This window comes from Heloderma suspectum, chromosome 6 (assembly GCF_057233095.1).
Source record: "Heloderma suspectum isolate Gila_16-S chromosome 6, 16-S_ref, whole genome shotgun sequence".
Taxonomy (NCBI): domain Eukaryota; kingdom Metazoa; phylum Chordata; class Lepidosauria; order Squamata; family Helodermatidae; genus Heloderma; species Heloderma suspectum.
The window spans coordinates 97,574,212-97,858,266 of record NC_139463.1 but is presented as its reverse complement, the minus strand read 5'-3'; the positions used below and the strand labels follow the sequence as shown (position 1 = coordinate 97,858,266).

At 45.6% G+C, this 284,055-nt stretch overlaps 11 protein-coding genes across 44 annotated transcripts; 7 read left to right on the top strand and 4 right to left on the bottom strand.

The window, feature by feature from the left end:
• The first annotated feature begins 7,357 nt into the window (after positions 1-7,357).
• On the top strand, positions 7,358-10,654 carry PTH2 (parathyroid hormone 2). The gene is made up of 3 exons (XM_084808447.1): positions 7,358-7,538; positions 7,688-7,811; positions 8,649-10,654. Exons 1-3 carry the CDS (start codon positions 7,466-7,468, stop codon positions 9,052-9,054), a joined length of 603 nt encoding a protein of 200 aa, XP_084664573.1. The 5' UTR covers positions 7,358-7,465; the 3' UTR covers positions 9,055-10,654.
• A 6,226-nt stretch (positions 10,655-16,880) lies between these two features.
• On the bottom strand, positions 16,881-21,822 carry LOC146342001 (galanin peptides-like). The gene is made up of 5 exons (XM_084808446.1): positions 21,742-21,822; positions 19,983-20,037; positions 18,677-18,802; positions 18,511-18,585; positions 16,881-16,939 (listed from the first exon to the last, which is right to left on the bottom strand). Exons 1-5 carry the CDS (start codon positions 21,820-21,822, stop codon positions 16,881-16,883), a joined length of 396 nt encoding a protein of 131 aa, XP_084664572.1.
• An 11,160-nt stretch (positions 21,823-32,982) lies between these two features.
• LOC146342000 (GTPase HRas) lies at positions 32,983-40,084 on the top strand. Of its 9 annotated transcripts, none has more exons than XM_084805447.1 (5): positions 32,983-33,106; positions 34,929-35,061; positions 35,474-35,652; positions 36,518-36,677; positions 37,483-40,084. In XM_084805447.1, the coding sequence occupies exons 2-5, from the start codon at positions 34,951-34,953 to the stop codon at positions 37,591-37,593; spliced, it is 561 nt and encodes a 186-aa protein (XP_084661573.1). In that variant the 5' UTR covers positions 32,983-33,106; positions 34,929-34,950; the 3' UTR covers positions 37,594-40,084. The 9 variants fall into 9 exon arrangements, with proteins under 9 accessions (XP_084661573.1, XP_084661572.1, XP_084661575.1 ...); XM_084805446.1 differs by having other exon boundaries at positions 32,983-33,151; positions 37,483-40,081; XM_084805449.1 differs by having other exon boundaries at positions 32,983-33,370; positions 37,483-40,061.
• A 4,174-nt stretch (positions 40,085-44,258) lies between these two features.
• On the bottom strand, positions 44,259-83,552 carry KASH5 (KASH domain containing 5). Of its 18 annotated transcripts, none has more exons than XM_084805432.1 (19): positions 83,463-83,552; positions 81,842-82,010; positions 80,857-80,923; positions 79,492-79,608; positions 78,042-78,222; positions 73,378-73,539; positions 72,790-72,907; positions 71,902-71,952; positions 71,271-71,348; positions 71,073-71,129; positions 70,332-70,391; positions 69,846-69,910; positions 66,444-66,531; positions 65,689-65,793; positions 64,239-64,393; positions 63,695-63,812; positions 54,079-54,128; positions 47,393-47,500; positions 44,259-45,613 (listed from the first exon to the last, which is right to left on the bottom strand). In XM_084805432.1, exons 5-19 carry the CDS (start codon positions 78,179-78,181, stop codon positions 45,412-45,414), a joined length of 1,557 nt encoding a protein of 518 aa, XP_084661558.1. In that variant the 5' UTR covers positions 78,182-78,222; positions 79,492-79,608; positions 80,857-80,923; positions 81,842-82,010; positions 83,463-83,552; the 3' UTR covers positions 44,259-45,411. The 18 variants fall into 18 exon arrangements, with proteins under 18 accessions (XP_084661558.1, XP_084661559.1, XP_084661551.1 ...); XM_084805433.1 differs by having other exon boundaries at positions 79,492-79,605; XM_084805425.1 differs by lacking the exon at positions 80,857-80,923 and having other exon boundaries at positions 83,308-83,552.
• Positions 83,094-155,028, top strand: TEAD2 (TEA domain transcription factor 2). 2 transcript variants are annotated; one of them, XM_084805439.1, is made up of 13 exons: positions 83,094-83,174; positions 120,263-120,371; positions 140,177-140,386; positions 142,437-142,501; positions 142,626-142,688; positions 144,866-144,991; positions 146,161-146,219; positions 146,374-146,438; positions 146,537-146,670; positions 147,819-147,989; positions 149,643-149,798; positions 151,786-151,941; positions 152,775-153,449. In XM_084805439.1, exons 3-13 carry the CDS (start codon positions 140,239-140,241, stop codon positions 152,886-152,888), a joined length of 1,257 nt encoding a protein of 418 aa, XP_084661565.1. In that variant the 5' UTR covers positions 83,094-83,174; positions 120,263-120,371; positions 140,177-140,238; the 3' UTR covers positions 152,889-153,449. The 2 variants fall into 2 exon arrangements, with proteins under 2 accessions (XP_084661565.1, XP_084661566.1); XM_084805440.1 differs by lacking the exons at positions 83,094-83,174; positions 120,263-120,371 and adding an exon at positions 124,707-125,005 and having other exon boundaries at positions 149,643-149,705; positions 152,775-155,028.
• DKKL1 (dickkopf like acrosomal protein 1) lies at positions 85,678-139,899 on the bottom strand. Of its 2 annotated transcripts, none has more exons than XM_084805442.1 (8): positions 139,467-139,899; positions 109,938-110,108; positions 107,283-107,414; positions 104,775-104,864; positions 91,597-91,689; positions 90,434-90,581; positions 87,213-87,375; positions 85,678-86,313 (listed from the first exon to the last, which is right to left on the bottom strand). In XM_084805442.1, exons 1-8 carry the CDS (start codon positions 139,521-139,523, stop codon positions 85,968-85,970), a joined length of 1,200 nt encoding a protein of 399 aa, XP_084661568.1. In that variant the 5' UTR covers positions 139,524-139,899; the 3' UTR covers positions 85,678-85,967. The 2 variants fall into 2 exon arrangements, with proteins under 2 accessions (XP_084661568.1, XP_084661567.1); XM_084805441.1 differs by lacking the exon at positions 139,467-139,899 and adding an exon at positions 120,163-120,354.
• Positions 155,029-155,887: 859 nt separating the features above from the next.
• On the bottom strand, positions 155,888-180,499 carry CD37 (CD37 molecule). The gene is made up of 9 exons (XM_084805443.1): positions 180,366-180,499; positions 174,244-174,318; positions 174,000-174,072; positions 172,942-173,066; positions 167,790-167,864; positions 165,458-165,562; positions 163,864-164,055; positions 160,686-160,769; positions 155,888-157,560 (listed from the first exon to the last, which is right to left on the bottom strand). The coding sequence occupies exons 2-9, from the start codon at positions 174,307-174,309 to the stop codon at positions 157,483-157,485; spliced, it is 798 nt and encodes a 265-aa protein (XP_084661569.1). The 5' UTR covers positions 174,310-174,318; positions 180,366-180,499; the 3' UTR covers positions 155,888-157,482.
• Positions 180,500-197,705: 17,206 nt separating this feature from the next.
• SLC6A16 (solute carrier family 6 member 16) lies at positions 197,706-231,454 on the top strand. 4 transcript variants are annotated; one of them, XM_084805410.1, is made up of 13 exons: positions 197,706-197,812; positions 206,054-206,193; positions 210,344-211,227; positions 211,770-211,900; positions 213,687-213,813; positions 215,410-215,585; positions 216,916-217,026; positions 219,305-219,546; positions 221,322-221,505; positions 225,288-225,489; positions 226,793-226,952; positions 227,522-227,684; positions 229,440-231,454. In XM_084805410.1, the coding sequence occupies exons 3-13, from the start codon at positions 211,032-211,034 to the stop codon at positions 229,707-229,709; spliced, it is 1,962 nt and encodes a 653-aa protein (XP_084661536.1). In that variant the 5' UTR covers positions 197,706-197,812; positions 206,054-206,193; positions 210,344-211,031; the 3' UTR covers positions 229,710-231,454. The 4 variants fall into 4 exon arrangements, with proteins under 4 accessions (XP_084661536.1, XP_084661534.1, XP_084661537.1 ...); XM_084805408.1 differs by having other exon boundaries at positions 211,770-211,927; XM_084805411.1 differs by lacking the exon at positions 206,054-206,193.
• Positions 231,455-233,200: 1,746 nt separating this feature from the next.
• Positions 233,201-240,504, top strand: LOC146341994 (apoptosis regulator BAX-like). The gene is made up of 6 exons (XM_084805417.1): positions 233,201-233,260; positions 236,508-236,556; positions 237,072-237,239; positions 237,668-237,803; positions 238,180-238,284; positions 239,168-240,504. Exons 1-6 carry the CDS (start codon positions 233,215-233,217, stop codon positions 239,267-239,269), a joined length of 606 nt encoding a protein of 201 aa, XP_084661543.1. The 5' UTR covers positions 233,201-233,214; the 3' UTR covers positions 239,270-240,504.
• A 6,606-nt stretch (positions 240,505-247,110) lies between these two features.
• Positions 247,111-265,496, top strand: LOC146341993 (apoptosis regulator BAX-like). Of its 4 annotated transcripts, none has more exons than XM_084805414.1 (6): positions 247,111-247,214; positions 251,773-251,827; positions 252,792-252,974; positions 253,408-253,540; positions 255,780-255,872; positions 265,368-265,496. In XM_084805414.1, exons 1-6 carry the CDS (start codon positions 247,160-247,162, stop codon positions 265,482-265,484), a joined length of 636 nt encoding a protein of 211 aa, XP_084661540.1. In that variant the 5' UTR covers positions 247,111-247,159; the 3' UTR covers positions 265,485-265,496. The 4 variants fall into 4 exon arrangements, with proteins under 4 accessions (XP_084661540.1, XP_084661541.1, XP_084661542.1 ...); XM_084805415.1 differs by lacking the exon at positions 265,368-265,496 and adding an exon at positions 258,849-260,060; XM_084805416.1 differs by lacking the exons at positions 255,780-255,872; positions 265,368-265,496 and adding an exon at positions 258,849-259,205.
• A 795-nt stretch (positions 265,497-266,291) lies between these two features.
• LOC146341992 (ferritin heavy chain A-like) lies at positions 266,292-272,512 on the top strand. The gene is made up of 4 exons (XM_084805418.1): positions 266,292-266,584; positions 270,190-270,336; positions 270,993-271,118; positions 272,200-272,512. Exons 1-4 carry the CDS (start codon positions 266,483-266,485, stop codon positions 272,356-272,358), a joined length of 534 nt encoding a protein of 177 aa, XP_084661544.1. The 5' UTR covers positions 266,292-266,482; the 3' UTR covers positions 272,359-272,512.
• The last annotated feature ends 11,543 nt before the right edge of the window (positions 272,513-284,055 follow it).

Below are 284,055 nucleotides of genomic sequence, written 5' to 3'. Positions count from 1 at the left end.
CAAGGGAACGTTTTGTGCAAAGACGGGCATGATAAAGGACAAAGAAGGCAGGGACCTAACAGAAGCAGATGAGATTAAGAAGAGGTGGCAAGAATACACAGAAGAACTATACAGGAAAGATCTGAATGTCTCTGATAGCCATGATAGTGCGGTCACTGAACTTGAGCCGGACATCCTAGAGAGTGAAGTCAAGTGGGCCTTAGGAAGCATTAGTAACAACAAAGCTAGCAGAGATGACAGTATTCCAGCCGAACTATTTAAAATCCTAAAAGATGATGCTGTTAAAGTGCTGCATTCAATATGTCAACAAATCTGGAACACTCAACAGTGGCCACAAGACTGGAAAAGGTCAGTTTACATTCCAATTCCAAAGAAGGGCAACGCCAAAGAGTGTTCAAACTACCGCACCATTGCGCTCATTTCACATGCCAGCAAGGTGATGCTCAAAATCCTACAAGCTAGGCTTCAGCAGTATGCGAACCGAGAACTACCGGAAGTACAAGCTGGGTTTAGAAGAGGCAGAGGAACTAGAGATCAAATCGCCAACATTCGCTGCATCATGGAGAAAGCAAGAGAATTCCAGAAAAAGGTCTATTTCTGCTTCATTGACTACGCTAAAGCCTTTGATTGTGTGGATCACAACAAACTGTGGCAAATTCTGAAAGTGATGGGAGTACCAGACCACCTTACCTGTCTCCTGAGTAACCTGTACGAGGGTCAAGAAGCAACAGTAAGAACCAGACATGGAACAACCGATTGGTTCAAAATTGGGAAAGGAGTACGACAAGGCTGCATATTGTCACCCTGCTTATTTAACTTATATGCAGAGTACATCATGAGAAATGCCGGGTTGGATGAATCAGAGGTCGGAATTAAGATTGCTGGGAGAATTATCAACAACCTCCGATATGCAGATGATACCACCCTAATGGCAGAAAGCGAAGAGGATCTCAAGAGCCTCTTGTTGAGGGTGAAAGAGGAGAGTGCAAAAGCTGGTTTGAAACTCAACATTAAAAAAACAAAGATCATGGCATCTGGCCCCATCACGTCCTGGCATATAGAAGGGGAAGAAATGGAAGCAGTGACAGATTTTACTTTCTTGGGCTCCAAGATCACCGCAGACGGTGACTGTAGCCATGAAATTAAAAGACGCTTGCTCCTGGGGAGGAAAGCTATGGCAAACCTAGACAGCATAGTCAGAAGCAGAGACATCACCTTGCCGACAAAGGTCCGTCTAATCAAAGCTATGGTTTTCCCAGTAGTAATGTATGGCTGTGAGAGCTGGACTATAAGGAAGGCTGAGCGCCGAAGAATTGATGCTTTCGAACTGTGGTGCTGGAGAAGACTCTTACGAGTCCCCTGGACTGCAAGGAGGTCAAATCAGTCCATCCTAAAGGAAATCAACCCTGACTGCTCATTGGAAGGACAGATACTGAAGCTGAAGCTGAAATATTTTGGCCACCTAATGCGAAGAGAAAACTCTCTGGAAAAGACCCTGATGCTGGGAAAGACTGAAGGCAAAAGGAGAAGGGGACGGCAGAGGATGAGATGGCTAGATAGCATCACGGATGCAATGAATATGAACTTGAGCACGCTCCGGGAGAGAGCGCAGGACAGGAAGGCCTGGCGTGCTATGGTCCATGGGGTCACGAAGAGTCGGACACGACTGAACGACTGAACAAAGTTCCATAAGTCTTGTTTCTAGATAAATGGTATTTTTCCCACAGTGTAATCTTATCCATGTCTGCTCTGAGGTAAGTTCTATTGAGTTCAATGAGACTTACTCCTGAGCAGGTGTTTATAAACTTGCAGCCTTAATTTTCTTGCTTTTCCTCATTGCAGCTTACAGAAAAACAGTTATACACATAATAATATAAACTCAAATATATTTGTTCAAAAATGAGCAACAACAAACCTAAATCTAAAAAAGCATAAGAACAGTCTGGGTAGTAGTCAATTTTAGGTTTGTTCGTTTGTTTTATTTATTACATTTGTATCCTGCCTTTTTTCCTCTTGCAAAGAACCCAAGGTGGCTCACATGGTCCTCCTCCTCTCCATTTTATCCTCTCAACAACCCTGTGAGGTAGGTTAGGCTGAGAATCAGTGACTGGCCCAAAGTCACTCAGTGAGCTTCATGGCCAAGTAGGAATCATAGAATAGTAGGGTTGGAAGGGTCCTATAAACACCATCGAGTCCTGCCCCCAGATCTCCCAAGTCCCAGTCCAACACTCTACCCACTACACCACACTGGCTTTCTGTTTGCTTGTTTTAAAACCTACAATTAAAGTTAAAAACAGCATAACAAAACATGCACACTGAATTAAAATGGCCTGGATGAATTCCTGGCAGTTGCCAAAATAGTCCTGGTAAAGTTTCATCTACATTGCAGGATCCCATATTCAGAAACAAGGGGCAACACTTTTCTTCCAACTGTGGAAGGCCTGTGTTTGTTTGATTTTCTAAAAAAAATTATATTTGAATGTTTAGACCTCAAGGGGAGAGAGAGAGCAAGCAAGAGAAAGAGCGAGAGAGAGGTCTGCGTGTGCTTGTCCTGGACTACAAGTCCAGCACCCACTCTCCAGGTGCCAGCGATGTCTGAGAGCACTGCGCATCCGGGGGTGGGCCCAGCGCTGTTAATTTATGAAAGTGAGTTAGCATCTGGCGCTGCTTCTCTGATCCCAAAGCCCAATTAGCTGCACTGGGGTCAGCAGTGGCAACTGAGTCGCTATTGATAACTTCAGAGATGATGACGCCTCGCTCTGTTCCCTCCAACTGTCGCCATCTGACTGAAAGATTAACCAGCCGCCTCCTCGTCCTGTCTCCCAGGACAAAAACAACCACCAGACAGCTCGCATATCCCCCCGCCCCCCAGAAGTCATTTGGACTGTTCCTGGAGAAGCCAGAGGCATTGGCTTCCAACCTCTGACGCAAGGTGCGGACTCTCAAGCCTGGGTTCCCAATCCAGCACTTGGGAGATGGCCACGCCCCCTTCCCCTAGTCCCACCCCCTTTCCCCCTACCACCAATCATTGGGTGTTTTCTAGGCTTTTGTGCAATTTATCCCCCCCCCCCCATGGTTGAAATGCCTCTCCTAAGGCTTAGTTACTGTCAGTAAGAACTTGAAGATAGAACACCCTGGTATGTTTGGCCCCACCCACCACTGGAATGTGGCCCCTGAAAGCTTCTCCAAAATGGGATCTGCCCCTTGGGCTGAAAGAGGTTCCACACCCCAACTCTAATGCCTCTTTCTCAACAGATCCTATACCCTGGGCCCCCAGCATCAGCACCCAGTATTCTTGAGCAGCTGCCAGGACTCCAACACCCTGGAAGGGCCCAGCACTGGCACCTGCCCTGGGCCCACCTTTAGTCATTCTGGCCTGGTGTTCTAGCTGCCTTTTAAATTGCCCCCAATGCCACCAACATAGCATCAGAGCAGCCACTGCTTAGCATGCAGAAGGCTGCAGGTTCAATCCCTAGCCACTCCAGTTAAAACAGCTTCCCCCAACCTGGTGCCCTCCAGATGCTTTGGACTACAACTCCCATCAGGCCCAGCCAGCATGGCTACTGCTCAGGGATGACTGGGGTTGCCGTCTAAAGCAACAGGAGGGCACCTGTTTGTCAACCCTGATTTAAAAAAAACCCTGAGCATGTTGCAGCTTTGCATTTTGAGCTCAGTTTAACCATAGTATTTTCATGACTACAGCAATGAAATGGGAGTTCGCTTCTGCTGCCCTGATGCTAAACGCATTTACTTGGGAATAGGCACCATTTTGTTGTAGAAAAGGATAATATAGTTTAAAAGGAGAAATAGTAAAATGAGCATTTGTAACCATGTACATGGCTGGCTCCAGCACCTAAAATATTTCTTAAAATAAGATGCTGTGATGAAGGAGTGTCAGCACTAGTGGGTCTGCCCAGGTGCTGAGGGCCTGTTTGCACTGCACCCATCACCTCCCGCTCTCTGGATGGTCATTTGGGGGAGGAGCTGGGCTGTGGGGCCCCTGGACTTCAGCCTGGAGCCACTGATTCTAGGAGCCAAATGGCAGTTAGTCCCTGCTAGGCCGATGGAGTGGGCCTCACTGTCTCGCCTCTCCCTCAGATGCAGCCAGATGGAACAGCCTTTGAGGAAACCATTGCTGTGGGGGGAGAGCTAACTGCCAGTTGCTCCCAGCCAGGCTTTGCTTACTCAGCTCTCCCTCAAATGCAGAGAGGTGGAGAGGATGCAGATTAAGGCAGTCCTGGGAAACAGGGCTGGCCCAAGATGTTTTCCTGCTTGAGGCAAAGGAAAACATGCCGCCCGCCTCCTCAAACCCAATTCTACATACTGGTAGTTGAATTTTACGTCAATTCTGGTGATAGGACAGTGTCCTCCAGCACAGCTGAGGGCAACAGATTAGCTTAGAGGATGCAGGCCAGGCCAAGTGGCACACACAGGGGGATGGCTGGGAGGGCTCAGGAGGAGTAGCTGGGGGGCTGCTACTGCTGCCCCCCAGCATCTGCCACGTGAGGCAGTTGCTTCATTCTGCCTAAAGGTAAGGCTGGCCCTGCTGGGAAAGAAGGTGCTAAATAGCACTTAATCCCAACCAGGCTGATAGATTGCTTCTCACCATCTCACCTTTCCCTCAGTTGCAGGCCGGTAGCTTTTTAGATAGGTTTTTAGATAAGGCTCGCGGTGGCTTAGTGGTTAAGATGCTGAACTGCAGACCGGACAGCAGCTCGAGACCCGAGTGCCGTGTGACGGAGTGAGCTCCCGTCTTCAGTCCCAGCTCCTGCCAACCTAGCAGTTCGAAAGCAAGAAATTGCAAGTAGATAAATAGGTACCGCTTCGGCGGGAAAGGTAACAGCGTTCCGTGCACCTCGGTGTTCAGTCATGCCGGCCACATGACCACGGAAGCGTCTTCGGACAGTGCTGGCTCTTCGGCTTAGAAATGGAGATGAGCACCACACCCTAGAGTCGGACACGACTGGTTGGGGACACCTTTACCTTAGCTTTTTAGAAGGCTGGTCTCAGAGGGGAGGAGCTAAACGCAGTTATTCCCATCCAGGCCAATGGAGTGGACTTTGCTGTCTCACCTCTCCCTTAGCCAGCTGCAGCCAGGTAGAATGGCTGCTGATGGAGATCGTGCTTGAAAACAAGATGGCAGATGGCAATGGGTCCCAGCCAGGCTGATGGAGTGGGCCCCTGTCATCCCACCACTTCCGCTGATGCAGCGAGGTGGAATTGCTGCTGAAGGTGTATCAACACCCACACCCCTGTGTCCCCCCTGCCAATGTGGTGGATCTGAAGGTGAATATCTAAGGCCATTTGCACCTCTCCAGCTTCTGTTAGTTGCACGTACCCTCTCTCAAGAGCTGGTGCAACCCAGAATGCATTTTTTCCGCTGCCTCACACAGCGGCCCAACTCCCTGTCCTAACCTCAGCTACCTCAACAATGGCTTGTTAGCATGGGCTTCCTAATGAACCCAACGTTAATGAGGCCCGGAGTGAAATAAGTCCACCCAGCCGCCCACCCTCCATCGACAATCAAGCAATGAATCACCTCATAGCGCAGTAAAGGTTTTCATTAGTGGCGGTGTTGACCGAGCCCTTTCAAGAGGGGTGGAAGGAAGTCCAATAGAGATGGTTTAATAATGAGAAACAAGAAGAAAAGTAGCAGTCTAATTTCCCTGTCTTGTTAACATTCACGTAACATTCACACACACACTTTTACAAAAATCTTCTAGCATTCATGTCTGACTTATACGCTTGTGTTCCCGTCTCTCTATGTCTGTCCTTCTGTTGGCCTTTTTAACATCAGCATGTTCTCTCCTGCCTCTCTATGCACACACCCTGTTTCTTTTCATTTTCTTTCTTCTTCTCCATCTTTTATTTGCCTGTCACTTCTTCAAGCTAGGCAAGGTGGCTGCCTCAGATGGCAAACTGGTGGTGCTGTTAAAGGCGGTGAAATGAGACGCAGACTTGACACCTGCTGTTGTCGAACATTTGGGTGGCTTTCCCCCCATGTATGTTAGCATGTGTTTGTGGGGGTGCTGGGATTGTGTGTGTGGGTACCAATTGGATTGGCGGTGAAATGAGACACAGACTTGACACCTGCTGTTGTCGAACATTTGGGTGGCTTTCCCCCCATGTATGTTAGCATGTGTTTGTGGGGGTGCTGGGATTGTGTGTGTGGGTACCAATTGGATTGGCGGTGAAATGAGACACAGACTTGACACCTGCTGTTGTCGAACATTTGGGTGGCTTTCCCCCCATGTATGTTAGCATGTGTTTGTGGGGGTGCTGGGATTGTGTGTGTGGGTACCAATTGGATTTTCTGCCCCAAGGAAAATATCTTGGGCCCACACGTTTGGTGACAAGCATGCATCTGACGTAAAATAAAATCTTCCTTACCACTTGGTAGAATGATACAGATGGGCAAACTACCCCAGGGTGAGATAACTTACCCTGGAGTAGTTTTGCTGTCTGTATGGGTTCCATAGTGACAAATTCCAAAGGACAGCTGAGTTAGTCTGCTGCAGCAAAACAACAAAGGGTCTTGAGGCACCTTAAAGGCTAAAAGATGTATTAAGATACAAGCTTCCATGGGCTAGCAACACCAAGGGCTAGCACCAATCCTATACATGTTTGCCTAGGGAAAAAAAATCATTTTTTCTGTCTAAACATGCATAGGATCGTGCCCGTTATTGGTCTGTAAGGAAAGCCTCAACTTGGTAACATAGGAAACTGCCTTATATTGAGTCAGACCCCTGGTCCATTTAGCCCAGTACTGTTGATACTGACGGGCAGCGGCTCTCTGGGGTTTCAGGCAGGAATTTTTCCAGCCCTACCTGGAGATGTGGGGGATCAAACCTGGGCTCATCTGCATGCAAAGCAGGTGCTCTGCCACTGAGCTACAGCCCCTCCCCACACCAAAGTTGTGGTATGGGCAGCCTTGTCTCCTCATACACACATTTCTAGTCTTCTATTCTTTTTTATTTATCTATTTTTATTTATTTGGACATTTATATCCCACTTTTCTATGATGAAATCAAACCCAAAGTCTTTTTAAAATGTACACTAATATATTTTCCTTCCTTCCTCTGGGTTTTTTGTTCTGTTTCATACATATCTAGCAAGCAGTCTTTCAATGTCTGTCTGCCCATCCACGCATTTTGCCTATCTTTCCCTTCTGCATACTTGCATCTTTGATCATCTTCTTAAAACAAATCTCTTTCTAACTTTCGCTGTCATAGCTTACATTCCCCCTCCACCCCCAGATGCTCCATGTTCTGACACCATCCATGCCCTGCCTCATTATTTTCTTCATTGGAGCGACATGGGGCAGTCCATTCCAATCCTATCCATTCCATCTTTTCCTGTGTCAAGACTTCGTCCAGCCTTTCCATTGATCTGGTCCCCAACGCCTCCATTTGACTAAAGTGTTGGCCTTACTGCTTGCGTCACAAGCAGGAAAGGAGAAGTATAAATGCCCCTGCCGGAGGTTGCTGAAGGGAGGATTTTGCTACGAGACACCCTTGGTGTACCACAAACACACATAGGTAGGTAAGGATCCAAGAGCCACAGCAAGAGGAGGGCATGCTGTAAAGCAGACTTAGCAAGAGGTGGTTATGTTGTAAGTAGACCTGTCCAGGAAGGGGTGACATTGGTTTTTTTCCAGCACTGATTCCTTTCCTGTTTTAATTCCTAGTGTCAGCAGCAATGGAACCTACAACTGGAGCTCACAAAGGTCTCTTGGCCATCATTGTAATTCTCAGTTCATGTGTACTGCTCACGTCAGGGGCCTTGCTGCCAAAGCTGCATAATTCAGGCAGGTAAGTGGAGGTTTCTGTACTGTTGTGTCTTTCCTTCTCTGATTTACCCATTCTAGTTCAGTTAACCTTGCAAACAATTCTCCATCCAGGCTGAATTTACATTTGACAAGACTAAGCAGGGCTCTGAGAGTGGGGGGTGGGCAGTGGGGATGAATATGCAAGTTAAATAACATGACCTAGGTCCTGCAAAGAGTATGTGGCACAGAAAAAGAATTAGAAAAAGAAAAAAACTCTCTCTACCTGAATAGCCTTTAAGATAATGTAGGTAGTATGGATGGAAATAGGGACATACCACTTCCCATATCCCATGTCCCTTTTAGGCAATCTTCTTTCTACTTTTCCATCTTTTGGTTGCTACTTCTGCTTCCAAAAGAAGCCGTGCATGGAAAAAAGTCCTCTGCCACAAGAGCCAGAAAGGGTGTGTGAGGAGAGAAACTGGAGGTTGCAAAAGAGTTTGGCTCATTGCAGGTGTGACAAACTCCCAGCAGTGGTGCAGTTAGGGTTGGACTTCGGGGCCAAAGTCCAGGGCTCTAGTTATTTGTCCATTAATTAAACTTCTATTGTGCCCCACCAACTACCAGATTATATCAAGCCCTAGTGAGACAGAGCCATCTCTTCCCTTTGTATGATGGAAAAGCAAGACTAGTAAATATTGTGTAACTTTATGATATACTGTGGGATCAAGCCTTTAGGGATTCTTACTTGGGCAAAGTCTAAAAAGCCTTCTCATACACTTCCCTCAGAAGGTTATGCTAGTATTCCCCCTCTGCTCAAACCTGCAAGATTCTTCTGACCTCCTAGAAAACTCAAGTGTCTTCTCCTTGTTTGCTTTCCCAGCAGGCGTTGGGAGCGTGAAGCACCCCAGTATCCTTCACCAGAGGGCAACATCGACCTCAAAGCCGCCCTCCTTCCCTGGGGCATCCACATTCCTTCCATCATGCTACGTGACTGGAGTCTCAAGTGGATGTCTTCAGATGTCATAGCACCGCAGGATGAGGACAAGGAAGGCCACAAGAGGAAGTCCCACCTGTGGGGCCCAATGAGACAGGAAGCTTCATCTCCTGGGGGCCCAAAGGTGGCACTATACCCAGCCAGCTGGGTTCCAGGGTGGGGTGAAAAGCGGAGTATTGTGGTAGCGGATGACGCAGCCTTCCGAGAGAAAAGCAAGCTGCTGACAGCTATGGAGAGACAGAAATGGCTCAACTCCTACATGCAAAAGTTTTTGGTGGTGAACTCTGATTGAGTAAGAAGGAGCGGTGCATGGGGAAGGGGGGAAGGGGAACAGCAATTCCAGGTGAAATGAGGGTCAAGCTAGCTGCATTATGCCACTCACAGAAACCCACCAAGAAATATATCAAACATACCAATCAACAACACAGAACAGGGATAGACAACTGGAGGGCTGTGAGGTGAATCTGTCTCCTTGCCCAAAGTCAGACAGAGGGCAGATCAGCGTCACTCCTGACCCCAGGGATGCCCTATCCACAAAAACATATGCACTATTAGAGGGGTGCAGAACCTCAGACCCTGGGGCCAATCCAGCCCTCTAAGGTTGCCAAGATGGTCACGCCCCCTTCCCCCAGCTCCGCCCCTTCCCCCAAAGGTGTTGGGTGTTTTCCTAGCTTTTGTGCCATTTTTCCACCATTCTAAAAGGTTGAAATGCCTCTCCCAAAGCTTAGTTACTGGCTGTAAAAATGTTAAGCTTAAATATGCTGGTATTTTGGGGGCTCACCTCTTTTCCTTCAGCCCCGCCCACTACTGGACTGTGGCCCTGAGGCTGAAAGAGGTTCAACATACCTGCAGGATTATATGTTCTTCAGCCCCTTTCTCTCTAGGTCTTTCTCTCTAGCTCTAGCTCAAGCCTGAAGAAAGCTCCCATCCCCCACCGCACCCCAGTGTAAATAGTGAGAGAGGTTTGGCTGAAGCTTAGCTCTTATTATGTACTTCAGTTACTCACTCTTGTGCTTAAGCCAAGACAGAGGAAAGTTGTAGTGATCCTCTAAGGTGCCTGCAATACACTGTGCACGGGGCTGACCTTGAAAAGCTTTCAGAAACTGTAACCAGTGCAAAATGCTGCCGGGCTGGAGATGAGCATTTTGAAGACATTGTGCCTGCTTCGCTTGATAGGAACCAGCTGACAGTTTTTTCCAGGTTCAATTCAAGGTGCTGGTTTTAACCTTTAAAGCCCTTAAATGGCATGGGGCTTGGGTACCCTAAAGGTTGCCTTCTTCCATACCTTCCTCCCCACATGCTCCGATCAATACCTGAGACACTTCTTCAGTTCCCCTGTCCTCATGACATATGGTGAGTGGCTACGAGGCATAGGGCCTTTTCTGCAGTGCCACCTACCCCCTGGAATGCTTCCTCTCTTGAGCTCCATCAAGCCCTGACACTCTACTGTCTTCAGCCGCTGGTAAAATCTTGGCTTAAAAAAAAAAACAACAAGCTTTTGGCTGATCTTTTGGTGGTTGTTTTTAAATATTGTTCCCTTTTAATTGCTATACACAAAATCCTGTCTCAGATCAGGGGCTGCATAGGGTGTTAGGTCAGTGGCAACAGCAAGGGGGAACACATGGGGGGTGCACAAATAGCCACAGAGGGACACATGGGGCTACGGAAGGCTATGTGTTCCCCATCCCTGGTTTATGATGTTAAATATGGGGCTTTGAAATGATTTTGATCATTAGAAATGGGAGGATGATACATTGTTTTTAAATATTATGTGGTGTTCTTGTCTGTGTTTGCATTAGCCGCCTTGGATTCCTTCTTTGGAAATAAGGTTGTAAGTTTTTAAACTAAACTAAAATAAATATCCTCTATTATTGTTCATATTGGAAGTGGTTAAAGAGCGCTTTGCTGGAGTCTTGTTGGCTGCTGTGGGAGTGAGCCAGAAGGCAGAGCCAAAGGGCTCTTTCACCCCTTCATCCCCAGGGGAACAAGCCACAGAGGATTTAGCACAGCTCTTCTTGTAGACCTCGCAGCTGCTCACTGCCTTGCCCTTGTGTCTTGGCTTGTGTAGGGGAATGAGCAGCTTGAGGTGCATAAGTGGAGGGCTCTGCAAAAGCCTCTCTTTTGCTCCAGAGCTTATTGCCTGTGTCTTGGCTCATCCGGGAGTGAATCAGTGGTTGAAGCCACATCACTGGCCCTTGGCCCATTGAAAAAATGCCCCCTGTTAAAACATCAATTGCCAAGCAGGAAATCAGAAGCCTTAATAAGGCAGATATAAAGCTTTCTAGCACGTGCTGAGATAACTCTCTCTCTCTCTCTCTCTCGGGCACACATTAAACATGGAAAGCAAAGTGGCAGCATGAGGTCAAAACAAAGGCAATGCTGGAGATCCGTGTACAGATTCCCAATTTTACTTCATTTTTTTTTCCGTTTAAAACAGCTGTGAGATGCTTCCATTGTGATTGGAGGGGATCCTTTCTGCCTGTGTAATTTCTCTGATCTAGATATTCCCTCTGCCTCCTGTGCTGCTATTAGACCTGTAGTAGGGAAAAAGAGAAGTACCTGTATATAGTTTATTGCTGTAAGCTGCCTTGGGAGGGCTTCTACCCTGAAACGCGGCCAATAAATATTTTAAATAAATAAATGAATGAATAAATAAATAGTGTGCCTGTGGCGGCTGGTGGCTCTGATGTCAGTGGGGCAATACATCCACTCCGGGTTTCAGTCAGAACCAGTCAGAACTCTAAAGGAGCTATCCAAGGAGGTATCCAAGCTTCACACCTTGGACAGCTCCTTTAGAGTTCTGACTGAAACCCGGAGCAGATTCACTGCCCCACTGACATCAGAGCCACCAGCCTCCTTTGCAGCGTGCCTGTCTATTTTCCTGCTTGCTGGTCTAATAGCAGCTTTGGGGAAGCTGTGATTCCAACTGGGAAAATAGTCCTGGCGAAAGGGGTTAAGCATCACCTGCCTAGACCCCTGGCTCCAAATCAAAATTGGAGAACCCCTGCAGCTGATTTTAAATTAAGAGGGGACCAGGGGAGCGGGGGGAAACCTTAGAAAATCTGATCACAGATTTTCTGTTTCAGCTTTTGGGAGATGGAATATAGAAAGATCGGCTACAGTAAAAATCTTGGGGAAAAGAGTCATTGCTTGAATCATAAAGATGGAAGGAGTCTTGGAGGTCATCTCAGTCTGCTCTCTGCTCAATGTAGGATGCAGCTACAGCACCCGTCTCCAACTAGGGGAGGGGTCCCCAATCTTTTTGGACCTGTGGACACATTTGGGAATTTGAGAAACTGCTGTGGGCACCACCACAAAATGGCTCCCACAGAGGATGTGGCTAGTCACATAACGGCTGCTGTGCGGGCGTGGCTAGTCAAAGGGGAGCTAAAGAGGAGGGCGGAATAGCAAGGCTTAGAGGCCAGGAGGAAGGGGGAAATAGTAAGGCAAAAGGGTAGAGGGGAGAGAGAGAGCAAGACTAGAAGCTGGAAAGGGGGAGAAACAGCAAGGTAAAGAAGTGGGGAGAGAAATAGCAATGCTAGAGGCTGGGAGGGAAGGGGAAACAGCAAGGCAAATGGATAGAGAAAGAGCAAGGCTACAGGCTGGAGAAACGAAGCTAAAGAGGTGGGTGTGCGGGAAATAGTGAGGCTAAGAGGGAGGGGGAAACAGCAAGGCAAAGGGATAGAGGGGAGAAAAAGAGCAAGGCTACAGCCTAGACAGGGAGAAAAAGAAGACTAATGTTAATCCAAGGTTTTTATTTAAAAAATGTTTTTGAAGGGTGCAGGGAGTGGAGAGCTTTGTGGGTGCTGTTGGAGGTGTCCATGGGTACCACATTGGGGACTCCTAAACTAGGGTGCTCTCCAGATGTTTTGGACTATAGTTCCCATTATTATTATTATTATTATTATTCTGCTTAATATCTTAAAATCCTATAGTTCCCATCATTCTAACCTTTGGCCATGCTGGCTGGGGCTGATGGGAATTGCAGTACAAAACATCTGGAGAACACCTGGTTGAGGAAGGCTGACTACAGCATCCCTGACAGATGGCCATTTGGCCTCTGCTTAAATTCTCCCAACATAGGAGAGCCCAACCATCTCCTAAGGCTATTACCATTAGGGAGCCTTTCCCTAATGTGTAGCCCAAATCTGCATTCTTGCCATTTCCTACCCACTCATTCTAGACCCTCTGGAGCAAGTGGGAACACGTCTGCATCAAGATTGCTGAGCAGCTGGATTTATTACTGCAGCAACATCTTAAATATGGTTGAGGCAACCGCTGTTTGTAGCTCTTCATAAGAGGCGTCTGCTCCAAATTTCTCAGGGCCGCTAGCCCAGGGTTGAGGGAAACAGAAGAGAGCGGGAAGCTCAGAGGATCACAGAAAGGGGGCACATCTGTCTTTGCTGTGCATGTATTTTGCACTCTCTGCTCTCTTGTTCTCTCTTCCTGTTCTAATAAAATATGAGATTTGTTTGTTTTGTATTTTCTCAGTCAGAACAAGTATGGGAAAATGAACTGTACATTACGCTTTCATAGGAAAAGGGTAAAAAGTTCATCAACAACACCCAGTGCAAAACAGATAGAATGTATCTGGTGCCTTCTTCATGTGTGTGTTTTGTTTTTATCCTCTAAATTTCAGGAGCCACAAAACATTTGCCTTTTTTAAATTTAATTTTAAATTTATTATTACATTTATATTCCACCTTTTTTCCTCTTGCAAGGAACCCAGGGTGGCTTACATGGCCCTCCTCCTCTCCATTTTCTCCTCGCAACAACCCCGTGAGGTAGATTAGGACGAGAGTCAGTGACTGGCCCAAAGTCACCCAGTGAGCTTCACAGAAAAGTGGGGATTAGAACCCAGATCTTCCAAGTCCCAATCCCACACCCTAACCACTCCACCAAACAGGCTGGCTGTGTAATGTTCATTCTTTGGAGTTTTGCCATCATGTAGTTTAGTGAGGTTCTCCTCACAACCACTAGGCTTGCTGACATTTAAACTCTCAGCTCAGTTCAAGGTCAGAGCGTCAAGTCAAGTGGGGCATGCAAAAAAATGTAACAGTGTAGAGTGTCGGTTTTCAGTGTCATCAGCTGCGCGCTCCTCCACAATACTCCATTCCCCCTCTTGCCTGGTTTTCCATATCTCCCTCCTGGGAGTAAGTCAGCCAGCATTCTGTACCTGCTGAGTATCTTCAGTCTTCATTGGGCTGTTTTGGGGATCCTCCCCCTTATGTTTTGTTTCTAATTATTTTTTTTTGTGCTTCTGCAAAGCATGGGGTTTCCCTGAGCCTGCCTTATTGCCTCCCTCTTATGAACAGGTAGGGCTGTTTTACCTACATAAGCAACAGCACTGACAGCGTGAACAATGGAAATAGAGGGAATAATTGGGCTATATGGAACCTCCATGTTAGAAACAGTATGCTGAATACCAGTTGCTGGAGAGGAACAGGAGAGGAACAGCAGAGGAAGGCTATTGCCTTTTTCTGCCCCACTTGTGGGCTCCCTGATGGTATCTGGACTAGATAGGACTTTGGTCAAATCCAGCAGGACTCTTCTTATGCTCTTATGAACCAGCGGGTGCAGCAGTGTACCTTTGCAGCAGTTTGATCCGCAACAATTAGCAGATGGTCCTATTTTGGTCCTTGCCATGAAAAGCTTCACCTGCCGGTTTCTACATGCAGCAAAACTGCTGTCAAAGCCTGAGAATGGCCGTGCCATGGGTGTAGTGGTTAGTAAGATGTTAGACTAGGACCGTGGAGACCCAGGTTCAAATCCCCACTCAGCCACAAAGATCACCTCCGGCCATTTAGTTTGTTTCAGCCTAACCTGCCTTACAGGGTTGTTATGAGGATAACATATTGGGGGGGGGGGACCATGTATGCTTTGGAGGAAAAGGCAGGATATCAGTGTTATAAACACATACATAAATAAGTCTGTGAACATTTCAGCCTTTTCAATTTGCCCTTTTAAGAGCAGTTTGATCTGCAGCAAAGGAATCCTGTTTCGTTCCATGCTGTGACAATTAAGTGTCACCTGCTAATTTTGATATATATCCAAAGTCTTTTAAAGGGACATAAGCAGGCCAGTTGGCAACTTTTCCCATAAGCCATTATTGTCTCAGGGAACCCAAGAAATCTTTGCTGCTCCTTCTGCCTATCCTGACGGGGTTGGGGTGGGGGGTTGACTCCATTCTCCCTGGAATTGTATGGATCAAACACATCAATGCTGGAGACATGCAATTTAGAAGAGAAAAGTTTATTCAATCCGTCTACACAGGGCCTCTCCTGCTCTTGAGTCTCTGAAGCACAAGTGCAGCCCTAGTTCTGGTCTGTCTGTTCTATAAGCAGAAGGGAAAGGGTTTATTCCAAGCGAAAGTGTTGTGGCTGGGGTAAGGAGGCAGCTGCAGCAGACTAGTGTGCAAACATGGTGCGTGCGTGTCTGTCCGTGTGTGTGTGTGTGTGTGTGCGTTTAACTGAGTGGGTGCAGGACTAATACCAGGTCAGACTATTTGTCCATCTAATAGGATAGCCACTTACACATTGCCAGAAAAGAGGGCCCCAGCGTGCACAGTGTTAGTCTATGGAAACTTATCTGTGTAGGTGCACATTTAGAAATAACTGTGGTTTAAATAGAGATGCAAGACATTTCACCCTAGCAGGGAAGACTGACCAGGTGACCTGTGTGGCTGTTCAGCCTGCTGCCCAGCTCCTAACTGTGGATGGGCAATGTCAAGGCCCCTGCTGCTCTCCCCCTTTATGGCTTTTCTACTTTAAACTAGACTTGGATTGGACCAGTGGAGGCTGGTGGCTCCGATGTTGGTGGGACAATCTGCTCTGGGTTTCAGTCAGAACTTTAAAGGAGCTATCCAAGATGCAAACCCAGAGCAGATTCACTGCCCCATTGACATCGGCGCCACCAGCCTCCACTGGATTGGACACATCTTCAAATAGAGGGCACCTTCAAATAGAGGGCACCTTCAAATAGAGGACAGTCCTCTGCCAGATCTCTGAAAGAGAGGACTATCCTCTGCAAACTAGGGTACCTGGTCACCCTAACCTGATACTGGCTACTCTGACTGGGAGGAGCTCTCCAGGATCTCAAGCTAATGTCATTCCTAGCACCTGCTACTTGCCCCTTTTAACTCGGGATCCCAAGGGTTAAAACTAGCACTTTTGCTTGCAAAGCACATGCTTTCCCACTGAGCTATGGCGGCTCCCAGAAAGGTTTCACAAGCATGGCAGGGCAAGAGTGCAACGGCGGGTGTGTGCACAGGAGCATTCTTGGTACCTGCTGTCACGTGTTGACCCTCAAGCAAACCCATCCCTTCTTTCACAAAGTCATGTGCTCCCTTCCCACAACTGAGGACATGTAGATGTGTGCGCACACGCGTGCGTATTAAGTGTAAGGGTGAAGGGGAATGAATGTAATTGTGTGCATATCTCTTGTGGGGGAGCAAAAGGACTGTGCGCAAGGATGACCACATGGGTTCTGTGCAAGAGCATGAATTAAAAGTGGGTAGCAGGCCGGGGAGGGATGGGGCGAGACTGGCTTGCAGCACTGGTGGATGGACAGAAGGGCATTCTCTGGAGCAAAGGTGTAGAACCTCTTTCAGACCAAGGGCTGAAATTGTTTTTGTAGGGGCTGCGTTTCAGTGGTGGGTGGGGCTGAAGGCAAAAAGGGGCAGGGCAAAAGGGTGGGACCAAGAATACCAGCCTAGTTTAGCTTAAAGCTCTTCCTGCCACTTTGCAGGGGCACTTCAACACTTTAGAATGCGGGGGGTGGGGGAGGAACTTCACAAAAGCAGGGGAACCACCCAGGGATGGTTTCAGGGAGGAGCCAAGGAAATGGGGTGTGGCCATCTGGAGAACCCCAGAGGGCCAGATTGAGACCCCAGGCAGCCCGGATTGGGCCCCCGGCCATGAGGCTCTGCACCCCTGCTCTTGAGCAAGCTCTCAAATGGTTTGAGAATCATTCTCAAATGATTGTGCTGTGGGCACAGCCGTGTGCAGCAGCATTATATATCGACGTGGGAAAGTGTCGGGATAGAAGAATATTGTGTGTGTGTGTGTGTGTGTGTGTGTGAGGTGGGGAGGGGACTGGCACTGCATGGCTTGGAGGTCACTACTGTTGCACCGACTGGTCCGGCAGCGGGAGGGGCAGACGGGGAAGAGCTCTTTGATCTGTAAAGGAAAACCAAAGAAAGACTCTGAGAGTTAGTGTCTTCCTCATTCCAGTTCCTTATTCTTCACGTGATGCAATGCCACGGCAAAGAGGACCCTCTCCTGGATATGTGAGAGTAGGACACAGAATGGGATTCATACCTCCAGTTCCTTCTTTGTTGTTGTTGCTGTTGTTGTAGTTGTAGTATACTATTACTACTAAATAGTATAATAATAATAATAATAATACTAAAGTGTAGTATAATAATAATAATTATTAATACTACTACTACTAATAAGTAGTATTAAATTTCTCAGATGCCTTTCTCAAAAAAAAAAAAAAGAAAAAGACTCAAGGTGACTTACGACAGAATTAAAGCATCAAAAAAGCGAAACAGCTACAACAATTATCTGTTAAACAATTATCTGTTTAACCATTATCTGTTAAAATACAACCACTCCATTAAACAACTAAGGGCACAATCCTATGGCCACTAGACAGTGGCTAGACAGCCATAGGATTGGTCAGTTCCCGGAGAACCGCCCCCCCCCCGCCCCCGGTGATGCAGATCATCCCTGCACTCCACGCTCGGAAGAGCAGTGTGGAGCGGGGCAAAAAGAATCATTCCTGGGGGCGGGCAGTTGGTAAGTGCCAGTACCACACTTCCTATGTGTTGTCCAGCCTGCCCACCCTGCACACCAACGTCCTGCAGCTAGACAGACAAAATTGGCCATCTAGCCACAAATGCAGGGTGGCTGGAATGTGGAGCAGACGATCGCCCCTGAGCTCCTCCCTCTGTGCATTGGATAGGTGGTCACCTCCAAATTTGGAAGCGGCTGTCTATCTGCATAGGATCACTCTCTAATACTTCAGTAACAGCCATAAACAATTTGACTGATGAATTCAGCAGCCCATCAAATGCCATCAAATGCCTAGGAATAGAGGAAAGTCTTAACCTGGCACTGAAAAGATGACAATACTGGCACCAGACAGGCCTCGCTGGGGAGAGCATTCCATAATCAGGGGGCTACCACCACGAAGGCCCCCTCCCTGGTTTCCATCCTCCGAGCCTCCCTTGGAGGAGGCACTTGGTGTCCTCATGCTTTAATGAGTGTTATTACAGAAGCCCCTGCCAGCATGGCCAATGGCCAGGAATGCTGGGAGTTGAAGTTCAAAACATCTGGAGATCGACCTTCTGCCCACCCCTGGCCTAGAATAGGAATCTGCCTTATACCAAGTTAGCCATTGGTCCACACCTGACAGCAGCTCCCCAAGGTTTCAGACAGGAGGCCTTCCCACCCCTAAGACACCTGATATTGAACCTGAGATCTTCTGCATGCAAAGCATGCACTCTGTGATTGAGCTACAGTCCCTCTTTGACAAGATTAAGGGTGCAATCCTATGCAAGTTTAGACAGGGAAAAGTCCTACATCTCCCAGCATTCCCCAGCCAGCCATGCTTGTAGGTTTTTTCCCTGTCTAAACCTGCATAGGATTGCACCCTAACTAGTCCAGGTTGCCCATCCCTTTGCACCTAAACACACACACACACATACCGCACTCCTCCCAGAGTAGCTGGCATCTGTCCTCACCTCGGAGGTTTAGGTAGGAAAGAAAATCCATCAGGCTTTGAAGGGTGCCATCGTCCAAGGGGTGTGCCCCATGTGCTGAAAGACAGAGGAAATGGAATTGAAGGGGAAAGGCAATGTAATGGAGAATACAAGGAAAGGGCACAGAAGCCAATTAAGGTAAGCTCACCAAAGGAATCCTGTCTTAGAGAATACAAGTCCTCCATAGCATCTCGCTTACCAGCCAAGCCTCCTTTATTGGACAGTGTCTGCTGGGCATCTGCTTTGGGAAGAGGAGAGTGGAAGGGGAGAATTGCTGCAGGTTACATAAAAACAAAAAGGATGGATTGTACCAGGCTTATCAGTAAATAGCCTCTTGCCTGGTGGCACATAAGAACCACACCCCTAAGTGACCAGGCAGGATGTTTTCATACATTGGAAGAGAATTGGCTCGTTTCTCTTAGGCCAGGGATGGGGGATGCATGGCCCTCCAGATGTCATTGGACTGCAATGTTCCCTAACCCTGACCTAGCCCATCAATATGCTGCAAATGACTAACTTGAAAACCAGTCATTATTTTTTGTTGACTAGTAACTTGTGCAGAATTAACATGCAGGGCTGGCTGGATAACACTCTAGAAACTCATATGAAGATCCAGTGGGGAGATACATATTGTGGAAGAGCATCACTGCCTGTAGTGTACACATGCATTTCTTTTGACATGCCATCATCTCAGATCAAACAGGTTTTGCAGGTTTTTGAAGCACTAGAAAAACCCTGTAGGTCCCCTACAGTGGAGGATGTTACTGGAACAGAAAGGATAGTGCTACACCTGAAAGAAGTGTTTACGCCACAAGCAATGATGGCTACTGCACACCCACAGCTGTTGGGGGGGGGGAGGGAAGGATTGCCATGGTCCACCCATAGGATCTGGACACCTCATGGAAGGGGGTGACACCTCCCACTGCCTTCCACCCCGGGTGGCCACTAAGGCATGATCAAAAGAGAGGAAATGCATCACTGGGAAAGAGGATGAAAGAGGGCACCAATTTGCACAGCATTTTATGTACTGGTGCAAATGTGGAAATAAGAGCTATAATTTAAATAGAAATACAATGATTCTCATCCTAGTGGGAAAGAATGTGGCCAGGTGACCTGGGTGGCTGTTCAGCATGCTGCCCAGGTGCCAACTCCTGATGGGCAACTTCAAGGCCTCTGCTGTCTGTTCCTATGGTTCTTTGGCTTTAAACTAGATTTGGCCCATCAGATAGAGGACACTGTGAAATAGAGGACTGTCCTTTGCAAAGTAGGACACCTGGCAACCCTACATCTCCCACCCCCTTCCACATTCTGGTGGCAAATATGTTGCAGCACAATTCTAGGAACTTACTCCCGGGTAAGCACAAGTGGAAGTACAACCTTAAAGATTATCTTTGCCCTTCCCTTACACCAAGGTCCTATCTTTCTCATGACAACCACATCCTGAATCAACTTACGGGGTCCCAGCAGGTAGCCGGCACTGTTCAGGGTCCAGCCACGTTTGTCTTTGGGCTACAGAAGCAACGAAAGGAGAAGTCACATTAAACTAGTCTGTCCCACAAAGATACTCCCATGTAAGAACTGGTGTGTGTGTGTGGGGGGGGGGAGGGTATGGGGAGGGGATTAGCTATATAATTCCCCAAATTCCCCTGACATAGTGTCACTCTGGGCTTTGTGGGAACCTAAAATGACAACCCCCAGGAGGAGTCTGGGAACTGCTACTTAATTTCCCACAATGCCCTGGAGTAGTACTACAGACACCTGTGGCCATCGAGGCTTCTATACATACAGACTCAGCGTCTTGGGAAAGATAGAACATTCCCCAAATAGACTGGCTTGTCAAAGCAAACTATGCAAGCCTAAGGCAGGCCCTCATCAGTTATATGAACCAGAGTCCACACTGGTTGGAAACTTTTAATCAAGTGTATTTACAAAGAGCTCTTCCCTAAGTGCTCAAATGCACATCATATACATTATCTCAATTATCCTTTGTTGTTGTTCAGTCCTGTCCGACTCTTCGTGACAACAAACCTAAAAGGTATACCAGCATTATTATTATTCCTCATGTTAGCGGGATGGGGACTGAGATCAAAAAGGAGAAACTCATCCTGCGAGAAAGGAGAGAGATTGCACTACTCTTCCGTTCTTCTGACAGGAAAAAGATTGTCTGCAGTCTAAGCAAAGATGGAAGAACCAAGATGGCAATGACTGGATGATGGTGTTGTGTGGATGCCCCATACACAGTAAGTGAATGGAGCAAGACAAATCCACACTGACCACCTAATGTAGAGGCACTCAGACAAATCAACCTCTGTGGAGCCATTTTGCACTGCTTCAGGGATTCACAGTAAGGGGGACGACAATCAGAAAACCAATGTGTAAATCAGAGGTGGGCAACTTGTGGCCCTCCAGATATTTTGGTCTACAACTCCCATCATCCCTCACCATTGGCTATGCTGGCTAGGGCTGATGGGGGTTGCAGGCCAAAACATCTGAAGGACCACAAGTTGCCCACTCCTGGTATAAATGCAGACTGACCTCAGGGTGAAGGATCAAAACTTAAAATGCTTCCAGATGAGGCTTTTATTGTGAAATTACCATGCCTCATTCAGGGAGTTATATTGGGCAGTGGGGGGATTCAGATGAGATTTTCAATTTGTAACCTCCACCTTCCATGTTTTCCCACTGCTTCTTCCATCTTTTTTATTACCACAGAAAAATCTGTTAAAGTGGAAAATATGGAATAGCTCCACAATTCCTTTGGATTGGTAGCGCTAGGAGCCATTGCTCTGGAAGCACCCTAGGCCTAGGGAAGATTTGTATCAGGGCAGCAACACTGCAAGAGGAAGCATAACCCTTTAAGCAACACCATTTTCCTGATAGAAATACCCCCCCCCTGCCCATTACCCAGCTGTGGATAAAAGACAGGCACAATACAAGTGCCTGTCTTTCCGTCTGGCTGGGTCTACCCATGTAGCAAAATAAGATAGAATCTTGAGTTGGTAGAATTGACTGCACCACTTCAGACTGGGGTGGAGGGCACATTTAAAAAAACAAACAAACCAAAATGTTTTCCTGTATTTAAAATTCCCTGCAAACAGAAAGCCAAAACAGCTGGCAATGGAGTGAGATAGAACATTTCTTTCTGATGTACTGATGTGGCTTTCCAGCAACTGGGTTTGAGGGGGTGGGTTTGGGGAACTTGATAGTACTCACCACAAGAGCAATTCCAAAGCATTCACCAAGCAGCCCACAGAGGAGCAAAGACAGGCAGAACATGGACCGAGAGTTCCACATCTGCATGCAAGAGAGAACAGAAGCTGAGGAACAGTCTTGGTTTCTGGTCTCACTCTGTTCCCTCACTAAACCACATTCCCTCCAGGAAAACAGGATGGAGATTGGCATGACAAAGTAATGCGATAGAGGCATTGGCGCCCTTTTGTTGTTGTTGTTCTCACTATCCTCTCTGATCAAGCAGGTTTTTGAAGCACTAAGAAGCCTGCAAAACCTGTTAGACCACAGACCATAGCAGGGTAAGTGAGTACACCAAGGGCCTGTAATTATACATCTATCATCTGAAAAGAACAACAGAGTCTAGTGGCACCTTTGTTGTTTTTCAGTCGTTCAGTTGTGTCCGACTCTTAGCAAATTTATTCTGGAGGAAGATTTCGTAGACACTGTCCACTGCCAGAAAAAAAACCTGTTGGTCTCTAAGGTGCCACAACAGTCTTTGTTGTTGTTTTTTTGCTGCAAGAGATGTAGGGCGTAGTCCTATGCATGTTTAAACAGAAAAAGGCCTACAACTCCCAGCATGCCCCAGCCAGCTGCTACTATCAGTTCTTGAACAGCATGAAATGAGTTTGTGGAGGGGATGGGATACAAGTTTGCTTGGTGACTAGTGAGAGGGGACACACAGCCAAGAAGGGCCCTGGAGCAGTGAGAGGGCAGGCCTCTAACTGCTCCAGTGCCCTCATTAGCTGTGCACCCCCCAAAGTTAGCAAGCTGATGGGTTCAGCTTGCTGCCTCTCACTGTAGGGGAAATAATTGTGCTTTAAAATGGCACTCGAGTGACAGCCTGGACTCGCCAGTGTGGCATTTTCCTTTACTGTGTGCCAAGCCTTGCCAGATCACGGCTGCTGCTGCTTGCCTGGGGGTAATTTGGCACCCTAGGCAACCATCCACTTTGCCACCCCCTAGAAATGACCCTGGGTTGAGGCCTCCATTCACCCCAGAGCCCAGCAACCCATGAGTCTTAATCTCCCACCACTAAAAACATACTACCCTCCTTGAGGGCTACCTCAAACAAGATGCTTTTAAAATGCGTATCCACCTCAAATATTGTACGGGCATACCACATTTTCCCCCCTGACAATGCTCATGTGCCTTTTATCAGCTGCACAACAGGCACACTTTCAAGAGGTGAAACCTTTTCCATCACTGCTTTATATCACAAAAAGCTGTGCCTGTTGAATTTCTGCCTGCCCAGCCTGGAAAAAAAAAACACGACAACCCTGCCATTCCCCCCCCCCATTTTAATGCTTTACCAGTCTGTAAACCAACTTCCTACCCACCACCAACCAATCAATGCCCCTAAATCCCAAACCTCCCTCATAGATTTAAGGAATCTGTACCTTTAAATCTCTCTTGAGTTGCTGGGTCTCTTGATCCCCAGACAGCAGGGGACGCAGGATTTATAGAAGGAGGAAGCACAGACTTGGGTGCGTCATTACTCCACAGACAAAAGATTGCAGGGATGTCTGCATAATTGACAGTAATGGTCCCCTGAGACTGAATTGGATGTGGGGGAGAGAGATGCTCCAATCTCTTTTAAGGTGTAATCTATTTGCATCCTTTGTCAGAAAATGGGTGGAAAATTGAGGGTAATTAGCCCTAATTGACTTCTCAAAGTGAATTGGATGAGGGCCACTCCAAGTAGTAGATACATTCCACGTTGCCTTACTAGTTCTGAAGCAGGAAAAATTGAGAGTCCTGTCTGCCCGATCCCCCCTTCTTTAACCATCCCTGAGAACCCACTGGTCTTAGAGCTGCATCACATGTCATACTTGCCTTCCCCAACCTGGTGCCCTCCAGATATTTTGGAGTATAACTCCCATCATGCCTGACCAGTGGCCATGCTGGCTGGCGCTGATGGGTGTTATAGTCCAAACCATCTGAAGGGCACCAGGTTGCAGAAGGCAATGAAACACACACAATGAAATACACACACATACACACACGCTGCTGTATGTGCATGCATCCCAAAGTTACAAATAGTCACAGTTTTCCATCATAATGTATACCCTCCCATGTACACACAGCAAAATTAGGGCTGACTTGCCGATTTCATTGCCACTGTTTTCCCCCAATAAGGCTCTATCTTTTTGACGCGTGTTCCAAGCTTCAAGAGCAGCTTGAAGATCCGGTGGTACATCTGGATCTTCTGTGGGTCTCTGGGTGGTTTGCAGTAGATCAGGAAGGATTTCAGATCTCTAGTTGTTTAGGGATGGTAGTAACAAAAGGGCTCCCCACACTTTCCCAGTCCTGCATTAGACTGCTGAAACGAAGAAAGCTTGGGGTAATCAGGAGTGGATTTTTTGTGTGGAAGGACTGTGAACTCCAAACAAATTTCTGGGCTCCTGGAATTCTTTAATTCTTAATGTATGTCTTTTGCACCAGGCCCTGGATCTTGGGGCTCTAGACAAAACAAAGCAGATCGACGTAGGAAGCTGCCTTATTCTGGGTCATACCATTGGTCCACATAGCCCGGTATTGTCGCATCAGTCTGCTTACTATGTAGTATCAAGTTAACCGTATAGATCCAGGTAATAGAAAAGTAAGGGCTTTTCTACTCATATCATACTACCCTTATATCCATTTATGGTGCGACCACACTTGAAATACTGTGTGCAGTTCTGGTCACCCCATCTCGGAAAGGATACTGTAGAGTTGGAAACAGTGCAGGAAAGAGCAACTAAAATGATCAAGGGGCTGGGGCAACTCCCCTATGGGGGAAGCTTACACTGTCTTGGACTGTTTAGCTTAGAGAAAAGGGAAGCGAGGAGAGAGATAATGGAGGTGTACAAAATTATCCAAGGTGTGGAGAAAGTGGACAGGGAGACATTTTTTTCTCCCTGTCACATAATGCTAGAATGCAGGGTCATCCCATGAAGCTAATTGGTAGAAGTTTCAGGACAGATAAAAGGAAAAACCTCTTCACACGCCGCATGGTTAAACTATGAAATTTACTACCACAAGATGTAGTGATGACCACCAATTTCGATGGCTTAAAAGGGGATTGGACAAATTTATGGAGGAGAAGGCTATCCATGGCTATGAGTCATGGTGGCTATGTATGATCTCCACGATCATGTGGCCTATACAAAATGGGCATCCCTGGTCTTAAATGAGACTTGCTTCACCCCCAGGCTCCTCAGGTGTCCTGGTCCTAAAACCCACTCACTATTAGTTTTGATTTCTTCTATTATTATTTATACTGTGCCATGAATGTATATGATGTTATGGAGTTACGTAAATATCTAATATGGGTGGGGAATGTGTGGCCCTCCAGATGTGGCTGGACTGTAATTCCCAGCAGCGTCAGGCAGCATAGCCAATGGTCAAGGAAGATGGGAGTTGCAGTCCAACCACATCTGGAGGGCCACGCATTCCCTATCCCTGATAGAAAATCTGACAATAGGGAAAGGAGGATGGGAGGCAAAAGTCACAAGGGTTGGCTGTGATCCAATGCAGCCCCATTTCTTTAAAGTTCTTTTCAGTATTATTTAATCTATGAAACTCTACTCCAGTCCTCGGGCTGCTTTTCACAATGTTCTGTTATCTCTCCCCTAGAGTTCACCCACTGAATCTTAATTGGCCACCTGCTGGCTTTCACACAAAGCCTTTCATCTTCACCTGGTCTGTTTGAAGTGTCTGCACGGGGACCCTTCACCCTAACAGCCCAATTAGAGCCACCTTGTGACCCCAGGCCAGAACCCCATGGAGGCCTTTGAGAGCCTTCTGATTCTGAAGGGCTTTCCGGAAAGAAGAGGCAGCCGGGAGTCAGGATTCCGGGCTGCTTTGGGGAGTGGTACGGTAACCCAATAAGTCAGAACTGGGTTGCTGGAAGCTAATAGGCCCTTGAGGATGTGAAGAGTCACTCCAAGCCTCTTTGTCTAACATGCAAAAAGCCTCTTTGCGCATCCACTTTTTGTTGCTGATTGCAATAGTCCATGGTTTCTGAAGGGACTGTGAAGCAGAAATCCAGGGGAGGGGGATGAGATCCAGGACCCCTGTGTCCTCAGAGGCGTACATTCCTGATGGCTAGTGGTTTTGGAAAGAGCACAGAAAAGGGTCACCACCCAGCCAAAATGTTACCTTCTTGGCATTAGGGAACTGAAAGATGCGAAGCCAGGCAGGAGATTCAGCCAAGCTGTTCTAGCCATTAATGTACATGCATGTGCCATCAAAGCACATACATGTGCACAAATGAATCACAAAGGCAAAAAAGACACAACACATATTGTAAACTAGCAAACAGACCCAGCTTTGCACAGGTGGGAATAGCCCTTAAGGGGGCAATCCTATAGATGTTTAGACAGAGAAAAGGCCTACAACTCCCAGCATTCCCCAGGCAGCATGGCTGCCTGGGGAATGCTGGGAGTTGTAGGCCTTTTCTCTGCCTAAACATGCATAGGATTGCACCCTAAGTTGATGCACTGAAGCCTTCAAGTAAGCTTAACAGCTGTCAGAGCTGGACACTTTGTGCCCACCCCATCTGAGTGAAGCCACGCTCACTGACACCCCTAGGCACAGCCCTGCCATGGTGCACCCCTATCACCCCCTGAGGGAAGGGTCTGTCCCTGAGGGGGGCTGCCACGCAGCAGGGGGAGGGTCTGGCATATAACTGCGTCCTTCGACCGCCTGAACTGCTGTGGCTTCAAACTGTATGGAGTTTAAAGCTATGTGCTAGTTAGTGAAGTCTGCCCCTAGTGGCTGAAAACCTAACTGCAGACTTCAACCACATGGACACACTTAAATTAATTTAAATTAATGCATTTTAAAAAACAAAATAACCCTGAAGTGCACATTCCTCGGGTCCCCTTAGTATACATGCCACATTTCAAGTGTCTAGCTTTCACAGTCTTGGAGCTCTAGCGATGACAGTCAGACAGAAAAACGGACAGAGACACGTCCTCTTTTATGATTACAGATAATCGTATGGTTAAAATGTATGGTTAAATCTGCTTGTTGCAGTGCTGAATCATGATACAAGGTCTGGTTGAAACCAATCAAATGGTATTGAAGCAGTAAATGTTTAAAAATTTTGAATGGCTGCCATTTTGTTTCAAGATGATGGACGGAATTTTCACTATGCCAGAACCATCCCAGATAGAGGCAGAACAAATCCTGAAAGTTTCATAACAATCAGATGTATGGTTTTCAAGTCTATTAAGGACATACAGACAAACCCTTCCTTTTATATATATAGATATACATACAAATAGTCTTTTGTTGATCCCGATAATCAACATATTTTTTATGAGGTTTTACAACTTGTGCCAGTTTCAGTGTGGTTTACATTGTGAAATGTCCATGTAGTTTGTTTTATGTTGGAATCACCAGTTGTAGAATTGGAGAACATTGCAACAATATAAAAAAGAGAAACTGAACCTTTAGAAAAAAGTTTTTTACAATATGGACACAAAGCAGCGAACACCAAGAACATTTCTACACAAGCCTTTTATTGAATGCTCTTGATTGGTCACTCATGGAAGATTGGGGGTCCTTTACATGACAGCATCAACCTCCAGGGCATATCCCACACTTTCTGATCTTTAGCCCATTTTTTAAAAGAGCAGAGATAATGCAGCAAGGAATGTTAATCTGCTGTATAAACTCTGTGTAATTGTGCAATTCTGCTATACCATAGCTCCATCTAGTGGCTGTATAATGAAACATATAGAACTTGCAGACAAAGGAAGTCCCCAAATCAAAGCACATGTCTGCTGGTGTAAAGGAGCCGATCTTAATCCTGCAAATAATCTGAAAGCAAAAGCTCCAGTAAAGGTGTGGAATTTTAGGCTCATGTAGAAAAGCTCCAAGTTTGGGGCTATAGAACAAGTTGCTTTCATGAAGAGGAAGGAAGTTTTCAAAAAGAATTGTTGAAAAATGAGGCTGCATGGATTCTGAGATCGGGTACTGTGACCCCCGATGGGTTAAATGATGATATTTATTCTATTCCTTTTTTGAGTTAGATTCTAACTGATATGTAGTTACTCCAACCTTTAGGGATGTTGGGATATGGGGCGCTAGTATTGTTTTAGAATATGAATTCGAGGAGTACATTAATTATAGTTTGATTTTTTTGTTTTAGTTTTACAAAAAAATGTATTTATTTTGGGATTTTATTACATGGAAGTAGTGATAACAGGGTCAGTTTTTACACATCTAGCTGTCTCTTTCACAACATGCGACATTGCACTCACTTGGTAGGAACAGCTGGCTAAGAGAAATCTTTTACACATATACTTTGGGAAGCTGGTTGTATTTAGTCTTCCACGTGTGAGTTAGAAGCCAAGAGTTCTAAGCATTTTTTGGAAGCTAATAAGAAGTGTTTTTGGGGTTGTTTTTTTTTGATGTTTGAAACATTGGTGTCTCAGGGAGCAATCCTATGGCCACTAGACACTGTCTAGAGCAGAGCTTTCCAAACTGTGTGTCGCGACACATTAGTGTGTCGCTGGCAGTGTGTAGGTGTGTCGCGCGAAAATTGTGCGGAAGGGCACCGTGGAGCTCCCTTACTCACGTTTGCTTCGCTTGGTCCCTCCCCCGGAACTTCCTAAAGCAGCTAATGTTAAAGCAGCTTAGCTGCTAAGGCTTAGGTGCTTTAACATTAGCTGCTTTAGGATCACGTGGCGTCTTGATGCAGGACGCACGTGACTGGCGGTGTTGGAGCGGTACGGCGAGGAGTGTGGAAACGCTGGCTGCACGAGGAGTGTGGAAACGCTGGCTGCACAAGGAGTGAGACATATATATTTACACCATTTTTGTTGGACTTTTGCTTCTCTACTTCATGTGTTTTTACAGGTGAGCTCCTACCTGGACCTATGTGTCCTAATATGTATTGTAAATACTTTAGTTAATTTTGTTTATTTTTCACATTTTCTCCTGGTCCTGATTCCTATCTTTATCTCACTTTATCACTGTGGGAGTGCAGGTGCTGTTATTTTGATAAGAAAAAACAGAGAAAGATAAGTGCTAAAAACAGTCCTGTTATTTTCATATTTAGTTAATGCTAAAACCTAGAAATAAATTTGCATAAATTTATTCATTAAATTGCAGTTGAATTACCCGTAAAATGGATACCTTTCTAATTAAGAAAAGGAAAGCTGGTGAAGATGACATCTGCAATGAACAAAATGTAGCGGCTATAGAGGAAGCTACGCAAGAATCAACTGTTGAACGGTCTGTATTAGTACGTAAGAAGTGTAAAGAAACAATTTCCAAGCCTCGTTTATACAGTAAAGATTATATGAAACTGGGGTACACATTTTCTAGTGTTGAAAACAATCCTTGTCCCCAGTGTTTAGTTTGTGGGGATATACTTGCAAATGAAAGTATGGTACCAAATAAATTAAAGCATCATTTAACCTCAAAACACTGTCATTTGTCAGAAAAACCAGTAGGATACTTTATTGAGCTTTCAAAATCTATAAAGAAGCAGTCTGCATCATTCACAAAGAGAATGAAGACATCAGAGAAAGCTCAAAAGGCAAGTTACTTGGTTGCTCAAATAATTGCCAAAAACAAGGACCCACACGCTATTGCCAAAACCACCATAAAGGAATCTTGCTGTGCTATTGTTCGAACAATGTTTGGGCCCGAATTTGAGACAGAAGTTAATAGAATCCCTTTGGCAGATAACACAATCGGCAGACGTATTCAAGACATGTCTGATGACATTAAGCAGAAAATGAAGGATATTTTTCAAGACGATAATATGATCTTTACATTGCAATTAGATGAAGCAACAGATGTCAGTGGGTTAGCACAATTATTGGTTTTTATACGCTTCATTCATACTGACAGAATTATTGAGCAATTCTTGTGTTGTCTAGAACTTCCAGTGAGAACTAGAGGTGAAGATATATTTAAAACTTTTGATTGCTTCATGAAGGAAAATAATTTGCAATGGTTAAATTGTGTAGGAATATGCATAGATGGCGCACCCTCAATGGTTGGTTCAACAAAAGGTTTTATAGCTTTAGCAAAGAAAGAGAATGAAAATATTATAATTACTCATTGCTTTTTACATCGCGAAGCACTAGTCGCGCAAACCATTGGAAATGAATTAAGAAAAGTTTTGGACAAAGTGGTTCAAATGGTCAATTACATTAAAAGTAGACCTCTTCAATCAAGATTATTTGCTCATATTTGTGAAGATATAGGGGCAAGGTTTAAAAAGCTTGTACTACACACAGAAGTTCGTTGGCTCTGAAGAGGTCGAGTGCTGTGTCGTGTATATGAATTGAGGGAAATGATGCTTAAACTTTTTGAGGAAAATCAGCAAAATGAATTCTGCGATCTAATTCAAAGCAAACTTTGGTGCACAAAATTGGCATATCTTGCTGACATATTTGAACATTTGAATAAAATAAACACCAGTATGCAAGGAAAAGGAGAAAATATCTTAACAGCAGTAGATAAAATCTGTGCTATGAGAGACAAAATAGCAATTTGGAAAAGGAAAGTGAAAGAAGGAAATTTTGAAATGTTTTCCAAAACTGCTGAGTGCCAGCTAAAATGTGATATCAGCTCGCTAATTGTTGACCATTTAACATTGCTTGGAGAGAAAGTTCATCATTACTTCCCAAATGTTGAAATCCAAGACTATGAATGGATCAGAAATCCATTTCTTTCAACTGCAGTGAGGAATTTTTCACTTATTGAAGAAGAATTAGCTGACATAAAAAATGATCAAAATCTGTTAATGATGCATGAACAGGGTGACTTAGACAGCTTTTGGATTCACATTTCAAAAATGCATCCAAACATAGCTAAAAAAGCGTTAAAAATTCTTCTGCAGTTTTGTACTACATACATTTGTGAAGTATCCTTTTCAACGATGGCAAACTTAAAGACACTGAAACGTGGAAGCTTAAAAATGCTTGATGACGAAATGTGAGTGTCTTTATCTAATATTCCACCAAATATTGAAAAGCTGTGTTCATCCCATCAACCTCATACATCCCATTAAAATGGTAAGTAGTTATTGGTGTTATTCAACTTTTTTAAATTCTTGCACATATTTACATACTGTTACTCATAAATGACAACAATGTATATTATCTTACAAATCATGTATTTAAAAAATTTTTTAAAGTGTGTCACCGACACGAAAAGTTTGGAAAGCTCTGGTCTAGAGGGCCATAGGATATGCTCATTTCTGGGAACCAACCTCGGAGCCTGAGCTCCAAGGTTGGTTCCTGGAAAACTGACCTCCCCCCTCGTCTGCACTGCCTCTGAGGCAGTGCAGAGAAGCCCTGTCCTCCACACTCGTAAGAGGAGCGTGGAGTGACTGAAAAGAGGTGGTGTTGGGAGGCGTTCCAGGGCGGGGAGAGCGGAGCTGTGTGTACGACACATCCTATGTGTCGTATGGCAGTTTCCTCTCCTGGCCAGCCCCCCCGCCGCTAGACAGCCAAAAATGGCTGTCTAGCGAAAAATAGCAAGGCAGGAGAGGTGTGGAGGGAACGATCCCCCCTGTGCCTCTCCTGCCTCACTTTGGATAGGCAGCCGCCTATCTAGTTAGGATTGCGCCCTTAGTCTGTAAGAATACTGCTGGTGTGTTTTTAAGTTGTATGTATTTAAACTGCTAATTTTAAGACATGTACATTAGTTTTTAAAGATTTGTTTGCATTGTTTTTCAGTTGCCCTTGATAAAAGGAATATCCAAAATATGCTGGCAACCATAAACATTAGTGCAGCTGTCTGGGTTTTTTTCTTTTGGCTTTTACAACTGTGTCTTATCCCTTTTATTGTTGGTGGAATTAATACATCACGCTGGGGGTGTGTGTGTGTGTGTGTAGGGATTTTGTATGTGTGATCTGTAAATGCAAACATTGCATAAGAGGTGGCTGGTGTCATTTTGCTGGGCATGTTTGGTGGTGACTCAGTATACATGTACATTGGCCTCCCAGCTGGCATGCAGATGAGTCATACAGTCCAAAGTTGTAGCCCTCAGCCAGGGCTGGGGGACCTGTGGCCCTCCCTACGTTCTTAAGACTCCATTTCCCATCAGCGCCAGCCAGCCAGCTTGGCCAATGGTCAGGGATGATGGGAGCTGAAACTGTCCTAGGCAATAGGAGGTCCCATGGGACCTCTTCTTGTTGTTGTTGTTCAGTCGTTCAGTTGTGTCTGACTCTTCGTGACCCCATGGACCATAGCACGCCAGGCCTTCCTGTCCTGCGCTCTCTCCCGGAGCGTGATGGGACCTCTACCACCATAGAAAGCCATGCTGCTGGCAAGACACAGTACACCAGGTAACCACAGTGCACTCTGACAGTCTCAGGATCAGTGAGGCAGCATCTGCTTCCCAGAGGAATGACATGTTGTGCTTTACCTTTCATTTGTTTTTTTGTTTTTTTTTAACGTTTTTTCCTGCGGGAGTGGGGAAGGAACTTTGCACATGATCGGGCACTGATCAGACACAGCCTGAAGGCAAAAGCCGGGGGTGGCGGAAGCTCATTGACAGGTGCAAAAATGTGTGCGAACTCCAGTGACATCAGTGAGGCAACCCAAGGTCTGGACAAGTGCAGGTCAGAGCACACGAGCTGCCTTCCGGGGCCATCTAGCCCAGCGTTCCGTTTGCAACACCCACACCAGGGCAGCCGCCTCTGGAAGCTCCTGAGCGAGGCGCGACAGTGGCGGCGGCGCGGCCTGCCTGCCTTTGTGCTTTGCTTCCGCCCACCCTCTGGTGCTCGAGGGTGGCCTTCCTCAGCCTGGCACCCTCCAGGTGTGCTGGGCTGCAGCTCCCAGAATCCCCCAGCCAGCATAGCCTCCGGAGGGCGACAGGCTGGGGAAGGCTGCTCAAGGGGTCTCCTGCTGCCTCACATGGAAACTCTAATTAGCCATCGCGGTTAGTATCCGTGGTGAGCTATATCCTTCGTCAAACCGATCGACGGGACTCGCTCACGAAGGGCCGTGCGCGCGGGACGAAGTGGCCGGAATCCACAAGAACTCCTCTACGAAGAAGAAAGAGGCGCTGGCCCTTTAAGCCCTCCCCCGCCGCCTCCTCCGGCTGACACTCTTTCCCTCCCGTCTTCGCTCCCCGCCCTAGTCCTCCCGCAGTCGAGCAGCTTCTCTAGCCTCACCCATCGCCCTCGTCTCTATGGCGCCAGCGGCTCCCAATTGGCCGATCCGGGGCGGTGCCGCGTTCCCATTGGTCGGGCGGCGCGGCCTGGCGGAGTGCAAAGGGGAGCTGTCAGGCTGCCGAGGGAGGGATTTTCCGCTGCCGGCCCTGGGCCCGGGCCTTGGAAGAGGAGAGCTCGTGCCGCCGCCGCCGGCTCCCCCCGTCCTCCAATGGGGGGTGCGTGAGACCCTGAGCCCCTCTTCCCCCCTCCCCGTGGGGCGGGTGAGTGCCGACGAGGGGGTGGTTGCTTTGGCTTGATTGACAGCCGCCCAGCCTGGGATGCCTGGAGGGGTGGGGCGCCTGGGAGGCCAGCGCCCGGGCGTAGGTGGCGCCGGCGGGCGGGTTTGCATTCAGCCCCAAGCCCTGGAGGGGCGCAGCCATTGCAGGGCGCATCAGGGCGGGGCACCGATGTGGCTCAGGCCGGTGCTGAAGCAGAGCAAGGTGTGCGTATGGCCGGGTGTGCGCGCGCAGCTGGGGCAGGGCTCCTGCAGGAGCGGGGAGGCTATAAGGAGGGCTGGGATTTACGGAAGAGGTGTTGCAATACAGACCGAGGTAGCCTGGGACTCCACCCCTCGGCACCACATTTTATATGCTCTGGAGCATTCTTTTCCCTAAGGCCCTCGCCCTCGGCTGCTGCGCCCAGGTTTGCACTGCTGTGCATTGATTCTGCCTGTACCCCACTTCCTTGCAAGCTTCCATGCTCTTTCACACCATCCCACCCCGGTGAGCTGCATCCGATAGAGGGAATTTGGGCAACGAGCGAAAGGGCTTTCACTCGCATGGAATTGGGCTGGGTTGGCTTTGTAGTGGGGACCAACAGATGCAGCAAAGGTAATACTAGGGGGCGGGACGTGGCGGCGCGGGGGGAATGTACTGACAACTTAGTTGGGGATAGAGGGTTGTAACGAGGGGTGAGTCTTAGTATCTAGGCCTGTGGTCAGATGGTAGCTTCCCTTATGGCTGGTGGAGCCATAATAGTGCTTAACTGGAATGGGGAGGTGTAACTCTTGGTACATCACAGGGTTTGAACTGCACTGTAGCTGGGCTGTGCCACCTCTAGTGATCCTATTACTACTTGGACTGCTGCTGGAACTGGCAGCAGTCATCAGGGGGATTGGCACAGACCCCTTATAGCTTGTTGCCTCTGTAAGGTGTTTATCAGATGTACTGATGTAGCAGGCTTACGCTTGCTAACCGGCTGACCAAACTATGTTCTGTCAAGTGATCTGTGTGGAGTGGCGTCTGAAAATCCTATACTCTAGGTTCCACGAGCCTTCACCACCCATAGTCCACTTTTTCCATAATGCACTTTCATCTTAATCCCTTAGAAACCTTTGGTACAATGGTTTAGTTCCAATACCATACTGTAACTAACCCTAAGTTCATGTAACTTCCCCTGCCTCACATTTCTCTTCTCTTACTTTATTGTCTCCTATGACAAATTTTATTTTGTAAACCCCTTGTGACAGAGATTTGACCTCTTGTACTTCATAAAGTATCGTGCACCTTGAAGGCACTGTACAAATAGTAATAACCTTCTTGGTTATGCCATGGGTTCCCCCCCCCCAATCCATGGGATTCCTCCAAGCTGTGCTGTGTGGTGCTTCTGTGGCCCTATGCAGGTGGCTAGTATTCTTAAAATCAAAATCTGGCAATCATAAGCATGTCTGACACTTGAAATCCTGCTGCCTGGGGCTTTTCTAAGGCCTGTATGAGAAGGAATCAATGAATACCAATCCCTACTTCATGAAAAAATCAAGAATCCTAGTTAGATTTTTTTTGGTAGGTACCAACTCAAAATGCTGCTTTTGACCAAGCTCTAAGGATTTCCTACATAGGAGGTGAATGTATTAATATGTCAAGTTGGCCAGCAGCAAATATTTAGGAAGATTTGGCAAAAAAAAGTGATCTAAGCTCACATGAATTGATGGTGGGGAGGAGCGGATTTGACTGCAGTACGTTCTGCTAGGTTGATCCTACTTCATTTTCCTTTGTTTAGCCTGCCCTGGAACCCAGCAGTTATGACAGAATACAAACTAGTGGTGGTGGGTGCTGGTGGTGTTGGTAAGAGTGCATTGACCATACAATTGATCCAGAATCACTTTGTGGATGAGTACGACCCCACTATAGAGGTATGTAAACTCCCCAGCTTTGGCGGTAATTTCCCCATGGCCCAGTTTGAATGCCTCTTCTGTATCCTCATTCTCCGTCACCTGCCTGATGTCTTCAGTGCTTTCGACTGTACCACCTCCTCAAAGCTCCTTCCTGGGCTTCTAAAATGTTGACCTTTCTTGGTCCTCCTCCCATTGTTCTGTCTCCCTCTGTGTGCTCTTTCTGGGAGCTCTCATTCATTTTTGTAGAGTCTGCTACAATCTTTACACTGTCTCTGAGATTAGTGCCTTTCTTCCTTGTATCCATGGCTAAAGCCCCCATCTCTGGTCACCTCCTTGCTGACCTCCTGTTGTATTTTCCCTCCTCCATGTCTCTGTTGAGGTGAGCTGTTACATTTATTTTTTGTTCTCCTCTTGGTGCTTCTGAACCCAGGATTCATACCGGAAGCAGGTGGTAATTGATGGAGAGACGTGTCTCTTGGATATCTTGGACACAGCAGGGCAGGAGGAGTACAGTGCCATGCGTGATCAGTACATGAGGACAGGAGAAGGCTTCCTTTGTGTCTTTGCAATCAACAACACAAAGTCTTTTGAAGATGTTCACCACTACAGGTAAGAGGACAGCTAGGATTCTATGGTCCACCACCCAAGTATTGACTTACCTTCCTGTCAATCTCTCCACCCAGCCAGGGCTATTGGCTAGGGTACCAAGGGCTGCTGTGATATTGAAGATGTGGAGGTGGTTCCTAGGCTGTGTGTGCGCGCCAAAATTAGGTCAAAGGGGATTCTTTTCCAGAGTCAAGGGTTGCTCTAAAGTCTGTTATAAGAAAACACACACATGCAAAACAAAGCAGCAAACCAACTCCAAATTCAAGTTGTGCAATTACACAACTGTGTGTAGAGCATGCAAATGTAAGGAGATCTTCATGCTTTACCTCATCTATTGTAGTTGTCAGATGGCTCTTCCTTTTCTTTTGGGCCCACTAGATTGGAACATAGTTGCATATATTGCTCCTCAAGCATCTAGTGTTTTTTTGAAATGAGCGGGCAAACCAAAAAAAGCCTCAGGAGTTTGAAATGAATGGAGAAATGGCTGAATAAGCAGGGCATGTTCAATTTTTTTGGCTCTGGATTTTTGCTTAAAATAGCTCAACTGCTTTTCTTCTCACCAGAGAAAAGCAGCTGGTGGTGTGAGATTTAAGGTGGCAAAAGGGACAGTGGAGAGAGAGGGCTAAGCAGCCCCATCACCATCACCCTTAAGTTGCACCTCAAGTTTATTGCCCCCAGATATGGGAAGAAAATACACAAGAATACACAGGACAAGCTGAATCGTTGGCATGTACACCATTAGCACCAGTGAAGCTCAAATGTCTTTTACTTTGTGGGACAAACCAGGTTTGAGTTTGAGAACTGCTAGTCTAGGCCGTTTTGGGTGCACCTGTTTGTTGTTCATGCCTTGCCTCCTGTGTAATTCCAGGGAGCAAATCAACCGTGTGAAGGATTCTGATGATGTTCCTATGGTGCTTGTTGGCAATAAGTGTGATCTGCCCTCTCGGACGGTGGATACTAAACAAGCGCAGGAGCTTGCCAGAAGCTATGGAATCCCCTTCGTAGAGACCTCTGCCAAAACTAGACAGGTGTGGTACTGTGCAAGTGGGAGAAGGTGGATGGTTTCTGACATGCTGACTTTGTAGTCAGTTAATAATGCCTCTACTGGGTTTTGGATCAACCTACAGCTGAACCTTGCCCAGTCATAATTGCTGTGTCTTCCTCAGTCTGAATTCCCAGCCTGCATCTTCTGTTAATTGGCATGTAGGTGAAAATCAGTGGCTTCTCTTTACATTGGCTGTGTGCTAATAGCCAATGAAACAATGGGATTTGCAAATACAAATTCTGTGCTCATATCTCAGTCAGGTTAGAAATGGTGTTGGCACAGGGTTCTCCTAATTTGGGAGCCACCATGTAGTTCATAACCATCCTTTCACTTTATGCTGCGTCACTTTGGTAACAGGTGGTTATCAACATGGCGTTGTGCTGCAACCCCATTCCCAGATGCGAAAACATTTTCTGACACCAGAAGTAGATATTAATAAATGTCTCATCTACTGTCTTATTAGCTTGTGGATTAGTGCTATGAAGAGAACGTTTCAGCAGAAGGTAGAGGTTCCTGTAGATAAGAATATCTTGATTCACCACCCTACTCCCAAGTAATTATTACTTACTGGCAGTGGCCTGAAAACACTCTAGCCAGAACTCTAAAGCTTGTTCACCATTTCATGGATTTTGGTTGGTCCTAATGAAGGTACTGCCCAACTGTGGATTTTGGAATCCTGCTACTTCAAGCCCCTGACATCTCATATTTGATCAGATGAACTAATTGTGTCTTCTGTTTCTGTCTGTCTTCTCTCCATTCTTTGTATCCTCTCCTCATTCATCTTAAAGGGAGTGGAGGATGCTTTCTACACCCTGGTGCGAGAAATCCGAAAACACAAGGAAAAGATCAGCAATGGGCGCAAGAAGAAATCTTCCAAAAGAAAGTGTATTATTCTCTGAAGGAGAGACACTACTGCACTGTTGGGAGTGCGAAAAGCCCTTTGAGTTGGGGTATTTTCCCAAGCTGCGAGATAAATTCTGATGGCCATGCCCCCTCACCCTTTTTGGCTGCAAGGCGAAGGTGGTAGAGTTCTTAATGTCCATTATTTTACTATTTTTAAAACTGGGACATTGCATCCAATATGACGAAAATTTGTAACCACATCTGATGTTCCTGTTGCTTCTTGCCCCCTCATACAAAAAAAAATCTTGTTTCCAGTCCTTAGGATCATAGAGGTCACTTCTAAAAAGTGATCTGTTGTAGCCTGATCCTGCAGGTTAGATGGAAGTGATAGCACGAAGGCAGCATCGCAGTCTGAACCTTAGGGGCCTTTCTCATTTTTGTAGCGTTTTCCCTACTTTGGTTCTCTGCAGAACTGAAGAGCAAGCCGCATAGACTTGGTGCCACCTCTTTTGCTAGCAGGAGAATATGCATAACTTTGGATAGAGAAGATCGGTTTGAAGGTGAAAGTGGCAATGAGAAATGCCGAGAGAGAAAATGTGGAAATCCAAACCCTCTGTGTAGCTGAATATTTCATCCCACTGTATTAAAATAGATGGTGCTCATTTCTTTTTCTTCTGGGTGGCTGAGTTCTCTAAGTTGTTTTCTTTCTGGTTTTCATTTGGGTTGTTTTGCGTAACTTGTCAGCAAGCACCTTGCCTTCAAATACTTCTCACCAAGCTTTATCAGAAATGTGTCGTGATGAGGTGTTATCGAGGTGAGAGACAGGTAGGTTTGGGTAACTGGTAACATGGTGTCATTCAAAGGCAGTGGCATCTGATGGCTGTACAACACATAACTGCTCTTCCTTGAAGATGGCTGAATATTGGCACCAAGAGAAACGTCCTAAGATTGTCTGTCACTGTTGCCTCCTCCACTAAATAGGTGTTCATGTATTGGGAGTATAATGATGTTGACACATTTTAGAAACACAGGGGAGAAATGTGATCCAAAGATTTCTCAATCCCCTCTCATTAGTTGCCTGAATATTTGGCCTAGTCTTTAGGAGGAGGGGGTATAGGTACTTAAAAACTGACAGGGAGAGAATGGAAAGTATGAATTATGACTCCATTAGTGGTTAAAGGCATCTGATTCTGTCCTGGTTTTTTTTTACTTTTTTCTGCCCCCTCCCCACAAAACAACTCAGAATCCTTTAATAGATTTGGTCTTTTTCCATGGTCCTAAGGAACTGTACAATAAATGCCACCACTTGAAATAAACCTGTGAATAAGTTACTTGATCTATGAGACCAGTCACCTTTTCTAAAGCGGGTGCCAACTTCAGAACATTGGAACAATCCTTCCCCTCAGGTTTGCAGTAATCTGCCTTTCCTGGAACAGGTTGTTTTGGAAAGTTGTGGAATCTGTGGAGGCTTTTAAGGAAATTATTTGTAATTGTCAGATCAGAATGGACCTAGAAATCACCAAATACTTTCCTCAAAGCATAATCCCTTTCAGCCTAGATATGTTTATATCAGGTTTGGCTTTGTTCAGCTTAACTTCAAAGTGTTGTAATTCCCTCCTGCATCCATCTATTTGATTAAAGACTCCTGGAGTATTCCAGAACTATTTCTTCTGTTAAAGGTGCTTTAAGTGGGTTGCATTTCTAGAGCTGCGTTTTAATTTTCTCTGTTCCCCTTCAGCTTTTTTGAACATGCTCTTTTAATATGTATTGTGCAGCCACAAGAACTGGACTCCTTTCTACACTTTCCAAGAATCACAGTAGCCAGACGTTAAAACACGCTGCCCCTTGAATCGCCTACGTATTACTTGGTGCTCAATCTTTGCTCTAATGGTTTGATCCTTTTAAGATTAGTCTCATTGGAGATGGTTAATAAGGGATCTTATCTATTCTTGCTACATAACTGGCCTCTCCTTGGGTATCCGAGTTAGTTTCAGGAAGGGGTTTGGTTGTGTTTGGCAAGTACAGCCATTCAAGCATATTGTCTTTGAAGTGTAGATCAGGTGGCTTGGCCCTTGCCTAATTTGTTGGAAGAGATGAGTTCTACTTCTTTCAAAGGAACTTACCTGGTACTGAGGGGCAGTCTTTTGCTCTAGCCTTTTATTCTTGGAGCAGAAGGGAAATCAAAGAGTGCACTAGAAGATAATCTGAGTAGGCTAAAGCCAGCAACTATAGAAAGGTTTCTTGTCCTGCCTTTAGTGAAGGGAATTGATAAACTAGATGTTTGCTCTTCAGTGCAGTCCAGTGTTGCAGACCTAATAGCATTTGGTGTTCCTTTCCAATTATATAAAAAGAAATTTAAACATTGGCACCACAAACCTTCTGCAAGAGTAAAACGTGGTAGTGGTGATGTGATTAAGGAAAGGACCAGTTTGGATGTATCTATATGCATTTGTGTGTACATCTTTTATCCTGTCCAGCAGAATTGTTAGAGGCTCACAGAAATAGACAATAAAAGCATTGGACTAATAAAAGTCCAAACAGTATATTTATATTTAAATGTATATTTATATTTAAATGTATATTTATACAATCCCTTCAAAGGTGCATCTGAATGGGAGTATTTCAGGATGGAGCTACACTTGATCTCTGCAAACACAGGGTTCTCAAAGTGTGTTAGGTAATTACTGGTAATGTGGGAGGGGGTTGCAGAGGATAATTAGTAGGAAGGAGAGGTGCTCAGTGCCTCCAAGCTGTTTTTCCTCATGCTAGACTAAGTTGTTATCAGTGCTTGTGGGCTAGAGGAAATGCATTCTGAAACAAAGCAGGGGGGAGATGGAGCATGATTTAAGCACCCCTTCCCACCTTAGCATTACCTGGCAAATGCATGTTTGGGAGCCCTATGTTTGCTGCATAACTTGTAGTTCAACACTTAAAGTGGCAGCAAAAACCTGGCAGGATCAGAGTAAGGTAGGTTGCAGTGCTCAGCTGATTCAAGGGTACAAACTGGTCCAGAAAAGGGTAGTATGGATAGTGGAGTATGACTGATGAGTGTAGTAGGTAGAGACCAGGGGTGCTTCTAGGCATTTACTGTGATTCATCCACTCACTTTTTACAGGGAATTCACATTACACTGTCATCCAATCATTGTCATCACATATTTTACCTGTAGTTCTTCCATCTTTTCTCAGACCACAAAAAGCGCTACTCTTCTGTTCCTCAGGAAAAAAAGGCTATCTCCACAGGTGTAAATGTCTTTAGTGCTACTTTTCTTTATTTAAGGGTGGGATTTTGACATGGGCAGTAACATACTGGGAAAATGAACCTATCAGCTCACATGTATTCATTGTAGTGGGGACCACTTTATGATCCTTTTTATTTTTTAATCCATCTTTTAGTGCTTAAACGCTCATCTAGCTATATTTCTTGCATGAGGTATAGTGCTATAATTTGTTGTTCAGTCGTGTCCGACTCTTCGTGACCCCATGGACCATAGCACGCCAGGCCTTTCTGTCCTGCGCTCTCTCCCGGAGTGTGCTCAAGTTCATATTCATTGCATCGGTGATGCTATCTAGCCATCTCATCCTCTGTCGTCCCCTTCTCCTTTTGCCTTCAGTCTTTCCCAGCATCAGGGTCTTTTCCAGAGAGTTTTCTCGTCGCATTAGGTGGCCAAAATATTTGAGCTTCAGCTTCAGGATCTGTCCTTCCAATGAGCACTCAGGGTTGATTTCCTTTAGGATGGACTGATTTGACCTCCTTGCAGTCCAGGGGACTCGTAAGAGTCTTCTCCAGCACCACAGTTCGAAAGCATCAATTCTTCAGCGCTCAGCCTTCCTTATAGTCCAGCTCTCACAGCCATACATTACTCCTGGGAAAACCATAGCTTTGATTAGACGGACCTTTGTCGGCAAGGTGATGTCTCTGCTTCTGACTATGCTGTCTAGGTTTGCCATAGCTTTCCTCCCAAGGAGCAAGCGTCTTTTAATTTCATGGCTACAGTCACCGTCTGCGGTGATCTTGGAGCCCAAGAAAGTAAAATCTGTCACTGCTTCCATTTCTTCCCCTTCTATATGCCAGGAAGTGATGGGGCCAGATGCCATGATCTTAGTTTTTTTAATGTTGAGTTTCAAACCAGCTTTTGCACTCTCCGCTTTCACCCTCAACAAGAGGCTCTTGAGATCCTCTTCGCTTTCTGCCATTAGGGTGGTATCGTCTGCGTATCTGAGGTTGTTGATAATTCTCCCGGCAGTCTTAATTCCGACCTGTGATTCATCCAACCCGGCGTTTCTCATGATGTACTCTGCATATAAGTTAAATAAGCAGGGCGACAATATGCAGCCTTGTCGTACTCCTTTCCCAATTTTGAACCAATCGGTTGTTCCATGTCTGGTTCTTGCTGTTGCTTCTTGACCCTCGTACAGGTTTCTCAGGAGACAGGTAAGGTGGTCTGGTACTCCCATCACTTTAAGAATTTGCCACAGTTTGTTGTGATCCACACAATCAAAGGCTTTAGCGTAGTCAATGAAGCAGAAATAGACGTTTTTCTGGAATTCTCTTGCTTTCTCCATGATCCAGCGAACATTGGCGATTTGATCTCTAGTTCCTCTGCCTCTTCGAAACCCTGCTTGTACTTCCGGTAGTTCTCGGTTCGCATACTGCTGAAGCCTAGCTTGTAGGATTTTGAGCATCACCTTGCTGGCATGTGAAATGAGCGCAATGGTGCGGTAGTTTGAACACTCTTTGGCGTTGCCCTTCTTTGGAATTGGAATGTAAACTGACCTTTTCCAGTCTTGTGGCCACTGTTGAGTGTTCCAGATTTGTTGGCATATTGAATGCAGCACTTTAACAGCATCATCTTTTAGGATTTTAAATAGCTCACCTGGAATACTGTCATCTCCGCTAGCTTTGTTGTTACTAATGCTTCCTAAGGCCCACTTGACTTCACTCTCAAGGATGTCCGGCTCAAGTTCAGTGACCGCACTCTCATGGCTATCAGGGACATGAAGATCTTTCCTGTATAGTTCTTCTGTGTATTTTTTTCACCTCTTCTTAATCTCATCTGCTTCTGTTAGGTCCCTGCCTTCTTTGTCCTTTATCATGCCCGTCTTTGCACAAAACGTTCCCTTGAGATCTCCAATTTTCTTGAAGAGATCTCTAGTCTTTCCCATTCTGTTGTTTTCCTCGATTTCTTTGCATTGTTCATTTAAGGCCTTCTTGTCTCTCCTTGCTATTCTCTGGAACTCTGCATTCAGTTGGATATATCTTCCCCTTTCTCCCTTGCTTTTCGCTTCCCTTCTTTCCTCAGCTACTTGTAAAGCCTCATCAGACAGCAACTTGGCTTTCTTGCATTTCTTTTTCTTTGGGATGGATTTCGTTGCTGCCTCCTGAACAATGTTACGGACCTCCGTCCATAGTTCCTCAGGCACTCTGTCTATCAGGTCTAATCCCTGAAATCTATTCCTCACCTCCACTGTATATTCATGAGGGATATGATTTAGGTCATACCTGGTTTAGTGGTTTTCCCTACGTTCTTCAATTTCAGCCGAAATTTTCCAACAAGAAGCTCATGATCTGAGCCACAGTCAGCTCCAGGTCTTGTTTTTACTGACTGTATAGAGCTTCTCCATCTTTGGCTGCAAAGGACATAATCAATCTGATTTTGATATTGACCATCTGGTGATGTCCATGTGTAGAGTCGCCTCTTGTGCTGTTGGAAAAGAGTGTTTGCTATGATCAGCGTGTTCTCTTGGCAAAACTCTATTAGGCTTTGTCCTGCTTCATTGTACACCAAGGCCATGCCTGCCTGCCTGTTATCCCGGTGATTTCTTGACTTCCTACTTTAGCATTCCAATCCCCTATGATGAAGAGGACATCTTTTTTTGGTGTTAGTTCTAGAAGGTGTTGTACGTCTTCATAGAACCGATCAACCTCAGCTTCTTCAGCATCAGTGGTTGGGGCATAGACCTGAATTACTGTGATGTTGAATGGTTTGCCTTGGATTCGTACTGAGATCATTCTATCGTTGTTAAGATTGTGCCCCAGTACTGCTTTTCCCACCCTTTTGTTGACTATGAGTGCTACTCCATTTCTTCTAAGGGATTCTTGCCCACAATAATAGATATGATGGTCACCTGAATTAAATTCGCCCATGCCTGTCCATTTTAGTTCACTGATTCCCAAGATGTCGATGAGATCTTGCCATCTCATGTCTGACCACCTCCAACTTACCTTGATTCGTTGATCTGACATTCCAGGTTCCTAAACAATATTGTTCTTTACAGCATCGGATTTTCTTTTCACCACCAGACACATCCACACCTGAGTGTCCTTTCGGCTTTGGCCCAGCTGCTTCACTCTTTCTGGCGCTACTTGGAAATACCCTCTGCTCTTCCCCAGTAGTATATTGGACACCTTCCGACCTGAGGGGCTCATCTTCCGGCGTCATCTCTTTTAGCCTTGTGATACGTTCCATGGGGTTTTCTTGGCAAGAATACTGGAGTGGGTTGCCATTTCCTTCTCCAGTGGACATTTTGTCAGAACTCTCTTGCCATGACCTGTCCGTCCTGGGTGGCCCTGCACAGCATAGCTTATGGCTTCACTGAGTTACGCAAGCCCCTTCGCCACAACAAGGCAGTGATCCATGAAGGGGAGTGCTATAATTACCATAGGACAAAATTAATATTCTAATGCTGTACTGTCTTTCATTAAAAAAAATAGCCAGAAAAGCATTTTAGCTCTAATTTAAAAAAAGATTAGAATATAAATGTATAAATGGAGTCATAAAATAGGGTTATAAGAAGGGTTATAATGAACATGTGCTGAGCTTTGCATGGCCATATTCACTAATATGGACAAAACATAGCAGAATGTATACAAGGAAAAAGCAGGATATTCCGGCAGTATGGAAAGTCAATCGCTCCATTTGTAGCTTACAATAGAAGAGCAATGATTGGGTAGTGCTAGGAAGCAGCCCAGGTGCCCATGTATGGAAAGCCTTTTACAGAAAACTGCATGGGCCAGGTTGCACATAATGAGATGAGGGAGAGAGCAGGGGCACTGTCTGAAGCACACCAGCTACTTTTATTTTTAATCATGGGTTAACCACGGGGTTTAGCCCCTAAAAAAGCCAGCACTCCAGGTTTGCACATCATACCCAACAGCCTCTGACCCAGCCAATTGTATGTTGTTGATTAAAAGCAGTAGTACTCCCTCTTGTGCAAGACAACCCATAGGTTGTTTAACCCATGGGCTGCTGTTATGTGTGAACCAGATCATTGTCTTATTTTTGTAACTTGGAAGGCTACAATCTTGTTGAAAGAAGGAAATTGTAATTCTCAAGAATTCAAATGCTCTGCCATATATATATGCTAAAGTATGTGCTTGTCTAGTCAAAAAAACTAGTCACCATGGCTCTAGCACTCTTTGAAATGGCTTATGGTCACAGTACTACAATTTAAGTGTAACTTTTCTGGAGACCAGCCCTAGTGCTGGTAGTCACACAACTACCCTATGCTTTTTATACTTATACGGAAAGAACCCTACTTCTGCTTTCCTTGACCATGCCTTTTTATTATAGGTTAAGGAGGCTTTTCTCAAAAATGCACTTAAATGTGGTATCAGGAAATTGTAACAAGGTTACACAAACTCCAGAATATTAGACAACCCCCCATCCCACAATCACAGTGTTTACCACATGCTAGATGGGAGGAACGAAGGTTGAAGGTGCCACCACCTTCATAAAAATTATTTGCAAATTGTCTCCACCTGAGGTTTGAGCTTGAAGTGATTCAGTTTATTCTCATAGGTTATTATTATTTCTGTGTTAGGTTTTCCCAGACAATTCCCTTTCCTCTGCACAACCTGGGGAAGGGACAGGGTTAGATAGGTGGTGGCTGTAGGTACTGCAACTGCAGATGAGGCCAGGTGTTTCCCTTGAGTTCAATCCAGAGGGGATGTTGGCTGTACAGTAGAAGTAAGCAGAGCATTGTCAGCAGTGAAACACATGCAAGCAGGAGCCCAGGAATCGCCAGTTTCTGTAGGACGTGTAGTAACAGGCAGCCTAAGGGGACATCAAGGAACCTGTGTGGAGAGAGGATGACATTCTGTCCTTATAACTGCAGGATGATTTCATGCCATCTAGTTCAACAAAGCCACAGAAGTTACAGCTTTTGGTCAAGAGGGACAAGGGGGTTCGTCCAAAGGGAAACTCTGGGAATACCTACCTACTCCAAAGAATCCTTGTTATGCCTCCCAATTATCACTGGGCTAGCTGGACACTTTATGCCCCTTGGCTAAAGACAACTACAGCATTTATCCCTTGCTAGCTGTAAGCCTAACCACCAGTTCTAAGTCCAAATATGTGACGCTAGACATGGTTACTCAGTGGTGAAGGACAGGCACTCTGCTTGTGCTTAAAAGCGATCTTTAATGTTCATGAGTTCTGGGTCTGAAATATCAAGACAGACCTAGAATCCTCCTGGATCGGCTCCGTGGGATGAATATTGGAGGCACTGAATTACAGTGCTTCTGGTCCTACATGCGGGGCCAATTTCAGAAAGTAACATTAGATGACCATTCCTCGGCCCCTTGGCAAATGAGCTATAGGGTTCTGCAGGGTACCATCATGTCCACAGTGTTATTTAGTATCTATATGAAGCCACTGGGAGCAGTCATTAGGGGATTTGGAGCCAGGTGCCATCAGTATGCTGATGACACACAGCTCTGTCGTTCTCTGACATCTGAATCGGGAGAGGCTGTGCAAGTCCTGGACCAGTGCCTGAACTCAATAATGGGCTGGATGAGGGCCAATAAACTGAAGCTGAATCCTGGCAAGATGGAAGCCCTGTGGGTGAGTGGTTCTCGAGCCCAGGAGATAGGCTCACTGCCTGTTCTGGATGGGGTTGTATCAGGTCCATAGTTTGGGGGTACCCCTAGATCCATCACTGTTGCTGGAGGCCCAAGTGGGCCATGGCAGCTCAGAGGGCCTTTTACCAGCTTTGCCAAATAGGGCCTCTTCAGGGCAGGGATAGCTTGGCCACAGTGGTACAGGTGCTAGTAACCTCAAGTCTGGATTACTGCAATGTACTCTTATGTGGGGCTGTCTTTAAGGCTGCTCTGGAAGCTGGAGCTAGTGCAGAACGCAGAAGCTCAGCTGTTGTCAGGAGATGCCCCCTTTCAGCATGTAACTCCTCTGCTGAGGGAACGGTACTGGCTGCCTATTCACTGCCAGGCCAGGTTTAAGGTTTTAGTACTAGTGTACTTAGCCTTAACTTGGGACCAGGATATCTGAGAGAGCTTTCTCTCTTACCAACCTGCCTGGTCATGGAGGTCATCAGAGGGTATGCTCTTGGCGGTTCCTCATGGACTATGGCCCAACTAGAGTCCACCGGAAGAAAAGCCTTCAGTGTGGTGGCCCCCTTTCTTTGGAACTCCCTGCCCCTGGAGGTCAGGCAGGCACCAACACTATGTTGTTTCTGGTGCCTCCTGAAAAAAACATTGTTCCAGGAGACATTCCTTAACTTTTAAGATGGTGTTTTAATCTTTTTATTCTTTTACTATTTTACCTCATGTTCGCTGCTCCTAAATCTTTTAGATATGAGCGGTATATAAATACTGTAAATAAAATAAGACAGTAGCTGTAAATAATTCACTAGGCAAGGGGATAACTATAGAGTGACATAGGAGGCAAGTCAAACTACTTTAGGGTGGTAACTGTGATGTGTGTGTACACAAGCACACAACCTGAAATAGCAGAAAACTTCCACTGCCTATGTTATACAAGGAGTTCTGGTAGGTAACCAAGGAACAATTAATAATCTTATCAAAATTGTATCTGTGACAATTGCAGTAGTTTCTCACCTCTGAAGTAGGCTTTCAAATGCATTATGTGGCTTCTTCCCAATAGTTGGGACTAGCTCACCATGCACTGGGACTAAAGCTTGTTCCTGCAAGGCTGCTTCAGAGCTTCTGAAAAGAGCAAAGCATGTCACAGCACTTCACATGTTGAAATATTTCATTTGAGACACTTAGGGAGCAATCTTATGGCCGCTAGTCAGCAGCTAGACAGCTACAGGATATGTCGGTTTCTGGGAACTGACCTCCCCCCGCCCCGACGCTGCCTTGCAGGCAGCTTAGAATGGCACCGCACTCTGTGCTCGGAAGAGGGGCGCGAAGTGGCGAAAACAGGGCGTTCCGGGGCAGGGAAGACGGAAATGCCGGTACAACACATCCTATGTGTCCTCTGGCAGCCACTTCCCCAGCTCCACCTTCCCGCGGCTAGACAGCCGAAATCGCCTGTTTAGCTGCAAATGCAGGGCAGCTGAAGCACGGAGGGGGTGATCCCCTCTGCGCTTTTCCTGCCTCGAGTTGGATAGGTGGTCACCTCAGAGTTTGGAGGCGGCCGCCTCTCCCCATAGGATTGCACCCTCCTATTACTATCTGGCATTTGTTATACCACACTTTGGAAGCTGATGTCATAAACTAATAATACATTTTACCCAGGACATGATATTTCACTTCTCTTCTGCCACTATGGATCTGGAATTAGAGTAACTGGCCTCTGGAAGGGACTGTAGTTGGAAACTTTGGGTAGCAAAGCAGATACTTTTTTTTTCATAAAACTGGGACGAATCCAGGAAACATGACTTGTATCTCCTAGCTTCTGGCACCCTCAAAGCAGAGCAAGGAACCCATGTTTCAAGTGCGTATGTTATAAAAGTCATCTTTGGTTTCATATTCTTTAAGAATGTAAGAGCTGTGCTGGATCGGACCAAGGTCCATCTAGTCTAGCATTCTATTCACACAGTGACCAACCAGCTGCCCACAGGAAATTCACAAGCAGGATATGAGTGGAACAGCACCCTCCCACCCATGTTTCTCAGCAACTGGTGTACATAGGCATACTGCCTCCAATACTGGAAGTAGCATATAGCCATCAGGACTAGTAGCCACTGCTAGCCTTATTCTCTATGAATTTGACCAATCCCCTTTTAAAGCTCTCCAAATTGGTGGCCATAACTACATCTTGTGGTAGAGGATTCCATTGTTTAACTATCTGCAGTGTGAAGAATTACTTCCTTAATTTACTTAAGAATTACTTCCTTAAGAATTACTTAAGAATTAAGTCCTGAATTTCCCACCAATCAGCTTCATGGGATGACTGTGGGTTCTAGTATTATGAGAGAGCAAAATGTCTCCTTATCCACTTTCTCCACACTATGCATAATTTTGTATACCTCTAATGTCTCCCCTGACTTGCCTTTTATTTAAGCTAAACAGTCCCAGATATTGTAACCTTGCCTCATAGGGGAGTTGCTCCAGGCCCTTGATCATTTTAGTTGCCCTTTCCTGCACTTATCCCAACTCTATGCTATCCTTGTTTAGGTGTGGTGATCAGAACTGTACACAGATTTTCAAATGTGGTCACAAAATAGATTTGTAAAAGGGCAGTATGGTCTTGGCAGTTTTATTTTTGATTCCTAATTATGTCTATCATAGAATTTGTCTTTTTCACAGCAGCCACACACTATGTCAATGTTTTCATTGAGCTCTCCATGACAACCCCAAGATCTCTTTCTTGGTCAGTCACTGCTAGCTCAGTTCCCGTCAGCGTACATGTAAAGTTAGATTTTTTGCCCCAATGTGGTTCAATTAAGCAAGTGTAAAGTAATGCACATTTGCCATTTTATGCCCATTCTCCCGGTTTGGAGAGATCCTTTTGGAGCTATTCACAATCCCTTTTTGTTTTAACCACCCTAAATAATTTGGTGTCATCTGCAAACTTGGCCATCAGGACTAGTAGCTATTGACAGGCTTCCAGATCATTTATGAACAAGCTGAAAAGCACTGGTCCCAGTACAGATCCCTCTGGGACCCCATGGTTACATCCCTTCATTGGGAGATTTACCATTTATTCCTACTCTCTGCTTTCTGTTTTTTAACTAGTTAATGATCCATAAGAGGACCTCTACTCTTATTTCATGACTGCTAAGCTTGCTCAGGAGTCTTTGGTGAGGGACTTTATCAAAGGCTTTTGGAAGTCTAAGTAAACAATTACAGGATCACCCCAGCAACATATTTATTGACACACTCAACTCTAAAAGGTTAGTGAGACATTCTCTGCAGAATCCATGCTGATCCTTTTTTAGCAGGGCTTGTCCTTCTATATGCTTACTAATTTTATCTTTAATAATGCCAGTTTATCCAGGACAAACATTAAGCTAACTGGTCTGTAATTTCCTGTATCCTCCATGGATCCCTTTTTAAAGATTGGCATTACATTGCTCATTCTCCAATCCCCTGGTACAGAGGCTGATCTGAGGGACATGGTACATATTTTTGTTAGAAGATCTGCAGTTTCACTTCTGAGTTCTTTAAGAACTCTGTGATGGATACCACCTGAATCCAGTGATTTATTAACTTTCAATTTGTCAATATGGCTGAGAACTTCATTTTTGTCACCACTATTTGCATCAGTTCCTCAAACTCTCTGAAAACATCACTTCGAGCACAGGTATGTCTGTATCTTCTGTGGTGAAGACAGATGACAATAATTCATTTCAGCTTCTCCACAATCTCCTTAACCCATTTTAGCTTTGTTGTCATCCAAAGGTCCAACTGCCTCCCTAGCTGTTTCGTGCTTCTGATATATTTAAATAATTCTTTATTGTTGGCCTTGATATTGTTAGCGATATGCTCCTCAAAATGCTTTTTTGCATCTCTTATTGTCTGCTTGCATCTCTTTTGTGCAAGTTTGTGCTCCTTTTTGTTCTCATGTGGGCAAGATTTCCATTTTCTGAATGAAGCCTTTTTTTCTCTAATAGGTTCCTTGACACTACTCATTAACCATGCTGGTGAGCTCTTGGATTTGGTGCTACCTTTCCTAACCTGCAATATATATTCTAGCTGAGCTTTGATTGTTGTGGTTGAGTAACCTCCAAGCATTTTGAAGGGATGTAACTTGCTTGACTCCCCCTTTCAACTTCCTTCTTACCAGTCCCCTCATTTTAGAGAAGTTTCCTCTTTTGACGTCAAATGTGACTGTGTTTGATTTCCTCAGCAATTTTCCACTTAAATATATATTAAATGTCAGGATTCCCTTTTGCCCCTGCTGTAGACTTCAGAACCCAAATCAAAACACAGACAAGAGGCTTCAATTCTTGGCTTTTACTCCAGTACTTCTATGGGTCATACAGATGCAAATGGTCAGTAACTCACAGTCCACAAAAGAAATGCCTTCAGGGAGTTCAAAGGAAAGCTATGAAAGTTGCCCACCATTTGAAGAAAAGGCGGGCTACTGTCCTAACTTTAAGGGGTGGTGTGGGGGATCTCCCTCTCTCTCGTGAGGCCTCGAAGCACCACTGTTCATGCTGGGCCAATCGGGCAGACCGTCTAAGCTCTGCCCCGCCATCTCTCTCTTGGCTCTGCATCTGCGCCTGTTGTCTAAGAATTCAGGCTCTACAAGCCCCACCTCTCCCTGTTTGCTATCTCTCACAGGGGCATGTGAAGAGAGGCCCTCTCCATCCAGCTGGGCCTTTGAAGCCTGAGGAGTCTGTGTCTCTATCTCTGGACAAGCCTGGGAAATTTCCTTCTCCACCTCCTGCAATTCCTCTTCAGAATCTGAGCCACTGAGCCACTCCCTGTGCTCAGAGGCAACCCTGACATTAAATCTTATAGCACTGTAGTCCCTCTTTCTAACTGGTTTGACAACACTCACAATTCCATTCAAGGTCCTAGGAGACCAGTTAGTTTTAAATCCAGCATTGCCTCCCCTCTAGTCAGTTCCATGATCAGAGGGAACAGTCTAAGACACAGTCATTTAGGGCACTGAGAAATTAACCTCTTTGTCATAACTTTTATCCAGGCAATGTGAGGGTGAAGTCACCTGTTATTATAACACTTCCTCATCTGGATGTCTCCCTGATTTCACTTTCCATCTGAAGATCACCCTGAGTGTTCTGGTCTGGGAGACAATAGTATGTTCCTAGTACTAAATTACTTTTGGAGTCTGGTATTTTCACCCACAGCTCTTCTGCAGAGAAGTCTGCCCCTTTTAGGTTTTCTAGTCTGCTTGTCACAATGCCCTCTTTGATGACATACAGAACAACACCTCCTTCAATACACCCTTCCCTGTCCTTCCTATAGAGTCTATATCCAGAGATGACCATATCTCACTAGTGTCCTCCATTTCACCAGGTTTCCATTATGCCTACTATATTTAGGTTATCTTTTAAAACCAGGCACTCCAACTCTCCCGTTTTGGCTCAGAGGCTTCTAGCATTAGCATAGAAACACATGGTGTCCCCAGATGTCTCTAGCATGTGCATCTTCTGCTACAGCCCTTAGGCCTCTTTGGCTATTATGCTTCACCATATGCTCATGGCCTATTTCCTCCCCATCTCCATTTGGGCAATCTGAAACATTTTCATCTTCATCCCCTAGGGATGATTCAACCCAAACCAGATGCTTCCCAGCTCCTGTTGGCTTTCTCCCAGGGTCAGCTTAAAAGCTGCTCTTGCACCTTTCTTATGTTAAGCAGCAGCAGTCTGGTTCCATTCAGGTTCAAGTGGAGCCTATCCCTCTTGTACAGGTCTGGTTTGTCCCAAAATGTTCCCCAGTGCCTAACAAATCTGAACCTCTCCTCTCTACACCACTGTCTCATCCACGCATTGAGACTCCTCAGCTTCACCTGTCTAGCTGGCCCTGTGCATGGAATGGGTAGCATGTCAGAGAAAGCCACTATGGTGGTCCTGGATTTCAAACTCCTGCCTGGCAATCTAAATTTGGCTTTTAGGACCTCACAACCCTATTTCTCCATATCACTGGACCAGTAACTCCACCCCAGCACTATCTACAAAGCTATCTAGACGGCACGTAATATCCACAGCCTTTGCACCAGGCAGGCAATTTACCATGCACTCTATACACCCATCGCAAACCCTGCTGTCTATGTGTCCAATGATTGAAGCTCCCACTATCACAAGGCCCTCCCCCTGGAGGCACATCCTTGGCGCAAGAGGATATTTGTTCACCTTTTAAGTAATGGGTCCTGTCTAAGAGATCATTTCCCTCTTCCTCAGAATAATGTCCTCCTTCCCTGAGTCTGCCTGAGACCCTCATTCTCCATGACAGCAGAGGAGCTGTCACTCAGGGATTGGGACACCACTATTAGGTCCTGAACATCTCATCCACCAACTTCTCTGCCTCTCTCAGCTTCTCCAGGTCACCAACCTTGGCTTCAAGGGAACATACTTGTTCCCTGACAGCCAGGATCTCATTACACTGAACACACACCCACAACTTCTATCCAGCTGGCAGAGTCATACATGTGAAACTCGGTGCAATACACCTCTGCTGACTTTCTACTTTCATAACATTTTCTAAAATTGTTTTATTACTGGGTTTGTTTACCTTGAAAATTAAGTTACTTACTAGGAGAAGGTGGGGAAAAGTTGACTGACCTGGCCTCCTTGCCTGGTTGTTAAACTCACACAGGTGCTTAACTCACTTGTGTGTTGACCTTTTGTCACTGGGGCTTCTAGTGCTTGGAGAACTGGGCTCCTTCATGAGCCTTCCTCTTTATATAGCTCTAGATAGCTTGCCTCAACTACTGTTGCAGCGAATCAAATTATAGGGCCTCCTTGAACAAGCAAGGAAGGGGGTGGCTCAACTACTGGTTTGTACTAGCTTCCAGTGAGTGGAAATCTAGGCCAGTTGAGCCCCTTGGGAGTAGAGATGTTCTGTTCAGGACCATAGTCAATGGATCATTGGAGGGGACAATAGGTAGGTGATTAAGGAAAGGAAGTGATTTGAGCTCCTCTGGGAATGTAAGGGCCTGAGTTGGTGAGCATGGCTGTGTGTGCACTTTTTTCACTGTTTTGCTTCTGTTTGTTTTTTAAATTAAATTAAAAGGTGAACTCTCAAACTTGGAATGAGTCTATTTCTTTGCTTATGCAGTTTAATTTATGTCCTGTTGTTCAGTCGTTAAGTCGTGTCCAACTCTTCGTGACCCCAATTTATGTCCTATAAGACCTAAAACCTGAGTCTACACTGAACCCAAACTGAAGCTAGCCTACACTTTTGGTTTATAAGCAGTCTCTTTCACTAGCTAGGCCTGCACAGTGGCCCTTGTAAATATAGAGCTATGTATTACTTTTACTGCCCCTTTCCAAACTTGAGTTTAGTTTAAGTATGTGGTTGATGTTCTCTGCAGCCACTCAGGCATCTCTGTTAAAGTAGGGCTGCAAGAACTCTTAAGTTCCTGCTGGATTTCCTCCCAGGATTTAGCTTGTAACTGTAAATTTGTAAAGGGTTGCCCTTCCAGGGTTTAGCTCCCTTTGCCAAACTGAAATGGATAAACTGTGTGAAATATTATACATGAGATATTACACTCATGTTCTGATTGAAAGCATTATTACACAGCTTGGTATGGTACAGCCCCTCCTGAAAACAAGTGTGCATCTTTAACACTTCAGTGGAACCCCACAGTCTGCCACCTGAGGTAGTGCCTCATCCTACCTAAGAGTAGGACCAACATGCATACTTACAATTCTGCTGAGCTGAACATTGGGATTTCTTGAAAGGTAGAACACACCACCTTTTGGGAAACAAAATTGCTTGGGGTGATGATGCTTTTAATGCAAATTAAATCTGTATCTACAGGTTGCTTTAATTTTCTTATTGTTCCTCCCTGATCTATGAATCTCAATCACTTTGGGGTGCATTTTGATATATCCAAAGACCCTTTGTGACCTTATAATAATTTAATTCTTCACACTGCTTGTAAGAAATAGACTCCATAGAGATCAGGACAAAGCAATTCAGCACGGAACAAAAGCCTGCTGTAACAGATGCAAAAAGTTCATCTATGTCATGATGGCTTTCACAACAATTTTGAACAGAAGCACCCTTAATGTGCTCCTTAGAGCAGGTAAAGTACCTAATACAACCCATCAAATATTCCAGCAGTTCACTATGTGGGTGAAACCAAACAATGATTGAGAATGAAAATGGGTACGCATGGGGAAAGTTATAGAAAAAGCTCTTGGCTGTGTTTGGATGTCACTTTACGCCATGGTGGCTTAATAAACTACACACAGTAGTATTTTTTCAGTAATCCACAATGCCCCACCACACGAGTGGGCTAATAAGATACTGTGAGTAGCTTATTAAACTACTGTGTGCAATCTGAGTCAGCCCCCTGCCCATTGTCCTGCTGCAGTCCTCCTGCCTAAGCAGTGGTGCTGTTTCACCCATTAACAAAAGAGCAAAAATCCCAGGTGACTCATAAGGAGTGAAAATCCTGGGTGCACCAAAAAGGCCTCCCTAGTCAGGAGACACCCAATGCACCATCAAACCCTGCGCAATCACTCACCAAGGAGCAAAAATCCCGTGTGCACCAAAAAGGGGGTGGTAGCTAAAAAATCTTTGCGTATTTCCCCCCATAGCCATTGCTGGCATAGATACCTTTATTGTCCAAAAGTGGAATTGCACATCCCCCCCACCGACATTGCTGACACAGCCACTTCTGTTCGCAATAGCACTAACACGCTGTAGCACTTTAATTCTGAAGTGAAATTGTGCAAAGGCCCCCATACCCATTGATGGCATGAAGCCTTTATTGTCTCAAAATCACTAAGCGCTTTAGCAATACAGTGGAGTTGTGCATTTCACACAGACTCCACATACACATTGCTGGCAGAGCCGCTTGTTAGCTATAGCACTTCCGTGCTAAAACGAAATTGTACATCCCCCCCTGCCCTTTTGCTTCTTCATGGAAAAGTGACTAGAGAAGGAACAAGGGGGTGAGAGTTATAACTCCCTGACAGTTTGCTGGAATGGGGTGAAATTACACAGGTGGGGTGCCTTCATGGAGAACCTCCAGATGCTGTAGCAGATTATTGCGGAACTGCACTTCTTCATGGAAAAGTGAGCATTTCTTTCCCTATCCCCCTATTTCCCAAGTTGTGCAGTTTTAAAGTAGCGATCAGGGAAGCCTGTCATTGTGCATCTTTGCTATAGTGGGGTAGCGCAAGGCTGTCACTGTACTCAGGGGAAACTGTCGCTTTGTAACTGCAGGGCAGCATCAGGGAAGGCTGTGCTTGTTTGGCTGCGGTTGTCCCATGGCTGCTTGTCAGATCTCAGAAAAAGAGCTCTGCAGGCTGGAGCAGAGCAGCCACAACAGTTTTGACTGCTCTTGCCACACAACTCTTGTCAGTGATAGGAATAAGACACAGCGAGCGCCAGATGACATAACCCACAGTGGGTTAAATAACCGTTACTGCAGACTGTGGGTTATCAGAGTGGCTTATTTTGGCCAGATAAGCCACTGTGGATTAAAGAATTCCCAACAGCTGACACAATAACCCACAATGGGTTAAATAAGCCATGGCAGCTCATTTAACCCATTGTGGGTTATCATGTCATCCGAACCCAGTCCTTGAGTAAACACTTCTGATGTGAATGTCCTATTGTCCCAAATACAGCTCCTTATAACTTAGATGTTAATATTCCATTCACACCCAGGTTCCTTTCTAGCTTCTTATAACTTCCTGGTCTTTACCCTACATATTGTTTCCTTTGTGGCCTGGTTTGCAGGTAATGGCTATAATGGATTGATTAACCCATGAATGGCTGCAATCTATCAGGAGTGAGGAAGCATGTTGCCTCTAGCACCCTCCTTGCTTCTGCTTTCAATTAACAACCTACACACACCCCATTTGTAGGTTGTTAGTGTAACGTCTCCAAGGTATAAGGGGAACCAATCTAATTTCAACTGCCTTATCCCATGGGTAGCGCAAGCGTGAAGGCTGCCCCCCCAAATGCGAAAATATTTCCTAAGCTTTGTGAAGTTCAGCTTTTGCTGTGCTCCCTCTCACAGAAGCTTATCAATAAGTCCCATCAGGTATAAATTGGGGGAGGGAGGTGTAATGAGTCTTTTAAGACAGCAATGAAAAATCTGCATTTAGATTCTCTTATTAAAAACCTGGTACATTAATTCATTAATTAATTAATTAGATTTATACCCCTCTTTACTACCAAAAAATAGTAAAGCACGCATCTTGTAAGCACGCAAGATGGCTTACGAAAACAATTTAAAATAAGAATAATAAAAATACAATATTTATTTATTTATTTAATTTCTATACCGCCCAATAGCTGAAGCTCTCTGGGCGGTTCACAAAAATTAAAACCAAACAGCACACAATAAAACAATTTAAAATATATAGAACATTAAAACCACAATATAACAATACAACCACAATAAAACCTAGCAGCAGTGCAGGAGTTTAAAATACAGATTTAAAACAGCAAAGCTAAAAGTTTAGAATGCTAAAAAGCCTGGGAAAATAAAAAGGTCTTCACCTGGCACCGAAAGGAATACAATGTAGGTGCCAGGCGAACCTCACTAGGGAGCTCATTCCAGAGCCGGGGTGCCACAGCAGAAAAAGCCCTCCTCCTAGTAGCCACCTACCTCACTTCCTTTGGCGGGGCTCACGGAGAAGGGCTGCTGAGGATGATCTTAAGGTCCGGGCAGGCACATATGGGAGGAGGTGATCCTTCAGATAACCTGGCCGCACGCCGTTAAGGGCTTTAAATGTTAATACCAGCACTTTGAATCGGGCCCAGAAATGGACTGGCAGCCAGTGCAGCTGAAAAAGTACTGGCGTAATATGAGCTCGCAGGCCCGTCCCTGTTAACAATCTTGCTGCCCTATTTTGGACCAGCTGAAGTTTCCAGACCATTTTCAAAGGCAGCCCCACGTATAACGCATTGCAGTAATCCAGACGAGAAGTTATCAGAGCATGGATAACTGTAGCTAGGCTATCTCTGTCCACATAAGGGCGTAGTTGGAATACCAGCCTAAGCTGATAAAAAAGTGCTCCGTGCCACTGAGTTCACCTGTGCGTCAAGTGACAGTTCTGGATCCAAGAGCACCCCCAAACTATGAATGTGATCCTTTAGGGGGAGTGCAACCCCCTCCAGAATAGGTTGAATATCCCCTAGCTGGGCAGACGATCCACCCACTAACAGTACCTCCGTCTTGTCTGGATTGAGTTTCAATTTATTGGCCCTCATCCAGTCCATTACCGTGCCCAGGCACTGATTCAGAACAGCCACTGCCTCACCTGGTTTTGATGAGAAAGAGAGGTAGAGCTGGGTGTCATCTGCATATTGATGGCACCTCAGCCCACACCTCCGGATAACCTCCCCCAGCGGTTTCATGTAGATGTTAAACAGCATAGGGGATAAAATAGAGCCCTGTGGAACCCCATGGCACAATTGCCATGGCACAGAGCAATAATCCCCCAGCACCACCTTCTGGAATCGTCCATCCAAGTAGGAGCGGAACCACTGTAGTGCAGTGCCTCCAACTCCCAACCCAGACAACCTATCCAGAAGGATACCATGGTCGATGGTATCGAAAGGCACTGAGAGGTCCAGAAGAATCAACAGGGTCGCACTCCCCCTGTCCCTCTCAATAAAAACATAACAATTACAGAATAAAAACAGCACTCAACCGAGTTACAGGCCAAAGGCCTTCTTGAATAAGCAGTCTTTGCCTGCCCTTGGAAGGGCAGCACAGAGGGAACAAACCTAGTCTCCTTTGGGGAGAAGTTGCGTAGCCTAGGAGTGGCCACCGAAAAGGGCCTCTCTCGTGTCATCACCAAACGCACCTCTGATGATGGTGGTCACAAAAGAAGGCCATCTCCAGAAGATCTTAAGGAGTGGGAAGGCTCATATGGGAGAAGGCAGTCTTTCAGGTAGCTTGGTCCCAAGCTGTATAGGGTTTTATAGATCATAACCATTTTGAATTCTGCCTGGAAACAGACCAGCAGCCAGCAAAACTGATGTAACAAGGGAGTTGCATGCTCCCGGTGACTGGTCCTGGTCAACAGTCTGGCAGCAGTATTTTGGACCAGCTGAAGTGTTTGAATTATTTTCAAAGCCAGCCCCATGTAGAGTATATTACAGTAGTCCAAACGGGATGTAACTAAGGCATGTTCAAACAAATGTTGAGATGATAAGTCAGGTGGTAGCTCTTATGGAAAGCAAGAACCATTTGTGGTAAATAACTGTGCATGGCGAGTAATTGTGATTGCTGCATAAATGGCACTAAGCATAGATTAGGGGCTGTTTTTCTTCTTCCTTGTTTAGTAGTTTTTCCCCTAATAGAAAACCAATTACCTTTCCACAAGGCACAAAAGCCCCTACTTTCACTTGTTTAGATGGAAAAACAACTCCTTTACCTAAGAAAGGGGTAATTAGCAAATACAATAGTAGAGACAAGACATTATCTCAATGTTTAAAAGGCATTTTCCATTAGTCTAAATGAATGGGGAAGTAGAAAAGGTAGTTGATTGTATGAAAAAGAACTGTAAGATCAGAACGTTCTGCAGTTACGTTCTCACCCCCCCCCCCAATCTGCTTTACTTTAGGTGGAATTGTTCATGTTCTGCACCAAGAAACCCAAACTATGAGCTAAGGAAAGTAAATTTGAAAAATTAAACATGTGCAATGTGTGTATTTTTGTTTGCATTTGCTCCATGTGTATGTTTTATTTGGAACTTGGTATTTGGGGGTCAGCAGAATTTGGTCTTCCCATCTTCGTAGTTGAAGCGCAGGGGAGCATGACTAGAAACTATCATGAAGCTGCAGAGCACTCTTTTGCCAATCCAGTCAGGACATTTTCAAATAGACCTCCAAATTTTGGATTCCTGAATCCGAGGTTGGAGACAGCACTTCGACCTTGGACCCAGGAATCCAAGCCCTCCTCCCACTCTCCCTCACAGTTGGCATGGAGAGAACCATGCCGGCTGCTTCTCCAAGCTTGCAAAAGTGACCTTGGAGGGGAGGTAAAGGGAGTGTGCCAGTGGGCAGACCGGTTTATGATGTATTCTTGGGCATCACCAGCCTCCTTTCCTCCTGCTCCGACGCGCCAAAATACAGAGTGGGAGGAGTGCAGAGGCAAAGATCACCTCCGTGACTCCTCCTGCTCTGTGTTGGATAGCCGCAAACCTCCAAGTTTGGTGGCTTATGGCCATCCTGATAGGATTGAACCCCAAGACATTTATATAGGATTAAAAAAAAAAAAACACTAACATTGCACAAGAGGAATAAATAAAAATCAACATTAGGGCAGCTACTTAAAAGCATACAAAAGTTACATGGACAGGCATATTATGACTCTATCCTGTTACAATGTCAAATTACCAAACTAATCTGTGGAATTTAACATTCTTTGCCAGATGTGTTTCAGCTAGATAGTCTTCCTCAGTGGCAGATATATAGGACTTCAATTGTCCGCTTCAACATGGATTCAGAGTCATAAATAATTTCACTCAGTACATATGCTTATTGAGGTAAGATAAAGAAATGTTGGCTTTACATTTTACCACCCTTTCCACATTATTTACCAGGTTCTCATTAAATAAATCTCACCTTAACTGAAAATGGAAGCAACAAATGCTACCTCCACGCTTGATCGCTCCTGCTCATCCCCGACAACCCATTAAACAACCAATGGGTTGTCATGATGTGCGAACCAGGTTATGACTCAAAAGCAACTTGGAATGACAGCTTTTGGTAATATAGGGTTGAGTCCAGATATAGTCATATTTAGAGTATATCCACTAAAATCAATAGAAGTTAGGTTAGTCTTAACTAACTTAAAGACCCATTGAATTTAGTGGATCTAAATGTGACTATATCTGGATGCAACCCAGAGTATTACAGGACAAATCTAGTTTATAGGAAACATGTGCACAAGTCTGCTTTTAGAAAATAGAAAAAAAATATAACTAATTACTGCCAGTTTGTGACTTTGTTTGGTTGTTTAGGTATTATCACAATTAGAGGTATATTAGTTGTCCTAGCCTCAACATCTGTTTAGCACTCTGCATAAAGTATTTGAAAGATCTTGAACACTTTCCTCTATTAGGGGAGTGGGGACATTAGTGAAACACAGAAATTACACCCCAATGCTTTTAGAAGGTCTGCTTGGAGTTAGATCCACTCTAGTTTTTGAATTTTTACCAAGGAGGGATATGTTTTCAACTTTTTCTTCACAATCTTGAAAAAATTACTTTTATTTCAAATAAATTCAAATTGTGATGCAAAGAAGTTCACAAGTTGAGTGATGCTGACCATAATGATGTTTGATCCTTTATGCATGAAAAGGAATTCACAATCACATTTTGACATTAGTTTGTCTCCACTAACCCAAACTACTATCATCCAGAATATTATTCAAAATGTCACCTGCTTTCTGACATACTGAATGACTAATGTATTGGTAGTATTCATCATACTAAATGTCCCTAATTATGTCCCTGTAAGCTTTGCCAGTGACTGTTTGGTAACTGAGCACGGATTGCATAATTTGTGCACATCACTAGAAACCAAATGGGCCTTCTTTTTTTTTTTTACTGTCAGTTTCCTTTTTGCTTTGAAAGTGAGGGCCATTTCTTTCTCTCTATACCTCCAGCAAGGGGTTTTGTTTCTTTGACCATCATGGCACAAACACATACACCATCAGGATGTGGTTCATTCATAATGATTATGGGAGAAGGGAGAAAATTCCTCTATACCATGACAAAAAATGTCTTTCCTTAAGTTAACTTGATACAGCTTGGTAACTTAATTGGATAGTGGCTGCACTTTAAATGTGGGTTGGTTGGTACAGTGAATTTACCTTGTGCCATTTGCTCTCTTTCCTACATCTAATGTGACTTTTCTGTTCCCTATGTCCACATATATTGAATTATGCCACAGTAACACAGCTCCTCCTCAGGATGCAAGGATGTGGTATGCTTTTTCAACACCCTCCTGCATAGGCCTTGCTTTTCCCCCCGTTGTTCACAACTGTATGATAAAGGAACACCTCAACTGCACAATTCCCCCTACCTTTACAAATAGGGCAAAGGAGAGAACAATTGACTCTACCCCAGAGGCATTAGCCACAACATCCAATTCATACGATTTCTGGTCACATGCTCTCCTGAAGCTGAACAGGAATGCCCATATCTTCAGTACCATCTCTACATCTACACAAATTCCTATGTTTTTAGCAACAGAAATTAGGTCCCCTCACACACTGTGATAGCAAATGATTGTTTGCCACTCTGTGTATATGCAGGTGGAATTCACAACCTTTGCTGCTTTTGCTTATGTTGTATTCATAAGCCGCGGGGCTGTTCGTATGTAATGGCGACAAAGCGTGGGTTAATTAATGTGCTGGCTGTGTTCTACAGCCTTTTTTAATATTCAACCCCCGATTGGGGCAATTGGGGGTTGCTATGTGACATCTAAACACGGATGTTATAGATTACTTGTGGGTTAAACAACCCACAGTTAACTGAAGTACTAGTTTTAAATTAACTGTGGGTTGTTTAACCCACAATTAACCTATTGACCCTGTTTGGTGTAATGGCTTGTTCTTGGGTTGATTTGGAGCTGTTTAACCCACGAACAACTCCAAGTGCCCCTGTTCGGATGTCACAGAATGCTCCATTCAACGGCTGTTAATGAAAACAGGAAGCAGCTTCCATCCTTGCAATTTGTGTATTAATTAACCCACAATTAGCTGTTGGACACCACCGTAACATCCAAACAGACTCAGTGTGTGGGTTTTGACATCATGCAGCAATTGCCAATCAGCAGTTGAATGTTCAAAATGGCTGTAGATGGTGCCCAGAGTGCACCATGGCAAATCGTGGGTTAATTAACCCACGATTTGCTGCCATTACGTGTGAGCTGGGTCACCGAGATGCTCTTGGGCACACAACATGTGTATAAATAAATGCAAATGCGCTGCTGTATATAATGCAAATATAGCGCTATTTGAGTGTGCGGAATTACACCATTGGATACTGCCCAATAACAGGAATATAATACTTCAAGGTACTGGATATTAAAACATATATCACGCTGAATATTCCACTCCGCTGAATTTATCCATTGCGCAAGTGGTTGCCCATTACACTTGTGCAACCAGTTGCACAAGAAGAATGTGAAATGGGCTGCACAAGAGTTATGAACAAGATGTACAACTGTGCTTGCGCAAATTAACTTTAGTTGGATTCTTCTCTTGTGCATAGTTCAAAACCTAGTTTCAGCTAGCACTAACTAACATTCGCACTAACAGAATTACACAGTTGGATACTGCCTAATGTGTATTAGATGTTCCATTATATATAGCAATGTATTTGTATTTAATTGTACAACAGTTGTACCCCTGAAAGCATCATACTCTGTTGTTCTTACACCTGTTGCTCTTGTTCTTGCATTCCAATTTAGGCAAATTCTAGGCATTCATCTTTTACAGCTAAGATTTTTCTTCTCTCTTATCCTTGCCAATTTTGTCTAGCTTATTGTTAGGCAGGGATCTTGTAAAGCACCAGGCACAATACTATCAGAGTAGTAGTAGTGCCCTATTCTTGTACATAATGCTTCAGGAACTCATGAGTCTTTTCTTAGCTTGGGTTAGATATGCAAATGTATTGAGAAGGTAAGGGAGTTTATGAGCATTTCCAGATGTTTAAAAGCTATGATTTTATTCTTTACACCCATTGACCACATGCGGCCTATGATGGTGCCCTCCAATTCTGCCACTGCCACAAAACAGGGTGCATGGGAAGAATCATCTTCACGTACCCTGTTCCCAGCAAAAATGGGCATCCCACAGCTTACCAAACAGCTGTTTGGTGGGCTTTTGGACGCCCAGTTCTGCAGGGAAACAGGGCATGAGGGGAAAACCATGCCCGCATGCCGCTTCCCAACAGGAATGCTGGAGGAAGGCTTTAATCCTGAACAAGATTGCTATTTCCCTGCTGCTTTTTTACACAATACTTGCCTAGAATGAAATCTCATTCCTACATGGGGGGACAAGATTTCATTCTAGGCAAGTATTATGTAAAAAGCAGTAGCAGGGGTGGGTGGTGGGGGAGTGCGAACCTTGCCAATGTGATGGGGGAAGGAGCCTATAAACTGGTAAGATAAAGGTCACCAAAATATTGTGTGTGTGTGCACACGCGCACACACACACACACACAATATCTTTTGCTTGGTAGTGCTAGGAGCCATCATCTGGAAACATCCCTTTTCTGGTTTAGAAATAGCTGCATGATGGCATTATATCTCTTATCCAAGGAGAGGACGTACCTGAGTCCCCATATTGGATGAACAGGTCCATATCTTCTTGTTATTTGGAGTCACCGCAAGCATTTTGTTGTTGCCAATGCGTTCACTTGCTAGGCTGTTCTGTTTTGGTTCATCCACGCTGGGTGAGAAGAAAAAGTTTATGTTTTGACATGAAGTGTGTATGCTTTATTCTCATATGAGACAACTCTTGTTTATGGAAAACTTGGCCAAGGGGAAATTTGTTTCAGTAGCAAGTTTTGTGTCCTAAATGTATCACACCGTGTTTCTGTCATGAATCAAATTTCAGGGAAATTCCAGAAGGGTATTAATTTCTTAGAGCAAACACAGAAAAGAACAATGCAGCTCCTTAAAGGCTAACAGACTTATTGTGGCAAAAGCTTTTGTGGCTCTACTCCAGTCTATGAAAGTTTATGCCACAATAAATCTGTTAACCTTTAACTTGCTACAAGACTTATTTTTGTGTAAACTGGAGAGGGCAATACAAAAGGTACATGGAGTTTGCAGGGAACTCACAAGCATTCAGCAAGGTCTCAGTTGTTCATACCTTCCCACCATCTCTAATGGAAGGTGTTGTAGCTGCTGGCTGCATTCCTGATTCTTCAGTATTAGTTTAGGATCTGTTACAAGATTCAGGTGAGACAAGCTATGTGTCCTCTGCAGTAATGCTTTGGTATCATCTTCTCTTGAGGTGTCTAGTTCCTGGAGAGCGAAAGAGAGGGACTGCTAGAACACGGAGCCACAAATTAGGTCCTCAGAATTGAAATAGATCTTGACAAGACTGAAAACTGAAGTTTAGAGGAAGGTGATTAAGGGCACAATCCTACACATGTTTAGACAGAAAAATGTCCTACAACTCCCAGCATCCCTCCTGTCAACCATGCTTGCTGGGGCATGTAACATTTTTTTCTGTCTAAACATGCATAGGATTGCACCTTAAATAAGTTAATGAAAGGTAAGTCTACATATGGGGCTGTGTTTTCTAGAAGGAAAAATATAGACAATAGCTCAGATCCTAACTAAGCACTGGTAAATGGAAAGAGTCCCTTCATGGACAGAGGCGAGATCCAGTGAAGGATCCTGCTGGTGAAAACGGGAGCAATTTTTGCTGAGTTGCCCTCCAACTGCAGCACCATCACCCCCATTTCAGAAGGTCCTTTAGCTTTCCACAGCAGATTTTCAGAGGCACTGAGGCTGCAGGGGGAAGGGGCACTGGTGAAAGTCGCAGCCCCTCTTCTGCTGGCTGGAGTATCCGTGAGCAGAACTTTGCTCAAGTGCACTCCTGCCAGCAGGAGGAAACCTAGGATCCCAGCCAGCTTCTAATCCAGCACTACAAAGCTGAGCTACTTTTAAAGATCAGCAGGAAACAGTCTTTGGATAAAAATATAGTACTATAAAAACAGTTCAGTAAATTAGAGAAGCAGGGTTTATGAAAGGCATGTGGTATAACAGTGGGATAGGGTGGTCAGATAAAGGTTTGGGATCACTTTGCATTATTCAAGTGGGAGTTGAAGCTTAAGGTGTGAAATCCATCTATTACTAACAGCATAGAACTTTTCTACACAAGGCTGTTAATCCGCTGTCTTTACTTTCGGTTTCATCACAGAACTGAGATTCAAGTACTACATGAAGTGTTTCCTTTCTTGCTTTTCTAGTACATAACCTCTAGGCGTGCGGCACGGTGGTATAGCAGAATAACACAATTACACAAGTTGAAAAAGCATTTTCTTTCACATTCAAAGTAATACTGCATTTTCCCTATTCTAAAACAGTTTGCTGAAAGTGCATTTAAAAACAGAAACAAAACTGGAGGGTCATGACATCATCTAAAGTACCCATATACAACTATGAGTACAGAATGATGAGCATACAATAAATGCCTCATCTAGAATATGGATATGAGAATATGCTCATAGTGGCAGCTTAAATTCAGCAGGCACGTTCCCAGGAATGAAAAGAAGAAAATGTTCCTTCCCATTTCTGATTTCCACACTCACCAGTTCTACTGCCAAAGTTCTGGTGTCCCTTGCAGTCACTGTCCCCAAAGTTGGCAACACCCCACACAAAGGGCTAGGTAGGCCAGCCTCCACATTGAACTCCTGCTGAAGATAGCAAGGGCCTGTCAGTTAATAGCTCATCCTTTACTTTGAAGGATGTTTTCCTTCAAAGTAAAACTTGCTGCACAGATATTGCTTTTCTCCAAAACTCAACCTGCAATATTTTGTTGCTGTGAAAATGCTATTCTTATCCCAGTAGCACATCTGTGACTACTGTGAGCATTATGTGGCACATAACTGTAAAAGTATCACACGCTAGTACTGGACAGTTCCTGTGACATCACTAGTGAGGAGCCATGACTTCCATCCCCATGCCATTCCCTGAATTTCACTTTTAACATTAAAAATAACAGTCCTTAATGGCTGTATACTACCACAGCACTGGGATGATGATCCAGCTTTAATTAAAGCAAAATTTAAAATGCAGTATTATTGCCCCCTTTCTCTATACTGCTCTGCCATTTCAGAAATTTCTGCTGATTTTTCAAAAATGTCCATGTTAGCTAGGGATCACTCAGTCTCATTTATAGGAAAAAGGCTGCCCAAATTTTTGTTCAGTCTAGACAAACGTGTACAGCCAGCAGTTTCCTAAGACACAGGGGTATCTGAGGTGAGTCTTGACCTGCTTCCCATTTATGGTCAAAGCAATGACATAACACTCCAAAAAGCAATACTAATTTGTGGCATCTTCTTACTTTCTGCGATTCTTCAATCTCTGTACAGAGTGACTGTGCAGGAATGCATACGCAAGCCTTTCCATTTTGTAGGGAATCTCTTGGTAGCCTGCATGAAAAGACAGATATCAAAATATTCACAATAGGAGAATATATTGAGTTGGAGAAAACAGATCTTCCCCGTTTTTTGGGTATGTTCCTGTATGTAGTAGGCATCCTTTCAGGTATGCATAATTATTTAAAATCTATATGATATCGGAAAATATTGGAGAGGTTGCAAAAAAGTACTGCAGCCCCCAAATCAAAAGTAGACACACTTCCCTGAAGCTACATTTTAGACAAATGCAAGTTGAAGCTTTTTCTCCCCCTATAGCAGCTGATGGAGATTTGCCAGCTTAGGTTGGTCACGGACTTATCAACCCAGGGCCTAAAGGGTTTTGTACTCAGCATGTCACATCAAAGGTAGCATGTTCTGGATAATGAGAAGCTGTGCTAACTGTATGGACAAAAGGGTGTCTTTAGGCAACTTTAACACTTCCCTGCTACAGCCAGTGTCAAATAAATCTGTGAACACTGAAAATGTTAAGCAGCTGCTTACATGCAGGTCCCTGAGGATATCTCTGCTAATTTCAAAAAGAACAAAAAGGGATCAACCACATGTACTGGAATTAACAAAGCATGCCTCTTAGGGAACAGGTACTTCACAACTGGGTACTTCCAGACAAACGGTTCCCAGCACTACCAATAAAAAGGCATTGTGCAGCTACTCTGTCTTTTCCTCCTTAACTGATTTTTTTGTGGAAAGAAGATGGAACAAGCAGTGGGAAAACATGGGATGAAGACAATGTCAGGACCACCTGTAAAATTCTGTGAATGAGGAAAGGCGATTGCGTGATAAAAGCCTCATCTGGAAGCATCCACTAGGCATTTCCCGGGAATTGCCACACTTCGTTCACTCACTTTTATGGACCATCTACATGAAAAGGTCATCAAATCGTTGACTTCCTTGTTTTCCCTGTGCTCCTCCTGTCTTTTTTCAGACTGCAAAAAGTCCAACTTTTTTTGTGAAAGAACTCAAACAATCATCACCGTGCACCTATGCTTTGGCACACCTTCTCTATTACCTTTCCAGATAGTGCCACTTTTAACCATATGCTTATTTTTTAATCAGTCTTTTAATTTCAAAATATTTTGCAATATTTCTTAAATAAAAAGACATTTTAGTGCAAATTTTAAAACAGATTTTTAAAAACCACACCCTGCCTTTCCAGTTAGCACTATTCAGTGATCTGTTAGTTTGTGCTAAAACACATTTTATCTTATATGACCTTGTAATAAAGTTATTGTAATCACACAATAGCATTTAAATTTAAAAAATGTTTTAGTACATATTTTAAAAAAATATTTAAAAATTTGATTGAAAATGGCACCTCTGAAAATTTGATTGAACAGCTCCTTCTCTGCTCACGTAGCTTTGTCACATGCATTAGAGTAGAAAGATGATACAGGGATGTATACATTAACAAGTGCTATACCTCCTGAAACTGTGGAAAGTGAATTTCAGTTTTCTATGTAGCTTTCAGGGGAAAACCAAATATTGGATTGTGCTCAGAGCTGCCAGTTTGGAAGTACCCCTTCTAAATAGATCCCAGGTGCTTCTCAGCATATGCAAAAACTGCCTTAATTTTCCAGCAAATAAAAAACAAGAGGGATTTAGGGTTTAAGACAGAGCCCAGCACATTTGGTTAGACAGCAGAAAAACTGAAGCACTCTTCTTGAAATCTGTCAACAACAACAAAAAAGGTGAACATGACAACTAACTCCCCTTTTGCAGAGGAATAGTCTGGCATTTTGTGCTTCTTTTTCTTTCTAGAAGGTGCAATCCTGAGCTTCATATTTCCCTTTTTGTTGTTCTTAAAAGTGGAATGCACTTATCATCCATAGCAAGACCAATCCCCTGAAGCAATTTTACCCATTATGTGGGGAAAGAACATCACATTATTGGGGCTGGATCATGACTACCGGAAGTACAGCATGAAGGGGAGATCTGTAAATGTTTGTATCTGCTGTTCAAGCAGCAGACAGGTTGTACTCATAAGTTATAGAGGATGGAAATCTTTGGATACAGCCTGGGATTTGGGATTTTGAGAATTCTTGGGAAATGAGGTTACATATAGAATTTGTCAAGCATCATCTTCTAGTCTTTTTTTTTTTTTTAAGACTCTGTGTCTGCATCTCAGAGATGGTTTAGGTCCAAGGAAACCTTGTTAGGAAAGAGGGCTAGATTAGATCACACTCAAGGTTTGCTCTCCAGCTCTGATTTTAATAGTCTAAAAAACCTTTCCCTCCATGTTTGATCTCTTCCCACTAAAGTGCAAGACAAAATTATCCATGCTCCTAACACAGCCAGGCCTAACCTCAGTGTCTCCCTAGAAAGTCAGAAAGAATTATTTCAGATTCTTAGTGCCAATCATACCAAATTGGGTCACAAGGCATGATGTGCATGCATAAGAGAGAGAGATGGATAGGTCTTGTAGAGGACAAAACTAATTTCTCTGCAGACAGCAAATTAAGCTGCATCTGTTCTGTTGCTTGACTTGAGCACTCCCAAGTACAGTTACCTGGGGCAGAAGAAATAGTTCCCTATACATTCCAGCTCGGAATGGTCGGATCTGTCAATTTCAGTTCCTCTCCAATTCTCATTTTTCCAGTCTAAACTCATTCCATCTGGTTCCCACATCAGTTTGCAATTTTTAAAAATATGTCAGCCTGAAAATTCATATGCACTTTCATGCTAATTTCTCCCAACATATGGATTTTTGTATTCAATTTTGCATATTATACACATTTTGCAAGCAATTCTCCCTAATACAATGCATTCTTGTATGTTATTTCCCCTAAAATACACATTTTTGTGTGTACTTTCCTCTAATATATGCATTTTTATTGGAGTGCTGCATTACAAAATTTGGAGAAGTGCGTAATTGCGCTTCAGTTCACATATTGGCTCAAGAAGTGCAAAACTTTTCACTGAAAACTTTCAAACAATGCTCAAGAATACAATAACTGACTTTGGGATACTTTCTGAACGTGTGCATTCATAAATAATCCAAACCAGTCACAAGCAGGGAATATATTACCACTACCTATTATAAAAGTTAAGAGTGTAGATATTTAAAGGAGTAAATCACTGTGTATTTGCTTTTGGGCTAGATTTTATAAATTAAAACCATTTTCATATCCTGAAAGGATGGTCTTTAGTGGTGATGACATGATGGTGCTTTTTATGGACAGTTGTGACAATCATAATAGAACTTTTGCTGGCTGGAAACCTACATCTTGTACTAGATACAGCTGGACGTCCTGTCCCTGCCAATATAAAAACCACTCAAAAATGACCCAACTAATTCTGACAAAACTTACATATCTTGATCGTGATAGGATTGGTGCAGGTGGTCTTGAAGCCTGCTGACTTCCAGTTTGAGTTCCTACATGGAGATCACAAAGAGAATCTGGTGGACATGTATGGCAGCTGCTATGTCAGTTCAGCAAGGATGTGGCCTGCCAGATGTTGCTGGATCACAACTCCCATCATCCCTCATCATTGGACATGCTGGCCTCCCTGGGGTAACCTCTAAGCAGCTGCCATAGACTGAAAAATGGTCATAGACTAAAGAAGAACATGTGAGCTTGTTATTAATCATTTCCATTCCTGGTCTGTGTTACCAATTCTGACTTGGGATTCTTTGGTCAAGGAATTTGATGAGGGATTCTTGAGGTTTATATATATTTCTGCACCCCAAACCAACCCAAGTCCAAACTGAACGATACATATGCTAGTCTGGATAGAGGACACGACTGCTTGGGGACACCTTTACCTTTTTTAGTTGCAAATAAGATGCTTATTACCTGTACCACCATTCGGTACTCATTCAGGGTCACTGTCAGCTCTTCAGCTTGTTTTGCTTTCTGTAAGCATCAAAGATAACCAAAACCAAGCAAATAAGCAAGTAACTCAGTCTCACTCAAAGCAAATTGTGAATCCAGAGGCCCCAGTCATCAGACATTTTTTTAAAAAATACGGATAGTTTCTTTTCACAACCAAGTTATGCCTAGCTATGAGGCTATACTGACACCTAGTGATCCCTGAATGCAGAGACAAAGGAAAACTTGTAAAAAAGAAGTCTTATTTCTGCTATTCTCCATGCATTTTGTAATGTCAGAGGAAGAATGCATAAAATACTTCAGAAAAAAAACCCTGTCTCTGATTATTCAGGCAGCAGATTTTTTAAATGATTATTTTAACACAAATACTTATAAAAATTGCAGATAGCAAGTACCATCTCTGTAAGAGGCATTCTCTCCTGTGCGAGAGAGAAAGGAGAATGATCATGATCATGCCTGGTGCGACACACACGTACATCGTCTAAAAATGAAGAAAGCTTTAGAACATCTTGCTTTAATGTACAAGTACACAAGCTGTGGCCTGGAGGTTGCATGTATCCCCCAAAGCCTTAACTGTGTCTCCCAACCGCCCTGCTGATCCCCCCGCTGATTTCCTTATACAGATTGCTCTTTTCCTGCTACTGCTCCACCACAGTGCCTTAAGTTTACATGTTCAACTTGTCATGTCCCCTATATATAGCTCACCTCATTAAGGGCAGCATCTTTGCAGGATATAAGATTTTCATACTCACAGAGTTGGGACTGCAAGGAAGCAAGAATGAAAAAAACCCTGTCCTTAAGTTATCATCACAAATCCAAACTACAAGAGCAGCAGTTATCTGCCAAACTAGTTGAACACTGGGATTTTATGTATGCTGGGTATACTTCTCAGTGCATTAGTACCTTCATTTTACCCTTCTTTGTGAACAGCTCTTTGATTCTACATTTGGAGCCTTCTTTTTCCAGAAGCAGCTTCTTGTTCTGTAAGACAAACACAATGGACTCTTAGCATAACTGCTTCAGCACAAGGGGAGATAGTAATCATTGGTACTTTAGTTGGTTTCTTTTCCAGCTGAATGAGGAAGATACCCATTCTGATGGGATCCCACAGTGCATACATACAGTAAAACAGACATGTGATGATATTTTTGTGGTGAACATGCAGTTTCTTGTATGGATTTTCATCACATGTGCAGTAGCTTTTTATGTAACAGAAGGTTACTCTCCGCTCTGCATCTACAACAAAGATCTGTACAGAGATCCCCAGTACACCAGTTGCTCGGGAATGTGGGTGGGAGGGTGTTGTTACACTCATGCCCTGCTTGTGGGTTCCTGGTTGACAGCTGGTTGGCCACTGTGTGAACAGAATGCTGGACTAGATGGATCCTTGGTCTGATCCAGCATGGCTCTTCTTATGTTCTTATCTCCCTTGTACCCTAATGCCACAAACACAAAAGCACTGGCATCCTCTACTGAGCCACACAACTCATTTTCTTGCATTTATTTGTGTTGTCTCATGGTTGATATGGCTCACCTCTTCCTGCAGATTATCCACTTGAATAGAGAGGAACTGCTGCTCTTTCTCCTTAAGTATGAAAAGAAGTTAAAGTTTGATTGGCCTTCTTGAGGATCTAGAATTCCAACATAACATTTTGCAACTGAAGGACAACTCCTGGAGTGTTTCTTGTACCTGCAATGCATGTGAAAACTTCTTGTGCAAATGGATCATTCAAAGAGGTTGCTGGTAAACAATCCTATCAACAGCAATTTCCAGAAATCCAGTTTTAATTCACAAGATCATCTCCCAACAAGCTACATAGATGATCCACTTACAGAACACATTTTCATGCATATGCAGTTACATTAAACCCTCTAAGGGCGCAATCCTATGGCCGCTAGTCAGCGGCTAGACGGCCATAGGATAGGTCAGTTCCCGGAGAACCGACCCCACCCCCTCCCAGGCCACCGTGTAGGCAGTGCAGATCAGCTCTGTGCTCTGCGTTGGTAAGAGCAGCGCAGAGTGGTGAAAATGGGCCATTCCCAGGGACGGGGTAGTCGGAAATGCCGGTATGACACAGCCTATGTGTCGTCCGGCTGCTGCTTCCTGAGCCCCGAAGTCCTGCAGCGCGAAAGCAGAGCGGGAGGAGATCTGCTCCTCACCACTCTTCCTGCCCTGCACTGGATAGGTGGTCGCCCCTGGGCTTGGAGGCGACTGTCAATCCACATAGGATTGCTCTCTAAGAATCTTCCCAGTTTCAAAGGAATTGACTGTGACAAAAACTTGAATTCTCCAATCAAAAAACCTATTTCTATATAATTTGAGTAACTGAATGAGAATTGACACAAACATGCATAAACTTTATAAAAGAGGGAAGATTATGGATCCACTCTATAAACAAAACTGAATGTTGAGAAGACCTACCAGTTGTCGTGCTTGTGTATACAGTTTACTATTTTCCTCTTCCAGACTTTTTGAAAAAACTTTCAAATCTTCTAATTCATTTGCCAGGACCCTGGCTTGCTCTAAGGCTTGCTGGGTGCTGTAATAAAGGGTGGTGAATGTTCAGTTACAATGCTTTGAATTCTACCTCCAAACTTCACTATTATCAAGCTATGTGAGAAAGAGTCAAGGGAACTGACAAGTAAGAATTAGAGATTAAACTAGGCAGTCAGAATTAGGAGGAGAGAAAAGTAATCCAAGCCCAAACATATACTGAGGAGCTAGCATTGTACTCAGGAGGGGAAAAAACATACTAAGAAAGGTTTAAGAGAGGTAAATACAGAGGGGATGTAATCCTTGGATTACAAGGATCTGCACTGAGTCCTGACTGGAGTATCTCTGTGCTGAAATTTCAGCACAACAAATAGCTCCTCAAGCATAGACACAAATGCTGAGGATCTTTCCCCACTTTCTACACACCTCTCCTCATTACTGACTAAGCCCTCTACTATTTGCCTCCTTGGATTAGTCCCAGTCAATGGTCCTATGTTAGACAGTCCCAACAATTACCCTCTCAGCTTTCCTTTCAGCTCAGAGATCTCCTCGGAGAGTCTTGAGTTGAGCTCTTCTGCATTCTCGATAGTCCTTTGCAGCTTGATATTCTCCACTGCTAGCTGCTTGTTGCCATGCTGCAGGTCTTTGATGCTGTTTGTCAGGTCTGCAGCCTCTTCTCTATTGTTAGAAAAAGGCAGAAAAGGCTAGTAAGCATGAAATTGATCTTTGCCACTCTATTCCATGATGATGCTAATTATACCACATCCAATGTCCTATATACAGTGTGCAACACTGGTACATGCAATCTTGAATGCTTGTTTATGCATAGCTAGGCCTTGCTGATAGAATTCAAGCAGTGAATTCAAACTATGTTTTGCCTTTGGAAACTGAGGATTCAATACTTACCTCAAATCCCATTTCTTCTTCCTCTGAAGAGGAAGAGAGAAAATAGCAACCCAACAGTAAGCACTTTTTGCATTTCCATTGTCATTTAGGTGTCACAAAACTGCGTGTGGCAAATGAAGACAAATGCAATGATCCTTATATTCATAATCCTTATATTCATGAAGATTAATTTGAAAAGCACAAGGTCTCAAATTGTTGACATCACTGGTTATAAGAATTGGTACTGTGATCTCTTAAAACAATGTTGTGGAGGTCACAGTTTCATGTATCTTGCCCTTACTGCCCAAACCAATATGTTACGGATGACATCAGTTTCTATGCCATCTCTATCCTCCCCATTAACGTTTGGAGCCTAGAAAGAAAACTGCAACACGAGCAACAAGATTGTTCATCAGAACTATGGGATCCTGGTGGTTCCAGAAAAATTGCTCCTGGCACTAAAAACTAATTGCTCTTCCAATGTAAGCTACAAACGAATTGCGGTTGATTTTCTACACAATTGGGGGCTAGTTGTGCATTTTCTTCGTGAATCCCTCACTTCAGGAGCCTGCATGACTGCAGTTGTATGTTGCTGACTAAAAATATCCAAAATGATCTAGTGATATGGGATTGCTGCTGAACACAAGCAGGGGGCTGTGTGTACTGCTGCACTCATGTCCTGATTGCGGGCTTCAACTGGCCTTTGGTCTGATTTAGCATCGCTCTTATGTTTTTATGAGATCTATGATTGGACTATAAAATGAAGTGCCAATCTCTTTTTCCTAATAATTAGAACTAAAAGGTGATATAACTCTATTTTGATGCGATGACCAGGGCTGCAAGTCACAGCACTTCAAATTCTTGTATTCCATTTTTCTTCAGACTTTCTTCTTTTCTGGGAAGACCATTTAAACTACAATCCTCAATCTATGAAGTAAAGTGGACCACCTAAATTGGAATAAATATTTGAGCACTGAAGATTAGCTGGTCTTAATCTCATTTTCTATGTCAATTCATGAGGCCTTCCAATACAACGAGAATGCTTTAGTGGCAATTAGATGTAGAAGACAGGTTAAGGGCACAATATTATATCTGAACATCTATTTCCTACAGACATGAGCCCCTCAGCCCCCTTCTTAGGGTTTCATACATCCAGGAGGTTTATATTTACACACACTTATTTGCCATATCCCCACCAAAGACATCTAGCTCATCTGTACTCCCATGTCATCCCCAAAAGAAAGAAAGATTTTCTAGATTTTTTTCACAGATGGCAAAATGCCCTATTTGCATGCCTAGACCAAATCAAAATATAATTATTTTCACTTAGTATTCAAAACACATCATGTCAACATATTGGGAAGACTGCTATCAACTTGTCAATATGCAGATAGGTGTTTCTTTCAAAAACAGAATAGATTGCTTTTTAAACAGTGATGTCTGCCTAGATTTCCTCGTTGCTGTTAAGAAGTCACAACAAGAAGCCATGAGCAAAGTCTGTTAGCCCATAGTAACAAAACCTGCTACATTACTGAACACTCTATATTTAGAAAGTTAAGGACAATGTCCTTTATTTCTTCATTTGTTATTTTTCTTTTTTCAGCACAAGCTCCCAGATGGTAACATGTAAATATGGCTTATACAGCTGACTTGCTCCTGTGTACTGTCTAATCTCCTAGATAAAACTAACAGCCGTTGCTCCTGCCTTATTACTGGCCTGAGAAAGTAAATCAGCATTGGATAACCTTTTCTTATTTGTCATATTCTTTCTTACTTGTTTCCTCACCTATGTGCTGGTAGAAATGTTTACCCACCATCACTGTGCCATGGGAAAACAACTGCCTAATCAGTACAGAAAAGAAAGAAGAAACTGAGGGAGAACAAGTCTGATATTATTTGATCAAATTAACAGATTTATTTTTTTCAAAGTTGGGGCATCAGATCTTTGGGGAGCAGGAGCAAGGGGGCAGCAGCATGGGAAGGAAGCTTGATGGAGACTAGGATATGGAGGTTGAGAATGCACTACACACTACTGCAGCACTCAGCAACTGACAAGTCTGAAACTATGTGGATGAAACACACATGCAGCAGCAAAAGAAAAGGAACTAGAATTAACACTGGCTGGATGGTCAGACTGCACTGGATGGGAGGCTTGTCCATTTCCATTTGCTGGACAGAAGGAGAGGCTTATTATGGGAGTGGAGAGTTTGGATTTCTGCAGAGGAGCTTGGCAAAACGATCTAGCCTTATTGGAAGTATATGCACATGTTGTTGTTGTTGTTGAGTCGTTAAGTCGTGTCCGACTCTTCGTGACCCCATGGACCACAGCACGCCAGGCCTTCCTGTCCTCCGCACTCTCCCGGAGTGATATGCACATGTACATAAGTACAACTCTATAGCAGATCCATGGACCATCTTCTCCAATGCAGTATACCATCTTCAGCAGTGGCCCAGCAAAACACCCCAGGCAGAGGTAGATAAATGCATCCTAGTCCCTCATTGCTCACAAAAAAAGGGTGCCTTGGAAATGCACTATTATTTCTCTAAGTTTAGCAATACCATTTATGAATTGTTTTCAGTTATGGGAATTCTCGTTATTCATGAAGGTGCCTCCACTTGGAATCAACTTGAGCTCAAGGCTTAAAATACCTCCCATTGAAGCAAGTTAAAAATCCTTAATTGGTTCCATTTTGTTTTGATCATCATTTTTACATTTCCAAAATTCCAACATTTAGTTACATTAGCAAATTCACCATGCCTAAGGCTGCTTCCAAATGGAGGGCTCCTAGCTCTATAAATCAAAAGACATTGTGCATCAAGTCTGTCTTTCTCCCCTTAACAGTTTTAGGGCACAATCCTACCCAGATAGTCACCAGCCTCCAAAATTGGAGGCTGCTGACTATCCTCTGCAGGATGGCTGGAGCATCGAGGGGATCCTCTCCTCTGTGCTCCAGCCACTCTGCATTTTGGCAGATGGGTGATTTCGCCCGTCTAGCCGTGGCTTCGGGGAGGGAAGGATCCTGGAGATCAGATGGGAAGCTGCGTAAAGCAGCTTCTGCAGTCTCCTCCTCTCCCTGCCCCCTTTTCCTTGGCTCCACGCTCTGTTTCCGAGCATAGAGACAAAGCCGGCATGGAGAGAACCAGCTACGAGGGTGCAGGAAGCACAGTTTCTGAGGTCCGAGGTCAAAGCCCTGTCCCGACCTCAGATCCCAGAAACCAAACAATCCTATGTCTTCCCCAGACACTGTCTAGAGGGCATAGGATTGCTCTTATTCTGGTAAGAAACAAGATGGAAGAAGTAGTGGGAAAACAAAGAGGTGTTACAAATGAAAGACCATGAGAGTCTCTACACCAGCCTAAAATCCCGCATTTAAAATGGGGCTTTCCGTTTCTGTTTTAAATGCAACATCACAAATGACTCCCTTGATATGTGCTTCCTCCCCACCTCCTTTCCCCCCTTATCTGAGTCCTCCATATGTTTCATTGGTCTAGCTCCTCTTATTGTGGCTTTTCCTTTTCATGGAGGGAACTCAAGTGTGGTAATTTGATAGCTCATTATCTCCGATCTTTTAAAAAATGAAAATAAAGTCCTTTAGTGCGGGAGACGCCTGGGAGGTTGACGACATCATCTAAAGGACCTGCAAACTTCCGTGAGTAACCAATCTCAATAGCAGGATAAAATCTCCGTGTGAAGAAGCCCCATGTCATTTTGTTTATTATTCTATTTATTTACTATATTTGTATATTGCTCCATATCTAAAACAGATTTCAGAGCAGTGAACACAAAAGATAAAACAGTAAAAGAATAAAAAGATCAAAACACCACTTTAAAATCATGCTATTTTGAAAGCACAATGCCAATAGAAACCGTGACTGGTCAATTAAGGAACACCTCCTGGAACAGTGCTGTTTTCAACAGGTGATGGAAACAACACAGTGTTGGTGCCTGCCTGACCTCCAGGGGCACAGAGTTCCAAAGAAAGGGGGCCACCACACTGAAGGCTCTTCTCCTGGTGGATTCCAATTGCTCCACAGGTCCATGTGGAACCACCAGGAGTAAGCCCTCCAATGACCTCACTGAACAGGCAGGTTGGTATGGGAGAAGGTGCTCTTTCATGTCATCTCGCCCCCACTGTAATATTATGTTTGAGGCAGGATGATTGCAGGATAAAAGCCTCATCTGGAAGCACCCTAAGTTTGCCACACTAACAATACAGACCTTTCTCAGGGAATTTAATACTGATGCTAAGGAAATTTGTAATACAGTATCTGACTACTATAATTACTATACTAACCCCTCCTGTCGACAGTCTGAGATCCAATCTTTCATGACTGCATAGAAGGTAGAAAAATCAACAGTGATCCCTCTCTCTTCGGGGTCCAATCTCTTATAGAGAGACCGAAACCTCCAGTCTTCACAGCTCTGCCCTGTCATCTCCTGTAAGTATTCAATGATTCGGAAAACAGACACCTCTCCTATAACCACAACATGGGTAGAGAGAATTATAAAGATAGGTAGAAAAGTCACATATAAAGATTTAATGGAACCAGAAGTCAAAAGAACAGGTTTTAGCTTTCTCCTTATCTACCAGTACAGCCTACTACAAGACATTTCATATGCCCTTGTTTCTCCAGTCTAGAACAAAGGAGGGAATTAAACTTTCTCTGACTGTAAATGATTAAAATCATCACTATATGAACTGAGTGGTCTACATATCTTCATGGTCTTAAAATACCCCATAGCAGTAGCTCAGAAGGCAATTTTGCTTTGTCTGAAACACTTGATGAAGAAATGAGAATTTCTATTTACAGTTTTTAATGAACTTCTAGTACTCATATTTCAAGGAAAAATGGCTGCTGCACAAAGAGCCATTCTGAAGCCTCAAGAAAGATAGGATGCATGGGGTAGATGTCTAAAAATCCATATTTGTCATTATTTTTAAATGTCAGGATTTCATATTAGCTTCTTACATTGCTTCCTCCTCCCATCCCAATTCCATTTTTCTTATTACTTATTTGTTCTATATATAGCTTTAGTAAAATCAACTTAAGTAGCTTTGAAATGTTTCCCCTCCTTACAGAAGAATTAATCCCAATCACTGCCAGCCAAAATGTGCATGCTTCCTGCTGGATCCAATTGCCCTCCTTACTAGAACTAGCCCAGAAGCAATGCTCTTTGTGGGCAGTTCTGGCTTTCTTCTCCATGGAGCATACAACAGACAAGAAAGTTCCCTCTTCTGGGTCAGGTAAACTATCAGGCAAATGTCAAAACAGGATGTTAACACACACAAAAACCCAGCTCACAGAGCTTTTACTTCAAGCAGAAAGGACTAGAAGTGGGAGATTCCTCCCACTGAAAGGGAATCAAGTACAAATAATTTGGATAGCCAACCTCTGAAGCAACAGAGGAGTAGCCCGTTCCTGGATAACCTCCATCATGAATACTTTTTTGCAAATCCTAATAAATGAAAACCTAATCTAAAACAGAGAGAGGGAAAATGCCCATCTTTCTCCTGGGACTTTTTTGTCATTAAGTTCCCCTTGATTTACTTGCTTCTTTGTTTTCCTGGTGGTGTTTGGGTACATTGACAAAATGGCATGGGCATACAGTCAGAGTGTGGTACAAAAGACTTCTGGTGCTAAACTATTCTGAAAGGTGCTTGCACATCTTAACAAAAAAAATAATCTGAAAACTATCAGTTCTGAAGGCTGATAGTTTCCACCTGACTTTACAAAGCTTTCTACCTGTTTGTTCTGGGTCACAGGCCTTGAATGTGCATTTCAGAACATGTTCTTCAGAGCACTGGCCTGCGTTCAGAATGATGTTCTTGCTGCTGATGCCAACGCTGTCCCATGGCACTGCTAAGGAACATGAGGAAGTAACATTTAACATAAATGACTTTTTTCTAAACCTGGGTTATCTGCAGACCAAGTCATCCTTCTGGGACTGTTATGAAATGTATTTACAATCCCATTATTGAGGTAAGTATGTCTGGAATAAATCTGCTTGCAAAAACCTTGATGGAAATTAATATGAATTTGGTCTATCATTATCTGGGAAGGGGGAAATCTGGCTGGAATGTAAAACCATTGCAGGGACTTTTCCCTACTAACTTTCTATGAGGGGAAATCTGTCCTAACCTTGCAGTTGACCACTTTCTGTATATATATTGCACAAAGGAACATCTAGAATAAACTTACCTGCCTAGGAAGAAATTACAGAAAATGACCTGTCATTTGCTCTAATGGAGACCTGTTTCTCTATCTATCAAAACCCAACAATATACCTTTCTGTTCATCTATCCCCATTCATAGTTCTCCAGCAATCCAGTATTTTTACTCACATTGTATTCTCCTATCTTGCCATGGTCATGCATCTAATATAACCTTATTTCCAAAAAGCTTGTCTTCATCCATAGACAAATAGTTTAGCAATTTCTGCTAAAGGCTTAAGAACAAGAGAAGAGTTTGTATTAAGCTTTCCTTAATACAATTTGCTTTGTATTAAGCATGGTTCTATTTTTTTTTTTTTACACACCATAGACCTAATTCATTACAAAACCAATTGTGCAACCAGAATAAAACATTTAAGTGAAATACAAAGAGGTAGATGTGCTTGATTTGTATTTCCTCACTCCAGCTGCAGAAAAATGAGTTGTGCTGCAGAGTTTCAAACCCTTTTTCAACAAGACAAAGAAAAAATCCTGCCTGCCTGCATGTAAAGTCATTTCAAAGCAATCGCTGTAGGCTTTTAAGCAGCAACAGATTCTGAACTTTTCTTATTTTAAATGTATAATAAAAGTGTTTTTTTCCTCTTTACTTTACAATGTATACAGGGAAACATAGGCTGCAATCCTATACACACTTACCTAGAAGTAAATCCCATTGAACCCAGTGGGATTTACTTCTGAGTAGGCATGTACAGGACTGTACTGCAAGCTATTGCAAGCCATAGCTCTGCAATTGCTAGAATAAAGCCCATCTGAACAGCAAAGCTACTGTAAATGAATTTACAGGGGGGAAATGTTTCCTCCGTTTTCCTCCAGTTCTCCCTCTTGACTCACTATATCAGACCCACAAACATTTTATTAAAGGATCCCAATAGCTCACCTTGAATTGCAACCCAGACACAGGAAGTCTGGTTTCTTGTATTATCAGCATGCACTCTCAATGGTCCCTCATTACATACCAGAAAAGAAGCCAGAAGAAAGGTTTTAAGAAATGGACCTGACTGTGTAGAAAATCTGTATCCTATCTTTCCCATTCTTTTCCCATTCTGTATTTTATTCTTATATTTTTGTGGCACTGAATTGAATAGAAAGGCAGAATAATGGGAATAGGACTAAGGAAAACACATCTATGCTGCCTCCTACAGACATTGCAACAGGCATACAGGCAACTTTCTTTAGAGTCTTGGACTAGAACCAGGGCCGGGTTCAAATCCCCATCAGGTGGGAACTCATTGGGTGATCTTGGACCCTATCTCTCAACATAACCTACCTTGTAAGATTGTTGTGGAGATAATATGACAAGAAAGAACCATGTACACTCAGTAGAATCATTATAATATTTTAGACTGGGATTGCAGCTCAAAGTAAAATATTACAAACCTGTCTTGTTGCTCTAATGCCACTATAGCCCTTACAGGGCCAGCAACTCTGCACCATAGCATCTATCCTTCGCTAAGTTTGGGGTGAGCTCTTAACATGTGAAGAAGAGCAACTTGTAGATTAGATAAAGTAAACCTCGATTTGATTAACATGTCATTTCGGCAATAATTCAGGCTTACAGTCATTTTTTATGAGTCAATCCTCTAAGTAGTGGCCTAGGTAAATCTTGCGCATAGGTCAGCAGGCCGCCTTTAGGTTGGCTAAGGGGGTTTTCCCTGCAGATTAACAGTTAGAACTGATTGGGTTCTGGGACTGAGCTCTAAGTAAATATGCATAGGATTGCAACCAAACTGTATTGTAAGATAGGTGTTCTCTTCTATGAAGTTGACTAGAGAAGAAAAAATAATTCTAGGAGCAGATGTTTCTCACAAAATATAAACTACTGCAAGACAGGCAATTTCAGGCATGACCAATACAATACTTACTTTCTGCTGACAAGAATGAAGTTAACTGTTTAACTGCTGCATTTTCAAGAGACTTGTGATAAATATCCTCCATCGTCATACAGATAAAATTCCTTCACAATCAGATCTTTGTTCCACAGAAGCAAAAAGGTATTATAAAAAGATATTATAAGATTACTTCTTTATCTACCTGCAGCAAACAAAACAGGAACATATTTCACTATCTACAAAGAAAGAAGCCTCTTTAGGTAATTATTTACTTTCATGCCCTTCGGGGAAGTTGAAGCATTAATATACTGCCTGATGACTAGTTTTGACGTTTTTCTTTGCGACCATCAAAAACATATTAGAATTATGAAAGCTCAGTTCCATTCTAGTTACTCTGTAGGCCTTATACATTTAGAATTGGAGAAATATTTGGAATAGATAAAAAGGAATCCTGCTTGATAGCAACTACATTTTCCCTCATCAGGGCCAACCCCATGATTTCCCACTATATGTACAATCAACGGCAAGCAAATATTTGCTACAGAATATGTTTTAAAGTGCACCACAATCTCAGGTGTACTTAACCATCCAGTAGTTAGGATGAAATCCATCCATACGAAAGTGCGTTTTTAGTTTGTCCAGATTATTTCAGAGTATTCAGCCTACCACTGTAAATGGTGTATTCTGTGGAGATGATGTTTGGGTGTGTGTTTTTTATCTGAGGGTGCTTTCAAACAAGGCTTTTATGGTGCCATCACCCTGCCTCATTCACAGAGGTTTACAGAGGGTCTAAATGTTGTCGTCTTCTACTTGTGACCTTCCCATATTTTCTTTCTCCTTCTTCCGTCTTTTTTCCCTAATGTAGAAAATCCACAGAGGAGATGGAAAGATGGAAGAGCTGCACAATGCCTTCCGGGTGCTAGAACTAGAAGTTTCCTGGAAGCACCATTGTGTGTGTGTGGGGGGGAAGCATATAATTCAGAGTAATATACTTGTTAGGAGTAATGTATTTGTCTTAATAGTTGTGGAAGATCAGGCTCATTTTGAAGGGAGCAATTTATTTGGGATTTTATTCATTTGGGAGGACGGAGGGAATGTTATGGTAAACACTGAGTGGAAGGGCTTTCAGAGGCTGGGGATGGAAAGGCTTGTTTTGGGATACAATCCTGAGGTGAAGGATGGGCTTTGGTGTTTCTGGGGTGGGGCGGGCCAGCTCAGTTCATAAAATCAGGGGCTGCTAACTAACCCTGATCAAGGAACAGCTTGGGCTGTTATCTGTGCGTAGGTTAATACAAAACTCAAGCGTACTATAGCAGTCAGCCTAGCAGCTGGTTATTACGGATCGGGGTTGGCACCGTTAAGAAAGGTTGGTTTATCTGTTTTTCCTAACCCATCTGGATTTATGGGTAAATCGGCACCAGTGTTAAGGACTGGGCAGAAAACAATTGAGTTAACTTTTTAAAAAGCTGCCAAGTCACGGGATGGCGTTTTAACGTTACCGTGTGAAGGCGCTAGCACGGGTTTAATGGTCACGGGGTGGATTCGTACAGGTGAGGCTGTGGGTTTTTTCTTTTTCCCTCCCCCGTACTTTGTCAAGGAGCCATGACTCATGCGAGGCTGAGGCGAGGCAGCCCCGCGCAAATGGGAGGATAACCTGGGAAAGGCGTCCCTCACTCCGGGACAAGGGGAGGCGACCCGGCCCGACCTCTCCCTCCGCGAAAGAATGGAGAAATCCCTCTGCCGTGGGAGAGGCGGTGCAAACGGCCCTTTTCTTAATAAAGAGAGAGCAAAAATGGCGGCGGCGGGCGTGTCCGCGCTTGAAAGTGTTGTTCAGGGAGACTCCAGGAGAAGGGCGGGAAAGCGCGAAAGGCGAATCACGGCGGTGGTTGGTGCTTGCTCAGCGTTCCTGGATTGGGAAACGTTTTGTTAGGCGATGGCGAAGAGGGAAATTTTTCTCAAGACTCCCTCTGCCTCATGCTCTCTGCGACTTTCTTTGCCAACTACCTTCTTCCTCACCCCTTTTCTCTGCACCCCCATCTCCTCTTTTCTTCTCCATCTCTTTGATGCAACCCTGTTCTCCCTAGCCCCCGTCTCTTATCTCCTCGTTTTCTCTGCATTTCCAGGTCTGAGTTTCTCCTCTTTTTTCTGTCTGCACTCTCATTTCTCACCCGCCTCTTTCTCTTTGCACCTTATAGCACACTACATCCCCATCTCTTACCCTGTCTCTTTGCACCCTTGTATCTCAGCTGCCCCCTATTCCTCTTTGTGTTCCATACCACTCTTTTCTCACCCCATAGTTTTTTTAGGCACCCTAATTTGTGACTTCTTCACCCTCCCCCCACTCTTTCTCTACTATTCCTTGCATGCTGAGTTTACTAACAACAACATGGCAACTGTGCATAAATCTTTCACCCGCTCTTTCATTTATAAACTGAGGAAGTCTCAGACCCAGATGGGCCATTTATCTAGCTGGCTGGAAAATGCATATAAGTCGCTTGCTTTCTAGAGCATCCATGTTGCCACCACTCTCTATTGGCTCATAACGCATAGTGAAAAATTTATCCTCTGTGAGAGCGCTTTAGAAAGCAAATAAATCCAGTAATGGACAACTGTGGATGATGCTGGGAGAAGTTTGAGTCTTGAAACAATACTTGCTGTGGCGCAGGGCCTGCATAACCAGTCAGAACCCCCTTCAGTGGAGGAGTTTGACTTGGGGAATTCACTCCCACAAGTTGTGATGATGGTTAAGGTCAGTTAGACACGTTCCAGGAAGACATCTACCAGCAGCTATTGACCATGCAAGCTAAATGGAACTTCCATCCTCAGAGAAAGTTTGATTCCTGAAAGAGTCGGGGAACATGTCCTTCTCTGCCTCATTACATGCATCTTGGCCAAAGGCAGGATTGGAACTGGGGATTTAAACTCTGATGGGCAAATGTAACTTGCGTAACCCAGTCTCTGAAGGTGATAAGTGGAGTTACTCATTCTAGGCTGTCCTCTTCCACTGAAGGAGAAGCAGGCATTCTGCCATCCCTGTACCACTTTTGATTAGCTTTGGTGGGCCCACATCTCATGACCACATACAATGCCCCTTTAGGTTTGTTGTTATACAGGCCTATTTGAGACATTCCTTTCCTTTCACTCGGCCTATTTCCCAGGGCTTTCCTCCCAACTATTTCCCCTCTTTTGACGCAAAATATGGTGATGGCCACCAAATTAGACATCTTTAAAAGGGGATTACACAAATTCATGGAAGATAAGGCTATCAATAGCTACTAGTCATGATGGCTATATATGACCTCCAGGATCAGAAGCATCATGCTTCAATATTAATACCTGGGAAGCAACATGGGGTGGGGGGTATTTTTCTCATGTCCTGCTTGTGGGCTTCCCAAAGGCATTTGGTTGGCCACTGTGGGAAATAGGATGCTGGACTACTGAGGCCTTAGTCTGACCCAGTAGGGCTCTTATGTTCTGATGTTAATTTCTCTATTACTTTAGCTTCATATCCCGAAATATGCAGGATCATTCAGCTACCCTCTCCCTGTGTAAAGCTGGTATTTTCCCCCATAGTCCCAGTCCTAGACAGATTAATTTAAGAAATGCACAAAAATAGGGAGATATACCTCAAACAAGATTTTCCTAATTTACACAGTCCCTTATAATTTGTAACGTCAATTCTCACAAAAGTAACTCATTGTAGTTTTCCCACTATTTCCTGTCTAAGATGTAGGTTAGCCTAAAGAGTATAATGAAGATGGAATTTTCAGTATTAATCCTCTCTCTGACCATAACTATTTAATAGTTCTCACTGCTGAATAATTCATCAGCACACAGCACATTGGATTATAGGACTGAGTCATAAGTATGCAGTTGTTCAAAACCAGCCTGAAGATTTATTAGAAGAGACTTTATGAAACATGATCCATGATTCTTTCTTCACTGTCAAGAATAAGAACTATGTTCTTATGTAAACAGAACAGCATTTGCACAGCCAGTGATGAATTAACAGTTTTAAGATTTGTTTGCTGTACAGAATATAGAAATCAGTGGATTATGAGGAACAATACAGAAGGAGTAAAGGAGAAAGACATGGGAGGGGGTTGAGGGTGAGGAGGAGTAACAAGCTATGCAAATCATGGGTAAAGAGCAAATGTAATTAGTAAAAGCCAGGCCCAAAGTACTGCCCCATTTCATTGGCCAATTCCTTGAGTTCCTGGAAATCTGATTGGTTGGGATCAGCCATCTCCTCCTCCCATGGCAATTGTCTCTTCTCATCATCATAGTCTTCACTCAGTCCCTTGGCTTGGCTAATGTCTTCCATGGAATAAAGGCCCCTGGGCAGGCTGAGTATTGCCAGTTGGCCATCTTGCCTGGAGTCATCATAGTAAGCGTCCTCTTTGTCCCGACGCATCAGGATCGGTTGGAAGAAAGACAGTTGTTGGCCTGGGCTGCTGATATCCACATCGTTTTCTGGCTTTTCACATGTGGAAACTGTTGTATATCTAGGAAAGAAAAGCAATATAGTGGCAAGGTTAAATGGGTTCTAGATATACAATCCTATAACATCCCATCCCAGTAAAGACAATTTGTACATTGAAAGCATCCTAACATTGAAATTATATGCAAACAAAATGTAATAATATCATAAAATGGCCTATTTTAAATTGGCCTTGTAAAATAGTGGGGTGGGAGGAAAACAGTAACATAGTTCAATTGGATAGAGAAATCAGCTGAGGGCCAAACTAGGTGTAACAAAGGACATTTGTGATTAGGATCTTCCAAGGATTCTTTTTCTTATAGTATCTGTACTTGTTCCCTGCTACTTCCCCCTACCCCACACTAGCAGCAGAGGGATTTACACTGGGAAAGAGCATGGGAAAAAAGAGTTAAACACACACTCCTAGAGCACCTCTTCCCCAACCTTCAAAGCAGGTTGGGGCTGGTAATTAGAAAAAAGAAAAGAAAGAAAACCGCAGGGGAACCTATCTCGTACCTCACATCTAGTTTAACCTTGAGTTGCTCAGCTCATTATCAAAGTCCCACCAAAGCCATTCTCAAACTTGGCATTGATCTCTTAGCAGCATTTCTGAAGGCTGATCAGATCTGGGCATTGGTAGGTCTCCAACAGCAAAGAACTTCACAACTGTGAGGTCAGCAAGACCTCACGTTCCTTTCTCGTCTGAACATGACACAAAGTGGTATTGTTAAGAGGATGCTCTCAGCCATCTTGGAGATTACAGTGGTACATTCAGAGGGTAAATGGGATTAGAGACTTTATGATGCTTCACAACAGCAGGATCTAGGCTATATTGCCAGATGCACAAGGTTATGTTTGAAGCATCCATCTCTAAAAGGGAAAAAATAACGGGGGAAATAGTGCAACAGACAGAATCTTCCTTACCTTTTAGTTCTGCACTTCAACCCCTGAGGACATGGACAGTACTGCCTAGGTTTGGCAAATGCTGCCAGGCTGCCCCAGCCCATCAGTCCAAAGAGGGTACCACTGGGGATCTGACATGCTTCCCCTTCTTTTGGATAGGGAGTGCAGGCTGGGAATGGGAGAGCTGCATTGGAGACAAGAAAAAAATAAGGAGGTTATTCATACAAAATGCATAGGGCAAAATCTACTGGAAATATCTCCCGTGCAAGCTCTACTGAAATAAATATGGCTGGTGCAGGAGTTGTTCCCAGCAGATTGCGCCTCTGGTCAATAGAGGAATATTGGCTTCACAGTAAGGAGGATCTCATCAAGGGTAGTCAGAAATATAAAATGTAGTTTGCATGGAGCTGTTGTGTTATCATTGCTATGTCATCCATTTTGCGGCACTTTGTTGATTTCTTTCATTTCCATGAGTATTCCTGGGACTCCTAGATTGCTTTCATACTGGGGCCATTTGGTGCTGCCAAGCCTTTGCTGTTTCACAATCAGCTGGAATTGCCCATGGCACTTAATATAGTGCTATATTATCTGGCAGTGCTCACCACCATGGCCAAGATCCTTCTATAATATTGTTTCAGAAGTGAGCAAAGGTTCCCTGCAACTTTAATTAGAAACACACTTCCTCCTTGCAGCTTTTGCCTCTGTAATTGCTTTCTATTCCGTGTGGCCATACTACTACTGATTAGCAAATGGACCCAGCTTCACATGAGTGGGAATAGCCTGTACGTAGATACAGCAAATGCTGCAAGCAAACATATGCAGCTGTCAGAGTTGGACACATTATGCCTGCCCCTGTCTGGGTGAAGCCATGCCTGTTGGCACCCCTAGGCATGGACCCTGCTATGGTGCACCCCTACAGCCCCCCTGGGGGAGCAAGAGGTCTTCCCACTCCATTCCACCGGAGGGGGGCTGCCCACCACAGAGGGGAGGGAAGAGGCATATAACTCTGTCCCTCAGCCTACTAAATAGCCCTTAGTTTGATACAGCAAAGCCATCAGGCAAAATTACACAGCTGTCAGAGAGCTGGACACATTGTACCTGCACCATCTGAGTGAAGCCACACCCACTAGCACCCTGAGGCATGGCCCCTGCCAGGTGCATCCTTGCAGCACCTTATGGGAGGGGTCTCTCCAGTCCTTTCCCCTGGGAGGCATGCCCCACAGCAGGGGAATAGGGAGCAGGCATAACTCTGTCCTTTGGCCTACTATCTCCCCTGGCTTCAAATTGTATGGACTGCAAAGCTGTGTGCTTGTTAGGGAAGTCTACCCCTAGTGGCTGCGGGTGGACTGCTGGCTTCAACCACATTGGACACATTTAAAGAAATTAAAATAATGCATTTTAAAAACAAAATAACCCCGAGGTGCACACCGCTAGGGTCCCCTTGGTATGCATGCCAAGTTTCACTTGTCTAGGTGTCACGGTCTTGGAGCTATGGCAGTGACAGACACACATCTTTTATTATTATATATGAACTGACTCTTTAATTCACCCTTAATTTGTCAGTTCTTCCCCTGTGGGAAGGGTAATTATTGGCTTCCTCTTGTTATTTTTCTCTTTTTTAAACCATACATGTTTGCAATTCAATGCTTTATAAAATGAAGAAAAATAATGAGAGGAAACCAGTAATTAAAGCCCCATCCCCATGGGAACAGGAACTGACTAAGGGTCAATTCAGTAATGCCATGTTCCCACTAAACAGTAAACAAATATAGGGGCAGAAGTTTCAAGGAGGAAGCTTCTAACTAGAGACACAGTAGCCCTGCAATGCCTCAGTAGTATTTTGCTGCTCCTTGCTGAACAAGCTAGTACTGCAATTGCATTTTAACTGAAAAATCGCTTTAAATGCAAGTCTGAAAAAAATTAAGAGGACAACATATAAACCACTGGAATACAACAGGTTTGCCACAACATTGTCTAGATTCTCCTTTAAAAGTGAAGGGTGGCAGTTCTAGACTGAAAAGCTAGTGTGGAAGTAACCCTGGCTAGCTACTGTTAGAATGCTAGACCTTGGTCTGATCCATCAAGACAATTCTTTGGTTTTCTGGAGGGTTTACGTATAAATTAACTTGCCTCTTTATGATCTTGATTGTCCATGCCTGCTCTTATGCTCCACTTTGAATAAATGCATTACAAACAATTGTATACCAGAAGCAGAATGAACAAACAGAGGAGGGATGAACAAGGAACTGTTTTAAAGAAAGGAGATATAAAGGGATTGTCTCTCTTCAGCCTCTTGTGCAGACATATCTTTAGAATGCAACGTGCCACAGTGCCACCTACTGAAAGAATTCTGGAACAATAATAGAAATAATGCTCTCTCAACTTCTTTCCCATTGTATCACCCTAACACCAGAGTGCACTTGATGTTAAATGAGTCACTTGGACTTGCATGAATCTTTTAAAAACTGTAAATAGCAGCCACTGAAGGGACTGACTGGAACTAAAGCTGCAAGGAGGAGGGTTAATCATCTGCTTTTGTACCATTGTCCCAATCAGTGATGACTCCAGGTTTTTGAGGGCCCATGGGCAACACCCCCCCATTGGGCTCCCTCCCTCAGTGAATCTACCTTCCCACCACCATTGTCACTGCTGTTGCTCCTCATCTTTCTCATTATTGTTTCCACTTGCTTGCTTGACAGGCAGAGAGCCAGTGAGCAAGTAGGCTGTGGCATCTACTGCTTCTCCTTCTCACCACTACCACTGTCTGGGCTAGAGCGAGAGGAAAATGAACAAGCAGGTTGCAATGGTGAAGAGAGGGAACTAGTCCAGGGAGCTCTTCTCAGTGGGGCAGGGCTGGGGTGTGGACCCTTGCCAGGTGCCCATCCATGCCTACCCTTGACACTGGGCCTAGTCCCAATTAAAATTGCTCCCCACTCTCTAAAGCTGCAGTTTGGCCTGGAAGGGAAGCTCACTTTGGCATCAATACAAGCTTCTTTTATAGACTAATATTGGCGGGAAGGGGTTGGCCAGGACCATGGCGCAGGAGGAAAAGGTTAATGACCCCCTTTCCATGCATCATGGTTCCAATCCTGAGTAGGCTCCCCAGAGGCTGCTTTAAAAAGAAAAAAATTGCACACAACTCAGGAGTGATGCATTTAACATCACATGGCGTTTGGCCCTGAGTCCAAGGCATGGAGAAGGGGGAGCATACAAGAGGTACAAGTACGATGAGCCTATCTCACAGTTGCTGGTGCTGCAACACAGTCCCTGAGCGCACTCTTCTCGGCGTGGGTCACATCTTGTTCCACTTTCCCCACGGCTCACACCGTCTGTACACTTGCCCCACACACAGAGGTAACCCAAGCAGCATTCCCCATCTTTCCAGCATATCTAGGAGTCAAAAGCAGATGAAATACCATGACAGGATGTATTCCATTCTTTAAACTCAACACTAGCACATTCCTTCATGACACAAGGTCATGACACAGGGATTTTGGACACAAGGTCATGACACAGGGATTTTGGACCTCTTCCACCCCGAAGGCCAAATTCCACTGGGGGCCGCATTTCAGTGGTGTACGGGGCAAAAGGGATGGGGCTAAAAATACCAGCATATTTTAGCTCAAAGTTCTTATTGAAAGTAACGAAGCTCTTCAAGCTTTCAGAATGGGGGGAAACTGCACAAAAGCTGGAGCTGCCCAAGGATGCCTGCTGTTGACACAGGACCTGCCAACCAGCATGCCTTGCTGCACTAAAATCAGAGGAGAGTTTGTTCTCATATTCCATTCCCCAGTGCCAGCCAATCCCAAACTGGAGTTGACACCATTTCGAAGAGAAAATGAAGCCCATATAACAAAAATTGCTTCCCCCTTCTTCAAACTGCTGTCCTAGGCAACTAAGATTGCACTGTGCTAAGATTGGCCCTGTGTTCAGAACCATCTGCTCTGTCCCTTAATGATTATCATTCTCTGCCCTACAGCTGAGTTACAACTAGGCAGTACTACTGCCCAGACATATTTCAGTTGGAGTTAAGACTAAACTTCTATCAGATAGGTGAGTGCTCTTAAATCAGGGTTTAATAAGGCTCGACTCTGACCCAGAACCTGTTTAGGATCCCAGGCAGGGCTCAACCTAGAAATATGTAATGTATTAAAGATAAGGGAGCCTTTGCACATTTGCAGAGTGCCCCTCCAGCAACACAAGTTAATCCTATCTAGGAATCACAAACAGGCATAGGATTAAAGAGAAGGGGTGATGGGATTAGATAGAATGAGAGCAGGGCCACTTGGCAGACTTGAGCCTTAGGTTCTTTCATTTTAGAATTTGAGTATCACCTTTCATGGTAGGAATAGTTAGTTCCCAGTGATAGTTCCAGCAAACCAACAGTAAAGCTGAGTGTACTCACCATATCTTTGGCCCTGCACTGCTTGCACCTGGAAGCAAAGAGAGTCGTAAAGCAGAACTGGTCCTTTTGGCAGTCATTGTCACTCACACATTCCTGTTGGAGAGGAAGGACACACTTTAAATGGGAAATGGCTGAAATTCAAGTAGACTCTCTATGTGCAAAGGTTGACTGCAAAGGAAACTGGGTGGGATTGACAATTGCGTTGCTTGCTGGGTGAACTGCCCGAGTTATGGAGCTCCTGCTTATGCTAATGAGCACACTTGTCTGATTGGTTGGCATGAGTGTCCTGTAGCCTGATTGGATGGAACTCACTATATCACTGAAGGTCGCAGTCAGGACACTTCCTGTGTGGGCTGTATGTGATTCCTGCTGTTAGGTAGGAGTTCTCACCTCCTTATTGAGGAAGCTGATATTGGTCCAAGTCATTCCATGTCTTCCTTTGGATGAATCCTATATCCACTTATCTGGGAGTCAGCCCCATTGAACTGAATGGGGCTTGCTTCTGAATTATGTATTTATTTACTTGACATATTTCTTGGTCACCTTTCAAGGCAGAAGCCCTCCCAATGTGGCATACAATAATAAAATACATAATAAAAACTCATATGGAAAAAGTAATAAAAATGCATTTAAGCAGCAATAAAAACAGCAGGAAAAAACAGCAAAAAACACAATGAAAACAGCAATAAAAACAGCAACAGTATTTATTCATTCATTCATTTCATTTCTATACCGCCCAATAGCTGAAGCTCTCTGGGCGGTTCACAAAAATTAAAACCAAACAGCACACAATAAAACAATTTAAAATATATAGAACATTAAAACCACAATATAACAATACAACCACAATAAAAGCTAGCAGCAGTGCAGGAGTTTAAAATACAGATTTAAAACAGCAAAGCTAAAAGTTTAGAAAGCTAAAATGCCTGGGAAAATAAAAAGGTCTTCACCTGGCGGTGAAAGGAATACAATGTAGGTGCCAGGCGAACCTCACTAGGGAGCTCATTCCAAAGCCAGGGTGCCACAGCAGAAAAAGCCCTCCTCCTACTAGCCACCCGCCCAAGTATCAATCATATCAGGGGAGGCTAAAGTAAAATAGTACGTTTTCAGGATCTTCTTAAAAGCCTGCAATGATGGGGTATGGTTGACCCCCAATTGCAACTTTTTCCAGAGGTGTGGGGCAGTGCGGAAAAGGCCCTCTCTCATGAGGTTACCCACTTAACTGCTCTCACAGGTGAAAAGATTAAGAGGGCTTCTCTTGTTGAATAGACATGCATAGGATTGTGCTCTTATGTGACTTTCAAGGGGGATTAGACAAAGTGAATAGCTCCATCAATGGCTGACTTGACAACTAGATCGAATGTCCATGTTCAAAGGCAGGGTGCCTCTTAATACTAGTTTTGAGAGAAAGAGGGAAAATGGTGGAAAAAGGCTACTACCGTCAAACCTTACTTGTGGGCCAGCTACTGCAGAAGATGGGATGCTATACTACATGGACTTTCAGACTGATCTAGCAGAGCTCTTCTTACATTTACAAGTTGGTGGGGGTAAGGATGGGAGGAAGGAGACACTCAGCCAAGACGCTCACATTCTCAGCATCTTCCACCTCACCTGAGGGCAGCAGGCTGGCTTAGGGGATGCAGGGCAGGTTGCCTGGAACACACAGCTCTGTCTTCCAATAGAGGGGAACAGCCAGAGGGCTGCTGCTGCCACCCCCTCCACATCACCCAGCATCTGCTGCTTGATGTGACCACCTCATTCTGCCTAATGGTAGAGCTGGCCCTGCACAGACTGCTCCGTGTGTAAGAGGGGGGAATAAAGCGTCCTTTCTTTCAGAATATGATTGGGTATTGTAAAGTTTTAGTATCTATTATTACCAAATGCATATTGAAGCACACCAGTTCAGCCTCCCTATTCCCACCTACTTCCTGCTCCCGGCAGGAGAAAACAAGAAAAGCCTCGAGTTGTTTATGGAACATCTTTATTTGCTCTTGTAGCTAAATTCACCCAGTCAACTTGCTGTTTTCTGGACTGGTGATCACCCACTTTAACTGCTGTTATTTAATTTAGCTGGCAGGGTACCCTTTTGAGCTTTACATTCTTATGTTGAGATGATTCTGCATATTTTGATTTAAATATTTCATTTGTATTTAGTAACGGAGTGTTGCTTTTATCCTACATTCTGATGGCCTATTATACTAATCAATGACCTTGTACCTGGTGGAAAATTTGTGTTACCTGCTGTCACAGCATCCAAAGCCTCAAGCCTCTTTTCACATTCACTCTATCTGCCAAGGACCCTGTCCTTCCATCACAGCTTCAAGACAGCTGGCTCACAGGTTAGTGGTTTCCTGAGGTTGATCCTGTCTCCATGAATTTACACTTCCTAAACTTACTTCCATGAACGAAACAGTGTGTTACATTTCACCATCCTGACTTATTTATTTGATTTATACCGCACCTTTCCACCAAGGAAATGGCGCTTAAGGCCACTGACAATAATAATACCCAAAATTTAAAATAAAAACTTCGTTAAAACAATAATAAAACAAATACATCAAAACTCAATTTAAAACACAACAGTAACAGAATAAAAACAGCACCCAACCCAACAGACCAGTTTACATGGCAATGGTCTGCTTGAATAAAATGTCTTCCTGCCAGCAGGACAGCAGAGAGCCGATCTAGCTTCCCCTGCCAGTGAGATTTGCAGTCTGGGAGCCGCCACTGAGAAGGCCCTTTCTCATGTTCCCACCAACTGTGCCTCTGATGGAGGTGGTAGCAAGAGAAGGGACTTCCCTGAAGATCTTAAAACCCAGGCAGGCTTATATGGGAGAAAGCAGTCTTTCAGGTAGCCTGGTCCCAAGTCTCCGTGAGAAACCTGAAAAAGCCCAGGACCCTGCCACAGGAACAGGTTTATCTCCAACTGATTTATAATAGATCAGCAAGGGTTTTTGATTCCCAATGGTTGAACCAAAATAATAACATAAAGCCTTTTTTTCCTCCTAAATTTGGATGCTGAAATCAAGAAAGATAGGGGGAAACAGGAGTGAATGTGAGTATGAAAGGGTTTGTGTGTCAAGCTTCTGTTCCAGGTATGAAAATAAGCATGTGCTCAGAGGTACTTTATCCCTCAGTTCTAGGTCTTCCTTCCTGAGGCTTTATTTTACACTTGGCTCCAGTTGGTAGACCTCAAGATTCTAGTTTAAAACAAAGTAGATCCTGCAAGCGTAAAATTTGACCACCCCTGCCCTAGCTGATGGGTCACTTACTTTCCTCTCTATCTGCCATGGCTCCCCAGAACACATCATAAAACTGGACAGCTTTTTAACCACTTTTGTTTTTCCTGGGGAAGCTCTGCCTGTTCCCCTCCAGACCCGAATCCACAGTGGTCTACTGGTAAATGTTGAAGTGCATAGCTATGCCCCCAATTAAAGTCCAGAAATGCAGGCAGCTGTGGTGATCCACATCAACAAATCAGTTCCAGCAGTTTTAATCTCTACCTGGAGCAGGTCTTTTGTCAAGCTGAACTGCCCTTTCCAGAGCAAGCCACCACAAAACACCTTGCATTACAACAGAGAACAATACATGGTTGTTGGGAAAATCCATTCCACCTCCCCCCACCTACTGTGAGTATTGCAGCTATGCTTAGAGGGAACAGGGAAGTCTGAGGGGGCTGGCAAGTGAGGTCCGCATCCCTGCTAAGAAAAAGGTGCTAGTGCTGTGTCCCTACAAGCTCTGGCTGAACTACACCACGGGGAATCCATTCCACTGGCATGCAGAAGAATGCGATTCACTCATCTGGAATCCACTGAAACTAATTTTAGGATCTCTATCAAGTGGAAGGAGTAGTTAGAATACACTGATAGTTTTATTTTAAATACAGCCTCTTATTTCCCTGCTCGCTTTACTTTGAACCATTTAATAAAGTATCTAGAATTAGAAGCTGGTGGTGGACTCAGACTGCAGGTGACTCAGGATCTGTCTCACTCACATGTCCATGCTGTAGATTTATAAGGAGAAGTGAACAGAAATCTAGCTGGCGGTGACCAGTGGGCTTCAGAAGCATGACTTCTTTACACTCAAGAAGTCCCATAGCTAGGGTGGCCAGTTATGCAACGTGGGGGGAAAAGAGAACACAGACCTGCACAAAATTTGCATGTGCAAATTGAGAAATAATTACTATAATATAAACCAGGAGTGAGTAACTTTTTGGCCATGGGGGTTGCATGCAGTGCTGGGTCGGGAGCTCCACATGCAGAAGCATACACACTCTTCCCACCCCTCCACCTGGTTTAAACCTCCCCTCCCTGCCTGCTGTGATCAGGGGATGGGATTGCCAGGGTGGGAAAGTTAAAAGCCTCTCCCCCCACCCGGATCCTGATCCAGATTGCTGAGAGGGGGTGAAGTTAACGCTTCTCTCCCCCCACTCCCAGCTCTCAGTGATCCTAAGCCGGATCACTGTTTCCTGCTGCTATTAGCAACAACAAAACAGCAGTTTCTGCATTGGGATTGGTGGGAGGGGGGTCAGGGTAAAGCCTCTCCCTCCACCCAGCAACTATCCCATCCAGATTGCATCGGGATATTGGCAGCAGGGAAACAGCTATCTGTTCTCCTCCCACCAGTAATGGCTGATCAGCTGGGTGGTGGGGGAAAGTGGGCAGGGCAACCTGGAGGCTCCACATGTGGCCCCGTGGGCTGCAGATTACCCATCTGTGCTACAAAGAGAATCACAATAAATCTCACCCTAGTGGGAAAGACTGTGACCCATCTGCTGTCCAGGAGCCAACGCCTGATGGGTAGCTTCAAGGCCCCTGCCTCTCTCCCTCCTTTTGGTTCTTTATCTTTAATCTGGACTTTTCCTTTAAATAGAGGACACCTTCAAATAGAGGACTGTCTTCTAACAGTCCTTCAGGTAGAGGACTGTCAGGTAGAGGACTGTAGGACACCTGGCCACTATACGTAGCTCTGAAGTGCCTTCAGCTTCAAAGCCAGGGAGATCATGGAGACTGGTTATTAAAGAGCTCCATCTCCCTTGGGAACACCTCCGCGTTTGTCACACCTTGGCACATAATATCTATTGCCTAAGCACAGACAGACTGTAACGCAACCACCCAGCTTCAAGGCTTAGCCAACCACTTTGCAGCTACCTGTCATGCCCCCAGAAGAGGAATCCCCTTCAGGGGAGGAAGTAGAGCTCCCAGCAACAAATGACACTGAGGAGCAGCCCATGTGTGAAGGCCAGGAGGAGCCTGGGCCCTTTGGGGAGATGGCTGAGGATCCATTCCCAAGAGAAGGGGAACTCTGCCTGAGACAGAGGGTGAGCAGCTACTTATCCCTACCCCCAAACGTGGGGGTGTCTCAAGAGGCAGGCCAGAAGACCCCCTGCGAGGAGCAGTGCCCATGTGCAAAGGAAGGCTCCTCATGAGTAAAGGACTCCTTGTAAGTAGGGCATTCCTCTCAAGGAGGACTTCTTCCAGAAGCCTCTGATGTGCTGTTTGCAGCTGAATCCTGGGTGGGTCTCTGGAAGCTCCAGCTTATAAATTCTCAGCTGAGAGCTGCTGCTTACTGGGATAACACCTTGTTTCAGTTCCCAGTACCTTGAAATTGTGCTTCTCCCTTGGACTGATCTCTCATGTTGCTGACTTCTGATAAAACCCTACTTTTGGACTGCCCTGTTTTCCTGGACTGGTGATACTGTGCTTTGGCCTTTGTTTTGCTTACTGACTTTGCTAATCGGATTGGCCCCTTGTTCGCCCAGCCATAGCAGGACAACAAGAGGAAAGAACTGGAAAGGCTGCATGTTTCCTGCCCCCTTCCTTCCCCTCTCAACACCAGAGGCATTCCAGTTTGTTTTCTAGGTGTCAGTATTTCTGAAAAGCAGCAGGCACAACTTAGTCAGCAAAAAGCACGCTGAAGCCCCCCACTGATTTCAGCAGAAAAGTGAAGCGTGCACTTAAAACAACTCCCATTGAAACCAATGGGATGTAAACATGTTTGGTTGGATTGTGCCCAGAATATGTGGGTCTTATGCACAGCCCTGCTTATAGTTCCATTCTTTTTTGTAGCTCCTGGGCCAGTGGCAAGATAGCAGTTAGGGGGCTGGAAGAACTATACATAGTGTTCCCTCCCCTTCAAGGCCCTTCTCCAAACTCTGCCTTTTCCATGTAGCCTTTGGCTTATCCTCTTAATCCTCCCTCCCAACTGTAACTGAGCTTTAAACAAAGTCTGTACTGCAAATCTCATGGCCTTAACATCTAGCCTAATTGTTGGCCTTTTCTGTTTCCTCCCCGATCCCCTGCTTCTTATACTACCTAGCCTGATGAAGAGTTCTGAAGAACTTGAAAACTTCCAGTTCTTTTGTGGCATTTTGGTTGGTCCCAATAAAGATACTGCCTAACTGGATTTTTTGCAGAGGAGGGATGTTTTACTCATGGCCCAGCACAGCTTCTTAAAAAAAAAAGCCTTAAGTATATCATGACATTTGCCGACATTCTTCCCTCCCCCTGTTATTTCCCCACCCAAACTTGTTCCAATAAGGTGCGGGTAGAGAGGTATCCCAAATGCATTTTACACTGAACTTACACAGAAGCAGACCTACAACATAGTCCTCTCACAACATTGCTGTCTACTGTCACCTGCATAATATTTCCAAATTTCAGCCTCCTACCACTTACTGACCAGGTCCACATGATGATCAGTGCAGCTCGTCATGGGTTATTCAAGCCGTGGCAACCATAAGCTCCATCCTAAAAATTCAAGGCAAAACTGTGGCTTGTTGTATCATCTGAAGCTGGCAGGGGTGGGTTGTACAACGGTTAAACAACCCTTGCAGAACCCATGGTCTGTTTTAGGGCTATGCGAGGCTTGTTTAACCCTCGCACAAACAACCGTTGCTGGGTTAAGACGATACAACAAGCCACAGTTGAGGCTTGAATATTCAAAATGGCCACTGGCACATGTAACAATTCACAATGGCTTAAATAAGTCACAGTGGGTTGTTAGATCATCTGAACAGCCTCACTGTTTTCTTTCTGGGGGGCAACCCAACATGGTGCATAAAGTATCCCCAGAATCTATTGATTTTGCCACTGGGGTGTCTTTATGTCCCCCAAACTGTGGAACATCCTCAGGTATAAAAACGTCCCAAGGCTTTTTCTAAAGAGACTGGTCTAGGCAAGCAGGCCTAAGTACTCTGGACATCAGTAGGTTGGCACAAGCCATGGGATTTCATCAGGAAACATTTACCTCACCAGACAGTTTTATTACAGGGCTTGAAAAATGTCCCCAAAGACAAAAAAAGTTAGTTCTTAGTAATAATAAAATTTTACTTAGTAATTATAAAATGTTAATAATAAAATAATAAAAAATTCCTTCTTCTGGAAAGGACTGCCTGAACAAGAACGACGAATACATGGAGTAGGCTTTGCTATTAAAAATGTTCTTATGAAGCTCTTGTCAGAAGTTCCTACTGGCATTAATGAACGACTCTCAACCCTTCGAATAAAACTCTCCAAAAACCAGCAGGCAACTATTTTAAGTGCCTGTGCACCAACATTAGATGCTGATGAAGACATCAAAGAAAATTTTTACTCCCAGCTGGACACCATCTTATCAGAGATACCTAAGGACGACAAAATTATCCTCCTGGGCAATTTCAATGCAAGAGTTGGGCATGGTTTTGATTTGTGGCCGGGGATCATTGGGAAAGAAGGAGTCGGCAATAGCAACCAGAATGGAATTTTACTTCTGACTAAATGTGCAGAGCATAATCTTGTTATTACCAACACACTCTTTCGCCAGAAAAATAAATTTAAAACATCATGGAAGCATCCTCAGTCAAAACACTGGCATCTCCTAGACTATGTAATTGTCCATGCCAGAGATTGTTGTGATGTACTCCTCACTAGAGCCATGACGAGTGCTGACGACTGTTGGACAGGCCACCAATTAATTCGTTCTACGATGGCCATTAAGATTGTCCCTCAATGTAGGCTCCAAGGAAGAAAACTAAGACGTAAAATCAACCCAGGCCCTTCAAGATCCTATTAAGCGCGCTTGCTTTCAAGCAACTCTCAAGGAACATCTGTCTATGGAAACCCCTGAAAATGTCGAGGAACACTGGAATAAATTGAAGACCTCCATTATCGCAGCCTGTGAACAAACTGTCGGATACCAAACTAAGAAACATCAGGATTGGTTTGATGAGAATGATAGGGAGATTGAACATATTATTGATAAGAAAAGGAAAGTCTTCCAAATATGGCAAAAAGACATCAACTGTGCCGCTAAGAAAAAAATCCACACCAGTGCAAAGGCTGAGGTCCAAAGAAGAACTAGAGAACTTAAGAACACCTGGATAAAGAAAGCTCAAGAAATCCAGCATCTTGCAGATGTCCATGATCCACAGGGCTTTTTTAATGCCACAAAGGCCATCTATGGACCAACAAATCATGGTACAAACCCCTTACGCTCAAAAGATGGTGCCAAACTTCTAAAGGAGTCTGTTGCACTGCGTTGGAAAGAGCATTATCACAACCTCCTTAACCGTAACTCTACTGTGGCTGATGAGGTCTTCTCGCAAATCCCACAGAAACAAACCAGAGATGAGCTTGTAGTATTCCCTAGTTTGGAGGAAGTCAGTAAAGTCATCAACCACATGAAAAATAACAAAGCTAGTGGACCCGATGGGATCCCTGCTGAAGTCTTTAAAGAAGGTGGGCCTGAAGCTACACAACAGCTTCACAAGCTCATTGAAAAAATCTGGATGAGGGAGGAGATCCCAGCAGACTTCAGAGATGCCATAATTATCACTCTCTTCAAAAAGGGTGATAGAACAGATTGTGGAAACTATCGAGGCATCTTCCTTCTAGCTACAGCAGGCAAAATCCTGGCAAGGATCCTTGCAGATCGCCTTCTACCTATCTCAGAAGATATCCTCACTGAATCCCAAAATGGCTTCCGCCCCTCCAAGGGGACAGTGGATATGATCTTCACCACACGACAGCTCCAAGAAAAATGCAGGGAGCAAAACCAACCTTTGTACATGGCATTTATTGATCTGACTAAAGCCTTCGACACTGTAAATCGAACTGCTCTCTGGACCATCCCTCTGAAAACTGGGTGTCCTAATAAATTTGTGAACATCTTGCAGCTCCTCCATGATGACATGACGGCCACAATCTTGGATAACAACGGCTCTCAAAGTGATCCATTTAAAGTGGGATCAGGCATTAAACAGGGATGCATCATTGCTCCAACCTTATTCGTTATCTTTATGGCTATGATTCTACACCTTGTTGAAGGGAAACTTCCCACTGGTGTAGAAATCATATTTCGAACAGATGGAAAACTTCTTAATCTCAGTAGGCTGAAAGCAAAAAGTAAGGTAATTACAACCTCTGTCACAGAACTTCAATATGCTGATGATAATGTAATCTGTGCACATTCAGAGGAAGATCTCCAAACTATCCTAAACATCTTCGCAGAAGCATATGAAAAGCTCGGCCTCTCGCTTGACATCAAAAAAACCAAAGTGCTTTACCAGCAAGCACAAACCAATCCCTCTGTAGCACCATCAATCCAGTTTAACGGTGTGATGCTGGAAAATGTTGGTCACTTTTCTTATTTTGGCAGCCATCTCTCCACAAAAGCCGACATTGATGCTGAAATTCAGCATCGCTTGTGCTCTGCAAGTGTAGCATTCTCCCGAATGAAGAGTAGAGTGTTTGAGGATCGGGACATTCGCAGGGAGACTAAAATGCTTGTTTACAAAGCCATTGTACTACCAACCTTGCTGTACGGCTGTGAAACATGGACCATCTATAAACACCACTTCCAGCTTCTCAAAAGATTCCGTCAACACTGCCTCCAAAAAATTCTGCAAATTACTTGGGAAAAAAGACGGACTAATGTCAGCATACTGGAAGAAGCAAAGACCACCAGTGTTGAAACAGTGATTCTCCAACATCAACTTCGCTGGACCGGCCATGTTGTTCAAATGCCTGATCATCGTCTCCCAAAGCAGCTACTTTATTCCCAACTTATGAATGGAAAAGGGAATATTGGTGGACAGCAAAAGAGATTTAAAGATGTTCTCAAAGCTAATCTAAAAAAATGTAACATAAGCATTGAGACCTGGGAAGCTCTAACCCATGAGTATTCCAACTGGAGGTCAGCCTATATTAAAGGCGCTATAGACTCTGAAGAAGCATGAGTACAGGGCGAAAGGGAGAAACAAGCTCAACGGAAGGTACATCAAGCAAACCCTCATCGTGACCGCCTTCCACTTGGAAACCTATGTCCTCGCTGTGGGAGGCTGTGTGGATCCAGAATTGGCCTTCACAGCCCTCTGCAGACCCACTGTTAAGACTCTACCCTTGGAAGACAATCTTACTCGGTCACGAGTGATCTCCATGATGATGATGATTACTGATACCACAGACACACAGTTGTTCATGGGGGATTCTACCACCCCATTGGAAAAATCGCTTGATGCAGTAAAATACCCCCCAAAACACGCCTGTGTATATTTCTTTACGAATTCTGCATAAGCAGAAACCTAATTTTGTTGCCTGTGCAAGGTGCTATGTGCACTAATGGCACAACAAAAATAAAAACATAAACAACTATACACTATATTCAAAACAAGTAGAATCCTGATTCTATAATTTAACTAAAATACAATTACAAATTGCCCATCTTTGGCGTTTTGTTTTGAAAGTGAATTACTTTTATTTCAAGGCTTTGAGAGAAACAATTGTCCCCATTTTGTAGAATTCCCCCCCACCCTCACCCTATGGATGTGGCAGAGGAAACTGGGACATTCTCCCCAGAGCAGTGAGGTTTCCCTCATCCCTTATATTTTCTTCCGCCAGAGGAAAAAGAAGTGACGCTTTCGTGGTACAATTGTGCGGTTCAAGGTGACCAGCCGAGCCTTCTTCTTGGTGGGATGGGGGGCTGTTAAAAGCCCATTCCTAATGGCCAGCAACCTGTGCCTCCTATCACTGACTGGCTCTTCCTTCACCCAGTTAGGTTCAGCCATCTCCTCACTCTTAAGATGCTGAGGCAAACGAAAGATCAGAAAAGTCAGCCGAGGCTTTGGCTGGGGGAGACCCAAGTTGAAGAACCTGAGCCCGGTGCTCTGTCTGTCTGCCTCAAGACTTTTTTCTTCCTGACTAGTCACTTGCTTTGTCTCCTGGAAAGATACAGATAAAATTCAATGGAGGAGGGGGGAAATATTACCTCTGTAATTTGTGTGAATCAATCGGAGAAGAACGTATGCTTAGAACGGGGAGTGGGGAGGGAGGGGTGTCTGGGATCCAGATTCCTTAGTTCTATGGGAGAGGAAGGCAGAGGTCAGAGGAAGTGAACGAGGAATTCCCAGAATAGGGAAAGATGAATCTACTGGATTAGGAGGGAAGAGGATGGGACTCATGAGTTACAGTTTTAGAAAAGGATTGGACAAATTAATGGAGTGTAAAGGTCTAATGTAGTAACCAGGATCACTGAATGGAACTGCCATATTCAGTGGCAATATACCTCAGGATCTAATGCTGGGGAGGGGACAGATAGCAAGGGAGGTTGCTGCCTTCAGACCCTAAGAACATAAGAAGAACTATGCAGGATCAAATCAAGGGTCCATCAAGTCCAGCATTCTGTTCTCACGGTCGCCAACCATGTGCCTGTGGAAGCCCACAAATAGGATATGGGTGCAATAGCACCCTCCTGCTTATGTTCCCCAGCAACTTGTGTACATGGGCATTCTGCCTCAGATACTGGAGATAACTTATAGCCATCAGGACAAATAGTTGCCTATAAACTTCTCAAGGCTTCTGGCTGCCCATTGCTGGAAACAAAACACTCCAGCAAGGCTCTATTTATGTTAACCCATGTGTGGGAAGTGTGTGGGAAGTGGTTAGGGCAGTCTTTTCCAATCTGGCGCCCTCCAGATGTGTTGGACAAGAAGCCCCAAGCTGTGGGATGATGGGAGTTGTAGTCCAACACACTTGGAGGACAGCACATAGGGGAAAGCTGAGTTCAGGGAATAATGCCTCAGTGGGTCAGAGCAGGAGAAATACAGGATCCTCCTAGGGTTCTCTGAGAGGAAAGTGCAGTCTAGTAAAAACAGTGTGTACTGGCTGTTCCCTCCGCCCCAGGGTGTGTGTCTCAGGAACAGACCGGGAACATCTGGTCCAGCCTGTTAGACCTCCCCATCTCCGCTCACATCCCTCTGGTTAGTGTTCTAATTCAGGTTCTGATTTTGGAGGGGAATTGTTACCCTATTAAAGAGGTATGTAGGGTCAAGTTTGACATGGTTCTAAATGTGTCTTTGAATCCCATGACTGGGGATCTAGTCTCTTTTCCCTTTCTTAAAATTAACAAAAGCTGCAGAGAGTGGGTGGGAGCCCTGATCCAGATCCGTATCATCAGGTGGGGGAGAGAGGGAGGGTGGACTTTCTTGCTAATATCTTCCCCCACCCGGCAAAGCTGCTAATTGCAAGAAATAGTAGTGGGCAGTGGGGAGCAAACAGCAGCTTCAGGGGGCAATTTTCAGTGGAAAGTAACACAGGGGAAAGGGTTAACCCCACTGATCCAGATCAGGGCTTCCTGTGACTGCTCTTGATTACAAAAACAAACAAACAGAAGGCATCTAGGAAGATCCTAACCAGGGGACTCAAAGATACGTTTAGCATCACATGTTATTTGACCCTAACATCCCTGCAATAGTTCTTGCAACGTCTGGATGAGCATATTGGGGAACAACTTTCCCTGCAGTCTTGCTGCTCAAAGCAGCAGAGCAGGCTGGGAGGGCTTACTCACCAACAGATCTGCTCACTAAGTTGGCACGCCCGCTTGCCGCTTGAAACAACACACAGAACAAATTCTAGAACAGGGGTGGGGAACATGTGGCCCTCCATATGTTGCTGGACTATAACTCTCAACATCCCTCACCAGTGGCTATGCTGGCCAGGGCTGATGGGGGTTGCAGTCCAAGAACATCTGGACAGCCTTGTGTTTCCTATCTCTGTTGTAGAACCTAACATATAGCCCCCCCCCCCCATACACACACACACACACACACACACACGGAGAGAGAGAAATTGGGTAACATGCACAGCCTAAATCTGGCTGGCAAAAGATGAACAGGTCCATCAGCCTCCTGCATGCACACTGACCTTCTCCTCATCTGGGTGGGCGTCTCCCTGTTCGATAGAGGTCACTGTTTTATCTGAAAACACCATATCACCTGTATGGTTATCAGTCACCTGCAGATATTGACAGAACATGAGGTTAAGTGGGAGCTGTGGAACATGAGAATGAGCATTTGGAGTCTTAGGTTCAATTAAATATTTGTGTATGGGAGGCAGGGGAGGCAGCGTGGCTGCTAGCAAAACTTTTCCTTGTAGCTAGGGCTCCACATGGCTATGGGAACTGTTGACTTGGCTTCCTGTGGGAGTTCCCCAGAGAGTGTGGGAAATGCCCACAGCAGCACCGTGACTCCCAGGCCTAGGATCGGGTGGTGCTGAGGTAAGAATTTCCTTAACAACCCAGGGGATCATTATGTAAAGAAGATTAAAACAGCTTAAGGTGCAATCCTATGCACTTTTAGACAGAAAAAGTCCCACAACTCCCAGCATCTCTCCAGGCAGCCATGCTGGGAATTGTTGGACTTTTTTCTGTCTAAACATGCGAAAGATTCCACCCTTAGAGATTTTACTATATTAAAAGGTATAAATCAGTACTTCTCACAGCATTGTTAAGACCCAGCCCTGGAGAAGAGATTTTCAGGGCCAACCATACTATTGCCTGAGGGTTTGAACCGCCTCAGGCCTGGTCTTACACCATGGCTGGTTCCACAATAGAGGGGGTTTCCTCGACAAAGCGCCTTTGGTGGGACCTCCCCTCCATCTTATGCTGGTGATCTCTGCTGGAATTACTGGATGGCAGCAGAAATGGCTCAGGTCACCATTTTAATTTCCTACAATTCCCCAGTGTAGCATTGCTCCAGGGCATTGCAAGAAATTAAAATGCAGACACCCAGACCTGGCTGCCTACCATTGATGGGAGAAGTGGGGGAATGTAAGGGGGTGCCCAGGGCAGGTGTTAACAGGGGGCCTGACTGGGCCACTGGTGCCCCAGAAGCTGCCCAAGGATACCATGTGCTGATGTTGAGCCTGGTTACACATGCAGCAGAATGAGGTGATACAGTACTGAGGTGACAAAATGGACTGTACCATTTCAGACTGAAAGGGGGGTGGTGGAAATCACATGATTGAATGTTCCCCTATGTCTCTGCAAACAGAAAGCCAGTGCAGAGGGCGCAGTTAAAACCGTTCTCCCTGTTCTGTTAGTTTTCTAGTTGCAGGGAGTTTCATTCTGTTTTTTATTTGTTTACTTGGAGGAGCATTCAAAAGTGGTATCCTCAACCTGCTGTTGAAGTGATCCAGTCCATTCTACCACCTCATTCCCATCTCATGCTGCACATATAAACCAGGTCTTAGTCAAGTGTTGATGGGATGGATGGATGGATGGATGGATGGACGGACGGACAGATGGCTGCACAGGGAGAAAAACAGTTAGTTAGACTTGCAGCTCTATCAAGACAGATTTCTTTATTTTTATTCATACTCCTAACCCTAACTTTTGGTCATAGACACCCCCAAGGTGGCTAACAATATAAAAACAGTAATAACTAAACTCAAACGAAGTCAAAACCACTAACCAAAAAACAGGTCAATACAAAAAAATTGCCAACAGTTCAGTGAACAGCCAACACCTCCCCCACCCCCGTACAAATCAGCCAGAATTAAGCTCAAAGACTTGTTGGAAGAGCCAAAAATTTTGCTGACTGTCAAAAGGTGAGCAGTGAGGGAGCCAAACAGGCCTCCCAGGGAGAGGATTTAAAAGTTTAGGTGCCACAACCAAGAAGTCCCTGTCTCATGCGTCTACCCACCATCTTTTGGCTGAGGAAGGACACAGAGGACAGCATCCATTTATTTGAGTGCAGAGGCAGGTTCATATGGGAGGAGGCAGTCTTGAAGCTATCCTAGTCCCAATCCACAGTGATGGCTCCAGGTTTTGGTGGGGCCTTGGGTAAGATGCTCTCAGGGGGCCGCTCCCTGAATGTGTCCCCCTGGTTTTCACCACTGTTGCCACTTCCCATTTGTTTCCCTCTCCCTCTGGGCGTGTGGAGGTTACTCCTCCTTTTCTTCAATCATCTCACTGCTTGCTCACTTTGAGAGAGCAAGTGAACAGGCCGTAACAGCAAGAAGGAGCAGCAGCAGGATCAGGACGCTCCAGGGGTTGGCAATGGGGCCCCTACTGGGGCTGTGGGCCTCAGCGGATGCCCAGGAACGCCAAACCTTGGCGCTGGCTCTGCCAGTCTATTCTGAGATTTAAAGGTCATAGATAGTACTATGAATTGGGCCTGGAAATGAATAGGTGGCCAACACAGTAGAATAACACGGGAGTTGTATACGGCGTATACCAATCAATGAGCCAAGCTGAGGGCGCTTATCCGTGGCTCCGAATGCTCAAAGAACTGAGACCAGTGGAGGCTGGAGCTCCTTTAGAGTTCTGACTGGTTCTGATTGAAACCCGGAGTGGATGCACCACCCCACTGAGATTGGAGCCACCAGCCTCCACTGACTGACACATCATTTCCCCCCCAGTAGCTCACGCACTTTGCTGATTTCGCGGTGGCTGTATACAGTGGCATTCCCCACTTTCTGTTGCTGCTTCTCCTCATTGTGGTAGTTGGAGGGCAGCTTGTTGATGTCCACCGAGGGCTCGAACCTGTCTTTCTCCAGCGCTTCCTACAAAGGACAAAGGTTGATCCTTCCTTATGGTGCAGAGGAGCATAGGCAGCTGCCTTATAAAGAGTGAGATGGTCCATCTAGCCCAGTATTGTCAACACTCACTGCAGTGGCTCTCCAGGGCTCCAGGCAGGATTCTTTCCTAGCCCTACTTGGAGATTCCAGGGGTAGAACTTTGGACCATCTGCATGCAAAAACCTTGGACCGTCTGCATGCAAAAACGTGCTCCACCACTCAGCTATGGCCCTCTCGAGATAGCAGACAGGAAAGATTTTGTTTCTCCCTCTCCTATAAACCACAGACGTCAGGGTCACCTAACTGAGAGCCAGTGTAGTTGTTAGAGTGTTGAACTGGGACTCGAAAGACCTGGGCTCTAGTATCCACTCAGCCATGACACTCACTGGGGGACTTTGGACCAGTCACCGACTCGCAGGTTAACCTACCTCACAGGGTTGTTGTGAGGAAAGTATGGAGAGGAGGAGGATCATGTATGCTGCCTTGGGCTCCTTGGAGGAAAGGCAGGATATAAATGTAACAAATAAATAAGACTAAATTAGGGGCTAAAACTGAGTTGTAGACCAAGTGTTTTGCATGCAGAACGTCCCAGGTTTAACCCCTGATCTCTCCAGATAGGGCTGAGAAAGGCCCCTGTCTGAAACCCTAGACAGCTGTTGCCACTGGCCATGCTGGCTGGGGATGATGGGTGTTGCAGTCTAACATCTGGGGGATCCCAGGTTGGGGAAGGCTGCTGCAGACAAGACTGGGCCAGATGGACCTGACCCAGTAAGAGACAGCTTCCTATGTTGCCAAATGGCTGGGCAACAGATACAGGACAGATAAAAGGTTACTTTGTGTGTAATTAATGGATGGGTCTCTCAATGCCAAACTTCACAATATATTCAATGAATGGTGGCATTTAACATAATTTGGGGTTGTTTTAGTTAAATAGCAACTGTGAAGAGGCATGGTCAGGATCAGAACCGAAAGAGGAAATGCATCACCCCCAAAAAGGAGGGCAATGATTTGCATATGCTAATTTATATGCATAGACACACATTTAAACATAATAACAATAATTAAAATAGAAATACAGTACATTTCATCACAGTGGGAAAGACTGATTAGGTGACCTGTGTGCACCTGCCTGCTCAGTCTGCTGTCCAGGTGCTAACTCTTGACGGGCAACAGTTCATATGGTTCTTCATCTTTAAACCGGAATTGGACAGGGCAGCCCTTCAAATAGAGGACTGGCCTCTGTAAAAGAGGATGCATGGCCACCCTGACTCCAATAACGGCTTTCCTGCCCAGCCAAATAGTAGCTGTCAACAGGCCCGCACTGCAGGGAGATTAAAATATAACAAAATCCTTTTTTTTTTCTTTTTAATGAAATAAACATAGGTTTGCACACTTGCAAGTCACCTGGGTGAAGCTTTTCACCTTTTTGAAGAAATAAAATATATATTGCTAAAAATAAACTAATGCATTTGAGGAGCAGCCTCCAAGAAGGTTGATGGTTGAACCTCTGTAATCCTAATGGTGCATAGTTGGTACATTTAATGTGAGGATGGTCCCACCAGTTGATTATTTCAGAGCTTGGGGCAGAACCAATGGACTGAGCATCTCTCTCAAGTATGGTTGGCCTAGTGCCACTTCAACTATTCATCTGCAACTCCCAGGATTTTCTATATGGGAGAAACCAGGACAAGTAAGCAGATTTAGAGCCAGTGTAATTTTTTTGCAGCACAAAGGCTAAAACAAATTGCAAGTTAAAATTTGCAAGGCCAAATGCCACATCTCAAAAATACTCATGAGAACTGATTTGCCAAGTGGATGTTTCTGCAATGTGCGAATTTCTCAACTTAAATTTCATTATGCAAATTGAGGAGGGAGGTGACCCGCAAAATCTAGAACCATGCATCCTCGAAACCAGCTTTTGCACCTGAAACCAGGATTCCACAAGATGGGTGATTTCTTTGTGGACCTCCGAGAAATCAGTTTTTTTACAGTCACAAAGGTTGGGAAATGGCCCTACTCAGAATTCCCATAATAACAACCAGTGCTCGAATGTTCTCTTGCATGTATCCACTCCCGGGGCGGGGGGCGGGTGGACTATAAAAACCGTGTAAGGACCAAAACAAAGAATTATGTGATGTGCTATGGAAAGGGAGGGGGGATAAGTAGAGAAAAGATGCTGATTGGGGAGGGGGGGCATGAGGAGAAATAATCTTTGTGAACTGCCCAGAGAGCTTCAGCTATGGGGTGGTATAAAAATGCAATAAATAAATAATTGAAGTTCTATTACATTGATTACACTGGCTTGAATGTAAAAGACAGACTGATCCTCTCTAGGATTGCCAGATGTATCGCTTATTGCAAAGATCCTCCTATCTTTTAAAAGGGTGTTCTGCCTTATTGCAGAGCATCACAGCTTCTGAGAATGTAACTGATGTCAGCACAGTGCTGGAGCATCCCTTCTAATTGGGCGGGGGGGCTGACACCCTCCCCCACTCTGTCGTTCCTTACCCGACTTTGCTCAAAGATGTTGTTAAAGTCCTGAAAGAGTCTCTCCACGCTGGGGGGCAGAAAGGCAGCGGATGCAGGGCCCCCCTGCTGCAGAGCTGTCAGGCACCATAACCCCCATACCAGCGGCAGCAGCAGCATCCTTGCCTGGTTCTGTGGCTGCCTGAACCAGACCTGCGCAAAAGACAGAAGCAGAAGGAAAGATGTGAGAGGGTGCGGGGAGATGGCAACAAGCACCGCCCCTGCTGGCTGTTCCCGTGACCTCCTCCTGTGTAGGCATTCCCAAAACACATCTCTCCATCCTTTTATCCCAGTGGTGAGCACAGCTATATTAATGTTAGACCGTGGATTGGGTGGTTTTACCAAAGGAGGGTGGGCAGGGCTGTTGCTTCAGTTGTGAAGCTCACACAATTAACATTTCTCCACCCACCCCTCCACCATTCCATCTTTTAGAACTGCTTCTGCATTTCCAAGATGTTCGAGAGAGAAAACCCTCAACAAAAACTGTTTGCCAACTCTGATAATAAAAAGAGAGAGACAGACAGAGAAATACTCTGAGCATGTGCCCTTTTACATTTTAAACTTGCTTAAATCATAGCACCATCATGACTACTGGAATAAAACGCAGTTTGCTTCTGCTGTCCTCTCGCTAAATACATTTGCTTGGGAACAGGCACCATTTTGCTGTAGAAAAGGATAATATATTTTAAAAGTAAAAATAATAAAGCGAGCATCTGTAACCATGTACATGCCCATCCGGCCTCACCCTGACTATAAATAGGAATAAAAAAGACAAAAGAAAAGGATGCTGTGGTACATTGCGTCAGCCCTGCTGGGCTCCAGCATACCCATGCCAGACCAGGTGGTGATGTTGGGCCTGTTTGCCACTGTTCCACTCATCTGTGGGTCTCTGGATGGTCATCTGGGGGGGGGGTGGCCTGGACTACGGGGCCCTAGACTTCAGCCTCGAAGTCTGACCCTAGTTCAGACTGCTTTATTCTGCCCCACAACAAACCATTTATCTGGGTTTAAATTCGTAGAGGTCTTTCCCCCTAGTCCCAACCAAACAGCCCCCCATCCCACTTACAGTGGCTTATCATCCACCACACCCCTTCTCAACACCCAGCTCCAATCTGTTCTTTCTTACACCCTAGATTCAGTAACCAGCCTGTAACCACCCCCACTCCACCAGAATGCCAGTCAGTCAGTTTCTGCCAAGGTGCTGGTTTGAAAAAGAGTTCTGATTCCAGAACCTGCTGGCATCACCAGGCATGGATCAAGTCTCCAGAGCTGGCCCTGTCATAGGCAGAGTGAGGCAGGTGTCTTGCAGTGTAGCTGTGTCCTCTTTTACAGCAGACAGTTCTGTATTTGAAGGGCTGTCTTGTCTGTTTTAAAGTTACAAAAGAAACGTTGAAACAGGCAGGCACCCAGGTCACCTGCTTACAATCTTCTGCACTATGATGAGATGTACTGCATTACTTTTAAAATTATAATTATTTCTAATTATTTCTATGCATATGAATTGGCATTTGCAAATGTTATGCAAATACACATTACTCTCCAGTCTCTAACTCTTCTCTCCCTGCCCCTTCTCTCTCTCTCTCTGACACACATGCACAGATATGTTTAGAATCCACTGGAAAGCCACATGTAGTATTATAACACTATTAGACGATCAAAAATGTTTCCAGTAGCAACAAACCCAAATTGGAGTTGTTGTTGTTGTTGTTCAGTCATTCAGTCGTGTCCGACTCTTCGTGACCCCATGGACCATAGCACGCCAGGCCTTCCTGTCCTGAGCTCTCTCCCGGAGCGTGCTCAAGTTCATATTCATTGCATCCGTGATGCTATCTAGCCATCTCATCCTCTGCCGTCCCCTTCTCCTTTTGCCTTCAGTCTTTCCCAGCATCAGGGTCTTTTCCAGAGAGTTTTCTCTTCGCATTAGGTGGCCAAAATATTTCAGCTTCAGCTTCAGTATCTGTCCTTCCAATGAGCACTCAGGGTTGATTTCCTTTAGGATGGACTGATTTGACCTCCTTGCAGTCCAGGGCACTCGTAAGAGTCTTCTCCAGCACCACAGTTCGAAAGCATCAATTCTTCGGCGCTCAGCCTTCCTTATAGTCCAGCTCTCACAGCCATACATTACTACTGGGAAAACCATAGCTTTGATTAGACGGACCTTTGTCGGCAAGGTGATGTCTCTGCTTCTGACTATGCTGTCTAGGTTGGCCATAGCTTTCCTCCCCAGGAGCAAGCGTCTTTTAATTTCATGGCTACAGTCACCGTCTGCGGTGATCTTGGAGCCCAAGAAAGTAAAATCTGTCACTGCTTCCATTTCTTCCCCTTCTATATGCCAGGAAGTGATAGGGCCAGATGCCATGATCTTAGTTTTTTTAATGTTGAGTTTCAAACAGCTTTTGCACTCTCCTCTTTCACCCTCAACAAGAGGCTCTTGAGATCCTCTTCGCTTTCTGCCATTAGGGTGGTATCGTCTGCATATCGGAGGTTGTTGATAATTCTCCTAGCAATCTGAATTCCGACCTCTGATTCATCCAACCCGGCATTTCTCATGATGTACTCTGCATATAAGTTAAATAAGCAGGGTGACAATATGCAGCCTTGTCGTACTCCTTTCCCAATTTTGAACCACTCGGTTGTTCCATGTCTGGTTCTTACTGTTGCTTCTTGACCCTCGTACAGGTTTCTCAGGAGACAGGTAAGGCGGTCTGGTACTCCCATCACTTTCAGAATTTGCCACAGTTTGTTGTGATCCACACAATCAAAGGCTTTAGCGTAGTCAATGAAGCAGAAATAGACGTTTTTCTGGAATTCTCTTGCTTTCTCCATGATGCAGCGAATGTTGGCGATTTGATCTCTAGTTCCTCTGCCTCTTCGAAACCCAGCTTGTACTTCCGGTAGTTCTCGGTTCGCATACTGCTGAAGCCTAGCTTGTAGGATTTTGAGCATCACCTTGCTGGCATGTGAAATGAGCGCAATTGTGCGGTAGTTTGAACACTCTTTGGCGTTGCCCTTCTTTGGAATTGGAATGTAAACTGACCTTTTCCAGTCTTGCGGCCATTGTTGAGTGTTCCAAATTTGTTGGCATATTGAATGCAGCACTTTAACTGCATCCTCTTTTAGGATTTTAAATAGCTCAGCTGAAATACTGTCATCTCCACTAGCTTTGTTGTTAGTAATGCTTCCTAAGGCCCACTTGACTTCACTCTCTAGGATATCCGGCTCAAGTTCAGTGACCGCACTATCATGGCTATCAGGGACATTCATATCTTTCCTGTATAGTTCTTCTGTGTATTCTTTCCACCTCTTCTTAATCTCATCTGCATCTGTTAGGTCCCTGCCTTCTTTGTCCTTTATCATGCACGTCTTTGCACAAAACGTTCCCTTGAGATCTCCGATTTTCTTGAAGAGATCTCTAGTCTTTCCCATTCTGTTGTTTTCCTCGATTTCTTTGCATTGTTCATTTAAGAAGGCCTTCTTGTCTCTCCTTGCTATTCTCTGGAACTCTGCATTCAGTTGGATATATCTTCCCCTTTCTCCCTTGCTTTTCGCTTCCCTTCTTTCCTCAGCTTCTTGTAAAGCCTCATCAGACAGCCACTTTGCTTTCTTGCATTTCTTTTTCTTTGGGATGGATTTCGTTGCTGCCTCCTGAACAATGTTACGGACCTCCGTCCATAGTTCCTCAGGCACTCTGTCTATCAGGTCTAATCCCTGAAATCTATTCCTCACCTCCACTGTATATTCATCAGGGATATGATTGAGGTCATACCTGAATGGTTTAGTGGTTTTCCCGACGTTCTTCAATTTAAGCCGAAATTTTCCAACAAGAAGCTCATGATCTGAGCCACAGTCAGCTCCAGGTCTTGTTTTTACTGACTGTATAGAGCTTCTCCATCTTTGGCTGCAAAGGACATAATCAATCTGATTTCGATATTGACCATCTGGTGATGTCCATGTGTAGAGTCGCCTCTTGTGCTGTTGGAAAAGAGTGTTTGCTATGATCAGCGTGTTCTCTTGGCAAAACTCTATTAGGCTTTGTCCTGCTTCATTGTACACCAAGGCCATGCCTGCCTGCCTGTTATCCCGGTGATTTCTTGACTTCCTTCTTTAGCATTCCAATCCCCTATGATGAAGAGGACATCTTTTTTTGGTGTTAGTTCTAGAAGGTGTTGTAGGTCTTCATAGAACCGATCAACCTCAGCTTCTTCGGCATCAGTGGTTGGGGCATAGACTTGAATTACTGTGATGCTGAATGCTTTGCATTGGATTTGTACTGAGATCATTCTATCATTTTTAAGATTGTACCCCAGTACTGCTTTTCCCACCCTTTTGTTGACTATGAGTGCTACTCCATTTCTTCTAAGGGATTCTTGCCCACAATAGTAGATATGATGGTCACCTGAATTAAATTTGCCCATGCCTGTCCATTTTAGTTCACTGATTCCCAAGATGTCGATGTTCAATCTTGCCATCTCATGTTTGACCACCTCCAACTTACCTTGATTCATTGATCTGACATTCCAGGTTCCTAAACAATATTGTTCTTTACAGCGTCGGATTTTCTTTTCACCACCAGACACATCCACAGCTGAGTGTCCTTTCGGCTTTGGCCCATCCGCTTCACTCTTTCTGGCGCTACTTGGAAATACCCTCTGCTCTTCCCCAGTAGTATATTGGACACCTTCCGACCTGAGGGGCTCATCTTCCGGCGTCATCTCTTTTAGCCTTGTGATACGTTCCATGGGGTTTTCTTGGCAAGAATACTGGAGTGGGTTGCCATTTCCTTCTCCAGTGGACCACATTTTGTCAGAACTCTCTGCCATGACCTGTCCGTCTGGGGTGGCCCTGCACGGCATAGCTTATGGCTTCACTGAGTTACGCAAGCCCCTTCGCCACAACAAGGCAGTGATCCATGAAGGGGCAAATTGGAGTAGGAGGAGTCATTTTCCCATATATAATGGTGCCACTGCAATCAGGTGAGGGATTATTGGAATGAGATTCCAGTAGCATTGGCTAAATTTTAGGCTAGGAGGTACAGTTAACTCCAGCAGCCATACTTTTCGGAGATATTAAAGATCAGATTCCTAGAGATTTTGTTGTGACAGTAAGTTATATTTTAATAGCAGCAAGGATTATATTGGCAAAAGCCTGGCACGCTACTTGCATATCATCAATGGAACAATGGGGTGTGTGCATCTGTGTGTGAAATATATGTCATGCTGATCAACAAAGTAACATAAGCTCTTAAGGGATGGAAGGATGAACGCTATACAGAACTTAAAAAAAAATACACACAAATTGGACTCCATTTACTAATAGGCATAGACCAGGTGACTTTGCAACTTTGGATATATTGAATATGTATTCCATCTGGTGTATATAACATTTGTAAGGATGGAAGTTTAGAGAAAAATAAATTAAAAAGAACAAATCCACTGTAAACCAAGACATGGGCACAAAGTTCAGAGGGGCTGGGGCCTTCAAGCCCCCTCCAGATTTCCCTTGCCCCCTCCCAGGTTGTCAGTGCCAGGTAACACTGGCAGACTTATGTGACAGATCCCATAGGTCCCTTCTATCTTTTTTCAGTTTCAGCTGCAGCTATAAAGGATTGGATGGCTCCACTACAGAGTGCTAATGGAGCCAGCATGACTCATCCATTCATGTAGGATTCTTCCCGTCTCGCAGGGAGTGTCCCTGGGAAAATGCACATGCTATTCTCCCTGTTGTTGTTCAGTCGTTCAGTCGTGTCCGACTCTTCGTGACCCCATGGACCATAGCACGCCAGGCCTTCCTGTCCTGCGCTCTCTCCCGGAGTGTGCTCAAGTTCATATTCATTGCATCCGTGATGCTATCTAGCCATCTCATCCTCTGCCGTCCCCTTCTCCTTTTGCCTTCAGTCTTTCCCAGCATCAGGGTCTTTTCCAGGGAGTTTTCTCTTCGCATTAGGTGGCCAAAATATTGGAGCTTCAGCTTCATTATCTGTCCTTCCAATGAGCACTCAGGGTTGATTTCCTTTAGGATGGACTGATTTGACCTCCTTGCAGTCCAGGGCACTCGTAAGAGTCTTCTCCAGCACCACAGTTCAAAAGCATCAATTCTTCGGCGCTCAGCCTTCCTTATAGTCCAGCTCTCACAGCCATACATTACTACTGGGAAAACCATAGCTTTGATTAGACGGACCTTTGTCGGCAAGGTGATGTCTCTGCTTCTGACTATGCTGTCTAGGTTGGCCATAGCTTTCCTCCCCAGGAGCAAGCGTCTTTTAATTTCATGGCTACAGTCACCGTCTGCGGTGATCTTGGAGCCCAAGAAAGTAAAATCTGTCCCTGCTTCCATTTCTTCCCCTTCTATATGCCAGGAAGTGATGGGGCCAGATGCCATGATCTTAGTTTTTTTAATGTTGAGTTTCAAACCAGCTTTTGCACTCTCCTCTTTCACCCTCAACAAGAGGCTCTTGAGATCCTCTTCGCTTTCTGCCATTAGGGTGGTATCGTCTGCATATCGGAGGTTGTTGATAATTCTCCCAGCAATCTTAATTCCGACCTCTGATTCATCCAACCCGGCATTTCTCATGATGTACTCTGCATATAAGTTAAATAAGCAGGGTGACAATATGCAGCCTTGTCGTACTCCTTTCCCAATTTTGAACCAATCGGTTGTTCCATGTCTGGTTCTTACTGTTGCTTCTTGACCCTCGTACAGGTTTCTCAGGAGACAGGTAAGGTGGTCTGGTACTCCCATCACTTTCAGAATTTGCCACAGTTTGTTGTGTTCCACACAATCAAAGGCTTTAGCGTAGTCAATGAAGCAGAAATAGACGTTTTTCTGGAATTCTCTTGCTTTCTCCATGATGCAGCGAATGTTGGCGATTTGATCTCTAGTTCCTCTGCCTCTTCTAAACCCAGCTTGTACTTCCGGTAGTTCTCGGTTCGCATACTGCTGAAGCCTAGCTTGTAGGATTTTGAGCATCACCTTGCTGGCATGTGAAATGAGCGCAATTGTGCGGTAGTTTGCTATTCTCCCTGCCACATGCCAAATGCTGTCTTCCAAATCCCGAGGGACAACTGATCGGATTGGCCAGTGAAAGCCCCTGCGGGCAAGCCCGCCTAAAGTTGACTGCCTCGCCTTTCATTGCTAAGCTACAGTCATTAAGAGCCATCAAGTAATAACAACACCCTTATCTGCCTGGCATTTCCTCTATGAGTAACTTGGCTGGAGAGCTAAGGCGCTGATCTTCTTAGCCTCATTCTATTGTTTAACAACAACAAAAAAACCCTAGGCAAGCAGACCCTATAGGAGTAATCTCCAGAGAAACCTCATTCAGCCCCGCCCTCCTGCCCCCGGCCAGATCGCAATTTCCACATGCACGCTCTGCCTGGGTTCAATTTCTGCCCGAATGACTACCAGAGGAGGACCCATGACATGTGGAGTTTGTTCCAGCCTTGCTAGACCCTAAATCCCAGTTAGATTTATTTACCCGTCCTACTCTTCTGCCTTGGTCCTCTGCCTTCTCCTAGTACAGTCAGGCCAAGGGCCACTGCTAGAATTCCCCCTTTCCAAACCTAAGCTGCAACGCGCTCAGGTTAGTCAAATCCAAGCAACCCTCTCCCTGAAGAATGGACTGGACTCTGCTGAGCATGTTGAGATATGGTAACATCTGCGTTAAATTCTTCATCTCTCTATCCTTCAAGCTTTATTTCTGGCACTATCTAGCTCGTCCGCACCCCTGCCACCAAGTCACCGTACGCTTGGGTTACCCCTTTGCGTACAGGCATCCCTGAGTCCCTCACTAGAACCGATTCCCCGCTGTATCTCTTTTATGCTGTCCTGGCCTTGCTGCAGGGCCAAAGTAATAGTTCCTCGATTATTTGGACTCACTAGAAGAAGAGCTTTGCAGTGGTCTGTCTCCCACCTCTTCCTACTTAAATATGTTTCCTTTTTCTTGACAAGGAAAAATATGGGCCAAACGATTTTAATTAAAATGTGTTCCACCAAGGGCCAAAAAGATTTTGTTTCAGAAGGCAGGTTTGTTCAGGGTGGAAATCGCACTATGTTTACCTGATTTACTCCCAGATTAGGGGGCGTAAGATTGCAGGCTTTGGCGTTTGCTCCAAACCATAGTGACCCTTTTTGCCTGCTTCTGCATGGACTATTAATTTATCTGAATTTTTTAAAAAGCCAGGTTCTTGGGCCAGGTTTGCAGAGGGGCGGGGGGGGGGGAACCGAGGGAGAAAATTGCCCCAGGGCCCGACAAGTGTGAGGGTCCCCAATGCATTAGTTCATATTACTAACAGCGAACAAACAAGGTTGTGCCCTGTTGTATTATGTCTCTTTAAGAGCCAAGCCGGGACGAACAGGCCATGTGAGCGCACAGAAAGAAACAGTTTCACTCCTGTAGCAGAAGCCTGATGAGTGGTTCGGCAGATATAATCTCCTCTGGGGTCAGAACTGCCCTGGACCTGTTGGAACCAGGGACAATTCTTAGTTAAGTTGTTAGTCTCATTTTCTTAGTCTCATTTCCTCCTATCCAAATTTTTCTCCTCTGGATTTCTCCAGGGAGCTGTAATAATAAAGTTGAGTTTCTGAAGAACTCTGGTGCGAGCTGCTGTTCTCACATATACAATAGCACCTATCTGATCTTTTGACACTCAGGGCAGTGGTTTTACAGAGTCAGATAGGAAGCCTGTTCCCAGCATAACCTGAAAGATTTAGCTGGATCGCTGCAGTGATTCTGAGGACTGTAAATTGGGACTAGCAATTGCCCTGGGTGGGAGGGAGGAGACAAGGCCCCAACACTGCTTTGAGTTTTTAAAGAGGAAAAACAATAAAAGTGGAATAAATAAGAGTGCTCAGTTGCATCCCTGTATTGGTTGCATCAGGCAAGTGTACCTTTAATAAACTTAAATGGGTAAAGGATCACCTAAGATCTACTACAAGGCAAGAGGTTCTGAGAGTGCAATCCTATATATAACTACTCAGAAGTAAGTGCCACTACGTTCAATGGGGCTTACTCCCAGGTAAGAGGGTATAGGATTGCAGCTTTAACCAACTTATGGACTCAACAGAAAGTAAGCTTGCTAGGCAAATCTCTTTTGATAATTTACTTGATAAGTCTGCTGAAATGAAAGCAAGGAAGACGTCATTTGAATAGGCTGCCTGGTTAAGTATTTGAAGAATCATTCATTGTAATAAAGGATTTTTGTATGAATTATGCAATGTCTGATAATTTCTGCTTTAAATTTTCTTTACTGTAAATGTTTACAGATACTATGATAATTCATAATTTCCTGAGATTGTAAGATATTCCTTTTGCATTCCATTAAAGTACATTTGCCTCTAGTGAATTGGCATTCATGGTATATTAAGGAATGTATCATCATGAAATACTACATGCTAAACTATATAATACATTTGGGGGGCAATCCTATACAGGTCTAGACAGAAAAAAGGCCTATAGCTCACAGCATTCCCCAGCCTTTTTTTCTGTCTAAACATGCATAGGATTGTGCCTTATGTCTCTGATGCAAGTACTCCTGCAGTATAAACATTAAAGGGTTCCTGTGAAGTCTCTCTTGTTACCAGGATGTTACTTATTTCCATAAGAACAATGGCGAAGGCTGCAATTCTGCCATGTCACCATTAGGTGGTGACGTAGGATTTCGGTGAAACTGACATTTATTGTCCAGAAATTCCACCATTCTCAAAATGTCAGGAAATGTCCCCGCCCAGGCGCATGTACACAGTTGGGAGAGAGATTACGTCATTCCAAACTCCTTTGCTAAATTCCTACAGTAGACTGCAAATCAAAGAATGGATATGCTCATACCAGTCTGGAAAGGAACCTTTGAGTTCTCTTGTTGGTATAGTTGCTGCTTTTTGTTGTCAGAATTTCTAGAACTTAAGGCTAAATGCCTCTAAACATGTTTAGAGTCTCCTTTCCCACTGAACAAAAGCAGCTTTAAAAAAGCAACAAGTAACGATTGCCTTCGGGTAGGTGAAGAGGATTCTCTTCATAATGTTTTAATTTGTTTGTTTTAAGGGTACCTTACAGAATGTGGGGAAATAACAAAGAAAATACAGAACCCTCAAACGTCTTCCTGCCTTTACAATGCAGAATTTATATCCTACTGTCTGAGTAGCTGCCCAGGACAATGAAATTCTAAAACTTGGCTGCAGAGCTCTTGCAAGTTCACATCTGTTTTTTCCTTACCATAACATTCCCGCATGCTCTCACTCCTCGTTCTTGGAATTTTATTGGGGGTCTAGATGTCGTCATCTTCCATTTTTAACCCTCCCTTGTTTTCCCACAGCTTCTTCTGTCTTTTATTTTACCGCAGAAACTCTTAAGGAGGAAAAGATGGAATAGCTGCAATGTCTTCATTGGTATCACTAAGACTCATCCATCTGGAAACACCCAAGGTGCAACTAACAGGAGAGAGGTTTAGGAGCCTTTATTTTATTTTTTAGTCTAAGGCAAATTCCTAAACTGCATATCATGAGAGATTCAATCCTTTAACAAGTGAAAAACCTTTTTTGCTCAATTAAAAGTGCCCCCGATTAATCAGGCATTGGATTTAAAACACACGCGCACTCACCATTTCAATTATTTTTTATTACAAATAATGCAGGCAACTGAGTCACACTTTCTTTCTGGCTCTCCCCTGCCTGCCCACTTTACACCTCTGTGCAGGAGCCCTGTCCTCTTGTGTCTTGCCACTTGATGTGATTGGCAGCTAAGATTGTCCTAGCAAGGCATTGGGTGGGTTCGCACGACCATGGAAGGTGGAAGGAAAATAAGCCATGGTGGCTTATTTGCCTGGCCCACCTGTGCCGGTTGCCTCATTTGCATGAATACCCTCACCTGGCTCAAGTTGTCATGACATCTGAACCTGGCAAGGGTGAGCTGCTGGGGTGGTTTGTAAGCCACCCAGCAACCCCAGAACAAGCCATGGGTTTAAAAACCCTTGCTGAGGTTGGATGTCATGATCTGAGCCCGGTGAGGGTAATTAGGCACCTTGTAACCGGCACACGTGGGCCAGGCAAATAAGCCACTGTGGCTTATTTTCCCTCCATGATTGTGTGAACCTGCCCAATGCCTTGCTAGGACAATCTTAGTTGCCAACCACATCAAGTGGCGAGACACAAAAGAGGACAGGACTCCTGCACAGGGGTGTAAAGCCACCATGGCTTATTTTCTGTCTGTGTTCATGCAAAACCGGTCATTGGAAATTTGCTGCCACCATATTACCTATGAAGTCATGGCCGATTAAAAGTTCTGGAAATGGCTGAATTTAGCAAACAAAGGGCACAATCCTATGTGATGTTCCTTGGGTCCTCAGAAACCTTCAAACTTGGAAACCTCAGAAACTCCGAGGTTACTGAGTATCCTAAGCGGAGCAGAAGGCGCATCGTGCCTCCCACCCTGCATTTAAGTTAGATGGGCATTTTTGCCTGTGTAGTAGAGGCTTTGCGGGGGGGGGGGAAGGAGGCTGGGGTGGCAACAGGATTTATTGTATGGCTGCCACCCTGGTCTCCTCCCTGCCCCCGGAAATGCCCCCTTTCCCCCATCTCCACGTTCCATTTTCCAAGCACGGAGAAGTAGCGGGTACAGTTCTCTCTGTGCTGCCTGGGAGAGGAGTGCGGTTTCCTGGCTCCAAGGTTGGAACCTGTTTCCAAACTTGCAGCCAGGAAATCAACCCATACTATGTACCCCAGACTCTGTCTAGGGGGCATAGGATTGCTCTCCCTCAGATATTGCTCAAAGGAGAAATTGAGTCTCTTTACCAGGTTCGATTGTTAAAACAAAAGAACGCCCCCTTGTAACCTATTATCGTAACCTACTGTACTCTTGGGTTATTAAATAGAAATAACTTGTATATTAAATAATTCTGTAAATCAGCATTCTCCTACCTTATGCTCACCAGATATTTTGGACTCCCCACTCCCGTCAACTCCAGCCAGCATGGCCAATAGTTGGGAATGACAGGAGCTGGCATTCAAAACTTCTGGGGGGCACCAGGTTGGAAAAGGGTGATGTATTTCAATAAAAAAAATGCGGGGGACACCTCATGCATAGATGCAACAGGAAGCTTCCCCTCGAGGCGAGCAATTCTGCTGTAATTCTGAGAAGAGCAAGCCAGGCTGGTTTACCTCCCTGGTTCGTCAATTGGCAACTCTCCCAGTGAAGCATACAGAGAGACAACGGGCAGCCTCCCCTGTGGATGGAGAAAGTGGACTCTCAGGAAATGTTATTTCAATTAGCAGCCTTCTTAGAGCATGTGCCAATTTGCCAATTTGGGCATGACCACATAATATAAACAAAGTTTTATTTACTGTTTCAGCCTTCCCCAAGCTGGTCCCTTCCAGATGTGTTGGACTGCAAGTCCCATCATCCCCAGCCAGTCCAACGCATATGGAGGGCACAAGCTTGAGGAAGACTATACTATTTCTTTCCATCACCAATATAATTCAGGCTTCACCTGGGATCCCTGAGCGCTATTGAATAGAACCCTTATGCAAAAGCAGATGAGCCGCATAATATGATGAGCTGGGGACAAATTTAGAAAGGTCAACAAAACATTGTGGTCAAATTTAACGTTGCTGGTGTCTTGTTCATGTTTACTTTGGCATAAGTCTCACTGTGCTCAGTGGCATTTACTCCTGAGTCAGCGTGCACAGGATTGAGAGTTCAGCTGCATCTCATGCAGCAGGAGCCTAAAGGAGCATTTCTCCTGCTGGCTCCAGGGGGCCCTCGTGTATGGTGCTCTTCATGGGGGCTCCCCCTAACGCAGGAGAGGTGGACGTGCAAACTGAGAATTCTCTTAGGTTGCACCTGATCCTCTTGGTCACACTTTTGGGGCGGTGGGCCCTCTGCTGCCCTGGCAAATGCCCAACCTTGTCACCCTATGGCGCCAGCCCTGAGAGCCCCTCCCCTATACCAACTGGCCAGTCATTCCTTAAGGCACTTCTCCAAATAACTTTGCCAGGAAAGGTACATTATGGTACAGAGAGGCACGTTTGCCAGGAGTGGTACATTATAACAAGAAAGAGGTCCTTTTTTGTGGTGGTGCCCCACCTGTAGAATGCTCTCCCCACAGAAATATGACTGGCATCAACACTGCAATCTTTTTGGCATGAGGTTGAAACCTTCTTTCCCCAGGCTGGGCAGTTAGCTGCTCTGTTCTTTCAGTTTGGAAATTTGATTTACTCAATTGTTTTAGTTTTATTGCCTTTTATTTTGGTATGATTAGCTTGTTCATGCCCTTTGTGTATTGCTCCGGTATCTGTAAGGGTGAAGGACAGATTAAATATTGTTTAAATAAGCATTTACTCAGAAGTAAGTCCCATTAAACTTCAATGGGAATTACTTCTCAATAAATGCGTGTTGGATTTCTACCTTAGTTGCCAAGTAACACTAGCCTCATTCTGCTTTCTGCCTTGCAAGGGTCCCCATGTATTCTGACGCAGATTCAAAAAACGGCATTTCAAGGGGAGAGCATCCATTTATGTTTATTTCTCCCAGTAGCATTTGATGTGCAATCCTGAATCTGTTTTGCACCTAGCAAGGTCTAATTCTAAACCAGCCTTCCCCAGAAGGCTGCTCTAACCTAAATAAGGGTGCAATCCTGGGTGTGTTTAGACAGAAAACGTCCTACAATTCCCAGCTATGCTGGCTGGGGAATCCAGGGAATTGTAGGACTTTTTTCTGTCTAAATATGCACAGGATTGCACCCTAAGGCTGCAAGCCTATGTATCCTTACCTGGGAGTAAGTCCCACTGAGCTGCACGTTTGCATTAACATTTCTCCATTCCCTCTTCCAAAGTGCTAACTTGTTTTTTCTTTTTTAAACATACTCAGAAATGTCTTTTTCTCCCCCACCCCCCTTCCTCATCTTGGCTGAACATTTGCCCTGAAGTGTCCTGGGAAAGCAAAAACCTTAAGAGTGTTCTTGCTAGATCAGACCAAAAGTCCATCCAGTCCAGTGGAAAGGCTGCAGTAGTTCAGTGGTAGAGCTTTACATTTCTGCAAGGTCCCAGTTTCAGTCCCGGCATCTCCAGGTAAGACTGGGAATGACTTCTCTGTCTGACACCCCAAAGAGCTGTTGCCAGTCAGTGTAGTGCAGACAGTACTGGGCCCGATGGACCAATTTGTCTGACTCTGTAAGGCAGCTTTCTGTATTATATAGCTTCCCAACCCAGCACTGTCCAGATGTCTTGGACTACAACCTCCATCATTCCCAGCCATGACAGTTGTCATCCAACACATCTGGAGGGCCCCAGATTGGATAAGGTTGCTATATTATATCTGGCTTCCCTCAGTCACCCCCTAAATAACCCCAGAAAGCCCCACAAACAGGGCTTGAACACAAGAGCTCCACCTTGCTGCTGCTTCTCTGGTATTTGGCAAAGAAGATGGCCATTCAGCCATAGTGACCAGTAGCCACAGATATACCTACCTAGTCTCCATGAATTGTCCTGATCCTTTTTTAAAAAGCCATTCTAAGCTAGTGGCCCGCCCCACATCTTGTGAAAGGCAGCAGAAGTTAATGGTGCATGGCTCACTCCTCTGTAACCCTTTAGCTAGCCCTAATAAAGGTATTATTTTAGAACATCCTCCTTTCCTGGGCAACACTTTCCAGCTGGGGCAGGTGTGGCCTATGTGTCCTACGCCCCACCCCCACACAACCCCTCAGCTCCTCCCCTTCCTCCCCCTGTGAAACTGACTCACTGCTGCTAATTTAATTCCTCTGCCTCATTCCAAGGATTCCAGAGGAAAACTGTCACCTTTCCAAAATATCACGCAGGCCTGTTGCTGCTTTGCACACTCCTAGCATGATCTTCCCATGTCCAATTCCAATGAGTGGGTTGGAACTTCTTGGATGAGCCAAAATTAACCCTGGTGGCCGTGGAGAGCTTTAATTCTCGCCTTTTTTCTCTCTTATTCTCCTCTACTTTTTTTTTAAAGCAAAGTTCAGGGAAAGTTTCTCCTTTCCTCTCTCCAATTTCTCTTCCACTAGCGTGCACAAAACCAGCCTCTTGGGTGTCTTCTGAAAGTAAGTAATATATATGTTTTTCCCCTCTCCTAATTGTTCTTTCTTTCTTTTCAGTTTAATCAGTGATTATTCACAACTGCGGAAGTCCTATCAGTTGTGGGAAGGTCTTGATTAAAATTTGTATGTGGGGGGCAGGGAGGGGGAAGCTGTGAATAAATTTTGATTTTTTATTTGGAGAGGGGGGAAGGTTGTTTCCCTTGTGGGAAATGTCTGCTACCCCTTTACTTTTCATTTAAAGGGGTGGCAGACTGGGACTTTGAGGGTGCGTCGAAAAATTGCGGCAAACACACACAAATACACACATTGCCTTTTTAACAAAACAGGGTTTGTCGCTGGCTTATCTATGTGTGTCTGTGTGTGTTTCTGTTCTCAAAAGATATTTAAAATATCCGCGTGTGTGTGTATAGAAATTTCACTCTGTGTTCTATTAAGAGTTTTGCACCTAAGCAGCAAAAAGTGCCCTCTTGCTTTTTAAAAACAAAATTTTCATATAGGAAATCTTGAAGCAAAGAGGGATTTGGGGAAGTAGGGGTTCCACACCATTTTTTAAATGGCTTGTGTGCCTGGGAGTTTCTCTTTGTCCAGAAAAAGGATAGGGGCTGAGAACTTTTTGTCTCTAAGCCAAGAGTTCATTAGGTTGTTAAGAGTGTGAATGGTTTGCTGTGGGCATTGTGAGAATGGGTGTAGTTTTGATAGTGAGTTTCAATGGAGGGTGTGTATGGATTTGTTGCCAAAGCTTAATTGTACTTCTGGAAGGGGGTGGGGTGGGGTGGGGTGGGGTGTGCTTATCTTCTCCCATCCCCCTTCAGGAAGGAAGTCTTTATCCCCCCCCCCATTCCACGAGTCAGCACTCTTCCTGTGCACACTCACTTGTGAGTAAATCCATTAAATGCAGTGGCACTTACTTTTGAGTAAACATGAGCAGGATGGGGGCGGGGAGGAGTCTTTTCCTTCAGAGATCAGTGTGTGTTTTTTAACGATTCAATCGATCAACAAGGAGAATAATCTTCTACTCCCCCCCCCCCAATCATAAAGGCTGCCAGATCAAACATCTTAAAAATAAACAAGTGAATACTTTGGAGTCACACAGCCAAAACAAGGCCAATTCCTTCTGTCGAAGTGGAACGTTTAGATGCTTGTGACACCTTCTGTGCAGTGGTGCAGTTAGGTAATTTTAGACCTGGACTTAATGGTCTTATTTATTTATTTATATTTATTTATTATTGCATTTATATCCCTCCTTTATTCCTCTTGCAAGGAACCCAAGGCGGCTTACACAATCCTCCTCCATTTTATCCTCACAACAACAACCCTGTGAGGTAGGTTGGGCTGAGAGTCTGTGACTGGCCCAAAGTCACCCAGTGAGCTTCCATGGCCAAGTGGGGACTAGAACCTGGATCTCCCGGCTCCCAGTCCGTCACTCTCGCCACTACACTACACCCCGCTGCCCTTTAGATGGCCATGTGTTTTATTTCAGATGGGAAGCACACAACTAACGTTTCTGTTCGCTCCCCCCCACCGACCACTTTTCCATGCTTTACAACTGCCTCTAGTTCCCGATATGTTAGAACAAAAACAACAACAAAGATGGTTTGCCAATCCTGATTAAAAAGACACCCACAAACCTCTGAGCATGTGCAGTTTTGTATTTTAAACTCTACTAAGGGCACAATCATATGGATGTTTAGACAGAAAAATAGTCCTTCAACTCCCAGCATTCCCCAGCCAGCCATGCTGGCTGGGGAGTGTTGGGAATTGTAGAACTTTTTTTCTGTCTAAACATGCATAGGATCGCGCCTTAAATCATAGCACCATCATGTGTACAGGTACAAAATGGAGCTTGCTTCTGCTGCCCTCCTGCCCCTCATCACCTGCCATTCTCTGGGTGGTCATTTGGGGAGCCCTTTCGCTGTAGCGCCCTGGACTTCATCCCTTAACCACACTACTGCTTCTTTGTTGTATTGGGCCAAGATCTCGAACATTACTGGCCACCTAAGTCAGGGGTGAGCAAACATCAGTCATGTGGGATCTACACTTCCCCCTCCCTGAGGTCCACCATCTGGAGCCAGATGCAACATGGTGGTGCAGAGGGTGAAGAAGCCAATTATCTACTGTCCCTCCAGAGTCATACACCAGGAGGCCCCACATATACAAGCCTGCATCCGAGTTACTGCAGATCAGGGATTCTTGGGGTCCCTCCAGACAGAGGGATCCTAGCACTAACACCCAAAAGGCATTGTGCAGCTGTTCTGTCTTGTCTTAATGGATCTTCTGCAATAAGAAAAAAGACAGAAGAAGCAGCAGGAAAACGTATGAGGGCTGCTGGTTGAAAACGACAATGTATGGACTTCCCGTAAAATTCCATGAATGAAGCGGGGTGATGGTGTGATTAAAGCTTTGGTTGGAAGCACCCTAATGCTGAGTCCCTAAAACTGGCCAGCAGAACTGCAGGAAGACCTGGTCAAAGGGTCAATGATTAATACTCATATTTTATAGATGAGGGACACAGGAGATAAGAGATAAGTGATCAACTGAAGGCAATACATGCTAGTGGTGTTTGTGTGTGTGTGTGTGTATGTGTGGTGGGGTACTTACAGTTTTAAGGAACTGCAAGTTGTGTCAGCAGTCTTAAGTATCCAGTCCCATTTTGCAGTTGGGGAATACTAAGGCTCAGAGAGAGAGAACTTGCCCATCGAATCAGGCAAATAGGCATGTATAGGACTGCAGCCTTTTTGCAGTTGTTAAGCAATTGGGAGTAAGAAATCCTTGAGGATACCGCAAATCGTTCAGAGATCTACCAATAGATCCCAGACTACTTTTTCCTGGCCACCCTTGTTGGTTCAATTTTCCTTTGCACCCCTTTGTCAAATGCTCTTCACTAGAGTTAGGAAGAGATTTTTTAGAAAGATAGTAATTGTTTCCCTGATCATACACAATGGTGACTAAAGCATCTTTTGTTTTGAGAAGATAGCTTGTATGTTTTGGTTTTTTAAAAGGTTTTAGAAGGATGGTTTATTTTTGAAGTTCGAACAACCCCCAAAGTCTTTGTGACTGAATATTATCTATGCTAGATTAGATAAGCGGGTGTAGATAAGCGGGTGTGCGGGTGTTAAAACTTTGGTGGGCAAGTTCCATTAGGTGAGCGTGGCGGCTTTTGCATTGTAGTGTTTGCATGTAAGGGAAGGCCTAGAAGTAGGTGTGTGTGTGTGTGTGTGTGTGTGAGGGAGAGACAGAGACAGAGACATGGAAACAGCAATCTCCATTTGCACAAGACCTTGATGTGACTTGCTCCAAAAACAAACATGACCTTTCACATGGGTGCATGTCTTACTCATATTACAGGATAAGGATGGGGCCCATTACTGCTTTGGGGAGTGCAGAAGGAGCTCACTTTTCTTAACCTCCTATGCAATAATTTTGTTTTACACTTAAAGAAAAATGGTGAGAAACCAATCTAAACACTGCATCCTGAGGGATTTCAGATTGTTATACAGCCATCTATGACTGATTTTGTTTGTGTGCCACAAACCCTATATAGTATGCTTAACTTTTTGAAAAGAAAGTCCAGCTCTTCATTTTGCAGGTTCTTCAGGAGCAAAACTATTTTGGCATTTTCTCAAATCATTACATACCAACGCCAACTGCATTGGATGAGTTTTACCTCAGGTTGCATTGTTTTCTTGAATCCTTGGGATTTTTTTATATATTTACATACACTGCCCCACAAAAAATCGTTGGGACTTCTTACTCTAACCATCTTTTTTTGCTTTGTTCTTTATTTTATCTTTACCCAGGTGTACCATTTGTTTAAACACTTCATAAACTCACAGCCTTCTGAAACTGTTAAAAAAATGCTTTTCTTAAGAGTTATATGCAGATTTTAAACTTTGCAGCCTGGCCTTATACATGTTTCCTGGGAAGTAAAACTCCACATGTTCAAGCAGGCTTACTCTCAGGTGCCATACAATCCGATTCAAAGCACTTGAGCCAGTGTGATGTAGAGGTTAGAGCAGACTACCCCAAGCTGGTGCTCTCCAGCTGTGTTGGTCTGCAAGTCCTGTCATTCTGCGCTGGCTGGGACTCATGGGAGTTGCAGCCCAACAGATCTGGAGGGCACCAGCTTGCGGAAAGCTGGATTGGAGTGTGCACTAGGGCAGGAGAGACCCAGGTTCAAATTCCCACAACCAGGAGACTACTCCTCAGCTTAACCTACCTCGCAGGGTTGTTTTGAGGATTAAAGCGCAATGGGGGGGCATGCACACTGCATTGAGCTAGTTGGAGGAAGGGTGGGATGTAAATAAGTAGCTTACTCAGAAGTAAGTCCCACTGACATTACTGGGATTTACTCCCTTCTTAATGTGCTATGGATTGTTTTGTTTACCAACCATAGGCTCCATCCTAGGTAGTTAATTCCAATAGGCAATGTTGCAAAACCATAACGCTGGCACAGCACACAGTAGAAAGAATGGAAGGCTACTTGGAAGTGCTAAGAGAAAAAGCACCTAACTAATTGGTATAGCTGCTTTGGAAATAAGTCCACGAAAGATACTAGTCCACTAAAGATACTAGTCCACAGGGCTTCTTACTATGCCATCTGTCTGCTTATATTTCTGTTAAGTCATTTGTGGCTAGGGATAGATGGGTCTATCAGTCTTGGTCTTGCTTGGATTGTCATTTTTTTGAGGTCAAGCTAATTCCATCCAGTTTCTGCATGAGCTTGCAATTTGGAAAAAAAACTATGGAAATTCATACGAATTTTCCTGATGTATGCATTTTTGGATGTATGAACTCATTGACTAAAGAGTGTTTGTGTACAGTTTGGAAATGTACGCATTCTCCTTTGCACATTTTTCAAATGTACTCATGTTGTTCAACATATTTTTATTCTGTTTTGTGGAATGCATTGCAAGCTTGAAAATGTGTGGATTTCCGACCACAAATTGTGTTTAGATGCAAACTGGGTAAATCCAGTTTAAAAAATCTTGATGGAGCAAATTTCTCATGCATCCCTATTTGTGGCACCTTGACAGACCAAAACAAAAGAATCAACCCTGTTTCAGTTTACAAATGCTTTTCTGTCTGGTTGCAATGCATGGAGGTGATTTTTTCTTGCCGTAGGTGAGCTGTTTATAAATATATCTCACACAAATTCAGTTCTTCATCTGTGAATAGCATTTTCAAGTCCCCTTCATTTCTTTCCACTTTTGCAATATGGCACCTACTTTTTTTCCATTTTCCCCTCCTTTGTTCCATGCTTATGCACAAGTATGCCAGAACATCACTGTAGCACTGGGGTGCCAGCTGAAGGTCATATCAAAACGTCTGTCTTATTTCTGCAGTGACACCCTTCAATGTTGTATTGTCCAGACAGGGGTACTCTTTATTGTACACTCATCTAGGTGAATGTGACGGTGGTACTTGTGGAGCCCAATTGTACGCATGGTTTTTTTCTGGCTGTGTTATGATATTGCTTGGAAACTTTTGTCTTTTGGGCTGCAAAGCTTTGTACCTTTGGTTTTTGTTACTGTTGATAAATGTTTGCCAGGCTCCCTTCTTCTGAATCCTTGGGGCTGCTTTTTTATTGCCAAAAACACACACAATTGCGTTTGTTCCAGATCATTCTGTAGCTCGCTTTCTCAGAACTGGGCCACACTCTGAAAATCACTTATGTATAAGTGGTTTTGAGATTGCAACAGTAGAAACAGGAAATCCAGTTAGGTGGAAAACACTCCCAGGAAGAGGACAGTTCAAGGAAGCTGTTCCCTGTGGGGGTTTGTTGAAGGGAACTTTGTCAAAATAACATGGTTCACCTCCACCCCCAGCCGCTTGAAAATCAGTATCAAAAGCAGAGGAAAACCTCGGAGCAAAAGCAAAAACAAAATTGTTTTAACTTCCACAAATGCATGTCCTTGGCCCAGCTTTGAGGAAGCTGGTGGTTGTGATTAATCTTACGCCAGGGAAGTGTCTTTCTTCATAAAAAGTTTTTATCCGTCTGGGAAGGCTGCAGCTGTTGGGAGACTTGTGGCTGGGGAAGCAAAGGAAACAAGGGCCTACAATTCCGGGGGGGGGGGGATCTGATCACAGATTAAAGAGCCAGCCCCCTTCCTGTCTTTAACACAAGATGTAATCCATGCTGGAAGGTTTCTTTGTCTCGCTGCCGAACTCCACTCCCAGGGGTCACTTGAACTGGAGTAACCAGGCAGAGAACCGGGTTTTGACTTGACAGGGAGCAGCGAAGGGGAGAGCGAGAGAGGCCCATGCTTTTTCGGTCTTTCTTTCCTTGAGCAATCTGGTTTCTCTGGAGGAGACTTAATTAGTATGTGCTGAACTTTCCACTCGGAGAGAGAGAAAACAAACTTGGTCTTTATGACCGTAATGTTTCAACGCCGCACCCCCCCCCCCCAAACATTATACATTTCTATTTGGACACTGCCAACAGCAGGGATAGCTGATGGTCCATTGTGCCCCCCCAAAGGACTTGCATCTGACTTCTGCTCCCCAAAATTTAGGCGAACCCTGCCATAACAACTGTAAAGAGCTTTGGCTATTGGGCAGTATAAAATGTGTAATAAATAAAATGAAGTTGAAAGGCATATACAAATAAACATACCATTTTCTTTGGCAGCTTTTCAGGTTTGCCTCTTTGGCTTGCTTATTTTTATTTGCACGTAGTGCTGTCCTCCCGCCTTTCTCCCCCTGTTTCCATCTGACACCCCCTCCCCAGCATAACTTTTGATACCAATGGCCTGACTCCCCCACCATGATGTCACCCTCCAGGATTGACCTGGAGTCTCCAGGAATCAGCATTAATCACCAGGAGATTATTGAAAGCAATCCTGGAGATGTCAATAGCGTGGTACCGAGTAAAATATGGAAAGCAGAGGGAGGGGAAGAGAACATTTCCTGGAGTAAATTCCACTTGATGTTGGCAACTCTAGCCATTGTGTACCTCAGCCCCTTTCTCCCAAACCAGGAAAATGGGTCTAACTTTCCGTTTTGAATAGCAAATACAGTCAGTCAAGTTTCTCCCCATTTTTGCCTGAGAGCCAAGACACAGGCAAATTAGACTGACCAACTGCAACACTTCAGGGGAGAACTCAGCCATAGTGTCATTTGCTGTTGAGGCGGACAGTCAGGTGGGATGTTCAGATTAAGGAACTGTGGGAGAGTGAGTTGGCAGGCCAAGAGGGCTACTTGCTCACGTCAAAATATGGCCCTTTGCTGACCAGGAGCCTACACACAGACCCTAGTTTCGTATGTAACAGCATCAAATAATGAGTTATTTAACCCACAATTTGCTGGGTACCTGGTGTGTGCTGCTGCTGTTTTGCATAATCAACCTCTGATCAGAGGTTGTTTTCTGATGTGTGAATCCAGTCACTATAGGTTATTCATGGGTTAAACAACCCACAATATACTGACAATTAGTTCTTACGTTAACTGCGGGTTGTTAAACCTGTGAATAACCCATAGGCTGGGTTTGGACATGGCTTCTTTTCCCTGCCCCATGTGTGCTGCTTGTGTGCCCTCCATGTCCCTAATTACCTTAAGGGGTTGCTGTGTCATCCGAATCTGGCAAGGTGCACAACTGGGATGGCTTCCAAACCAACCTGTACACCATGGATCATTTTCGGATGACACAGCAACCTGTGCCAAGGAGAGGATAATTAGGGAAATGGCGAGCATGTGAGCAGCACGCATGGGGCAGGGAGAAGATGCCATGGTGACTTATTTTCCTCCGCTGATTGTCCAAACCCATAGTGTCCAGGTTTGCCTATCATGAAACAACCTCGATTGGCCCAATCAGAGGTTGATTATGCAAGGCGGCAGCAGTACGCACTGGTTAATTGACCCATGATTTGCTGCTGTTATCTGCAAGCAGGCCCTCGGAGTGCCAGGGTAGTGTTGTGCCAGAGTGGGCAGACTTCAGGCTTGTGAAATGTATGTATGGGATTGTTGCATTTAATGGATAATTGCTTGAGCTGTTTTAAATTTAATATGTTTTAGTTCTGTTGTAAGTCGCCTTGCGTCTATTTTGAAAAAAGTGTTGTAAGTAATTTAATAAATAATAATATAATAATAATCTATTAATAATAAAAGAGTATGTCCACCTATGAGCACAAGGACTGTGAAACCTAAACACATGAAACTTGGTATGCATACTAAGGAGACCATAGGGTGTGTGCACCTCGAGCTTCTTTTGTTTTTAAAATGCATTAATTAATTTAAATTACTTTAACTGTTTCTGTGTTGTTGGAAGTCTGAATTAACAACTTCTGCTACTAGGAGCAGACTTCCCTAACTGGCACACAGCTTTGCAGTCCATACATTTTGAAGACGGGAAATTAGTAGGCTAAGGGACGGAGCTGGGTGCTTGCCCCTCCCTGCTGCTGTGGGGCAGCCCCCCTCAGGCAATTGGAGTGGACAGACCCCTCCCTCAAGGGGCTATAGAGGTGCACCATAGCACAGGCCATGCCTAGGGCTGCCAACAGGCATGGCTTTACTCAGACGGGGCACCTCTGGCAGCTGTGTAAGTTGCTTGAAGGCTTTGCAGTATCAAACCAAGGGCTGTTCCAACCTGTGCAAAACCTGGTCTGTTTGCTAGTAGATGAGGAGGAGGAGGATGCCCTTGATGTTTTTTCCTAGACCCTCCAAGGCCCACCAACTGGAGCCAGGTGCAAAGTAGTGGCTCAAAAGGCAAACTCAGATTTAAGAAACAGGGTGCCTCTATTGAATTAAGAAACTCTGCCTGCCCCCTGATGAAGTCAATATTATGCCAACTGTGGACTAAGAAGGCCCAAGTTCAAATCCCTGTTCGGTTATGAGTCTTGAGCCAGTTGCCCGTCTCCCAGCTAACCTACCTTGCAGGGTTGTTGTAAGGATAAAATGGGATAACTCCACACATGTCACCCTGATCATATAGGAGGAAGGGCAAAATACAAAATTAGGCCAGGACCCAAAGAGCCTCATAGGTTTGCGGAAGAGGCTTACACTGGCCCAGTAGAAAACTGTGTGTGTGTGTGTGTCCCCGCCCCCGTCCTGGAATATATTTCCTAAGCTAAAACTCTACTCAGTTTCGACCAATATGGCATGGGGGAGGGTTGTTATGTCTGAGGAAAAGCAAGTTCAAAGGGCCCCTTGAGTTCATAAAATCTAGTTACATTATTTCAGTCCTGGCTATCATAATTGTGCATGCACGTATGTAGAAGCCTTTATTTATTTATTACATTATATCCCACCTTTCCTTCAAGGAGCTCAAGATGGGGTATATGGTTCTTCACCCCGCCCCATTTGTTGTCACAGCTACCCTGTGAGGTAGGTTGTTGTTGTTTATTCAGTCAGTCGCTTCCGACTCTTGGTGACTTCATGGACCAGCCCACGCCAGAGCTTCCTGTTGACCATCACCACCCCCAGCTCCCCCAAGGTCGAGTCCGTCACCTCCAGAATATCATCCATCCATCTTGCCCTTGGTCGGCCCCTCTTCCTTTTGCCTTCCACTTTCCCCAGCATCAGCATCTTCTCCAGGGTGTCCTGTCTTCTCATTATGTGGCCAAAGTACTTCAGTTTTGCCTTTAATATCATTCCCTCAAGTGAGCAGTCTGGAGTATGGACTGGTTTGATCTTCTTGCAGTCCAAGGCACTCTCAGAATTTTCCTCCAGCACCACAATTCAAAAGCATCTATCTTCCTTCACTCAGCCTTCCTTATGGTCCAGCTCTCGCAGCCATAGGTTACTACGGGGAAGACAATTGCTTTAACTATGCGGACCTTTGTTGTCAGTGTGATGTCTCTGCTCTGAACTATTTTATCAAGATTTGTCATTGCTCTCCTCCCAAGAAGTAAACGTCTTCTGATTTCCTGGCTGCAGTCAGCGTCTGCAGAAATCTTTGCACCTAGAAAGACAAAGTCTGTCACTGCCTCCACATTTTCTCCCTCTTATTTGCCAGTTATCAATCAAGCTGGTTGCCATAATCTTGGTTTTTTTTAGGTTTAACTGCAACCCAGCTTTTACACTTTCTTCTTTCACCTTCGTCATGAGGTTCCTCAGCTCCTCCTCGCTTTCAGCCATCAAAGTGGTATCATCTGCATATCGGAGATTGTTAATGTTTCTTCCAGCGATTTTAACTCCAGCCTTGGCTTCATCAAGCCCAGCACGTCGCATGATGTGTTCTGCGTACAGGTTGAATAGGTAGGGTGAGAGTATACAACCCTGCCGTACTCCTTTCCCAATCTTAAATCAGTCCGTTGTTCCGTGGTCTGTTCTTACCGTTGCTACTTGGTTGTTATACAGATTCCTCAGGAGGCAAACAAGATGACTTGGTATCCCCATACCACCAAGAACTCGCCACAATTTGTTATGATCCACACAGTCAAAGGCTTTAGAATAGTCAATAAAACAGAAATAGATGTTTTTCTGAAACTCCCTGGATTATCCAGAGGATATTGGCAATTTGGTCTCTAGTTCCTCTGCCTTTTCTAAACCCAGCTTGTACATCTGGCAATTCTCGTTCCATGAATTGCTGGAGTCTACCTTGCAAGATCTTGCGCATTACCTTACTGGCATGTGAAATCAGTGCCACTGTTCGATAGTTTGAACATTCTTTGGTGCTTCCCTTTTTTGGTATGGGGATATAAGTTGATTTTTTCCAATCTGTTGGCCATTCTTGTGTTTTCCAAATTTATTGGCATATGGCATGCATCACCTTGACAGCATCATCTTGCAAGTTCTCCTGCTGCCTTGTTATTAGCAATGCTTCTTAAGGCCCATTCCACCTCACTCTTCAGGATGTCTGGCTGTAGCTCACTGACCACACCATCAAATCTATCCCCAATATTATTATCCTTCCTATACAGATCTTCCGTATATTCTTGCCACCTTTTCTTGATCTCTTCTGCTTCTGTTAGGTCCTTGCCATCTTTGTTTTTGATCATACCCATTTTTGCCTGGAATTTACCTCCGATGTTTCTAATTTTCTGGAAGAGGTCTCTTGTCCTTCCTGTTCTGTTACCTTCTTCCTCTTCCACGCATTGCTTGTTTAAAAATAATTCCTTCTCTCTTCTGGCTAACCTCTGGAATTTTGCATTTAATTGGGCATATCTCCCCCTATCACTGTTGCCTTTTGCTTTCCTTTCTTGGGCTGCTTCCAGCGTCTCAGCAGACAGCCATCTTGCCTTCTTGGTTTTCTTTATCTTTGGGACGTTTTTTGTTGCCGCCTCCTGAACAATGTTGCGAACTTCTGTCCATAGTTCTTCCGGGACCCTATCTTCTAAATCTAGTCCCTTACATCTATTCTTCACCTCCACTGCATATTCATTAGGAATATTAGTGAGCTCATATCTAACTGATCTGTGGGTCTTCCCTATTCTCTTTAGTCTGATTCTAAATTGTGCAATAAGAAGTTCGTGATCTGAACTACAGTCAGCTCCAGGTCTTGTTTTTACCAACTGCATAGATGTCCGCCACCTTTGGCTACAAAGGATGTAGTCGATCTGATTTCGGTGTCGACCGTCTGGTGAAGTCCATGTATAAAGTCGTCTCTTAGGTTGTTGGAAGAGAGTGTTTGTTATGCACAGTGAATTGTCTTGGCAAAATTCTATCAGCCTATGTCCCACTTCATTTTGTTCTCCCAGACCATGCTTGCCTGTAATTCCAGGTGTCGTTTGACTACCCACCTTAGCATTCCAGTCTCCTGTAATGAAAATAACATCTTCTTTGGCATACTATCCAGTAGGTGCTGCAGATCCTCATAGAACTGATCTCCATCTGCCTCTTCAGCATCTGTGGTTGGGGTGTATATTTGGATCACTGTGATGTTAAATGGTTTACCCTGAATTCGAATTGAGATCATTCTGTCATTTTTTGGATTGTATCCAAGCACTGCTTTAGCCACTTTATTATTAATTATGAAGGCTACTCCATTTCTTCTGTGGTCCTCTTGTCCACAGTAGTAGATCTGGTGGTCATTTGATGTGAAGTGGCCCATTCCAGTCCATTTCAGTTCACTGACACCCAATATGTCTATATTTAATCTTGACATCTCCCCAATAACCACATCCAATTTGCCCTGGCTCATAGATCTTACATTCCAGGTTCCTATGGCGTGTTGATCTTTAGAACATTGGATTCGTCGTTCACCACCAGCACCATCGGCTGCTAGCCGTCCTTTCGGCTTTGAGCTAGTTGCGTCATCACATCTGGGGATAGTTGAACTTATCCTCTGTTCCTCCCCGGTAGCATTTTGACCATCTTCCGACCTGGGAGTCCCATCTTCCGATGGTATACCGACATATCTCTGGTTGTACTGATCCATTTAGTTTTCATGGCAAGAATACTGGGGTGGGTTGCCGTTTCCTTCCCCAGGGATCGTATTTAGTCTGACCTCTCTGCCATGACCTTCCCGTCTTGGGTGTCCCTTCGCGGTTTAGCTCATGACGTCATTGAGGTGCTCAAGCTCCAGCACCACGACAAGGTAATGATCTCCTTTGCTGGATGTGAGGTAGGTTAGGCTGAGGTAAATTTTGTACTGGAACAGACTTTAATATTCACTGATATACACACTTTTTTAAATTATTAACCTGCTTTATGGAACTTAACAAATGGTCAGCGTAAATGGATTCTCCTCACCCTTTTGACAGCTAAAAGACTGATATTACAACACTGGAGGGATAAATTCCTATAAGGCAATAGATTGAGGACCTTACAACGCTTTCAGTATTTGAACAGGTGGCATATAGACACCACTTTGACATTTTATTGAATTTTTCCTTTTTTGCCCCTTTGAAAATACTTTATTTATTTATTTTTATAAATGAAATAATACCAGCAACCTATTGGTACCTAGTTTCCCAACAATACAGTATTCTTAAGAGGACACAACAATATCAGAAAGGAGCAAAGAGAGAGAGAGAAATATTTAAAAGGATTAAATTTAAACTCCAGTACACATGGGCTTCAAATTCCATTCACTTAAAAATTATACCTATAACACTGATAAGATTGCAATTCAATACAGCACGATTAATCTTATCATGTTATCAGTCTTATAACAAGGAAGCAGGCCCACAATTCATTTCCAGTGACCATATAGCCAGTCTCATAGTAGTAGTAGTAGTAGTAGTAATAATAGGAGAGAAATTAAAAAGGATAAATAACTATAACAAATCACTAATAAGTTTTATAATGTTATATGATAATAAAGGTTAAAAACAACCTTACATCAATCAGTAATAAATTTTATACTAGATATATAAATGAGTGTGCACGTTTCTATGCACCCTCAAACAGTATATTTAAGTACAGTATGTCACATGGATATGACAATTTTTCCAAGTAACAGTGAATGGTAAAAAAAAATCCAAATGCACATGTGAGTCGGTTTCTTTACAATCTTTCTGATCACTCAGGATCTCTATTTGATACAAACAAGATTATCTGATAAAGTTATCACTCATCATCCTAATAAATCATGCCATAGAGTTCTGTGTGTGGATACTTATTTGGATATTTCGTCCGTTTTTGCTGAAGCCTATGTCTAAGAGCTAGAAAGTTGTACACTTTTCATATGTATTCATTGCTATGGATATATACAAATCCATGCATGTACATTAAAAAACTGTGTATGTATGTATGTATAAATAAATAAATGGTTTTGTGGGTGCCCAAGGGCATCACATTAGGAACTCCTTCACGGGCTCCATTGGAGATGCCCACAGGCACCGCATTAGGGACCCCAGGCTTACAGTGAGTCAGGCAACTGGTCCTTCCCTAACCCGGTATTGTCTGTTCTAACTGCCAGCAATTTTGCAAGAACATATTTCCATACTTGCAACCTGAGATCCTCTAACTCAGTGGTTCCCAACCTTGGGTTCCCAGATGAAGTTGGACGATAACTCCCATAACCCCCACCTGGCATGGCCAATGGTCAGGGGTGATGATGTAGCCCAGTAACATCCAGGGACCTGAGTTTGGGAACCACTTGCAACTGGATGTGTGGAGTACTGGATCTGGGACCTTCTCCATAAGACCCTCCTTGCCACAGCTAAAATCTGTAATGATGGCTCCTGCCCTGGTTGTTGGCTTCAAAAAAGAGAGAAAGAGCAATTTTATGGTGAGTGGGTCTGTCAGCAGCTATTACTCATGATTACTAAACGGAGCCACTCTTAGGATCAATATGCCTCTATTTACCAGATGCTTGGAGCTCAGAGCAGGGGTGTTGATTTGTTTATTTATTAATTAAATTTTATACTGCCCAATACCTGAAGCTCTCTGGAAGGTTCACAACAATTAAAACCACAAAATGCATCATAAAATACAATATAAAATGTAAAAGCTTAAAACTACAATATAAAAGTACAAACCACAATAAAACCTAGCAGCAATGCAGAGATTTAAAATACAATAACACATTTAAAATCACAGAGCTAAAAGACTAAAATGCCAGGGGAAATAAAAAGGTCTTCACCTGGTGCTGGAAAGAGCATAATGTAGGCGTTAGGCGAGCCTCTCTGGGAAGCTTCATCGCACAAGCAGGATGCCACGGCAGAAAAGGCCCTCTTCCTGGTAGCCCCCCGCCTCACTTCCTTTGGCAGAGGCTCCTGGAAAAGGACTGCTGAAGATGATCTTATGGTCCAGGCCAGTAGATATGGGAGACAATCCTTCAGGTAACCTGGCCCCAAGCCGTTTAGGGCTTTGTTCCTGTGTGCTCTGGTTGTACAGTTCCTCAGAGCACTGTAGCTCAGTGGTAGAGCACCTGCCTTGCATGCAGAAGGTACCAGGTTAAATTCTTGGCACCTCCAGATAGGGTTAGGAATGTCTCCTGCCTGAAACTCTGGAGAGCCACAGCCAGTCAGCGTCAACAGTACTGGGCTAGATGGAACAATAGTCTGACTTGTTATAAGGCAGCTTCCTATGACGGGCTGCTATTGCAAAGAGAAATACTGGACTAAATAGTTACTTGGTTTGAACCAAAACGGCAGTCCTTGGGATGTCTTAGGAACAGGCAACATAACTGAAACAGAGCGAACAATGAGCTAACAATGAATTTGCAAGAATCCACAGAGAGGCAAATGAAATGATAGAGGGGAACCGAGATGAACCATCTTCCGCCTGTTAGAATTGGTTTCACCAAACCTTTGCTCAAATCTCGATGCCGCCGCCTCTGCTTTCTTTCAGATCTTCCTCCTGACACCCTAGAGCCTGGCAGCTGGAGAGAGGGGGCCAGCCCCTCCAGGGAGATGGGGGACGCTGGGGAGAAGGGCCTGGACAACGATGCAGAAGGGGTTTGGAGCCCTGACATCGAGCAGAGTTTTCAGGAGGCGCTAGCGATCTACCCGCCCTGCGGGAGGCGCAAGATAATTCTTTCAGATGAGGGGAAGATGTACGGTATGTGGAACACTTTCTGTAGAAGATCAGCCACCCCTTCCCTTTCCCATCCTTGACTACTTGGAGGGATAATCCTGGGAACTACATGATATGATAAGAAGCAATGGGCTTAAAATACGTGGAGGTGGGTTTAAGTTTTACAGTGAGGAAGATGCTTTCGAGCTCCCAGAAGACAAGGAAGTAGCTGTGAAGGTAGCCATGGATAGCATTGTATTTCTATGGCACGGTGATAATGGCATCTGCTCCCACTAAGCTCTGGGAGGGGAAAAACAGACTGCTTTCCATGCAGCCTCTGTGGTGCAGTCCTATGTTAAGTGGGCTTAAAAAGAGCCTTCTGTACAGAGGGTGTGCAGAAGGCTCTTTTTAAGGATAGAAAAGAGACAAATGACCAGTACTTCTTTAGGGCTAGAAAGACAAGCGAGCGTGCTGTATGCACTGTTGTAAACACAGGGCAGTCCTGCAGCAGTTGGATGTGCAGCATTATGTTTGTAACAATAGGGGCTCGCCATATGTACAGTTCTTATTCACCATAGGTGAGTAGTTAATGGCAAGCCCATGTTCAAGGATGGCTTCCATGGAAAAGTGGGCACCTTTTTCTTACATTAAACCGCTGCCTCAGCATCCTGCATTTAGAAAGTAATTGCCTTTTAGCCTAACCTACCTCATAGGATACTTGTGAGGATAAAATTGAGATACATACACCCCATGTGCTGTACAGTACAGTACAATGTGCTGTATGTGAGGCTGCCCTTGAAGACTGTTCAGAAGCTGCAGCTTGTGTAAAATGAGGTAGTCATATTAATAACAAGGACCAGAAGGTCTGAGTATATAACACCAATTCTCAGTTGCTTGCACTGGTTGCCTGTATGTTTCTGAGCCCAATTCAGGGTGGTGGTTTTAACCTATGAAGCCTTACACAGCTCAGGACCGCAGTACCTGACAGAGTGCCTCTCCCGATATGAACCTACCTGGACACTACAGTCAGCATCTGAGGCCCTCCTCCGAGTGCTTCCTCCAAGGGAGGCTCGGAGGGTAGCAACAAGGGAGAGGTCCTTGTTGGTGGTGGCCCCCTGATTTTGGAATGCTCTCCCTACTGAGGTCCTTCTGGCATCAACATTGTCATCTTTCCAGCACCAAGTTAAGAACTGTATTTGACGGCATATGATGGGGCATGTCTGTCAGTTGTTTTTATCTTGTCCAGTATCTTACTGTAACTTCTTTAGCTATTCTAAATTGCTTTTAAATTTTGTATGTTATAGATTTTATATAATGTTTTTATTACCTTGAATTTGTGGCTTGTAATTTTTGTGAACCAACCAGCGAGCCTTAGCTTTTGAGCGGTGTAGAAATGAAAACAACAGCAACGCTAATAAAAACGTAAGCCACCCTGAGCTCTTTAGAGGCAGGGGTGGGGTAAAAATGTACTCTTGGTGATGTGGAGCAAAGGACACAATGTGTATGGATCACTGGAGCGGGGGATCAGACTTGCAACCAGCTGCCTTTTAAAATATCTTTAGAGGGGTGACTTAACAGTTCAAATGATCCAGAAAGTCTAGGGCAGGGATGCAGAACCTCTTTCAACCCAAGGGCAAATTCAGTTTTGGAGAAGCTCTTGGGGGCCACATTCCAGTGGTGGTCGGGGCCGAAGGCAAAAGCGGCAGGGCCAAAAATACCAGCATATTTTAGCTTGAAGCTCTTGCTGCCAGTCACGACACCTTCGGAGGGTCCCTTCAACCATTGAGAATGGGAGAAAAACTGCACCAAAACCAGGCAATCACCCAGCAGTCAGTGGCTGCAGGGGAAGGAAGTAGGTCTGTCTGGGGAACCTCAGAGGGCTGGATTTCGACCCGAGGAGGGCCAGATTGGCCCCGGGCCTGGGGTTTCCCACCACTGGTGTAAAGATTGTGTCTCTGAGCATGTGTGGAGTTAGGGAGTTAGCCTGTGGACAGTGGCATGACCAGGGGAGGTGGGTGGCAGGAGTGCCGCCTCCACGCATGGTGCTCTGGGTTGGGTGGGTTGTATTTTTGATTTCCTCTCTCTTCTCTCTCAGGCCGCAATGAGCTTATTGCCCGTTACATCAAACTGAGGACAGGGAAGACACGGACAAGGAAACAGGTAGGTGTGAAAGGCTCGGCAGGGAGCCTTTGGCCACAGGAAATAAATATGAGTGAGGGGGATAAAATGTGTCTCCTTCTCCCCAAAGCGTTTCCTACTGATCTCTCCCCAACTCCTTCCGCAGGTCTCCAGCCACATCCAGGTGTTGGCGCGGCGGAAAACCCGCGAAATCCAGGCCAAGCTCAAGGTGAGATCCTTCCCCGCCACACTTGACCTGTTCATGCCAGCCTGTCTACCCACCCTGCTGAAAGAGGAGAAGGAGTAGTAATAATTGGAGTATGTATTTTGCTCCAAACTCCTATAATGCTTGGTCGGTACTCTATGCTTAGCACTGAATGTGGGCAAAATGTCACAAGATCATCATTATATCTTGCCAGTGTTCGAAATCTGATTGTTCCTGCCCAGTGGGGAAGGAGCCAAGGGTGAAGTGCGTATGCGGAAAGAAATGAGGCTCTGGGGGTTTCTGGAACTGCGTGAGTCTCCATATACTGGTTTCCCCCAGCCTGGGACCCTCCAGATATTTTGCACTTGAACTAGTATGCACAGCCAGTGGTCAGGAAACCTGTGAAATGTAGTCCAAAACATCTGGAGAGCACCAGGTTGGGGAAGGATGACAAACATGTTACTGGAGTCTGTGCATGGCTGAGGTGAGTGGGTGGGAGGTGTCAGAAACTTGAATTAGAACTCCTGGGTCTCTGGGATGGGATTTCAGTGAGGTCTGATGGCCAGCAGGAGAAGGAGGAACTGCAAAGCAGGAATCCTAGTTTTCCAGAGGTGAAATTTTGATAGGAACATTTTGGGGTGGGAGATCTATTACCCTAGTCCTGGGCTCTGGTTCTTTAGAAAGAATTATGGGGTCTAGAGCAGTCATTTGAAAACTACTTAATAGGGCATGAACTGACGTGAGTAAGGGGAGACCTGATAGAGGTGTACAGAATTATGCATGGTCTGGAGAAAGTGGATAGGGAGACATTTTTCTCCCTCTCTCATAAGATGGGGTCATCCCATGAAGCTGATTGGTGGGAGATTCAGGACAGGTAAAAGGAAGGGTTCTTCACACAGCGTGTAGTTAAACTACGGAATTTGCTAACACGGAGTGTAGCAATGGCCACTGATTTGAGTGGCTTTAAAAGGTGGTTAGACAAATTCCTGGAGGAGAAGGCCACCACTGGCTACAAGTCCTGAGGGCTGTATGCTACCTCCAGTATCAGAGGCAGTATGCCTATGTACACCAGTTGCTGGGGGACTTGGGCGGGAGGGTGCTGTTGCATTCATGTCCTGCCAGTGAGTGTCCTGCAGGCAGCTGGTTGCCCATGATGTGAAGAGAATGCTGGACTAGATGGACCCTTGGTGGTCTGATCCAGTATGACTCTTCTTAAGACAGTACCAGAACCAGCCACCTTTCTGAACCTAAGCAAGTCTGGATCCAGTCATGGGAGGTCACCTAGGAACCCTATGTATACATCACCTTGAGTTCTATGATGCTAAGAAAAGCAAGACTAATAAAAAAATATAAAAATATACAGACAGATTATCATTTGTATTCCACCAATCAGCCAAAGGCTTATGAGGTGGCCAACCTCTAGGCAGCCTGGAGTTCTTTGGAACCTGTTACAATCTTTCTCAGTGAGAAGACTGATAACGGCTAACACCTTGCCTAAAAGATACTGTGCCCGCTACAGATGTCTACCAATCGGTGTCATCAGAGGTGGCATAATCGGGCAACTGCCAGGAGCCATGTCCTGTCTGTTGGGCCACCAGCCTCCCGCTGTTCTGAGCGGGTTGGTTCATCCAGCAGCAGCACCGTGATTGGCCGTATGGGAACGGAACAGCTGCTTGCTTCAATTGGAGGGGGTGGCTGCCATTTTTATGTCCCACAATGCCAAGCCTAATTCCAGGCATTGTGGCATCTAAAAGATGGTGGGCACCTGCCTTGGATTGGGGCTGGGCGGCCATTTGGCTTCCACCCAGCCAGTTACAGTGCCACCACCAAGTAAGCCCGCCAGCCCAGAGGAGGAGGGAGGTGGCTTGCAGTGATTGAGCATCAGGGAGGTGGGAAGGCCAACCAGAACTTGTGGGGTGGGGGTGGGGGAGTGGATCAGCATCAGTACGTTGAGGGCCTACCCAGGCCTGGTGTCATGTAGGATGATTGTCCCAATAGGAATTCCGATGCCCTCCATAATCTGAGTGTGTGCCGTACCACTCATCCCAGAATCCTCTGCAGCACACAGGCCCTCCACAACCAATATGCAAGTGTTCCTTGGTAGAGTAATCAATGTTGAAAGGAGGGGGCAAGGATGTTTTCCAAAAGCCCTGGGCAAGAGGAATGGGTTCCTGAAAAGCAGGATTTGTCTCTCTTCTCAGGACCAGGTAGCAAAGGACAAAGCTCTTCAGACTATGGCAGCCATGTCTTCTGCTCAGCTTGTGTCTGCCACAGTCCTCCAGGAAAAACTGGGCCTGTCTGAACCCCACTACCCACCCAGCACCACCGTAAGCATATATGGAGGAGGGGCTGTGAGGTGGGATTTCTGTGGGGTGGTACGTCGAGTCAGCTTTCTCCCCATGTTGGATTTTACTCTTAGACTGGAGTTTGTGCCAAATTAATTATCTTCACTTTCCCTGAGAATCTTGGAATTGTAGTTTGGTGAGGTGCTAAGAATAATCTATTTAAGGATCTCTAGCCCGCACCCTCCACCTCAGAGAACTACAATTCTTTGTGGAGATTAAATGATTACTAAACCAGTTTTAAGTGTGGGTTGTTGCCCAGTTAAAGACATCTCAGTTGATTAATCATATGAATATTAGTTGGTTTAAATTTGCTGAAGGGTAAAAATAATATTTTTGAAAACAAGAAGCATAGTTCCGCTGTTAGACGGTGCACACATGTGTTGAAGCATGCATCATCTTAAAAGAGCCATTCCATCCTGCGGGTGGCAGTAAAGGCGGAATGCTTCTTCTAAGATGGTGCTTGCAGTCTGTTGCTTTTATAAACACTTCGATTTTTAAAAAAATCTCCTGTCCAATTTAATGAGGGGCACCTTTCAGTCATTTAAAAGGTTTTAAAATTTATTTAATCTAACCAGTTAAGGGAGCAATCCTGTGGTCCCTAGGCAGCGTCTGAGGGGCCATAGCATTGTTCGGAGTCCATCCGTCCCCGACACTAGAGACTGCGCTCTGACCTCGGAAGAGGGAGTCCAAGATCTGCCCCCCACCCCCTAGTAGCTGACATGGAAAGAACTGTGCCGGCTGGCCTCCAAGATCAGAAAATCAACTTCGGAGATGGGGAGAAGGGGGCATTCTGGTGGGCGGAGAGGGCAGGAGACCGGAGGGGCCAGGTCCCTGTCCGAAGTTGATATGAGCTGTCCTGAGGCCTCTCCAGCCTTCTTCCCTCCCGCTCCGAAGTGCCCCAGCTAGATGGGCAAAGAAGTGCGTCTAGCAAAAAATGTAAGACGGGAGGATGAGGAGGCAAAGATTGCCTCCTCCACTCCTCCTACCCTGTGTTGGATGATCCGAAGCTTCTGAGTTTGGAGGCTTACGATCATCAAGGGTGCAGTCGATAAGATTGTGCCCTAAATTTATTGACTTTGATTCAGTGCTGCAGCCCTAATAGTGTGTGGCCATGCCATAACTAATCTTGAATCTCCTTCTGGCTTTTACAGTCCACAGAGTTCTTCCAGTTCTGGGGAGGGGATGCAAACCAGCCCCGAGCCACTCCAGAGTAAGTTTCTACTGCTTACAATCTCCCCACCCCCAACCCCGCAGAAGCATTTTGCCCAGTCCTCCTTCTGCCATCAGAGAGAGAGAGAGAGTATAATCTACACATTGTAGTGCCCAGGGTCCTTAATGCCACTCTTTATTCCCTCTTCCTTTAGCGTCAAGCCTATCCTTCAGGCCCCGTACCCCATCCCATCCATTGCAGCACCCTCTGCTGTCCCAGGTAAGCTGTTGTATGCGTTTCCTTAACGGATCCACCTGGCTGCTAGGCAAGGGAAAGCTTTCTGGTTGACCTCAACGCCTTCTCCCTTGGCTTGGCAGGTTATCACACAGCCCCAGGGAGACTCTCCCGCCTCCCCACCACTACCTCTTGGCAGGGAAGTCACATCGGTACAGAAACCCTTCGACTAGTGGAGTTCACTGCTTTTGTGGAGCGGCAGGGTGAACAAGATGCGGTGAGATGATGAATGCGCGCACAGCTGGAACAGGGGCAAACACTCCTGTCCTTTGCTACCCCTGTACGTTAAGGCAGACTTGGGGCTGGGAGTCAGCATGGCGTGGGCAACCTTGTGCCGTCCCCATGTTTTGGGCTACAACTCCCATGAGCTCCTGTAAGGAGAGCCAATGGTTTGGGATTATGAGAATTGTTGGCCAAAACACTGGATAGCACTAAACTGCCTAATCCCCCTGAAGTCAAGTGTCCACTCGGTGATGAAGTTCAGCAAGTAGCCTTGGGCCTGTCGATAGTTTCACTGCTTAACACAGGGGTGGGCAACTTTGGATATTCTGGGGGACAATTCCCCCCCCCAGAGCCACACTCCTGTTCCTGCTGAAAAAGGGGGTCACGGCACAGCTTTCTCTGGAAATAGAAAGAGCCACAGCAAGATCTCAGAGCACACATCTCACACTGGGAGATGGCAGGGCCATATGCATCCTGCCCCTGGCTTATCCTGTCCTACAGGCTTATTAAGAGGGTAAAAATGTGAGAACCCTGTTCATGTCATCCAGAGCCCCTTGGAGGAAAGACAGGATACTACAGGCTTCCCCAGCCTGGTGCCCTCCGTGGCTGTTGGCCATGTTGGCCTGGAATGCTGGGAGTTGTGCTTGAACACCTCTGGAGGGTGCCATTTTGGGGAAGGCTGGGATACAACGTGATGCACTGAAGTGGACTGAGGGACGAATAGAAAACTCTGGATGCAGTGAGAAGGAGCCGCAGTTTAAGATGCTAGCCAGACCAGACTTGGGGAGCTGGGGTGGTGTTGGGGGCTAAGAGTGTGAACTGTGTGAGGCAGGAAGTCTGATCTCACCTTTGGCCCAAACCTACCAGGTAGCTCTAAGTAAGCCACATCTCTCAGCCATCCTGTGCAATATGGGGGTCACGCTGACCTACCTTACAGGGTTGTTGGGAGGATTACTGCAGCAATGTTCATAAAGAGCTTCTGTATGAATGCTGAGTGTTATTTGTCAATTGTTTCAACGAGGTATAATATTCAGGCAGCTGGCACCAATGTGTAATCTTGCACTGGCTGTGGGTGGGTGTACCCGAGAGTCTGTGCATGTTTGGTCACACTCCTGACTCCCCCCCCTCCCCTGTTTCCCACAGTGTCAGCAGCAGCACCGTTTTGTACATATCGACCCCTCGCCTACCTCTGACCCACCCCTGGAGATGGTGGACGTTCGCCAAATCTATGACAAATTCCCTGAGCGGGGAGGCGGACTGCGCGACCTGTACGACCAAGGGCCTCCCCACGCCTTCTTCTTGGTCAAGTTCTGGGTGAGAATTTCGCTGCTCTTCCTGGCCACAATCCCTAAGTAATTTCATTGGTTTCCTTTATTACATTTCTATACCGCCCAATAGCCACTCTCTGGGCAGTTTACAAAGCTTAACACTCTAAAAGCACAATATAATATAAAGCCAGTTACATACAAAAATATAACAGTTGTAAACAATCAACAATAAATCCCAGGACCTATTAAAAACCTCATATGCTGTCAAATGCCTGGTAGTAGAGGAAAGGCTTAACCTGGTGCCAAAAAATGACCGTGTTGGTGCCAGGTGGGTCTCGCTGGGCGGAGCAATTGCGGGGCCACCACCGAGAAGACCCTCTCCCTTGTTGCCATCCTCCGAGCCTCCCTCGGTGGAGGCACTTGGAGAGAGGCCTCAGATGATGAACGTAGTATGCGAGTAGCTTCATAATTAGGAAGGCATGCTCTCCCTGTGAAACAGGCTGGTGGCACAACTCCTACATATTTACCTACCCAGCTCACTGGGGCCAGTGGATTGATTTGGAAGTTCAGCGTGGATAAATCCAGGGGTCAGTTCCAAAAACCGACATGCCAAGCCTCCTGGAAGAGCTTCGTATACTCCAGTGCTCATTACTGGATATGTGGTGGCAGCAAATGAATAATTAAGAAAACTGAACTAATGAATAAAAAGGGTATTGTTGTTTGGTCTTGGACCAGAATTCAAATCCCTTTTCTGCCATGGACAAATGTTCTTCCAGCTTCACTTCCCCACAGCAGTAAAATAGCTGTAAGAGAGGGTCTCTATCCGACAGACCAGTTGCAAGGAAGATTAGGATTCTGACCCTGGGTGAATGAACGCTGTTCTTGGCAGCTTTACAGCAATAGAAACACAGAAGTGGGAGGGACCTGCAAGAAACTGTTGCAGTGTGGAGCGCTTCTGTTTAGTGTCCCTGCCAGTTGGCCATGCCCACCTCCAGGATACCCCATTCTGTTATCCCTCCCACCTGGCTTTTCATCCATCCATTCCATGACCATTGGACATGCTTGAGTCCCCACTGGGCTGTTTTGGGGTTCCCCCTACTCTTAAGAGATTTTTTTTTCTAAAGTTTTTCTTTGTACTTCTGCAAACATTGGACTTTCCCCCATCCTGCTGATACCTCACTGGATGGTGCTGTTTCAGCTACGTGAGGATCGGCATTCAGAGGACAAGTCTGCTATTAGTAAATAGAATGATGTTAATCTATATGTGGTTATGCATAAAACCCATTTAAAAAAAATACTATCCCAGTTGTAAAAATGAGCAACAATTGAACATAGGAGAAAATGGCCTATTGGAAAATATCCCCTGTGGCCAGTCCAAATAAACCATAAATATTAAACATCAGAACACAAGAATTGCCTTGTCTATGGGTCTGTCTAGTCCAGAATTCTGTCTGTCCAGTTGTATCTGGCAAGATCACAGTGAGGGCAGAAGGTTCATCTTCTCCCCTGTTGCCTGTCGCCAGCAACTGGTGTTCACAAGTATACTGCTTCTGTGCATGGAGGTTTCACTTAGCTATTTTTGCAAATAGCTGTTGATAGGCTTGTCTCCTCTTGTAAAGGATCTGGAATGTTGTTTTGTGTCTCAGTGATGAAAAATGAGCCATTTCTTTTCTTCCTTCCCCCCCCCCCCCCGCCATAGGCTGATCTGAGCTTTCCCCTCCTTGAAGAAGAACCAGGGGGCACAGGAGGGGCCTTCTATGGGGTGAGCAGCCGATACGAGGGCCCACGGGCTCTGACTCTCAGTTGCACCTCCAAGGTCTGCTCGTTTGGCAAACAGGTGGTGGAAAAACTGGAGGTGGGTGCGGGGGTGGGGTGGCAGTGGGGGGAAGGGAATCATGGGGTTGAAGGGCAGAGAAGCGGGTGGACATACTGGGTTGAGAGGGCTAGAAGAATATTATCCCGTTGTGGCAAGGGTGTTGAACCTCAGGCCTGAAGACTAAATCTGGCCTTCCAGGGATCCCCAAATGGCCAACCCTTTCCACCGAACACTGGTAGTTTGGTGGGTTCCTGGCTTTTTTTGCAGGGTTTTGCCCATTCTAAAAGGTTGAAATGCCTCTCCTAAGGCTTAGTTACTGGCAATAAAAGCTTGAAGCTAAAATGTGCTGGTATTTTTTGCCCCACCCCTTTTGCTTTTGGCCTACTGGAATGCAGTACCAGAGAGCTTCTCTGAAATCAAATTTGGCCCTTGGGCTGAAAGAGGTTTGACACCCTTGCTTTATGACTAAGATGGCTGGATACACCATGTGAAAAAGTAGCCACATGTAGGAATGTGGGAAGCTGACTTATACCAGGTCGGCTCTTTGGCCATAGTGTTATCTATGCTGAACTTGACTTCCTATGCTATGGCAATAGCTGAAAGGTCCCCCGGGAGCCAGGCAGAGAGATGGTGGGGAGAGGACAACAGGTAAACCCACAGACATGCAGGAACTTCTGGCCGCCTTTCTCCCTCCGTGGGCTAACTTTCCCTACTCCTCCCAGCATCTAGGGAAAACTAGCTGCCAAGAAGAGAGAGGAGATAAATGAGAGAGGTGGCCAGCTGCTCCTGCTTCTTCTCTGTGCATTTGTCTGTCATCCCCTCCAGCTTTCTCTGTCTTCCTCCAAGGAAGCCTTCAGGATTCTTAATGGGCAGAGCCTGACTATGTATGGCCATTTCTCACATGGTGAGTGTAACGTGTAGCCAGGCTTCCTTGAGTGGAAGCCAATGTTTTATGGCTGTGGATTCAGGGTTCAAACCAGGGCCTGGTTTCTGAAGCTCAGCCCCTGGCAGTGTGAATAATAAGGATAACTTTTCCTCACCACAAAGTACTGCATCCCAGGGGTTGACCTGTTATGGGTTTAGAGTGGGAAGGCTTTCCAGTTCAAAGGATATGACTTTCCATGGCTCAAGAAACCTAAATTTTAGAAGTGTGGGCTTCGTCTGCAAATGAAGCAGAATGAGGTGGTAGAATCTTGGACCGTAGCACTCTAGACAGCAGGAGGGGTCACAAGGTGGGGGCTAGTCCTTTGGGTCAAAGCATCTTGGTAAGAAAGCTAGCATATCATGGATGTGGATGGGCTAGAACCTTTCCCCTTGATGGACTAGTATTTTACTTGCAAGAAATGGGGTGTTTCTATGAAGACCATTCAAACAATGGTCTCCCACCTGCACCCTAAAGAGGTCCTTCCCTAACCACCACACTTTGTTACATGTGTAGACCAGGCCATAACCCTGAGTTGTAGAAGAGATCCTTCGGGGTTAAGGCAATGGGGGAAACACATTTAGATTTGTAGATCTGTAGCAGCAAAGTGATTGAGGGTTATACGATCAGGCTTGGGGGTCTAAGGTTATGGGTCTATAGCTTAAGACAGTGATGGAGGGGCTGGAAGATTAGCAAGACTAGAAGGGAGTGGGCAGCAAGGCTTAGGAGGTTGAAGGAGGGGTGTGTGAGTGTGTGTGTGTGTGTGTGTGTGAGAGAGAGAGAGAGAGAGGCTAGTTCTGCCATTGGACACTGTTGGAGTTGGATGTTCTCCATCCCAATCTTAAACAAATTTACTTGGCAGTAAAAAATGAGTCACTTTGATTTCAGTGGAACTTTGTTTCACATAAGTGTTTTGTTTTTTTCAGTTTAGGACTGTGAGCCTTACTTTGGGGGCTGGAGGGAAGGTATCCTTGTGTTGAATGGGGAGGTGCTTTCCTTCCACAGACTAAGGTGGAGGATACACGTGAGTGTAAGATAAGGGCTTCTCTGTTGTATGTCCGATTTGCCACTAACCATCCCATTTCATCCACCCGACTCCCTCAGACAGCTGAGCCTCCCCACTGGGAAGATGGACGCTTTGTCTTTCAGCTGCAGCGCTCGCCGCTGTGCGAGTACCTCATCAATTTTATCCGCAAACTGCAAACGCTGCCGGAAAAACCAATGATGGATAGCGTGCTTGAAAACTTCACCATCCTGCAGGTATTTGGGGCAAGGAAGCGAAGGGGCATCATACCCCCAAGAGGGGCTTCCCTGGGGAAGGGGTGGTGAGGCACAAGACATAGTCTTGCCAAAACCTAAGTTCTATGTAAACAGAGACTTCAGTCTTTGACGGGCCTGGTGTCACCAAGGGTGACTGCAGAACCCCAGCAGGGCCTACCACAGATGCCTGGCCTGGATAACCCTTGCTACTGGGCAGCTGGTCTGGAGATTTGCCTTCTTAACTTCCCATAATGCCCCAGAGCGACGCTATGTTTGGAACATTGTGGGAAATTGAAAATGGCAGCTATAAGGTGTCTGCCATCATCAGGTGATCCTGAGGGGGGCCCACCAACATAGGAGGGAAAAGGCCCTGCTACTTGAGAGAAGTGATCCTGACAGAAAAGTGGGATTTAAAGGAAAATAAGAGCACTGTTTTCCATCTCCTCCCTCTGTGTAGGGAGTCCCTCCTTGTCTGTCTTTGACTGAAGACTTATTTTTGAAAAAGTGAACAATCATTCTCATTGAAATACTTGTACGCTGCGAAGTGTGAACCAGCCATGAGAGAGGAAAACCAATAAGGGGAAGGAAGTGAAGGTGGAAGCACTCCGACTAAGTAGGGTTTTTAGTGGTTGAGGTCTAAATTAATAAAGGGATAGGGGGCGGTTGGGAGAACAGTGGGAGCCCTGAAATTATTAGCTCTATTGTAGCAAGTTCCTGGGGTGGCGGGGTGAGATTAGGAACAACATAAGGATCTCTGCTCCAGGAGCTGGGTTGGCTTGTCCTTTTGCCCCCATTATGAAACACTGACATACAATCTATCCCCCCCACAACAGGTTTTGCGGGATCAAGAAACTCAGGAGTTGCTACTATGCGTGGCCTTCGTGTTTGAAGTCTCTGCCAGTGAGCGGGGGGCACAGCACCACATCTACCGGCTGGGTCGGGACTGATGGACAATTTTTACCTCGGCACCAACCGCCACTCTCCAAATCGAGCCACCTACCTTCTCAGATCCCACCACTCAGCCTGTCTCAACTGGTGGAAAAACTGTCCTGACAACTACTAAGCCTGCTGTGATAAGTTTTTCAGCCCCTGCTGACTGTGGGCCTACCAACCACTGACTTTACCAATAGATTCTGTCTTTCTCTCTCTCATGGTCCCAAAACCAGGTTCTAGGCCCAACCCTCAACAACTGCTATCATGCAGTGGACAGTCTTGTAACTGTGGTCCCCTCTGACGAGCCACACTCTGAAAGGATTCTTCTTTTTGGCAGTCATCTATCGCATGGTGGGGACAGTATTTAACCTCTGCCCTACAGAGGCCATTACAGACCTGCCCTAAGAACTTCCCCACCTTTCCCCTCCTGATTGCGTCTCTGGGATTTAACACTCCATTGTAACAAGTCATGGCATTTCCTAGCACTCCTGTGTTATACAATAGCCAGAGTCTGATGTATCTTACACCTAAGTCTCACAAACAACAGGTAAGTAAACCTGTTTCTGGGCTGTACCATTTCAGACTGAAGGTTCACATGATCCTCCTTCTCACCAAAGCTAGTTTAATACCTGCTGGATTATCCAGTCCTGAATGCTCTCCCCCTCCCCCTCCAAGCACACTCTCCCATTGCACTCTGATGTGGTACTGCACAGGACGTTCACATCTCTTCTGCTGTTTTTGAGCACTAGGCCCACCAATGGTAGAGACATTTGCCTCGGCAGAGACGTATCCTCTCTCAAGCAATTCAGGCTTCATCTACACATGCACCATTATGATGTGGTAGAACGTGGGATGTATGAGAAATTCAGTTTGTTTTTGCTCAGAGTGCACCCAGTTCTCACTTCCCAGACTGAACACAGACTTGAACACAGTCTGTGGTTGAAGTCCATACATTTCTGAGCTTGCAATGTGATTTGCGGACCCCCCCCCCCAGAAGTGTTTGATAGAATGCATACGTTTGAAAAACATGCATGGAAAAATGAGTACCTTGGAAAAATGTGTATAAACACACTTTAAACAATGGGAGAAGAATGCATGCATTTCAAAGATGCACACAGTTTATGCATGCATTTGGAAAATTACAAATTTTCATGCAAAAAGAAAAAGAAGTTCGCAATCTGATATGGGCATGAGATGGAACAAGCTTTGAAATGAGATTTGGGGAATTTGGAGCTTGAGTTTTGCTGGTACATAAATCCCTAGTAGGGCAGTGCAGTGGGTGTGCCCTTTCAGGCTGCAGCTGTGGGATGCTTTTGATTATTGCTGCATATAAAAACTCCCTGCAAGCGTATTAGCAAGTGCAGAGAGAAAGGTTACATTCCAGTTCTCTCTCTACTGTGCTAGTTTTCTACATACAGGGAGTTTTATATGCAGGGAGCATTTAAACAACTGTCACTCCCTAGACTGTCTTCGAGCTAAATGTAGCTGTTCCCCACAGCTGCCAAAATCAGGAACTTAGGGTGCAATCCTATTGAGATGGGCGACTACCTCTCCAAAGCAGGGCAGGAGAAGCATGGACGCTTCCTCTGCCCTGCTTTTTTGGCTAGGCAGCCAATTGCAGCTGTCTAGCTGTGTGAGCACAGAGCGGGGAAGGAGGCTGCTGGATGTGTTGTACACGCAGCTATGCCGTCCCTGCCCCGAAGCGCCCCCAGCCACACCCCTTTCTGTCCGCTCTGCACTCCTCTTGCAAGTGTGGAAGACCAGGCTGTTCCACGCTGCCATGGAGGCAATGCACAAGTGAGAGGGAAGTAAGTTCTCCGGGAACTAACCTCGGAGCATAGGCACCAAGGTCGGTTCCCGGAAAACGGCATATCCTATGGCCGTCTAGCTGCTGTCTAGCGGCCATAGGATCGCACTCTCTGAAGAGTCTCTTCTGCTCCTTTGTTCTGCTGCATGTGTAGACCCAGCCTAGATGAAGGCAAGTGTAAGAGTGAGCTAAGCTTTGTTTGAAGTCGAGTGTGAACGACACTCATCTAGACTCCACATACTTTCATGATGTATCATCCATGTCACATTCACAAGGCTGCAGCAGGCTCCCACCTTGGTGGGCAAGGGGGAAAATGATGTAATCTTGCATAAAGTTTATTTTGACATAATATGGATGTTTTGAATGGCTTCACACAAAGCAGTGGAGAGCTATGTCCTTCAGCAAATTGACATTTGCTGCCTCCAGAACGTTGGGGCGGGGGGCTTGTGAGCACAGAGCACTCTGTGGGCCCCTTATATAAAAAAGCTAGGAGATGCAAACTAAGAATTCTCTTAGATTGTATCTGACCTTTTGGATACAATGGAAATGTTAGGGCAGTGGGGCCCTCTTGGTCTTGGGGCCCTGGCAAATGCCCAACTTTACCCCCTTCTGGAAGTGGCTCTACACTGGAACACACAAAGAGATGTTATATGCCTGCTGTAGGTTTGCAGCTCTCACTACAGGGTTGAATATTTGGGGGGTGGAGGGATTGTTTTAGCAGACAGAGTTGAGCAGAATAATTCCTTTAATGGGTTTTGAACTTGGAGAGAACCCACCCAAGTCACAGCATCCTGATGCAGTAGTCAACGGGCCTGACAAGTAAAAAGAAGCTTCAGCGCTTACGACTTGTGAAAGAGCGTCAACCTAACAGGATGCTGAAGAAATCCTTATAAAAGGATTACACTTCCCAGGTCTAGTTCTGCCACAGACCTGCTTTGTCCAAGGTACCAGTTTCTGTGTGCAACTCCCTAGAAGTCTATCTGTTGTCTTTGAGAAGTCTCCTTTATGACTCAAAAGCAGCCAATCAGGGCAGAGCAGCTAACTGGAGTTAGGGGTGTGGTTAATGCATTGATATCCCCATCCCTCATTCTAGTTGGCTGGTGTTGCTTGAATGACATCCTATGTCAATCAGTGTCTTGTTTAGCCATCCTTTCCAGCAGACTTTTTTTTTTCACATTCCCCAAGTGCAAAGAACAAAAAAATGACCACTGATGGATCTAATTTTATTTACTTACAAAATGGGAGAATACAAAACAAAACCACAACCAAATATTTTAAGAACAAAAAGCAACAAGCTGAGGAGGTGAAATCATACATGTACCTCATTCCACCCCGACCGTCCTCAACCTGTTTTCCCTCACAATTCTCCTATAACCAAACTGAAGTGGAATATATACATAAATACACAAATACCACAAAAGTTAGAAGTAGGTTTTTCCCATCTGCCACCCTATACAGCAGTAGACATGTAGGACAATGCAAAGCCATGACAATTGACCATGGTCACTCTGTCTTTCAGCCAATCAGAATTATTTCGGATGGTTATCAAGGCCTGGATTGGGGTAGGTGTTAATATGGCTCCATCCAAACGTCTGGGAGAGCATGGATGCACATGTGCATGTGCTGGGCACAAGCAAGGGTATCCTTCCCAGTCTTGACAAGGACTAGGAATTCAAGTGTAAATGTGTCCCAACCACTATGGTAGATAAGCCCTTGGAGTGAACTATGGGCCCTGAAAGTCCTGCATGTGCAAAGAGCTGTCAGGATGAGAGAGTACATTCAAATGGCTGGAAGCTAGCTGCTAGAATGTAGGGGTTGTGATGGAACAACATTTGGATCAAACATTCTTGGGGAAATCAACCTTCATAAGGCATTTTCAGCATGTGCTAGTCAAATCAAGTCCAGGTGACTTAACAGATTGCAATACAACAAGCTAAACACTATGAAGCAGGTTACAGGAGTGTCGTGGAGTGGACTAAGCCCAGATCTGGACACATTGGGAGAACCATTGAATCAATCTCCCTCAGTACTCAGAATGTCACATTGAAATCTGGGTGAACTGAACAAAGTGCACCACAAAAGCCACCTGAACAACAATCAAAAACGTGGTCCGTCAGCCCGGTTGCCACTGCCCTTGTTTCACTGCCAGAGCCCTTGATGTTATACTGCCAATTTCAAATTTACATTTGAATGTCGGATTTGTTTTAGTACCAATAAGGGGAAGATTTCTAGCCTTAATGCCAAAACCAGCCTATTAAGAAATTTATAGGGTCTTTGTTGAACTGATTTTGTAAAATGCTTGGAAAAAAACACACATGTTCTATCCAGGTTATATTTGGTAATCTACTAAATCCTAGCAGTGGGTTACTTCTTCCCAACAGTTTTCTTCATACTGAAGCAGGCTCAAGACTTCGATGTTATAATCTGAACACTCAAAAGACAAAAGTAATATGCAAATGTAGGAACTAGGTCTTATTTGGGGGCTTGAGTTGCCAGAGTTTGTAATGGCCAAAGTTGGGGGTGATTGAAGAGCTAAATAATCTGTTCAGCTGTATGAAGTGAAATACTCCTGCACAGTACAATGCTTTCCATTTCGTGCTGGTGTCTCTGCATTTAGTTTTGTTTACCAGGGTAAGGATTGAACAAGGTAAGAAGATTAGGTAGAGAACCTCCCAAGGCACCTTGCAGTCCTGCAGTCACATTTTTTTTTAACCCCTGAAGCAGAATGGTTGAGTTGGAGAGAATTATTTCCAATGCTGCCTCCCCGAAAGTGGGGGATCTGGGAAACGGAGATTCACCTCTTAGGAATAGCGGGCAAGTTTGTTATAGTTGGGACCCACAGTCCTACACAGAAACATCGATAGCATCATGAGGCAGAGCTGTGGGAAGAGAACAATCTTGTTAAGATTGATTAAGATGCTGTCATGTGAAAGAGGCAGGCTGGGGATTCATTAGGCAAGGAATCAAAAACAAAACTACCAATACTGTAACTGCTTGCTCCAGACATGGGCCCTGGAATTTAGAAGAATGGCTGGGACTGAGTCCTGCCTCAAGCTCTTATGCAGATACAAGAATGAAAGGCAGGGGTGGCTTGTTGCTTTGTGCGGGTGGGGCAGCACCAATCTGGATTGGGCCCCATGTGCTTAAAGTAAGGAGAGTAAGAAAGAGTAAAGCTGTTTGTGTGTGTATATAAAAGAGACACCCCCCCCCCCATTTGCACTAATGGTCTTCAAGTTACTTGCCTCAGTTTCTCTTCTCTGTGCAATGGATATTGTTATTGGAACGAAAAAATATGGGTCCAAAAGAGTGTTTCTGTCTTGCTGTGTCAATCTCCCCCCACCCTATCCTCTGATTTGCAGGCATAATCTCAAAGTTAATTTGCCTCAGTTTCCCTTTTCTATACAATGGGTTGCTGCTGTGGATCACTAACCCCTGGCTCCGCCCACTCTCTGTTGCCCTGCTCTCCACCTCGCCAGTCCCAATGGGCCTCACCCGCCACGGATGAAAGGAGACACAGAAGAGATCAGAATGGCACAGAGTGCATCTCGGGGGGAGGGGGAGGGGGAGGGTTTCACTGTAAATTCAAGGGGTAAGAACGCTGCTCTCTCCCATTTTTCCCTCCCCAGAAATAACCACTCCTTGCTGTGAACTCCCTGTCACATTTAGTCTTTCAACTACTTTATTGCGCTCTGCTGGGCTTGGTTTCTTTCTCTCTCTCACTAGCTCCCCCTGTCAGCTGCTCAGATTTGTGCAACACAGTCAGATCCTGGGCCCAGTTGTTCCATATAGTTTCTTTTCTCGCCCCTTGGGGGCACCAAGGCTCTGTTTGCCCAACAGCATGCAGGATAGGAACATGCCCTTGACCTGCAACGAGCAAATGGGGTAGTGGGGGAGAAAGGTGCTGATACAGAGTTAGGCAGAACCTATTGTGTTGTTAATTGTGATTTAAGTTGTTTGCTTTTATTATGCTTTAATTAAGATTTTGTTTTTAATCTGTATTTTTTATTGTTAGCTGTCTTGAGCACCATTTTTTGGCAGTAAATAAGCTAGATCCCCACCAGACAGGGGAAAGCTCAGCCCTCCCGCTTAGCCTGGAGTAGATTACCTTGCCAGTACTCCAAGTAGATGTCCCTGTGCAGCAAGTAGTGAAAAGATTAAAAACAAATCCATTTAACAGGAGACAGAACAGATTTGGGAGAATGACCAGAGGAGCTTGAGAGCATGACTAGGAAGGAACACGAGAAAGACAGCCTCTAATGTGCATAACTTTGGGTAGCTCATCAAACCAAACACCACATTCACAGGCATGCCTAAACATATAGCAGGGGCGTGTGCATTGAGAACCATAAGACGACCAACCCTGCGCATAACCACCGCAGTCAACACAGTGCGTGCAAACCCTCAGCAGCTGGGTGTTCTGTGCCCTTACTGGGCATGTGTCCATCTCATAGCTCCCTATATCAAGGCCCAAAGGGCTGAGAAGAGATGGTCCATCAGCTGCTGCTGGTTGGAGGCAGCAGCAAAGACAAAGAATGGCAGAGGGATCCCTGTTGCCCAGGCTGAGTGCCCAGGGAGTATTCTGACAAGTAGAGCGGGATAAACTTTTAACCCTCTCCTTTTTAAAGCTCAGGTCCATGCCACGAAGCGATACTACACAGATTCCAGACCCAAACGTGAGTAACTGGGGAAGATTGGACTACAGGTGTCCCCCTTCTCTCCCCATATCCCGACTGGCATGGTGCAGGCAACATGGGGTTTCCTCACTTAACATTCAAGCCCTGATTATAGGCCATGCCTTAAAGGCGTTTAGAATTGATAGCTGGCTTGGCAGCAGCACTAGCAACTCCAGTTTCATCCCCACCCACGCAAAATCAATCATTTGTTCAGATGTAGTTAAGAGTCGAAATCAATGGGACTTAAGTTCGTTACAACTGAGTCCCATTGATTTAAATGGATGGGTTTATTCTAAGTATGATTAAATCTGGAACCAACCCTATGGAAGCAGCAGAAATAAGCTGCCCTTAACACTGGAGTCCACACATGCACACCCAACCCAGAAACCCAGTGAGGAGCAATCCCTCAAGCCCAGAAAGACAAAATCTCTGTCAGTGGCTCTAGTGCATTTATGAGAACTTGTGCGGAATCAGGCGGGGCAGGGGGAGTACAGACCTTGTCAAGGATCCACCTTGTAAATACTCAAGCATTTAATGATGATTTTGAGATGACAGCTGTTTCCCTGGTCAGTGTATGCACACAACTAAAACTGGTGGCCCCCTAATGCATGCACGCATGAGCCAAACACAGCCCACAAAAAATGGATGTGGGGGTAGTGGAAGTAACATGAGCACACAAGCATAGGCAGACACAAATGCATGTTGCCACCATAACAAGGCATGCCAGCAAGCAGAAAACATCTATGCATGTACACAAATGCACCCATGCGCCACCTGCTGGGGAAGTAGAGGATCTCCTGGGAGCCACCACTGTGGAAGTCCCTGTGCTCTAGTGCGCTGATCAGCACCATGCACAGCAGCTTCAGGAACTATAAGACAGGTTTAGGATGGGGAGGAGAAAGTGCACCCTTTCTCTCTTAGACACACACACACACTTCTGCAGTCAGCCAGCAGCGCTTAGTGGCCACAACTGGAGCTGTATTACAGGCACCACATGTGGTTTTACTCAGTAGAACCATCCAGTGGCACATTCTTTTGCTGCTCTGTTTCTGGTGGCAAAATGTCTTGGGCCTGCCCTGAACTGCCTGAGATACTGGGGGCAGGGATGGAACTGAAAGTTAAATGGCTCCAATAGCTTTTGGGGGCTGCAAACCTACCTGCATTGGGTTGCCTTGACTTCAGGTCCCATTCATTTCAATGGATCTTCTCTGAGCAGCATTAACATTAGAGACAAGCCAGTAGCCCTCCCCACCTCCTTGTGCAACTACAGCACCACCTGTGGAACTGCAGCTGTACCCGTGGAACTGCAACAGCTAGTCAAGACCTCATACCTCCAGGAGCGCAATCCCAAGGCAGATTCCCACAATAGTGATGATGTTATTGGTAAGCCAGGTCTTGACGTTCTTCATGCAGCCCTGCAATTGGACAAAACTGTGTTAAAAGGGGGTTGTATTGAGAACCGTAGTGGGAGTTTTCCAGAAAATTTCAAATTGGAAAATCTGGCTATGTAAATTAGGTTACTTTGCATAAGGGGATTTCCACCGGAAAATTTTCAGCTTGCATTGGTACATTTTCTAAAACAGGGATGGGCAGACACCTTTGGGGGACTCTAGGGCAGGGGTGGGCACAAGCTAGATCTCCAGATGTTTTGGTCTTCAACTCCCTTGCCAACATGGCCAATGGCCAGGAATGCTGGGAGATGAAGTCTGACACTTCTGGAAGTCTACTTTCTGTCCCTCATTGCCCTAGAGGGTGATTTAATTTAGCATGTTTATTTTACTTGAATTTAGTAATCAGCAAAGCTACAAAAAAAAAAAGTAACCCACATTAATTTTTTGTCCCAATACACCACAAAGAATTTGACCTGAAATATTTAAGAGGGAAAATTAAAGTACACTTAATGTGATGTCATTGTTATATCACGTAGACATTTTAATTGGAATACTTGTAAAAATGTAAAAATAATAGGTACTGAAAACTGTTAGCGCACTCTAATGCAGCCTTCCCCACCGTGATGCCCTCCAAGATGTGCTGGACTACAACTCCCAGCACCCTCCAGCCAGCAATGGCCATGGTGGCTGGGAATGCTGGGAGTTATAGTCCAACGTCTGGATGGCACCACGTTGGGGAAGGCTGCACTAATAAATTCTAATAAACCCAAAGAACCGTGCTTGATATGCTGACAACCACTCATCTACAACTTCACCAAGCTTTCCTAATATTCCATCTGCAATTGGCATCCATTCATCATTACTAATAAATATATGAAATGGAAAAATTTCAGCAGAAAATTTAAGCACTGGAAAATTTTCCATTTGGGAGAATTTCCTACCCCACATCACTGGTTGAGAATGTAAGAAGAGTGAGGCTGGATCAGGGGATCTTGCTTCCCACAGGGGCCAACCAAATGCATCCAGGAAGCCTACAAGCAGGGCATAAATACACACACACCGCGCCCTCCGCATTTTGCATGCTGGGATTCGGAGATACTAAGGATGTCAGAGAAATCCACAATGGATTCAAATGAGATCAGATTTCTATGAATCTGACCTGTGGATTCTGCAGCAGACCGACTTTTTCCGGGTTGCATAGATTCCACAGGCTTGCAGACAACTTTTGGGAGGGTTTTCTGTTAATTATGGATGTTGCAAGCGCCTGAGTAGAGGGTACAGTCTGACAGACTCCCCCCCACTTGGCCCCCCTGGACACAGCTCACTGAGTCTCCCACCCCCACCGGCTGAGCTGTTCAAGCCACTGAGACTTACTGGTCCCATCTGCGAGTGCCCGCAGCCGCCCATCCTCTGTGAGGGTCACCATTATATGTAAAAATGGCGACTCACTATTTTCTGTAAATTAAATCTTGCGCACAATGGCCAGCACATTATGGCCAGCCGTTGTGTGCAAGATTTAATTTAGGGAAAATAGCCAGTCTTCCTTTTCTCCCCCTCCCATCCTGGCTACTGTGGAGGCAGCACAGTCCAGAGGGAAGCCCCCGTTGTCCTCCTCCTGTCAAGCCACTGCCCCAAGGTAGCCAGCACAGGATGGGAGGGGAAGAAAGGAGCAACACTCCGAGGAGTGGTGAGGTAATGTATGCAAGTTGCCATTTTTATATATAATGGTGACTTGCACAGAGGACGGGCAGCTGCGGGTGCTCACAGGCGGCTTACTTGGCGGGCAGGGGCAGGGCGAGCACAGAGGCTCGATGAGCGGTCCAGGCTGCACGAGCGGGGGCAGCGGTGCATCGAGCCCTTGGCCTATCCGGACAGAGATGAGTCTGTCCTTCCCTAGTGCTAATGCACACTTGCATTAATACAAATTAGCGCAAGTAGAATAAAATTCTGGTTAAAAAAAATCCAATTCCGTCAATGAACAGACGACAGAATGAAAGACTCCTGACAATCCCCCAAACACGGAGGGAACGGATCTAACAAAATCCATATATTCCTAAGAGACACTCTGCCTCTAAACATGGAGTTTCCATTTAGCTATAATTGCCAAGAGCCCCCACTAGTCCTGTCCTCCAAGAAATTATCTAATTCCCTTTCCAAGCTACCTAATCCCATGGCCATCTGGACATCATGGGGCAGTGAGTTCCACAAATAAATGATGCATGGTGTGAAGAGGCATCGCCCTTTTGTCTCTCCTGAATGAACTGCCAATAAATGAATGAATGAACTCTCCTGAATTTCACTGAGTGATTCACAGTTGAGCATCATGAGAGGGGGGCCAGGGGGAGCAACAACATCTTTCTCTACCCACTTTCTCCACCCATGTGCTTTTCTATAAATCTCTATCATGCTCCCTCTTTCCTTAGCCATCTCTTTTCTGAAATAACAAAAAAAAAGAGCATGACAAGCAGGGGTGTTACTAGGCACTTAAAAGATTTGGAGCCCAGGCCCACAGGACCTGCAGAAAATTTGCATATGTTGATTCATATTTGCATATCCAAATGTTGAAATCATTACTAGGATTAATTAATTTCTCATCTACATGATCTCAAATAAAATAAATTCTTCAATTCAGTTGCACCCTTCCCCAGATCAGACCAAACCAATAGAAAACAAGTTTCTTTTCTAAGCTTAATTGCCATCCAGGGAAAGATTTGGGGTAGGGGGTGTTGCAGCAAGTGGGGATGGCAAAGTTAACCTTTCCCTCCGTGGCTGCAATTCCCCTTGACAATCGCCTGGCAACTAAGTTGAACAAAATACCTTCTATTGGCACCAGGGGGCATTCAGGACTTTGGGGAATAGATCCAGGACCATAGGCTGTTGGCTCCAATGTCAATGGGGCAGAGAATCCACTCCGGGCTTCAGTCAGAACCAGTCAGAATTCTAAAGGATTTAGATATACACTGACATTACAGCACTTTGGTTAGCTCCTTTAGAGTTCTGACTGAAACCAGAAGCAGATTCACGACCCTGGCAATGCCCCTGATAACAAACCTAGAACGTTTTGCACAAAATGGCTGCAAGGTTGCGCTCCCCTCTAAACAGTGCTTAGGCTACCCACTTCCTTGTAGACCGGCCACTCTCCCTCAGCTTTGCAGAAGCCTGTGGGCTCGGCACTCGCTGTGCTGTTGGTCTTTGCCTGGCCAGACAGAGAGTTGTTACGACAGGAGCAGGGGTAGAGCTCTTGAGATAAGTTTCTGACTGCACGGTTCTCCGTCCAGTCCTTGTAGTATGTCCATCCGCAGCACTGGAGCTAGAACAAATAAAGTGGTGGGTTGAAGGCAACGAGAAGGAGGAGGAGGAAAAGGTTGGAACGGGAGGGAAAGCTACCCTGTCCAAGTGTAGGAGTTGCCCATGGTACGAGAGCCATCGCTTCTCGTCTTCCTCCAACAGAGCCACTGGAAGGGAAACGATTCAAGATGTGGTTAGCAGGCCTATAATGCAGCCACCTTGCTGAAGGTAAGTAGGTCTGAGGCTGCTCGGTGCCTCCATGGGAGACCCCATGGGAACCCTTACATCAGGCATAGAGAACATCTGGCCCATGGGCCAGATATGCGTCATGGTGGTTCCCTATCTGGCCCGCCAACTTCTTCCCCAAGCCTTGCCACCACTCCCAGCAAGGAAAAGCTCTTATGTCCAATTAGCAGCTGATCAGAGAGAAGAGCTTTTCCCTGCTGAGCACTGCAAAAGACTCCCTTTCTCAGTTCCCAGAAAAGAAAAGCTCTTCTCTCTGATCAGCTGCTGATTGGAAATGAGAGCTTTTCCCTGCCAGGGAGAGGGGAGAGGGGATAGGGCCTGGGGAGGAACCTACTGAGTGATTCAGCCTGCTTCCTTCTGAGTAGGTTTAAAATCAGTAGTAATCACCTTTGGCCCCACCCACTTTGCCTTTCACCACGCCCACAAAAGAATGCAGCTCCTGAGACCTTTCTCAGATTGCAGTTTGGCCACTGGACTGGAAAACCCTGCCTTACATACTTGGCCTTGAGTCACATCACAGAAGAAAGGCAGGATTTATTATTATTATTATTATTATTATTAGCTTGGATCCAGACTTAGTCATATTTTGGCTAGGCCCACTGATTAACTTAAGCCCCATTGATTTCAAAGGGTCTACTCTAAGTATGACTAAGTCTGGATCCAACCCCAAAATAATGATTTTTTAAATTATTATTATTATTATTATTATTTTATTAAGAACAACGATGGAACTAAAGGGACTAAAGCAGGGATGTTGAAATTATTTCATCCCAAGGGCCACATTCCATTTTGGAGAATCTCTTGGGGGCCGGATTCCAGTGGTGGGTGGGGCCAAAGGCAGAACGGGTGGGACCAAACTACCAGCATATTGTAGTTTAAAGCTCTCACTGTAGGGGAAGAATTTCAAAACCTTTCAAAATGGGGAGGACTGTGCACAAAAGCCAGGAATCCAGCCAATGGTTGGTGTCTGGGCCCTGGGGGAAAGGGGCATGGCCATCTGGAGAATCCCCAAGGGCTGATTGGGACCCCAGGTGTGGCAGATTTAGCCCCCAGGCATGATGATCTGCACCCCTGGTCTAAAGATGGAGCCATCCATGAACAAGGCTGCAGCTAGCAGGAGCTAGTGATGAGGTAGAGGAAACTGGGGCGAATGTTTCTTTTCGAAGCCAGGACCTTACCTGCTCTTGCACAAAATCCCAGCTCTCTTCATTATCCGACAACAAACTCTTTGTTCCGTAATTTGCAATTATGTCTTCTGCATATTCACCAACCACTGTGCTGAGCTGTATGATGGCAGAAGAGAAAGGTTAGCATCGATTCTTCAGACAGTAGCAAGGGTGGGTATAACCCAGTTTGCCACTGTGTCCCCCTGGGCTGGCATGGCCAAAAAGGCAGGCTGGCCGGCCAGCTGTCTGTCTGGCCTGAGTCTATGGATGCTGCTTGCTTCCCTGCCAGCAATCCAGGTAGACGCAATGAAACCCGCAGTCCCTGTAAACAAGGCTGTGAAAATCCAGGGTTTGCCTCCAGATCGAGTCATACTTAGAGCAGATTTCAATGGGTCTGCTCTAGCTATGACTACATTTGGATCCAGCCCCAGGTGCCCAATTTCCGCTGGTTCCTTAAAAAATCCCAAACTGCGTCTGAAGATGGGATGTACCTATCTTGAGTAGTGAGCCTGCTCTGGATCCAAATTCCCCCTACAAACTTCCAAACTGAACTTAGGAGAAACCAGTTCTCCCATTTCCAGCAGCAGCCGGCTGTGCAGAGCGCTGATTACTGCCACCACAACACCGTGTCTCTCCCACCTTTCCCAACAGGCTATGCAGAGTGCTGAGTAGCTGACCCTAGTGGCAACCTCACAACTGCTCCTCCTACCCCTGGAGTTATTTAAGACTTAAGGCGCAACCCTATGCATGTTTAGGCAGAAAAGAAGTCCTACAGCTCCCAGCATTCTCTAGCCAGCCATGCTGGGAGTTGTAGAACATTTTTTCTGTCTAAACATGCATAGGGTTGTGCCCTTAATTGTCTTAATTGTTCGATTTTTAAAGGTGCCAAATAATTAAAAGCATAAATATGCTGGATGCCTGGAAAATATTTTTTTTTTAAGCCTGCCTGAAGTATGGGCAGAGGGAAGAAAATCTGCATTGGGAGTTAGAGAGTGAGGAAAAAAGGTGAGGGAAAAGCAGACCTTGCCTCCAGAAGAGAAACTACACCTACTCCTGAAGGGATGCCTGTCTTCACCTGGGTTTTGTCCCTGCTCATCCCCACCCCACTTGAGAGTATCAAACATTATTTTATTTTACTTTTAATTTCAATTTAATTAAGAGCTTTGGCTATGGAGCAGTATAGAAATGTAATAAATATAATAATAATAATTTTGATTTAAATTCAATTTAACTTTAATTTAATTTCAATTTATATACCACCCAACTTCCAAGTACCCTTGGAACAGTTTACAATCATAAAAAATGAACACAATAAAATAACCAAAACAATAAATCCAATAATGAGAATAACAAAAGATTAAAAGATTTTTAAAACACCAGTGGCAATTTTAATAATGAGAGCAACAGATTAAAGCTGAAATGGCTGGAACAGGAAGGTCTTGACCTGGCATCTAAACATATCTAGTAAAGATGCCAGGCAGATCTCCCTGGGAAGGCCATTTCACAAACGCATGCCCACTACAGAGAAGGCTCTGTAGGAAAGAGCCTACTGGAGATGGAAAGAGATCACTGCGCCACAGCAATCTTTCTTTCTTCAGGTACCCTGGTCATTCTTTGACCACTCCGCTCTGTGAGTTAGGCTGGGCAGGAAGTTGAAGTGTGGTCTATACATGCAGCAGAACGAAGAAAGTTGTGAGGTGGTGGAAAGGAATGTTCCACTTTAGATAACGGTGGAGTTTTTAAACTCCTGTACTGCTGCTAGGTTTTATTGTGGTTGTATTGTTATATTGTGGTTTTAATGTTCTATATATTTTAAATTGTTTTATTGTGTGTTGTTTGGTTTTAGTTTTTGTGAACCGCCCAGAGAGCTTCGGCTATTGGGCGGTATAGAAATGAAATAAATAAATAAATAAACGGTGCAGGATCACTTTTTAAAACAAAACACAACCATTTTCCCTTGTATCAAACAAAACTCCTTAAGTGGAAAAAAAACCGCACACAAGAAGTGTGTCTTAGAATCATTCTCCCGGAAGTGCTAGTTAGTCTTTGACTTTCGCATAACCTATTAGGGAAGGGTGCATTCAAAAATGTCTCATCCCCCACCCCCACTTGCAGTCTGAAGCAGTACGGTCCATTCTACCACCTTATTCTACTGCTGCATGTGTAGACAAGACCAGAGACTAGAGATAGATGATGTAAAAAAAGGGGCAGGGAGAGAGAGCATCGCATTTTTTTTATTAGACCAGGGTGGAAAAAGTCCTTGAGGCAGTCCTGCAGTGACCCTCCCATGAGACAGAGACACACTGGTCACAGGCTTTCCCCGCTATTTTGTGACACTACTCACCGTGTTGCGCTGTGTATATATCAGGATCCCAATGGTGATTTGAGCAAGAAAGAGAAGCAGGAGGAAGGCAAAGTACTGTTGACAAAGAGAACGAGAGAGATCAGCAAAACTCAGTCAATGCCCACCAGGTTCTGCAACTTTTTTAATAAGCAGGCATGCCAAATTTATTTATTTTGTAATATTTCTATTGCCTTTCCTAAACACATACCCCAGAAGGCTTCCATGGAGAATGAAAAGCCACCTAAAAAAAGCTAAAAGTCATAATTTACAGGTGCCACAATACATGTTTTAAGATTTCCGGGAGGGTAACAATTTTGGGTCGGGGCCCTGATTGCTCCCCTGGACCAAGCCAGATGACATGAAAGGAGCAGGGGCCACCCCAAAGCTCTTCCCGTGACTTCATCCAGCCATGCCACTCACCCATCTTCTTCTTTCCTTTGCTCTGTGCACAGAAGCACAGATAAAGGGACTTGGCCGGTGCTTGCAGGAGCTGGCTTCTGCAAGTGCTGGCCAAGTCAGACACCTCCTTCATGGCTTGATTAGTTAATCTAACAGCACAAGAAATTGAGAGACTATACATGTGTGTGTGCATTGAAATAGCCCCGAGAAGAGAGTAAGCTTTTGCATTCCCCAGATCTCTTCTTTATGTTTAGATGTTAGGCAACCCCCCACCCCCACCCCAAAACAAAACAAAGGGCAGGGGGAGGGAGAATCACAGAATAGTAGGGTTGGGAGGGGCCTACAAGACCATCGAGTCCAACCCCCTGCTCAATGCAGGAATCCAAGACTGAGCATCCCTGACAGATGGCTGTCCAGCCTCATCTTGAATGCCCCCAGCATGGGAGAGCCCACCACCTCCCTAGGTAATTGGTTCCATTGTCATATTGCTCTAACAGTCAGGACATTTTTCCTGATGTTCAGCCAGAATCTGACTTCCTGCAACTTGAGCCCATTCTTTCATGTCCTGCATTCTGGGATGATTGAAACGAGATCCTGGCCTTCCTCTCTGTGACAACCTTTAAGGACTTGAAGAGCGCTATCCTATCTCCCCTCAGTCTTCTCTTCTCAAGGCTCAACATGCCCAGTTCTTTCAGTCTCTCTTCATAGGGCTTTGTTTCCAGTCCCCTGATCATCCTTGTTGTCCTCCTCTGAACCCTTTCCAGTTTGTCTGCATCATTCTTAAAATGTGCTGCCTAGAACTGGACACAGTGCTCCAGATGAGGCCTAACCAGTGCTGAGTAGAGGGGAACTAGTACTTCCCGGGATTTGGAAGCAATGCTTCTATTAATGAAGCCCAAAAGAGCATTTGCCTTTTTTGCAGACACATCACATTGTTGGCTCATATTCAGCTTGTGATTGACAACAATTCCACGATCCTTCTCGCTTGTAGTGTTGTTGAGCCATGTATCCCCCATCTTGTAACTGTGCATTTGGTTTCTTTTTCCTAGGTGCAGAACTTGGCATTTATCCCTATTAAATGTCATTCTGTGGTTTTCTGCCCAGCGCTCCAGTCTATCAAGATCACTTAGAATTTTGTTTCTGTCTTCCAGGGTATTAGCTATCCTGCCCAATTTTGTGTCATCTGCAAATCTGATCAGCATTCCCTACACCTCCTCCTCCAAGTCATTAATTAAAATGTTGAACAGCAGTGAGCCCAGGACTGAGCCCTGCAGTACCCCACTCGTTACCTCTCCCCAGTTTGAGAAGATCCCATTGATAAGCACTCTTTGAGTCCGATTCTGTAGCCAACTGTGGATCCACCGGATCGTTGTTTCATCTAGCCCACTTTGAGCTAGTTTGCTCATCAGGATATCATGGGGCACTTTGTTAAAAGCTTTGCTGAAGTCAAAGTATATTATGTCCACAGCATTCCCACATTCCACAAGGGAGGTTACCTAATCAAAAAATGAGATCAGATTCGCCTGGCAGGATTTGTTCTTGACAAATCCACGTTGGCTTCGAGTAATCACTGTATTGTTTTCAAGGTGCTTACAGATGGATTGCTTTATCATCTGCTCCAGAATTTTCCCAGGGATGGATGTCAGACTGGCTGGTCTGTAGTTCCCAGGTTACTCCTTTTTGCCCTTTTTGAAGATAGGGACAACATTAGCCCTCCTCCAGTCACCTCGCACTTAACCCGTCCTCCATGATTGCTCAAAGATAATAGACAGTGGTTCTGAGAGCTCTTCTGCCAGTTCCTTTATTACTCTAGGGTGCAGTTTATCTGGCCCTGAAGATTTGAACTCATTCAAAGTAATTAGGTTTTCCTTGACCATATGCCTATCGATCTCAAGCTGCAATCCTGCCCCTTCAGCCTGTACTTCACCTTTGCCAGGGGGGTCATAGACCCTCTTTTGGGAGAAGACTGAGCCAAAGTAGGAATTGAGCACTTCTGCCTTTTCTTTGTCATCTGTTACCATTTTGCCATCCTTATTGAATAGCTGAACCACCATTTCTTTCCTCTGTCTTTTACTTTGCACATAGCTGAAGAAAGCTTTTTTGCTGCTTTTAGCATCCCTCGCTAACCTCAGCTCATTCTCAGCCTTAGCCTTCCTGACACCATCCCTGCAATTCTGTGCTATACCTGCCTGTACTCTTCCTTTGTTGCTTGGCCTTCTTTCCACTTCCTATATGTGTCCTTTTTTGTTTTCAGGTCATCTCTTAGCTTTTTTTGACGCCACATTGGCTTCTTATGTTGTCTTCCACCTTTTCTTCTTGTTGGAATTGTTTGTAATTGTGCCTTGAGAATTTCCTTTTTTAAAAGCTCCCACCCACCTTGGACTCCTTTTCTCGTTAGAGTCACTCGCCATGTGACCTTACTTATCATTGTTCCAAGTTTATTAAAATCAGCTTTCCTAAAATCCAGAGTACGCATTTGGCTACACTCGGTTTTTGCTTCCTTTAGAACCATGAACTCAAGTACAACATGGTCGCTTTCCCCCAGAGTTCCTGTAACTGCTACTTTATCCACTAAGTCATCTTTGTTGGTTAGGATCAAGTCAGGGATAGCCGATCCTCTAGTTCCTACCTCTACTTTCTGTAGGAGTTAGTTATCTGCCACACAAGTCAGGAATTTCTTGGAGGAGCCATGTTTTGCAGAATTTGTCTCCCAACAAATATCAGGGAAATTGAAGTCCCCTATTACTACTACATCATGCTTCCTTGAAACATTGGCTATTTGCTTTTCAAAAGTTTCAACTTTTTCAGAAAAAGTTCTTTCTTCCATTAGACCTTGGTGTAACCTGCAGTCTATTTTGCACCCAGCACAATCTCCTAACCTAATTAAGGTTGCAAATCTCTGGATACATTTACCTGGGAGTAAGTCACATTTAACACGATGAGACTTACTTCTGAGTAAATATGCACAGGTTTGGGCTGGTAGTCTGCATAACACTTTCTGGACTCCAACTTAAGGCTGCGATCCTACAACTACTTTCCTGGGAGTAACCCCCACTGAATTCAATGGGACAAGAATAAAAGGGGGAGGGGGAGCTGATCATGATGGAGAAGCCCCAAAGGCTGTAGTCTGTAACAATCTTAACAGTGTGATCTTATAGATGTCTACTCAGAAGTTATCTATAGGATCAGACTGTTACAAACTGCAGACTTTGGGGCTTCTCCATCATGATCACCTTCCCCAACTCCCTTTTTTCTTGTTGTTGACTTAACATCCAGTCTAAAGAAGAGTGCAGGAGAACTCAAAAGCTTTTTTACTACTTTCTGATTTTTCTTCTGGTTCTAAGAAAAGTATTATCCTATCATTGCTTCTGGTTTCTAATGGAGCAACACAGCTTTGTGTTAATTTTTGTGTGTACACGTATATGTGTGTATAATATAAATAAAGGAAGAAAAATCCTAAATAAAGGCCAGTCTCCTAGGACTGTACCACTGCAGACTGCAGGTATGGGCAGGCAGGGTTACATTTCAAAGCTCTCCTGTTACAGAAATGTCCCGGAAAACCAGCCTATGTGGGTTTATCCTTCTTCCTGTTTAATCTGTTGTGCTCCAAAACAATATGGGGATTCGAGCTCCTGACCAGAGGGATGCCTGTGGACTGGAAGTACCACAGTCACTACTGGCTGTGCCTCTGGAGCTGACGGACTGGGGGTGCTGTGGTGTCATTTTACAAACTGTACGTGTGTGGTGATGGAGGGTCAGGTGCTGGGAGCATGTCCCCACCATTGTGAGTTAATTGGCTCCATTACTGGGCTTTGGCAGTGTTTCTGGTGTACCTGCTGTTTTTACACCATTCTAGGATTTTACAAATATTGTGTTTTCCCCTCCTGGGCTGAGCACATATAGGATACGATGGCAACTTACCTCCCCACCACACTGGCCTAATTAGTGTATAGCAGGGGTGGGCAACACATGATCCATGAGCCACATATGCCCCTCAGGCCATTTGTGCCCCCCCCACCTCTGCTGTCAAATTTGTCACCTCCTAGGAGCATCATTTTGCTTCCAAAGAAGGCTCATGGTCCCCACACATCTTCTTTTCAAGCAGACTTGCTGCTTTTTTGCTGCCACTATGTTGTTGAATTTCAGCAGCAAATTTGGCAAAGTGGGGCAGGGGTGCAGCTTCCAGTGGGGCAATACAACCCCCATGGACATTGTCTACCCCTAGTGTATAGGATTGTCTTTCTTCATAGAAAAGGTGCTCAAGACATCCCCTCTGCCCAATCATTTTGGTTGCCGTTTTCTGTGGCTTTACCAGCTCTACAATATCCTTTTTGAGATGGCATGACCAGAACTGTCCACGCACCATAGATTGATAATGGGTCATTCTGGCTTTCAGCCCCTTTCCTAATAATTCATAGCATGGAATTTTTTTTTTACTGTCCCCACACAATCTCAACCCACCAAGCCCTGCTTCCACAGAACTGTTTCCCAGCATTCCCTGCTCCAACCCATTAGGCATCACTTCCCAAAGGGCATGGATGTGCCTGATCTCGTCTGACCTTGGAAGCTAAGCAGGGTCAGCCCTGATTAATACTTGAATGGGAGACCGCCTGGGAATCAGGCTTCCTGCACCGAGCAGGGAGTTGGCCTCGATGGTCTTGTAGGCCCCTTCCAACCCTATGATTCTATGAAATCCTCTTTTTTGGAGAACTCCAGAACTGTGGGTCCCCATTTCACCCCACAGACGACTTACAAATCCAAGCATACACTTGATTTCCTTGAGGGAACCCAGGCATCCGAGGAATCCCATCAGCATCGTGAGTATGCCAACACCACAGAAAATATAAGACCAGACCTTTAGGGCATAATACGAAGACCCTAGGAAAGGGAGAAATAGATAAATCAGTCCAGAGCCCAGCTTGACAGGGAACTCAAAAGGGCAATGATGGTGTGGAGAAGATTTCAAGAGTCCACCTCTCCAGCAACCTGATTTCCCTGTTCTTCCCCTTGCAGAGGGGTTCAGAGGGAGCAATCCTCCCTTATCAGATCGTGTCCAAAGGAGCCGAAATTGTTTGCAGGACATGCCACAAGCTTCCCTCCTCTGCCTTTCCCTGCAAACCCCAAAAAGAGGAGATGCACAGTGGGAGAAGCAGCACACTAGAGCCAGGGCTCACAGAGAGACGCACCACCGACACTCTTTTATTAGAAGGGACACTAAGGTCAGCTGCAACCGCGCCCTCAGAATTCTTAGCTGCAATACTCACAGTAGCGGGGCGGGGGGGTGGGGGATGATTTTTCCCAGCAACAATATATTGTTCCTTGTTGTAATGTAAAGTATTCCAGGGTGTCCTGGTCCTGAATGGGCAGCTAAGACCTGTGAGTTTTACAAAAGACCTGCTTCTGGTAGAGATGAAAAATGCTAGGATGGGTTTGCTGATATGGATCAACACAGCTGCCTGCAATTCTGGACTCTCCTTGGGGGCGGGGATGGCTATGGGGACTGTCACGATGAATGCCTGCACTTCAAAATGTTCCACTACCCCACTGCATGGAACATAGGAAGCATGGGGTGGGATGCTGCTATGAAGGCTGATTTTTTAATTCCTCCAGAGCTCTCCCAGTGGGCTGTAGGGGTGGGGTACAATGCCTGTTGGGACAGAAGACTATCAGCAAACACGGAAGGAGAAGAAGAGAATGGGGAATGGGAGGAATAGTAGCTGGTGACTCACTGAAGGAGGGGACCCACTGAGGGTGTCTTACCCAAGGGCCCTCCAAAACCTGGAGTTGGCACTGCACAAACCCCGGACTTACCAAGGACAGAAGCAAAACTATTTCGGTCAAAAAGTATCCATAAGCCAAAGCTGAAGAGAAGACTTCCAAGGAGCTGGGGGGGGGGATAAAAATGGGGATTATAAGTCTATGTTACTAAATACTACTACAGTTCTTCTTTAATCATTTCCCACCCTCCACACGTGAGCCACTCAAGGAGTGCTTGGGAATTATACTGCTGGGCCCATCTACCCTGGCATGAGGCCTGTCCCAATCCATTACTCACAAAGAACAAGAGGTTGAAGATGAATAGGAAATACTTTGTGACGCTGAGGCATCCTTTGCGGGACATGGCTCCTTCCTGTGGGGAGGAAAAGGAGACGAGGTGTCAAAAGAAAGACAAAATACGAGTTCAGCTTGCTCTAGTTTAGCTGGGGTCCATTCCCCTCTCAGCCTTGTTCTACATCCATGGATGTTACTTTCACCCCATCCCTCAAGGAAGATTGTTTTTTTTAAAGAAAGGCCTTCTACAAAGGTGGAGCCTAGGCCTCTATCGTAACCCAGAAGCCTGCTGAGCGAGGTCACAATAGTGGCCCATTTGGTTGCTGGGGAAACAGAGGCTCCCATCTTGGGGGTGCCAGTTCTATTCCAGGACTTGCTGGTTGAGGAGGAGGAACAGCAAGAAATTAACAGAGAATGGGAGAGTTTCCACTCTTCTTTCTCCAGCCCCTAAAGAGCTCTGATCCAGGAATTGCCAATAACAACAGTGGCTTGTGGCAACTGGTTCCAAGCGATAACATGTTCCTACACATCCTTCTAGACCCTCCGTTGGGTTGCCAACATTTAAACTGGCTGTCTCAGCTGTGCCTTCAAAAGCAGCTCGAGGCACTAACATTATTAGCCCATAATATGAACTTGCTGAACATGGCAACTAAGGATCTAGCGCCTGAATTTGCTTTTTTTCCCTCCTCCCTCTCAATCCCCTTTCCTTTTGTGTCATGCCTCATAGATTGTCAGCCTGTGGGCAGGGGTCTGTCTTATTTCTGATCTTCGTAAGCCCCTCTGGGAGCTTGGGCTGTAGAGGGGGATAAAAAATGCTTTGAATGAATGCGCGAGCAACCAAGCAGAGAGAGAGTGTGTGTGTGTGTGTGTGTGTATTTCCAGGCTGTGGGAAGCTTCATCTATGAATTGCTGCACATCATGCTGCTGTTGAAAACCCCTCAGGCTGTTGTATTTTTTCTGGTCAGTTTTGAGCCTACTCACCACACACACATGCACTCGGCTGGGGACAAGGATAGGCGTGGTTGCACACCTGTTGAGGGCCCACACCCCAGCGGGGGCCCACTGACAACAGCCCCCTGGACTCGCTCCTCCTCTTTACCATTCCAACTTGCTTATTCACCTGCCTCTCACTCTGGCCCAGACAATGGTGGTGGTGGTGAGGAGGAGCAGTAGATGCCACAGCCAAATTGCTCACTGGCTCTCTGCCTGTCAGGCAAGTAAGGGGCGTCAATGATGAGAAAGAGGGTGAGGAGCAAGAACAGCTGGTGATTCACTGAGGGAGGGGGCCCATTGAGGGTGTCTTGCCCGAGGGCCCTCCAAAACCTGGAGTTGGCGCTGAACACACATACACCCCTCCTCTCCAAAATCACACTGTTTCTACAGAGGCCTGTTGTCTTCAGGTCTATACAATGCCAATCAAAACTCCAGAGCAGTGGAGTTCAATATGAGGAACCATTCTGAGGGTGTATCAAAAAAAACCCTGGTCTACAGCAGGGCTAAAGGTAGCCCAAGGCCAGTCATACATTCAGGGTGCCACGAGGCTTTTATCGCATGGTCACCCTGCCCCATTCAAGGCATTTCATGAGGAGGTTCAGATGACATTGTCTTCTGTTTGTATCCCTCCTGCATTCTTCCAACGCTTCATTCATTTTTTTTTTCTTACATGAAGCAGGGGAAAACCCATGAAGGGGGGGAAAGACGGAATAGCTGCACAATTGTTTTACATTCCTGTATGTTCAAGATTTTATATTGTGTTTTTCTTGTGTTGTATTTGGGGTTTTAATAATAATAATAATAATAATAATAATTATTATTATTATTATTTGTTGGTTTTATTAATAACTTTAATAAAACCAACAAAGAATGGTGGATTAGACTTCCCATCCATAAAAAACTATTATGTTGTGGTTATGCTTATGCATTTGAAGGCATGGTTTAATCCAGATAGAGCAACCGAACTAGAACATCATAATGTCTCAACGGAGTTGAAAAATACTCTATGGTTCTGTAATAAATTTGATAAAAATATATTAAGAACAAACCCATGTACCAAAACCCTGTTTAACAACTGGTGGAAATTTAAAAGAGTATTAAGTCCAGGTTTATCTCCATTAACAACTATTACGTATAATGAAGAGATGACAAGACAAAACGCAGTTAGGCAATCTATCTTTATGGTACAATCATGGGCTAAAAGAAATAATCACACTCATAGACAAGGGAACATTTAAATCATATGAACAAATACAGAATGAAATGCAATACTCCCAACCTTTATTTTTTCAGTATCTACAGCTTAGAGGCATAGCCTTAAGGCTATTAAAGAAATCCGGTCCTCTTCAGGGAAAAAACCACTTTTGAAATTTTGATGACACAAAATCAGGAAAACTTATTAATTAAGCTCTATAAAGTTCTCTTAGATTCAGATCTTATAATTAATAATTATCAGAAGCTGGGAAAGAGAACTAACTTGTCTGATTCCAGTACACACCTGGACCTGTAATAATATATCACAGCAGACTATTAGCACAAACCTGAAATAATTTTTTTTCAAATTTATTTTCTGCTGGTATTTAATGCCTGCAAGGCTTAACCGCATTTATCATAAGGTTGATAGTAGGTGCTGGAGATGTAAAATGCCTTATGCAGATATGGCCCACGTTTTTTGGTCTTGCCCAAATTCGCCAATATTAAGGACTATTGGCGAAAGATAATAGATGAAATGGAGATTATATCAGCATATAGACTACTTTTGGATCCAATAGTTATTCTCTTTGGTTACATTAAGGAAGCTGTTTTATCCGATGATATAGAGATGACAGTGCATTTATTAACAGCTGCCAGAATGCTGATATCAGCAAACTGGAAAAAACTGAAAGCCTCCACAGTTGATAATTAGATTATCAAAGTATGGGAAATAATATATATAGTTAAGTTAATTAACATAGTAAGGGTTAGAGAGGGAAGACAACAAAATAATAGATTTATATAAAAGTGGTCCTTATTTTGTAATGTACTGGTGTAACAAAAATCAAGAGAATGTGCAGCCTTTTGTGTTATTTGGAACCTTGTGATATTTGCTGGTTTTGTTGATAAATCTAATTATACTCTCTATTGTTTAAATTGTTGATAATACCTGGTCTTATTATTTGTTTGCATACTTTTATATACTGTTGTCAGCACTGTAAAAATAAAAATGGAAAGAGTTAAATAATAATAATAATACCAATAATAATAATAATTTTTGTGTGTGTGAACTGCCCAGAGAGCTTTGGCTATTGGGCAGCATAGAAATTAAGGGCACAATCCTATGCAAGTTTAGACAGAAAGAAGTCCTATGACTCCCAGCATGGCTGGCTGGAGAATACTGGGAGTTGTAGGGCTTTTTTCTGCCTAAACTTACATAGGATTGTGCACTAAATGAATGAATGAATGTGTTTTGACTGGCAGGAGCTAGGAGCTGTATGTCTGGAAGCACCCCAGGACGGTAGGACAAGCACTGCTTAATTTCCAAAATAAGGCATTTCATGGGTTTTAAGCTACCCTCATAGACGTAGAAGCTTTCTCTCAGCAATGGTGGCTATGTTAATGCCAGTGGAAGCTGGCAGCTCCAGTATCACTGGGGCAGTGCATTTGCTTTGGGTTTCAGTCAGAACTCTAAAGGAGCAATCCAAGGTGCTCTACTGACTGATGCTCCACGTTCAGCACCAGTGTCCTATATACTAATATCAACCCATCCTCTGAGTGTGGGTCCTTATGTAGACAAAACTGCACCATCCACACATGAGACAAAGGAATAGGGGAAGTCCAAGTTCACCAAAGTACCAAACTGTACATAGATAAAAACAACCACCCTAAGGGGGAAGGGAAGCCCAACCAGGAGGACTGAGTGGCCACAGGTGACTCTTGGCAGGGAAACTACAGGGGGAGTCAGAATAGGACTGTAATGGAGTATCCTGAAAGAGGGCAGGCATGGTGGCTGTAATCCTGAATAGGAGCACTCCACATTGCAACAGTTTGTTGCAGGTCCCTTTTGTGTGTCACTGAACACTGAAAATGCTGGGGAGCAACTGCAGGAGAAGGCTGCTGCCTTCATCTCTTCTGAGTGGGCTTCCCAGCAGCATATATTTGGCCTCAGCGGGCAGAAGGCAGATGTTTAGGACTTTCAACTCCCAGAAGCCCCCAGCAGCATGGCCAATGGTCAGGAATGCTGGGAGTTGAAGTCCAAACCATCTGGAGATCTGCTTTGTGCCCACCTGTGCTGTAGAAAGTAGGGTGTTGAACTAGATCAGCCTTCCCCAACCTGGTGCCCTCCAGATGTGTTGGACTACAACTCCCAGCATCCACCACCAGGTTGGGGAACTTTTTGTTCGTTCAAGCACAACTCCTCTCACGTTCCTGTACCTGTGGTTGACAAGCCGCAGTTACCAAGTGATGGAAGAAAATATACTCTAACCATGCCCAGAGGCACTCTTATTGTATGTCACACATTCCTGTCACCAGAAAGATGCTTCAGGGCTGAGCCCTGCCAGCAAGACAGCTAATATCCTCACACAGCAGAATAAAAGAGGAAGCAGTGAGTTGCGAAGCTGCCACACATCACAGATTCTGAGAAAGACAGGCTCACTTCCTGGGGTCCACATGTAACTGATTTTTATCATCCCTCACAAATGAAAGAGCTGCCATCTTGCATGCCAAGCCCAGGGAACTAACTGCCTTGCTGCTACACCTCTGCCTTTTTACTGGTTGAGCTAACACGCTTCACACATTTACCATGCACAAATTTCACAAGCATCCATTCCTATAGGCAATTATATAAACCCAGTTGCATGTACACGTACCAGCTTGCATGAACACGTTTCTTGGCACAAATATTTTTACATAATTTAAACACACATTCTAAAGTAAAAATTCAGCTGTACCCATACCCAGATTCACTTGTATACTTCTTTCATGACTGAATTTTGTTTGTTTTTCACTCATTCATACCATAATTCAAGCAAGATGTTTCATGCTCATCATTACGCATACAAATGCATGAACAGCCTATACAACTTATGTAACCCCCTCCGTGACACATTTAAACTCATGAGACCTTCTGAGGTTGCACAAGAGCTTCCCGGATTGTGTGCGCAAGCATGCTCTGATACATGCATGTTCACGATGATACTTGGCCTCTTGCACTAACAAGGCAAGCCAGCTTTCTGCTAAACAGGCATCCACACAGGGCTCTTTTAATTGCTTTGTCCCACATACATTTGGACAAAGACACATGTTTGCACTGGGTCACCTAAACCAAGAGCAAAATGTCTCTCTCTCTCTCTCTCTCTCTCTCTCTCTCTCTCTCTCACACACACACACACACACACAAATCAAAAGAGTTAGGCTCCTCATCTTCCCAGTCATTGGTGCCCACATATTGTCAGCCACAGGGACAAGTATGTTCCCATCTCCCTCACCCCACCCCGGCACACTTTACAAAACCAGCCCACCTCACAGAAGCTGGTCACCCTACACCCCACATGTTCTTTTTCATGTCACCCAACCTTAAATACTCTCTCTCTCTCTCTCTCTTTCTCAGGCTTTCCAAAAGTACCTTCTTTCCATAGGTCCAACCTTGCACCAGCCTCCACCCCATGTCTATGCCCCATCCGTAGACCACCCCTTCATGTGAACCACACTAACCCTGCAGTCTCTAAGCGCAACCCCCACAGTCCTCTCGCAGTTCCTGCCTCATAAACACACACATACACACACTTATCGTATGTATAGACCTCTCTACATCTAAAACATTCCTGAGTGGCACAATAACGAAATCAAAACACAAAAGATTTTTTTTTAAAAAAACAAGTATCCAGCCAAGCCTCCCCCCAGTCCTGTGCCTCATAGATTCATACCAGCCCAACCTTTCCCATAGGGCTGACTAATCCTTCTATAATCAACAGAAGATCTTTAGGGGTTGTGTATCTGGGGTAGAAACCAACAGTGCCTACCCTAGATATCCAAAGCCCCTTCCCAAATATCCCAAGCAAATATCCGGTTCTATCTGAGACCTCTCCCCTTGCCTTACAACCCTCTTCCCCAACATTTCTCAATGTTCACCAGGATCAGCTCTGAATGGCTTACCCTGGTTATCACTCCGACGGTGTTTTGCCTTTTGCTGCTGCTGCTGCTGCTGCTGCTATCACGGTACAACTACCCCCCAACCACCCTCTGACTTTTTTTCTTTTGAGACCGTACAAAGTTTCCAGACTTCTCCCATCCACCCAAAGGGGCCCACCTCCTTCATTAGCTTCTCTCGTTTCTCATTGGCTGCCCATAAGGAAAAAAGGAGGAGGAGCTTATACATTAAACATTAATAGATTCCAGAGTTCCACTCAGCGCTTGCAGTTTTCAGCTTCCGTACCCCAGGAGGTTTGTTTTTTAAGGTGGAACAGTTTCTTAAGGTGGAGGGGTGGGGGTTTCATGACGTTTATTTCCTGCGCCCTCCACACCCGGAAAATTCCACAAATCGGAACTAATATAGCGTATGCACAGGCTGCATACAGGCTGATCATTCACGTGGATTTTCCAAGCATGGCGCCAAAAGCACCCCAGCCCCATGGATCGCCACCAGAAAAAAAAACCATCCTAGCCCACAAAAAGCAGCGCAGCCCAAGCACCATAAAAGCCACAGATCGAACACTTCGTGGCATCGTTCAAGTAGAAAACTGCAGAGTCAAGGCGCCATTCCTCATGGATCCTCACGGTTTTCATTTAGAGAAAACCCCACATCCAACATCAAACTACAGTTCAAAACCATGCCCACAGCTATACTGTACAAATCACGGACCCAACTGTTTTTGGAGTCATAGTAGCAGTACAGTCTGGATCCATAGCAGGGATTTTGATTTTTGTTGTTCACATGGAGACAGAATCCCAAATCCACCATCATCAGATCTCAAACCATTGTTCATAGATAGACTGCACGATTTGGATTTCTGGAGCTGCCATGGCACAAAAGGTCTATATCTGAGGGACGAATCCTCCTTGCATCTTCACGATTTATAGATGGAGACATTCCAAACCTATCAGCTCACATCCAGAGTAACGGATTCCATTGTTTTGAGTCACTGCTGTGAACAGTACAGAAATCTGTAAATCTGAAGAACAGATCTCCACCTTCTTTTAATGGAGAGTGTTGGGTTTCTCAAAATGTCTTTGTTGTTGCTCTGTAAAACACCATTCGTTTTGATGGTTAATAATAATACAGAACATAGTACAAAAGAAGGAATCTTTATTCAGAGGGAGGGTAAATAGTACATTTTCAACGCAAGATGAAATACCCAACATTTGGTCTGTGGGAAATACCCAAAATTTGGTCCATTCAGGTTACTCAGCTTACGTCATTTACACACATCTTTCTTTGTTAGTAAGAAACAGGAACTCTCTTTTGCTTTCCACAGGAAATGGAAAAGAGTGTTTGCATTTGCAAATAGTCATTGAAGGCTATACTCTGTGTACCGTTGCAACTAAGAAACTAACTCTAAGTAAAATGCTTAGAGTTTGCTTTTGATACGGTAAGAGCATATAAATGGATGTAATAAGTAAATGAAATAACACATTTATTATGGCCTAAGCTTTCATGCACCAGAGAACTCTTTGGAAATGGTTACTTGGCAGTGAGTTCCATTGAAGTCTTTGGGACTTACTTCTGATTAAGCATGCATAGGACTGGGCGAAATGTGAAGGATGTGTCATTTGCTTAGCTGTTACTATAAACACATAGCTATAAACACATTAACGAAGAATGTGACCACACAGTTACTTCCCCAGAAATAGTGAGGTTCACTGAATCATCTTAGGCTTAGAACAGTTTAGATCATGTCAGGCTTTCTGTATTCCACATAACTTGTCAGAATGACATGAATGAGATTAACAGACTCCTTTACTGACAGAGGGCCCATCTACACCCAGCTTTTACTGCAGAGCGGCTGCAAGTCGAGGTCCCTCGTGATAGATGACATAGTCACCACTTCACAGCCATCTGTGGTTTTTGCCCAGAAAATGCAGAGTTCCAAGAAGTCACTTTGCTCCAATGTTTTTCGTTTGCTACGGGTTTCCCTGCGCTTGTGAGCCATCTGTCCCTTCCCCAAACCGACTTCACATTTTGCAGTGGGCGTGTTGTAGGCGTGCATAGTGCCTGCATCACTCTGTGATGCCCCTTTACTTCCCCCATCCTTTCACAGCTGCGCAGTTACAGAGGCGCGTTTTCACATTGAATCACACTTCCACACGTTTGCAGCTTCGTAACTTCACAACGGTTGCTTTTGGACTCAGTACCCAAGGGCTGGGGAAGGTCTTGGGGGAGGACCAACATCACTCTGGGCACCATTCCAGAGTGATGGCTAGGCATCATGAGAGTCTCAGGCTGGGGAACCAACAGATTGATGGTGCAGAAATGAAGGAGCACAAAACACCCAATTTTTACCTAAAACAGGGTCAAAAAGACACAGCAGAGCCCCTCAAATATAAAACAGCCACTGAAGTGTCGCACCCCCACAGTCATGGGACTGCACAGCACGCATTTCAGTATAATGGCAAAAAAAGAGGGCACGGCAAGTCTCTTAGGGAAGCGCACAGTACATCGCAACTGTATCTCAGGGCATGGTGATTTGTAGCTGCATTGCTGCGCAGTTGCGATGGGGTGGGTGGGTCAAAGTGGTGCCATATAGATGGGGCTAGAGACACCCCAAGCTATCAGTTTCTATTCAACCCTGCCTCCCTGTCTTTTCCCCTTTCTCTGTTGTCTCCCTTGCATCAAATTTCAGATTGTAATCTCCTTAGGGCAGGGACCCCTCCTGTCCTCTCAGTCTTGTGCATTGATGGTGCTACACAATAATAAAATTGCAGAGTGGGGGCCAAAACAGGCTTTACTTTAAATGTGTATCTAGAGGCTTCATCTTTTTCTCTCTCCATTTTTACTCTAGAGGTAGGCACAGAGCGCCCAAACCAGATCAGGACCTGATCATCCCCTTTGCACCTATTCCTAAAAATGAAAAGACATAGTTGCTAGACACATATTTAAAGTAATGCCTGTTTGGGGCCTGGGTGTGACTGGTTGTCAGGACAATAGGAGAGAATGCAGAGGAGGGGGAATTGTGTTAGAGTGGGCAGTTAGGAGAAAGGAATGGAAGGACATAGGTGAGGGGTTGGGGGGAGGAATCAATATTTCCTGAGGGGGGGGGAGTGTCAAACAGTATGGAAACTAAGTCTAGAGAACAGTACACTCCTGGGCTTTTCTCAAAAACAGGAGTTGAGTGTATTTTACAGTTAAGAGGCTTAGAATATTTTGGCATGAACAAGGAATATGAAAGCAACTCAGGACAATAACAGAAGCGCAAACAACTCAAGCTCAAAGTATAATTATTTGTCTATTTAATGTTTATCTCTCCTTTCCACCCAAAAGCCAGATTAAAAACATCTTAATTAAAGCATAATATAAAAAGAAATAAATGAAAAACATAACAATAAATGAAATAAACAGTGGCACGAACCAATTAAAACCTCCTTCTGCAACCAACCAGCTTGTATGTCAAAGGCCTGCCTGAATAAAAACATCTTTGCCTGCTGGTGGAAGGACAACAGAGGATTAACACTGTTTTACATCACAGACTGCACCGTAAGAGACATAGATGGAAGAGCCCACAGTGGTTCATGGCGCTACCAGAGAGAGAGTGAGAGAGAGAGAGAGAGAATCCATTCCTTGTGCTGAACATGCCTCCACTCCTGAGGAATTAGCAGTGCCGGGCAGAGTAGCTTTAGAGCAGAACTGCGGAGGCGGTTGGATCTATGTTCATGTTTGGTTTCTTATCTAATCCTAGGCTATCAGTGGATCAGGGCTGAGCAGACAGCCAAGGAGGGGGCGAGGCGACAACGAAGAGGCTTCTTCCAATCTTTTCATCTTAATCAGACAAGCACGTCAAAGTTTCACGACTTCATCGCTGAGTTTTGCCTCCGCTGGCGGAAACAAAAAACCTCTGCTGATGTTTGGCACCCCTGTTAAAGCACTTCTGACACGTCTGTCGCTATAATATCACCTTTCCCCAACCTGGCGCCCTCCAGAAGGGTGGGAGTACCATCCAGAATCCCCATTGGCCTGCCAATCTAGTGTAGATCCTGGGGTGGATCCCACTGCGATGAACCCAGAGCATTCAGAAATCCTGGCTTGCTCAAAGGAATGGATCTGCCACCAACATTACTACTGCTGAGGGTAGGATCTGTTTCTGGAGCTGGAGAAATCTATGATGTTTAAGGGAGCTGGAGTTTGTGAGGAAGGGTGAAAAGGCAGCCGCCTCAGGCCAGTGGTTTGGGGTGTCATGAAAGGACAGCAAATTGTACTTATTTAATGTATTGTTATTGTATTTTTACTGCCTGGGAGGGGAGAAGCACTTGTGGCATTTTATACCTCAGGTGCCAAAATAACCTGACTGCCTTGGATACTATGTACTTTGACTTGGAGCAGGGCACCATTTCATCCTCCACCTGAGACAGCAAAATGCCTTGAAGGGGCCCTGTCCGCCACCTCTAAAGACTTCCCCCTCCTCCTCTTCCTCTTGCAATCCAAATGTGCAGGAGTTGGTTGTGCCAAGCATGGTTGAAGAACAAAAGGCACTTTGCACATGGTCAGGCCACAGCACCAAAAATCATAACACCAGTAGGCACCTGAAAAGTTAATGATCTCCAACATTTTTAAAAGTCATGGCCTCCTGTACCTCAGCCTATAACAAAGCCTACGGCTATATAACTGAAACAATCACATAGTCTTACCTCATTTACCCCTGCTTCACCTTCCTCTGTTGTTTTCCCTTTGACAAATTTTAGATTGTATGCTCCTCTGGGCAGAGACCTACTCTGTAAAGTGCCAGGCATGTTGACTATGTAAATCATAATGGGTACTATCCAATGTTAGTGTTATGTAGAGTAGACCCATTGATATGAATGAGACTTAAGTTAGTCACAACTAACGTAAGTCAAATTAATTTCCATGGGTCTACTCTATGTAGGACCACCATTGGATACTACCCACTTTTTACTTTTCCCTCCCCATCCTTTTTTCCTTTTGTGTTGTGTAGACTGTAAGCCTGTGGGAAGGGACTGTCTTGTTTTTATTGATTGTATGTAAGCCACTCTGGGAGCCTTTCTGGCTGAGGAGCGAGATAAAAATGCTTTAAATAAACAAATGCATACATAATCCTAATACTTTGTCATAAAGGCAGTGGCCCATCCTTCTTTTCCATTCATCTCCTCAGCCAGAATTTAGCCCTCTCAGCAAATATTAAATGAACCCTTCAGAACATGATAATGCAGCCTTTTCTGTGGATGATGGGAGTTGTAGTCCAACACATCTGGAGGGCACCACATTGGATAAGGCTGCCTCTCTATATTTCCTGCAGCTTTTTGAGGTTTGGGTTCTTAATGCCACAGCTCTTGTTTTGGTTCCCCCCCAAATTAGGGTAGGTTTCGTTTCTTTCTTTGTGGCTTTCCTGAAGCAGTAGTTTGTCCTGCTAGCTCTATAAAGTGTGTGTTATTTGCAAAGATCAAAATGTGTTTGCTTTGGAGGAGGAATGTACCATCTCCACCTTTGCAGACAAAAAGTATTCTTTAAGTTCAGATGTATTTCCACCTGGAAAATGTTGCTTATATACTACTTCCAAAGTAGAGCTGCACAACACTTGTTTTAGAAAATGCTACAGTTATAATATGAGCATAAAGCTACATTGCTAAATCTGCTTAGAGGGGGATCCCCAAACCTTTTGGGTTGGTGGGCACATTTGGAATTTTGAGAGAGTGTTGTGGGTATTCTCACAAAATTTATTTATTTATTTATTTATTACATTTATATCCTGCCTTTTTTTCCTCTTTAAGGAACCCAAGGTGGCGTACATAATCCTCCTCCTCTTAATTTTAGCCTCACCACAACAACCCTGTGAGGTAGGCTGGGCTGAGAGTCTGTGACTGGCCCAAAATCACCCAGTGAGCTTCTATGGCCGAATGGGGACTAGAACCCGGATCTCCCAGCTCCCAGTCCAACACTCTAGCCACTATACCACACTGGCAAAATAGTTGCTATGGTAAGTGTGGCCAGTTGTAAAACACCCATTTCCTTGGAGGCTAAAAGAAAAGTAACTTGCCCAAGAACCTAAATACAAGGCAGAGGCTGGATCTGAGTTCCAAAACACAAAAACCACTCTTTTGAACTGACAGTTTTCTCATACAATACTCATTTTACAGAAAGCAAACTGATGAGTCTCAGAGACAAGTAACTTGGCCAAGAATGCCATGTGGGGACCCAGAAGCATTCCAGGAAATAAAGATGACTCTGGAGGCTGGTGCTTCACTAGGCAGCATATCAGCATTTCAGTTTTTTAAAATTTGTTTTTAAAAAATCAAAAACAATGAAATGAAAATCAAGAGGGGCAGGGAGCCTGGCAGGCCCCACAAGAGGTGTCTGAGGACACAGTGGTGTCCACTGGTGCCATGTTAAAGGCCCCAGTATCAGAGTATCCTGATTGTTGACTTGACCGTCTTTGGGCAACAGGCCTCACAGGTGTGATGAACTTGGGGTTGTTGTTGTTGTTGTTCAGTCGTTCAGTCGTGTCCGACTTTTCATGACCCCATGGACCATAGCATGCCAGGCCTTCCTGTCCTGCACTCTCTCCCGGAGCGTGACCATCTGGTGATGTCTGTGTGTAGAGTCACCTCTTGTGCTGTTGGAAAAGAGTGTTTGCTATGATCAGCATGTTCTCTTGGCAAAACTCTATTAGCCTTTGTCCTGCTTCATTTAGTACACCAAGGCCATGCTTGCCTGTTATCCCGGTGGTTTCTTGACTTCCTACTTTAGCATTCCAATCCCCTATGATGAAGAGGACATCTTTTTGGGGTGTTAGTTCTAGAAGGTGTTGTAGGTCTTCATAGAACCGATCAACTTCAGCTTCTTCGGCATCAGTGGTTGGGGCATAGACTTGAATTACTGTGATGTTGAATGGTTTGCCTTGGATTCGTACTGAGATCATTCTATCATTTTTAAGATAGTACCCCAGTACTGTTTTTCCCACCCTCTTGTTGACTATGAGTGCTACTCCATTTCTTCTAAGGGATTCTTGCCCACAGTAGTAGATATGATGGTCACCTGAATTAAATTTGCCCATGCTTGTCCATTTTAGTTTGCTGATTCCCAAGATGTCGATGTTCAGTCTTGCCATCTCATGTTTATAGACATAGACTCATAGGGTTGGAAGGGGCCTACAAGACCATCAAGTCCAACCCCCTGCTCAGTGCAGGAAGCCTGATTTTGAGGCAGTCTCCCATCCAAGTACTAACCAGGGCTAGCTTACCTTGATTCATTGATCTGACATTCCAGGTTCCTAAACAATATTGTTCTTTACAGCATCGGATTTTCTTTTCACCACCAGACACATCCACAGCTGAGTGACCTTTCGGCTTTGGCTCAGCCACTTCACTCTTTCCGGCACTACTTGGAAATACCTTCTGCTCTTCCCCGGTAGTATATTGTGAACACCTTCCAACCTGAGGGGCTCGTCTTCCGGCGTCATCTCTTTTAGCCTTGTGATACGTTCCATGGGGTTTTCTTGGCAAGAATACTGGAGTGGGTTGCTATTTCCTTCTCCAGTGGACCACATTTTGTCAGAACTCTCTGCCATGACCTGTCCGTCTTGGGTGGCCCTGCACGGCATAGCTTATGGCTTCACTGAGTTACGCAAGCCCCTTTGCCACAACAAGGCAGTGATCCATGAAGGGGGAACTTGGGATGGGGGCCTCTAAAGTAGGGCAATCCCACCCCTATCACCAAATGTGCAGGATCACCCCTCTCCACTGGACAATCGCTTCACTTCCGCTGCCACCATTAAACTACCCCCCTTTATTTAACATAAGCCTTTCTTTTCCTAAGGTAGCTTGGTCATTAGGCATGAGACAAATCACATAAGACATACCAGGAAAGTAAACAAAGACATATAGCATTTTATTAAAAAAGAAAATAAGCTTATTAATTAAGAATGTTACTACTTTTAAATAGAGTTTCTATACAGTTATTTTTGTCACCAAACAGGTGTTAGAAGCCCCAGTTCCTGTCCCTAACCAAACTTAAGCCAATTCCCCTATCAGCTCCACCCCAGTTAACTCACAGACCAACTATGAGGGCTTGAAAGGGCTTTCCTCCCCTAAATATTGCTATTTGAAATACTGGAGGGTTCAAGTGTACAAGGTTCTCCCTCCATTTTATCTTCATTTATCCTCTTGTCTCTGAGATAGATTTGGCTGAGAAAGAGTGTCAGGCCTAAGGTCATTCAGCTTCAGTGCTGCATCTCCCTACATGCAAATCACAAAAAAGCTACCATTTAATCATAACTCACATCCATCACCATGGATTGCAGCATGGAAATCAAGGATCCAGACCTTGGGGATGCAAAATCAGGCTTCTGCACCATAGTTCCACATATTTTTTTTACCAACAGGTCACAGAAATCTACCATCTTATCACAAAACACATATTTACAGACAGGAGTAGAACAGTACAGCTCCTGTGGTTTATGTGCAAAACCTAGCTCTGAAGCACAGAGCCTCATGGTCTTACACAAAGTTCAAATCCACAGCTCACTTTGGTGTACACAAACTGCTTCCTCAATCATCTGTGTAATGCCACCGCTCTTACTTCCTTCAAATCCCTCCCCAAAGGCATGCCGAAAGAGAACTAAGCATTGATAGTTTGCATTTTCCAGATAATTGCATTTTCCAGATAACTGACAAGAAGCTGGGTTTTGCACAACTCAGGATTATGCAAAGTGTCCGAGGAGTAGCACTTCTTTGACCTCTGAAAATATTGTTATAGCGTGTTATGTGCTCCCCACTTCCCCAAGCAGAGATTTGCCAGGGGCAACACTTACAAAGGGTTGGCTTCCTTTTGAAGGAGTGATCACTGAAGACTTATGTAATTTCACAGCATTTTATTTATTTGCAAACTAGGATCTGGGTTTGCATGGGTTGGAATAGCCCTTCTGCAGAGCTATGCACTGGTTAGAGAAGTGTGCCACCTAGTGTGATCTGTGATTGGACAGTGGATTTGGGAAGTCTGCCTGTAAAAATGCTGTGGGTTTCTAAGGTTGTGTACCTCAGATCTATGTTTTTTTGTAATGGCTCTGTAATTTATTTCAGCAGTCTTGGGGACAGATGTGTGCTGTGATTCCATGGTGGAGCTGAGATGTGTCCATTAAAACCCATAAAGATCTACGCCATGATTTTTTATGGCACTGTGATTTTTGCACCACAGTGATGTTATGTGCAATGTGCTCATGCAACCCCTGAGCATGGATGTGAGAAGCAGCAGGAACATCCAGAGCACAGGGGAAGAGACTAAACAACACCACCCTTGTCTCTGTTGGAGCCTTGAGAACTGCACCAATATGAGAAAATGGAGCAGGGGAGAAATCAGCTGCTGCAGGTTGTAGGAAATCTGGTTGCTGTTTTCTGTGCTTTGTACTCCTGAGGTAGCTATTTGCAATTTGTAGTGTTTATTAATGCCTCAATAGATAGGAAGGGTTTAGTTATTTGGCTCTGGCTTACACATTACTGATAAATAATAGGTATTGAGCTATAACTGTTGAATTAGACTATTTTGTAATTAATTTGAAGCATTATGTTAGTATAATGTGAAATGAACTGTTTGGGTTGTTTTTTATTGTAATGATGTACTATTGTAATTGATATCGTGGTATGCTTTCTTGTTTTTGTATTGCTGTTGTGTTGTTAGCCATTTGGGGCACTTTTTGTGGAAAAGCAGCATATAAATTAAATGCTGCTGCTGCTTCTGATCTCTATCTTGATGGAGGATTTGGGGCTGTCAAGGCTGAGCAGTAGGCAGCTATCAGTAGTGAATCAGGGCAGGGCCAACATCAAGGGTAGGCATGGTTGGGCACCTGCTGAGGGCCCACACCCCAGCAGGGGCCCCCTGAGAAGACCCCCCTGGAGATGCTCGTCCTCTTCACCACTGCAACCTGCTTGTTCACCTGCCTCTCACTCTGGCCCAGACAATGGTGGAGCAGCAGATGCCATGGCCAAACTGCTCCCTGGCTCTCTGCCTGTCAAGCAAACAGGTGGAAGCAATTATGAGAAAGAGGCTGAGGAGCAAAAGCAGCTGATGACAATGGTGGTGAGAAGGTAGACTCACTGAGGAAAGGGGCCCATTGAGGGTGCTTTGCCCAAGGGCCCTCAACATCCTAGAGCCAGCACTGAATCAGGCATTGGGTCACCACCACAGAAACACACCAGAGCCATAAAGACCTTACTGCTCATGCAGGAACCCAGCCCAGATAGGAAGTGTCTTGTCTAGCTTGGCTCAAGGTGTCCAGGGGAGCCGATCTGAAACAGTTACTAGAAGGGTGAGGCAGAGTCAGGTCCGATGAATCAGAGTCAAGTCCAATGAGGTAGGACGGCAGGGTCAGCCAGTACCATGGACAGAGTTATGCTCGCTGGAACTCACTCAGGAAATGCTGCTGTCTGAACAACATGTAGAGGCTTTCTGAGGCTTCATGAAGGCTGGCTGATATGAGCCCACTCTTAGCCCCACCCAGTCTGAGGAGCTGTGTATCCTGTAAAGGGCCAGTGCCTGATTCTGCAGCCACTGGTGAGGACTGCATTGGGGAGGGGGCACGGGAGTACTTTCTGAGTCTGGTAAAGCCACGTCCTCTGGCCTGGAACATGACAGGATGACAGATGATGGCTCATTGTCCAATGACAATGGACACCCCACCTTGGTGTCTTCCTCTGAGCCAGAGGGGTGATCAAGGCTAGAGAACATGACACCAAGCCTTGCACAGCCCTTCCTGCCCAAGAGCACCAGTGGCCAGCTTGGGTGGAACGGGCCAGTCCAGAGCCTGACAATGTGTCACAGAGCTGCAGTTCTGATAACTCACCACAAGGGGCAGTTGCACATAGAATCAAAACATCCCCAGTCTAGCTCAGGTAGCTTCTGATCTCTCACCTAAACATCGTAAGGCTCTATAAAGATCCATTTCTTTGACATTGTGTCATGGCAGCACCACAAAGCACCTGATCCCGCCTTCCACAAGTTGGGGCCCTCGAGATGTGTTGGACTGGAATTCCCATAATTCCAGCCAGCATGGAATTATGGGAGTTGCAGTCAGACACATCTGGAGGGCACCAGCAGAGCTGTGATTATTGTTTAAAACCTGAATTGTCCTGAGAAGCTTTACAGCAACAGGATAAAAAGGTAAAACTGATAGACAGTATATATAGAAAAGATGAAGAAATCAGGATCATCTTAATTGCGCAAGGATTATATGTAGTTTGTACCTGATTTAAAGTTGGTTATCCCATGCCCCATGCCCAATACGCATAATGTATGAAACTTGCACAGTAATGAAACAGGGCTAGTTAAATAAAAGGTAGTTTTATAATAAATAAATGCCTTTATCTATTCTTGCTCTCCGTATAATAACCTTTATATTAATCTGTGTAAAAGATACATTAACAACAAGTATCTAAGAAGCAATCAAAGTGATTTTAATTGTGTTTGTTTCATGATTGTTTTAACTAAGTTTTTATTTTAATTTTTGGTATTTATTATTGTTAGCCACCGTGAACACCATTTCCTTGGTAGAAAGGTGGGGTATAAATTAAATAATACATTTTTTTTCTTCATAGAATCACAGAATCATAGAATAGTAGGGTTGCCAGGGGCTTACAAGGCCATCTTATTCTACCATCTTAGACCAAGTACCACCTTATTCTACTGCTGCATGTGTAGACAAGACCAGAGACTAGAGATAGATGATGTAAAAAGGGGGCAGGGAGAGAGAGCATCACATTTTTTTATTAGACCAGGGTGGAAAAAGTCCTTGAGGCAGCCCTGCAGTGACCCTCCCATGAGACAGAGACACACTGGTCACAGGCTTCCCTGCTATTTTGTGACACTACTCACCGTGTTGCGCTGTGTATATATCAGGATCCCAGTGGTGATTTGAGCAAGAAAGAGAAGCAGGAGGAAGGCAAAGTACTGTTGACAAAGAGAACGAGAGAGATCAGCAAAACTCAGTCAATGCCCACCAGGGTCTGCAACTTTTTTAATAAGCAGGCATGCCAAATTTATTTATTTTGTAATATTTCTATTGCCTTTCCTAAACACATACCCCAAAAGACTTTCATGGAGAATGAAAAGCCAACTAAAAAAAGCTAAAAGTTATAGTTTACAGGTGCCACAATACATGTTTTAAGAACACACACTCTGATTTCCGGGAGGGTAACAATTTTGGGTCAGGGGCCCTGATTGCTCCCCTGAACCAAGCCAGATGACATGAAAGGAGCAGGGGCCACCCCAAAGCTCTTCCCGTGACTTCATCCAGCCATGCCACTCACCCGTCTTCTTCTTTCCTTTTCTCTGTGCACAGAAGCACAGAGAAAGGGACTTGGCCGGTGCTCGCAGGAGCTGGCTTCTGCAAGTGCTGGCCAAGTCAGACACCTCCTTCCTGGCTTGATTAGTTAATCTAACAGCACAAGAAATTGAGAGACTATACATGTGTGTGTGTGTGTGTATTGAAATGGCCCTGAGAAGAGAGTAAGCTTTTGCATTCCCCAGATCTCTTCTTTATGTTTAGATGTTAGGCAACCCCCCACCCCCACCCCACCACAAAACAAAACAGAGGGTGGTGGGAGGGAGAATCATAGAATAGTAGGGTTGGAAGGGGCCTACAAGACCATTGAGTCCAACCCCCTGCTCAGTGCAGCAACCCAAGTCTGAGCATCCCTGACAGATGGCTGTCCAGCCTCATCTTGAATGCCTCCAGCATGGGAGAGCCCACCACCTCCCTAGGTAATTGGTTCCATTGTCATATTGCTCTAACAGTCAGGACATTTTTCCTGTTGTTCAGCCAGAATCTGGCTTCCTGTAACTTGAGCCCATTCTTTCATGTCCTGCATTCTGGGATGATCGAGAAGAGAGCCTGGCTTTCCTCTCCGTGACAACCTTCCAAGGACTTGAAGAGCGCTATCCTATCTCCCCTCAGTCTTCTCCTCTCAAGGCTCAACATGCCCAGTTCTTTCAGTCTCTCTTCGTAGGGCTTTGTTTCCAGTCCCCTGATCATCTTTGTTGTCCTCCTCTGAACCCTCTCCAGTTTGTCTGCTTCCTTCTTAAAATGTGCTGCCTAGAACTGGACACAGTGCTCCAGATGAGGCCTAACCAGTGCTGAGTAGAGGGGAACTAGTACTTCCCGGGATTTGGAAGCAATGCTTCTATTAATGAAGCCCAAAAGAGCATTTGCCTTTTTTGCAGCCACATGACATTGCTGGCTCATATTCAGCTTGTGATCGACAACAATTCCAAGATCCTTCTCGCCTGTAGTGTTGTTGAGCCACGTATTCCCCATCTTGTAACTGTGCATTTGGTTTCTTTTTCCTAGGTGCAGAACTTGGCATCTATCCCTATTAAATGTCATTCTGTTGTTTTCTGCCAGCGCTCCAGTCTATCAAGATCACTTAGAATTTTGTTTCTGTCTTCCAAAGTATTAGCTATCCCGCCCCATTTTGTGTCATCTGCAAATCTGATCAGCATTCCCTGCACCTCCTCCTCCAAGTAATTAATAAAAATGTTGAAGAGCAGTGAGCCCAGGACTGAGCCCTGCAGTACCCCACTCGTTACCTCTCCCCAGTTTGAGAAGATCCCACTGATAAGCACTCTTTGAGTCCGATTCTGTAGCCAACTGTGGATCCACCGGATCGTTGTTTCATCTAGCCCACCTTTAGCTAGCTTGCTTATCAGGATATCATGGGGCACTTTGTCGAAAGCTTTGCTGAAGTCGAAGTACATTATGTCCACAGCATTCCCACAGTCCACCAGGGAGGTTACTTGATCAAAAAATGAGTTCAGATTTGTCTGGCAGGACTTGTTCTTGACAAATCCATGTTGGCTTCGAGTAATCACTGCATTGTTTTCAAGGTGCTTACAGATAGATTGCTTTATCATCTGCTCCAGAATTTTCCCAGGGATGGATGTCAGACTGGCTGGTCTGTAGTTCCCAGGTTACTCCTTTTTGCCCTTTTTGAAGATAGGGACAACATTAGCCCTCCTCCAGTCACCTCGCACTTAACCCATCCTCCATGATTGCTCAAAGAGAATAGACAGTGGTTCTGAGAGTTCTTCTGCCAGTTCCTTTATTACTCTAGGATGCAGTTTATCTGGCCCTGGAGATTTGAACTCCTTCAAAGTCATTAGGTTTTCCTTGACCATATGCCTATCGATCTCAAGCTGCAATCCTGCCCCTTCAGCCTGTACTTCACGTTTGCCAGGGGGGTCATAGACCCTCTTTTGGGAGAAGTCTGAGCCAAAGTAGAAATTGAGCACTTGTGCCTTTTCTTTGTCATCTGTTATCATTTTGCCATCCTTATTGAATAGGTGAAACACCATTTCTTTCCTCTGTCTTTTACTATGCACGTATCTGAAGAAAGCCTTTTTTTTTGCTTTTAGAATCCCTCGCTAACCTCAGCTCATTCTCAGCCTTAGCCTTCCTGACACCATCCCTGCAATTCTGTGCTACCTGCCTGTACTCTTCCTTTGTTGCTTGGCCTTCTTTCCACTTCCTATATGTGTCCTTTTTTGTTTTCAGGTCATCTCTTAGCTTTTTTTGACGCCACATTGGCTTCTTATGTTGTCTTCCACCTTTTCTTCTTGTTGGAATTGTTTGTGATCGTGCCTTGATAATTTCCTTTTTTAAAAGCTCCCACCCTCTTGGACTCTTTTTCTCGTTAGAGCCGCTTGCCACGGGACCTTACTCATCATTGTTCTGAGTGTATTAAAATCAGCTTTCCTAAAATCCAGGGTACGCGTTTGACTACACTTGACTTTTGCTTCCCTTAGAACCAAGAACTCAATTATAACATGGTCGCTTTCCCCCAGAGTTTCTGTAACTGCTACTTTATCCACTAAGTCATCTCTGTTAGTTAGGATCAAGTCAAGGAAAGCTGATCCTCTAGTTCCATCCTCTACTTTCTGTAGGACGAAGTTATCTGCCACACAAGTCAAGAATTTCTTGGAGGGGCCATGTTTTGCAGAATTTGTCTCCCAACAAATATTGGGGAAATTGAAATCCCTCATTACTACTACATCATGCTTCCTTGAAACATTGGCTATTTGCTTTTCAAAAGTTTCATCCTCGTCTTCTCCTTGATTGGGTGGCTGGCAGTAGACTCCGACCACCAGGTTCCTTTTATTCTTTGCTCCATTTATTTTGATCCAGATGCTCTCGATGGGGCTACCAAGCTCATCCTCCTGTATTTCTGTACAGAGATATGTATTTTTCACGCATAGTGTAACCCCACCTCATGCTTCTGGCCAGCCAACATTGCTCTGTTTATTTGTTCATAATTTAAAGGCCTCAAGACGTATGCCACTCAACAAATTTCCAGAGCTGGGCAATAAGAAAAACATGGAAGGAGGCGAGTCATGCATCCACATACAGAGCAAAACAGGGGCAAATATGCCTCCATAGCCACATGGTTGCAGACAGATCTGGACTTCCCCAACCTGGAAGTAGCATAAAGAAATGTCTTTATTTTGTGAAGCGCCCTGTTTGTGAAATTTTGCCAGTTGCCATGTTTGTAGAAGATGTGGGAAAATCTGTTGCACTTAGTGCATCTGGGTCTAAATCTGGAAAAGATCCTGTGCTTGTTGTATGTATTGCCATAGGATTGAGGATGGTAGCTCAAATTTATCTTGAAGAGTTTGGAATGGTTTTGGAATGGCATTATTTTCTAAAAGGGAGAGGTAGGTGAAAAGCACCCCTGCCAGGCTAGGCCTTCCAAACTGTGGGGTTGTGGACCATTAGAATATGTGGCTTCCCTCAGAAAGTGACTTTGCTATGGGCATAAGGCTCAGACTGAAGCAGATGTGTTGTCGTCCTCCTTGGCTGTCTTTTAGCCCAAAGAGTCATTACTCGATCTGTCCAATGCTTGATGTGCGTTGATCCCAATGCTGCCCATTCCTGTGATGGCAACACAGCTAATGTTTCCAGTGCTGCCCATTCTGAGCAGTCGGCACTCTTGTCTCGCCTCCAATATTTGGCTTGGGCTTCTAGGTAGCTGATATGATGTATACGTAAACTGGGTGAGTTGAAACCGCCTAATTTTACAAATAGTTGCAATTAACCACACAACGGGTGGTTTTGCTCCTGCCTGCCACAGAAAACTCCTGAATACGTCCTACGTATCTTTCTAATATGTTGTTGGATTGTGTTCATTTGTAGGGTATTTATCTTCCCCCAAAGGCTCATTGCTATATTTGCCCAGTTGATTCAGTCTGAATCCGTGCCAGGAGCCTGTCTAGACTGAATTTGACAGCTTGCCCTACTAGCCTGGGTATGTGTATGTCAAGGTATTTAAAGCATCGGTCTTCCACATAAATGGCCAGTCACTAAGCCATCTGCTGTGGGAAATCTGTACAACGGACATGGCTTCAGACTGAGTCAAGTTTATTTTCTAGCCAGAGATGCCCCCCAAATCTTGGTGTCCTGAGCATTTTCCCATTCTTTGCAAGCTAGCAGCGCCTTTCTTCTTTCCTCTGCCCTTTTCTTTCTCATTTCCCCTTCCTTCCTCTCAGTCTTTCCCCACCACTATTTATTCTTATTTTCCTTTTCCTCTTTCCCATTCTGCCATTTCCTTTTCTCTCTTTTTGTTAGAAAAGGCCCAGTGTGTGTGTGTGTGTGTGTGTGTGTGTACAGCAGGGATGGGTGAAACTCTGGCCCTCCAGATGTTGTTGGACTGCAACTCCCACCATCCCTCTCCACTGGCTAGGGCTGATGGGAATTGCAGTCCTGCAACATCTGGTGGGCCACACCTCCCCAGCCCCTGGTGCAGAGGAAGCTCTGGGGGAGGACAGCGCCAGCTGCTTGGACAGGTGGCAAGGCTGTTGCAGTGGTGGTGGGGACAGTGGAGACTGGTGGCTCCGATTTCGGTGGGCCTGTGAATCCATTCTGGGTTTCAGTCAGAATCAGCCAGGACTCTAAAGGAGCTATCCAGGACCCTAAAAATAGACGCTGAAATGCGGGAGGAATCCCTTAGGTCAGCCTCCCCACAACCTCCGGCGCTCTCCAGAGGGGCGGAACCACATCTCACATCATCCCCAAGCAGCGTGCTGGCAGGGGACGATGTGAGGTGTAGTCCAACGCCTCTGGAGGGCGCCGGTTGGATGAGGGCTGCCTTAGGCCCAACATTTTACCCAGGATGCGAGTGTGGGACGGAAGGCGCCTGTCCGCCGGCCCAGTCTTCGCGTCCCGATCTCCTGGCTCGCTTTCGCCTCCGAGCAAGCCGAGCAATTTGGGCGGCGGCGGCGGCGGCGAGGACCCGCCTTCGTGCGGAGTCAGGGGAAAGCGCTGGGCGGGGACAGGGGCTGGTCTCCCGCCCGCCTCGGGGTTGGCTGATGCAACGTGGCCACGCTTGCAGAGCCGGAGCGCCCCTCGCTTGCTCTCCAGGTGTCTCGGCGGAGCCAGGGCGGCCGAGCGCACAGCCAGGTGGGTCTGGGCAGCTGTCTCCTAGGAGCGGGCGAGGGCGGCGGGGCTGCCGCAAGGGGACCCCCGCGGGCAGAAGGGCGGCCTTGGCAGCCCACTCCCCCTGTTTTGGACCCCAACGTCCATCTGCCCCAGCCGGAGTGGCCAGCGAGGTCCGGAATCCGGGGAGGCGTAGTCGAAAACATCTGGAAGGCAGCAGTTTGGGAAGGCTGGAGCAACACGGTAGAGAATCCCTACTGCTGGGGAGCGGATCGGGGATTCCCCACGGCAGAAAAGTCTGCTTGAGGGAGAATTAAACACTCCTTAAGAAAGCATGACGCTGGTTTGGAGGAGGGGAATGGCCCCGCATTCGGAGGCGAGGATGACCAAGGGGGGAACGATCCGGCCAGGGCACGTGTGGTTTGAATAGCTGTATAATCACAAGCAAACATGCTCCTCCATCGCTGAAGGTTCCTCGCTCCCACGCAGGTCGTCAGTACATCTTCACGCTGGCGCAGGCTTCCCCTGTTGGACTTCTGCCTGTCGCACAGTGGCAATCGATACCATAAATAGAATTAAATCAATAAGGAACTCCGCCAGGCCAGTGGGGGGAGAAAGGTGGCTCTAAGGAGATGGGGTCTGAAGGAGCTGGGAAAGGAAGAAGAGGTTCCCCTGGCTCAAAGGGGAATCCAGGGAAGGGTTTAGGTGTGTAGGGAATCTGGTTTGGACGTATGTTGAGCATGGTTTAGGGCAGAGGTGGGCGGATCTTCTGGATCTGTTGGTAGATCTGTTGGTAGGGTGATCTGAAGTAGATTGGCAAGGATTTCTGTCTCCTCAGTAGTTTAACGATGGGGAACAACAAAACGACTCCAAAAACGACTCCATGACAACATGTGTGGAAAGGGCTGTTCGCTAGATGCAGCCTTCCTATGTGCAACAAATTCCTTGGCTCAGAATGCTTTAATTCTGTGTGTGCGTCTTTTGCACCAGGCTCCAGTTTCTGATTGATCTGAGGGTATCTGGTAGCAAATGAAGAAAGTGAGCCCTAAATATTATGCCCAGCCCTGATTTAGGTTTCCTGAAACATATTCTTGAGATTGAGATTTCAGCCCTGGAACTTGTGACGTGAGCATTAGGACTACAGCGTTTAATTGATTTAATTGGGTAGATAGATCAGTTAGGTGTGCAATCCTATGCATGTTCAGACAGAAAAATGTCCTACAAGTCCCAGCATTCCCCAGCCAACATGGGGACTTGTAGGACGTTTTTCTGTCTAAACACACATAGGATTGCACCCTAAAAATATTATAATTGACACTCCAACAAAAAGCATATGCGTGTAAACTCCCCCCAATTAACCCAGTGATATAATTTCACGGTGACATTTTTAATACAAGTAATTATAAAAACTGTAGCTGGCAGACACCTTTTAAGAAGCATCCCGCCCACCGCACACATGCGCATGGGCGCACGCGCACACGCACACACACACACGGGAGGGGGGAACTCCTGAGATGATGCCCGACAAAACACATGTATGGAGGAAAACCCAAGATAGGGTGGTTTTTTGTTCTGTTTGGGGGTGTTTTTTTTAGAAATACCTTTTTTACTCATAGGCAAATTTTCATTGCTGTAATTAATCACCTAAAAATGTGGCTGGTTAACTAAGATTATATTAATCAGGAGACCACCCTAATTATAATTTATAGATATGAGTTCTCCTTAGCATGTGAAGCAGATGTTGTTGGACTGCAAATCTCATCACCTTTCACCATTGGCTGTGCTGGATAGGGGCTAATGGAATTCATCCAACAACATCTAGAGGGCTGATATATGGAGCTCTGGTCCTTCCTGCCCATTAGCTGCTACATAAAGATATAAGGCTGTGTAGGAGAAGGGCACGCGGTGTGTATGTGGTCAGAGGACTGGGTGTTTGCAGGTGGGTGGCCCAGAGATTTGGTGAGCATCTGTGAGTGGGAGTTGGGAAGGGGTTGTATAAACTAAATGTAGATGGGTGGGGAGGCAAAATGGTCATGTGTAGCCTGGTCTAGATTAGGGCTGCAGCATTTAGGGGGGTTGGGGTGGGGATGGAAATCCATTTCCCCAATGTTATTCTGCTATTAGCTATGGAGGGGGGAAAGAGGCAAGTTCAATACAGAATGGTGTGGGCAGAACATAGATCAGGAACTTCTGGCAGATCTCTGGGTGATTTGCAGTAAATCATCAGAGAGAGTAAATCATCCTTCCCCAACCTGGTGCCCTCCAGCCCTGTTGGACTACAACTCCCAGCATCCCCCAACCAGCATAGCACCAGGTTGGGGAAGGCTGGTCAAGGGTTTCTAACTACAATAACTGTAAATTGCTTTGGGGGTGCTATTTGGGCCGAAAGGCAGCTCATAAATTTACAAATATATAAATGTACAGATAAATACAATAGCGACAATGAAATGATTCCCACCACTATCACCACCTAAATTAGGCTGCTGAAATGAAAGCCAGGAGTGGGCCTAGTAACGGCTTCGGGTAACAGTGGTGGTGGTGGTGGTGGCAACGGTGATATCTAAATTGTGTCTTAAGTTTGGCTGTTGGTGTGTGCATTTGTGTATGTGTGAGTGAGTGAGAGGGACCCAGTGGAAAGTGTGTGGGTGAGAGCAGAGAAGATTCTCACAATCCACCAGTATGTAAACGGCCATTTTGGTGTGTGGTTTGGGGTTAAGGGTGGAGTGACTCAGTTCCCAGGGAGTGGCATTTGGGTTGAGGATGGGAATGTGAAGGATGTTTCTGCAGCGCAAAAGAGACTTTGGCCTGGAGGCACCTCTGTTCACGGTAGTGACAGCTGGGGAATATATTTTTTTTTCCCAGAGAGGTGTGTGCCATAATAAAGAGTCACAACCAGTCATGAGTTCCCTGCAGTGTCTGTTTCAAAACCGTTGAGGGTTATCTTTTTAGCATATAAAACACAGATGTATCCTCAACACTCAACGGCCACGTTTGGATGTTGCAGCAACCCAAAGTTGGGTCCCAATTCTGAGTTGTCTCTCCCCCAACAACCCAGAATTCCTGGCTCGGATGTCCCACTTGTTCAGCAGGAGTGATCAGGTGGTGAGAGCCAGCATGCTTGCTCTTGTTTCATTTACCCAGGGTTTAAAAAAAACTTCGTTTGTTGTGACATCTGAACGCAGTCAACATATTGAACAGCTCTTAAGAGCAATCTAAGGTAGAATTTATTTTTGTTAGGTGCAGCATTTAGTCAATTCATAGCATAAAGTTCATTCAGTTGTCACTCTGCACCAAATTTCGCACTAACCATGCTTTGCACAAACCCAGCTCAAAGCATGTTTTCTTACTGTGGTTTTCTGGCCACCTGCAAACCATGGTTTTGCAAGTTTTACTGTGGTTGTATTGTTATATTGTGGTTTTAATGTTCTATATATTTTAAATTGTTTTATTGTGTGCCATTTGGTTTTAATTTTTGCGAACCACCCAGAGAGCTTCGGCTATTGGGTGGTACAGAAATGAGATAAATAAATAAATAAATAAATTCCGAGATCACACCAAACCATAAGCTTTAACCTTAGCCATGATTTGGCACAGAGGTCTGGATCCAGACTAAACTAGTTGTGCTTAGGTCTCATGGAAATCAATGTGAAAATTAGTAAATGGTAAGTTAAATTCCATTGATTTTAATGGAGTTAAGTGTTGCTAAGGTAGTCTGGATCCAATCCAATGTCTTGAACTGAGCCAATGTATATCTTGTAATGTTAGGATAAAATGAGATAGTCACATGCAACTGGAGTTGTACACACAGCCACCAGCAGCCATTCTGTACTGAAGGAGATGAAAGGGGGAAGCAGGCCATTCCACCAGCACTGTTGAAAGACTAAAATTTTTTTCCTCTTCCTCCCCATTTGTTTTTCCTTGCGTGTCATATCCGTCTGACTGTAAGCTTGCAGGCAGGGTCTGTCTTGTTTTACTGATGATATGTAACCCACTCTGGGAGGCTTTTTGGCTTACATTAAATAAACTGCCCAGTAAAGTAGGGTTAAGTTGGTAAGTAGCTGGCAAGGGAGCTGAATTGTCTTGTAAAGTGCTTTGCTTGGATTCAGCAAGCTCAGCCAGCCTGCAACATGATCCTGTGAATCTTCACACAGAAGGAAGCCCCATGGACTTCAGTGGGGGCTCATTTGTGGGGAGGACGGAGTCCAAAACATGAATTGAATTTAAAAGGAGAGAGATCACTTCTAATGCTAGGTGGACTCCTAAACTAAGAAGGAAGGAACAACTGTCAGATCTGTGGTTTGTCGGTTTCTGCCACCTCCTTTTTAAGGAGAAGCTTGAGGCAGCTTTTAAAGTGGCAGCAGCCTCTGTGCCAAAATTTGTAGGTCATTTTGTAACACGAGCTGAACAAAAGAGAGGGTAGGTGGGACAGAGCACTTGGAAAGAGGCAGACTTTCTACTGACCCAGACAGGACTGGGATGTCAGCAGGGGAAGCGTGCCGGAGAAAGACGTCCGCCTCAGTTGGTTGAGTCCGGTCATTTCCAAACTCCATGTGCACCCTGCGGAGGATTAAGAGAACCATTGCTATGCCACAGATTTAATTACATCTTTAATTAAAGGCTCCTGTGAAACTCTGGGCATGCCTCTTCCACTAGGCTTTCTGTGAAGGCAGGTTATCATAGCATCTGCTGGTAGATGCAGGCCAGAATTAACTGCCCTTGGAGAACATCACCAGGTGTAGAGTCACTGCACTAGGCATATATCCTTCTAGTGCTTTTGGGTGGAAGAGTGATATATAGCGACCTGTAGTTTAATATTATTTATTATTATTACATTTGTATCCTTCCTCAAGAAGCTTGGGGTGGCTACAAGCTCCTCCCCCTTTTCACTTCTCAACAACCTTGACAGGTAAGTTAGGCTGAAAGAGTTGGCAGTGACAGCCCCAGGGTCACACACAGCAAGTTTCGTGGCTGCTTGGGGATTTGAACCCAGGCCTCCACAGTCCTAGCCTGACACTCTAAACAACACACCGTGGTGGCTTCTATTGATATGGGTTTGACACGTTACAACACAAAAGTTAACCTGTTGCCAGCATGACCTTAGTATGATGTCATCTATACCTGAGTATAGGTCAGTGGAAATCCCCTTGATACGAATCCTGATTTTAGACACGTGGAGCAGGAGTCACTGGGCTAGCCAATGTAGTTGCAAGAGTGCCCCGGGTAAATGGGTGGTGTTACCCATTTTATGGCTTAAATTTTTGATGACCAAGGAAGTAAACTCCTGTATAACTTGAAAAACGCACGTGCACATTTTTGTGATATCATGAGATATGAATGCAGGTGTGAGTGTTGGGGGGGAATGACCATAGGATGTAATCCCCCCTACCCCCCCACATCTTCATTCAATATGTTAGGGGTTTGCATGAACATCCCTCATGCCTGGCTACCTTTTTGCTTTTCCAGAAGAATGGAATCCAGTGCTGTGTCACACAGTCCTGTGTTCTACACTGTAGGCAGATAAGACTTTTTCTCAAAACAAGTTGAGGACTCCTATGTCCGGGACTCATTTGGGAGAGAAGACAACAGATTGGCGAGCATGTTTCTCTCCAGATACAAGAATTAATGGCAGGGCCAGCTCCAGAGGGTGGTATAGTTGGGCATTTGCCAGGGTCCAAGATCAATACAGGGCACACCACCCTAACATGAAGAGAATTCACAATAATATTTATTGTGTATAATAATATTTAGTAGTAGCAGTAGTAATAAAATAATATTAATAATATTTCTACAGTGCCATTAGTATATATAGCACTTTACAGAGTTTCATAAGCTGATTTCAGCTGTCTAACCCTGGGAAGGTGGAGCGGGGGAGGAGGCTGCCGGACGACACGTAGGATGCGTCATACCAATATTTCTGCGTTCTCTGCCCTGACACCCCCTGGAACACCCCATTTTGGCTACTCCGCGCTCGGGGCTGTTCCGTGCTGCCTGCGAGGCAGCGTGGAATGGGGGGAAGGTCGGTTCCTGGAAAATGACATATCCTATGGCTGTCTAGCCACTGACTAGAGGCCATAGGATTGCTCCCTCCATTTTTTTTTTAATGAGATGGGTTCTTGGCCCCAATCACAAATAGGGAAGACACAAAAGCTACTATTAGTCACGGTTAGAAGGAAAAGCCATGCTTATTTATTTAATTATTTAATTCAATTTATTCATCGCTTCATAGCCAAAGCATTCAAGGTAACATACATAAAGAAGCAAATACAATAAAACCAATGATATTACATTAAAATTTGTTTTAAAAGCAGCAACAGTAATTCAGGGGAAACTAAAAGAGATAGATAACCAAGCAGCTAAAAGATGGAGAAGATGATTTTAAAATGCTTAATATTTTCTTCTTTGTCCCTTATTATAGTAACCTGCTAGGATCAAAATAACTTCCCAAATTAACAACTCAGCCCTTAAATTGCAGCCCCTCCAACTGAAATGGGCTCCTCGCCAGTTGATCAATTAGAACTGCAAACCTGCATTCATTTCAGCGCCTCAAACTTCGGCAGGCCAGTGGGGATTTAAGCAGCCTGTTAATGTGGTCAGGTCGCCGGAAAGATCTTTTTGCACAAGAGGACATTGGCCCATCGAACCACTTTGGCACTTGGCTGAGTCTTCCACATCTCCCCTTCTCAGGAGGACTGAAACGGTTGTTTCATCACACACGGACTCACAAACAGTATCCAGCCATGCCCAATTGTTTAAACATGGATATCCTTGTGTACCTTGAGGCCCAAACTAGATGTGCTGCTCAGTCAAGCATAGTTTTCCCCCCAAATTTTTTTTAAAAATTATTATTGACAAAAATGCAGTCACAGAGGCTGAAAACTAAACTGGAAAACCGGTGTTCTGTATGTGTCCATGCGTGCCCTTCTATCTTTTTTCTTTGTGGGAAGGAAAGTGTGTGCCTGCAATTTTTGAGTGAAAAACAGCATAAGGGGAAGGAGTTAAGAACTGCCCACACACACTTCCCATGTCTTAGTCTTCTGCTTGTGTTTGAAGCCTTTGCCTCATTGCATTTTGTGAAATGAAAAGTATGCGGGGGGGGGGGGAACCACACGCAAGTGGGTGTTGCATGCAGTTTGGCACTAGCTAGTGTTGCACAACCTGGCACATGCAGCGACAGCTCTGGGACAGCAGTCCCCTTGCACATAATCACCCCAGAGAGTCTTTCAAGCAGTTATACATTTTTATTGATTAAAAAACATTTAAAAGATCCACACAGTGAGAGTCTGACAAACAACAAGGCAGAAACCATGTACAGATGGAGGTTTGAGGTTGCCAAACTTGATTAATCACTATGGCTCAGTTTGGACATCCTGCCAAATCATCGTTAAGGAAATTTTAACTATGGTTTGGTGCAATGTCTGAATTGACAGACTTGGTTTTGTGACTAGCTAGCAAACCAGAATTGGAAACTGTGGTCTGAAGTGTGTTTGTAAAACATGGTTTGTGCTATCTGTGGTTCGGAGTGATGTTGGTAGGCCCAAAAGAAAGGGCCTTTTCCCCATGTTAGTGGAAATCCATCTGAAGTGATATACGCATGGATGGCCCCATTGGTACAGGCTTCTGAACGGGCCTTAAAAACTCATTTATCTCAGGTTGCTTTTTCTTAAAAAACGTGTTTATGGTGTGGCTGGTCAATGCTGGTTCTAGGTTTTGGAGGGCCCATGGGCAAGACACCCTCAGTGGGCCCCCTCCCTCAGTGCATTTACCTTCTCGCAACTGTTGTCACCAGCTAGCTATTGCTCCTCATCCTCTCTCTCATCATTACGACCACTTGCTTGCTTGACAGGCAGAGAGCCAGGGAGCAATTTCGCCGTGGCATCTGCTGCTCCTCCTCTGCACCACCACCATTGCCTGAGCCAGAGAGAGAGGTGGGTGAACAAGCAGATTGCACTGGTGGAGAGGATGAACAACTTTTCAGTGGGGCCCTGCTGGGGTGTGGGCCCTCAGAAGGTGCCCAACCATGCCTCCCCTTGACACCAGCTCTGCTGCTGTTGTGAAATTGTTTTAGCTAATCTGTTACTGCTGGCCTGTTATTGTTTGGCACTGCTGGTTTTAAACGGTGATTTTAATTGAAATGTTAAGAATGTATTCTATGGCTGTTTGACGTAAGCCGACATGTGAGGGCTTTGCCTAAGAGGCTTCCTCAAAATAGTGAAATAAATGTCTGAATGGACAACACCAGACCTAAGGCTATTGCTCTACCCTCAGAAACTACGGCACTACAGAAATTTAATTTATGGGCTTAAGAGACCAAGTTCTGAGAGAACAGAAAAAGAGACTGGACTGGCTGCTCTAAACCATGCGTTGCTTGTTCTATGCTTGGACGAGCACATAAGAAGTGTCCGCATGTAAGTATACTGAGCCTTCCTTTGTATGTGTGAATGTAACTTAATTTGAGCCAGGGGTTAAGTCTGTAACAATGGAGGCTGGTGGCTCTGATGTCAGTGGGGTGCTGAATCCACTCCTGAGTTTCAGTCAGAACCAGTCAGAATTCTGAAGGAGCTATCCAAGGTGTGCACCTTGGATAGCTCCTTTAGAGTTCTGACAGGGTATGACTGAAACCCGGAGTGGATTCACTGCCCCATTGACAACAGAGCCACCAGGCTCCACTGTCTGTAACCTTTTGTCATCTATGAAGCTGTTTTATACTGAGTCAGCCCATTAGTCCATCTAGCCCAGTGTTGTTTACTCTGGCTAGCTAGTGACTCTCCAAGATCTTGGGCAAAGAAAAGTCTGTCAGTAGCCCTTTTAACGCACGATGAGCTGTGGCACCGGCAGGCATCAAGTTGCATATTCAACCTCCATCCGAGGGTTGTTGTGTCATGCAAACCCGGTCACCATGGTGATGCGAGGGTTGTTTAACCCACAGTGGCTGGGTTTGCATGACACAACCCCCAAGTGGGGGTTGGATATTCAAAATAGTGGCTGGCACACACCACCGCCCCTTGAGGTTAATTAACCCATGGTGAGCTGTCATGTTGTGCAAACAGGCTCAGTCTTTTGGGCAGGTTACTCATCCTTTTGCCACACCTCCCAGGGCAGCCATTTTGCATTGGTGCCCAGGCCAAGGCTTCAAATTGCCAAATGTCCCCATGGCTCAAAAAACTTGCCTACCCTTGGCCTACTCAGACTGGCAGCAGCTCTCCATGGTTTCAAGCAGAGAAGGGTCCCTCCCATCCCCTGCTACCAGTTCCTTTTTTAAGCAGAGATGGCAGGAGTCGAACCCAGGACTTTCTGAGTACAGAGCTGGGGTTCTTCCACTGAGCTATGGTCTCTTCCTGACCTTAACTATCCAGTAGGCACGTCAATGCTAGCAGAGAGGTGAGTCAGTGTGTTCCTGGGAGCTTTGTAGAGGGGACAAAACGCTCAGTCACACAGATGATCTTTTGTACTGGAGAGCCTACAAACATACACACTTTTGCTTCAAACCTTGAAGGGCCGTCGTATGCGTAGTCTGCGGACGTAAAGATATAAATGCCCATTCTTAATTCACAGGAGATTAGGCATGACAAACAGAACCCCGGAGCCTTTGCAAATAGGCGGCTGGCGCTGCCTGATAGGCAGTCACACGCTGTCCTGTGCCAGCGCTGCCCCTTTCCTGAACTCTCCCCTCCCCCGTGAGCTGGCACCCCCCCTTTCATTTCTGACCTTGGCCACCCTTGCTCTTGCAAAGGTTACATTGGCCTCCACCCCTCATTTTAGGAAATAATGAGACCTTGGCATTGACATTGGCATGGGAGAAAGCAGAGGGCGGAGGACAAAAGATGCAAAGCCAGGCATGACAGCTGGCATTGCCTTCCGCTTGCCTGATGAAGAAGTTGGCATAGCCTCTCACACTGATCTTCTACAGGGGCATGCATATTCAGGGGGTTCTCTGAATGGGCATAAAATAATGGGGGAGAGGAGAAATTACTATTTGGGTCTATAGTTTTGGAGATCTGTCTGTCTGTCTGTCTGTCTGTCTGTCTGTCTGTCTTTCTGTCTGTCTGTCTGTCTGTCTGTCTATCTATCTATCTATCTATCTATCTATCTATCTATCTATCTGATTGTACCCCATTTTTCTACGAAGAAAAATGGCACTCAGGGCAGTTTCCTATCATAAATAAAACTTGAATAAACAATAATAAAACAAATGCATTAAAGCACAATTAAAAATACAACCATAGCAGAATAAAAAAGCACCCAACCTAACAAACACACTTACTTGCCAGATTGAATAAAAAGGTTTTTGCCTGTCAGTGAAAGAACAACAGAGCTCTATTAGTTCTGCTGCAGAGATTGTTCTCTGAGTCTATCAGTAGTTCTGCAGCTGGGAACTGGATGCTGCTTCGCAGGGTGAACAGACACCATTTTCATCCAGGCAACACCTAGTGGGAGAGAAAAATCGGCGATATTGAAAATGCTGTTTTCTGCAGAAAAAAATGGAGATTGGGAGGTGAGAGAGAGAGAGAGCTCGCTCGCATGTAGAGGTGGGGTCTAGGGGGTAGGCTGTAGTTTGGCACAATGGGGGAAAGCTATGAAAAATGTGTGAGGCCAGGACACACGGAGGTGGGATAGGAGTGCAGAGGTTTTGACTAGGGTTAGAGAGCAGTGTACTAGGAAGAACCCAAAAAGGGCTGTGGAGATCCAGTTGATGGGAATTAGTATGATGGGAAAAGATCTGATCCTAAAGAGGCAGGAGATTTGGGCACCTGCACTGCCATGATTTGTGCATGTTCAGAGCTAACTTGGCCTTCTAATATGAGCTCCAGATATTTGAACTCTTTTTCTTTTCTTTTCTTTTCTTTTTAGTTCCTAGACTTCATGGCTACCAAGGAACAACTAAAATGTTTTTGACAGTTGCTAACTGTTCCTAAAATCTGTAAACAAAACAAGAGAGGGTCTTGGTGAGGATAATTTCTAGTGGTTTAGGGCAGGAGTAGACAACCTGGTGCCCTCTAGATTTTTGGGCTATGACTACCAAAAGCCCCAGCCATCATAGCCAATGGTCAAGGATTATGAGAGTTATGGTCCAAAGCAATCCTGCTTTAGGGGATAGGATGTCTTTATTCCTCACAGTTACCTCAGGCTTTCTCCAAAGACCCCAGTGCTTTTCTGTAGATTTCTGCAGAACCCTCTTTCTGTTCCCTTCTGTCAGTACTATTTCATGAGAGCCAACTCTTCTTTCCTGACCATGAACAACCATTTTCTTTGTTCCAAGAAAAAGCAAACAAAGTTTCCAATGACGCCAAAAATCTTCTGCAAACCATCTAAACAAAGCGTATTTATGTCAATTTGAATAATTCCAGGGACAGTAATTAGGTCCAGAAAGATGCACCATTTAACATAACTTGAATCCCCTGACGGTAATGGTAAGAAGATGCCCAAACAGACCGTTGAAAGGGACTTTGTGCTGGGGTATTTTTGGCTCAGAAGAACTGCTGCTCCCACTTTATGAACATAAATACCATTTATTAAGCTTCTGGGGAAACAGACCAGAGGCAGCTGCAGCTCAGAAGCAAGTGAAGTCCCTATCCATCTCTCAGTCTCTCGTTATATTCCCCCATACCCCCACTCTTCTGACAAATGTTTGCCAAAGTGCCCCACAGCAATTAAAATTCAATATGTGATGCTTTGCAGAGCTGGCACACATTAGTAAATGAGAACCGGGCCTGGGCCCTGTGCTCAGGCTTATAAACGAAATGACTAGGAGCACGAAGGAAATGGTAGAGAGAAAGGATATTGTTTTGACTGCGCCAAAGCAAATTGGTGAAATGTTGTAGCAGACATTTGCGTCCTGTGGAGGCCAGAATGATCTTTGCTGGGAGGATGCAAGGGGTGCAGCTATCCAGCATACCTTGGTCCTCTGTCCAATGACAGGCCAGAGTGACTTTTCCCTTGGAAGGGCAATCAGAGGGCAACCACCAGTTGGAGCAGAGTGTTTCTTCCAGCAGAGCAGAGGGAGCGGGGACAAGGAGGCTCCTTCTCCACCCTGTCTGGGGCTCAGGTTGGTCTTCCAGCTACCATGGCATTTTTCCTGGGAGGAAGTGGATGTAAGCTCTCAGCGGCCTGTGTTCCTTTGAGCTTTCCCCTGCTACTTGCAGAATATATTGCAGAGCAAGAGAGACAGAGACAGAGAATCTATTATGGGTCCATTCCCAATCTTCCAAACCATGTTTGATTACATCTGAAACTACGATTTGCCTTCCAATCAGGGTGGAAACCCTGGTTTGAATTTTGTTTCAGTCCTTGATTTGGGCGGGACCTGATTTGGGATTTTTCCCCTGTTCAGACGTTTGCACTTAGTTTGCAATTGCAAAGAAGGAAGAGAGGGCAGGGGGAGCTCGCAAGAGGAGAAGGGAGCACACACCGGCCTGTGAGTTTGTGGCATCTTCCTGACCTTCTAAACCGTGGTTTGGAGAAATGGGAATGTTACATCGAAACTGACAGTACATCTCAGCATATCATCCTTCTCCATCTTCTGACCACTTGTCCTTTCTGTGTCTGTTCTTTTTCCAGGCTTGAATCCCTTTGCTTTGGAGAGAATTTGGGGGTGTGATGCGGTCCATCATGCCTTTGGGACACTGTTTTCTCCCAGTTACATGTGTATGATTCTTTGTATGCAAGTGTATGTATCCAAATGTGCCCAAGCACAGTAAATTGGCTGTGACTGAAGGTGGGAACATACAGTGCAAGGCCTGCTTAATACCTAAGTGAGAAGCCCTGTTTGTGTTAGTGAATTGTCAGCGTATGTGTGCCCAACTGTGATTGTGCAGCTGTGAACTGCTGTAGTGATATGTGCAAGCTTCATTCATGCTGAAGCGTGTAGATATGTGTATTACACTCTGAAGCATTGTATGAATGTGTGCACCTGTACAATAGTGTAAGGGTAAAAGCTCTGTGTGTGTATGTGTATGTATGTGTCTGCAGGCCTATGGACCACTGTGTAATGATGTTGACACGTGAATGCACACATCTGAGCAAGTAAGGGATATATGTGTTAATGTGCAAGGAGCATATACACTTGCCACAGTGCACTTTCCACTTTTTCCAGCACTGCAGTTCATAAGAGTGTGCGCTAGCACAGGCAGTTTTATAAGAAGTGTGTTTTTTGCCTGCATTGTGTGACTGTGCAGGGGCTGTAGGATCTAGTTGTGTGCCCTCTGTGTGTGTGTGTGTGTGTGTGTGTTGCACATCCCCTCCATCGATGGAGAAGTCCAAGGCAGACCTAGAATCTGCAGCGAACCCTGAAGGCAAATCCCATCAAGACCTGCTCCGTGAAGAACCCAATTCCCGGCCTGCCTGGGGCTCAAAGGCCCAGTATATCCTGGCCCAGGTTGGCTTTTCTGTCGGGATTGGCAATGTCTGGCGGTTCCCTTACCTCTGCCATCAAAATGGGGGAGGTGAGTAGATATGGGCCGTTCTGGCCAACTTGGGACTGGGATATTGTGCCAATCTGAACGCCGCGACCTTCCCCGTTCTGAACAAAGTCTTCAGAAACAGTGTAATCCCACCCCCACAAAAATTCTACTTGATTTTTTTTTAAGAAAAAAATGATTGTATCATGATGCCACGTGCTTGAGAGAGAGATTAAAAAAATTGAACCCATCCGAAGCACAGAGGGAGTGCATGAACCAGAAGGGTCAATCAGAATTCAATCCACAGGCTGTACATCACATCTCTACAACAGCAAAGGGGGAGAGGAATAATTAAGGGAGAAGACAAATGCACCTTGAAGCAAGAGCGGATGTGGCGGGTTGGCTATGGGTAGAGCTCACCCCCCCATCCCAAACCCACACCTGTTCTTGCTTCCTGGTGCATTTGGCTTCTCCCTTAATATTTCCTGATTCAGGGGATGCTGTGGAACATGGGGTTGGGGGAAGCTGGTGTCTCTAAAATGGTCAGATGGATGCTGCAGCTTGTATCTACATCTGTCCCCGGACAGGTGCTTTCCTGCTGCTGTACCTGCTGCTCCTCTTTCTCATCGGGATCCCGCTCTTCTTCCTGGAACTGGCAGCTGGGCAAATCATCCGCCAGGGCAGCATCGGGGTCTGGAAGTACATCAGCCCCCGCCTGGTAGGCATTGGCTTTGCCAGCTGTGTGGTGAGTGTCCTGCAGCAGCGTTTCCAAAACTGGTATTTGGGGTGAGGGGTTACAATCATATGAAGCAGCGGGTCAGCGCCTGGCGGCCTGTGGAAGTCACCCAGCCCATGGGGGGAATGCTATTGGATCTAGTAGTTAAAAGGAAACGTTTGCCCTTCCACCCCCAAGCACCTATGTGTTTCCCACGCCTAGTTAGGAGCTTTTAGCCTCTGCCACATATGACTGTCTTACGTTTTTAAGAAGCTGGATCAAACCAAAAAGTCCATCTAGTCCAAGGATGGGGAACTTCTGGTCCTACAGTTGTTTTTGGACTACAGCCCCCATCGTTCCTGATCATTACTCATGCTTGCCAGGGCTGATGGAACTTGGAGGCCAACAATGTCTGGAGGGCTGGAGGTCCCCCAACCCTCATCTAGCCCAACATCCTGCTTCCACCAGTGGCCATCTAGATGCCTCCAGGAAACTCACAAGGAGGGTATGAAGGAGTCAGTTATCCACTGCTGATGCCTTCCAGCACCTGGTTATTCAGAGGTACACTATCACTGAACATGGAGGTTCCATTTTGCCATCACAACTAATAGCCATTGATAGACTTATTCTCCATGAGTTTGTCTAATCCAGGCTTGTTGAACCTAAGGCTCAAATCCAGCCTGCCTAGGGTTCCAATACATCGCTCCAATGTTCCCCAGATAGCTGCACCCCCTTCCCCTGTCTCCACCCCTTCCACCAACCACTGATCAATTAGAGGTTAATTCCATAAATTAATTCTCCCGATGGCAACAAGTGATGGAATTGGTAGAGAGAATGGCTTGGCTCCTCCGCTCCTTTGCTATGGCTTGATTGGTTGCTTGCCACTGGCGTAAACTGATGCAGTTAACCTCCTGTCATAAATTCCTGTGGATACACTTGTGAAGCATCTCCTGTGCCTTGATCCAGAAGCAGTTACGTCATAATGAATTAGGATTAGGATACTGGCTAAGGACCAAACTACATGTTCAGTTAAAAACATTGATCATTAATGTATTAGAAACTGGCCACATCTCTTTCTGTAGAAAAAGCAGCTGGTGGGGGGTGGGTGCAATCCAGATTTGGGCCATGGTGCACGGGAAGGGGTTGTCACTTCCCCCCCCCCCGTGCCATTTTCATACCGAAAATATGCTCCCCCGAAGCTTTGTTTGTTTGTTTTTGTTTTGCTGCAAATAGCACCTTTTGGTGGGGCAAATAGCTGCAGAGGGCAATTTTCAGCTGGAAAATGGCACAAAAGGAAAAGCTGCCTCCCCCTATGCTGCTGTCCTGATTTAGATTGGTGGGCCCCCGTAGCTGCTTTTTCTAAAGCAGTGATACAGAATCTTGGGTCTGCCCTTGCCCCCCCCCCCCCCCTACAGACTGTTTGGTGGTTTCTCGTTTTTTCCTGCTGTTTTTTCTTCATTCCAGAAGGTTGAAAAGCCTCTCCAAAGGCTTAGCTGCTGGCAGGAAGAGCTTTTAGATAAAATATGCTGGTAGTTTTGGCCATGCCCTTTATGTCATCAGCCCCACCCACTGTTAGAATGGAGCCCCCGAGACCATCTCCAAAATGGAATTTGGCCCTCGGATTAAAAGAGGTTCAATACTCCTATTCTAAAGAAAGAGATGTGGCCAGCTTTAAGCACATTAGTTAAAACCATTCGTAGTTTGACTGTAAATAGTTTCCTCTTTGTCAGAGGCAGCCGCATCCAGTGAGGAAGTGGAGACGCTGATTTCTGTTTCTTTCCCCATTTAGGTTTGTTCCTTTGTCGCCCTTTATTACAATGTCATCATTGCATGGAGTCTTTTCTACCTGGCTAACTCCTTCCAGTTTCCCCTGCCCTGGACTAATTGCTCAGAACCAGCCAACCAAACAGTCCCAGGTAAGTAAAAAATGATTGGAGGGTGGGCGGGCACAGTCTCCTCTCCCTGCAGTTTAATTCTGGGGACAGCTCTGCACTTTAAACTGCTTTTAACCATCATTCCCTCCACCCAGGGAATTCTGGGATGGGGAATTAAGATTTTCAGCTCCTTCACCAAATAACAGTTTCCAGCTTCTTTGCAGGAAGCCATGATACGCTGGTATAAAATACTGGGAGATGGAGGGAGCTTTGTCTTAACTAGGGGTTGGCAACAGGAGAAGTCTGTGGCAGAGCACATGGTTTGGATGTAGAAGTTCCCAGGTTCAATCCTTGGCATCTCTAGGTAGGACTGGGAAAGACCCCTGCCTGAAACCCTGGAGAGTCTCTGCCTGTCAGTGTTGACAGTACTGAGCCAGATGGACCAATGGTCTGACTCCATATAAGGCAGCTTCCTGTATTCCATATAAGGCAGCTTCCTGTATTCCATATAAGGCAGCTTCCTGTATTCCATATAAGGCAGCTTCCTGTATTCCATATAAGGCAGCTTCCTGTATTCCTAGCTGGCAGCCAGGGGACTAAATCTGGTCCCTTAAGGGGTGCCATTTGCCCTTTTTATGCTTCAAAGGCCCTGAGCTATTGCCTCTGGGTAGGGGAAGGAAGGAGAAAGTTGCTTCCACATTCAACCCCCTTAAGCGCCACTGAGGTATTATTTTTTCACAATCAGGAGGACGCAGAATTAAAACAGTGTTTCCACACAGCACTTAATATAACACTTTGTGATTCAGCAGTGCCCTTTCCTACAGCCAGGATCTTTCTACAAGTCCTGTTTGGCAAAGATGCCTTGCAATGTGATGTTAGTAGTCTGACCATGTTATTGTTTCCTGTTCAGTGTGGCTGTGGGATTAGTGACAGATTTTTCCCTAATTGCCCCTTTAGTAGTCAGCTTCTGTCCCCAAGGGGAGGAGAGCTTTAATTGCTGGTTTCCTTTCATTGTATTTGTTTTTTATTTTAATAGCAAAATAGCTATAAAAATAATGAGAATGATGAAAGAAACTGAAGCAGCTTTCCCCAATCTGATGCCCTCCTTCCAGATGTGTTGGACTACAGCTCCCAGCATTCCCCAACCAGCTATGCTGGGAGTTGAAATCCAACATATCTGGAGGGCACTAGGTTTGTTTGTTTATTTATTTATTTATTGCATTTATACCCCGCCTTTTTTCCTCTTGCAAGGAACCCAAGGCGGCTTACATTATCCTCCTCCTCTCCATTTTATCCTCACAACAACAACCCTGTGAGGTGGGCTGGACTGAGAGTGTGTGACGGGCCCAAAGTCACCCAGTGAGCTTCCATGGCCGAGTGGGGACTAGAACCCGGATCTCCCAGCTCCTAGTCCAACACTCTTGCCACTACACACTGGCTAGGTTGAGGAAGGCTGGCATAGAGACAAAAGAAACTCCTGTTTGTCAGGAAGCATTTAAGAAATTCATAGACTGGATACATTTGGGCAAACAGGTACTTTTCCTGTTTCATTCCAGAATAAATGTCTGGTTTTCCATAGCAGTGCGTGGATGAAAAGAAGATTTGCTCTCTCTCTCTCTGGCCTTGTTCTCTTCTTAGAAACAGAGTGTATTGCCAGTTCTCCCACTGTCTACTTCTGGTACCATAAGGCTTTGCATGTGACCAGCTCCATTGAAGAGAGTGGAGGCCTTGATCCGGCTCTTACTGGCTGCCTCTTTGCTGCTTGGGCTCTGGTGTGTCTGGCCATGATCAAAGGCATCAAATCATCCGGCAAGGTCAGTTGCTGGGTGCTTTTCCAGTCTCCTCCTGACCGTGACTGATCTTCTCACCTGGGCCATAGCCATGGGGCCTCTTGTGGAGATACCAGGTCCCTGTATTTCCAGTTTTCAATTTTAAAGAAAAGCAAGTCTCTAGTTCAGCCAATGGTCAGAGATAATAGGAGTTGTAGCTCAAAACATCTGGGGGGCACCAGGTTAGCGAAAGCTGTTGTAGTCTCGCTCTGGAATAACAACCGACAAGCATGACTAGGGCTTTTATAGATGTCTATAAATCACAATGGGCCATGCTTCCACATAGGTATGGCTTGCTGTGTTCAGCAAGACTTACTTCCTGGTAAGCATGTATAGGATTAGGGCCTAAGTAACTCCAAATATATGAGGCCACTCCCTGTATCTTGGTTCTGGTCTCGAAAGGGTTAGCTGTGTTACTCTGTTATAGCAAAACCAACAAAGAGTCTTGTGACACCTTTAAGGCAAACAAATTTACTCTGGCACAAGCTTTCATGGACATTTTCCACTTCTTCAGATGCATGGAGTGTTAACGTCAGATTGGCAGATTTATATACACATGCTTCTTTGGTTAGGGGGGCGGGACGTACATACAATGATGATGATATTAACAGTTGATGTTGAGTTGCTCCCTGCGGTAAAGGACATTACAGTGTGCATTTTACTTAATAAATCAGTAGCTGGTGTGTGTTTTTAACCTAGCTCTTCCTTCAAGGAGATCAGGGCAGAAAACATGGTTCTAAGAATGTCTACAACCAAAGCCACATCAGAGGCCTTGGCAGAGTGGCAACAGTGGGGTAGTGGAGACAGGGCCAAAGTAACGGGAATTTTTAGTTAGCAGGGATATTGATGTCATCTGCCACTCCTTCAGGCTGCCTGTTCCCTCTGAGCTTAGCTGCAATCCTCACAGTAGCTGGGGGAGAAATGGATTTTCCTAGCAATGATATATTGCTGTACTTTGCATTACAACAGTATACTCTGCATTGTTGTAATGCAAAGTATTTTGGGGAGGCTTGGTCTTTAATGGGTAATTAAGACCCATTCGCTTAAAAAAGACTTACATAATACACACAGAGAGGGGGATGGATGGATCAACACAGCTTCTTGCATTTGGGGGCCCTCCTTGGGAGTGTAGCTATGGAGACTGTTATGATGAGCATTCACATGTCAACATTTCCCACCACACCACTGGTAGCACATGAGATTTGTGTGAAGTAAACTACAGGGAGTTTGAAAGTGAAATGCTGATGATTTTTCCTCAAGCAGCAGCTGTTCCCTGACTTTTATTTCCCTACCCATTTCCTCCATGCCCTCCCAGGTTTTGTATTTCAGCTCTCTGTTCCCCTATGTGGTTCTCCTGTGCTTCCTCGTACGGGCATTGTTGCTAGAAGGGGCAGTTGATGGGATCAAGATCATGTTCACGCCCAAGGTAAGAGGACACCCCCCCCTTGCAGGCACAGTGCTATTAGTCACATGCTTCCTCTTCCCCTCCCATGTTCAAATTCTCTGCTTTTCAGCACTAACCACAGCATAGCGTTATTTTATTGTTTACTTACGAAAGTTCTATGCCCCCTTTTCTCTGGCAGTATCAAAGTTGTCAACAGAAAAATGAATCAACTGTTTAGCTTAGAAAAAAGGGTGAGTATGGGGAGACATGATAGAAGTGTACAAAATTATGCATGGTGTGGAGAAAGTAGATAGGGAGACATTTGTCTCCCTCTCTCATGAAACTAGAACCCAGGGTCATCCCGTGAAGCTGAACAGTGGGAGATTCAGGACAGACAAATGGAAGGAGTTCTTCACACAGTGCATAGTTAAAATATGGAATTCACTACCACAAGATGCAGTGATGGCCACCAATTTAGATGGCTTTAACAGGGGACTAGACAATTTCATGGAGTAGAAGTGTAGCAGAAATCAGAGTCAGAGAGACCACGGAGTAAAGAAAAATGAGTATTCTTTATTTAACGCGCGGGCTTAAGGCTGGAATCTTTTCCAAAGAGCCAAAAGCCCCGAGGCATAGCCACACATTACTTTTATAGAGATGATGACACACAAGCGACCCTTTCTCCCACCCCCTCTCCTGTGGTTTTACAGTTGGTACAGTTGTTTATAGTACAGGAAATGGGCCATAGGACATTCTATCTTGAGAACAAGGATACAGTCTTGCAGTAAGCAAAAAGGCAAAATCATGACTGTGTTGTGCAATTTGGCTTGCTGACAGGGGAAGTCTCTACATTGCTGTTCCTGCCAAACTATGCTAGCTCAGCAAGAACATGAGACCACTTAGTCTGACCCCCGACATGGCTGCTACAGAAGGCCATCAATGGCTACTAGTCCTGAAGGCTAAATGCTGCCTCCAGTATCAGAGGCAGTATGCCTATGCACACCAGTTGCTGCATGTGGGTGCTGTTGCACTCATGTCCTACTTGTGGGTTTCCACAGGAAGCTGGTTGGCCATTGTGTGAACAGATGGACCCTTGATCTGATCCAGCATGGCTTTTCTTAAGTTCTTAAAACCAATCAATAAAAATGGTTTAAAATAATCCAGTAAGACCAGGTTGGCAGCCAAAAACCAGACACCACTTATGCTGAAAGTTGACGTTACATCAAAACAGGAGTGTTTCAGCCTGTTTGAGGGATGCCAAAAGGGAAGCTGCTAAACATACCGCCAGTGGAAGAGTGTTCTGCAGCTCCAGAATGGCAGTTGAGATGGTCCAGCTTTTAGGTGGCCTCTAAGTAAGATGGAACCTGGAACTGGGCCTCCCTGATCTCAATTGCAGGGAGGCTGCTACAACAGCAGGTGCTCCCAAAGGTATCCAGGACCCCAGTTAATTCTGCTCTACTTGTATTAATGTGAAACTTGGTTAGCTTAAGGTAGAGTTTGTATCCTTGTTTCTGCAAACTCTGGTAAGAGGTTGTGGAGGGTTATAATGATTTGTAGAATTCTGTTCTACAATCCTACGCACACTTCCTTAGCAATAAATCCCATTGATGTCTGCAACAGATTTATTGTGGGATAAGATTTCATGGAGGAGAGGCCACTTCATCAGAAGCATGAGGTGTTCTCCCCAGCAGGTAGACATATATGGGTATAGAGGAGAAAAATGTGAACAGTGGGGCCAAGCAGCTGTGAAATGCAAGAAGTACCATCTGCGGCATTTCTATGTAAAGCTTAAGGGTATAGAAGATAGCTCAGTCATTATTGGACACAGCATTAATTAGTGCTCCATAATATAGCAAAGCGAAGAGAAAACTCCCTGGAAAAGACCCTGATGCTGGGAAAGACTGAAGGCCAAAGGAGAAGGGGACGGCAGAGGATGAGATGGCTAGATAGCCTCACCGATGCAATGAATATGGACTTGAGCACGCTCCGGGAGAGAGCGCAGGACAGGAAGGCCTGGCATGCTATGGTCCATGGGGTCACGAAGAGTCGGACACGACTGAACAACAAATATAGCAAAGCTATGATGATGATGACAAAGTGAGAGAGGAAACCATTGCCTTGATTCAGGCCTAAAGAAATAGAATCAAACTTCCTGACAAGTTCTAGTTTGCCAATATTTACTGCCTTAGAGACAATTGGAAAAGATATAGTCGAGGCAGAGATGGCAGTAAACATGAAGCGTTGCCCCTGACAATGAACCCATCTAAACATTTGTTCACCATGCTTGTCTCCCCCCCCCCCTCCCCCTGCTGTCCTCAAGGTCTCCATCTGGGGAGATATGCAGGTCTGGCGCCAGGCAGCCACCCAGGTGTTCTTTGCACTCGGCCTGGGCTTTGGCACCATCATCGCCTACTCCAGCTACAACCCACGCCACAACAACTGCCACATTGATGGGCTGCTCGTGTCCGGGGTCAACTTCCTCACCTCAGTGTTGGCCACACTGGTGGTGTTTGCTGTGCTCGGCTTTCGCGCCAATGTCATTACACAGAAATGCATTGCCAGGTGAGTAGCTCCTCTCCCATGGCCCACCCCTTTGTGGGTTCGCTGCTGTTAAAATGCTGCTGCAAACATGAGCAGCCTTGGATTGTATATTTCAGTTCAGGGTTTCAAAGTCTGAGACCCTGTTTCTTTGTATGGTCTTCCCCAACCTGGTGCCCTCCTGAGGTTTTGGACTTCAGTTCCCCTCAGCCCCCTCCAACATGGCCAATCGTCAGGAATGCTGAGAGTTGTAGTCCAAACCATCTGGAAGACACCAGGGTAGGGAAGGCTCTGTATTCTCTTTATTCCATTTACATCCCGCACCTTCTAAGTGCCTCAAGAGGGCTTAGGGCAGTTTTTTTATTTAAAAAAAAAACAGGATCAGGGGGGGAAGTAACATTGGGTGGCAACGGTTCCCAAGTCCGAGAGCTCCTTTCTCCCACCAAGATAAAAGGAGGTCAGATATAAACAAGCAACAGTAGAAACTGCAGGAGTAGCAGCATAAATCCATTTTCAAAAATGGATTGCTCCATCGCCATGGCTGAAAAGGTCCTTTCCTTCCTTCCCACCAACCAGGCTTCTGTCAAAGGGAGGGAAAACAAGAAGGTCCACAGAAGTTTACTACAGCAGTGCAAACAGTGCAGCCTGTGGGTGGGCCACAAGTAGCCCCCGAAGCCTTGTCTGGTCACCCCTGGCATCTGCTGCTGCCAAAAAAAGTGAGGGGCGAGAGGAAAACACCGCGGTAGGGACAGGCTCTATGACAGGGGTGGGAGACAGGGGCCAGATTGGCCCTCCAGAGTTCCCCCCATATGGCCACGCCTCCTTCCCCAGGCCCCGCTCCATTTACTCCTGACCACCAATGGCTTGGTGGTTTCCCCGCTTTTGTGCTGTTCTTCCCCCATTCTAAAAGGCTGAAATGCCTCTCCTAATGCTCAGTTACTGGCAGGAAGAACTTTAAGGTCAAAGATACTGGGGCATTTAAAAAATATATTTGGGCCCTTTGCCCCCACCTATCATTGGGATGTGGCCGCAGGAACTTCTCTGAATCGGCCCTCAGGCTGAAGGAGTTTCTCCACCCTGTCTCTATGGCTTCTGCCTTAAAAGTCTTGTTCCTAGAGGGTCCCCAGAGCATCCTAGGAAGCCGTGCTTAAATGTCCCTCCAGCTTCTTTGGACACTCTGGGGATGCTCTAAGAAAGAGGCTTCTATGCAGGAGCCATAGCATAGCATCCTTTTTGCTCACTGGGTTGGGGTGGCTGTGCAGGGGAGGGGGCTTCAACACCTTGACACTGTGATATGGAACAGATGCTGTTGCAACAAGACCACAATCTGTTGCTGCTGGGCTGAGTATGAGTGCTGGGAACGTGTGTGTGCGTCCCGCCACCCCAGGAGATACCCGATGCGGCCCTTGGGGCCAGAAAGGTTTTGCATGCCTGGATTGGTATTAGCATGTAACTGCAATATCCCACCTTCCTTCCCATCAGCGGCCTCGTGGGGCTCCCAGGCCATCTCCCGTTGAGGCACTGACCAGACATGGACCAGCTGACCTTCAGAAAAGAGGCTGCATCAAATGCCTCCAGACTATGCCTGGGGGTAGCATATGTCTAATCCAGCCTGCTCCAAGTTGGTGCCTTCCAGATGTGTTGGGCACGAACTCCATCATCCCCAGCCAGCATGGTAGGGATTGTAGTCCAACACATCTGCAGGGTAATCACTCCTAGGCTTTGTTTCTCTTTTGTGTTTTGTAGTCATCCCTCATCTCTAACCTTTCTGCTTGCCTTTTGGTTGTTTGTTGCTGCAGGAATACAGAACTGCTGTCCCAACTGGTCTTGAATGGCTCCCTCTTTGAACAGCTACCTGGAAACTTCTCTGACCTCCCTGCTGCCCACTACAGTGCCTGGTATCGGGAGCTCCAGAATGACACGCAGGAGCAGCTGCAGAAGCGGGGGATTGGTGACTGCCGCACAGAGGATGAGATGAACAAGGTCACTGGCCGGGACAGTGAGCTGGGTTGCTGTAAAGGAGTATCCCCCTCCCCCCAAAGCATCTGCATTGAGGTGGGGGGAGGTTGTTAGAGGGGTGAGACCATTGAGCTGTGCCCAGCTTGTGACCCACCAATGGAAATGCAGCCTGCCAGCCTGGTATGGTGGTCTACCAGGGACAAAATAAAGCTCCCTGGAATAGAAACATCAGGGTGGTCAAGCAACTGGCAGGCTAAAATATGGGGCTGGTGAGCTGTGTTTGGCTAGGTGGGTCATGAGTGGGCCGGGCCTGGGTTGTTTTATGTCTGCTCAGTTGCCCTTATCCAGTAATTTTGCTGGACTGAGTGGGAGGATCCAACAGCACAAGAGACGACTCTACACATGGACATCACCAGATGGTCAATATCGAAATCAGATTGATTATGTCCTTTGCAGCCAAAGATGGAGAAGCTCTATACAGTCAGTAAAAACAAGACCTGGAGCTGACTGTGGCTCAGATCATGAGCTTCTTGTTGCAAAATTTCGGCTGAAATTGAAGAACGTAGGGAAAACCACTAAACCATTCAGGTATGACCTAAATCATATCCCTGATGAATATACAGTGAAGGTGAGGAATAGATTTAAGGGATTAAACCTGATAGACAGAGTGCCTGAGGAACTATGGACGGAGGTCCGTAACATTGTTCAGGAGGCAGCAACGAAATCCATCCCAAAGAAAAAGAAATGCAAGAAAGCCAAATGGCTGTCTGATGAGGCTTTACAAGTAGCTGAGGAAAGAAGGGAAGCGAAAAGCAAGGGAGAAAGGGGAAGATATATCCAACTGAATGCAGAGTTCCAGAGAATAGCAAGGAGAGACAAGAAGGCCTTCTTAAATGAACAATGCAAAGAAATCGAGGAAAACAACAGAATGGGAAAGACTAGAGATCTCTTCAAGAAAATCGGAGATCTCAAGGGAACGTTTTGTGCAAAGACGGGCATGATCAAGGACAAAAAAGGCAAGGACCTAACAGAAGCAGATGAGATTAAGAAGAGGTGGCAAGAATACACAGAAGAACTATACAGGAAAGATCTTAATGTCCCTGATAGCCATGATAGTGCTATCACTGAACTTGAGCCAGACATCCTCGAGAGTGAAGTCAAGTGGGCCTTAGAAAGCATTAGTAACAACAAAGCTAGCGGAGATGACAGTATTCCAGCTGAGCTATTTAAAATCCTAAAAGATGATGCTGTTAAAGTGCTGCACTCAATATGCCAACAAATTTGAAACACTCAACAGTGGCCGCAAGACTGGAAAAGGTCAGTTTACATTCCAATTCCAAAGAAGGGCAATGCCAAAGAGTGTTCAAACTACCGCACAGTTGCGCTCATTTCACATGCCAGCAAGGTGATGCTCAAAATCCTACAAGCTAGGCTTCAGCAGTATGCGAACCGAGAACTACCGGAAGTACAAGCTGGGTTTCGAAGAGGCAGAGGAACTAGAGATCAAATCGCCAACATTCACTGGATCAAGGAGAAAGCAAGAGAATTCCAGAAAAACGTCTATCTCTGCTTCATTGACTACGCTAAAGCCTTTGATTGTGAGGATCACAACAAACTGGCAAATTCTTAAAGTGATAGGAATACCAGACCACCTTACCTGTCTCCTGAGAAACCGGTACAAGGGTCAAGAAGCAACAGTAAGAACCAGACATGGAACAACCGAGTGGTTCAAAATTGGGAAAGGAGTACGACAAGGCTGCATATTGTCACCCTGCTTATTTAACTTATATGCAGAGTACATCATGAGAAATGCCGGGTTGGATGAATCAGAGGTCGGAATTAAGATTGCCTGGAGAATTATCAACAACCTCCGATATGCAGATGATACCACCCTAATGGCAGAAAGCGAGGAGGATCTCAAGAGCCTCTTGTTGAGGGTGAAAGAGGAGAGTGCAAAAGCTGGTTTGAAACATAACATTAAACAAACTAAGATCATGGCATCTGGCCCCATCACTTCCTGGCATATAGAAGGGGAAGAAATGGAAGCTGTGACAGATTTTACTTTCTTGGGCTCCAAGATCACCGCAGACGGTGACTGTAGCCATGAAATTAAAAGACGTTTGCTCCTTGGGAGGAAAGCTATGGCAAACCTAAACAGCATAGTTAGAAGCAGAGACATCACCTTGCCGACAAAGGTCCGTCTAATCAAAGCTATGGTTTTCCCAGTAGTAATGTATGGCTGTGAGAGCTGGACTATAAGGAAGGCTGAGCGCCGAAGAATTGATGCTTTCGAACTGTGGTGCGGGAGAAGACTCTTACGAATCCCCTGGACTGCAAGGAGGTCAAATCAGTCAATCCTAAAGGAAATCAATCCTGACTGCTCATTGGAAGGACAGATGCTGAAGCTGAAATATTTTGGCCACCTAATGCGAAGAGAAAACTCTCTGGAAAAGACCCTGATGCTGGGAAAGACTGAAGGCAAAAGGAGAAGGGGACGGCAGAGGATGAGATGGCTAGATAGCCTCACCGATGCAATGAGTATGAACTTGAGCACGCTCCAGGAGAGAGCGCAGGACAGGAAGGCCTGGCATGCTATGGTCCATGGGGTCACGAAGAGTCGGACACGACTGAACGACTGAACAACAACAACAACGAGTGGGAGGTCCAGTGAAGGATGAGGAGTGACAAGGAAGATGTTTTTTTTTTTCTCTGTCTCTCTGTCTTTTATGGAGAAGGCTGTTCTGCCCTGCCTGCCCTTGACATTCTTATATGTTACAGTTCCTCCTGTTACATTTGATCTTATCCAAAAGGCCGAAAAGTGATGCCTCCTGTTTTAAAATAGTGTTAAGCATCCAGCTTTGGAGAAAACCACTTGCGAAGAAGTCAGATTTGCACAGTGCTGATAGATGCAAGGATCAGCCAGTCATGAAGACATCCCCCGCCCTTCTCAAAGCAGGAGTGTGCAGAGGGCACTGTTTGGCTGGCCTTTGTGTCTGTCACAAAGCCACTTTTAAAGTGTAGAACAGTTTTTCCCAACCTAGTGCCCTCTGGATGTTTTGAACTCTCAGCGGCAGCACCCAGCATGGCCCATGGCTAGGAATGCTGGGAGTTGTAATCCAAAACATCCAGAGGGCGCCAGATTGGGGAAGCCAGATTTAGACTGAAAAACCACACAAGTGCTTTCCAGAAAACCCAGTGCACCCGCCCAAAGCGGAGCCCATGCAAAGCATGGAAAACCTAGTGACAATCAGTGTTTGCTCTAGAGCCAGATATATGTCTCAGTTGAGGAGTGCAGCAGTGGGAAAACAGAGCTCAACCTGCAGTAATAAAAAACAAAAATTCAACATAGGTATGTCTATGTAGTCCTATAGTGGTTTTGCCTTTGGTCTGTTGAGCTGAAGAGCAAGCCAATGGTAGGAACATAGCAGGCTGCCTAAAACCAGGTCATGACAGTTTGTCCATCTCCCCCATATTGACTGTGGCACGCTGGGAGTTGTAGGACTTTTTTGTGTCTAAACATGTAGGATTGAGACCTTAAGCTACAATAGGCTGGTATGTCTGGCCCTGCCCATTTTGCCTTCGGCCCCACCCACCACTGGAATGTGGCCCCCAAGAGCTTCTATGAAATTTAATTTGGCCCTCAGGCTGAACGAGGTTCTGCACCCCTGGTCAATGCCATAACTAGGCCCACGGGCCTGGCCTGGCCTGAGATATTTCCTTCTTATTGGTTTAAGCATGCCACTTGCCAGTTTCAGTAGACGATTACCTGATTCTCCTTCTCTCTCTCTCTCTCTTTCTGCCTGCAGGGTGTGGAAGGCACGGGCCTTGCCTTCATCGCCTTCACGGAAGCCATGACCCTGTTTCCGACTGCCCCATTCTGGTCTGTGCTGTTCTTTTTCATGCTGCTGAACCTGGGGCTGAGCACTATGCTGGGGAACATGCAAGGGATCATCACCCCCTTGTTGGACAACTTCCAGAGGCTCCAGCGCCGGCGGACCCTCTTCACAGGTAGGGCAGAGCAGCCGTCGTCAAGGTCCCAGGCGAGATTCTTCCATCGACAGGTACATTATGCAGAATGAGATGGTCGGATTCCAGGCTGTACCATTTCAGGCAGCACGGAAGGGGTGGGGGACTGTATTTCTTCAAATCCATTCTGTCTGTTCGGTTTCATCAAACTAAAAAGGGTTTTCATGTCGAGTTCAATAACAAACATTGCACAGAGGAAAACAAACATCAAATAAGGCACAGCCACCAAAGCATAAGATAATAACAAATAAAGATCCCCCGTGTTGAAAGCTCCCAACTTGTAATAAATTTGCCCATTGGACAGAGGGTGATGTTAAACCTTCCTCTGAAGTCCTTGCTTGTGTCTACCAGGTGTGCCTCAACTTGGCGCCCTCTAGATGAGTTGGACTACCACTCCTATCATTCACCAGCTGGTGTGCTGTGCTGGCTAGGGAATGATGGGAGTTGTAGTCCAACACATCTGGAGGGCACCAGGCTCACAAGAGCTGGTGTACACCTGTATACATGTCCCTCAGTGAAGGAAAAAGGAATGACACTCAAAGATGGCAGACCTGTACAGAACCTATCCTGACAGCTGAAATGTGAGATGTGGAAAGAGTTCCTGAACCCGCATTTCTTATAAGGCCAAAGGTGGACAGTGTACTGCTTGTCCAGAGAGCACCAACCATAATGTTGTAATGTTTCAGGTTTCTATAACTAGGATGAGGAGGGGCAGACTGCAGTCACTCCAGAGGCAAACAAAAAAATATTTAACAGTATTTACTTTAGAATTTCTGTTAAATAATATTAACAAAAAGACCAATAGAACTATAAAGGAACTATGAACGCCTCTAACTTTAAGCCACAGTGCACTGTAAAGCACAGTGTTACGTCATTAGACCAACAGCCATGGCTTGTCCCCATTCTTTCAGACTTTTGTTGCTAGTCTCTTGTGGAGGTTCACAGCAGCAGAATGCAGGAGACTGGTGTGAACAGGCTGACTTGCACTCTGCTCACTTCTCTCCCTGGCAACACTGAGCCCTGAGTGGAGAACTGTAGACTGCAAGTAGCCAGACAGGCTGGTGAGGCAGTGTCTCTTACATTGACGCCACCACCCCCTGTCCCCCCATACACAAGAGGCGCCTCCCTCTTCTAGCCTGAAGTGCAACTCTGAGCACTCGAAGCCCAAACAAATATGGAAGTGCTGTTTCCCATGCCTCCGGCTGACAGCGGGGCCCCTTGTTGGTCCACAGGCCCTGTCAGGTTCCTGAGCACGCCAACTTGCTCTTCCTTTCTCTCCTCGCAGTGCTGTGTTGTTCCATTGGGTTCCTGCTGGGCCTGGTTTTCGTTCAACGCTCAGGCAACTATTTTGTGACCATGTTTGATGACTATTCGGCCACCCTGCCCCTGCTTATTGTTGTAGCATTCGAAGCTTTTGCCGTGGCCTGGATCTATGGAGCTGACAGGTAATTCTCCAGACCTGCCTCCCAGCTTTAGCTGAGCACTTGCCAATGTGATTCTTTCTGTTTTTTAGGGCAGGAGTGGGAATGCTTATTCTGTGGCCTTGAAACAGGGGTGCAGAACTTCAAGGCCAAATATGGCCCTCTGGGGGTCCCAATCCGACCCTCTGGGTTTCCCCAACAGGCCACATACCCTTCTCCTGCCCCCATTCCCCCCAACTACTATTTTTTGGTGGTTTGCCAGTTTTTGTGCAGTTTTTTCCCCATTCTTAAAGGTTGAAATGCCTCTTCTAATGCTTAGTTCCTGGCAGTAGGTGCTTTTAGCTAAAATATTCTGGTGTTTGGGAGGGTTTGGGCCTTGCCCCTTTTGCCTTCAGCCCTGCCCGCCACTGTAATGCAGCCCCAGTGCTTCCCCAAAATGGAATTTGTCCCTCATTTTGAAAGAGGCTTTACACTCCTGCCTTGGACAGAGCCTGGATTGTCTTCCTCTGAGTTTGCAGGACATCTTAATCATTTCATTCCATGCCCTGTCTGCCATCTTGATCTGTTTCTTTCCTCCTTTTCTTCTTCCACAGGTTCTTAAGCGACATAGAAGCTATGCTGGGCTGGCGGCCATGGCGTATCTACAGTTACATGTGGCGCTTTGTTAGCCTGGGGTCAATGTTGTGCCTGCTGCTAGCAAGTCTGGTACGCATGTTTTTGGAGCGGCCTACCTACCGGGCCTGGGACCCACAAAAGGTAAGAGGTACACCACGCTTTCCAGTCCTGTCCCTTCATGTTTCTAATCAATAGCAATTGGCCCTGTCACCTCTCTGAAAAATAAAAAATAAATTAAGCAGTCTGGAGATCAATCTGCTGTATAAAGAACAAAGAGTCCTGTTGGATCCTGAAGCCTGCTTCATTGTGTGAGCTGTTATAGGGAAAAGCCTGTAGGAAGTGGATAAAAATGGTGGCGTGTGTGAGACAGAAGGCAGTTGAGTGATGGGGGACCCTCTTCCCCAGTTTCTATCCACAGATATCAATACCTAACCCAAACTCTAACAATAGCAGTTATTTTTCTTGCATGCAATCCAACAGGTCAAGATTCCCCTCGCTGGTTCCACTATGGAAGACCCAAAGCATATGAAGTGGTGTTTGCATTTGAGGGCGCTTCCAGACAGGCGGCTCCTAGCGCTAATAACTCATTGCTGTTCTGCTACAAATAAAATAATAAATAATACAAGCAGAATGGCATTGGACTTTCCACCTCTTGTGCATTTTCTGTCTGTACAACGCACTATGTTCCATCCGCATCAGTGCCCTTAGCTTTATTCTTCTGTCTTTGGAAGGAGGGGTGCAGAGCCCAGGTCCGGGAGTCAGATCTGGCCCACCTGGGTCCCAATCAAGCCCTCTAAGGTTCCTCAAATGGCCACTTCCCGCTTTCCCCCGGCACTACCCCCTTTCCCCCAACCACTGATTGTTTGGCAGTTTTCCTGGTTTTTGTACAGCCCCCCCGCCCCCTTCTAGAAGCTTGAAATGCCTCTCCTAAGGCTTAATGCAGTAAGGGCACAATCCCATGCAGGCTTAGACAAAAAAAAGGTCCTACAACTCCCAGCATTCTCTAGCCAGCCATTTTTCTGTCTGAACTCTATAAATAGTTTAAAGTAACCTTTGGGCTCTTGCAAATGTAGCTGCACCTATCAGCAGTCAAATCATGTGGACAGAACACATCCTCTTCTGAATTATTTATTTATTTCTGTGCCACCCAATAGGCAGAGCTCTCTGGGTGGGTCACAAAAATTAAAACCACAAAGTGCAGCATAAAACAGTATAAAATATGAAAGCTTAAAATCACAATACAACAGTACAACCAGAATAAAACCTAGCAGCAATGCAGAGATTTAAAATACGGATTTAAAACACCAAAGCTAAAGGACTAGGAAGTTAAGGGTACAATCCTATGCATTTTTAGATAGAAAAAAAGTCCTACAACTCCCAGCATGCCCCAGTCAGTATGGCTGGCTGGGGAATGCTGGGAATTGTAGGACTTTTTTATGTCTAAACCGGCATAGGATTGCGTCCTAAGAGCTTTAAGCTAAAATATGCTGGTATTTTTCTGGAATGCGCTCCCCCCCTCCCCCGAAAGCTTCTCCGACATGGCATGTGGCCCTTGGAAAGAAAGTGGTTCTGCACTCCTGGCTTAAAGGGGTGTGGTTTTGACTTGCGTAGCGAGCAGCCTTGTAGCACAGACTACTTTTCTGCATCCAAAAGCCCTTTTGCTCAAGGCAAGGCTCAGTAAAAGAGGGCTGTCTTTGTATCCCGGCCCTTGTCACTGATGGTGTCACTTCTCCTGGGGAGTTGGGGCTGCCATGATGGGAAAAGCCTTCTCTACGGAACATTCTCCCCCAACTGTGCAGGTGTTGAAGGCATCAGAAACCTTGGTCTGAAAGAGGCCTGATGCCAGGTTAGATAGGCCTGTGACTTTTGATGTTTTGGGGTGTCTCTTCTTTGCAGGCAGAGGAGCAGAAGCTGGAATACCCACCATGGGCCCTCAGCCTTCTCATAGGCCTTATAGTCGTGGCTGCTCTTCCCATCCCAACCATGTACCTTCGGCAGCTATTGATCGAGCGGTTTGCCCAGCAACGTGGAAGCCGGCCTGGCCTGGCCATGGCGCGTGTGCCCACTGAGGATGAAGATGAGGGAGGAGACAAAGAGAGCCCGGCTGATCCTGGTCTCCAAGGCAATGGATACTTGCTTGTGGAAGCGGAAGACAGGCGAGATTAACTGCAACGTCCAGCTGGAATGCGCCCCATGTAGGGTGTGACCTGTTCCAGCTTCTAGATTGTCCTGACTGCTGCAGTATTTTCCAACATCCTTGATAATGGGGGACGTTAGACCTCCCTGGTGCTGTTCACATAGTATGTGGATGCCTAAGGTAGCTGCTGCAGCTTTAAAAAAAAAAAAGGGGGGGCTTCAAACTGACTTATGTTGGGATGCCAGCTGTTCTTAAACCTAGGCTGCTTCTTGGTGAGTGGCTCCTAGCGCTAGTAAAACATTGCACTTCTGCTGTAAGCTAGAAGCAGCACTGCAGCTGACTTTCCACACTATTGGGGGATATTGCACTTTTTCTCCCACTCGTTCCTTCCACAGTGGTGGGCCTGATGTAGCTGCTGAGGGTGAGGACGAGGAAGGTCCAATTCATCTGAGGGACCATTTGAGGAAAAAAACACCAATTCTGAGTGATCCTTTAAAAAAAAGGATTACAAATGGAATACAACATCATTTGGATCCTCCATAAAATGTGAGTGAACAAAGCATAGCTATTCCACACCAAATGCCCAGTGTGGAAGCTGCCCTGCTGAAGACTAACCAACAGCATGGAAACCTTGAAAGGGATTTAAAAGGGGCCTAACAACAAATAATTAAAAGTGAAGTGCCGGCAATCCACATGGTTGGATTTTTAAACACCTTGGTGAATCAACTTGTAATTTGCACTACCACCGCAGAGTTTTGCTTTCCTTGTGACACGTCACTTTTGTAGCTCCTCTGTTTAACTATGGAGTATGAACTATGAGATTTGTGAGGTAAAGTTATTTGATTTTGGGGGGACATCCTAGGAGGATTAAGAATTGCTAGGATTCTGAGAATGCAAGGAAGGTGTGAGATCTGCTGAGGTTTGTCTCTCCATTAAAGCACCTGCAACCTCCACTTAACACTCATTACCCCCTACTCCTGTCTCTCTCCTTCTCCTCCTCCCATGGTCTTCTCCACTGTCTATTTTAAATTGTAAGCTCCTTGAGGGCAGGGACCTATTTTTGTTGATGAATCTGTAAAGCACCATGTACTTATGACACCATATTAATAATCATTGCTGTCACCATAAGCTGGAGACTGAGCCGTCACACAGGTTGCTAGGAGGACCCCCCACTCTCAACGCCAATTCCTTTGCTACACAACTGAAGATTCTGCCAGAGCACACAGTCAGTAAGACCTTGCAGGCAGATTACAGTCAGTATCTTTCAATGGTGATGTTGAGCAGGCATTTGTGCGTGCAGGCTAGCCTGGGAGACAGAACATCAGAAAAGCTTCACCTTTTAGATGTCTGCAAGTTACAGTGTCATTAAAAACACAGAAGCCTTTGCCTCTGTGAGGAATACAGGCAGCACCTCTACCTCGTTATGATTGTGAGAGCAGACCATGCCAATCAATTTTTTCAGTGCTCAGTTGGATTCTGTAGGAGTCAGTGGACTGTTAGTTTTTATAATATTCTCCATGGGGAATTACTAGACAGTGTCAATAGTTCAGTAAATGAACTGTATGAGGGGGTTACATTTTGTTTCTGGGACTTCCTTTAATATGTGTCAAATTGTAACAAGGAACTAAGCCTCCACCTTTGAGGTGATGGGTTTGGGTTTCTTAAAGGATGGGGGAAGCGCAACTTGTGTTGCACAAGTTAGCCATACATAAGAGTAGGATACTCTGATCAAAGATAATTTTTTTTTCTTCAATAAAAACTATTTGGCATTTCAACGGTACTGTCTTGAATCCAGGGGGGGAAAACCCAACTTTTGTACAAAAGCAGATTTCTGTCTTGCTCGATATCAACCTCCGTAAGATTTCCGAAATCACATTAGTGGTAGTTAAGGTAAACTGTACAAGCGCTGAACTTCATCAAAGCAGAGCCTTTTGTAACACAGCTGTGCTCCTTTCCAAGCTAGCAGTTTCTAGCAGTGCGTACACCCTTACAAGTTACCAGGAGCAGAACTGTTTCAATCTGTTTTGTTTTTACTGGGCAGGAATGCTCAGTTTGTAAGCGCCAGTTTACAACAGGTGGCCTGTTGTACCATAGGAAAGGGCCTCAGACCTGTAACTGGTCCTGCTCACTACATTCAGTGGGACTCGGTCTCAAGCAAGAGTGCATATGACTGTAGACTAAGGGTGCAATCCTATGCATGTTTAGGCAGAAAATGACCTATAAACCTTCATTCCTCAGCCAGCATAGAGAAAAGTCCAACAACTCCAGGCATTGCTGGCTCAGAAATGCTGGGAGTTGTAGGGCCTTTTTCTGTCTAAACAGTCATAAGACTGCACCCTTAACAGGCAACCCCATACATCTTTACTCATAATTAAGTCCCTCTACAGTCAACAGGCTCAAATATTTTGGCCACCTAATGCGAAGAGAAAACTCTCTGGAAAAGACCCTGATGCTGGGAAAGACTGAAGGCAAAAGGAGAAGGGGACGGCAGAGGATGAGATGGCTAGACAGCATCACCGATGCAATGAATATGAACTTGAGCACGCTCCGGGAGAGAGCGCAGGACAGGAAGGCCTGGCGTGCTATGGTCCATGGGGTCATGAAGAGTCGGACACGACTGAGCGACTGAACAACAACATAGTCAACAGGCCTTACTCCCAGGGAAGTGAGCATAGGAGAGGATTACAGCCTTAATGTTCTTTGCTTTGGCAATATATTTCCGGGTCCTGGTCTTAATGAAGGCACATAGCCCAATGGGTGCTATCATTACTGCCATCATCAGGCAGGAGCCGAAAACCCCCCACAGCCCACTCTGTCTTTCAATGCAGCCGATAAAAGCCCCCACCCTCTGACACAGCCTTCCCCCTCTGGTGCCCTCCAGATGTGTTTGGACTACAACACCCATCATGCTGGCCGAGGATGCTGGGAGTTGTAGTCAATCAACTAGAGGGCACCAGGTGGGGAAGACGTAACTGCAAGGGGCGGGATCTCCGTTCGCCTATCGTCACACGCCCTTTCTCCGAACAGTGGGAAGCGGGGGTGGGGCTTCGCTTGTCACGTGGCCGGTTTCTCAACCAATGGCATCACCGGTTTCTCTCCTTGACGGAGCGACCGTTGCCGCTGTCACGTGACCCAAGTAACCCGGGAAAGCGTTCCTTTTTCATGCCAGTGATGATTTCTGTCCCAATTATAGGATTAAAAAAAAAAAAAAAAAGACTACAGAAACCATTTTTTAAAAGTGAATGACACACAATCGGAAGTTCCGGCCGAAATCATAGACTTCACCTTCCAGTCAAACCGGAAAGCGGAGGCTGAAGGGCGAGCGCCCCTCTAGCCCTTTCCACCTCTCTGGTGCCTTGCCTGCGCCACGTGACCGACGATGAACCTCTCCCCTTGTCCGCGCTTTCTTCTCTCTCATATATTCGTTCTTTTCGCCTCCCCTCCGCCGGCTGCTGGTTCACGTGACCTGTGAGACGGGCTGCCGGCCTCGGGTTGGGCCGGGCTGGGCGGAGCGGGGCGCACTGCGGAGCCGAGATGGCGGCGGCGGGTCCTTGGGGAGAGCGGGAGTCCTGCAAAGGAGGTGAGCGTGCCTGGGAGTGGGGCAGCAGGGAAGAGCGGGGAGCAGAGCGCTAAGGGGAAAGGGGGCAACCCCTAAACTGCGGCTGGGATGGATAACAGGAAGAGGAAGGGAAAAGACATACCTTCATTGTAGGAAAACACAGGAAGAGCCTTGTTGGAACCACCTACAGCTCAATCACCCTATGCATGCCTACTCGGGAGCAAGCCCCGTTGAGTTAAATGGGGCTTACTCCCAGGTAAGTGTGGACAGCTGCCTTCTCCCCACCTAGTGCACTTCAGATGCGTTGGATTACGATTCCCATCGCTCTCAGCCAGCATGGCCACTGAGGGTGGTGGAAATTGTAGTCCCAACTCATCTGGAGGGGTGCGAGGTTGGGGGCAGGTGCTGTGTATAGGATTGCAGCCTCTTGCCTCCGGTAGTGGCCGGCCAAGTGCTTCTGGGGCAGCTGTGGGCATGCCTGGGCATGCAACGATATTTGTGTTCTTTTTCATTACACTTCATAGCGTGCCTGTGAAGGCGCTCAAGGTGACGTACATGGTTCCCTCCCCTCTCGCCCCCCCAGTCTTCCTCACAACAGCAACCTTGTAAGGTAGGTTAGGTGGAGAGGGGGCGGCTGCTTCAACAGCCTTCACCTGCTATTTGCAAACACACTCCAGAATACAGGAAAGGATTAAGGGAGGGGAATGAGGGGCTTTGATTTCAGTATAGATAGTCTGATAGAAGTCCTGAGCCAAGAGTTAGTTCCAAATCCTGCTTTGGGGTTGGTCTATACATTACATTTGCCACCCAGAGCCAGCTTTTTAAAAGCAGCCTGCGGTGTCTTCCTGCTTTTTTCACATTGGCCGAAGAGGTGTACTCTGCATAACGACTGTGGGTGCCTCAGAATGCCGCTTCAAGCCATCTCCACCTTGTGGGTGTTAAGCGTAGACCTCCGTGAGAGGCCTTGGGCGCCACACTTCTTTGCCTGTAACTGATAGAAAAATAACTAATTGCTGACCACTCTAAAGATGGGTAAGAGCTGTGAAGGCTGCTAAGTGTACAATTAGTCATAACAATCACGGTGGGAAAGGGGAGGCTGCCTGGGGAAACGAAAGGGAAATTGGTTGATTGTCTTGTGGGCAGGGAAGGAGGGGGGTGAAGTGAAGGAAGGATTTGCTGTGAGCTTCCCTTTTGGCCCTGCAAGTATCCTGCTGCCATCTCTAGGAGAAGTGGGATGTCCCAGCATGTAAAATCTAATATACTTGTTTTCTCCAGTATATTAGAGAAACACATTGAGGAGAAAAGGGGGGAGAGATTTTTTTTTTCCTCTCCCATAATGCTAGAACTGGGGTGGGGTGGGGGGAATCACCCACTGAAATTGATGGGCAGTAGATTTGGGCTGCAATGCAATACTCACCTTGGAGAAAGTCCCACTGAGTTCAATGGGACTTTCTTTAGACATTATCAGAAAAGGGCAAAGTATTTTAGAAAAAGACTTGCGCACAAGGAAGTACTTTTTTATGTAATTAGCTTATACAGTTAGCTGTTACACAATGTAGTGAAAGCCATTCACCCTCCATGAATTTGACTAATACCCCTTTAAAGCCATCTGGCTATTGGCCATGATGGAAGTGACATGGCCGGTGGCAGAATGTTACTGAGTACCAGTTAGTGGGAGATGACAGCACAGGAGGCCTGTTTCCCTGATGTCCAGCTTGTGGGCTTCCAAGATTGGCCACTCTGGGGAACAAGATGCTAGACTTAGATGGGGCCTTTGGTCTGATCCAACAATGGTCATGCTGGCTGGGGATGATGTGAGTTGCACTCCAACACATCCAGAGGGCCCCAGGTTGGGGAAGACTGCATAGCTAAATAAGTTTTCAAATGAAATGGGTGATGGTAGAACATACACTCAAATGGAACAAGAGCAGTAAGATCGTCAGACTGTTGAATGATAGGTGATGGGTGTTCATCCTTCCAGCTTTGAAGTATGAGTCCCTTTGCAACATTTTTACATTTCTTTTTCTGTATTCTTTATTAGCAAATATAATAAAAAGGAAAAAGGTGGCAGGACAGCAACAAAAGAGGGTCAGGGAAAGAAAGGAAGGAAGGAAGAAAGAAAGAGCAAAGAACATGACATAAAAGCATATCCATTCACAATTATTCACAGCATCATTAATGAAAAGAAAAAAGATTCAACACTATTTCAAACATATTTGTTAATGTAAGCATATGTTTATGTATATATTTGAAATAGAAAAAGGTCAGGGAAGGCTGACCTGGTACAAGAACGCTTTTGGGCATGCTGTGTGTATCTGCGTACTTTGGGCATAGACACACCCTGCATCTTCTGTAGCAGGATGATTGGATTGGCCAGATTTGGCATGTGAGCTTCAAAGCCCAATTCCCCAGATGGCCATATCACCATCCCCTGACCCAGTCACTTTTCCCTGGCTTTCAATTTTTGCCCCCATTCTAAAAGGTTGAAATGCCTTTCCTGATGCTTAGTTGCCAGCAATTGGAGCTTTAAACTCAAATATTTTGGTATTTTAGCTCTGCCCCCTTTTGCCTTCAGCACTGCCCACCACTGGAATGTGGCCTGTGAGCACTTCTCTAAAATTGAAGTTGGCCCTTGGGTTGAAAGCATTTCAACACCCCTGTCCTATAGGATCAGTTAGCAGGGATCCTCAGTCTTCTTGGGCTGCTGGGTACATTAGGAATTTTGTGGTGGTGTTGTGGGTACTCTCACAAAATGGATTCTGGGGGGGTGGCCCATTCATAAAATAGCTGCCATGGTGAGCATGCCCAGTCACGAAACTCATTTCCCAGAAGGCAAACAGGTGAGACTCAAAGCAAAATAACTTGCCCAAAAACCTAAGTACATGGCAGAGGTGGGGTCTGAGTTCCAAAACACACAGCCACTCTTTTGAACCCAAATAAAGATAGCATTGGAGAGTAGCGCTTTTCGGCAAACCAGTCTCTGAGTTTAACAAAATAAAATTTAAAATCTCTTAAGAAGTAGAATGAAGATCAGGTGGGACAGGGAGCCTGGCAGATGTGAAGAGAGGTACCCATGGGCATCACACTGAAAATGCCGGGATTACAGTGAGGGTCAGGCCACCCACAGTTGGAGAGCGGGCCTGGCCCGCACTGTAGCAAGTTCAGATCTGTTCTTTGCTCCTGGTGACGCTTGAGACTTCAGCCCACTTTTATCAGCATAGCTTCTTCCCCTCTTAACTTACCTTCCTATGGTACTTCTCTCTCTTAGGTACCTCTTCGGATCAAATCCTTCAGACAGGAACAGTTCTTCTCAAGGGGTGAGTACTTGAATGGGACCATAATTGCAGGAAATGTCTGGAAGCTGGCATGTACTGGTATAGTAAAGCTTTCTGGGGAAATAGGAGATAAAGCTGTAGTTTTATGCTGGGGATCTCCAATGAGGAGCTGGGCTGGCAACGAGGCTGGGGTTAGACCTCTGGCTGAAGAGTTCCCTGTGATCGATCTCTGGGGCTCTTCGCACAACACACTAACCCAGTGGTTGAGTGAGAGTTGTTTATTGAACAGTGGGTTATTGTGTTGTCTGAATGTAGCCAGGGTGGCTTGTTAACTACAGTGAACAACCCAACAACAAACCATGGGTTCTCAAGATGGCTTGTTCGAGAAAATAAGCCACACTGCATGGTCAATAAGCCACCCTGGCTGCGTTCAGACAACACACTAACTCATGGCTCAACAAACAACCCACAGTTCAATACAACCCACCTCAACCATTGAGTACGGGTTAGCACATTGTGTGAACAGCCCCTCTATCTTTTTTTGGGCCCTGTGACAGCTTTATTAGGGACCGAGTGCAAGGCTGTGGAGATGCTGAACGCATCGAGGCGACGATGGCGGAGCTTGGGGGCTCAGAGCCTCAGGCTTGCAACTCTAGCACCAAGCAACTGAGTGACTGCCTGCGCCGGATTGGGGATGAGCTGGATGGAAACACAGAGCTACAGAGGTGTGTTCTATTGCATGTCAGTGGCAAGGAAGTACTGAGATTTATTTATTTAGAGCTGCCTTCCCCAACCTGGTGCCCTCCAGATGGGTTGGATCGCAACTCCCATCATCCCCAGATGATGGGAGTTGCAGCCCAACCTATCGGGAGGGCACCAGGTTGGGGAAGGCTGCTCTAGACGGTGCTTGACTTGATGACTTGCTTTCGCTGGTCTGCCGGGTGAATTCCTGCTGAATTAAATGACATCAGCTCTGCGGAGACTTATGCTTAGCACTGTTCTCATGAGATCGGGGGGGGGGGGGGAGTTGGTTTGGTCTGCACTGTGCCAGACTCATTGAGGTTTCCTTCCCCGGAAACCACAGCGTTGCCACCATCCTCTCGATGGGTGGGAGTCTGTCTAACCTGGACGTCTCTTGCACTTTCCCCTGTAGGATGATAGAACAAGTTCAGATGTACCCCCCCAAGGAGGTTTTCTTCCGAGTGGCGCGCGACATGTTCTCCGACGGGAACTTCAACTGGGGTCGTGTGGTGGCTTTGTTCTACTTTGCCTGCAAGTTGGTTCTAAAAGTGAGTATGCTGCTGCCCCTCCCCCTTTTCATTTAGTATTATACACAACTGAACGACTGAACAACAACAAAATTAATATTAATAATAATACATTTATATCCCACCTTAGTCCTCTTGCAAGGAACCAAGGCAGCTTATATAGTCTTCCTCCTCCTCCTCCTCCATTTTATCCTAACAACAGCCCTGTGGGGTATATAAGGCTGAGCGTCAGCGACTGGCCCAGAGTCACCCAGTGAGCTTCATGGCAAAGTGGGGAGCTGCACAGAATTGGATCTCCAGAGTCCCAGTCCATCACTCTAACCACTACACCGCACTGGCTCCCCCCTCCCCCCGACCGTTTTTAATAACTAGCTCTTCTTCCCTCACCCCCGGATAGGCAGTTTGCACTAAATTACCAGAGCTCATAAGGACCATCATCAGCTGGACAATGGAATACATCCAGGTTCACCTTCTGACTTGGATCCAAGCCCAAGGTGGATGGGTGAGTTTATACTGATTTTTTTCTCAGGCATAGGGACTCTCTTGACCAGGGGTGCTGAACCTCCTTCAGACTGAGGGCCAAATTCCATTTCAAAGAAGCTCTCGGGGCCCACATTCCGCTGGTGGTGTTGGGCCAAAAATAACAGCATATTTTAGCTTAAAGCTCTTGCTGCGAGTAACCAAGTCTCAGGAGAGGCATCTTAACCTTTTAGAATCGGGGGTGGGGGAGACATGCAAAAGCTCAGAAACCACCAAGCAGTCATTGGTCAGGGGGAGTGAGCATGGGCATCTGGTGAAACTGAAGATTGTGGGAACCGTAGTCCAACATATCTGGATGGCATCAGGTCTCAGAAAGCTGTTCTAATAGATTGACTAAATGTAGCAGCCCTAATAACAGTAGCAAATGGTCTCACAGGGGGTGCGGGGCTTGGGTCAGCATCGCAAGGCACTTTGAGCACTGCATGATCTCAATAGTGTATTCAGTGAATAGGGGCTGGTTGTTTATATTTTAAACAAGGTTATGCATTATGGAAATCTACCCTTTGTTGATGAATTGAACACGCACTTCTCTGACAGCTTGGCTCCTGCAGGGCTTCTCCCCACTATTTCTCCTCGCTGAGCTCACTTCCTTTGTCAAGGTCAGCTACCTGGTAGCTGGGTGGGAGGCACACTGCAGAATGGTAATATGTGAGTGAGGAATGGGTTTAACATCCTCTACCCATACCCCCCCTTTGGCTATTTAAAATTGGGCTTCCGCTCCCCCTCTTTTATATATGATTGGGGCAAACACACATTTAAATAGGTTTTTCACTGTCATTTATAGTTTGTTACAGTTTGTGCAATGTAATGTCTTTCTCTCCCCTACCGCTTTTTTCCCCTTCCAGGAAGGCCTTCTGTCCTACTTTGGCACCCCCACCTGGCAAACCATTGCTGTATTTGCCGCTGGTGTTTTGACTGCCTCGCTCACCTTCTGGAAAATGTCTTAATCCTCAGCCCCCTCTGGAGGGGGCCATTTTCATTGTGGGAGCAAAGGGGGGCAGGTTCCCCCTATTTCCTCATCGAGAAAGAAAATGTGCTAAGATTGCTTTTCAGTCATGGGCCAGAGAGCTTTTTAAAACAAACCAGTGCTGTCGCTCATTATCTTGGTGCCTTTAAAAAAAAAAAGTGCACACTTTTTCTTCTTCCATGGACTGTGTACTACTTGGCTTTGCTCTTCCCTCTCTGTACCTCTTGGGGTTAGAGGTCGGAGGATGTGAAGGTTGTTGAAGCTTTGGAAGGATAAGGGCAAACAAGAAGAAGTTTGTGAATTGTTTGTTCCTGTTTGCCGGAAGGTCTGTTAACTGTATACAAATGCAGCAGTGTTTTCTGGAAGAAGACTCCCAGCTCCTCCCCTGCCACCAACCACAGCGATGTATTTGTCCCAACTTCCTCAAATGGGATGGTTGTGAATGGATTTCTTCAAGTTTTGTTGATCTTTCTCTCATCCCCTCTTTCTGGGATGGCAAATCTCAAAAGCTAGATTTGTTCAGGTCTCTAGAAATGTGGATCCAGAATCCCTCAGGAGACAACCAGGTTCTCTCCCCACAGAACGTGACAGATTTGTCTGAGCAGGTGATACTAGTTTGGATTTCAGCTAGTAAATCCCCCCCCCCCCTTTTAGCAGATCACTGATCTGGACAAGACTGAACACTATGGAGGAGCTGAAAGTTAGGCAGATCTGCCACAACAACTGATGTGTGTGTTTGGTTTTGGTTTTTTTTGAAAGCTATTAATTTTGGAGCCATATTTGCTTCTACCAGACCCATCTACTTTTCTGGAGAAATGCTGAGGAGGGGGAAGGGTAAAGGAAAAAATGTTCATATTTGTCGGAACTTTCCAAAGTCAAGAAAGCACTAGAATGGGTTTGTATAGCGGTTGCACTCCAAATGGAACAGAATGCCTTGCAAGAGGAAGTGAACAGCTGGAAAATTCTTGGCTTGCCCAGAGAATCTATTTGCTTCATTCTGTCTGATGGGAAAGAATCTTTCAGCTGCCTTGAGGGCCTTGGTGGCTTAAGAAGTAAAGAAATGGGGACGGGGGAGTGTGTCAGGTTTCTGTCTATTCCACAGCAGTTTCTCATCTCTCTGCTTGCCTCAGCCCCATTCCTCTATTTTACTGAATTAATTGTTCTCTGGGTGCTTAGTCTTTCAGCTCAGCAAAAAAAAAAAAAAAGAGCGAGAGAGCACCAAACAGTTCTTGCAAACATGCCTTACCATACCATGCCCCAGTATGGAATATCTAATGATAGCTGTGATGGGAGGTAGTTGGGACATTTGGTGCTCTTGAAGTGGGGCTTTTCTTTCCCTCCTCTCCCTCGCCCGCATGTGCAGTGAGAAGGGGTTGCATCTCCCTATCTGGCTGGTTACAGAACCCAACGTGGAGCACATGCAACCCCAGACCTGTATTGGCATGCAGTGTGGGGGATTCACCTTCACGCTGATTGGTGCTGGTGCTTGGAAACTATTTCTTACTCCTAAAGGAACAGGGACTCTGCCTTGTAGCCTCAGACTGCTGCCTGCTTCTTCATTTGCCTCTCCTCCAACACATCCATCTGATGTTGACTATCAAAATGTGTTCTTGTATATTACTGATCAGTGTCTTCCTTGGAGTTCCAGGGAAGGTTGTTCAGAGCAGAGATGGGTGGGTGTGGCCCATGGGACATGTTGCACACTAGCTGAGCGGGTGGAAGTCATGTGGACCCTGCAGAGAGCGCTGGGTACTGGAACTGTTGAGCTATATCTGATGGATCGGGGACCTATTTTGCTCTATAGCCAGCAAAATCCACTTCCTGTGGCCCTTTTCCTTGTTGGACAACCTTCCACAAGCCTCCCCTAGTGTGGTAGTGGTTGGATCTTTATCTGCTGTCTCTTGGGGCTGCCTGGGGAGAGATGGGTGCATGCACCCCTTTTTTTTTAAGGAAACACAGTGGTTGAGACAGAAGCAGAGCTGGGACCACCATCGCTATGCTAAGGCATTGTTTTATGTGCTAGGATTATGAAATCTAGCAAAGATGCTTCTCCCTGATTCAGCAGTGGATGGTTTTTCGAACCCATCTGGGAAATCGGAGGAGACAGGGAGGATGACCTGGCAGCAGAGAAGGATCTGTAAGGGCACGGTATTGGAGCAAGGCCAAAAGACGGTGTGGTAATAGGGTTCTCGTGGTTGCCCAGACATGAAGCCTGGTCTTCCCTCCCCCCTGCTAGGTTCTTAGAAGAAGAGGCACATATGTTCTGTCTCCGGCCAAACTTTCTCATACAGCTGTAAACAATGATGCAGGTATGCCCATTTTTATTTCTGGCAGCACATCAGATCAGGGCAGGATTCAGTATCTACCAACCTTCCTTTGCAGCTGTCCACGCCCCTTCTCTTCACCTAGACAAATTGGTTCAGCCTGATACATTACGAATCTGTGGGTGGGGTTACGGGAAGGTGGGAGTTATTGTTTGGGGGCAGAAGATCCACTGGAGGTGAGAGTAAGTTGGTGAGAACCAATTGTACTTGAATAATTATATTGGGGGGGGGTGTTACCTCAGGGGTTGGGTTAGAGCAGCCTTCTCTAACCTGGTGCCCTTCAGATTGGCTGGGGGAGGTGGGAGTTGTAGTTGCAACACATCTAGAGGGTGCCAGGTTGGATTAGTCTGAGGGAGTGTCATATCATTAACGGTGAGGCTTAAGAAGACCAGGCAAACTCCAGCTTTTTCAGATAGAGGGGTGGGGAACAGAAAAATATGTATTGATGTGTGGTTTAGGAACGCTGAGCTTCTGGTGTCATCATTTGAAGTCATTTTTTTAATTAATGCCCTGGATTTTCATGATATGACTTTGGGATTTTGAAATAAATAAATCCAGGAGTAAGAACATACTGAACCTAGGGGTGGGTCTGTGAGTTCAGATGTCCTGGATTCTCAGTGCTTTGATATTTCAAGCTGTGATTTTATTTTATTTTTTCTTCCAAGGCTTCTGGCTCTTTCGGGGGGAGGGTGTTATGGAACTCAGACATGATGTTTTTGTAATCACTCGCATGGGGTTAACATCACCTTTCTGAGGCACGGTTCATGATGCCTTGGGTTTTGTGACTGTTACTATGTGATCTTGATTAATTGTAGGATGCATTTCAATTATGCTTAGGTGTGTGTGACTGAGAGATTTGAGAGGCACCCTGGATTTGCACCCTTCATGGGTATGTGAGCAAAGCTCTTGTTTCTGTTCCTGCAGTCCACCCTGCATCATGTTCCTCCCATAATCCATTGGGGGGTGAGTGACCTTTTCCTTTACCAGCATCTTCAGCGGTTCTCTTGTCACCCCGTGAACATGCAGCTCATCATGTCTATTTGGGCAAGTGCCAAAGGGGCCTGTGACCAATGGCTGTTGGAAAGATTCTCTCTGGGTGTTGACATTCACCAGCTAATCCCATGGAGGAGAAGGAGGAGGTGTTGAACGTACAAATAAATGGTCCTGCCAGGCAGGCAAACCCAAGCATGCAGGTTGACCAGGCAGCCACTGGGGAGCTAAGTCACAAACTTCCTTTCTGCCCCATATCCCCTCGCCTCAGCCACAGTGCAGGGAAGCCCCTGCTGATCCGTGGTCTGTGTCCGAGAAAGAAGTGAGGCCCTGGGCAAACGTTCCTTAACAGCTTCAAGACTAGCCAGATGTAGTAGTACATTGATGGTTGCTTAGCAACTATGAGGCCTTTTCCATCCATCCTCTCTTCAGGATGACTTGGGGCCTTCAGGCATGGCTGGTTTTGCATAGGAGGGGCAAGGAAGGGATACTTGGAAGAGGCAGCCCATGTGGGCCATCTGCTAAGGTCTCGTTTCTTAGCTGGGCCTCAAAATGATGTCACTAGGTTTGCCTGCTCAATTAGCACCATGCCTTTGCAGCTTTTTATCTGAGCATATCTCTGGAGTTTGGCGTACAACACATGAGATCCACAGTCGTGGCGCACAAGAGCTGACATTAAACCCCAGGCACAGTGAACACCAATTGCTTTTGGCTGTGTTGAAGCCTGTCTTCTACTGTGCCTGGGCGTGGGGGGGACACAGTTGTCTTACAAATGAAGGTTATTCATATCTGTCTTTTCTATGCAATTTCACCCCTCCCCCACATACGCAATAGTTTCTAAGCTTTTTTTAAAAAATGAAATCTACCTTCCCATTTTATAATTTTTTTAAAGAAAGAAACATTTGATACATCTTTTCTGATCTGTTAACTGTGAAGTTACAAATTTCTTTTTGGTTTTTGTTGATGTGTGGAAATTAAAAGAAAAAAATACAAAAGTGCAAGTCTCAGAGTTGTTTGTAAAGAGGGAATGGGGAGGGAAGGAAGGAAATTATAATGAAGTGGATCAGTGCAGTTGACTTTGGGGGTACATGTAATTCTGCACCTCAGTGCGGAATTTGGCCAACACAGATTGGCTTTTTGAGATGTATATGCTTCTAGTCCTCATTGTTTCGAAGAAGTTGGAAGGAAGGGGGGATGCCAGTGTACGAACAAAGGAGAGAGGAGATCTCAGCACTGCACTTGAAACTACATTTACACCTAATCCATTTTGAGACGGAGGAACTTTGGAGACAATTGAGTATTTCTTAGCTATCTCTTGATGAAGATCGCTCCCTGAGCAAGAGATCATCTTGAAATTAGTTAGACAAATAGGTTGGGGAAGGGGCATATTCTTTAAGCCTTCAGCAGACAAAGCAGGCTAGAGAAATGAGTTGCTAGACACTTGCACAAATCTGTAATTTACACACACACACCTTTTATTTGTAGCCACTCTTGCATTTGGCAAGATACACCACAAACTGGCGAAATTAGTTCAAAATATACACTGAGCTAGACCATAGACAGGGCAGGATACAATTCTGGGAGTACTTTCTCTTGCCTTTTGCCACCCTGGCCTCTATATCTACAGTAGAATGAGGTGGTGGACTCCTGGGATGGTAGGATGGTCTGTACCACTTAATGGGCTGCTGTCAGTCTCTGTCTCTTATTGTCTGATGTAGAAGTGTGATAGAATTACACATCCCTTCAAAGAAGGCAAAGCCAGAGCAGAGAATCACATAAGACACAACAGGCAGCCTTTTCTGGTGGGAACTTTGGGCTCACAAGCAGGTTTCTAAAGTTATTTAATTTGTCATAGCACACCAGCTGATTCAGTCAATAATGGGAACAGGCTACCTTAAGACTGAGGATAAGGCTATCAATGGCTGCTAGTTGTGATGCCTGTATATCACCTCCAGGAGGCATTCCACCTCTCAATGCCTGTTGCTGGTGGGGTCTATGAGCAGGAATGTGCTACTTGAGCTCATGTCCTGCTTCTGGAATTCTCATTCGGGCCTCAGGCTGGCCACCGTGAGAACCAAAAGCTGGACTGGATGGGCCTTTGGTCTGATCCAGCATGGCTGGTCTGATGTTCAGATCACTGGGGTGAGTTAAAAACAACGCTTGGGAGCATTATCTTTTTTTTGGTCAGATTGGCAACTTTATCTTTGGACTTCATTAGCTCTAGGAACCCAATTTGTTGTCTTCTCCATTTCAGTTCTTCAAGCCATAAGCTCCCTGAAAACAATACTTTTAGGTGCGGAGGTCTCTGCAATCGTGTTTTTTGGTGGTGTTTTGTCTGTAGTCTCTATGATGAGGCCCCCCCTTCCGCTTTGAACCTACCATGCAAACTTGGTATAGAAAAGTGTGGGACCACTTGCTGATGGAAAAACTCATCTGCTACAAGTAGTTGGAGAGTAAGCAACTGGAACAGTTTCAGGCAACTGGGATACTTCCAGACAGAGGGCTCCTCCTAACACTACATAATCAAAAGGCATTGTGCAGCTCCCCCCCCCCCTGATTTTCTGTGTAGCTGGAAGGCAAGCAAAGAAAGGCAAAAGAAATGGTAGGAAAACATGGGAGGGTAACAAATGGAAGATAATGTCTGGGCCTCCAATAAAATTTTGTGAATGAGGCAGAGTGATTGCTCTATAAAAGCCTAACTTGGAAGCACCCCCAGTACCACTTCCTGGAAAATGTAGACTGTGTCTGTGTCTAGATAGATATTAGAAACTAGTGTTTTATTTTAGAAATACAATATAACAATGATATAACAACAAAAACATCAACACAGAGAGCCTGTTTTACATTATTCATCACAGGTTCTATATATATTAGGATCTTTGTCCCTGAACATTTACTTGCTGTACACATTTTAAGTTTTATTACAGCCACAAAATTATCACTTCTCAATTATAAGCCTTGCTTGTTATTACACCCTTCTGAAAACATGACTGTGCACTTGGTGGATGCTGGTCTGTAGACCCTGTATGAATGAAGGGGAACCACATTTCTAAAAATGAGTCCTGCTTGATTATCCCTCTGATCAATAGGTTATGTTAGTTTTTCAGCAACAGCCATCTCCTGTTGCTGTCCATCCATTCACAGTGTATCCTATTTTTGTTTTCCAGTATCATCCTATAACCATTATTGCCAGTGCTAGTAATAGTAACATTAGGTTTTTTATATAACAGCTGCTTTGTGTGTCATTAAAAATAGAAGGGATAATAACGGGGTGCATATATATACACGCACACATGCAAGTACATGGACTTGGCTTTGCATGGGGAAAAAGGCAAAATGGGGAAAAAAGCAATAAGTTATCCACAAAAGGAAAAAATAGGGATTAAAATGAAGAGGGTGATTTAAGCAGCCTTCCTCAACCGGGTGCTCTCCAGATGTGTCTGGCAGCAACTTGGAATGATGGGAATTGTAGTCCAACACACCTGGAGGGCACTAGGTTGGAGAAAATGAAACAGCACATATGAGTTCTCAATAGTTTGGGACGCCATTACTCTTGTATCCTTTATTTAAAATCATTTTTTATTGTAAAATTTCAACTAAACAGAACAAAAAAGAGGGAACTGTAGTGACATAGATTTGAATATATCAATTTCAATGCATGCATATGAAGTGTGTGTGTGTGTGTGTGTGTGTATGAAAACATGGCTAAGAATTGTACATTAACCTCAACATAAGCATACCAGATATCCCGAAGGTATGTTGCCTGTTCAAATGTGTTCTTAGGTCCTCAATCCAAGGCATTATAGAAGATGAGCATTTATCCTTCCAATCTCGACGCTACTTGGATGGGAGAGTGCCTGGGAATCAGGCTTCCTGAACTGAGCAAGGGGTTGGACTCGTTGGTCTTGGAGGCCCCTTCCAACCCTATGATTCCATGTTGTAATATCAGTATTTTAGCTGTCAAAAGTGGTTATCCATTTGTGCTGACATGCATTAACTCCCAGGAAGCCAGTAAATAATTTAAGAGGACATGTACATCAGTAAACATTAAAGAGCATTCCAATGCAAGGTTTATCAGTATTATAACCTCCTCCCCAAAACAGGCAACTACTATTACTTGGGCTTACTCCCAAGTAATGGGGCTTACAGTACAGTCCTATGCATGCCTATTGAGAAGTAAGCCCCGTTGCGTTCAATGGGACTTACTCCCAGTCAGGTAAGCATGTATAGGATGGCAGCCTTAAAGAGGAATCCAGCATAAGATTACTCCGAAGTCAGTCCCACAATGTTCAATGGGACTAACTCCCAGGCTTTTCCGTTTAAACTGCAATTGTCTTGACGCTTGTTCTTGAAATGTGTGTGCGCGCGCGCGCGCGTGCGTGCTAATATATATAAACGTTTAAAAATCAGAAAGGATCCCGCCTTGAGTACCTCCTCAAAGCCGCGTCCTGCCCAGGGAGAGCGCCGGTCTCCTCGCCTTCTGCCCGCTGCGTCTGCGCTTCTCGGCAGAGAGGGAGGTGTGTCTTTTGCGGAGAGCCGGCAACTTCTTGATCGGAATGGCTGCAGAGGAGACAGGGGGTCGGCAAACTGCCCTGCCTCTCGGGGGGCCAGGTAGGAGAGTGGTCAGAGTTGCGGGTGGAGAGAAACAGCTTTGGGAGCGGGGGTCCCGATGAGAGAAACGGGAGCGGGGTGGGTTGCGTTTGCAGCTTTTACTTTCATTTCTCAGAAGTTGGATGTGCTTTTCAGTGGCAACTAGAGGCCGCCTCCCCCAGTCCGGATATTTTGGACTTTAATTCCCATCATTCCCAGCCAGCATGGCTAAAAGTCAGGAATGCTAGGAGCTGTAATCCAAAACATCTGGAGGGCACCGGCTTGGGGAAGGCTGAACTAGTACATTGCTGGCTTAAAATAAAGGCTGAGATCGTATGCACACTTAGGGCTCGATCCTATGCACGTTTAGACAAAAGAGTCCCAGAACTCCCAGCATGCCCCAGCCAGCCATGTTTAAGATTATGCTTTTGGTAAACCCCATTTAACATAGTGAGATTGGCTTCTGAGTAAACATGCTCAGAATCGAGATCTCAGAATGCTTTGGGGTTCAAATCTGCGTGGAAGTCCACTTTCTCTGCCCTCTGGAAGGTTTTTGCTGGTAACCTGAGCCATGCTGGACAAAGCTGTGTTGCTGCTAAACCGGTTCAGATGTTTCGCCATTCCTACGTAGAGGCCACGGGACATGCTGAATGGCCCCCCGGATGTTTCCTTCCAAATTGCAAGTCCGAGTTCACTGGGGTTTGGGGGTGGTTACAGAAACCCATTAGAACAAGAATGAATGGTCGCTTATCTTTATTGCAGGATTGTCACCAGTGTCCAAATTGATGTCTTGTTTTCCAGTCCAAACATGCATAGGATTGCACCCTAAAGAAACTAAACAAGAAGGGGCGGGGAGCAAAAGGTCTGTGAAAGAGGCGTTGTTGTTGTTGTTGTTCAGTCGTTCAGTCGTGTCCGACTCTTCGTGACCCCATGGACCATAGCACGCCAGGCCTTCCTGTCCTGCACTCTCTCCCGGAGCGTGCTCAAGTTCATATTCATTGCATCAGTGATGCTATCTAGCCATCTCATCCTCTGCCGTCCCCTTCTCCTTTTGCCTTCGGTCTTTCCCAGCATCAGGGTCTTTTCCAGAGAGTTTTCTCTTCGCATCAGGTGGCCAAAATATTGGAGCTTCAGCTTCAGTCTCTGTCCTTCCAATGAGCACTCAGGGTTGATTTCCTTTAGGATGGACTGATTTGACCTCCTTGCAGTCCAGGGGACTCGTAAAAGTCTTCTCCAGCACCACAGTTCGAAAGCATCAATTCTTCGGCGCTCAGCCTTCCTTATAGTCCAGCTCTCACAGCCATACATTACTACTGGGAAAACCATAGCTTTGATTAGACGGACCTTTGTCGGCAAGGTGATGTCTCTGCTTCTTACTATGCTGTCTAGGTTTGCCATAGCTTTCCTCCCAAGGAGCAAGCGTCTTTTAATTTCATGGCTACAGTCACCTTCTGCGGTGATCTTGGAGCCCAAGAAAGTAAAATCTGTCACTGCTTCCATTTCTTCCCCTTCTATATGCCAGGAAGTGATGGGGCCAGATGCCATGATCTTAGTTTTTTTAATGTTGAGTTTCAAACCAGCTTTTGCACTCTCCTCTTTCACCCTCAACAAGAGGCTCTTGAGATCCTCTTCGCTTTCTGCCATTAGGGTGGTATCGTCTGCATATCGGAGGTTGTTGATAATTCTCCCAGCAATCTTAATTCCAACCTCTGATTCATCCAACCCGGCATTTCTCATGATGTACTCTGCATATAAGTTAAATAAGCAGGGTGACAATATGCAGCCTTGTCGTACTCCTTTCCCAATTTTGAACCAATCGGTTGTTCCATGTCTGGTTCTTACTGTTGCTTCTTGACCCTCATACAGGTTTCTCAGGAGACAGGTAAGGTGGTCTGGTACTCCCATCACTTTAAGAATTTGCCACAGTTTGTTGTGATCCACACAATCAAAGGCTTTAGCGTAGTCAATGAAGCAGAAATAGACGTTTTTCTGGAATTCTCTTGCTTTCTCCATGATGCAGCGAATGTTGGCGATTTGATCTCTAGTTCCTCTGCCTCTTCGAAACCCCGCTTGTACTTCCGGTAGTTCTTGGCTCACATACTGCTGAAGCCTAGCTTGTAGGATTTTGAGCATCACCTTGCTGGCATGTGAAATGAGCGCAATTGTGCGGTAGTTTGAACACTCTTTGGCGTTGCCCTTCTTTGGAATTGGAATGTAAACTGACCTTTTCCAGTCTTGTGGCCACTGTTGAGTGTTCCAGATTTGTTGGCATATTGAATGCAGAACTTTAACAGCATCATCTTTTAGGATTTTAAATAGCTCAGCTGGAATACTGTCATCTCTGCTAGCTTTGTTGTTACTAATGCTTCCTAAGGCCCACTTGACTTCACTCTCTAGGATGTCCGGCTCAAGTTCAGTGACCGCACTATCATGGCTATCAGGGACATTCAGATCTTTCCGGTATAGTTCTTCTGTGTATTCTTTCCACCTCTTCTTAATCTCATTTGCTTCTGTTAGGTCCCTGCCTTCTTTGTCCTTTATCATGCCCGTCTTTGCACAAAACATTCGCTTGAGATCTCCAATTTTCTTGAAGAGATCTCTAGTCTTTCCCATTCTGTTGTTTTCCTCGATTTCTTTGCATTGTTCATTTAAGAAGGCCTTCTTGTCTCTCCTTGCTATTCTCTGGAACTCTGCATTCAGTTGGGTATATCTTCCCCTTTCTCCCTTGCTTTTCACTTCCCTTCTTTCCTCAGCTACTTGTAAAGCCTCATCAGACAGCCACTTGGCTTTCTTGCATTTCTTTTTCTTTGGGATGGATTTCGTTGCTGCCTCCTGAACAATGTTACGGACCTCCATCCATAGTTCCTCAGGCACTCTGTCTATCAGGTCTAATCCCTAAAATCTATTCCTCACCTCCACTGTATATTCATAAGGGATATGATTTAGGTCATACCTGAACGGTTTAGTGGTTTTCCCAACGTTCTTCAATTTAAGCCGAAATTTTGCAAGAAGCAGCATGTGATTTCGCTCTAAATGGCCATTAGAATTCATTGGGATTTCCGGTGTGTTTCAAAAACACAGGCACATTACTTCAGAATATATCCCTCTCCCGCTATGTTAAATTACAACAAGAGGCTTGTGGCACCTTAAAGACTGACACATTTATTCTGGCATAAGCTTTCATAGCTGCTCTCCATTCATCAGATGCCTGAAGTGTTACCTCAAATTGGCAGAGTTATCTATATATGCTGGAGGTGGAGAGAGAGATAAACTGTGTGGCCAGAGGGCATTGAAATGCAGACAAGTACAGACAGGGATGATTAGCTTAACAGTGGCCATTCACAAAACAAACAACACAGACCTCATAGCAAGGGGAGCTAATGAATATGTTTCATTAGGCTTAAGGGTATGCATTGCAGTTTCAGTAGTCCAAGAGCCTTGATAGGGAGGGCCAGTATTAATGTTCTGCTGTGCTACAGCAGTGTTCTACAACAGAGATGGGAAACGGGGGGGGGGGCACTTTCCCCCCCTTCAGGCTGTACTCCTGCCCAGCACTGCAGTGCTGCTAAATTCAGGAGGCCGTGGGGGCCACAGAAGAGGATGGGGGTGCATGCAGCCCTCGGGGGCTGCGTGTTGCCCACCCCTGCTCTTCAGTGCATTATAGGATAAAGCCCCATCCATGTCCCGAAAATGATACAGTAACCTATATGTGGGTGCCAGTTGGTTCACTTCCAAGACGGGAAGGTATCAGGGTTGCAACTGCAAGGGGAGCAGTGTAGGGCTCCTCCCTCCCCCCAGATTTTAAGCTTCCATTTAAAAAATCATTAAAGAAAAAAAGTAAGGGTGTTTCCATACAAGGCCAATTAAGGTGCCATTGCCCTGCCTGGTTCACCAAATTTCATGCAGGGGGCGGTGTCCGGACAACATCTTCTTCCACTCAGAACTCTCTGATTTTTTTCCCACTGCCTCTTCCATTTTTTTTCCTTACCATGGAAAATCCTTTAAGGAAGAAATGGTGGAATTGCTGCACAGTGCCTTCTGATTGTTAGCGCTCGGACCCCTCAATCTGTAAGCATGCCAAATCACTAATTGTCTTATGAAAACATAAGGAGAATCATGCAGGCAATTTTATCCAATTGTTCAGAAAGAAAGAAATTTATTTTCACTGTTCTGGCCAATGAGCCCAAAAACTCTGGGTTAACTGATGAGCACTTGGGGTCTTGATGTTTATATATTATTAAATTAATGGTTTTTTAATCAATATTTGATACAACTAAATGTTTTAAATCTAAGATTCCTTGTCTCCCTAAGTCCCCCTCAGCACAACATGTCTGGATATGGGCTTGTGGGGGGGGGGGTGAGTATGAGAGAGTGTGTGTGTGAGAAGGGGGGGAATTCTGGGGTTTCAAGGCTGGAAGGAAATAGTACCTGGGTTCCTGGGATCTCAGATAAGTAGGAAGAGGAGGAGGAAACAATAGGAAATAGTAAAAGTAAGAAGAGGGAACCAGGAGCTAGGCCCTCTGTGAACAGAATTTGGGGAGATTAAAGACTCAAACTTCTTATCCTCTTTCTTGTCAAGGAACGTCTGAGAACCTCTCATACATCCTTCGAATTGGAAAAGCTCTGCTTCTTGGGTAGGTGAGATTTGCAATCTACATGTGATATTGTTGGTCCCTGAGTGCTTGAGCATGACTGAGGAGTTCTCGCACCTCCGATCCCTTTTCCCCCTCTCTTGATAGAGCAGACCCCAATGCCTACCCCTTCCAAGGCATCCAGGAGCATCTTAACTCTGATCCCCCAGCCACCACTTTGTGCTAACCTTAGTCTAGTATCTCTGCCCACACAGAACCTCAAGCCTTTATTTGCTTGTCCATAAGTCCAAGGGGGTGTCTCTACCAGCGATCTACTCCGTGCTGGCTGTGTGTGGAGGTCATTAGGGATACATGATGTCATGGCCATCCAGCTGCCACCCCGGAGCTTATCAGGGAAAAACCGGATTTCCTGAGACTGCTTAAAGTCCAATTCCTCTCCTTAAGTCAGGTTCTCCACGGTATAGCTGTTGTGTGCCCCAACCCCTGCACTGACCTCAGGTACACTAGCCCTGCCCAGGGGTGTGCCCTCACCGTGACCCTGGTCAAGGGGTGTTTCCTGTCCCCTGTGATTCCCAGCACAAACCAATTAGTGTCCACTCAGAAGTAACTTCCATTGTGTTCAATGAGGCTTGCTCCTGAAATTCAGGTGCATCTGGAGTTTCAGGGGAAAGGAGTAAGGGTGGGAGAGCGCAGTGGGGGGGAAGCCTCTCTTACTGGTTGAGCAGCCCCGCCAGTCAGATGACGTTCACTCCAACCCCTAAACCTACCAGGAAGTATGTTCTGTGAAGTGATTTTTACTGGTGCTGAGAACTTGCTGTGGAGCCCTGCATGGACCAAAGTGCAGCAAAGCTGATTCCTGTTTTTAAAAAAATCTGGTACTCCTCCATTCACTTCTCCTTCTGTTGTTGTGGAGATGTGGTCCTGGTTTTCGACATCATTGCTCGGCCCTTCCTTTTCAGATTATCTGGGGCTAGCCCCTTAACATGCTTCTACCTTTCTCTTGCAGGTTCATCAAAACTCTCTGGCAGCAACACACAGCTTCCCATCCCCAGACAGCCCCACTGGAGCAACCAGCTGGGGAGGATACACCACATGGGGAGGATGTGCCAGATTCTGCCCAGGTCATCTCACTGCGCGAGTGCATGCTCCGTATATGGCGGGAGCTCAACAGTAATCAGGATATCACTAGGTGTGGGGATCGCAAATGAATCTGATGCACTGAGCTCAAGGTTGATATGCTCACACACTCAATTTCACATTCACACACACACCAAGTGTTTCTGGAGAAAGGGCCTTCTCCATGGTGGCACCCAAATGGTTTCCCTCTCTCCCTTCCACCAGGCAAAATCTGTCCTGTTCTTCCATGCTTTTAATGATATTTGAGGCGCTTTAAATGTTTTTTAGCTGCTGTCTTTGCTTCTCTTATCTCTATTGCTGTATTGTTGTTTTGCAGTTGTATTGTTGTTGTAAGCCCCATTGAGATTGTTTACAGCCAAACATGGGATATATACAATTTGGAAGTAAGTAAATTAAATAAAATGTATACCTTGATTGAGCTCTACCAGTTCCTGCTTAACCCTGGGTTTCTCACTCTGCGTGTTGCTGCTGCTCTCTCCTTGCAGCATGGCAGAAAGTGTCACCGGTGACAACCCACTGAAAGCCCTGGCCGCGGTGGCTGAGCCCATGTTTGCTACTGGGATCAACTGGGGCCGGATTGTCGTCTTCTTCTACTTCGCATACAGAGTCATTGCCCAGGTAAAAATGGGGAGGCAGAGGAAGGACTGAGGAAGCAGGATGTTTGCATTGCCACCCCAGAAGGTATTGGGTGGGTGCTTTAGAAGGGAGCAGGGATTATCAGATGAGCTTTGGACCGTGGCTGTGCCTCTCATTCCAACAAACTGACTTCTGGGGCACATTTAAAATTTGGGGCCCATCTGCGTTCATTTGAACCGAGGAAGATGCAAGCAGTTGTAGCCGTGTCCATCAGCCATGAAGCTTGCTGGGATAACTTGAGACAGTCTCCAGCTCTCCACTTAACCTACACCACAGGATTGTTGTGAAGATAATGTGGGGGAAGCCCCATGCCTGCTGCCTTGATCTCCTTGGAGGAACAGTTGAGATACAAAAGTGGTTGATTAAATAAATATATAGAAAGGAGAGCTAACCCTCAGATCTTCTTTCCCCAACTTGGTGCCCTCCAGACGTGTTGGATGACAACTCCTATCACTCGCTGCATGGTGGGCATGCTGGCTGGGGATGATGGGGGTTATATTCCACCACCTCTGAAGGGCCCCGGGTTGGGTAAGGGTGCCTCAGACTCTAGGTCTTGGAGCAGGGGTAGGGAACCTGTAGCCCTTCAGATGTTTTTGGGCCCCAAGTCCCGTCAGTCCCAGCCAGCCTGGCCAATGGTCAGGGTTGATGGGAGTTGTAGTCCAACAGCATCTGGCCACAGGTTGTCCAACCCCGGCTTAGAGGGTTTGTGTTTTGAGAAGGAGGCTTCTCCTACTTGATAAGGATCTCTGCTGACCCTGCTTGTCTGTCCCTGTCCTCTCTCTGGGGTAACATGTTGCCTGCCTAGGTCTGGCACTCCTGTGGGCAGACAAATATCCTGTTTGTTTCCTGTGAGACCTGCTGGCTGGCAGGATGTGGAACCTTTCTCAGGGCCTCTTGTTTCTCGGAGGCCCTGCTAATGTTAATCACTCCCCTGCCAGAGAAGCATTCTCTACCCAATTTCGATTCTATGGCGTCTTTACTTAAGGCACCATCTAAAATTAATTTCTAGTCTTGCAGATATAAGAACTACCATGTTCTCGTTACTTCTGCTCTCTACTTTACCATGGAGTGGTTGGTTCATTGGCTTTAACAGGGATGGAAAAAGCCCCCCTATCCAAGAAAGGCTGGAGGGGGTAAAATCCACCCACCATTAAGGTTCCTTGGATCAACAGGGTCCTTGATGGGGGGTAACAGTGTGGTGTAGTGGCAAGAGTGTTGGACTAAGAGCTGGGAGATCCGGGTTCTAGTCCCCACTCGGCCATGGAAGCTCACTGGGTGACTTTGGGCCAGTCACAGACTCTCAGCCCAACCCACCTCACAGGGTTGTTGTTGTGAGGATAAACAGGAGAGGAGGAGGATAATGTAAGCCGCCTTGGGTTCCTTGCAAGAGGAAAAAAGGCGGGGTATAAATGCAATAAATAAATAAAAATAAATAACCTTTGCCTCCCCTCAAACTGATTTTCAGTAGGGGGCTTTTTCTCCCCCCATGCAAATGATTGGAGAAATTGCTCCATTTGCTTGCATCAGGCATGGGAAGAGAGGGAAAGAGGAGGAAGAAAGGAAGAAGCCAGAGTGAGTAGCACAGACAGAGGGTTCACATTCATGTACACACACATGGGGGGGTGCTCCCAAAATTTTTGTGATTGGCCCCCCATCTCCCTTCAACAGGCAATTTGTGGTGGCGCCCAGGGCAGTTTTCAAAATGCCAAAGCGCCCATGGTCAAAAAGGTTGGAGAACCTTGATCTAGGCAAAGAAGGCTGTGATCCTATGCACATTTACCTGGTAGTAAGCTCCACTGAATACAGTGGGATTACTTTTGAGTAAATATGCATACGATTGCTGTACAAGTCTGGAATCCTTTGGAGTAAGTCCCATTAAACTTAGGCTGTATGTCTGTCAAGCACCTCCTCTATTAACAGTGCTTACTCAGAAGCAAGTCCCTCTAAGTTTAATGGAAGTTATTCCCTAGTAAGTGCATTTAGGATTACAGCCTGAAACTATTACAATCCTCAAGATTGACTTTTCGGTCCACTCTTCCATCTTTTTTTCTTCTTAATATCTTGCCTGAAGAATAGTTCTGGTGAACTCTAAAGCTTGCCCACTACTTTGTGATGTTAGTTGGTTACATTACTGTCTTACATTACAGTTAAGTTTGAATTCTCTCTTTTTCTGACTTGAATCAGAACTATTATGACACTGTCTTTCTCTCTCCAAACCTAGTCCAGTTCTGACTGGTTCAGCACTGTGATGGATTGGACTATGGCCTTCTTACGGAACCAACTGGCTGCCTGGATTCAGCAGCAGGGGGGCTGGGTGAGTGGCATATGGGGCAGGAACCCAGACTGCATGCTGCTTTGGCAGGGGAATGGATTATTCTGCATTATAGCCATGGTTTGGGAAGAAAGACTCCTCACTTCTCAGGAAAAGGGGCCCTAATCAAATGGCAGAGCTCTTTTTTTTTCTTTTTTTTTGTACATGAGGAACGAGCCAGCATGGTGCAGTGGTTAGAGTGTTGGACTTGGACTCAGGGGACCCGGGTTCTGGCCCCACCCCCTCAGCTATGAAGCTCACTCGGTGACTTTGGGCCAGTCATGGACTCTCAGCCTAACCTACCTCACAAGGTGGTTGTGAGGATAAAATGGAGAGGATCATGTACAGCACCTTGGGCTCCTTGGAGGAAAAGGCTGGATATAAATGTAAGAAATGAATAAAGTATGTGTTCAATTCCTACCATCGTCCATTATGCCAGGATGAGTAACCTGGGGCCCTCCAGATGTTGTTGGACTCCAGCTGCCAACAGCCCCAGCCAGCATGGCTAATGGTCAAGGATGATGGGACCTGTAGTCCTAGCAACATCTGGAGGGCCAAACGTTTCCTAGCCCTGAATTAGAGGATCGCAGGACCTGGAGAGGCACTTCTAGACAGAGTAAAAAATCCTTGGCCAAGATGGACCACTGGCTTGGCTTGGTAGAAGACATCTTTTTATGTAAAAAAAAAAAAGAAAAGAAAAAGAACCTCCTTCATTTCCACTGGCTGCCCGAACATTTAGGTTTCCCCTCCATCGCATCTGTTTTGGATTAGCCTGTTGTTGTGTTGAATGACTGCTAGACAGTACAGGTCAGCCTTCCCGAACTGCGTGCCTTCCAGGTTGAACTACAACCCCCAACATCCCCAGCCAGCATGGTGGGCATTGTAGTCCAACGCATCTGGAGGGTGCCAGGTTGGTGAAGGGGCTGCCACAGATCATGTTAAGTGCTTGTTGGATGAACTTCATCTTCATCCAATTTCATCTTAATTCCATTCTTGGTTGTTTTCCAACAGATCCAACAGGGGGCAGACACACCCTATCTGTCATAGGAGGCCCATCCACAGATCTTTCTAGAATGTGATACTTCAAATTATCAGCTCTTTCTAGGGAGTGTTAATCATTTCAGAACGTGATGGCTCTACAGACCACTCATGTTCTGTAAAGCCATATGCTGGGCACACAAGTACTATGTGCAGTCTCCTGAAAGTTTTGATTTTCTTTTAAAGGGCAAGTTTCTAGTTCTTAAGACTGCAAACACAGGCTTGACAAGTGTGTGAGAAATGCTTGGGTGAAATATCAGAAGCTGAGAGGTTACCACAGGATTTCCTGTGATCAGTCTGCGGGACTTCATTGCTACTTGGCCTGTGGAAGCAAGGGAAAAAACGAAAATAACATACAGAGAAATTTATGTAGGCGGCAGAATCCAGCTTCCCTTGGCACAGAGATTTGATTTTTAGAACAGACTTTTTTTTTTCCTCTTAGCACACAGATTACACATAGTACTTAACAAAAGCCTTGCTGTGAACAGACATGGTTATTTCCCCATTCTCCCCAACTGTATTTCTTACATTTATATCCCATCTTTCTGCCAAAAATGGTACTCAAGGTGGCTAACTTAAATAAAATAACTTTTAAATTTACTTAAATTAAAACAGAAATATAGTTATAATGCAAAAACAAAGACACAATTAACATATCAAAACAGGTTAAAAACAAAGTTAAAATACATCAGTGAAAGACAACACCTAACTAGTGAAAACCTCCTTTGACAGGAACCTAGTTTAAATGCCAAAGGCCTGCCTGAAAAAAAAAAAAGTGCCTGCCAGCAAAAAGACAAGAAACAGGGAGTTAGCTTAGCCTCCCTTGACAGGGAATTCCAAATCGTACAGAGACCCACAGATATCGAAGAGTATTCTTCCTTCCATTTTTATCTCATAAAGGGGTCCAATGGCCTGCACTGAGTCCTTGGTCTAAATATGTTTTGTCCTCAATTCTCCCTCCCTGGAACTTCCAAGGATTTGGCATAGTTGGGATTTATCCTTCTAAAGCAGGGGTGTTGAACTTCTTTCAGCCCGGGGGCCAAATTCAGTTTTGGAGAAGTTCTCAGGGGCCACATTCCAATGGTGGGCAAAGGCAAAATTCTAGCATGTTTTAGCTTAATGCTTTTACTGTCAGTAACTGAACCTTAGGAGGGACATTTCAACCTTTTAGAATGGGGAAAAAATGGGCAAAAGCTGGGAAGCCACCAAATGACTGGCAATGAGGGGAAAGGGGGTGTAGCCAGGAAAAGGGGTATCTGTCTGGGGAACCCTGAAGGGCCAGATTTGGCCCCCAGGAAGGCTAAATTTGGCTCATGGGTCTGAGGTTCCCCACTCCTGTTGAGAAGAATCAATCCCATCTTTCCCCAGGTCATGCATGGACATGAGAGATACTGTTCTATATTCATATACAGTGGCGATGCTGACTGGGGATGATGAGAGCTGTAGTCTGATGCATCTAGAAGGTGCTAGGTTGGGGCTGGCTGCCTGCTGTGCACCATCCCATCCCAATTGATCCTCTAGACCAAGAGTGGGAAATTTGCACCCTCTAGATGTTTGGGCCTATAGCTCCCATTGGTTATGCTGGCTAGGGCTGATGGGAGTGGTGGCCTTCCAGCTGTTTTGGCCTACAAGTTGCTCTGGACTCTCCCCTCTGTCTGTCCCATTGAATTAGGAGAAACCCTGCTGCAGCCCTCTCTTAAGAGCCATGCCAAGGAGCTGTATAAAACCCTGTTAATGAACCAGTTAAGGTTCAGCTGACAACATACCTGTAACCCCACCCCACCCCCAAATCCTGAGATTGGGGTTCTTCCTGGATCAGTTTGCTAAAATTGCAGAATAATGCATTGGCCACATCTGTATACTTTTTCTCCTGGCAATGTAAGTATCTTGGTGACTTGAATTGACACTGAAATGGCTTCATTCTTGGTGTTTGACTTGCAGGTTGCTATGTTTAGCTACATCCCATCTTCATCATAGAAATGTGGAGAGAGGCCACAGAACCCCTTCGGCAGTACAGTCAAATGCATCTGTGCTCCTGTGGTGCAGGAGACAGAAAAAACTTCAGCTCCCTTTTGGGAGGAATTTGCCTTGACCAAAATAATAAGGAATTGAACTGAAATGATTAGTTATTTTTCACTCTCGTAAGAACCAGTGTGGTGGAGAACAACCTTCTCCAACCTGGCACCCTTCAGATGTGTGTTTATTTTTTTATGTATTTATGAGCAATATTTCTATACTGCTGCTTATTTGCACAGATCCCGAAGCAGTTTACAAAATAATGCAATAAATGCACAATAGTACAATGGCTAGGCTGGCTAGGAAGGATGGGAGTTGTAGTCCAACACATCTGGTGGGCACCAGATTGGGGATGACTGGTGTAGAGGAATGTGTGTTGGACATGGACTAAGGAGGTATAGGTTCGAATCCCCTTCAGCCATGAAGCTCTCTGGAAAATCTTCAGCCTGTCCATCTCTCTCCTCATTGCCTATCTTACAGGGTTGTTGTGAGGCTCAAATGAGATAACCTCAGCTCTGCCACCCTGCTGAACCCTTGGGAGGAAGGGTGGGATATAAAGATAATAAACATATTTTTCCAATTATGTATTCAACAAAATACTGTATCTGAAAAACCCAGTGCCTCATGGCAGGAGGGGTCTCTTTACTGGAGGGGTGTTGAATCTCTTTCAACTTAAGGGCCAAATTCAGTTTCAGGGGATCACATTCCAGTGGTGGGCAAAGGCAAAATAGGGCAGAACCAAAAGCGGGGCCAAAAATGCCACCATATTTTAGCTTAAAGCTCTCACTGTCGGCAAGTAAGACTTAGGTGAAGCTTTTCAACCATTTGGAATGAGGGAAAAAGTGCACAATAGCCAGGAAATCACCAAACAATTGGCAGTCAAGGTGAAGGGGTGGGGCCAGTGGAAGGATGTGTGGCCTTCTGGGGAACCCCAGAAGGCCACATTTGGCCCATGGGCCTGAAATCCTGCACCCCTGCTTTATTGTAACAACCCCAGTTCCTGTAACTCCAGCTTATTTGCTCACCTCTGTGGAGGCTTATCTGGCACTGCTGTTTTTGATCACACGACCAACCCCTTGATATTAAAAGTGAGGGGCTGGAGGATCAGTCTTGTCTGGAACTCGCCCCTTCATCCACAAAAGCTCTTTCTTCTAATCCCAAAGGTGAGGTGACTGGATGTGGTTACTGAGTGATGAGAGCAAGAGCAAGGCATTCTGTGTACACTCCATCCTCTTAATTGTTGTTTACACGTCCCCAGACAACAGATCGTATTCAGCTCACAGTGTGTTTTGCGATTCAGTACATAACATAACCCTGACTCTGCACATTTAGAGCGCAGGAACTGGAGATCTCAGGCCCCAAATCTGGCCTTTTGAAGAGCATCTGTTAGCCCTCAAAGACAAGAGATGTCAAAGCTGCTAGGCCCTCCCTGGACAAGGAGTCTCCCTGGGGATGGGAAAAGGGGTCTCTGGCCCACCCCACCCCAAAGTTGGCCTTCCTATAAAACTAGTTTTTGACCAGTTTCTATATCCTGTCATGATGCACACTCTCTCGCTCTCCTGCTCTGTCTCATACACACAACAGACTTCCGAATGGTCTTTGACAGGCTATCTTTTGACAGGTTATATGGGGGCAGGATGCAGTCCTTCTGAGTGGGAACTGGGGTATAGTTACGGTTATGTTGGGACCGTACGGTCTTACCTGGGAGGACGCATTCTCCAAATGCTCCGTTGCCAAGAAAAGATGCAGCTGCTGCCCCGCAAGCCCTGCCCATCTCTCAGCCTCCACCTTTTCCTGCCTCCTGTGGGGCAACACTCAAATCCTGAGTGCTACAGCAGGCCACATCAGAAGGTGGACAAATGTACCTGAGATGCAGCAGGCTCGGAGGGATCGACTGTGTTGATGCCATTGGCTGTGCTCTTCCAGGGTTGCAGAAGCTCAGGCCTGGGGTCCCAATCTGGCCCTCCAGTGTTCCCCATATGGCCATATGACCTTCCTCTAATCACCTTACAGCAGGAAATCTGTTAAGGACAAAAAGATGGACATGCTGAAGTCTCCCTTCTGATTGGTAGCACTCGGAACCTGCCATCTGGAGCACCCTGGGTGGTTTCTTAGCCTTTGGGCAGCTTTTTCCCCTTTCCAGAAGGTTGAAATGCCTCTCTGAAGGCTTCGTTACCGGCAGTAAGAGCTTTAAGCCGAAATAAGATGGTATATTTGGTCCTGTCCCTTTTACTCCACCCACCATTGAACTGTGACCCCCAAGAGCTTCTCCAAAATGGAATTTGGCTCCTGGGCAGAAAGAGGGTCTGCACCCCAAATGGGGAGATTTGCCTGGCCCAGCCACAGTCTCTACATGAAGGATCTGCTGTAGCAGACATCATGTTTTGAAACAGGACTGGGCAGTAAATTAGAGACACAGAACTAGAGAACAGACTACTGCTTTGGAAATAACCAGAGTGGTGTGCAGCCAATTCTGAGCGGCAGAGGGGGCAGTGCAAGAAATACATAGGTAGCACAGTCCCTGTGCCTCTGACAAATCCCCCTCTCTCCTGAAGACAGCTGTGCAGCAACGGGAGGGAAGGATGGATGAGATCCAGAATCCAGGAGGAGCAAGTGAGAGTGTGAGTTGCTTAAACAAATGATCGGCAGCTCATGGGCCAAATCCAACCCACAAGCCTGTTGGCTGACCTTGTCTCTAAAGCAGCCTTCCCCAATGTGATGCCCCCTCGATGCTTTGGACTTCATCTCCCAACAGTCCCAACCAGCATGACCATTGATCAGGAATTGGGGGCTGCAGTCCCAAACATCTGGAGGTCACCAGGTTGGGGAAGACTGGTCAGAACAGAGCCTTTCAAGAAGCTGGCTTCAGGAGGATGATATCAAGAGTGGCCCCTGCATGTTTCTTGCCCCGCTCTTCTTCCTTACGAGGACAGGTGTCTTGCTGGACTGGGTCCTTCAACATCAGCTGGGAGTTCGTACACTCAAGGTGTCACATAGAGCAAAGGGAACACCTTGTCCCTTCACCTCTGTGCTATAGATCAGCTCTCCAGTAAAGCTGAGCACACATTAAAACCTTTGTCAGCTTCCTGGGGAGCCAACTGCCCGTCCCGTGTGAGCTCAAACCGGAGTGCTCTTGGTTTTCTGCTACACTTGGCAACAAGCTTCTGTCCTGAACGATTGAGACAAAAGGGTGGGGGGAAGATTAAGGGTTGTAACCCCAAAGATGTCATCTGTTAATGAGTCTAATTAAGGTAATAGAGCCCTGGCCACGGGAGTGGAAAGCCCTGACTCGGCAACGCTGTGGGTGCTATTAGTGGCTTTTAATTAGTAATTAATAATTTCCATGCCTCGGAAGCAATGTTCCAGGCTTTGCTGACTGATCAGTTTATAAAAGCAAGACTGCATTAGGGCGGGGAAACAATAACCACTCCTCAAGCCCTAGTATTCCTCGGCCTCCGCTCCTCCTGCAGCCATGCAGACTCTGAAATGAAGACTCCTAGGCTACTAATGAGCAAGTTGGTACATGCGCCTGTAGTGAGGAACACTGATCAAGATGGGGGAGCGTGGTGTGCCTCAGACATGTTGACACCAGTTAATCCAGTTTGAGCCAGTTTCTTGGTTGAAGGGAAACATGATATATTGCTGGGGTGTGCCTCGCGTAAACCTCGTTGTTAAATCCTCCCACCCACCCCTCCTTCCTCTTCCCTTCCCCACACTTTGCAGTCCTGGATTATGCTGACTCATGGTGATGACACAACCAAGCAGGGCCTTGTGACCATCACTATGCACTAAGCTCATTAAAAAAAGGGGAGGGGAACTAGGCTCTTTCAAAGGATGGTGAAATCAAATGTGGGTTAGAAGGCCACTGGCGGGTGGATCATGGATACAGATAAGGGTGTCAGGATTTGCAGACTCATCCTAAATATGTTTACTTGGAGGTCCATCTGAGTTGAGTGTGACTTAGTCCCCGATAAACATAATTAGGATCGTAGCCAGGGACCAACACATTTTGGCTTGGCTTAGTAGCCAAATAACTTTGTAGCCAATTAGTTATTTGTGATGGCCATCATCCTCACCTCTTTCTTGGCCATGCTGGCAGGGGCTTCTGGGAGTTGAAAGCCCAAACATCTGGAGATCAGCCTTCTGCCCACCCCTGCTCTAGAATACACAAAGAACTCTGGAGATGGAGGGGACCTAAGCAGAGAACTGGGGGAGGGATATTTGTCATGGGCATCCAGTGCAGGGGTAGTTGCCACTGGTGATCACATTTATGGATCCAGCCTTTGAGCTGGAAGTGTGTAGTCTTGTAGGTTTAAACACAAGGCCTGGTGGGAATTTAGGCTCTGTTCCTGAGTTATTTGAGACTGGGTCTTGGCAGGGGGATTTAGATCTAGAAGTCAAGACTCCTAGATTTTCCAGGAAAGGGACTGTAGTTCAGCTTAGGGCTAGGATCCTGGCTTCCGGCTTCTCCAGGTGGGTGTCGAGTCTGGTGTGAAAGTAGGGATAGGGGCATTTGTTGTTGTTATTACATTTCTGTACCACCCAATAGCCAAAGCTCTCTGGGCAGGGAAGAATAAAGAACTTGAACTCCTAGGAACTTATCTGGGAGAAGAGAAGATTGAATCTAGGACTTGGGGGTTCACAGGACCCCCTGTACCAATTCCTGTTGTTCAGAATTATCCTGATTTAAGCTGTTATGAATGGACACCTTTAGAGGGCCCACAGCTCAGTGGCAGAGCATATGCAGAAGGTCCTGGGCTCAGTCGCTGGCATCTCCAGTTCAAAGAATCTCAGGTATCAGAGCTTGAAAAGAACTTTCTCTGACTCAGACCTACGAAAACTGCTGCCAGTCTGAAGTAGGCAATGCTGGGGCTAGAGAAGCTAATGGCCTGACCTCAGTATAAGGCACAGAAATGTCTTGGGCCTTTTTCTTGGGCAGAGGAGGCCAAAGTGTCTTACCTCAAACTGCCAAAGCGTCAGTGGTAAGTGCCTCAAATCGTAGACGCTTACAAGGAATGTACTCAAGGAGAGGGTTTGCATCAGGAAAATGCAGCACTCTGTTCTACTGTCATAAGACACCCCTGCGCACAGTGCCAGCTCCAGGCTTTGGAGGGCCCTTGGGCAAGACACCCTCAATGGGCCCCTCCCTCAGTGAGTCCACCTTCTCACCACCATTGTCACCAGTTGCTATTGCTCCTCCTCGTCTTTCTCATTATTGCCACCACTTGCTTGCTTGGCAGGCAGAGATCCAGTGAGCAAGTAGGCCATGTCATTGACAGCTGGTCAGCCACTGTGTGAACGGACTGCCGGACTGGATGAACCCTTGGGCTGATCCAGCAGGGCTCTTCTTATGTTCTTATATGCTACTCCTCATTTTCACCACCACCATTATCTGGGCCGGAATGAGAGGCAGGTGAACAAGCAGCTTGCAAGGATGAAGAGGAGGAGCAAATCCAGTGGGGTTGCTGTCAGTTGGCCCCTGCTGGCGTGTGGGCCCTCGGCAGGTGTCCTACCATGCCTACCCGTGATACCAGCCCTGCTTGTGTGTCTGGCCCTGAGGCTTGCTGGGATTACTACTCCATATTTGATTCACTTTAAGCATTCATATGATACACTTTTATATGCATTCTAATGCTTTAAGCCAGCCTTTCCCAACCTGATACTCTCCTCAAGACTCTCTTCAGCCCCAGCCATCATGGTTAACAGTGAGGGGTGATGGGAGTTGGCCCCAAGACATCTGGAGGGTGCCAGGTTGGGGAAGTCTGCTCTTAAGCCATGATCCTGTGCACCATTGAAAAACTTCTATTTGTTTTTCCCTGAAGTGGTTTTACTCCACTTACAGCTTTAGAAGGTTGCCAAGTGCGATCTCTAGTAGGTGTTATGAAACTGTAAACTGTTATGAGAGTTTAACACACCCAGAAGGCATAGAAATAATGGGCTTTAAAGAAGACATAATAACATGTTATCCTTGCCCTGGAGAGTTGTATTATATAATATAGCCCAATCCCATAGACATGTCTAGGCCTATTCTCCTATATGGCCAAGCATTTAGATTTTATAACTTTATTCTCAGGTCGAAGGTTCCTGTACTTTACAAGAGTCACAAGGGCAGCCTTTTCTGTTACTGTGGTACAGTAATGGGAGAAGCCACATCTGGTGAAATCCTCCTTTCTCTGTAGCTTCCTCAGGGCCTGAAGCTGGCCGTTATGCAACTAAATTCTGAAGCCATGAAAATTCCTCACCAGTGGGGCAGTTAGGTAACATTAGAGCAGGGGTGGGCAACTTACGGCCCTCTTGATATTTTGGCCTACAACTCCCATCAGCCATAGCCAGCATAGCCAATGGTGGGGAATCATGGAAGTTACAGGACAACATTTGGAGGTCATGTTACCCATCCATGTTTTAGACTCTGGATTTAATGGCCTTATTTGTGTGTGTGTTTAGACAGAAATGTGTGTTACTTCACTTCAGCCTGTGTTAAGCTGGCCTTCCGCTGAGAGGGGCCCTGGAATTCTACCCCAAAGTCCTACCCTGAGGGCACCACTGTTCCCCACCAAATAAGGAGAACACAGTGGAGGACTTCGAAAAGAGGGGAGGCTGGGAAGAAGACTCTTCCTTTCTCTGGGAAAGGAGTAAGGCTGAGTAAGTTAAAAACTGGGATCTGGAAAGCCAGGACTCCTGGGTTCTCTGTCTGTTAAAGATTTATGTCTGTGGATTCGCTTCCATACATGTCTGTCTGTCTTTTGTTCAGCTGAATGAGAAGGTAATTTTTTCTAACCTGTCTAAACATGACCTACGAAAATGTCCTACACTGCCCAGCATTCCCCAGCCAGCTGTGCTAGCTGGGGAATGCTGGGAGTTGTAGGACTTTTCCTGTCTAAAGATGCATAGGATTGCGCCCTTAAACAGCTAAAAACAGTTACAATAAAATACCGGACCGGATCAAACAACTGACATTATTTGTCAGGAATACAGCTTCCAGAGACGCAAAACCAACAAGGAGTCTAGTCCCTAAGATGGCCCAAGGCTGTTGTTTTTGCTTGCCCCGCTCCACTGTTCCGTTCAAGGCACAGGCGTGAGCACGCCAGGCCGACACCGCTTTCTCAATGCGCCCGTTTCTACGTGCCGGGGCTAAGCCAGCCTAGCCAGCGCTCAGCGATGGGGCGGCGGGGGGGCGACACGCCGAGTCCTATCACGTGGGAGCCGGGCAGGGCCAGGCGCTGGGACTCCCGAGTTCCCCTTGCCGGACTCCGCCTTTAGCAAACACTCGGCCCGAGCGTGTGGAAACGGGCGGTTATTGGTGGCTGCGCACGTCCCTCTCGCTCGCCCGGCCACATTATAAAAGGGGCGCGAGTCCCTTTGTCTTGCAGAGCTCGGTTCTTGCTTCAACAGTGTTTGAACGGAACCAGCTCCACCGCCTCGCTTGCTTCTCCGCAGAGGACCATTCCCTCTTCCCCTCTGTCTCCGTGCTTGGGTTGACCTAGAGCGCGACTGCGAGCCGTGCCTCCGGCCCCCGATCGAACCGGCAGGATACCCCTTCGCTGCGCCTCCCGGGAGCCATGGAATCGCAGGTCCGCCAGAATTACCACCGCGACTCCGAAGCTGCGATCAACCGCATGGTCAACATGGAGATGTACGCCAGCTACGTCTACCTGTCCATGGTGAGTGAGGACCTGCGGGGGTGTCTGTGTGGACAGGCGAGCTTTCCCCAAATAGGCGCCCTTTAGATGTGTTGCATTACAGATTCCATCATCCCCAACCAGCGGGGGGGGGAGTCCAATACATCTGGAGGGTGCCAACTTGGAGAAGGCTCGTACCGGGGGTTACAGCCCCCGAATCACTAGGAAGGCCCCCCCCCCAATTCCTTGTCTCGCTTAACCCTTGTTGCTCCAACTTTTGCTCCAACTCTGTCTTGGTCCTGTCCTCTGGGAAAAGGCAGCATGGCTCGAGAAGGACCCAGGAGTTCTGGAGAGGATCCCAACTCATGAGCTCCTCTCCCTTTTAGTTTACCATCTCAAATCCCCCTTGGTAGGAATCCTATTTCCATGACTTGAGTTTCCTTCCAGCTAGAAAGAGGGGAAAATAAACCCCAACAACCCAGTAGCAGGCCTGTCTCCAGACAGTTCTGGTTACTTTCTTTGGCTTGAAACGAACACGCTTGGTTACTTTATGCCAGTAGCTCAGCAGAAGAACAGAGAAGGCTTAGCTGTTAATCTCACCCATCCCCTTCCTGTTCTCTAAGTATACTATCTCAAGGGGGGTCAGTCTGCATCACATCCCCTTCCTCTGCTTGCCTGCCATAGTCGCTCATCTGCCTGCTCACACAATGTCTCTTCTGTTTTAGAATGTCCTGTTCCATTCCCGCTTTGCTGCCCGCACCATCCTGGCTTTGCCTTGGTGCGTTTGGGCCATGTCTTGGGTGGATCAGCACATGTGGGAAGCAGAGATAAGGGTGGGGAGTGACTAGGGGTGACTAGGGTGGGGAGATAAAACATTCCATTGCAGTTCTATCCCCACACCTTCCCTCCCTGATCCTAAACTCCCTTTCCCTACCATATAATCTCCACTTGCCCTACTTAGAATCATAGAATAGTAGGGTTGGAAGGGGCCTACAAGGCCATCGAGTCCAACCCCCTGCTCAATGCAGGAATCTAAGCCAGAGCATCCCTGACAGATGGCTGTCCAGCCTCATCTTGAATGCCTCCAGTGTGGGAGAGCCCACCACCTATACTTCAAGTATAGGAAGTGTGTGTGTGTGCGCGCGTGTGTGTGTGTGAGAGAGAGAGCTTCTGTTATCAAACATAATGATGAATTTATAAGAACATAAAAAGAGCCATGCTGGGTCAGACCAAGGGTCCATCTAGTCCAGCATTCTGTTCACACAGTGGCCAACCAGCTGTCGACCAGGAACCCACAAACAGGGCATGAACACAACAGCACCCTCCCACCCATGTTCCCCAGCAACTGGTATACATAGGCTCACTGCCTCTGGTACTGGAGGTAGCACATAGCCCTCAAAACTAGTAAATGTTGATAGCCTTTTCCTCCAGGAATTTGTCCAACCCCCTTATAAGAACATAAGAAGAGCCATGCTGGATCAGGAATTTAACAACTCTTCTTTCCATAGGGGCAAAATCCTGTGTGTGTTTAGACAGAAAAAAGTCCTACAAGTTGTAGGACTTATTTCTGTCTAAACACGCATAGGATTGCACCCCAAGTCTATTTCTTTCTGATACCCATGACCATGTAGCAAATGGACTGTGTGTGTGTGTGTGTGTGACACACACACACACTGGCTCATGTTTCTTTCATCCAAACTTCCCGTCTGGTCTTCAGCCCATCCCAGGTTCCATCTGACTTAAACCTTAATTAAGAGGGTACCTTTTGTACCCAGAGCATTTTGTTCAACTGTTCCCTACCTGCACGTTGCTCTTCACACCTACATTTCCCCCTTCTGCTCCCCTCTGCCCCACCCTTCCTCCTTACCAGTGATAATGGCCATGCTGGCTGGGGGGATGCTAGAAGGTGTAGTCCAACACTGTCTGAATGGGAGCAGCTTAGGGAAGGTTGCTTTCTAGTCCAAGTTAACCCAGTCTTGAATCAAGAGCATTGAACCAAACGTCAGTGTGGTGTCCATTCAGTATTTTTATTCTCCGCCTCTGCCACAATAACATGTATGCATCATATACCTTCCAAACTTGGAAGAAGTACAGATTCTCCAGTAGAAACTTGTGTGTTCTTGTTCCGTGCTATATTTTTTACTCAATCTCTCTCTCTCTCATGTGCATGTGTGTGGGTACACACACACACACACACACACACACACTGCAATAGTAGTTATGCCAAATCAATGGATTCCTGGTCGTTTCTGCTCTTTTTTTTTTCTTTTTCTGGCTGTATGGATGTACATATAACATCATGGAATTGGCAAAAGGCTATAGTGTCTGTTGAATGGGGAAACCCATTCTTCCCTTCTAGCGTCAAGACAGCTTGCTTACCTTTACTTTATCTCTCTTCCGCAACAAGAGAAAATAATCTCATAAACAAATTACAGGGGCAACGCAGACAAACCAGGGGTGAATTTGTTGTGTGTCTGTTTGTTTTTAAACTCTGCTAACACAGCAGAGTTTTAAATGAGGTGTTCCTGTGAAGTGGGCACCTCCTGAACAGTTCTTATTTTCTTTGGCTTTCTAACAAACTGCAGACAGAAGACTTCTCTCTGTGTTGATGGGTCTGGAACATGGCTTGCTGGGAGCCATTTTGTGCAGGCCCACAACAAACTTGTTTTGACCCAAGGCCAAAGCACTTGGAATCTCCCCAGAACTTGTGGTTGCTTTTTTGTTTTGGAACTTGCAAAGTTTTGAGGCCCTGTGTGAACATCCTCTTTTATCACTCTTCACTCAGTAGATCTGTTACGCTTATCAGCACTACTTCATCTCTCTCTCTCTCTTTTTAGGTCAGTAGAGATCTATTTTGCCCATTTGTCCTTCCTGAATCCAGTTCAGCTCTCTAACCCAGGGATGGACAGACTTCAGATGGGATTTACTTTTTTTTTGTTTTGATTAGAACCCCAAAGTCCAGCAACCAGGGCCAGATGCAAAATAGTGGCTCAGGCAGGTGGGGACACACTAAGAATTAAGGAAGAGGGTACCTTTGTGCTCAACCTGGGAATTTGTGATCAGTACCAGAACCAACCTTACAAATCCTTTCACACAAAAATCCATTCCTAGTTCCTGCTGCCCTACAAGTGTTCTTGTGGGGGGAATGCTTTAGAGTTATTCATATTGTTATTATTTAAATTCTGTCATCTTTTGGCCCAAATAGCAACCCCCCCAGCTAACTTACAATTAACATTTAAAACAATCTAAAAGCTTTAAAAAATTGAAAACCTTAAAAACATCACCACTAGCAGAATTAAGAGTAGGAGAGAATCTTAAAAACAGAGTGCAGAGCTAATAAATTTAAAATACTAAAAAGCCATACAGAACAAAGAAGTTTTAACAGCCTGCATAGAACTGAACAAAGAAGGGGCCAACTGTACTTCCTTTGGGAAAGGGGGTTACACAGGTGGGGTGCCGCCACAGAGAAGGCCCTGTCCTGTGTTCCCACCAGCCTAGCCTCTCTTGGTGGTGGGGCATACAGAGTCAGAAACACTGGCTGATCTCCTGGAAATTGCCCAGTAGATCCTGATCCATCTTCTGCCTGCTCTGTTCCAGCCAACATGGCCACCAATGTCGTCCATGTCTCTTTCTCTTCCCGTCTGCAGTCTTCCTACTTTGACCGGGATGATGTTGCCCTTCACCACGTCTCCAGCTTCTTCCGGTCACAGTCACACGAGGAACGGGAGCACGCCGAGAAGCTGCTGAAGTTCCAGAGCCAGCGTGGCGGCCGCCTCCTTCTGCAGGATATCAAGGTACAGCAAGGTGGAAATAGAAGCAGTGGGCAAGCTCAGAGCCAAGCTGGGCAGGGACACGCCTTTTCTCCCTCCTGCCCAGTGGCCTGCCAGGGAAGGGACAATTACTCTGAACTGAGCGATTGCAGAGGCCTTCTGAAATTGGGCCAAGGGCTGCATGCAGGATGAGGGCCGCAGGTTGCCCACCCCCACTGTAAGACTAATAATCTTACTATACTCCACCTTGGGAAGCCCCTGTTCTCTGGGGTGGTGGGCAAGATCTCGTAGGGGAGCCTTCCCCCAGCTTGGTGCCCTCCAGATGTGTTGGGATTACAGCTCCCATCATCCCCAGACAGTAAAGCCGTGGTGTCTGGGGAAGGACTGTCCAGCACATCCACTATGGCAAAAGGCTGTAGTGGGGGGTGTTGATGGCAATTAATGTACAGCAGGCCTCCCTGGCTGGTTGAGGCTTGTGTCTGCAGGCCTGCTGGACCCCATGCTAAGCTTGCATGGTCCTCCGCTCCCATCGATACTTGGGAGGAGCCAGTTTGTGAACTGGGCAACAGTGAGTTCGACTCCCACCTCCAACCTCGGTGAAGTCACCATTCCAGGAATAACAGCTGCCCATCTTTAAAAGGGGTTGTTTCAAAACGTAGCCTGTTGCTTCCTCTCGGCAGAAGCCGGAAAGGGATGCTTGGGGCACGACCCTTGATGCCATGGAGGCAGCCCTGCAGCTGGAGAAGAGCGTGAACCAGGCCCTTCTGGACCTGCACCGGCTGGCAAACGACCATGGAGACCCGCATGTGAGTATTATGGGTGCTGGTAGGGTTGGGTTGGGAACGACACTGTTGTGTCAATGATCCAGGTATATATGTAATACATATACACTCTCTCTCACAGTGAAATGGGCAGGGACACTGTTGTGCTCCTGTTATTGTTGGACTCCAGATCCCATCAGTCCCAGCCAGCTTGGCCTGTGGTTGAGGTTAATGGGGGTTGTAGTCCAACAACATCCCGGGGTTCACAGGTTCCCCACCCCCTTTTTTCTGTCAAGGGCAGCACTTCCTCAGGGATAGACAGAGTCTGAACGGATCGCTTGCAAAGGCCTTCTGGAATTGGGCCAAGGGCTACATGCAGGATGAGGGCTGCAGGTTGCCCACCCCTGCTGTAAGACTCTAATAGTCTTACCATAGTCCTCCTGGGCAGAAATAGCTGGGTAGGATGCTCTCTTCAGACAATGGCGGCAGCATCCATACCCTGTGCAAAGGATTATGAGGATGTCACTATTTTCTTTCTGGGGGAGGGGGCAGGGGGCAAAGAAAAGAATAAAACTTCTCATGCAGTGCTCTCTATGAGCCAGTTCATATTTCATGCTGCAATTCCTGGGCTGTTTAACCGAGGGATTGCCGTGGGCAAGTGGGTTGTTTTGTGATGTGCAAACCTGTAAACTCTGGGTTGTTGATGGGTTAACTCTGGGTTGTTTAACCCAACAACCAAACCACACATCACAAAACAACCCAGGAATGAGGTGTTCCTGGGTTAATTGAAAGTGCAAACAATGAATGTGTGGGATGTAGTGCGCTTGTCGCTCCCTGGCAGTTCCTGGGTTAAACAACCCAGGAATTGCAGTGTGACATGAGAACAGGGTCTAAGTATGGTCCTCTGAATAAGTACAGTGGCTTTTATAAGAGTAATTTAACCTTATCACTGTTCCAGTGGGAACCCCTTCTCAGAGAACCGCCTTCAGGAGTAACCCAATTAGGAGTAACTAATTGGGATGGTTTGGGTGTGGTGGGGGGTTTGCATGTGTCTCAGGTTCTTGAAATAGACACGGATCCCTGCTACCAGCACCTTATCCCATTCTCTGTGTGTCTCTCTTCCCAGCTCTGTGACTTCTTGGAAACTCACTATCTCGATGAGCAAGTCAAAGCCATCAAAGTCCTGGGTGACTACATCACCAACCTCCGTCGGCTGGCATCAGCCCAGGGGGGGCTTGGAGAATACCTCTTCGATAAGCACACCCTCGGAGAGAGCAGCAGCTAATTGTCTCCCCCTCTCCTATTTCTGGGAACACTCCCTTTGTGAACCCACAGAAACTGACCCACTTCCACCACAGTTGCCACGCCCCAGTCAAGGAGGGTTGCACCTGCCAACTCCCAGTTGGCATGTTCCCAATAAACAAGGGTTCACCAGTTTATACTTGGCTCTGTTCTTTCTGTGTGTGTGTATGCATGTGTATTTTTTTTTAAGGGTGAAGGAAAGCTGGCTACTTCCAAATGAGGGGTTTTGTAAGGCCATATGGAAGGAGATGTAACCACTTAAAGGCGAACTCTTTAGGTAGTCCTCTAGCTCAGCCTTCCTCAACCTGGTGCCCTCCAGATGTTTTAGACTCCCATCAGCATGGCCAATGGTCAGGGATGTTGGGAGTTGTAGTCCAAAACATCTGGAAGGCACCAGGTTGGAGAAGGCTACTCTAGCACAGGGGTGTGCAGAAAGTAGATCTCCAGATGTTTGGGGCTTCAACTCCCAGCATTGCTGATCTTTGGCCATGCTGGCAGAGGCTTCTGGGAGTTGAAGTCCAAAACATCTGGAGATCTACCTCCTGCTGTAGCAATTATTAAGACGTTACATTGCAGAACTCATTGTGGGGAGGGAACAGCTGGCTGGGCATAGATCCTTCTCTCAGATCTGGTCCACACATGCAGCAGAAGGAGAGGGTGGCATGCTGAAGTGGAAGAATAGACAGTACCATTTTAGGGGCATGTGCTACATATTGTTAAGGAAATACCCAAGGCAGGTTAGGTTGAACAGTCAGAAATTTATTAAAGCACATCACAGCTGTGGGAGAGACAGACGAAACTGTATCTCTCCCCGCAAAAGAAAACAGGATGCATTTATACATACTAAAGTTGGAGAACCAAGAAAAAAATACTACGCGTGCTCAGAAACCAGTTAGTAAGCACAGTCTTATCTGTCGAGCCGCCTTCTTATCTTTAGGGATGAGTTACTTTGATGGATAGGAATTTCTTGCTTATGAGCAAGTTACAATTACCTTTTCATGGTTACACACACATACACACAACCCCATCAGGCACCTCGCCTGAGCCAAACTACTTACAAGGCCTAGTCAGGCCTACCTTCACAACCTCTGAACCTTTCCAATGTTGAAACAACAACTGCCTGCAAGAAGAAGCTAGTGAGGAGCATGCTTGCCTAGTCTTCCCCCCCCCCCCCGATGTTCGTAGGTTTTTACTTTGCAGGGAGCTTATTTTACAGGGGAGGTGGTATTAAAAAATGTGAAACACACTCCTGCAGTCTGAAAACATAACAGTATAATCCAGTGGAGGCTGGTGGCTTCAATGTTAGTGGGGGGGTGAATCCACTCAGGGTTTCAGTCAGAACTCTAAAGAAGCTATCCAAGGTGATTCGCTGCCCCAGTGACATTGGAGCAGCTTGGTCAGCTCCTTTACAGTTCTGACTGAAACCTGGAGCGGATCCACCGCCCCACTGACATTGGAGCAACCAGCCTCCACTGGTGCAATCTACTGCCTTGGGATTCTAGTGCCCTAGTCTGAGAGCAGACCCCAGCCTTAGAGCCAGTGATGTGGTGGTAAACTTTGACGTGCAGGCACTCATCATGAAAAACCCAATAGCCATGCCACCAAGGAGAGCGCCAAAATTGGGGCCATTGCATTGATCCCTCTCTCTCTCTATTAGTAGATAGAGGTTTTTTTAAGCGAATGGAAATTATCCAAGAGCAAGCTACCCCAAAATACTTTGCATCACAACAAGGGTTGCTCCCAACAATATACTGTTGCTAGGAAAATCAATTTCCCCTCCCATGAAGATTGCAGCTAGGCTCAGAGAGATCGGGAAAGGCTAAGGGATTGGCAGATGACATCATATTCCCTGCTAATCAAAAGGCCCCAGCACTTTGACCCTGTGAGCCCTGGGTCCGCTACACCATTGCCTAGAGCACGGCAACCTCTGCCTCTTGGCCAGTGAGATGCTGCAAGCACAGTAGCCTGCACTAATGTGAGTGTAAGGAGGCAAACTGCACCAACCCTACTTTTTCACTGTTGCCCTAGGCTGCAAATTCAGGCAGCCGTTAGTTCCTTTGAACTGAGACACCTCAGTGAAAGGAAGCAAACAGACTTCAAAAGGGATAACATAAATCATTCCACCCATGGCTGCGCTTGAGAGATAACAGCCCTGCTCTTGCTGGCTACAGTGGCTCTTGCCCAATTGGAGTCCTGCTGCAACCAATAACTTGAAAGCAACGTCGGCTTTCCTTGGACATTTGCCAAAACGGTTGCAGAATCAAGAAAAGAACTGCATGTCCAAAAGTCTACTGGCAGTCTGTTGATAGCCTATTTCACATGTTGACGCAGTAGGAAGGGCCCAACTATATACGTAATTACATCAGACCTATGTGCATTTAAAGCTGGATCTGTCCTACTCATGCAGAAAATGCAGGATCCAATTTTAACAGCAAACAGGCTGCGCATGGGATGCTGAACTCTTCAAACTCCACAACAACCTTTTAGGGCTAGTGGGCACATTTGGAATTTTGAGAGAAAGGCCTGTTCGCATGATCATGGAGGGGAAAATAAGCCACAGTGGTTATACTTCCTGTGGAAGTATAATATAGCCACGGGCTATACTTCCTGGAAGATGGGCTGTTGGCAAGGGACGGGTTGCACCTCACAAAGGATGGGAAGAATGAGTTTGGCCACAGCATGAAGAACTTCATCAGGAGGGCTTTAAACTGAATCCTACGGGGAAGGGAGATGTAATGTTGGGGGTAACAATGGACGTAGGCGCATGCACTGCAACGGAGAGAACAGCTCTGATAGCGCCCACTGTGTCTTCAGACACATGTAGGAAGAAGGCCAGACTATGAAGCACATGGTCTTCGATGTCTATATACTAATGCCCAGAGTATGGGAAACAAACAGAATGAACTTGAACTCTTAATACAGGAGGGAAATTATGACTTGATAGGTATAACTGAGACTTGGTGGGATGACTCTCATGACTGGAATACAGCAATTGAAGGATATAACTTGTTCAAAAAGAACAGGAGGAACAGAAAGGGAGGTGGGGTTGCACTGTATGTGAAAAATACATATCTCTGCACAGAAATACAGGAGGATGAGCTTGGTAGCCCCATTGAGAGCATCTGGATCAAAATAAATGGAGCAAAGCATAAAAAGAACCTGGTGGTCGGAGTCTACTACCAGCCACCCAATCAAGGAGAAGACGAGGATGAAACTTTTGAAAAGCAAATAGCCAATGTTTCAAGGAAGCATGATGTAGTAGTAATGGGGGATTTCAATTTCCCCGATATTTGTTGGGAGACAAATTCTGCAAAACATGGCCCCTCCAGGAAATTCCTGACTTGTGTGGCAGATAACTTCCTCCTACAGAAAGTAGAGGAAGGAACTAGAGGATTGTCTATCCTTGACTTGATCCTAACCAACAGAGATAACTTAGTGGATAAAGTAGCAGTTACAGGAACTCTGGGGGAAAGCGACCATGTTGTACTTGAGTTCTTGGTTCTAAGGGAAGTAAAAGCCGAGTGTAGTCAAACGCGTACCCTGGATTTTAGGAAAGCTGATTTTAATACACTCAGAACAATGATCAGTAAGATCCCATGGCAAGCGATGCTAACGAGAAAAGGAGTCCAAGATGGGTGGGAGCTTTTAAAAAAGGAAATTATCAAGGCACGATCACAAACAATTCCAACAAGAAGAAAAGGTGGAAGACAACACAAGAAGCCAATGTGGCTTCACAAAAAGCCTAGGGATGACCTGAAGACAAAAAAGGACACATATAGGAAGTGGAAAGAAGGCCAAGTAACAAAGGAAGAGTACAGGCAGGTAGCGCAGAATTGCAGGGATGGTGTCAGGAAGGCTAAAACTGAGAACGAGCTGAGGTTAGCGAGGGATGCTAAAAACAACAAAAAGGCTTTCTTCAGCTACGTGCATAGTAAAAGGCAGAGCAAAGAAATGGTGGTTCAGCTATTAAATAAGGATGGCAAAATGATAAAAGATGACAAAGAAAAGGCAGAGGTGCTCAATTCCTACTTTGGCTCAGTCTTCTCCCAAAAGAGGGTCTATGACCCCCCTGTCAAAGGCGAAGTACAGGCTGAAGGGGCAGGATTGCAGCTTGAGATCGACAGGCATATGGTCAAGGAACACCTAATTACTTTGAATAAGTTAAAATCTCCAGGGCCAGATGAACTACATCCTAGAGTAATAAAGGAACTGGCGGAAGAACTCTCAGAACCGCTGTCTATTCTCTTTGAGAAATCATGGAGGACGGGGGAAGTGCCAAATGACTGGAGGAGGGCTAATGTTGTCCCTATCTTCAAAAAGGGCAAAAAGGAGGAACTTGGGAACTACAGACCAGTCAGTCTGACATCAATTCCTGGGAAAATTCTGGAGCAGATGATATGCTGTAGACATCATATACCTCGACTTCAGCAAAGCTTTCGACAAATTGCCCCATGATATCCTGATGAGCAAACGAACTCAAAGTGGGCTAGATGAAACAACGATCCGGTGGATCCACAGTTGGCTACAGAATCGGACTCAAAGAGTGCTTATCAATAGGACCTTCTCAACGTTGGGAGAGGGAACGAGTGGGGTACCACAGGGCTCAGTCCTGGGCCCAGTGCTCTTCAACATTTTTATTAATGACTTGGAGGAGGAGGTGTAGGGAATGCTGATAAAATTTGCAGATGACACAAAATTGGGTGGGATAGCTAATAATTTGGAAGACAGAAACAAAATTCTAAGTGATCTTGATAGACTGCAGCGCTGGACAGAAAACAACAGAATGAGATTTAATAGGGATAAATGCCAAGTTCTGCACCTAGGAAAAAGAAACCAAATGCACAGTTACAAGATGGGGGATACGTGGCCCAACAACACTACAAGCCAGAAGGATCTTGGAATTGTTGTCAATCACAAGCTGAATATGAGCCAACAATGTGATGTGGCTGCAAAAAAGGCCAATGCTATTTTGGTCTGCATTAATAGAAGCATAGCTTCCAAATCCCGGGAAGTACTAGTTCCCCTCTACTCAGCACTGGTTAAGCCTCATCTGGAGTACTGTGTCCAGTTCTGGGCACCACACTTTAAGAAGGATGCAGACAAACTGGAGATGGTCCAGAGGAGGGCAACAAAGATGATCATGGGACTGGAAACAAAGCCCTATGAAGAGAGACTGAAAGAAATGGGCATGTTGAGCCTTGAGAAGAGAAGACTGAGGGGAGATACGATAGCGCTCTTCAAGTCCTTGAAAGGTTGTCATGGAGAGGAAGGCCAGGATCTCTTCTTGATCATCCCAGAGTGCAGGACATGGAATAATGGGCTCAAGTTACAGGAAGCCAGATTCCGCCTGAACATCAGGAAAAACATCCTGACTGTTAGAGCAATACAACAATGGAACCAATTCCCTAGGGAGGTGGTGGGCTCTCCCACACTGGAGGCGTTCAAGACGAGGCTGGACAGCCATCTGTCAGGGATGCTCTGACTTGGATTCCTGCATTGAGCAGGGGGTTGGACTCGATGGCCTTGTAGGCCCCTTCCAACCCTACTATTCTATGATTCTACGATTCCACATGTGCCTATTGCGTGTTGGGGGGATTAGCGTAATGACTGTCAGCAGTATGGCTTGTTGTGTTGTGTGAACCCAGCCAGGGTGGCTTGTGCTGTAAGCTACCTAGGACCCTACAACAGCCCATGGATTCTGGATGGCTTGTTACCCACGGCAACAAGCCACCTTCGCCTAGTTTGCATGACAAGCTGCACTGCTGAGGGTAATTATGGTAATCCCCCCAGCACGCAACACGCATACACAGAGGGAGTAATAAGTCACATTGGCTTATTTCCCCCTCTGTGATTGTCAAACCTGGTTAGTGTCACAGGTGCTCTCATGAAATGGTTGCCATGGGGACAGGTGCTTGCCTATGCACAAAATGGCTGCCATGGTGGGCATGGCCAGTCACACACACACACGCACACACACACTTAAAGAAGACAAAACTACAAGAAAAGTAACTCGGCCAAGTCCAAGGCAGAAACGGGTTCTGAGCTCTAAAACACAAGACCACTTTTTTGAACTAACCGTTTTCTGCTCCAGCACACGTTTCACAGAAGGCAAACTGATGAGGCTCAGAGACAAGTAACTTCCCCAAGCAACTGAGTACAAGGCAGAGGTGTGGTCTGAGCCCCAAATGCCTAATCGCATATTTGCCCACAGAAAGCACAACAGGCTACCCACTTTACAGAAGGCAAACTGGTGATGGTCAGAGAAACACAAAACACAGCAAAACATCCAGCCACACCAAAACAACCATCAGTGCAAAATACAAACACAATCACACATACAAAACCCAGGCAAAACATGCGCGCACCACCCACACACACGAGGTGCAGACAAAGCAAAGAACCTGGTGGGCACCAAGAGAGGTGTCCATGGGCATATTGTTGCCCACGAGCACCATGCTGGAGACATCAGCTTTGCTCTCTTTTCTCTCCCCCACTCCCCTGGGCTTCAATAAGAGAAGTGAGCCTGGAAGGGAGAAAAGTTCCTAGGACACCAGATAGTGAGAGAAATACGTCACAGGAGAGGGGAGGAATCACTTCCCTTACCTGTGAGTTTGCTTCTTGCCCTTGAAACAGACCCTCAGCCATCCACCTATTTTCTACATGACTGGGGTCCATCTGGACTGAAGGGTGTAGATCTGCTTAGGTTGGCCTCAGTCGCGTTGCATTCGGTGGGACTTGTTCTTAAAAAGCATGCTTAGGATGACAGCTAAAATGGGAATGTTTACATAAATGGAGGCAAAAAAGAAAGGAAAACAACCAGCACACCATCAGCATGATAGGCATCACAGCATGATCAACATTGATAAGACTTTATTCTTAATGGCAACAATGGTCAAGGGTTTGTAGTATGACAAATGGATTTGGAGGGTTATTTTTTTGCGCAGGGCTGGACAACTTGTGCCCCTCCATATGTTTGGGCTTACAATTTCCATCAGCCTTAGCCAGCATAGCCAAAAAGTTGTACTTCTGCAAACATTGGGGTTCCTCCAAGCCTGATGCTACCTCCCTCTTGTGTGTGGATGGTGCCATTTTGGCTACATAAAGATCCACACACACACCCTGAATGTTGGAAATAGAGAGAAATCTTGGTTGGCTGCAGCAAGGTAGTTCGTATGTTCCATTTCTCACTCACTCCTGCCACTGAGTTTTTTTATTATAGCATGGACCGTTATCTGAATTGAAATAATGGATTATTTTTTCCAGCAGCAGCCTCTGGTACTGTTGACAATTTCTAAATAAAAGCAGTCTCCTAATGCTCCTAAAGCTGTGGAAGACTAGAAGGAATATGGTGTGTTTAGGGTTGTCAGATCAAGGGTTTTAGAAAGAAAGATGTGTGTTTTATCATGGACCAGTTTGAAGCAGCCAGAGGCACGAAATGGTGATTGAGAAACAGTGGTTTACAGCATGGTTGCTTGATCTTGACAAAGGTTGTTAACTTGTCCAGCTATTTTCATTTCTGGTTCACTCCTTAAACTAGGGGTAGGCAAATTGTGGTCCTCCAGATTTTGTTGGACTGCAACTCCCATCAGCCAGAATGGCCAATGGTCATGGATGATGACAGTCGTAGTCCAACAACACCAATTCCAGTCTTGCCGTCAAACAAATTAGAGGCTGAAGTGAACTGAAAAGGTAGTTATCTCTCTGGGCAGAACCTGGCTACTGGAGGCAATGCTGGAACTACAGGGATACATACGTTAGGAAGGACTTGCAGTTGCTAAGCAACTACTTAACACACTCCCAGACTTTCTCAACATCTGGTTATATATCAGTGTTTCTTCAAGAAGTAATTCTGAGTCCAAGACAGAGAGACAGAGAGAATGAGAATATAGGCCACAGCAGAACTGTTATTTTCATTGGAAATCTCCATCACTAGACACAGTCACTGAAGCAGGGGTAGGATGTGAGAAGAGGACAAAGATATCTGAGAGCGCGCCTTCTCCCTTACCAGCCTGCCCGGTCACTGATATCATCAGATGAGGCGCTGCTGGTGATGGTGCCGCCTGGACCTGCGACCTGTTTGGAGTCCACTCGGAGGAGAGCCTTCAGTGTACTGGTTCCCCCTCTGTGGAACTCCCTGCTTCTTGACATCAGGAAGGCACCAATGTTATTTTGTTTTCAGTGCCTGCTGAAAACATTTTGTTTAAACAAGCCTTCCCTGACTGACTAGCCATGGTTTTATTGGCATAATTTGATTTTAAATACTTTAGGAGGCAATCCTAAGGACTGCTCCTTCACGCAGAAGCTCCTGAACTCGGAGTCTTCTGAGATTCCTATGCCCTGCCAGGCTGAAGCCAGCAGATGGAAAGAGCAGCAGAGGCAATCTTTGCCTCCTCATCCTCTGGTCATTTATACTTTCGTTGGACAGGATTTTCAGCCTGTCTAGCGAGGGTGCTTTGGAGGAAGAGGGAAGGAGGCTGGAGGAGGCTCAGGATAAATTGTATCCTGGCCTCTCCGGTCTCCTTCTCTCCTGCCCCCGCCCACTGGAATGTCTCCTTTTCCCCCTGTCCAAGGTTGGTTTTCTGACCTCGGAGAGGCAGCTGGTGCAGTTCTCTCCACGGCAGCGGCAAGGGGACAGAGTCGGATCTCCGACTCCCCCTTCCGAGGTCGGAGCGCTGTCTCAGACCTTGGAACGGGTCATCTGAGCCAGCCTGTGGTCCCTGGGACCCAAGGACCATAGAATTACTCTCTTAATTCTCTATTTTGATTCCCCTTTTTCCTTCCTTCTATTGTTCACTGCTAGGGAATCTTATTAGATATAGAGCTGTATATACGTCTTGTAAATAAAGAAAGAAAATGGGATCATGGGACTTAAATGATTGTTGTGGATTTATCTATTACATTTTTATGTCTCTGTTCCTCCAAAGAACCCAAAGCGCTGCAGATTCTCCCCCCCACTTCTGTGTGAGGTAGGTTAGGCTGAGAGAGATTGCCTGACTCGGGGGATGTGAACGCAGTCTCTGCTGGCCTAGTTATTGAGGCCCGGTGGGTTAACCTGTCAGCAGTGGCCCAACAGCATTACTTTGGACAGCTGGGCCTGCCATTGTAATTTTCCATAGTAATACAGGTTGAGCCTTCTCAGACCACTAGGCCAGATATCTTTTTTTTAAACAGAGGGCCCAGAGCAGACGTTAGTGGTGGGCCTTATTGAGTCACTGGAGTCCTGACACCTGCCCAAGGATGTTAGGCGCTGGTGCCCCGCCTGGCTCTCAGTGATGTGTGTGGAAAGAGGGTTTACCTAGTGCAAGGCCCCTGGTTCAAGGGCTGGTGGTTCAGTGTCCTGTAGGATACCTGTCAAGCCACCCACTGTACGGGATCAAGGGCACAGTGGTGGCTCTAGGTTTTTGAGGGCCCATGGGCAAGGCACTCTCAATGGGGCCCCCTCCCTCAGTGAGTCGACATTCTCACCAGCTGCTTTTACTCCTCCTCCTCTTTCTCACCATCGCTGCCACTTGCTTCCTTGACAGGCGCAGAGCCAGTGAGCATGTAGGCAGGGGCATCTACTGTTCCTCCTTCTCACCACCACCACTGTCTGCAAGGCTCAAAGGTAGGCATGGTAGGACACCTGCCAAGGGCCCACACCCCAGCAGGGGTCCACTGACAAGAGCCCCCTGGACTTGCTCTTCCTGTTCACCATTGCAGCCTGCTTGTTCGCCTGCCTCTCGCTCTGGCCCAGACAACAGTGGTGGCGGTGAGGAGGATCAGCGGATGCCATGGCCTACTTGCTCCCTGGCTCTCTGCCTGTCAGGCAAGCAAGTGGTAGCAATAGTGAGAAAGAGGTTGAGGAGCAATACCAGCTGGTGACAATGGTGGCAAGAAGATGGACTCACTGCAGGGGGTGGGGGCAATGAGGGTGTCTTGTCCAAGGGCCCTCTGAAAACTGGAGTCAGCACTGTCTGTGTCTGGGTCAGAATGACAGGCAGGTGAACAAGCAGATTGCAATAGTGAAGTGGAAGAGCAAGTCCAGGTGGCTGTTGCTAGCGGGCTCCTGCTGCAGTGGAGATCCTCGACAGGTGCCCAACTCTTGATACCAGCCCTGCTAGGGCAGGTTTTGTCCTCCCCACAGTTTCCTAAAAGATACAGTGCTTGGGGAGGGAGTATAGCTCAGCACATGGTTTGCAAGCAGAAGGCCCCAGGTTCAATCCCAGGCATCTCCAGTGAAAGGGATCAGGAAGGAGGTGATATGAAAAACCTCTTTTCTGTCTAAGACCTGGACAGCTATGGCGAGTCGGAGTAGACAGCACTGAAGGATCATTGCCTCCCATATATCCTTGCCTGGACCCTAAGATCATCTTCAGCGATTCTTCTCTGGGAACCCCTGCCAAAGGAAGCGAGGTGGGTGGCTACCAAGAAGAGGGCCTTTTCTGCTGTGGCACCACGGTTGTGGAATGAGCTTCCCAGAGAGCCTGGCCCAGTGCGTACATAGTGCTCTTTCTGGCGCTAGGTGGAGAACTTTTTATTTTCCCCAGGCATTTTAGTCTTTTAGCTCTGTGGTTTTAAATCTGTTAAGAAGCAATCCTATATCCCCTAGACAGCATCGGGGGACAAAGGATATTTCAGATTCCTGGATCTGAGGCTGGAGACAGTGCTCCGACCTTGAAGCCTGGCAACTGAGCTCTCTTCCCCTGCTCCCTCGCAGCCAGCGTGGAGAGAACTGCACCAGCTGCTTCTATGAGCTCAGAAATGTGAGCTTTTAGAGGGGTTAAAGGGGGGTGTCGGTGGACAGGGAGGGGAGGAGATTGGGGATGCAGGGATCCGAGTTATCCCCAGCCGTCCCCAGCCTCCTTCCCTTCCCCTCCCCGAAGCCTCTGCTAGACTGGCAAAAACAGTCTGCATTGGATTAATGTAAGCCTCCAAGTTCAGAGGCTGATGAGTACCCAGGGAGGATCCAGTAGGATTGTGCCCATATTTTATTTTAAATCTCTGTATTGCTGCTAGGTTGTATTTTGGTTTGGACTTTTTATACTGTAGTTTTAAATATGTAAATTTTATATTGTATTTCATAATGTATTTTGTGGTTTTAATTGTTGTGAACCGACCAGAGAGCTTCCGCTATGGGGGCGGGGGGTATAGAAATATAATAAATCAATCACTGGGCTAAAGCAGGGGTGGGGGACCTCTTTCAGCCCAAGTGCGGAATTCAATTTTGGAGGAGCTCTCAGGGTGGTATTTTTGGCCCCATCCACATACATTATGCTGGTATTTTGGCCCCATCCACATTCTAGTGGTGGATGGGGCCCAAAATACCAGCCTATTGTAGTTTAAAGGTCTTCCTGCCAGTAAGCCTTAGGAGAAGCATTTAGAAGCATTTTCACATTCAAACATTTTAGAATGGGAAGAAAACCCTGCAAAAGCTGGGAAACCACCAAATGATTGTTGGTTGGCGGGGGGAGGGGGGAAGTCAGGGGAAAAGGGGCGTGGTCATCTAGGGAACCCCAGGAGGCCAGATTGGGACCCCAGGTGGGCCGGATTTGGCCCACGGGCCTGAGGTTCAACATCACTGGGCTAAACAGACGAAACCTAGGGTATGTTTCCAATGGCCATGGCTGGCTGGGAATTATGGGAGTCGCAGTCCAACACATTTGGGGGGCACCAGCATGGGGAAGGGCTAACATATGCTATA

Coding starts and splice junctions, on each gene's coding strand:
- PTH2 (XM_084808447.1), top strand. CDS start 7,466: ATGCCCCTGCCGGAGGTTGCTGAAGGGAGGATTTTGCTACGAGACACC. Junction 7,539..7,687: donor TGTACCACAAACACACATAG/GTAGGTAAGGAT, acceptor TTTAATTCCTAG/TGTCAGCAGCAATGGAACCT. Junction 7,812..8,648: donor AAGCTGCATAATTCAGGCAG/GTAAGTGGAGGT, acceptor TTGCTTTCCCAG/CAGGCGTTGGGAGCGTGAAG.
- LOC146342001 (XM_084808446.1), bottom strand. CDS start 21,822: ATGTGGAACTCTCGGTCCATGTTCTGCCTGTCTTTGCTCCTCTGTGGG. Junction 18,803..19,982: donor CGGCTACCTGCTGGGACCCC/GTAAGTTGATTC, acceptor TGTAACCTGCAG/CAATTCTCCCCTTCCACTCT. Junction 16,940..18,510: donor TTCCTACCTAAACCTCCGAG/GTGAGGACAGAT, acceptor TTTCCTTTACAG/ATCAAAGAGCTCTTCCCCGT.
- LOC146342000 (XM_084805444.1), top strand. CDS start 33,627: ATGCTCTTTCACACCATCCCACCCCG. Junction 33,653..34,928: donor TTTCACACCATCCCACCCCG/GTGAGCTGCATC, acceptor TCCTTTGTTTAG/CCTGCCCTGGAACCCAGCAG. Junction 36,678..37,482: donor CCTCTGCCAAAACTAGACAG/GTGTGGTACTGT, acceptor TTCATCTTAAAG/GGAGTGGAGGATGCTTTCTA.
- KASH5 (XM_084805419.1), bottom strand. CDS start 81,920: ATGACGATGGAGGATATTTATCACAAGTCTCTTGAAAATGCAGCAGTT. Junction 79,609..80,856: donor TGTCTGGGTTGCAATTCAAG/GTGAGCTATTGG, acceptor CATGTTCCTTAG/CAGTGCCATGGGACAGCGTT. Junction 71,130..71,270: donor CAAAGAAGGGTAAAATGAAG/GTACTAATGCAC, acceptor GCTTCCTTGCAG/TCCCAACTCTGTGAGTATGA.
- DKKL1 (XM_084805441.1), bottom strand. CDS start 120,228: ATGACGACATCTAGACCCCCAATAAAATTCCAAGAACGAGGAGTGAGA. Junction 91,690..104,774: donor CCCACCCAGATGAGGAGAAG/GTCAGTGTGCAT, acceptor CCTCTCCAACAG/GAATGTGTGAGTGACAATGA. Junction 90,582..91,596: donor AGTGCAGGGCCAAAGATATG/GTGAGTACACTC, acceptor TTTGACTCCTAG/ATATGCTGGAAAGATGGGGA.
- TEAD2 (XM_084805439.1), top strand. CDS start 140,239: ATGGGGGACGCTGGGGAGAAGGGCCTGGACAACGATGCAGAAGGGGTT. Junction 146,671..147,818: donor GGCAGGGTGAACAAGATGCG/GTGAGATGATGA, acceptor TGTTTCCCACAG/TGTCAGCAGCAGCACCGTTT. Junction 147,990..149,642: donor TCTTCTTGGTCAAGTTCTGG/GTGAGAATTTCG, acceptor CCCCCGCCATAG/GCTGATCTGAGCTTTCCCCT.
- CD37 (XM_084805443.1), bottom strand. CDS start 174,309: ATGTCCCGCAAAGGATGCCTCAGCGTCACAAAGTATTTCCTATTCATC. Junction 173,067..173,999: donor TAGTTTTGCTTCTGTCCTTG/GTAAGTCCGGGG, acceptor TCCCTTTCCTAG/GGTCTTCGTATTATGCCCTA. Junction 167,865..172,941: donor TCAAGTGTATGCTTGGATTT/GTAAGTCGTCTG, acceptor CTTTGTCAACAG/TACTTTGCCTTCCTCCTGCT.
- SLC6A16 (XM_084805409.1), top strand. CDS start 211,032: ATGGAGAAGTCCAAGGCAGACCTAGAATCTGCAGCGAACCCTGAAGGC. Junction 219,547..221,321: donor ACACAGAAATGCATTGCCAG/GTGAGTAGCTCC, acceptor TTGTTGCTGCAG/GAATACAGAACTGCTGTCCC. Junction 221,506..225,287: donor CAGAGGATGAGATGAACAAG/GTCACTGGCCGG, acceptor TTCTGCCTGCAG/GGTGTGGAAGGCACGGGCCT.
- LOC146341994 (XM_084805417.1), top strand. CDS start 233,215: ATGGCGGCGGCGGGTCCTTGGGGAGAGCGGGAGTCCTGCAAAGGAG. Junction 233,261..236,507: donor GCGGGAGTCCTGCAAAGGAG/GTGAGCGTGCCT, acceptor TCTCTCTCTTAG/GTACCTCTTCGGATCAAATC. Junction 236,557..237,071: donor GGAACAGTTCTTCTCAAGGG/GTGAGTACTTGA, acceptor GCCCTGTGACAG/CTTTATTAGGGACCGAGTGC.
- LOC146341993 (XM_084805412.1), top strand. CDS start 247,160: ATGGCTGCAGAGGAGACAGGGGGTCGGCAAACTGCCCTGCCTCTCGGG. Junction 247,215..251,772: donor CCTGCCTCTCGGGGGGCCAG/GTAGGAGAGTGG, acceptor TTTCTTGTCAAG/GAACGTCTGAGAACCTCTCA. Junction 253,541..255,779: donor CATACAGAGTCATTGCCCAG/GTAAAAATGGGG, acceptor CTCCAAACCTAG/TCCAGTTCTGACTGGTTCAG.
- LOC146341992 (XM_084805418.1), top strand. CDS start 266,483: ATGGAATCGCAGGTCCGCCAGAATTACCACCGCGACTCCGAAGCTGCG. Junction 270,337..270,992: donor TCCTTCTGCAGGATATCAAG/GTACAGCAAGGT, acceptor TCCTCTCGGCAG/AAGCCGGAAAGGGATGCTTG. Junction 271,119..272,199: donor ACGACCATGGAGACCCGCAT/GTGAGTATTATG, acceptor CTCTCTTCCCAG/CTCTGTGACTTCTTGGAAAC.